The 228,773-nt window shown below is 31.0% G+C and overlaps 15 protein-coding genes and 1 pseudogene across 40 annotated transcripts; 5 read left to right on the top strand and 11 right to left on the bottom strand.

Annotated features, from left to right (window-relative positions):
- Positions 1-11,877: 11,877 nt before the first annotated feature.
- LOC145937413 (very long chain fatty acid elongase 7-like) lies at positions 11,878-13,906 on the bottom strand. Its single transcript, XM_083040431.1, has 4 exons — positions 13,861-13,906; positions 13,028-13,302; positions 12,320-12,622; positions 11,878-12,045 (listed from the first exon to the last, which is right to left on the bottom strand). The coding sequence occupies exons 1-4, from the start codon at positions 13,904-13,906 to the stop codon at positions 11,878-11,880; spliced, it is 792 nt and encodes a 263-aa protein (XP_082896557.1).
- Positions 13,907-16,503: 2,597 nt separating this feature from the next.
- Positions 16,504-18,992, bottom strand: LOC145937380 (very long chain fatty acid elongase 4-like). 2 transcript variants are annotated; one of them, XM_083040400.1, is made up of 4 exons: positions 18,766-18,992; positions 17,926-18,200; positions 17,225-17,527; positions 16,504-16,951 (listed from the first exon to the last, which is right to left on the bottom strand). In XM_083040400.1, the coding sequence occupies exons 1-4, from the start codon at positions 18,809-18,811 to the stop codon at positions 16,784-16,786; spliced, it is 792 nt and encodes a 263-aa protein (XP_082896526.1). In that variant the 5' UTR covers positions 18,812-18,992; the 3' UTR covers positions 16,504-16,783. The 2 variants fall into 2 exon arrangements, with proteins under 2 accessions (XP_082896526.1, XP_082896527.1); XM_083040401.1 differs by having other exon boundaries at positions 18,895-18,988.
- Positions 18,993-24,654: 5,662 nt separating this feature from the next.
- LOC145937146 (very long chain fatty acid elongase 4-like) lies at positions 24,655-27,213 on the bottom strand. 2 transcript variants are annotated; one of them, XM_083040027.1, is made up of 4 exons: positions 26,835-27,213; positions 25,998-26,272; positions 25,304-25,606; positions 24,655-24,948 (listed from the first exon to the last, which is right to left on the bottom strand). In XM_083040027.1, the coding sequence occupies exons 1-4, from the start codon at positions 26,878-26,880 to the stop codon at positions 24,916-24,918; spliced, it is 657 nt and encodes a 218-aa protein (XP_082896153.1). In that variant the 5' UTR covers positions 26,881-27,213; the 3' UTR covers positions 24,655-24,915. The 2 variants fall into 2 exon arrangements, with proteins under 2 accessions (XP_082896153.1, XP_082896152.1); XM_083040026.1 differs by having other exon boundaries at positions 24,658-24,997; positions 26,835-27,212.
- A 5,397-nt stretch (positions 27,214-32,610) lies between these two features.
- Positions 32,611-35,276, bottom strand: LOC145937777 (very long chain fatty acid elongase 1-like). Its single transcript, XM_083041152.1, has 4 exons — positions 34,872-35,276; positions 34,033-34,307; positions 33,332-33,634; positions 32,611-33,058 (listed from the first exon to the last, which is right to left on the bottom strand). Exons 1-4 carry the CDS (start codon positions 34,915-34,917, stop codon positions 32,891-32,893), a joined length of 792 nt encoding a protein of 263 aa, XP_082897278.1. The 5' UTR covers positions 34,918-35,276; the 3' UTR covers positions 32,611-32,890.
- Positions 35,277-36,591: 1,315 nt separating this feature from the next.
- Positions 36,592-57,989, bottom strand: LOC145937770 (monocarboxylate transporter 12). Of its 11 annotated transcripts, none has more exons than XM_083041133.1 (12): positions 57,592-57,989; positions 48,285-48,443; positions 45,396-45,616; positions 43,155-43,295; positions 42,572-42,760; positions 41,695-41,938; positions 41,400-41,598; positions 40,586-40,753; positions 40,106-40,328; positions 39,387-39,626; positions 39,101-39,226; positions 36,592-38,384 (listed from the first exon to the last, which is right to left on the bottom strand). In XM_083041133.1, exons 2-12 carry the CDS (start codon positions 48,350-48,352, stop codon positions 38,224-38,226), a joined length of 1,980 nt encoding a protein of 659 aa, XP_082897259.1. In that variant the 5' UTR covers positions 48,353-48,443; positions 57,592-57,989; the 3' UTR covers positions 36,592-38,223. The 11 variants fall into 11 exon arrangements, with proteins under 11 accessions (XP_082897259.1, XP_082897255.1, XP_082897257.1 ...); XM_083041129.1 differs by having other exon boundaries at positions 45,396-45,600; positions 57,592-57,988; XM_083041131.1 differs by lacking the exon at positions 57,592-57,989 and adding an exon at positions 54,453-54,763.
- On the top strand, positions 56,590-117,617 carry LOC145937771 (gamma-aminobutyric acid receptor subunit alpha-1). Of its 4 annotated transcripts, none has more exons than XM_083041138.1 (15): positions 56,590-56,837; positions 59,829-59,889; positions 60,720-61,028; positions 61,191-61,234; positions 98,061-98,147; positions 110,409-110,641; positions 111,599-111,666; positions 112,200-112,420; positions 112,883-112,965; positions 114,005-114,207; positions 114,343-114,430; positions 115,714-115,874; positions 116,085-116,264; positions 116,622-116,770; positions 117,002-117,617. In XM_083041138.1, exons 3-15 carry the CDS (start codon positions 60,846-60,848, stop codon positions 117,222-117,224), a joined length of 1,923 nt encoding a protein of 640 aa, XP_082897264.1. In that variant the 5' UTR covers positions 56,590-56,837; positions 59,829-59,889; positions 60,720-60,845; the 3' UTR covers positions 117,225-117,617. The 4 variants fall into 4 exon arrangements, with proteins under 4 accessions (XP_082897264.1, XP_082897263.1, XP_082897265.1 ...); XM_083041137.1 differs by lacking the exon at positions 56,590-56,837 and adding an exon at positions 59,468-59,536; XM_083041139.1 differs by lacking the exons at positions 56,590-56,837; positions 59,829-59,889; positions 60,720-61,028; positions 61,191-61,234 and having other exon boundaries at positions 98,127-98,147; positions 110,359-110,641.
- Positions 61,734-84,953, bottom strand: LOC145937768 (monocarboxylate transporter 14). 7 transcript variants are annotated; one of them, XM_083041120.1, is made up of 12 exons: positions 73,971-74,371; positions 72,895-73,521; positions 69,154-69,457; positions 68,681-68,824; positions 68,383-68,588; positions 68,019-68,247; positions 67,083-67,537; positions 66,703-66,931; positions 66,324-66,499; positions 66,012-66,234; positions 65,615-65,862; positions 61,734-65,395 (listed from the first exon to the last, which is right to left on the bottom strand). In XM_083041120.1, exons 2-12 carry the CDS (start codon positions 72,964-72,966, stop codon positions 65,246-65,248), a joined length of 2,436 nt encoding a protein of 811 aa, XP_082897246.1. In that variant the 5' UTR covers positions 72,967-73,521; positions 73,971-74,371; the 3' UTR covers positions 61,734-65,245. The 7 variants fall into 7 exon arrangements, with proteins under 7 accessions (XP_082897246.1, XP_082897244.1, XP_082897245.1 ...); XM_083041118.1 differs by lacking the exons at positions 72,895-73,521; positions 73,971-74,371 and adding an exon at positions 83,521-84,953; XM_083041119.1 differs by lacking the exons at positions 72,895-73,521; positions 73,971-74,371 and adding an exon at positions 83,521-84,953 and having other exon boundaries at positions 67,083-67,519.
- LOC145937258 (heat shock factor 2-binding protein) lies at positions 86,829-89,953 on the bottom strand. The gene is made up of 6 exons (XM_083040193.1): positions 89,894-89,953; positions 88,523-88,630; positions 88,231-88,349; positions 87,890-87,994; positions 87,412-87,677; positions 86,829-87,214 (listed from the first exon to the last, which is right to left on the bottom strand). The coding sequence occupies exons 1-6, from the start codon at positions 89,895-89,897 to the stop codon at positions 86,902-86,904; spliced, it is 915 nt and encodes a 304-aa protein (XP_082896319.1). The 5' UTR covers positions 89,898-89,953; the 3' UTR covers positions 86,829-86,901.
- On the top strand, positions 89,985-93,851 carry Lbr (lamin B receptor). The gene is made up of 9 exons (XM_083040192.1): positions 89,985-90,118; positions 90,621-90,778; positions 90,949-91,171; positions 91,248-91,486; positions 91,667-92,021; positions 92,123-92,421; positions 92,512-92,765; positions 92,843-92,967; positions 93,053-93,851. The coding sequence occupies exons 2-9, from the start codon at positions 90,629-90,631 to the stop codon at positions 93,334-93,336; spliced, it is 1,929 nt and encodes a 642-aa protein (XP_082896318.1). The 5' UTR covers positions 89,985-90,118; positions 90,621-90,628; the 3' UTR covers positions 93,337-93,851.
- Positions 94,455-103,918, bottom strand: Lcch3 (Ligand-gated chloride channel homolog 3). Of its 3 annotated transcripts, none has more exons than XM_083041143.1 (10): positions 103,159-103,918; positions 101,007-101,454; positions 99,285-99,391; positions 98,598-98,665; positions 97,761-97,906; positions 97,470-97,627; positions 96,812-97,096; positions 96,355-96,585; positions 96,025-96,281; positions 94,455-95,635 (listed from the first exon to the last, which is right to left on the bottom strand). In XM_083041143.1, the coding sequence occupies exons 2-10, from the start codon at positions 101,069-101,071 to the stop codon at positions 95,483-95,485; spliced, it is 1,470 nt and encodes a 489-aa protein (XP_082897269.1). In that variant the 5' UTR covers positions 101,072-101,454; positions 103,159-103,918; the 3' UTR covers positions 94,455-95,482. The 3 variants fall into 3 exon arrangements, with proteins under 3 accessions (XP_082897269.1, XP_082897268.1, XP_082897270.1); XM_083041142.1 differs by having other exon boundaries at positions 101,007-101,207; XM_083041144.1 differs by lacking the exon at positions 99,285-99,391 and having other exon boundaries at positions 94,456-95,635; positions 101,007-101,207; positions 103,159-103,917.
- A 420-nt stretch (positions 117,618-118,037) lies between the features above and the next one.
- On the top strand, positions 118,038-119,728 carry LOC145937778 (uncharacterized; annotated as a pseudogene).
- Positions 119,729-120,476: 748 nt separating this feature from the next.
- On the bottom strand, positions 120,477-125,046 carry Rep (Rab escort protein). Its single transcript, XM_083041141.1, has 11 exons — positions 124,725-125,046; positions 124,572-124,638; positions 123,942-124,133; positions 123,677-123,863; positions 123,351-123,588; positions 123,035-123,257; positions 122,747-122,953; positions 122,489-122,613; positions 122,246-122,406; positions 121,981-122,151; positions 120,477-121,682 (listed from the first exon to the last, which is right to left on the bottom strand). The coding sequence occupies exons 1-11, from the start codon at positions 124,771-124,773 to the stop codon at positions 121,509-121,511; spliced, it is 1,794 nt and encodes a 597-aa protein (XP_082897267.1). The 5' UTR covers positions 124,774-125,046; the 3' UTR covers positions 120,477-121,508.
- A 348-nt stretch (positions 125,047-125,394) lies between these two features.
- LOC145937776 (translation initiation factor eIF2 assembly protein) lies at positions 125,395-128,037 on the top strand. Its single transcript, XM_083041151.1, has 6 exons — positions 125,395-125,794; positions 125,893-125,997; positions 126,409-126,631; positions 126,756-126,878; positions 126,956-127,215; positions 127,327-128,037. Exons 1-6 carry the CDS (start codon positions 125,585-125,587, stop codon positions 127,381-127,383), a joined length of 978 nt encoding a protein of 325 aa, XP_082897277.1. The 5' UTR covers positions 125,395-125,584; the 3' UTR covers positions 127,384-128,037.
- A 7-nt stretch (positions 128,038-128,044) lies between these two features.
- Positions 128,045-194,922, bottom strand: LOC145937767 (uncharacterized). 2 transcript variants are annotated; one of them, XM_083041116.1, is made up of 9 exons: positions 193,492-194,922; positions 150,964-151,026; positions 147,234-147,376; positions 145,483-145,700; positions 144,183-144,409; positions 143,477-143,803; positions 137,132-143,147; positions 136,380-136,665; positions 128,045-135,893 (listed from the first exon to the last, which is right to left on the bottom strand). In XM_083041116.1, exons 1-9 carry the CDS (start codon positions 193,603-193,605, stop codon positions 134,306-134,308), a joined length of 8,982 nt encoding a protein of 2,993 aa, XP_082897242.1. In that variant the 5' UTR covers positions 193,606-194,922; the 3' UTR covers positions 128,045-134,305. The 2 variants fall into 2 exon arrangements, with proteins under 2 accessions (XP_082897242.1, XP_082897243.1); XM_083041117.1 differs by having other exon boundaries at positions 150,918-151,026; positions 193,492-193,509.
- LOC145937779 (uncharacterized) lies at positions 194,770-196,036 on the top strand. Its single transcript, XM_083041153.1, has 2 exons — positions 194,770-195,023; positions 195,410-196,036. Exons 1-2 carry the CDS (start codon positions 194,770-194,772, stop codon positions 195,531-195,533), a joined length of 378 nt encoding a protein of 125 aa, XP_082897279.1. The 3' UTR covers positions 195,534-196,036.
- A 643-nt stretch (positions 196,037-196,679) lies between these two features.
- On the bottom strand, positions 196,680-202,749 carry LOC145937148 (transketolase). Of its 2 annotated transcripts, none has more exons than XM_083040028.1 (8): positions 202,515-202,749; positions 199,629-199,774; positions 199,201-199,390; positions 198,755-198,989; positions 198,548-198,691; positions 198,277-198,450; positions 197,987-198,202; positions 196,680-197,903 (listed from the first exon to the last, which is right to left on the bottom strand). In XM_083040028.1, the coding sequence occupies exons 1-8, from the start codon at positions 202,619-202,621 to the stop codon at positions 197,232-197,234; spliced, it is 1,884 nt and encodes a 627-aa protein (XP_082896154.1). In that variant the 5' UTR covers positions 202,622-202,749; the 3' UTR covers positions 196,680-197,231. The 2 variants fall into 2 exon arrangements, with proteins under 2 accessions (XP_082896154.1, XP_082896155.1); XM_083040029.1 differs by lacking the exon at positions 202,515-202,749 and adding an exon at positions 200,650-200,819 and having other exon boundaries at positions 196,681-197,903.
- Positions 202,750-228,773: the final 26,024 nt, after the last annotated feature.

Genomic DNA, 228,773 nt, shown 5'->3' with positions numbered 1-228,773 from the left:
ATACATGAATATAAATTTTACGATCTACTAATACTTTTACGATCGGTCGCAAAAGGTCTATAAACCGGAAAGCAAATTCAAAAAACGATTGTGTGCATGCTCGTTTTTCAGATTATGACATACTCGGAATTACAAGTATAACATCGATTAAGTTGCAGCTTGCGTGCGTTCTGTAACCTTGAACAATTTATATTCTATTGTGATTTATATCTATATCTGTCGTGGTACTATATAGTGTAATCGCTTTTTTCAAGAATTTAATAGATATATTTTTTGAATAAAGTGTCCTGCTCTTTCGTATCGTTTTGTAATTAGTTTGATTAATGATTTCAAAAAGCAATAAAAAATCAAATGCATTATTTGATTGTTTTTTCTAGAAGAATAATGAGGATTGTCATTTGTACGATATATCAAATTATAACAAAATTTCGATAATTAGTATTTTCTTAACATTAAATTTAGAAGAGCAGAATAAGATATTGTTGTATATTTTTTCTCACATGTCATCCTAAAAATTAATTCGATAACAGTAACGAGATTCAAGTATCACTCTATTTATTATTTAATTCAATTAAATAGAATTAAATACTTTACTGTGCAATCCATTATATTTCTTATTCACATTTGTTCATTGTGCAACCATCTGTGACATGTTTGGCACTCTATCTAACTCATTTTAATGAGTATTTATTGGAGAAATGTAGAGCCATAAATAATTTCTGAATCAACTTAGCTTTTTTGTGAAAATTTAATTTTATTGAATTTCTCAGTATCACGAAAGGATATACTATATTTCATGTATACATAACACACAGCTATATTGCATATAATATCGATATATTTTTAATAAATATATATATACATATATATATATGTATATATATATATATATTAAATTTCAATATTATTTCACTCTGATTGATGTAAAGTAAAAATATTATGCTGAAAAATATCCCACTAATGTGAGATTTAAATTTTGTGTTGCGATCTTTGAACGAATCTACCGCGACTAATACGCAATAGCGCACTATAATTATATTATCCTATTTTTGTGGTATCTAGCTTATTCGTTTATTAAAACGTATCCAGTAAATCTTTTATTTCTGCAATCATTTAATTATTAAATTATTTTTTTATTTGAAAATTAGTTCCTATGTGATCAATTAAATGTAATAAAATTTATAGTATATATATATATTATAAATTATATTTTATCTTTATTAAAAAAATATATAAATTTTTAAATATCTATTAAAGAAACAAATAAATTACATAAAAATGAAGAAAATGTCAATATTATGCTATTATTATAAAACTCTTGATAAAACCAAAATAATGATTGAATGAAAAATAAACAAAATTTATATATTAAACACAAATTATAAAAAATTATTAAATGTTAACATTATGCCACATACATTTATAAACTAAATTTCAAATTCATAAGTTTAAGTCAAGTAGAATTTCAATTTGATAATTACATATGTAATTTATCAAATCTAATAGCAATAAAAAATGTTAAATGATAAATAGAATCAGCAATTGAAAATAAAGTAGTTCACAATATTCAATTATTTGGGGAGTAAAGTAAGCTCTAGAAATATAATTGTTAATAATCATTTTTTTGTCTTTTTTAAAATTACTATTTAACATTAAATAATGGATTTAAATTACAGTTAATTCAGAAGAAATTAAATTATATATATTTATTAAAAAATAAAATTTCAAATAAATTAATGTTTAATTTCAAAAAAGATCAAAGTTTGTAAATTATCTCTAGATTCTTTATGATCTTTTATTATTAATTAATTAATAATGATATAAATTTTTTCTCACTGGAAGAAATATATTCTGAAAATTATCTAAATATTTTTTTTTTTTTTTTTTAGTAATACACTGTACAGTTAAACCGAGTAAATCTAATATGCAGCGGATCAGGTAGCGATCGGATACGGCTACAACGATAACATGACATAAATACATATAAACGTCAGATCTTGGGAAATATATCGAAAATCCATGCTATCTATACTATATCGAGATAGTGTATTTCGATGAACCTTGTGAAGCTCATCTTTTTACTGCAGATCTCAAATCTTAAATTCATGAACTCGAAATTTGATTAATACATATATGTGTGTGTGAAGCTGGCATCTGATTTCGGAAACTCATAAATATTTATTTTCAATAGTTCTAGAGTTATTAATAGTTTAAACAAATAGTTCTGGTCATTAAAGCAACGAAAATGCTTTGGGACAAACTGACAATGAGATGCCAATTTCACGCAGCATCTCACTTTGTCCTACGGCATTTTCCTTATCAGTAATTATCAGGATTAAAAAATGTATAGTTCTACATGAGTTCTAAAAAGAATTCTGCTTTCTAAAAGCAAAAAATAAATTAATTAAGCTAATATAAATATATCTACAGATATTGAGGCCAGTCGATTTTCGAGAATTACGAGTAGACTTATTCTAAAGCTTATATCTTTTCGAACGAATCTCCTTCGAGTTTTAATTAGTTATCAATATTAAGTCATCTATAGTATCGCGCGCGCTATTAGAATGAAGGATATATCCATCTTTAATTTTAGTTTACATATATTTATATTATGTATGTTATAATGCGAAATAATAAGATTACTCTAATATATGTATGTATTTTATTTGTTACAGATATCATTGCTGATAAGCTGCGCGCGAGATTTTCGAGTGCCGAACGAACGTTGCTTATTCGTATGCGATTATAGTTTTCGCATCGTTTTTTTTCATTGCAAGTGCAATGCGCGAAATACGCGTGTGTCTCACGCGTCGCGTCGGGAGTGCCGTGTAAAGTATCGGGCGATCGTAATTCGTGCTTTCGCGAGTGTCGCGAGTGCTACAAAGGACCAAGAGAGGAGGAGGAGGCCCGGGGAGGCATCGGGCGACAACGGGGCAACTGTGAGGTATGTCAAAAACATTTTTTCCTAATCTTCATTATTTATGAGATATTTAACCAGTTTCCAGACTCTCAAAAAACACTTTATACACACACACACACACACACACAAACACGCACGCACGTGTACGTACGCACATGTGTATATACATAATTTGAATATTTTGTTTTCAGATCAATGTGCTGTGTACAACAACTCCGCTATTGCACGTATCGGTGAGTGAGAAATTGTTCATTTTTGTAACTTTTCTATAGCGGTTATGGGGGTGGCAAATATTAAAAAATGTTTTATTTGTATAACAGGAACACTATTAATTATCGTTTTTACAATTAATTATTTTGATTTTACAATCAAATATAAAATATATGATCTAGAAAGGAATATTTTTTTATAAATTCTCATAACAGAGAAGAATAGCATTTAATATAAGAGATATATGTATATAATACATCTTGATATATATTAATTGATAGATTAATGATTACTAAAAATGTAGCAGAATAGTATTAATGAATACATATGACTATAATAATAATCGCCATAATGTCGTTATTGTATCGCGAATGTGTTAATTAGATTTTATTTATTTTATCTGACCGAAATTTTTCATCCGCGGATCACATATGTCGACAAAACAAACTGAAGTCCACTTGCGAAATTCATGTGTATACGTGTTCAGAACAAACACATTGCACCTGACGAGATACGATAATTTATTCGCGCGCAAAAAGCTCTAGAGGATTATGGGACGTTATTTACTGAGAGAATTATGCCTGTCTCTCGAACTTTCATTTTGTGGCAGAGCATATTGTCGTTTCGAATTTTATGCCATTTACCACAGCATAATTTGCAAATAATGTACATTATTCTAGCATAAACAGTTCTGAGGTTTTTGAAGAAATTAAAACTTTAATATATAAGGGATGAAAAGATGACGTAAAGTAATACAACACTTTATTTCCAATTAATATTCTGTTACGTCAACAACAGATATAATTACTTATCTATTATTTTTCTCTAAATAAATTGTATATACAAAGCAGAAGATATTAATAATGTTATATTATATATTTATTTATATTATAATATTATATAATATAACAATTAAAATTATTGATATAATTATATTAATGGAGCTCTGATTTTAGATGTTTTAATATTATTATTTCTTCCTTGGTAATATATTAAATAAAATTGAGTATTTATTTTGAAAAAAACTTTATTTACGAATATATGTTAAAAACAAATTTTTTATCGCAAAAATAAATTATAATATTTATATATATGCAATTATTCCACGAAAATTAAATAAAATCTGTTTTGGCTTACTTTGGATTATCTAGATGGAGATTAAACTTCATTTCTTTAATCGTAGTAAAAGTAATGAGTAGATAATTACAGCAAAGATTAAGCTTATCGCCTGTTTCGTTGCAGTACGGTGCAGCAGACAGAAAGTACAATTAATCTAGAAGCACGTGAGACTCTGGTTAGCGCGTTATTCCGCAGTAAACTATAAATTTTATTGTGTGAGAAAAAATGTGCGAAATGCCAGAGTACGATTTTAGTTAAATTACAAGTACAATCACGTGAGGAAGAATTAAGAATATTAAATTTAGTCGATGTATCAGAGCATACATAGAATGTCCTAAAATTTTATCGAAATTTATAACGTCATTCTTCGTGAAATTTAAAGTCAAGTTTCTCTTAGTCAATTTTATATATGTTATGTGGTCGTATTAAAGATAGAATACGATAGAATAAATTTATATAATAATTACATAATAATTTTAAAAATAATTTTAAGAATAAATTTAATATAAAATATTATTTAAAAACTCTTAGTAATTATGTAATTTTGTCAAATATGCAAACAGAAATTATTATATAACATCGCTGTGTTCTAAAATTCATAATAATAGATAAAGCAATTAAGATTTCTCTTTTTGATATGGATTTATTAATGTTATTTATGTTTAACTCAAAATGAATTTTCCTGGAATATATAGAATTACGTTTTTGATGACAAATGATTGAAATGGAAACAGCATTTGTTATAGCCGATAAAACTCTTTCAATCGTTTGCGTACGAATAATTCACCCTTACATACTAGGTTATACATTTAACAATTTACGATTGTTTAATTTCTATTTCGCATAATCCTGTGCATTATATAAGACACATATAATACACAATCAAATCTATTTAATAATTTCATGTCCTACAATCTATATCGATAACATATACACGTCATATACGTGTGTATATGCAAAATTTATACTTTTTTTGTTTAAGATATTGATGCATTTTTGGGGGGAAATATTTTAATAAACTTACTTTTCTAACTTACTCTAAACTACATCGAGTTATGTATCTTGTATCGAGTCTTGCATAGGGCCTACATCATAGATCGATCACGAGCACCTGTCTTTAGGTTAATGCTAATCATTATTGATTACATTATGTAATTAAATAGATTATCGTAGTCACTTAATTGTAAAAAAAATCGATCATATAGCTCGAGATAGAAAGACAGAAAATATAATAAGCATAAAATATATAAAAATATATCTCACTAATAATCAAACGTGTTGTAAAATTATATGTATACGATGAAAATATCTCTATATAATTTCCGAAAAAAAAAAAACAACTTTTCTCTATATAAAGTTCTACATATTATAATTGTTCATAGAGTGCATCTAAAATTGAACATCTAATGATCATACCGAATTATGCAGAATACAAAGATTTTAACTCAAGGCGCATCAGAAAGTGAGAGAGAAAAAAAGATAGAAAGAGAAGTGAAAAGATCACAAAGACAAAAAGCGATATATCATATGGTACACTTACCGGTATCGTATAATGGGCAGGGCATATAGCTATATCGTTCTTCAGGATATACAACAGATTTATTTCTCTGTCCGCTGGTCATCGTGGCAAATTTGGTCACGTACTGTAGGAGCTTGTCATAGAATAGCAGGAAGGTCGTTCGGATTATCGTTAACGAAAATTGCGGACACACGGGCTTTTAAAGCCCACCTTAGGCGGGACTCCTTATCACCGGCGACAGATAGAAGGATGATTACCCCGAAGTGGTTACGTCTGATTGCATTTTGTGATAACTGTTCGCGGCGCGGTGCATCGGCCAATTGAGCCACACTAATGAATTAATCAATTAACACTAGGCACTGTTTCGGTGCCAATTAACTGCCGCTCTGTTTAAAACCAAGTGCGCACGTCGTAGCTTAATTAGCGCTAAAATAATTGGCTGACGTTGTTTATACGTATCTCTTTCTTTTTCGTCGCGTTCCACCGCTTTCCGTCTTTGCATAAACGGATGTCTGTTTGAGTGAGAAATGCACAAATATTAACTGCGTCTACAGGTTGAAAATAGATATTTGAATTAAAGTGTGAATTAAACTGCAATAACAATTAACCGATAAATTTGAATTTCTTTCAAGAACAAGGAACAAAACATGGAATAAAATTTTATGAATCCAAATTGGCAAAAGTAAGCTAGACGCGCTGGTAAAATTTAATTACAAGGTTTTGTAGTTTTCCTTAAAAAATTTAAATTATTTGTTCCGGTTACGGCTCACACTTAAATCAGAGAATTCAATGCAAACCTCGTCTTAGAACTCAAGAAATTTAATTGGAACTTAAGATTCATTTTCTCAAATTCTCAAAAAATAGATTATAGACTATTATTTTATTAAACTTGTAATTAAAAATTTATTTATCTCATAGTTTCTTTCTGGAAGTAATTAGATTTTCATATCGTATCTAGCGACATTATAAAAATTTATTTAATTCTTTGATTAAAGTACATAACGCACTATGTTTTCATAAACATTTGATGAATTACAATGCAATATCGTTTTGGATGAAACAAAATCGAAACTCAGAATAAAATAAAAATTGAATCTCTGCTATACAGCAGATGAGCTGATATTCGAAAGTTATAAAAACTGCTGCGTGAAAAATTGGTGATTTTTAGAAGTCAGTAATATACGAACAATACTCGATTTGGGTGGTTTTTTATATAGACATTCTCTTTAGTTGGTATGAAGGACTTATTTTGCCTGTAAGTTTTGCACAAAGTATACTTTATTATTTTATTATTTAAAAAATTGTTGATTTATGTGTATGTATATATACATATATGGTTACGCAAAAAATTAATAGATTCAACAGATGCAATTAATAAACGAAAATATGATTTTCTTTGCTATAATTAAGTATAAAAATTCTTCGATTTTAAAATTAAAGTTCTATTAATTTTTTTCATTTATAGATAAATGATATATATCATTGATATACATTAGAGTCATTTTCGCGAGCATGTTTGTTTTTGTAACACAGATTTTATATGAACTGTTATATTGCACATTTCACGCGCCTATACAGATTCTAACATTATAATTGATATTAATATATTCATCTATCTCAATTACTTGATTTTCCTGTCGGTAAGCCATTTAATCGTGATTTGCAGTATATTATTATAAATGTGATATTCACACATTTTTTTTTAAACACAAAAAGTCAAAACTTGAAATTAAACGTTACGAAAAAAATTCAAAATATAGATATTGTTATTGAACACGCAAAATTTTAGAAGAAATTGAATGTAGAAGATAATTTAATTTAATTTAAAAGAGGAAGAAAACTTTTTATTTGATGAATAAATATATTTCTTTTTATGTATGTATGTGCACACACACACACACACACACACACACACATATCCACATGTTATATATATTTTACGAATTTATATTATGAATGTATTTTAAATATCGCCCGATCTTTTTACAATTGCACACATTCAACGCGTCACTTATTTTAGAATCTTATTACTTGATATTATTATATTTCTCTTATACACATATTCTGGCCTTTTTGAATTTATATTCAGGAAATTCCTGCGTTGTTAAATCAGAGGAATTTTATTCCAAGGCAATCTCTACAATCTCACTTCTGTGTTTTATTTATCCAACTGAAGCAATCCGCGCATTCTTTTTCTGTCGTAATCCCGCTCATTATATAAATATCGTTATATAAATTCTTTAAAAAATGATTAACATTTTAAATAATAAAATTAATTTAGAGAAGTATTCACGTTTTGCAGAAGTTTTTCTGTCAGGTTCTTTTAATTATGTATATCCGCGAGAGTTCTTTAAAAAAACCCGACCGATATCTACAGAAAAAGAATTAATTCTAAACTGATTTCTGTATTCTAAATTGTATTCTAGAGAGAATTTTTTTTCTTGAAAGATCTTTAAAAAACTTATCGAAAAACAAGATTATAATTCCAGAGATTCTAGTCCTAGAACGGATAAGTTCGCGTGCCGCCGCGAGAGTACTCCTCTCTTGCTCTGGCATTTAATCTATAAGTGTACCACGTGGCTGTGATCGTTCGATTTCCTTTCAATCCGTCGCGGGCTTCTTCACTAGCGTAATGCAAAAACGTTCTTGCGCGGGTATTTTGTCAAGCGTGAATTGCGAACTGCACCGGTGCACGCGTGATCGACGTGCGTGTCCGTATGTGCAGCTAAACTCGCTGCGAACCGCTCTGTGCACACTCCAACGTTGTACTGGACCGAATAAGGTGAAATGGAGAAAGGGAGGTGTGATAAAGAAAGAGAGAGAGAGAGAGACAGGGAGAGGGAAAGAGAGAGAGAATGCGCGCGAGATGGAGAGAGGAAAGTGACGAAAACGAATGTAAAATGTGAAAAGGGACGAGAGACAAGCCGGAAGAGAAAGAAACGAAAGGAGACAATAGTTATCACGAGCGATCAGCGAAATCATGAGAGAGAAAGAGAGTGAGAGGGTAAAAGTAAACGGGGGATGCTGCGGTTGCGGGGCGGAAAATCGGTCTGTCTCGCTCTAACCCCTAAACCCGCAGCAGTGCGTCGCGTCGCGCATCACGTCTCCCTCTTTCTGAACCCCGAGCCCCAACTACCCCACTATCCCGCCGTGTGCCTAGTCCGCTGCCCTCTTCTCCGCAGCCGCAAGGGAGAGTTCCTACACCAACCACCCCCCTATTCTATGTCGCAATGTATCCGCAGTCGGAAGCAGAAAGCCCGATGGCTTCGGACCGGCACCAAACGATTCCGCATAATTTCATGACTTTCTTTCGTCACGATATCGTATTGTCATCGCCGATTAATTTCTCTTCTGAGATATTTTTTTTATCCTTAATAGAATAATTATTTGATAAAAACGATGGTTCAGTCTTGAATATAACTCGAATTATATTTAATTCAATATTAACGGTGCGCAAATTGTAAAGTAATATGGCACGAGACACTATTGTATCTCGACTTATCATTATTTTCAAAAATATAATATTGATAGCCTCGTAATAACTTTAAGCATTACTTTTGTGCTTTAAAATATAATTCAAGAAACACCTTTTCGTTTTACAGTTAGATATGGACAAAAGTTAATATTATAATTGTTATAATACTACAATAATAATTCTTATCGTATATTAGCTTATTTCGACAATGGCTATTTTGAAGTTTGAGTGTAAAAGTATTATCTGAGTAAGAAAAAATTATGGCCAAAAAATCTCACATGTTCTATGTATGTACATATATTCGATGTGTGCATTAAATATCAGAGAGAAATGCAATTGTGTCGTAAACACAATTTGATTTGAAGTGATGCCAAGTGTTTTTTAAAATATTTTGTAACTTGTTATTGTGCAGAATGCGAAGGGGGGCATATATAGGTAGACAATGGTGCAGACGATAAATTGAGAAATATACATAAATGGACAGAGCTTTGCCAACAATGTTATTACAATTTCTTGTTCGCGCAGGTCAAGAAAAACAATCATGGCATAGAAAGTTGTTGAATTTAAAGCCAATTTAGAACTGAAGGTAAAATAATTGATTATACGGAAATAACTTGAAGGCATTGCTTCTTGATGCTAAATCTCATCTTTCATTAACGTTTGCAATTAAGCATACATAATTTTGCTAACGTAATGTTTAATCACATAATTTATTTTTTTTATGTTTTTTTCACTCCATGTTTTATATATTTTGTTTGTATATGCTATTTTAATCAGTACAATTTTTTCAATTGATAATTCTATAAGAAGAAAAAAGAAAGAGTTAATATATTAATTTTAATAAATTTATATGTATATTAGTATAGATGTATATTATATGTATATATGTATATATATTTTATGATACATGTCAATTTTTTATTTTTTTAAGTATACATTTATAAAATACAAATATTATTTTGACTACATTGTCTAATAGGCTCTGGTTTTCTAATATAGTGTCCATTTTCTAATAATTTTATTAAAACATTTTTTTTAATAAAGAAAAAATACATTTTTCTAACAAAAATTATAGTAATTTCAAATACAAACTCTTCTTACATGCGATACTCATAGAAGACGCAGAACTTATATGAAACTCATTGTCAAAACTCGCCTTTCGAATTTTTCTCTCGTTTAGCGCAGTTTGTTTAAATTGAAAAGCAAGAGAGAACTCTTGCGTGTGAAATATTGCCGCAATTTCGCGGAAAGCGCGCGGTCGAAGGTGGCTTTAAGAATACGCACGAGATGGAAAGTGAGTCGCTTTTAATGAAAGAAATAATTTATGCCTTTACTTAGAACATTTTTTGCTTTCGGCATATGTATTTCTTATTGTTAGCTCATAAAATCTGTGCTTGAACTATTTTTTTTGCATATTTGACTCATAGAAAAATATTGCGCAATGATAATGATTGCACATAATAATGCTTGAAGTAATAATGCATTCTGTAGCATTTTTCGTAAAATTTTTGTGATTACAATTAAATAATATACGCATTAAATTTATATTGTTAAAAAATAAGATAGTCGAGTTTAAAATAAGAGGAAAATAAGAGATTGTTTGACTTTCATTGATCACATTTTTTATAATCTCCAGAAGTATAATAAAACTTATAAAAATTGCATATTTCTTAGGAAAGAGTGAACTTTTAGATTCTTTTATGAATGCGTGAATCTCTCGATTAATGTGGACCTTAGATCACGACATATACTTCAGTAATGTAATAATTTTAAGCACAGATTTGTGATATTTTTTCTTGTTAATTATACATATATTTTTGACTATACAATTACAATTTTGTCTCGTTCTTAATACAAATATTTTCGCGATCCGTAGACGATTAATTTGCGATTTTTATTTCGCGAATTAATCGTCTGAAATTCCCAGATTCGCATCGAAATAAATATAAAAATAAAAACTATCTATCTAACAATAAGCTTGACTTTTGGGGGGACCCGAATGATCCTTAGAAACCAATCACATATAAAATGTCCAAACTTCTCGAGTGATCGACACGAGAAATCTAGAACGATGATGCATGGCGAAACATCTTTGTTTATACATAAAAAACGTCTTAACATAATGCAGTTTTGCATGTATAAAATACCTATCAAGTATAAAAAACGTATAAAAATTTAAAAATTGATTGAACACTGTGCACGATTACAATTCACTGTAAGAAAAGAACAAGACTGGAAGAAAATAAAAACGGGAAAATCAGTAAAAGAAGAAAATCACCAGTTTAACGAACGACAATAATTTAAGAGGGTTTGCTGTGTTGATATAACTCTAAAACTGTCTAAATTTGCAGATGACTGATTGTGAACATATAATATCAGATAAAATAGATTCGTGACGTTAGCATTTATTAAACAAAACGATTTATTCAAATTATTTTTATATGTACAGTTATAGAGAAATAATTTTCTACACAGAAGATATCTACGTAGCATAAATAATTTAGAATTTGAATTATAATACAATATTTTTTGTTTTCGATAATAGAATATTTTTTTATTCCGTTTACAATACAAACATTTGACTATACAGAACCAACAAACGATGCTTGTCGATTTTGCATATTTCACAATCCACTAAACCTTTCTCTTAGGTTTGTTGTATGTATTTCGATAGAAATTATAAAACAGATAGAAATTCATCATTAAATTACCGATAAATATTATGATCTTCCAATGCGACTCGACTTTGCAACCTGGGAAAAAGTTTTGCGACATATATATTATCAATACAACGAATTGCACCTGTAATATAAAAGAAAACATTTCAAATATATCATTAACTTGGATTTTTGGTAAATAATAAGTTTTGAGGAATTTTTAAAAATCATAATATAAAATTGATATAAATATGTATATATATTAATACTATATTTATATATAATTGCAAATATGAAACAGTGTTGAGGTTTAAAGATAATATTAATTGAACATGAAACGTAAATAGGAGAGAATAATTTGGAAAGAAATGACAAACTATACTACGTAAAATATATGCAGAAAAATTGGGAGTATTTACCATTTGTGCTGTAGTTATCCATTCTTTCATAGGTGCTATAGCTTTTTGAACTTTCGGTCCCAACGTTGCTAGGAAGTAGTAGGTGTACATTATCACGTGTATGCAACTGTTAACGAAGCTGTTTAATATCAAGGGACCAACAGCAAAATATCTTATGCATATCCATACGAAAAGTAGGGTACTTATATGATGATATAAATGCAAACCAGATACTTGATTATTTTTTTTCCGTAATACGAATACGCCCGTTTCGACATAGTCCAAGATTTTTAACAGAACATAATACCATAAACACATAACTAACTGCAATATAACATTCATATACGTATTAATTAATTTGCATTTTTATATTATTTTACGAAACGAATATGTATGTATGCGTATAATAAACGATAAATAACGTAATCATGACATTACATATTCATTTGGTTATTAAAATAAGAATATGATATATGAAAGTGTATATCATTAACAAGAAATTGTTTCTTTTCTTATTTATATTTTTCGCACTATTGTCTTCCAAATGAAACTTCGTCAAAGATTTAATCACTAAGAGTTGTTGTTTCTTAATGAAAATTAACATAAAATCGCGTACTAGACTAGTAAAAAGAGATCACGCACTATGAGTTTCTTTCCGGATTAGACATTAGGCTTGAAATATACACTTGTCAATGACATACATCTCTTTCTTTATATGTAACTTATTACCCTCATTGGAGTATAATCGTACGAGTAATCAAGAGCGTCAGGACATATTAATTTTGTGTTTGAGAACAAACCGGCATCGATGTGATCATAAACCAACCAAGCGTTTGCCACAATTTGGATGATATTGTACCATTGTATAAACGTTTTTAGTGAATATGGCGGCCTGTTCTTCATAAATCGAGGCCCATAAATGAGCACGAAATAGAAATACGCGAATATTATAAGTGGTATTTGATAGGAAGACTTGACTAAAGGCAAATTGGCTACACGTGGATCTGAAAATAAAATAAATATGTTGAATTATGGAAAACAATCAGGTCATGAAGAAAGACTATGCAGTTTGATAAGCATTTAAATTCTACATACTTCAGCGTGTGTAGAACATAATTGACATATTACAATAATATATCCGGGCTTGTACGAGTAAACTTATATTTTCAAAATTGCGTATTAAATTAATATTTATATATTATTACAGATTATAACATTAATGTATTATGTATCTTTATGCTGAAGATGTCTATTTTGTCATTATCATATTATCATATTATTATCAATCATTTGCTTTGAAAATATTACAGAATTGAAGAATTAAATAATAAAATATAATTTATATTTTATTGTGTAAGAAAGTTATTTATTAAAGTTATTTTTTTTATGTTTAAAATTTTATATGGCAAAGTTTTTTTTACTAATTTTTTTGTGAATAATTTTTTTTCCCTCGAGATTTGAAAATATTTATTAATTTTATCATTAAATTTTAAAATTATAGTATAATAGCTTATTTACAAAAAGAGCTATTGCTGTTATTATAGTATAGATAATAATCTCACCAAGGTGGTTTGTCCAGACATATTGAACTTGTCGTAAATAATCCATGATAGATTGGCGATTTTGTCGAATTTTGCTTATAATAATTTTATTTATCTATTAGATTTTGTTTGATAACAAAATCTCACCGTTTGACTAATATCGTTTGTTAATTTATATCATAAAGTTACCGTATCCACTTAATAATATAACGATCAAAATAAGCGCTACCATTTACAATGCACAGTCTTTTTGTACTGATCGTATTTATCCTGTGTGCTGTCGTAGACTTTGCACCTGGTTTTTCATGCAAGAATAAAACTTTCCTAATATATGTGTGACTTCGTGACGTTGATCGTTGTTATTTTACAATGTTAAAATATAAATGTAACGTACGCAGTTAATTAAAATAGATCACAGCAAAGAATAATTAAATCTTAATTAATATAATTTAATAAATGCGATATTTTGTCGGATAATAATTAGAGAATTCGATGTTAACTGAACATAAGAAAATTCAAGATTACTTATATATTACGAATTTATTTTTACATATAATTATAAATATAATTGCACATACACATACACAATAATATTTCGCCATTTTTAGTAATATTTTCAAACTTGTGCAATGTGTGTGTATATATAATGCTCAATCTCTCATTTTAGATATTAGTTTATTGATTATTCTATATAAATATGAAACTTGTGATATATGTATATTTTATTTAAACGTTTTCAAGGTTTATTTTTTATTTATAGCAAGATGTGATTGTGTACGAGTTGTGTTGTGTACAAGTTTGCATCAAATTTACATTTGTATAACGTAGCATTTAAAAAAGCTTAAGAAATTGTATTAAAGTATAAAGAAATTGAAAGGAAAATGATTTGCGTAAAATTCCACGTTAAAATTCCAGTAATGCTTTAAGCGACGTTTAATAAAAAAGAGTTTGAAAATTGTTTACAATGGTATCAAATTATATAATGATTAATTTAATGAGAACTGACATCAATTAAATAAATTTGTTTCTCATATGAATTTAGAGTTTTCTTTAACATACTTTAATTTTTTAATTAATTGCACATGATATTTTGTCAATAACATTAGGTATTTCATCGGCATAAATTTTTTGAATTATGCATAATGCATTTTCAAAGATTTGCACACAAGATTTTATAAAAATAATATATAATAATATACGCACATTTATTATTTGAATTAATAATTAGGCACAATAGGAACGGATTTTATTTTCGATTAATTTCTTTATATATTTAATATATAAAATATCATAACTTTACTTGATCAATAGATATTCGAGTTGGCTAATTTTAAAATTAATTACGTGACTCTAATCTTGAGAATATAAAAATTTATGAAATTATTTAATAAAAAATTTAGTTATTTGAATGTAGTAATTTCCCCATATAAAAAAATTGAGACTTTTAAATTATGTCACTGCCAAATACGTTGTTGAGTTTTGCAGAAATAGTTCTTGATTAAGGCGCTGCTTAAATACAAATTTTACAACGAAAGGTTCAGCCAGTCGTAAAAGTAGATGGAATGACACTCTCTTTTTACATAATATTATATCGAAAAATACACGTTTTGTGAAAAAGAGATTACATTGAAAAGTACATGCAAATAATAATTGATACATACAGACATAATACATAATGTACATCATATGTATACCACGGTATATATACTGTGTTTTTCTTTCTCTTAACTTTACTCATGGAATATACACTGTGAAATTGGCACCTCACTTTTTAAAATCGGGAGTTTGTTAAAGAGTTTTATTTGTCCTAAATAGTTCTATAGTTCCTGGTAGGTATTTTAGAAATATAGTTCCGGTGAAATACATAAAAAGTTGCATCTTGAAAATATGAGGAGCCAACTTTCCATGGTACTACAACATGCGATAAATGCCATTTAAAACCATCGTATTTTATAGTTTTCGAAGAGTTCTACAGTTCCTGATGCATTATAACAATAGTCCGGTCGCCAAATATTTTAAAATTTTCAAACCTGGAAGCTGGCACCTCATCTTGAGCTAAAAGTGGCCAAAACATTTTAATTTTTTATTTTACAGCTTCGGGCTTTAATAGCTATCGAAAGAACTCGTCCGGGTGCAAACGGAACTCTAAACAGAATTGTGAAATTCCAAAAAAAAATTTCAATTTTTGCTCAGAATTTTTAAATCCTGAGTATAAGTCCTATTAGAAAGTTGTACAAATCTATGACTTTGCATGCCAGAACATTTTAAGTTAAACCAAATCGAAATTTTTTTAACTTGGAAATTATCAATATATATTATTAGTGAATTATACTGACGAATATTTTACTCATAAACCTATAAAATATCATTCTTCCAATTTACTAAGTTTGACATTAACTGTCAAGTATGTGCAACGTGATATATTTCACGTTTGCCGAAAGAGGGTTTGCTGTGTTGATATAACTCTAAGGCCTGTTTCTACCAACGTCGGTTAATTTTAACCTCCGGTTAAACTATATCTTTGTCTCTTTTTAAGAACACATCTGAAAAGAGACAAAGATGTGGTTTAACCGGAGGTTAAAGTTAATCGACGTTGGTGAAATTGGCTCTAAAACTGTCTAAATTTGCAGATTACTGATTGTGAACAGATAATATCAGATAAAATAGATTCGTGACGTTAGCATTTATTAAACAAAACAATTTATTCAAATTATTTTTATATGTACAGTTATAGAGAAATAATTTTCTACACAGAAGATATCTACGTAGCATAAATAATACATAGAAAATATCTACGTAGCATTAATAATTTAGAATTTGAATTATAATAGAATATTTTTTGATTTCGATAATAGAATATTTTTTGATTCCGTTTACAATACAAACATTCGACTATACAGAACCAACAAACAACGCTTGTCGATTTTGCATATTTCACAATCCACTAAACCTTTCTCTTAGGTTTGTTGTATGTATTTCGATAGAAATTATAAAACAGATAGAAATTCATCATTATATTACCGATAAATATTATAACCTTCCAATGCGACTCGACTTTGCAACTTGGGATAAAGTTTTGCGACATATGTATTATCAATACAACGAATTGCACCTGTAATATAAAAGAAAACATTTTAAATATATCACATTAACTTGGATTGTTGGTAAATAAGTTTTGAGGAATTTTTAAAAATTGTAATATAAAATTGATATAAATATATATATATATTAATACTATATTTATATATAATTGCAAATATGAAACAGTGTTGAGGTTTAAAGATAATATTAATTGAACATGAAACGTAAATAGGAGAGAATAATTTGGAAAGAAATGACAAACTATACTACGTAAAATATATGCAGAAAAATTGGGAGTATTTACCATTTGTGCTGTAGTTATCCATTTTTTCATAGGTGCTATAGCTTTTTGAACTTTCGGTCCCAACGTTGCTAGGAAGTAGTAGGTGTACATTACCACGTGTATGCAACTGTTAACGAAGCTGTTTAATATCAAGGGACCAACAGCAAAATATCTTAGACTTATCCATGCGATAAGCAGGGTACTTAGATGATGATATAAATGCAAACCAGACACTTGATTACTTTTTTTCCGCAATACGAATACGCCCGTTTCGACATAGTCCAATATTTTTAACAGAACATAATACCATAAACACATAACTAACTGCAATATAACATTCATATACGTATTAATTAATTTGCATTTTTATATTATTTTACGAAACGAATATGTATGCGTATAATAAATGATAAATAACGTAATCATGACATTACATATTCATTTGGTTATTAAAATAAGAATACTTTGAAATATGAAAGTGTATATCATTAACAAGGAATTGTTTTTTTTCTTACTTATATTTCTCGCACTATTGTTTTCCAAATAAAACTTCGTCAAAGATTTAATTACTAAAAGTTGTTGTTTCTTAATGAAAATTAATATAAAATTGTACTAGACTAGTAAAAAAAGGTCACGCACTATGAGTTTCTTTCCGGATTAGACTTGTAAATATACACTTATCAATGACATACACATTTCTTTCTTTATATGTAACTTATTACCCTCATTGGAGTATAATCGTACGAGTAATCAAGAGCGTCAGGACATATTAATTTTGTGTTTGAGAACAAACCGGCATCGATGTGATCATAAACCAACCAAGCGTTTGCCACAATTTGGATGATATTGTACCATTGTATAAACGTTTTTAGTGAATATGGCGGCCTGTTCTTCATAAATCGAGGCCCATAAATGAGCACGAAATAGAGATACGCGAATATTATAAGTGGTATTTGATAGGAAGACTTGACTAAAGGCAAATTGGCTACTCGTGGATCTGAAAATTAAATAAATATGTTGAATAATGGGAAACAATCAGGTCATGGAAAAAGACTATGCAGTTTGATCAGCATTTAAATTTTACATACTTCAACGTATGTAGAACATAATTGACATAATACTAAAATAATATCCCCGCTTGTACGAGTGAACTTATATTTCTAAAATTGTGTATTAAATTAATATTTATATATTATTATAGATTATAACATTAATGTATTATGTAGCTTTATGCTGAAGATGTCTATTTTGTTATTATCATATTATCATATCATTATCAATCATTTGCTTTGAAAATATTACAGAATTGAAGAATTAAATAATAAAATGTCATTTATATTTTCTTGTGTAAGAAAGTTATTTATTAAAGTTATTTCTTTCATGTTTAAAGTTTTTTATGGCAAAGTTTTTTTTACGAAATTTTTTGTGAATAAATTTTATTTCTTCGATATTTGAAAATATTTATTAATTTTATGATTAAATTTCAAAATTATACTACAATAGCTTATTTACAAAATGAGCTATTGCTGTTATTATATATATAGTATAAACAATAATTTCACCAAGGTGGTTTGTCCAGACATGTTGAACTTGTCGTAAATAATCCATGATAGGCGATGATTTGGCGATTTTGTCGAATTTTGGTTATAATAATGTTGTTTATTAAATTTTGTTTTATAACAAAATCTCACCGTTTGACTAGTATCGTTTTGTTAATTTATATCGTTACCGTATCCATTTAATAATATAACGATCAAAATAAGCGCTATCATTTACTGTGCACAGTCTTCTAACACTGGTTGTATTTATACCATGAGCTGTCGTAGACTTTGCACCTGGTTTTTCATGCAAGAATATAATTTTCGTATATGTATGACTTCATGACTTTGATGGCTGTTATGTTAGAACGCCGTAATGCTAGAATGTAAATATAACGTACGCAGTTAATTAAAATAGATCACAGCAAATATAATTTAATCTTAATTAATATAATTTAATATATACGATATTTTGTCAGATAATAATTAGAGAAACCTATGTTGACTGAACATAAGATAATTCAAGATTACTTATATATTACGAATTTATTTTTACATATAATTATAAATATAATTGCACACACACAATAAAATTTCTCTATTTTTAGTAATATTTTCAAACTTGTGCGCGCAATGTGTGTGTGTGTATATAATGCTCAATCTCTCATTTTAGACGTTAGTTTCTTGAATAATCTATATAAATATATAACTTGTATATAATAATAAATATACATGATATATGCATATTTTACTTAAACGTTTTCAAGGTTTATTTTTTAACGTATTTATAGTAAGATGTGGTTGGATAGGAGTTGTGTTGTGTACAAGTTTACATCAAATTTACATTTGTATAACGTAACATTTAAAAAGTATCAGAAATTGTATTAAAGTGAAATTAAAAGGAAAATGATTTGCGTAAAATTCCACGTAAAAATTGCAGTAATGCTTTAAGCGACGTTTAATAAAAAAGAGCTTGAAAATTGTATACAATGGTATCAAATTAAATAATGATTAATTTAATGGGAACGAACATTAATTAAATAAGTTTGTTTCATCATATGAATTTAGAGTTCTCTTAACATACTTTAATTTTTAAATTTATTGCACATGATATTTTGTCAATAACATTATTTCATCGGCATACATTTTTTGAATTCTGCATAATGCATTTTCAAAGATTTGCACACATGATTTTATAAAAATATAATATATAATATACGCACATTTTTATTATTTGAATTAATAATTAGACACACTAGGAACGGATTTTATTTTTGAGTAACTTTTTTATATATTTAATATATAAAATATCATAACTTTACTTGATCAATTAGATACTCGAGTCGACTAATTTTAAAATTAATTACGTGACAATAATCTTAAGAATATGTAAACGCGTTTATGAAATTATTTAATAAAAAAGTTTAGTTATTTGAATGTAGTAATTTCCCCGTATAAAAAAATGAGACTTTTAAATTATGTCACTGCGAAATACGTTGTTGAGTTTTGCAGAAATAGTTCTTGATTAAGGGGATGCTTAAATATGAATTTTACAACGAAGGATTCAGTCAGTCGTAAAAGTAGATGGAATGACACTCTCTTTTTACATAATATTATATCGAAAAATATGCGTTTTGTAAAAAAGAGATTACATTGAAAAGTACGTACAAATAATAATCGATATACATACTGACATAATGCATAATGTACATAATATGTATACCACGATATACATATTGTGTTTGTTTTTCTCTTAACTTTACTCATGGAATATGCACAAGTGAATGATGTAGATGTTTACACAAAATTTTATAAAAGGCTAATGCGGGGTCTACAGTAGAGTCGTAAAGTCGTAAGTCGTAAGAAATTGACCATTCACAGTTGAATGTGAGGAGAATAATCGACTGTGATTAATTTCTTACGACGTATGACTTTCCGACTTTATTGTAGATCTTGCATAAGAGTTATGTATGATGCATTACATGACAGTTTATAGTATTTTAGCATAATAAATTTTGTATCTAACTTTAACAATATGCGAAATAAAATGTGCAACTTTATTATAATTAAATTATCATATGATAATTAAAACATCAACATTATTTAACTTTGGTTTCTTTTGTAAGAAATTTTACTTCATAAAAATATCAACTATCATAACTGATTCGTAACGGATTCAGTTATTTACATTATCCTATTTCTTCGCAAAGTTTTTGTTGTCAAAGAATGTTTAATCAAAACGACACTTTTTTGTTATTTGTACATCGTTATATTTCATTTAAGCTAATCATGACATCACAACTTCTAACGATAGAATTAATAATCAATTTTTGACTGTCTTAATTAAATAAATTATTATCTTTAAATAATTTTTATTATATTATTTTACTTTATTCTTTTTATACCTTATTATTTTTAAATTGTATATAAACTCGGCCAAAAAAAGCGGTACACTTAAAAAGTAGTAAAAAATTGTGGAAGTTTAAGAATTTATAACTCAGCTAATAATTATGATATCGAGATGTTTAAAAAACAGAAATGCAGCTTGATGTCTGTAGTTTGAGAAAATTTTAGTGCCGATTACGTGAAATAATCAGTTTTGCAATGACAAATGATAGAGTGAAAACCTGCAAAACTGATAAATAGAAGGTTCACTTTCCTGAATTGCACAGCGTAAATCAGTTGACGTAGCTGTATGGGATAAAAAGCACGTAAAAATTCAAACTTTTCTCTTTAAAATGCGTTTTGGCGGAACTCGTTACGATAATTTTCCGTTGAGTTTGAAAAAAATTGGTTTTTTAATGAGAAATTATGATTTAAGATTTGTATCTGCTATCTTCATTAATTCGATTCATTGCAATTCTATTCAAGAATGTTGCATTGAATGCGATATGTTCGGAAGCGATGCAAATGGTGCCGGACATCTCGCGCAAACAAAGTTCGAATAGAAGAAAAAAAGACAATAAGACAAAGAGAAAAAAAAGAAATAAGAAGAGAACGAATAAAGTCGCATTGTTTAAAATTACATCTGTGTGTATTTTTTTTCTTTTTCTCTCTCTCTCTCTCTCTCTCTCTCTCTCTCTCTCTTTTACGCGAGGAAATCCTCATGGATGCCCTCCGATCTCCGAGGAAGTAGTGCCCAACTCGTATCGGCGAGAACGCCGCGAATATCCTATTCGGACTTTGTTTGCGCGAGATGCTCGGCACGATTTGCATCGCTTCCGAACATCCCGCATTCAATGCAACATTCTTGAATAGAATTGCAAAGGTTCGAATTGATAAAGGTAATAGATACACATTTTAAATCATAATTCGTCGTTCAAAAACCGATTTTTTTCAAATTGAGATAACTCCGCAAAAAATTATTATATCGAGTTCCGCCAAAGCGCATTTTAAAGAAAAAAGTTTGAATTTTCACGTGCTTTTTATCCCATTGAGCTACGTCGATTGATTTACGCTGTTTGTGCAATTCAGGAAAGTAGTGGATCTTTTATTTATTAGTTTTGCAGGTTCTCACTCTGTCATTTGTCATTGCAAAACTGATCATTCCACGTAATTGGCACTGAAATTTTCTCAAACTACAGACTTCAAGCTTTATTTTCGTTTTTTAAACACCTTGATATAATAATTATTAGCTGAGTATAAATTGTTAAACTTTCACAATTTTTTACTACTTTTGAAGTGTACCGCTTTTTTCTGGCCGAGTGTATTTTAAATAAAGATTAGTAAAAAAGATATTATGTATAATAAATTTTGTATAATAAATTACAAATTTAATTACAAATTCTAGAATTACAAATACTAATAAGTATTATTTCTATTTTTAAATTTAAATGATGATTATATTAATACTTTCCTATTAATTAGTAAATAGTGATATCACAATTACTTTGATAATTTTATATCGTTATGTGTGAATCATGCTTAATAATGAATTAGCAAACTAACAATTTAATTAAAGCTTTCCGAACATTTTATGCATAACACATTTAAAAAGTAAATTTATTTCAAAAATTTTTAATAATTTAATAATTTTTAATAATTTTGCACGAAATATGAGACATACATAAGTATCTTATGTCTTACACTTGCTGACATTAAACGAAGAAGTAAACGATAATGTAATGAAATTTAGATCCTATTTCACGAAATGACTTTCTCTCATATTTTTATGATTTATTTTTTGTTAGTAAATAGAATGCAATTATGCAGATCAATAAAGTGTGTGCGTGTGTAAAGTCATTTGATCTATTTTCATAAAAACATTTTATAATTCAACCTCAATTTTATAATATTCAACTTTGTAGTTATTTATAATTTAGGAGAAAAACTATATAATAATAGAAAATCACAGTTAATGGAAGGCATAGATCGCGCATTAGAAATTTACAATTGCGAGAAGATAAAATTATTAATATTGTTACATTGCTTTATGAAATACCGTTTTATTAAGAATGGAAATGATCGAAGCTTTTTTCGTGTGAATTACAAGTATGTTAAAGGCAATTTTCTTTCGCGTATTTACTTTTTATAAGATAAAAATATTTTCCACACACATGGTTGAATTCTGTTTCAAGAAGCGATAGGCAAACCAAATCAATCGCGCGTACGAGATCGATTATTTCTTATTTGACCCATTCGACGGCGTGAGCGCGTACGGTGTAATTACATTCTCAATTTGAATACGTGCTGAACTTGTGCAGAATTATTGGGAACTCTTCCCAAAAATGATATTTATGAACGCGTTTTAGTACTTTAGAGAAAAGGGTGTTGGGCTAGATTCGTGAAGTTAGCACATTTTATCAATTTCGATTTTTTAATATAAGGAATGCGGAACTCTTTTCAATTTTTATCAGGAACCGTAGAACTATGAAAAGTGCTATTAGAACTTTTATTATTTTTTTAAAATTCGTAAAATGTGCCAATTTCACAGACACCCTTAGCTCACGACACATACTTCAGTAATGTAATTCAAAGCACAGATTTGTGATATTATTTTCTTGCTAATTTTACATATATTTTTGACTATGCAATTATAAGTTTGTCTCATTCTTAATCGAAAAAATATTTTCGCTATCCGCAGACAATTAATTTGCAATTTTTACTTTGCGATAAAATTCCCAGATTCGCATCGAAATATATATAAAAATAAAAATTATCTATCTAACAATAAGCTTGACTTTTGGGGGGATTCGAATGATCCTTAGAAACCGATCACAAATAAATATCCAAACTTCGAGTGATCGACACGAGAAATCTAGAACGATGATGCTTGGCGAAACATATCTTTACTTATACATAAAAAACGTCTTAACATAATGCAGTTTTGCATGCCCTATCAAGTATAAAAAACGTATAAAATTTTTAAATTGCTTGAACATTGTGCACGATTACAATTCACTGTAAGAAAAGAACAAGATTGAAAGAAAATTAAAACGGGAAAATCAGTAAAAAGAAAAAACCACTAGCTTAACGAACAACAATAATTTATGCTTGAATATGGCTGCACAAAGAAAAAGAAAGAAAACACCCTATCAATACTAGAAGATGTTGAAATCAGCGACCTCATATAATACGAAGCAGATCATAGATAATGCGGATGACAATTCACTTTTATGGCTGTGCTCTGGTGGAGTTTACCTAAATTTCCGTTATTACTCACCATTGGAACTACGTGAAAAATTGTTGACGCAGATAATTGAAAAAAAAGAAAAAAATTTTAATTTCTTGTTTACTATGTTGGTATAACTCCTAAAACTGTCTAAATTTGCAGATTACTGATTGTGAACAAATAATATCCAGATAAAATAGATTCGTGACGTTAGCATTTATTAAACAAAACAATTTATTCAAATTATTTTTATATGTACAGTCATAGAGAAATAATTTTCTACACAGAAGATATCTACGTAGCATAAATAATACATAAAAAATATCTACGTAGCATAAATAATTTAGCATTTGAATTATAATAGAATATTTTTTGATTTCGATAATAGAATATTTTTTGATTCCGTTTACAATACAAACATTCGACTATACAGAACCAACAAACAACGCTTGTCGATTTTGCATATTTCACAATCCACTAAACCTTTCTCTTAGGTTTGTTGTATGTATTTCGATAGAAATTATAAAACAGATAGAAATTTATTATTAAATTACCGATAAATATTATGATCTTCCAATGCGACTCCATTTTGCAACCTGGGAAAAAGTTTTGCGACATATATATTATCAATACAACGAATTGCACCTGTAATATAAAAGAAAACATTTCAAATATATCATTAACTTGGATTTTTGGTAAATAATAAGTTTTGAGGAATTTTTAAAAATCGTAATATAAAATTGACATAAATATATATATATATATATATATATATATATATATATATATATATATTAATACTATATTTATATATAATTGCAAATATGAAAGTGTTGAGGTTTAAAGATAATATGATAATTGAACATGAAACGTAAATAGGAGAGAATAATTTGGAAAGAAATGACAAACTATACTACGTAAAATATATGCAGAAAAATTGGGAGTATTTACCATTTGTGCTGTAGTTATCCATTTTTTTGTAGGTGCTATAGCTTTTTGAACTTCCGGTCCCAACGCTGCTAGGAAGTAGTAGGTGTACATTATCACGTGTATGCAACTGTTAGCGAACATGTTTAATATCAAGGGACCAACAGCAAAATATCTTAGACTTATCCACGTGAGAAGCAGGGTACTTATATGATGATATAAATGCAAACCAGACACTTGATTATTTTTTTTCCGCAATACGAATACGCCCGTTTCGACATAGTCCAAGATTTTTAACAGAAAATAATACCATAAACACATAACTAACTGCAATATAACATACATATACGTATTAATTAATTTGCATTTTTATATTATTTTACGAAACGAGTGTGTATGCGTATAATAAACGATAAATAACGTAATCATGACATTACATATTCATTATTAAAATAAGAATACTTTGAAATATGAAAGTGTATATCATTAACAAGGAATTGTTTTTTTTCTTACTTATATTTCTCGCTATTGTTTTTCAAATAAAACTTCGTCAAAGATTTAATTACTAAAAGTTGTTGTTTCTTAATGAAAATTAATATAAAATTGTACTAGACTAGTAAAAAAAGGTCACGCACTATGAATTTCTTTCCGGATTAGACTTGTAAATATACACTTATCAATGACATACACATTTCTTTCTTTATATGTAACTTATTACCCTCATTGGAGTATAATCGTACGAGTAATCAAGAGCGTCAGGACATATTAATTTTGTGTTTGAGAACAAACCGGCATCGATGTGATCATAAACCAACCAAGCGTTTGCCACAATTTGGATGATATTATACCATTGTATAAACGTTTTTAGTGTATATGGCGGCCTGTTCTTCATAAATCGAGGCCCATAAATGAGCACGAAATAGAAATACGCGAATATTATAAGTGGTATTTGATAGGAAGACTTGACTAAAGGCAAATTGGCTACACGTGGATCTGAAAATAAAATAAATATGTTGAATTATGAGAAATCAGGTCATGGAAAAAGACTATGCAGTTTGATCAGCATTTAAATTTTGCATACTTCAGCGTATGTAGAACATAATTGACATAATACTACAATAATATCCCGGCTTGTACGAGTGAAATTATATTTCTAAAATTGTGTATTAAATTAATATTTATATATTATTATAGATTATAACATTAATGTATTAAGTAGCTTTATGCTGAAGATGTCTATTTTGTTATTATCATATTATCATATCATTATCAATCATTTGCTTAGAAAATATTACAGAATTGAAGAATTAAATAATAAAATGTCATTTATATTTTCTTGTGTAAGAAAGTTATTTATTAAAGTTATTTCTTTCATGTTTAAAGTTTTTTATGGCAAAGTTTTTTTTACGAAATTTTTTGTGAATAAATTTTATTTCTTCGATATTTGAAAATATTTATTAATTTTATGATTAAATTTCAAAATTATACTACAATAGCTTATTTACAAAATGAGCTATTGCTGTTATTATATATATAGTATAAACAATAATTTCACCAAGGTGGTTTGTCCAGACATGTTGAACTTGTCGTAAATAATCCATGATAGGCGATGATTTGGCGATTTTGTCGAATTTTGGTTATAATAATGTTGTTTATTAAATTTTGTTTTATAACAAAATCTCACCGTTTGACTAGTATCGTTTTGTTAATTTATATCGTTACCGTATCCATTTAATAATATAACGATCAAAATAAGCGCTACCATTTACTGTGCACAGTCTTCTAACACTGGTTGTATTTATGCCATGAGCTGTCGTAGACTTTGCACCTGGTTTTTCATGCAAGAATATAATTTTCGTATATGTATGACTTCATGACTTTGATGGCTGTTATGTTAGAACGCCGTAATGCTAGAATGTAAATATAACGTACGCAGTTAATTAAAATAGATCACAGCAAATATAATTTAATCTTAATTAATATAATTTAATATATACGATATTTTGTCAGATAATAATTAGAGAAACCTATGTTGACTGAACATAAGATAATTCAAGATTACTTATATATTACGAATTTATTTTTACATATAATTATAAATATAATTGCACACACACAATAAAATTTCTCTATTTTTAGTAATATTTTCAAACTTGTGCGCGCAATGTGTGTGTGTGTATATAATGCTCAATCTCTCATTTTAGACGTTAGTTTCTTGAATAATCTATATAAATATATAACTTGTATATAATAATAAATATACATGATATATGCATATTTTACTTAAACGTTTTCAAGGTTTATTTTTTAACGTATTTATAGTAAGATGTGGTTGGATAGGAGTTGTGTTGTGTACAAGTTTACATCAAATTTACATTTGTATAACGTAACATTTAAAAAGTATCAGAAATTGTATTAAAGTGAAATTAAAAGGAAAATGATTTGCGTAAAATTCCACGTAAAAATTGCAGTAATGCTTTAAGCGACGTTTAATAAAAAAGAGCTTGAAAATTGTATACAATGGTATCAAATTAAATAATGATTAATTTAATGGGAACGAACATTAATTAAATAAGTTTGTTTCATCATATGAATTTAGAGTTCTCTTAACATACTTTAATTTTTAAATTTATTGCACATGATATTTTGTCAATAACATTATTTCATCGGCATACATTTTTTGAATTCTGCATAATGCATTTTCAAAGATTTGCACACATGATTTTATAAAAATATAATATATAATATACGCACATTTTTATTATTTGAATTAATAATTAGACACACTAGGAACGGATTTTATTTTTGAGTAACTTTTTTATATATTTAATATATAAAATATCATAACTTTACTTGATCAATTAGATACTCGAGTCGACTAATTTTAAAATTAATTACGTGACAATAATCTTAAGAATATGTAAACGCGTTTATGAAATTATTTAATAAAAAAGTTTAGTTATTTGAATGTAGTAATTTCCCCGTATAAAAAAATGAGACTTTTAAATTATGTCACTGCGAAATACGTTGTTGAGTTTTGCAGAAATAGTTCTTGATTAAGGGGATGCTTAAATATGAATTTTACAACGAAGGATTCAGTCAGTCGTAAAAGTAGATGGAATGACACTCTCTTTTTACATAATATTATATCGAAAAATATGCGTTTTGTAAAAAAGAGATTACATTGAAAAGTACGTACAAATAATAATCGATATACATACTGACATAATGCATAATGTACATAATATGTATACCACGATATACATATTGTGTTTGTTTTTCTCTTAACTTTACTCATGGAATATGCACAAGTGAATGATGTAGATGTTTACACAAAATTTTATAAAAGGCTAATGCGGGGTCTACAGTAGAGTCGTAAAGTCGTAAGTCGTAAGAAATTGACCATTCACAGTTGAATGTGAGGAGAATAATCGACTGTGATTAATTTCTTACGACGTATGACTTTACGACTTTATTGTAGATCTTGCATAAGAGTTATGTATGATGCATTACATGACAGTTTATAGTATTTTAGCATAATAAATTTTGTATCTAACTTTAACAATATGCGAAATAAAATGTGCAACTTTATTATAATTAAATTATCATATGATAATTAAAACATCAACATTATTTAACTTTGGTTTCTTTTGTAAGAAATTTTACTTCATAAAAATATCAACTATCATAACTGATTCGTAACGGATTCAGTTATTTACATTATCCTATTTCTTCGCAAAGTTTTTGTTGTCAAAGAATGTTTAATCAAAACGACACTTTTTTGTTATTTGTACATCGTTATATTTCATTTAAGCTAATCATGACATCACAACTTCTAACGATAGAATTAATAATCAATTTTTGACTGTCTTAATTAAATAAATTATTATCTTTAAATAATTTTTATTATATTATTTTACTTTATTCTTTTTATACCTTATTATTTTTAAATTGTATATAAACTCGGCCAAAAAAAGCGGTACACTTAAAAAGTAGTAAAAAATTGTGGAAGTTTAAGAATTTATAACTCAGCTAATAATTATGATATCGAGATGTTTAAAAAACAGAAATGCAGCTTGATGTCTGTAGTTTGAGAAAATTTTAGTGCCGATTACGTGAAATAATCAGTTTTGCAATGACAAATGATAGAGTGAAAACCTGCAAAACTGATAAATAGAAGGTTCACTTTCCTGAATTGCACAGCGTAAATCAGTTGACGTAGCTGTATGGGATAAAAAGCACGTAAAAATTCAAACTTTTCTCTTTAAAATGCGTTTTGGCGGAACTCGTTACGATAATTTTCCGTTGAGTTTGAAAAAAATTGGTTTTTTAATGAGAAATTATGATTTAAGATTTGTATCTGCTATCTTCATTAATTCGATTCATTGCAATTCTATTCAAGAATGTTGCATTGAATGCGATATGTTCGGAAGCGATGCAAATGGTGCCGGACATCTCGCGCAAACAAAGTTCGAATAGAAGAAAAAAAGACAATAAGACAAAGAGAAAAAAAAGAAATAAGAAGAGAACGAATAAAGTCGCATTGTTTAAAATTACATCTGTGTGTATTTTTTTTCTTTTTCTCTCTCTCTCTCTCTCTCTCTCTCTCTCTCTCTTTTACGCGAGGAAATCCTCATGGATGCCCTCCGATCTCCGAGGAAGTAGTGCCCAACTCGTATCGGCGAGAACGCCGCGAATATCCTATTCGGACTTTGTTTGCGCGAGATGCTCGGCACGATTTGCATCGCTTCCGAACATCCCGCATTCAATGCAACATTCTTGAATAGAATTGCAAAGGTTCGAATTGATAAAGGTAGTAGATACACATTTTAAATCATAATTCGTCGTTCAAAAACCGATTTTTTTCAAATTGAGATAACTCCGCAAAAAATTATTATATCGAGTTCCGCCAAAGCGCATTTTAAAGAAAAAAGTTTGAATTTTCACGTGCTTTTTATCCCATTGAGCTACGTCGATTGATTTACGCTGTGCAATTCAGGAAAGTAGTGGATCTTCTATTTATTAGTTTTGCAGGTTAGGTTCTCACTCTGTCATTTGTCATTGCAAAACTGATCATTCCACGTAATTGGCACTGAAATTTTCTCAAACTACAGACTTCAAGCTTTATTTTCGTTTTTTAAACACCTTGATATAATAATTATTAGCTGAGTTTAAACTTTCACAATTTTTTACTACTTTTGAAGTATACCGCTTTTTTCTGGCCGAGTGTATTTTAAATAAAGATTAATAAAAAAGATATTATGTATAATAAATTTTGTATAATAAATTACAAATTTAATTACAAATTCTAGAATTACAAATACTAATAAGTATTATTTCTATTTTTAAATTTAAATGATGATTATATTAATACTTTCCTATTAATTAGTAAATAGTGATATCACAATTACTTTGATAATTTTATATCGTTATGTGTGAATCATGCTTAATAATGAATTAGCAAACTAACAATTTAATTAAAGCTTTCCGAACATTTTATGCATAACACATTTAAAATGTAAATTTATTTCAAAAATTTTTAATAATTTAATAATTTTTAATAATTTTGCACGAAATATGAGACATACATAAGTATCTTATGTCTTACACTTGCTGACATTAAACGAAGAAGTAAACGATAATGTAATCAAATTTAAATCCTATTTCACGAAATGACTTTCTATCATATTTTTATGATTTATTTTTTGTTAGTAAATAGAATGCAATTATGCAGATCAATAAAGTGTGTGCGTGTGTAAAGTCATTTGATCTATTTTCATAAAAACATTTTATAATTCAACCTCAATTTTATAATATTCAACTTTGTAGTTATTTATAATTTAGTAGAAAAACTATATAATAATAGAAAATCACAGTTAATGGAATGCATAGATCGCGCATTAGAAATTTACAATTGCGCGAGAAGATAAAATTATTAATATTGTTACATTGCTTTATGAAATACCGTTTTATTAAGAATGGAAATGATCGAAGCTTTTTTCGTGTGAATTACAAGTATGTTAAAGGCAATTTTCTTTCGCGTATTTACTTTTTATAAGATAAAAATATTTTCCACACACATGGTTGAATTCTGTTTCAAGAAGCGATAGGCAAACCAAATCAATCGCGCGTACGAGATCGATTATTTCTTATTTGACCCATTCGACGGCGTGAGCGCATACGGTGTAATTACATTTTCAATTTGAATACGTGCTGAACTTGTGCAGAATTATTAGGAACTCTTCCCAAAAATGATATTTATGAACGCGTTTTAGTACTTTAGAGAAAAGGGTGTTAGGCTAGATTCGTGAAGTTAGCACATTTTATCAATTTCGATTTTTTAATATAAGGAATGCGGAACTCTTTTCAATTTTTATCAGGAACCGTAGAACTATGAAAAGTGCTATTAGAACTTTTACTATTTTTTTAAAATTCGTAAAATGTGCCAATTTCACAGACACCCTTAGCTCACGACACATATTTCAGTAATGTAATTCAAAGCACAGATTTGTGATATTATTTTCTTGCTAATTTTACATATATTTTTGACTATACAATTATAAGTTTGTCTCATTCTTAATGCAAATATTTTCGCTATCCGCAGACAATTAATTTGCAATTTTTACTTTGCGATAAAATTCCCAGATTCGCATCGAAATAAATATAAAAATAAAAACTATCTATCTAACAATAAGCTTGACTTTTGGGGGGATTCGAATGATCCTTAGAAACCGATCACAAATAAATATCCAAACTTCGAATGATCGACACGAGAAATCTAGAACGATGATGCTTGGCGAAACATATCTTTACTTATACATAAAAAACATCTTAACATAATGCAGTTTTGCATGCCCTATCAAGTATAAAAAACGTATAAAAATTTAAAAATTGCTTGAACATTGTGCACGATTACAATTCACTGTAAGAAAAGAACAAGATTGGAAGAAAATTAAAACGGGAAAATCAGTAAAAAGAAAAAACCACCAGCTTAACGAACAACAATAATTTATGCTTGAATATGGCTGCACAAAGAAAAAGAAAGAAAACACCCTATCAATACTAGAAGATGTTGAAATCAGCGACCTCATATAATACGAAGCAGATCATAGATAATGCGGATGACAATTCACTTTTATGGCTGTACTCTGGTGGAGTTTACCTAAATTTCCGTTATTACTCACCATTGGAACTACGTGAAAAATTGTTGACGCAGATAATTGAAAAAAAAGAAAAAAAATTTTAATTTCTTGTTTACTATGTTGGTATAACTTTTAAAACTGTCTAAATTTGCAGATTACTGATTGTGAACAAATAATATCCAGATAAAATAGATTCGTGACGTTAGCATTTATTAAACAAAACAATTTATTCAAATTATTTTTATATGTACAGTTATAGAGAAATAATTTTCTACACAGAAGATATCTACGTAGCATAAATAATACATACAAAATATCTACGTAGCATAAATAATTTAGCATTTGAATTATAATAGAATATTTTTTGATTTCGATAATAGAATATTGTTTGATTCCGTTTACAATACAAACATTCGACTATACAGAACCAACAAACAACGCTTGTCGATTTTGCATATTTCACAATCCACTAAACCTTTCTCTTAGGTTTGTTGTATGTATTTCGATAGAAATTATAAAACAGATAGAAATTCATCATTATATTACCGATAAATATTATAACCTTCCAATGCGACTCGACTTTGCAACTTGGGATAAAGTTTTGCGACATATGTATTATCAATACAACGAATTGCACCTGTAATATAAAAGAAAACATTTTAAATATATCACATTAACTTGGATTGTTGGTAAATAAGTTTTGAGGAATTTTTAAAAATTGTAATATAAAATTGATATAAATATATATATATATTAATACTATATTTATGTATAATTGCAAATATGAAACAGTGTTGAGGTTTAAAGATAATATTAATTGAACATGAAACGTAAATAGGAGAGAATAATTTGGAAAGAAATGACAAACTATACTACGTAAAATATATGCAGAAAAATTGGGAGTATTTACCATTTGTGCTGTAGTTATCCATTTTTTCATAGGTGCTATAGCTTTTTGAACTTTCGGTCCCAACGTTGCTAGGAAGTAGTAGGTGTACATTACCACGTGTATGCAACTGTTAACGAAGCTGTTTAATATCAAGGGACCAACAGCAAAATATCTTATGCATATCCATGCGAAAAGCAGGGTACTTATATGATGATATAAATGCAAACCAGACACTTGATTATTTTTTTTCCGCAATACGAATACGCCCGTTTCGACATAGTCCAATATTTTTAGCAGAACATAATACCATAAACACATAACTAACTGCAATATAACATTCATATACGTATTAATTAATTTGCATTTTTATATTATTTTATGAAACGAATATGTATGCGTATAATAAACGATAAATAACGTAATCATGACATTACATATTCATTTGGTTATTAAAATAAGAATACTTTGAAATATGAAAGTGTATATCATTAACAAGGAATTGTTTTTTTTCTTACTTATATTTTTCGCACTATTGTTTTCCAAATAAAACTTCGTCAAAGATTTAATTACTAAAAGTTGTTGTTTCTTAATGAAAATTAATATAAAATTGTACTAGACTAGTAAAAAAAGGTCACGCACTATGAGTTTCTTTCCGGATTAGACTTGTAAATATACACTTATCAATGACATACACATTTCTTTCTTTATATGTAACTTATTACCCTCATTGGAGTATAATCGTACGAGTAATCAAGAGCGTCAGGACATATTAATTTTGTGTTTGAGAAAAAACCGGCATCGATGTGATCATAAACCAACCAAGCGTTTGCCACAATTTGGATGATATTGTACCATTGTATAAACGTTTTTAGTGAATATGGCGGCCTGTTCTTCATAAATCGAGGCCCATAAATGAGCACGAAATAGAGATACGCGAATATTATAAGTGGCACTTGATAGGAAGACTTGATTAAAGGCAAATTGGCTACTCGTGGATCTGAAAATTAAATAAATATGTTGAATTATGAGAAATCAGGTCATGGAAAAAGACTATGCAGTTTGATCAGCATTTAAATTTTACATACTTCAGCGTATGTAGAACATAATTGACATAATACTACAATAATATCCCGGCTTGTACGAGTGAAATTATATTTCTAAAATTGTGTATTAAATTAATATTTATATATTATTATAGATTATAACATTAATGTATTAAGTAGCTTTATGCTGAAGATGTCTATTTTGTTATTATCATATTATCATATCATTATCAATCATTTGCTTAGAAAATATTACAGAATTGAAGAATTAAATAATAAAATGTCATTTATATTTTATTGTGTAAGAAAGTTATTTATTAAAGTTATTTTTTTTATGTTTAAAGTTTTTTATGCCAAAGTTTTTTTTTTTGCGAAATTTTTTGTGAGTAAATTTTTTTTTCCTCGAGATTTGAAAATATTTATTAATTTTATCTTCAAATTTCAAAATTATACTATAATAGCTTATTTACAAAAAGAGTTATTGCTATTATTGTATATAGTATAAATAATAATCTCACCAAGGTGGTTTGTCCAGACATATTGAACTTGTCGTAAATAATTCATGATAGATTGGCGATTTTGTCGAATTTTGGTTATAATAATGTTGTTTATTAAATTTTGTTTTATAACAAAATCTCACCGTTTGACTAGTATCGTTTGTTAATTTATATCGTAAAGTTACCGTATCCACTTAATAACATAACGATCAAAGTAAGCGCTACCATTTACTCTGCACAGTCTTCTAACACTGATGGTATTTATACCGTGTGTTGTCGTAGACTTTGCATCTGGTTTTTTATGCAAGTATATAATTTTCCTATATGTTTAACTTAATGACTTTGACGGCTGTTATGTTAGAACGCTGTAATGCTAGAATGTAAATTTAACGTACGCATTTAATTAAAATAGATCGCAGCGAAGTATAATTTAATCTTAATTAATATAATTTAATATATACGATATTTTGTCAGATAATAATTAGAGAAACCTATGTTGACTGAACATAAGATAATTCAAGATTACTTATATATTACGAATTTATTTTTACATATAATTATAAATATAATTGCACACACACATACACACACAATAAAATTTCTCTATTTTTAGTAATATTTTCAAACTTGTGCGCGCAAGGTGTGTGTGTATATAATGCTCAATCTCTCATTTTAGATGTTAGTTTCTTGAATAGTCTATATAAATATATAACTTGTATATAATAATAAATATGCATGATATATGCATATTTTATTTAAACGTTTTCAAGGTTTATTTTTTAACGTATTTATAGTAAGATGTGGTTGGATAGGAGTTGTGTTGTGTACAAGTTTACATCAAATTTACATTTGTATAACGTAACATTTAAAAAGTATCAGAAATTGTATTAAAGTGAAATTAAAAGGAAAATGATTTGCGTAAAATTCCACGTAAAAATTGCAGTAATGCTTTAAGCGACGTTTAATAAAAAAGAGTTTGAAAATTGTATACAATGGTATCAAATTAAATAATGATTAATTTAATGGGAACTGACATCAATTAAATAAGTTTGTTTCTCATATGAATTTAAAGTTCTCTTAACATACTTTAATTTTTAAATTTATTGCACATGATATTTTGTCAATAACATTATTTCATCGGCATATATTCTTTGAATTCTGCATAATGCATTTTCAAAGATTTGCACACATGATTTTATAAAAATAATATATAATATACGCACATTTATTATTTGAATTAATAATTAGGCACAATAGGATTTTATTTTTGATTAATTTCTTTATATATTTAATATATAAAATATCATAACTTTTACTCAATAGATACTCGAGTTGGCTAATTTAAAAATTAATTACGTGACAATAATCTTAAGAATATGTAAATGCGTTTATGCAATTATTTAATAAAAAAATTTAGTTACTTGAATGTAGTAATTTCCCGGAAAAAAAATTGAGACTTTCAAATTATGTCACTGCGAAATACGTTGTTGAGTTTTGCAGAAATAGTTCTTGATTAAGGGGATGCTTAAGTACGAATTTTACAACGAAAGGTTCAACCAATCGTAAAAGTAGGTGGAATGACACTCTCTCTTTTTACATAATATTATATCGAAAAATACACGTTTCGTGAAGAAGAGATTACATTGAAAAGTATTATACATACAAATAATAATTGATACTTACAGACATAATGCATAATGTACAATGTACATCATATGTATACCACGATATACATACTGTGTTTTGCTTTCTCTTAATTTTTACTTTACTCATAGAATATACACAAGTGAATGATGCTCGATGTAGATGTTACACAAAATCTTATAAAAGCCTAAGAGTTATGTGATGCATTATGTGGCAGTTTATAGTATTTCAGCATAATAAATTTTGTATATAACGTCAACAATATGCGAAATAAAATGTGCAACTTTATTATAATTAAATTATGATAATTAAAACATCAACATTATTTAACTTTGGCTTCTTTTGTAAGAAACTTTACTTTATAAAAATACGAACTATATTATAACAGATTTGTAACGGATTCAGTTATTTACATTATCCTATTTCTTCGCAAAGTTTTTGTTGCCAAAAGAATGTTCAATCAAAACGACACTCTTTTGTTATTTGTACACCGTTGCATTTCATTTAAACTAATCATGACATCACAACTTCTAACGATAGAATTAATAATCAATTTCTAACCATCTTAATTAAATAAATTCTTATAATAATTTTATTATATTATTTGCAATACTTTATTCTTTTTATACCTTATTATTTTTAAATTGTATATATTTTAAAAAAGATTAGTAAAAAAGATATTATATGTAAATTTTGTATAATAAATTATAAATTTAATTACAAATACTAATAAGTATTATTTTTATTTTTACATTTAAATAATGATTATATTAATACTTTTTTATTAATTAGTAAACATTGTGATATCACAATTACTTTGATAATTTTATATCGTTATGTGTGAATCATCATGCTTAGTAATGAATTAGCAAACTAACCATTTAAATGACAGCTTTTTGATTATTTTATGCGACACGATTTAAAATGTAAATGTAAAATTTCAAAAATTTTTAATTATTTAATTTTGTACGAAATATGAGACGTAGGTATACATAAGTATCTTATGTCTTACACTTGCTGACATTAAACGAAGACGCAAACGATAATGTAATCAAATCTGATGGATCCTATTTCACCAAATGACTTTCTATCATATTTTCATGATTTATTTTTTGTTAATAAATAGAATGCAATTACGCAGATCAATAAAGTGTGTGCGTGTGTAAAGTCATTTGATCTATTATATTTTCATAAAAACATTTTATATAATTAATTCAACCTCAATTATATAATATTCAACTTTGTAGTTATTTATAATTTATGAAAAAAACTATAATAATATAGAAAATCACAGTTAATGGAATGCATAGATCGCTCATTAGAAATTTACAATTGCGAGAAGATAAAATTATTAATATTGTTACATTGCTTCATGAAATACCGTTCTATTAAGAATGGAAATGATGAATCTAAGCTTTTTTTCATGTGAATTACAAGTATGTTAAAGGCAATTTTCTTTCGCGTATTTACGCGTTATTTTATAAAATAAAAATATTTTCCACCAAACACATGATTGAATTCTGTTTCAAGAAGCGATTCTTAGGCATTCGCAATCAATTGCGCGTACGAGATCGATCATTTCTTATTCGATCAATTCGGAGGCGTGAGCGCGTACGGTGTAATTACATTCTCAATTTGAATACGTGCTATATATTATTATGCATCGATATGTGCAATGCATATAAGCACGTGCCTGGAGTATGAGTGTGGCATAGTTTTGCATCTTTAATCAAGACGCTGAAGGATCCGTCGCATGTGGATTCTTTTCGCCACGTCTTTCCCACGTGTTGATTCTTTTTAGCGGATAACAAATCACAGCTGATACGAGCATCAAGCTGCCTGAAAGGTAGAACGAAGCGTCGTAACTTCCGGTCGCATCCATGAACGCACCTGTTTACACATGTGTGAATATCATTTGGATTAATTAACGTCGAACTTTTGTGATTCATAAATCATTATTATAAGCGATTTATAAGATTGAAACATACCGAGTGTCCCATTTTAAAAAGGACCCACTCAAATATCTCAGAAACACTACGTTAAATCAAAAAATGTTTCCTACAAAAGTTGTAGGGTTTCGAGGGGGACATAACATAGTAATATTCATATGACCTTGGGCGGCGTCTCCAAGGTCAAGTGAAGGTGAGAATAAATTTTTTAAGTGGAAACCCATATTTTTTATTATAACATCTTTTTCTACTAATTAATTTGAACAACTTTTATCTGAAGCATTTTTTTATTTTCTTCAAAATTCATTCTCACCTTCACTTAATGTTAACCTTCACTAACCTTGGAGACGCCGCCCAAGGTCAAATGAATATTACTATGTTATGTCCCCCTCGAAACCCTACAACTTTTGTAGGAAACATTTTTCGATTTAACGCAGTGTTTCTGACAATAGATATTTGAGTGGGTCCTTTAAAATGGGACACCTGGTATAATAATGAATAATTTTAACGACGTAAATATTTCCTGAAATCACTCGATATCGCTGTCAGATAGAAATCGCGAAATGTAAATCAGTATTTTTCCACCAATTAAAATAAACTTTTTGCGGCGTTGTTTACGAATACTTCAAAGAATGTGGTTGGTATAATTCTAATCACCTGCGAGAGGTGCGCCTACAGTCGCTGCCACGCCTTGAAACAGAAGGAGAAGTCCAAAAGCGTTTGTCAGTTTCTCTAAACCGAGCAGATCCACAACGAGAATCGATCTCAGAGAAGCAAAGACAGCTGAAAAAGATATGTTTTTTGCAAACCTAATAAATATAAAATTACAGTTAAATTGATGTAAAAATTTAAAATCGAGACATTGTGAATCAGATAAGAATATAAAAGATGTATCTATAAGATTCATAGAGAAAATTAAAGAGAGTTCGCATATACTGCTTACATATACTGAGACCAAAGCTGGCTGCATAAAAGAACTGATATCCCTCCGTCAGAGAAATGCCGGAGAGTATTGTGACTAAACCGCCGACGCTGATAAACATATTATTCACGACCAGAGCATTAACTCCAGGCAAGCTGCTTGCTAAACCACAAACGATACGACCGATAGTATTACCGATACCAATCACCGAAACGAGGAACATTGCCTTAGAAGCATCGATGTTAGCTTTTATGGCTCGATCTGCAAGGACAAAAAAAAAAGATTTAACAGATAACAAAATATTTATTTATTTATTTAATAAAAGAAGTAACGCGGAAAAAAAAATAAATTATACAGAAATATTTTGGGGACAAATGATACTATATTCTTTTACACGTAAAAAAAGCTTTTTAAATATAAAAAAATATAATAAGTAACGTAAGATATAAAAATTTAATAATTAAAATTAAAACTCTTTATTTTTGTTTGGTTTGAAGTACGAATATTATTTACTTTTATTATTTTACTTTTATTTTTTATTTTTTGCAATTATTTTAATTGACTTATTTTATTATTCGAATCTTAATTATATTATGTCAAGTTAAATTATTGGAAAGAAAATTTTAGATGGTATATATTATCTTTAAAAGTTTCCTTGAAAAATTATATGTTTTTGAACGTTTTTAAATGCGATTAAAAAGCTACGGAAGAACAAATATTGATCATTTGATATATCGTACCTGGCACGTACATAAAAGGCGTATAAAAGCCCATCATGGTGAGGCCGCCAGAAATCGCTAGTATTAGAAAGGAAGGGCTTTTTAAAAGACTTAAATCGAGCATTGTGGTCAGAATTCGTCGCACACTTTCCGGACACAGGTAGCAATTTCCACTCTCCTCTTCCGCAACATCCGTCGCCGTCGGCAATCGCGTCACTGACATGTGATAACCGACCGATGATTGCTGCAAAATTTTAAGCTTTTTGATAAATAATTAAAATGTGTATCTATACGAGATTGCGGATTCATTGACGCCAATTTAATTTTAACCTAGTTTAACTTATTACTTTGTGTGTTTTTATATTTAGAATTAGGATAGAACGAAGTAAACTTTTGAAATAATTTTTTTAGATATAACTAATATACATAAAAATATTCTATATTATATATATTCGTCACATTATTTTATGAGGATAATTGAATAAATAAAACCTTTATTACCTGCGATCTGTAATGAGAAAGTCTATTCAAAGAGCCGCCATAAAAGATATCGTCTCTATAAAACGGTCTCTGTGGATCTTTTGGATTTCGTTTGCCCATTCTAAGAGATTTCTGACTGCATTCCGAATCCGTTCGAAGGCGTCTGACGCTAATCGAATGTCGACGAATCTAAAAAAAATAAAATAGAATATTTATTAGTTCCAAAATAATTTCAAAATAGGAAATTTACTCTTGTTGTCCGATTATAATATTTTATATATCAAAAATCTTTTCGTAAATTATATATAAAAATAGAGATGTTGGCAAAAATAAGTAATTCACGAGACGACTTGGAGGATTTTCTAGGTCATCGAATTCTTAAAACTTCAAAAATGCTACATTTTCGTTTCTTGGCATTTTCGTTTCTACGAAGTAAACATAATTACTTTTTCTTGTACGTCCATATATATTTTAGACATCCTTCACTTCGAAAACAACAAAAGAGACGAATAAAACTCTTGAGAATCTGAACCAGCGAGTTTGTCATTCGTCAAGCTCAATATAAAATTTAAAAATTTCGCATCTTTGATGTTTTAATCCGTCAGTTAGCATTGCTATCAGACAATTCTTAATTATTCTATCAGAATTAATCGCGATTGCATCTCAAACGAATTAGATAAACGATATATTTGTGTGTCATATATTTTATATATCTTTATCATTTATTTTGATACCTTTAGACAAATGTTCATTTCGGCTTACAGTTAATTGCGAATTTACAGCGCTTAAATTTTTCCTTAACATACGTACGTATATATGTATATATTGATCTTACCGTCGGTACTTTTCCGTTTAGTCGTTCCAAGTCGCCGCTGAGCAGATTGTTCTCTTCGGCTATCTTTTCTTCGTTATTTACAACGTCCAAGTCGGGATATATCGGTGCGGATAGCCGTTTCTCCGAACTGCTCACCTTCCTTTCTAAAGTCTGTGTCTCCACGTGCACCTTGTGTAGCGAGTGCAAGGACTTGGACGCGCTGAAACAGAAATCGATGAATCTCGTGACGGTGACGCGTTAAAAGAAACAATTGTCAGTATTGCCATATATAAGTGTGGAATCTTTTGTTTATTACTTTACTATATTAGGGTTACTTCCGAAAAGTTCCGCTGCCGTCGGATATTCCGTGTTATTATTCGTGCCGAAGAAACCGCTTCTATTCGGTTGCACACAGTGTAATGAGGTCGTCGACACACCCTTTTCCATCAACGTAGTTTTTACCTCGAGCGCGGCGTTTTCCGGAGTGTTCTTCACCTTAATCCTTGTTGGTTTCAAAGGACGGAACATTGCGCCGAATATGGCACAATTTAACAGCATGCCTATAAATATAAATCATTTCTTCTATTATCCATATATTTATACCAATTAATATTGATAGTAATGTTGATATATTTATTTATATTATATATAACTTTATTTAATATTTTATATTAATATTTTAATAAATATTAATATAAATTACAAGAAAACGAAAAGGATATATAAATACAAATTTAGGAAACGCGGGCTAATAAAAGCCAGTCTTATAGAAATTAGACGCCATAAACTTGTTTAAAAATTTTTCTCTATTTAATTTATTCATTTAATATATAAAGGTATGACGTTAGATTTTTTTACATATCTTCAAGATGCTCGATTTTTCAAAATGAAATGTATTTTATCAGAATTTTTTGATAGTTCAAACCATATTCTTTAATTTGTCAATGAATATAATATTTTATTATATGTATGTATATGTATATATATAAAATATTATATTTACCGACATAAACACATACTTATTTATTAATATATTTCTTTATCATATCATAATAGATTTTATATATAGAGAGAGATTGTTGTAATAAATAAAATTGTCTTTCTCTTCTCTTTCTTTTTTCTTTATATATATTATTATATTTAATGTATTATTCTTCTAGAAATTTTTTTTAAATACTATGTATAAAACTTACCTGCTTGAAATAGCAGAGCTCCCCTCCAACCAAAATTCTTTACGAGTATATCCGTGATTGGCGCAAGCAAAAATGCACCGATACCAGAACCACACACCGCGATACCCGTAGCTAAGGCTCGCCATCTTTCGAAATAAAATCCGGTGGTTATTACGGCTGGCACGTATATCAGTCCCGCACCGATACCACCTAAGGTTTTGGCAGAAAGTTTTGTTTTAAAAAATGTTAGAATGTCAACATATAAATCTCTAATATTTATGCTTTTGTCCTAAAATGTGATTTGAACGAGTCGATTTCTATGAGGAAATTAAGAATATAATATTATTTCTTTTTAATATAATGATGTAAAATATAAAATATAAAATTGTTAAATGTCGAAATACCAATATTTTTATCCTAATATCGACATTTAAATATTAACACATAAGATGTGATCTGAATTTCACAAAGATTGCGCAGATTGGGGAAAAAAAAAAAAAAAATTAGTGGAAAATATTGTGTAAGGAAACTCTGTAAAAAACTTGATGGAGATGCTATTAGGCAACAGCGGTAATAAGAAATATATGAGACGGAAAAAACTTACCGAGGGCACCATAAGAAATGTAGAGGAATTCGATAGATGTACTGAAGTATGAGAGAAGGAAAGCGATGCAGCTTATTATACTTCCTAATATCGTGACCAGCCTAAAGCCATATCGGTTCGCGAGGGCGGATACGAAAGGACCTGAAAAAGTGAATTTAATTTACGTCAATGGTTCACTTTGCTGATGATTATAGATCTTTAACCTTCAGGGGGGTATCCGGTCGAATAGAGACATGCAAATCACTTGTTACATTTTTATTATCGATCTGATTCTAATTGACTTTATTTAGGAATATCAATTTTTGTGTATACTGATTTTTTTTCTTTGACAATATTAAATGCAACTTACGATTAACATAAATCTTCGTTAATGTAATGCAGGGAATTTATAGAAATAACATATATATCATATACTTATAAGTCTATTAACTATTAATATATTGTTAATGTGATAATGATGTTATTAATATGAAATGACAACGTGTCATTTTTAAAGCTATTAAGAGAAAAATATCCATATATAATTAAAAATAAAAATATTTATTAAGTAAATAGAGAAATTTAAAATATCTCTAGGAATATAATTTAAACTATTTACATAAATTCAATATTCTTAAATAATAAATAATGTCTATAGTTATTTTCTACATTTCTCAAATAGAGCATTTTTACTAATATTGGTCTAGAGCTTACTTTTATATTATACGATAAATATTAACTAATTTGATGTAGTATATAGTGAAAAATTGTATTTATATAAAAAAGAAAATGTAAAATATCTATATACACTATATATAAATAATTCTTAATTTTTCTCGGGAATATGAGTATATTAAATTACAGAAAATAATTTCTTAAACATTACTCTTTATCATTACGGATAATTAGCTGTATTTTTACCGCGCGCTTATACAGTGTTGTTATGCTAATTACAAACATCCTGTAGATGAAAAGTTCGCGATGTTTTTCATAATGATGACTAGATCGTTATCTGTTTTTTTTCAAATCTAAAATTAGAGTCATTGGATATTACTCGTTAGAATATAATTAAATCTGTTTAATATTTATGTGAAATGTGATTATACTAATTATTGATATATCTTTCATCGTTAATCTAAAATTACGATAACTTAAACGCGTTAAACAATGTTAAAAGCATTCGTTACACGTTAAATTAAACGCTCAATGGAAAAGTTTCTGCATATTTATTTTCCTGGATTGCACTGCAAAAATCCTTGAGACTGATCATACAAACGGTTACTGCTTGCGATGCTAATTCTGACGCAAATACAAGTGTCATGTGCTATTTTATCGATCGATCCGATATGTATCAGGAAGATTTCAAAAGCGAGTTTATTATCGCTAATATTTTACAAACAAACTTATCAGTTGCGTACATTCGGCAGAAATACTGCTATACTTATTATCATGTATTTTCGGCGTTTTGTACAAAATAAATTGTATCAATATTGTGATTTGATCTCAAAGAAAGCATAAATTTTAGAATTCTATAAAAGATTGTAGTTTATCTAAAGTAAATCAATTAGATATCTAATCTATTGTGATTAAACCATATGACATATTTCTTGTATCTTGCGTTTCATTTATGTGTCTAATTTCAGTGTATATCTGATGAACTTGAATTAATCACTCAAGATATTTTTGCTTATTTGTTATAATATTATAGTTATATACACACACATACTCGTTATTATGCAGCACTGATATGGTATATCGTTATATAAATTTGATAGTCACTTAATCATTATTGTTAGAAAAGAAATACATCTGAAATCTCATATGTCGTTTAAACAAATTATATGTGTGTATTTTTTTATCCAGATTTTTTCTTTATTAAAATTTCTAATAGACAAAAAATTTTATTCAGATTTTTTTTATTAATATTATTGAATTTTAGGATTAATATTAAAATAAACATTATAGAACATTTTTATAAAATTATTACTTAAACTTTTATTTTGCTTAAAAAAAAAAAATGTTTGATAATTTTATATTTATTTGAAAGGTAGTTTTGTGTGAAGTCTTAACAAAACACAAAAACATGAAATTGAAACACCAGAGTGTTATTCGAAAAAGTATTATTTAAAATTTTTTAAAACATGAGTGCAAAAATGAAAATAATATTGCATGTTTTTATGATAAAATAAAATACTATCGGAATTCAGCATTTTAAGATTATCAGAACTTGTTTTTAAATGTTATATACATGTCGCTACTAACCAACCATGAGATAAAATCCAGTTTGTAATGAGCCGACGAGTGCGACTCTTGCTTTTGATACGGAAAATGCGTCCGCGATATCATTCAGGAATACGCCAAAGCTGAAGATAATACCGTCGACGAAAAAGTTGCACATGAAAGAGGCTGCGACAATCACCCAGCCCCATCCTCCGTCAGGTGGTACCACCATTTCCACTTCGATGGTCTGTTGACCCAAAAAACTTTTACAGTGATTTATAAGTATCTAGCAAAAATCTCATTAGATACGTATTTATCAAAATTATCATACATATTATATACAAAATAATCATTTTCATGTACAAACAAATTTTGCTGCAATTCTATTTTGTTTGAATTTTCAATCCAAATCAGTATAATACTATAGAGAGTTAGAGATTTTATATCGATAATAAGAATATCAGTAGGAAGATATGCATACACACATATACATAAGATGTCAAATTGAATGTTATATTAAATTAAGATATTACAAAAAATTTTATTAGAAATTATATTAGATTAGATTGAAAATAAATGCGGATATAACAATGCAAAAAAAATTTTTATTACAATATAAAAGAATAAGCAAACGTGAAAAATTAGCATTAATATATAAATATGATGTTGCATATGAGAAAATTGCAGATAATCTTATAATATTCTTATACGCGCATATGTATAGTGTGTAGGCAATCACTTGATAAACAAATTAGAATTTGCTGTGATCCGGTTTTTTGAGAAAAATATAGTTAATGAGAACTTGCTTCGGATTTATTCGGACGAACGTCCGATATAATAATGGAAATTGAAGACCTGTGACTTCTAATTAGTATGGAAATTTTTGCAGCTGATGTTTGCGTTTGAAAGAAAACAAGGGTTTGTTTAAATAGCTATTAGCCAGTATGCTTTTAGCTACGACACTAAAAACAACCAAATTGACGAGAATATTTTCGAATATAAATTAATTTGAATATAAATTTAAAAATAAGAAAAGACATTTAAAGATTATACATTATTGAAAAATTAGCTATTTTAATTTGAATAATTTAATTAATTCGATTTAATCTAAATTTAAAAAATGTGCATTTTGAAAAATAGAGTTTAAATATAATAATTACAATATCTTGCTTATTCAACAACCGATTTCTATTTTACATGCATTATAATTTCAAGAGCGCATTTTTTGCTGATTTAAATCTTATTAAAATATTTTGCGCGTATAAATATTGAAAATATATTTTATATATATTAACAAATCTTGAATAAGTTTTACTATCATTTAGTAGGTGTAATGATAAAAATTAGATATTTTACAAATTAAATATAAATGGAAATTTAATGAAAATTAATTTATATTTATTAACAATATTTATATTAATTTGTGTATAGATTTACAAAAAATTGCATTTGGAATATTTCAATACACTTGACTGTAACTTAATATTCAATATTAATATTCAATACAATTGATTATAATTTAATATTCAAAGAATTACGTGTAATTTTTTATTCAGATTTTTTCTTTATTAAAATTTCTAGTAGACAAAAAATTTTATTCCATATATAATTAATCGCGATTAATAATATTTTTATTAAAATTGAGCAAAATTTTTTATTAATAATTAGCTTTAAAAATAATTATATAATAATTATATTTTTGCGATTTGTGAAAGTTGCATTGTATTTATATTATCTGCAAAATGTACATAGTTATTTTGTACAAAGCAAACAACAAAGTTAGAACTTTCATACTTTAATTATCAATAAATTTTAAGGGTGATAATTATTGTATAAGAGAACTTGCTTTTTGCTTGTTAGAAAATACGATATGATATAATTTGTCAAGGCAAACTCGTTTAATTTGCGACTGTTTTTTGATATTTCAACATCAACGTTCGCTCGCTTGAAATTCACAAGGTGCTAAGGTCAAGGCCGCTCAGAAAGCCGCCAAAAGGTCAGCCTTTATAGTATTTCGGCCGTTTCGTGATCCAAAACTTCGAAAGTTATCAATTCGCCGCCAAGCCACGTATACGCTTAAGCTTAAAACATTAACTTAACCGTAGATAGTATGTTCGAACTTCGATAGCTTTAATATAAAATAACGTTTCATTTAGTGTAATCTAAAGAAAGATCAAATCGAATTTAATAATTATGAGATATCAATATTCTTTCTTCGTAAACAAAAATAAAACAACATAAAAAAATTATGCAATCGAGTTGCACTATGATTGCATTGTGATCGTAACTCATAAGAGAGGAAAAAAAAATAGAAAAAAAACTTGTGTCATAATGTTTAACGATCTAAATCGATTAAATACGAAAGTATAAAGAAAAGATAAAATAAATGTGACCAAAGAACGTGAAGCGTTTCAAAGCTTAGGAAATTGTCTTTTTTTTAATTTTTTTGAGGGTTCCATCGACAAGTATAAAAGTAATTTCTCACGGTCGAAAACACAGACGTGTAATCCATAGAGATTAGTTGTCCATTGTTCGCGTACAAAATGACATGTATCATCAGTCATTCGCGGCATAAAAATCAGAGCAGTTTTTTATCATCGCTCGCGATGAAATTAAGAGCGAACGGAGGCAGCAACGGTTCGCGTTAACTTTGAAGCGGATTGATAACGAAAAATTCAGCGGGGAATGCGTATCCGCCTCTGGATGACCCACAACGAGACAAGGACTATCCGATCCATTAGTATATGTCGCAAATACGACGATATCGCGCTTGCAATTTATAACATATGTATTATATGTACAACGATTCGCCCGTCACTTTCAACGCGAGTATACTGATCGGAGTTGCGGCGCGAGTAATCGCGCGATGCGTTTTTTTGCAGCTTTTGCATTTTGACGCACCTACGGTGCGCGCGTTTCGCGTCGGCTCACCTCATCATTGTTATTGTCGTTAATATCTTCGAGCTGCAGCTCCTCGCTCTTGTTGCAGGTGCGACCATTTTGCTTCGGTTTGCTCGCGTCAGAGACCTGCTCTTCCGTTTTGCTAGCTATCATCGTCGATATTATCGTGCCGATATTTCATTCAAATTTCTGAAACATATTCGCGTGCGAAACGTTGTTTAAAATTCATGTAACGAAGACAAATTTTATAAATGCAGTTTTGTATGACCTGAGAAGTCAGGTGCTACAAAAAGTTAAAAACTTACATATTTGTGAACATTGAAATTATATCAGAGATTGTCTTTCTCTTTCTGTCTGCGTCTCTTTCTCTCTCTCAAAAATGTGAAAAAGAAAAATTTTTACACCGAAGTATTTAAACGCTTCCGAATCAAATATTTTTTTAAATATTGATTTAGAAAAAAATAACTTTTAAAATAATTGTATATTAGTAACGCAAACATATATATTATGAATGTTAGGATTATATGTATATGATGAAAAGAATATTCAATATTATTTTATTAAATAATATTACAAAGCATTTTTTGCAAACATCTCGATTATATGAACATTACAAAAGTCTTTAAATTCATTTAATTTGATAAGCGAATGTTTATAGTTTTTATATTGTAGTATTAATTTTTATATGCGTAATTTTTATTTGCGTTGACATTCCACGATTTTATTAAGAAGGACTAAAAACCGAATGACAATGAAGTTTATGGTCGCCTAAAAGTATAGCGTATTAATATTCGAAGCATGTTTGATTATTTTTCATATCGTAATACAATTAAACTTGAATGATTCCTATATCAAATACATAAATGTCTAGTCCATTTAAGATTATTTTCTTTAGAAAGAATACAAATAATTTCGCGAAAAGAATATTATCATTATCATTAATATTAATAATATCATTAATATTAATATTAATAATATTATCGTAATATTTGAGCGTATAATTGTTTATAAAATATATAGACTTAATATCGAAAAATTAATAGCAAAAATTAATAAAATGTGAGAAATAAATAACATTTCCAATTGATTTGTTTTAAGAAAAAATCTTTTATCGGTGATATATCTTGTTATTAATTCCGAAAATTAATAAAAGTAGTCGATATGCTGACGTTGCAATAAGTTACCTTATCAGGAGAAAAGTGGATAACAGACAATTATAGGATTAGATGATTTTGCTATCGCAACCAGGCGTTTCGATATCAAGCAGAGCCAAACAGTCAACTTTCATCTAAAAATTCTTTGATCAATTTAGAATTTATTTTTTTTATGGAGAAAATCGAGGAAAATTATTATTTATTGCTATTAATTTTATTGATATTAATTATTGCTATTAATTTTAGATTTTAATTAAATTAAATAAATATAAAATATTTATTGATATTAATTATTGCTATTAATTTTAGATTTTAATTAAATTAAATAAATATAAAATATATTAAAATAAAATTTTTATTATCCGTTTATATTTCGCAGCACTTAGAAAAAGATTTTTAATATCTTAATCGCTTATAATTTATATAAATTATTGAGCTCACGATTAAAAAAATACGGATGCTAAATTGAAAAAGTTCAAAGAAAATTTCATAATTAGAACACGGTGAAATAAGTCTGAGATACGTGATTATACTTAAAAAAAAAAAATTAAAATAATCGCTCATTGAAATCTTACGTACTTATTTGCTGGTCAGATGAAAATTTAACAGAAGTAAGCATTATAATGATGATTAACATGTTTGAAGTATCGCCACGTCTTAAGTATTTTATATCTTATAAATCGATGATAAGATAAGCCCAAGAAAATAATTACTTCTGATACACAACACACAAATAACTTTTGTAATTCGAAGCATCTATCTTATATATTTGATACTAATTTAATGATGCTTCATATAACTTCCGATTGATATTAATATTGAACACATATGATCGATATGAAGATTTTGAAGAACTATTATTTAACACACGATGTAGAATTTAGATAACGCAAGAATAGTTATTCATGATATCCACGGTTGCAGATCTAATTAGTATTGGCAAAATGCTGATTTTTTATTTTTAGATAAGATACAGATCATTATCGTACTATTTACACATTACACTTATGTCTGATTGACATTGCACAGAAGACTAAGTTCTCTATCATGATTAAATTATACAATCGAAATCTACTTATCGCACATTTTATATTTACCTCACATTTTTTCTACTTTGTTTAACACAAGTTTGACTTGAAAAAATAAGATTGGTAAAACGAAGCATACATCATATGATACATATTTTGTGTAAGATATTTACATCATGCATGTGCAAGATATCCCACTATTATGACGTAAAGATTCACGTCAATGGTAATAAAGAAATTCGTAATGAAGACAGAAAAGAAAAATGTGATGAAACGAGACAGTCGCAGAGATAGCCATATAGTAATCACTGTTCTAGAAATGAGGATGAATTTTACAAGAACTTATTACTTCTTTAAACGTCGAGATAAATCATTATCGGTGGTGCAACTTACAATGCAATTCTGCTAACTCGATAAATTATGCTTAAGTATTTGTCGAGCAAACAGATAGCCTTTTATTTTTTACCAAAGATAAAACACTAACAAAACTCCATAGATTTATACAATATCATAAGCGCCACGTGCGCATTGCATTGATTATTGGCAATAAATTACTGCCACTTTAAAGGGAATTATCATTCGCGAGGGAATAATGAAGATCAAACACTCATATGATAATTGTGACCAAGCTTGTCTAAACGTCGAATAATGCATATGGTATATCTTCTTATAAGGAGAATAAAGAGAATGCTTACTCATACTTATTAATACATTTTTAACTTTCGACAAACGCGGTATTGTAAGCGATTGTTTATACAAAATATAAATAGCGTATTTTATGTATTATCGCGACTACAAAGTGAAGCGGTTGAAAGTCTTTAATGACAACTGAAGTAATTATCGCGGAAGTTGGCGCGCGTAAATTATGCTAAATTTTCAGTCAACTTATAATACAACAGTCAGCATATAATAATGTATATTATATAATTTTATATTAATTTTTTATTTTATATTTAATTTATATATATATAAATTAAATTTCAAGTGTGATACATTAAATGACGATATTCCTTGATATTCCTATAGATGTATGTAGGTATTTAAATGACTAATTAAGGAAGAGATAACAATTGTTACCTCTTAAAGCGCTGTAAGTGTTAAACGACATAGCAATATTTTTATTAGTATCTGAAATGCGTTTGTTTTCGCGTGTTTATTTTACGACTCTATAGGTTCTCGTAAATTACGCTCTCGTCGAAACGATTTATGGAATACAGAAACGTAGTAAATTGTTCCCTTGATCGCGATACGTTTAAATTATACTTGCGAGAATTCTCGTAAAATATGTTTTTAATATATATATATATATAGACTATATAAAATGTGCGCTGAGACCAGATCATTTTGCTAAGATATAATAAACGACATCACACTCAAATAAAAGGCGTTCACTCTGCTCTTTATGAGAAATCTAGCTTTTCCTGCGATATCTACTCAATATATCTTATATATACATATATTCTCCGTACCTTCACTCGCCAATTTTTCCGTGCGAACCGCCGACATGTTAAGACCCGATTTCCGTTCACTTAATCAGACTGTCGATAAATATTGATAAATATTGATATTTGCATGAACCGATTTACGCTATCACTGTCTATTTGCAATAACATAATTATCGCAAGAGTGGCGATCGTTCTTCAAAATTTCACAAATATTATTACAGTAAGCTGACCCCACTCGAGATTTTTTGCGAATAGCTGTTTAATTATTATTGTACAATATATCTCGATACTATTCAGAATCACAATTTATTATTAAAGTACGATATCTTATTCATAACTCTGAATTTATGGATCAATCCGATTTTCACGTTATAAATAAGATGCACCAAGAAGTGGTGCAGTAAAAATAAGAATGCAAAATGGAATGAAATATATAATTTCTATGTAATAGCATATCGCTATTTCTATTTGTTGTTTAGGTAAACGTATCAGCGTACAGAAAATTATTGAAAGTTGAAAACAAAACGTCACAATGTAATTTTTTTTTAAATGAGTCTGTAGAATTGATTTATTTGTCGCTAAACACATAGTTTGACAATATGTTTTTTGTATGATATCTATTTCATCATTAATAAAGGGGAGAGAGTTGTATCATCGGGGCAAAAGTTCGAGGAAACTTATCTGACGACTTCGCGTGCTCTGTATTTATTTACTAATAATACTTGCAATTGACGATAACAACATTGCATTGAAAATTTAAATAAAAGCGCTCCAAAAATAACCGCAGAAACAGGTTATTAAACCGTATTCCTCTCACGCTTTTGTCTTGTCCTTTTATTCTTTATTCTTTAGTTACGACGAGTCACCAAAAGTTTTTTAAAGACACAGATTAAACAGAAAGTCTGATATGCCATGTGTGATATGATTCATGTTTGCATGCTCTTCGTTAGCTGGAGAATTAAGATTTGATTAAAAAAAAGAGAAATTTATTAAATAATCTTTTTAATTAAATTTAATAATTGATATATATATATATATCAATTATTAAATTTAATTATTAAAAAGATTATTTAACAATTTTTCTCTTTTTTTAAAATCGAAAATCTCATTTATATATTATTTTATAAATTAATTTTAAAGTTATATTTCTAGCGCATTTGAATGCATCAAGTTTTGTTTCATGTTTGTTATACACATGAAATAATACAGTCTCTCTGGTGTGGCATATAATGCAGAATTATCAGGTGTGCGCGAAAGAAATATCATTTTAAATAAAGGACCTTCAAGTCGCACGACTTGCCAATTAATTTTTAAATGCCTCACGTAATGAAGTAAACGAATTCTATCATGCTTGATGATGTAAAAAGAAAGATACGTCGACGAGAAAGAATCAGATGATGGCCTTACTGCATTAAAAATGTCTGTAATTATCTTGATTCTCTGGAAGCAACTTTTACCTTGCGTTCTGACATTCCGATTGAACTTGGTAATTTTAAAGAAACATCTGTGCGCGAAAATATATTCCAAACTTATAAAACATGGAAAATTTGAGAATAATTTTTTTATGATCCGTTTATGCAATCGAGTAGTTTCGTATTGCAAGGTTTAATTAATAGCTGAAAATGGGTTCTTAACATAATAAGTGCATATAAAAGTCGCGCTCAATAAGATGCAATAAATAGAGATTGATATAAAGATGAATATATCTCTATTATATAAATTAAAAGCAATAATATAAAAAATTCTAAAAAGAGACTTTTGAGAATATAAATAAGAAAAATAGAAAAAAACATTGATTTATATTCGCTTCGAAATAAATTCTGCATCAGATTCATGAAATTCTAAAGTTGTATTGCCATGTGTGTCGGTATAAAAATACTCTGAATCTAAAAATAACTATAGAGAGCAAACGATCACGATTTCGCACAACAATGTAGAAAAGTCGCATGGATATATTATATATCCATTAACGTGTGACTGTATGAATAAATTCTAGCAGTTATATTACTTCTTTCACGATTCTTGACACGATAATTAATTATTCTTGACATATTTACGATTCTAATATTTCTTTAAAAACTTCCGATTTTTCTTAAGAGCTAAAGTGTGATTTTTTTAATACGAATATTTTCGATAACGATCGTCGTTTAATAAACTATTGATGAATATTAATGAAGGCCGTATCATAAGCAACTGCGCACAAACACTCGCGTTTATGCGATCTATTAATTGAATAGATCACATAAATAACGGCACTTTCATTGATTTTTTTTTTCGCGAACGTGATTCACCGCAGTTTATTTTTAGTTTCGCAGGAAGATACTCTCACGTGTAAAACGTGCGCCGCGTACGCATGCGTGGTTAAATCTGCGCGGGAAACACGCAGAAGAAATTCCGCATATGGCAACGTGACCACATGGGATCAGATCAGTCACGTTTTTTATACGCTTCCTCTCTCCATATTCGCACACACTTTCTATAGAATATTCCCAGCTGATTTCCATTGCTAATTGTCTCTTTTTCTAAACGATAAAATTAAACGCGATTGACGTAAAGACGGAAGCACGTTACCTATCTCTCTTTCCGAAATCACTGTCACCGACTGCCGTGAAGTCTCGATGTGCCGAAAGGAAAAAGAGAGCCGAAATGACGAGACGCACCACTCACTCGCGCGCGCGCGTGTACTAAAGTGTCGCACACTCCGGTTCGCGATTTTACGTCGGTCGATGATAACGACGGGATGTCAGATTGGCTTATTTCGGAGTGGAAGTGTCGCGATGATTCCATCGGTGCCCCCGGCAAGAGAGCTATTCATAAGATTTCTTCTTTTCCTCTTTCTCTTCTGTTTCCTCGTTTCGGCGATTCTTCGCGAAAACTGCTCTTGCCTGATAAGCGAAACTAATCAGAGATCACAAGATTACAATCTTTGAAGACATTTCTCGATTAATAATTGCTTCTCGATTATAGTCGATTTATAAAAAGTCAGTCAAGGCGCAAACGCGACAATGTAGGTCAAGCATGGTGATCTTTTTTTCACTTTTGATTATAATGAACTAGTTAATTGATTGATATGTAAACAGCGTGTGAATTAATTTGATAATATTAATAAAATATTAGATTAATTGTTAATAATATATTGTTTTTATTCACGAGCAAATGTTTATGTGTAGATAAGATAAACATGAACACGAAAACTTTACCATGATGCTTTATTTCAAAATTGTAGTGGTAATCCAACCTTTAACCCGATCGCACTATAATCTTTACAAGATAAGATAGTTTTTAAATACCTACTGGAACGAAGTTGAATACTTAATTCTCGTCGCGACGCGGTGTTTGGAATGACGCAATGATTGTAGAAAGTTTAAGTGTTAAAAATTCGGGGCCTCTTTTTTAAAGAAATCGTTATTTATATATTTATTAAATTTATCAACTATATATTATCTTAAATTTTTCAATCATTTTATACATTCTTGGGCTGAGAACGAAAATTAAATGATTGTTAGCAGAATTATGAGCATTTTACGAACAGATATAAAAATAAGATTGACGAAACACAAAGATGAATTCGATGCTGTAAGCGCACAATGTATTTTTTATTTTTTAAAAATATTGTACTTTAAAAATATCATAAGATTCTGCTATATTCATGTAATGTGAGTAAAGTAGACAACAATTTAAGTGACTGCATCTATTTATTACACGTATCACTGATATAATACATTATGCATTATGCGAATACATTATGTAAATTTTAATTAAATTCGATGGCGTTTATGTTTCACAACAATACTTGTGTGCTACTAAGTTTTTATTAAATAGAAAGAAAATATTATAACGCTTATTAGACACAAATTTTGATATTATAAAATAATATAAAAATTCAAACGCTATTCTAAAGTACTCGCTTATCACTTTTTTTTTCATTGTGCAGTTTTATTAGAAAGACCTATGTTTAGTTCGTAACTCCAATGTCAAGTTTCAAGTTTGCGCGTTTTACATTTCAAATTTATATTACGTGGTAACATGCACAAGTACATAGATATTTGTATGCATGCAAACTTATTATAGATTGCAAACATGCCCCTCGAATTCGATCAGATATGCACTATGCATAACTAAATAAAACTTAATGTACCGAGACAACCCAAGTAATATACATACATTATTATGTCCTTTCCGAATATGCAAAATTTAAATTTAACTGTGTGCCAAACACGAATCGAGTATGTATGCACTTTTAGAAATCGCATTGCGATCAAATTATCGTATCGCATGATTGAGTCGTTCATTCGTCACTATAGATAATATCTACACTGTTTCGAACAAACGCGACAAACATATGATTAATAGTTTCCGATCGTTCTTATCTCCTCGTAAGCTGCAAGAGACCGAACAATGTGTTGTGAGAGAAGTACATAAAATTAGTAATATTTAAAATGTAATATAAAATTTCCGAACATATGACATATTTTTAGATATATATATATATATCAACTTTAAGAAACTTATTTTGGCGTAAAAAATTGTTATAGAATAAAATGTCGAGAATAAAATTAAAATTATAGAGATAGTTAAAAATCGTATCGAGTAATGAAAGAGTCTGCAGACCGGATGCACAGCATCGCGTAGCAGGCGTCGAGACGTCGCGTACGTCAATTATACAACGGCGCAAGTGTCGTCGATCGACGATAAGGATTCCGCAGGCGACTGTCCGATAACCCGTTTCACAGAGCAGGAGATTGTATACGCCGCCGAACGCACAACTCGTTTTTGAAATTTCAAAGTGTGCTGGTAACAGCAGCGTGACATAACGACGCGATTACGGGACCTGAGAGAGAGCGACGACGGTGAAAAGTTTGCCGATAAATCCGATCCTCCATCTGGACACGATCGACACGTGATGATAGAGATCTATCTGTAGATCTACATCGTCGCTTCGCGTCACGATCATCGGTAAATAATTACTCAGTTGGAATCGCGAGGACGATCGGCGGACCATATGCGAGAAAGTTGTTGATACAGATCGAACGCACGTGTTGCACAAAATCGCACTATGCAAAAGTACGTACGGTGGCGCGGCATATGTGAATGTACCTTTCTATAATCATATTAATTAATCATGACTTTAATCGATGTCGGTGTCCACAAAATTGCTCATATTTCTTTTACTCTTTTGAAAAAATAAATTTTTTTACGATTTTGTACATTTTTTATGAAATTACGTAGAAGAAAAAAAAGCAAAAAAGATAAGAGTGTCTATTTTTTTAAATTAACAATAAATGACACTAGAAGTAGGTGTCGAAAAATTAGGATATAATTAAAATTAAATATATTATTTCAAATCAATTAAAAATAATATATATATACATATATAAACGAAACATCAAATAATCAAAAAATTTTTTTATATTTATAAAATTTAATTTATTAGTTTGTAAAGAATGATTCTTATACAGATTTCTTTTTGCTAGACAATTGAAATGTATATTATTTAAGGAACTAAATTATTGCATCCATTTTTTAAATTTCATCTATTTTTTTAATAAAAAATACATATAGTACATATATCTTTTTTCTGAAATTTCACGAAATATACCGTAGCAGTTTTTGGATTATTGGAGAATGCAAATGAGTTAATTGCACAACATGCGCGCTATACAGTATTTTATTGCGTTAATATATTTTATTGCAATCTATTCTCACTTACCGTTTCATTTTGTCAGACGATCACGAACTCGCGCGGCGTGTGACAATTTTCTCTCTACCACACAGGCAGACAAAATAAACGTTATGCTTCGCCGATTTTTCAATAAAAGGGTTTTGTTTGTCTTTCTCTTCGACAAATCTGCGGCACGCCATATGAAGCGCGAATGATTTAATATGCTCACAATCGCGTGTATTAAAACGAATCGACACGTGGATAAAATAAGCCTTATCGGTCTCCTTTATGCGATAAAAGATTTATACTCGTTGTTTTTTCGCTTTTTTTTTTTACTCAATACCGATCACCTTCGCGTACCTTTATCAACATACGCGTGTATAGTTTTCAAAATATATATGACGCGTGTTTGTCTATGTTCCGCGCGTTTTCTCTCGTACGCTGAAAGCCGACGATGAAGAAGACGGACTGATAGGTGAACAACTCGCGCGGTATAACTTGTAGTCGTTCAGAATTTTCCCTGGTTTGCTAGTCGACGATTTGCGTCTTGCCTGCGTTTTTCTACACCTCCCGCGCGCAATTTCTTCAGCAACGTCGAGCCCCCTCCTGCATTATCCGCTTGAACGAAAGTACAAATTTACTTACTCACGAGACTTGGTCGTATGCAATTCTTGGGCCCGCTCTTATTCCTCTCTTGAAAATGTAAAGCTAAACAAGAAAAGAAAAGAGTAAAAAAACGAGAGAATCAGCGAGATTCTCGGATTGCATCTCATTCCCGATCGAGCATATGTTTGTCGCATTAGTATATGTAATACGGCAGTACACTTCTTGATAATTAGCATTCTCGTTTGCGATTTCGTTAGCATAATAAATATTTCGTTCCTGGTTTTCACGAAATAGCTCGCGAGGCGGATTTAACTAATTTCGCGACTACACGGGATTCTATTTATGGACAAGTACAAATTAGAACTATTAATTGTAAGAACTAATTAGTGTATACGTAATCATGAATTTACAGCAAGGATTCACCTTCTCCAAACAGTTGAAAACAATTGAAAGCAAAGAATAAAATATACTATCACGTACTTTCTAATGTACTAGACTAGAACAACACAAGCGCGCGCTTACGCGCATGCCATTCTTCGATTTTATATTAAAACGAATGATATTTAAAAAAAAATAATATAAAGTTTGTTTAAACTTAATTAATATTTTTTCACAGAAATCAGCTGATTAAAGCGTTAATTTGCTAATTAAATTTTAAAATAATAATATGGTAAAAAGTTAAAATAGTTATATGTTGTAAATAATATGTTATAATACCTTATTCTCAATTAATATTTTTTGACAGAAATCAGCTGATAACTGTCAAAAATATTAATCGTGTTTAAAGTATTATAACATATTATTTAAAACATTATTTTAATTTTTATAACATATTATTATTTTAAAAATTAATTAGCAAATTAACGCTTTAATCAGCTGATTTTTATCAAAAAATATTAATAAAGCGAAAATTTTCTAATTAAATATTCTAGCTTATATATTTATATTTATATTGTGTATGTTATAATTTGCTAATTAAATTTTAAAATAATAATATGGTAAAAGTTATAAAATAGTAATATGTTGTAAATAATATGTTATAATACCTTATTTTCGATTAATATTTTTTCTTTCTATATCTTTTAAAGCTATATCTTTTCGAACGAATCTGCTTCGAGTTTTAATTAATTATTAATATTAAGTCATGTATACATAGGGTACGTTCCACAACACGTTCGCAACGCTCGCGGAATCATTTCATCCTTGTTGTTTGCCTGAAGTTAAAAAAAGACAGACAACGCTCGCGAGCGTTGCGGTCGTTAAGTGGAACGCAGCCATAATAGTATCGCGCGCGCTATTAGAATGAAGTTGCCGATGTTAGCTTCGGCCATTACCGAAACGCCGCGAGTATCAGGCAGTTGGAGCTGCGTCCCGTTGTGATTAATTAGTAAGCATAATCGTTAGAAACGATTTCTAACCTTTGTATTGTAATATTTATTATTCGCATATCATAATTTCAACGTTAATATGTAGTCGTAATTGTTCGAAACGCATATTTCGCGAAAAATTCGATGCAAAATTTCTTGCCAACATAACCCAACTTAAACTGTTTCGCGCGCGCGAATATGTTGCGATCCGTGGATATATCTATCGTTAATTCTAGCTTACATATTTATATTGTGTTATAATGCGAAATAATAAGATTATTCTAATATATGTATGTATTTTATTTGTTACAGGTAGCATTGCGCTACACAGTGCGATTCACGCGTCGTGTCGGGAGTGTCGTGTAAAGTATCGGTGAGTGAGAAATTGTTTATTTTATAACATTTCTATAGCGGTAATGGGGGTATATATAATATGTTGAAAATATTAAAATAGTAACATATGTTTTAAATAATATGTTATAATATCTTATCTGCGATTAATATTTTTTGACAAAAATCAGCTCTCTGATAATTGTCAAAAATATTAATCGAATTTAAAATATTATAACATCCCTTTCTAAAAAAGGCACGTTATAAGTCGATTCTTGCAAGTATTGGTGCATCTTTTCCGATGCTGATTAACTGTTTCGATTCGCGTTGTGCGTTATATTCGTAGCATCGAGAGGCTGTTATCGCGAGGGTTAGTAGTTTAACAGTTTGTTCAAAATAAAATAAAATAAAATAATATGTTTTAAATAATATGTTACAGTATACTTTAAACTCGATTAATATTTTTGATAGTTATCAGTTGATTTCTGTCAAAAAATATTAAAAGCGTTAATTTGCTAATTAAATTTTAAAATAATAATATGGTAAAACATTAAAATAGTAATATGTTGTAAATAATATGTTATAATGCTATATTCTTGATTAATATTTTTTGACAGAAATCAGCTAATAACTGTACAAAATATTATAACATATTATTATTTTAATTTTTATAACATATTATTTAAAAAATTAATTAGCAAATTAACGCTTTAATCAGCTAATTTCTGTCAAAAATATTAATAAAGCGAACATTTGCTAATTAAATTTAAAATAAGCTTTAAAATAATATGTTATAACAATTAAAATAGTAATATATTAATATTTTATTTTATTTTAATATAATAATATTTTATTTTATTTTATTTGTTATAGGTAGCATTGCTGATAAGCTGCGCGTGAGTTTGCGAGATTCTCGAGTACCGAACGGACGTTGCTTCGTGCGATTAAAGTTTTCGCATCGTTTTTTCTCATTGCAAGTGCAATGCGCGAAATACGCGTATGTCTTACGCGTCGCGTCGGGAGTGCCGTGTAAAATTTCGCGTGTCGGGAGTGCCGTGTAAAGTGTCGGGCAATCGTAATTATTCGTGTTTTCGCGAGTGTCGCGAGTGCTACCATCAACATGGACCAAGAGAGGAGGAGGAGGCCCAGGGAGGCATCGGGCAACAGCGGGACAACTCTGAGGTATGCAAAATATCAAACATTTTTTTACTGCATTGAGATATTCGACCGTTTCCAGACTTTCAAAATATTCTGTACACACATAACCCCCCCCCCCCCACATACATGTATATATATGTATATATATATATATATATATATATAATTTGAATATTTTGTTTTCAGATCAATGTATGCTGTGTACTACAACTCTGCTATTGCACCTATCGGTGAGTGAGAAATTGTTTATTTCGATCGAAAATATTATAACATCCCTTTTTAAAAATAACATGTTAAGTCCATTCTCAATTAGTGAATTTTATGATTGTCTGTTAAAATTCACGGACCAGAAATAATTCTCCGTGAACGTATGTTATTAAATATGAGTGTCTCGTAAAAAAATTAATTTACTTCAACGTATACAGCGAAAAAACATTTCCGCTTTTAACATCAATATTTCCAAAATAATTAGTGACAAGTCGAAAAGGCTTGTTCGATAATAATTTACCAGGAACGAAACTCGCAGCAATAAAACATAATATAAATTGATACAATAATTTATTGCTGATAATTTACTTTCGATCTGCGTTATTTACATGCAACGAAGTAATTTCGATATTTACATGATATATATGATATCATGATTCGAAAAAATCGATGTTTTTTAATTTTTTTCCCGGATAGTGCTGGATATGCGTGTGGGGTGTACATGCAAGAAATAAACGCAAGTTTTTCAATAATAAAAAGTCATAATTCCTCTTCTCAATTTTCGATAAACGTTATCTAATACATTTGTCCTTCTTTGTACCATATCATATGTTTAACATATACGCACGGAGTAGGGCGTACGCGTTCCTTTTTTTTTTTACGCTCGTACACGGAGAGAATAGTGTGGCAGTAAGCGGCAATCTATATAGTGGATTATGAGAGCGTGGACCGACGTGTTGTGAGCAGACGGATCTTCGACAAACAATTCGCTTGATTGCATATTAGCGAGTTTGTATACGCGCGTTAATACAATGTTCGTGTTATTATTTATACTATACTAACATATATTTAGTAGCCATTATACGGTATTATATTCGCGCTAAACGTTCTACCTACTGGCGATGCTACGCTCTCATCTGATTCTAAAACATCACACTAGGGTTTGATATATATTGTGGATCCCCCCATCTTTAGAAAATATATCCAAGAAAGCTTAATCCTGTGTAAAGAATACGTTGTAGCATCTCTTTCATAAAATTCATAAACACATTTATCGTATTTCTTGAATCGTAAAGTTTTCAAGATATTTGCCGAAAAAATATTTTGCTTACTGAAAAAATTTTCTCTCTCTTCTTTAGATATTATTTTTTTATACACATCCCTTAAAATCTAATCTTATTAGGTAAAAAAGAGAAAGATAGTAGGCGATTGAGCTTGCAGAATCTGCTGGAGATTTCAGTGTGATGTTCGAGGGTTGGCTTTTAAAGTATGGTGCTTGTTATTTAACGCAACTACAGTACACCTCAATCATAAACTCGCGCGTACTTATATACTTCGATTTCTTAACTGAGTCACGTGTAATTACAAAAAAATTTTATTCAAAAAATTTCTTTTTACCATATGTGGGCGCTTTGTATATGGATATACGTGCGTGTATAAAAAAGATGATTCAGCCATTGGCATAGCAATAATTAATATCTTTATACAGTTTTTTTAACGCTTTAGCCAATATTTATATCTTCAAAAATAAAAATTTTGGAGTAATATTTTTTTTTAAATGGATTCAATTTATATATATTCAATATTATATATATATGTATATAATATATATTATATATATATATGATATATATAATATATATATATATATATATATATATATAATATATGTAGGGGTGTGTGATTATTGATATTTAATATTATTACTCTTATAATAATATATAATAATAATAAATATAAATCTCGATATTTTTCTCTTTTCAAAATAATATATATTCTGCTCGTTGCGCGCGTCGCCACAATATCTCTCTGCGTGTGAGTGTGCACGCAAATTGCGCGCACATGACACGCATGCCACTGTACATCTAACGCACATAAGGTGTTTCGCCTTCTACGTCCCGCACGTACATACATACATTGAACATACGCGTGCGAAATGTCACGCGAACACGCGCGCATATACAATATGTGTATCGATACTATTTATATGTATATAATCTAATAATATAATGTAACTCCGCAGGCGATTTTCGTCGTGACGCGCGCGTGCACGCGTGCATACACGCATTTTGTTGTGGATGCACACCTGTAGTCTCGTTTGATTGTAACTACAAAACACAATTTCTCCTCCTCTTTCTTTTCTTCCCGCCCCGCACAAGACGATCGTGAAACGGGAACGTAACGTGCGTTTGCGTAATTGTACTACGGTAATATTTTAATCGTGTATGGTAAAAGTGTGACAGTAGCGATAGCAGCAGCGGTGGCGAATAGTGTAATAGCACTGTTGGTTCTCATTATTAGCAAAATTCTTCTTTTCTTTTTTCTTATTCTTTTTACCAGCAATCACGCGTGTAACTATAAACACAGTTAATCATTACGAAATCATATATATGTATATACATTTTGTGAATACATCGTGTAATGCGTATTTTTGCCATTCAACAAGGTTTACAACGAGTTTCTCAATCTATATATGTATGCATATAAAATCGCATACGTAATAATGTGTTACATATATACGCACATATATTGTATGTGTTTATTGTGTGTACATTTTGTAGGCGTATTTATACGCAAACTATATCGGTCCAATAATGATCTTTGCCGCTGTAAGAAAATTATAGTTATATATAATTTTCGCACAAGTAACGTTTACAATCGCTTAACATATCGCGTGGGACACGTCAGTTCGTTTTAGTTTTGTATTAATGTGCTTGGTAAGTGCTATATCTTATACGCCACGGTCAGTTCCATCCACTAAATTAAATTTATTTATAATACAAACTAACTGTAACAGGCGAGACGTATTTTTATACATTGATCAAATAAGAATTCTGTGTTTCGAATAATCAATATTGATTATTTAGTCTACCTAACAATGCATTAATTGTCCCTTAACGAATACATTAATAGCAAAGTCTCGCTGCGAGACCTCCCAGCGAGTGAAAAACTTATAACTTTACTTGACTTAATTCTAAAGTTCGTTATTATCAATATCATTTAATAATTCTCTATAAATTATTTACATATTTTATCCTGTGCAACACAGCGATATATTTGTTGCATGTGAATTAATAATTCACATTCTTTTTTATATGCATATATATATTGTATATTATATATGCATATGTACACACAACACCTACAAAACACACGCATACATGCACGTATGTACGTGCATACACACACGTATACATACATACATATATTTGTCGCAAGTATGCAAGAAAATATCTCTTTGAATTGTCAATAATTCAAGTTGCATCTTTGGATGTGGCCAAAAATAGATTTAACTAACACGATAAATCATAGGTGGGATCTTTCCAATAAAGGATGGTCAATTGTACATTGATTAGACTAAAATACGTCGTCGTTGTTTTATACAAGAGTTACTTTCATAAAATAAAAATATGTATGCTAAAATTAATAAAGTAGAATACATAGATTTTATTCATGTATACATCAAGCCTCATGATTAAAACGAGCGAGTCCAATCAGTGACGCGTTGACTGATCCTTTTGTATGTACAATTGTATTATATAATTTTCAAATTATTTAATATTATACTCCTATGATGCAGATTAATAATTTATTCAGGATTATTCGATATGCACAGTATAAGAGCATTTTTTTTAGTTTAATATTTTTTCCCCCCTCTCTCTCTCTCTCTCTCTCTCTCTCTTTCTATATATACATATATACTGCTTGATCGATACTGATTAGGTTGATAAAACGCTCTATCATTTTTTTCACTATTACATGTAGGCAACTAAGTATACCTGATGGGGTTTCATATATAATGTTTATCGGTTTTCAATAGAAAAACAAAGATAAAACAAGAAAACATATACAGTTATACAAATCTAAGTACGTAAGTAAGTATAAAAATTCCATCAGATATGCCACTAATTTGTGCTTTATCGATTAAGTGTGTAACAAAGAAGTACATTTTTGAGACTTTAAAGTAGCAGCCCTATCACAGTGTGGCTCGGAGTGAAGGCGGTTTTTATCCGTTTAAAAAAGATGAGAAATATTTATAAAACAGATTCTATTTGCTTGATTTCCTTCTCAGGGGGTTCTACGGGTGACGGCGCAGTTTCTATTATTTCCGGTAAATCCTCCTCGTTCTCTTCTTCGATATCTTCGTCGATTGGAGTCAATGTATCTAATATCACAGGTTGAGTCTGCAAAAAAAAAAAAAAAATAATTCGTTAATTATCGAGCGCAAAAATAAAAGATGCCATTAATTAAAAATTTCACGAAACACTTTAAATCGTATTATATTTAGAATTAAATCCTGTTAAATGCAAACATATGTTGAATGTCATATTATAATTAATTTACTTTTATGAAATATAATTCTAAATATATATTAAAAAGATTAATATAAATTGCGTTTTTACCTGCGGTGTAGTGCACCGTTTCATAGCAGGGGCCATGAAACTAGTAACAGTGCTTACAAGGAAGAAAAACCCTGCCATGAAAAACGGGATGCTATAGCTTTGCGTCGCGTCGTAAACAGCGCCCGCTAAGGGTGAGCCAACTATAGCGGCAGCCCCTCTGAATAGAATTAAAAGGCCGAAAGCGTTCGTTAATTTGTCTAATCCCAAAAGGTCCACCAAAATGATCGATGTTAATGAGATATATCCAGCTGAGAAATTACAAAATATATATGAGAAAAAAGGATAAAATATTAAATATATTCGAGATAAAATTCGCAACTATCACATTTCAAAATTTAAAATAATTTTCAGTCGAAAGATCATAGATATTAGATAATTATATAGTAGAAATACTTACATATTGCTATTCCGAAAAATATGCTCATGATAATATAAGCAGCGTAACTATGGCAAAATGGCGTTGCGGCTACTGCGAGTGTAGATATAATTAAGCAAATATTGTTTAACAATAAAGAATCGACTTGCGGAAAATCGGCGACATATCCACAAGCCACACGACCTATAGTGTTCGTTATTCCAATGATGGATAATAAGAATGATGCAGAATTGCTTTCAATTCCCTTAAAAAAAAAAGAACGACATAGTTGAACACATGATATTATGCAACGTGATATAATGATATAGTGAAAAAAATTAATAAATAACGTACATCTAAGACCGCAGCATCCACCAGATATACAAAAGGAACATACAGTCCAGCCATACCAAACACGTTGCTAATACCAATTAGAAGGAAAACAGGATCCTTTAATAAGGACATATCCATCATTGTCGCTAGAGCCTCCTTAAACGAGTCAGGTAGTACCAAGCAAGGACATAAAGGTTCTAAAAAATTAAAAATTAATTTAAAAGTTAATGGAAATTTTTTTTTTTTTTTAATTTTTAATAATATTTAATAAAATTATATATTTTATAAATAATATTTAATAATATTAAAAATAATACTTAATAAGATTGAATATATTTAATAATATTTTAATAATATTTAATAAGATTGAATTTTGATATCGGAAACAAAATATACATACGTTGTTGCCCTTTTTCAATGTCCATGTCCTTCATGTCACCACGTACAGATTTAGGAATAGATATAACACTCTGACGATAATTGGCGAGAGATTTCTGACTTTGGTATTCTGGTAAATTGACTACGCTACCACTGTAGAAAATATCCTTTCTCGATAAGGGACGGACCATCATTGGTTTTTCCTTTGGGATACTAGTTTTACTGGTAGTAAAAGTAATACTCTCACCATCCTAGTGCAAACAAATAATGCATATTATTTATTATTAGATTAACAAAGAAATATACGATTAATTTGTTTAGCAATATATGAACAGTATAAATCTAATCAACGTTTCTCTAATAAGATGAAACGTTTGAAAATCTGCAAGTGTATAAACTTACATCAACTTCAGCGTTATTATTTCGCGATCCCAGCATACTACTCGTGGAAAGTCTCAGGTGCAAGCTCTTTCTGATATCTCCATTAGAGTTAAGCATTGTCCTAGAGTTCTTTATTGCACTAAGGCTAGGCTTGTAGCGCTCACCGGTACTCGTTTTACGGATTCTATCGAAGAATGGCACAGAGCCGTTTTTAGGCAAACCTTGAACGTGTGTTGTGAAAGCCGGTTGCGACGCGTTTCTGGGGATTATCGTCTTATTAAATTCATTCTCGGGCTTCTCCGCGTCCTTGGTGTCTTTGGTTTCGTCGATATTCTTGCTTTTAGATTTATTCGAAATATTCTTTAAGTCCATGCTGCCGCTATCGCTAGTATGTCCACTGGAAGAGTGCTCTTGTACCTTCACTTCGGATATAGTCGGAAGGGTTGGCACCGTTGGAACTGGTGTTAAAGGAGTTCCTTTAATATTATGGGTATTCAATAAAATACTTTTTTATTATCTCCATTATTTAAAGAGTGTATACGCCCCTCATTACGAAAACGATGTAAGTCACATATTTTTATTTTGAGATAATTAGATTTTTTTATATTAAAAAAAATATTTTTTAATAATATAATATATTTAATAACTTAATAATATTTAATAAATATTTTTTAATAATAAAAAATTATATTAATTAAAATATTTGTCTACTTTTATATATCTTTAAGAATATATCTCTCTTGTATATCTCTATATATAACTATATATAAGAAGTATGAAAAAACATGATTAATTTAAAAATAAAAAATATACAGAAAGTAATTTTCGATTCTCAAAATAAATTATAATAAACAACGATTAACTTTATGTCTCTATATATTTTTATGACTTACGCCGTTTTCACAATCATAACGGGATATATACGAAAGGGAAACTGATCGCCAATGAGTTTCTCACCAGGCACTAATTGGTCTAAATTGAAGCTGGAATGAACACCAGGATCAATATTGATGGGCATTTTCATTCTCTTTTCCATAGATCCGTCCGGCAATTGTACCATAAAATAAGAACCGCCGATACTGCCACGTTCCATCTGAAATCTCTTTTCTTCGGCCATTCTTTGTAACAATGGTTTAACGGAAGAAGATTTCGGATATTCCAAAGGCCTCATCATGGCACCAAATACCTAAAAATCATCTGTTAGATTTATCAGATATACGAGACATACTATATATTTCGATTAATCTAATGCGCTGTGTTACTCTTGCACAAGCAAAGCAGCGAGGTGTAGCACGAGTGAGAGATTTCACTCTTTACTTACTGCGCAATTCAAGATGAGGCCAGCCAGGATTAGATTTGCTCCCTTCCAGCTGTACGTTTCCAGCAACATGGTCGCGAGAGGCGCGAACGCGAACGTGCCGAATCCCGATCCGCATACGGCGATACCCGTGGCTAAGGATCTCTTGGTTTCAAAATAATAGCCTACGCAAACTACTGCGGGTAGATATATCAAACCAAATCCAATTCCTAAAAAAGCAATGTAGATGTGAACTAGAAAGAAACTGGCGAGGCGTAACAATCGCGCGAATAATCGCGAAAAAATGTGCATTATTACGCACCTCCCATAATACCGTAAGTCATCATAAGCATATTTACACTGCTTGAAAATGTTGAAAGTACAAATGCGGCGGCGCCTAAGAAACTCCCTGCCATACATACTGCTCTACATCCATACTTATTCGTTAAAGCACTGACGACAGGACCTACGACAAAGAAAAATTAATATATATATATATTAATTTGATTTTTCATATGAATTTTATCAAAAGTTCCATTTATAATAAAATCTTAATTCAATCTTCTTTTACTGAGATAAAATCAATTGATTAAAAAATAAGTTTTTATTAGTCCTATATACTGATATTAAATATTTTTCAATAATTCTTCATTTATCTTTATAAAAACTTTTTTTGTTAAGAGAAAATTAATTTCTTATAGAAAATAATAAGTATTAAAATATTTTTTGATAGTGATTACATCCTACGTTTTAAAATTCAGTGCAAGATTTTGAGAACATTCATGCATATCTTACCAGCGCTAAGGTACATTCCAGACAGCAACGAACCGACCCAAGCGGTCTTGCCCTTTCCTTCCCCAAAATATTTAACAAACTCTCCTAGAAAGACGCCGAACGTGTAGGCGATACCGTCCACTATCATGTTACACATAAACGATGCAAATACCACCACCCAACCGTAGCCACCGTCAGGCGGGGGTGGTATATCGTGGTATTCGCAAAGCGAACCTCCCTCATCTTCCGGCGAAGCTTCATCGCCACCCGGTCCATCCGCTCCCGTTAATCTCGATTGTTCTTCTACAGAGTATTCGCTTTCCGTCTGAAAAAAAAAGTGTAACAATAATTTGCTATTTTTTTTTACAAATTTATATAAAAGAACATACTTTATGCATTTTGAAAACGTTACATTCTTCATAAAATTTTGTATAAGAGATGCCTTTTATTTATTAAAAAATAATTCTTATATTTCATAAACAACATTTAGAAAAAAAGAATAATTGATATTAATTTTTGCTATTTATCTATTTATTTATTTTGTATCACATATTCATAACTTCCATCTTACATTATAAAAATTGGACAGCAATTGATACAAATTACAACTCTTACGATATATCTCGCAACTCTAATTTTTTATGCTAATAATTTAATGCGAATAATTTTATGACACAACATACATATATTATACATATATCTGAACTGCAGATAATAATCTCGCAGAAAAACTGGAAAATGCATATAATTGAAGACTATCTTATACTTCGTAACACGAACGCGTTGCATTTGCCTTGAATGAGACTTGCAGTTCACCTTGAATGCTCTAACTAAGAAAAAGCCTCCTTTCGAAACGATGCACAAACAAGTATTTATTTCTAGTAATCACTGACTTACAAAATGTCGATTAGATTGTTTTATCACACTCAATAAAATGTGATAATTTTTCGATACATTAAAAAAATGTACATAAATAGGTAATTTAAAGTCAATAATATTTTGCACATAGGGAGAAAAAAATTCGAAAAATCGTACGTTGCAAAATTATATGCCACGACTCAATAATAACGATTTCGTTGATCATGGTTCTGAAATTAGCGCAGAGGGTAACACAAAAACAACGCTGTGTACTATGATGGTAGGATGATATCATAACGTAGAGTATAGATATTAAATAGCTATTGTGACTTAATCGGTCTCTAAGGCTACATCTAGCCAAGGTGATACGTAGAATGTATCGTTAGAATTAAATTGAAAAGAAAATGGTTGTTTTCGATTCAAACTGCGTTTCTTCTATAATATAATTATAGATTTATCGCTAAATTATTAGTGTTTTCATATGAAAAAATGATATTAAAATAAAAAAAAATAATTAAATTTTTTTTATTATACACACATGAAAAAAAGAAAGATTGATATAAATGTGTGTGTATTAAAACTAATGTTTATTGAGATAAAGAGTGATGATAAGTGATGATGAAGATAGGATATATCGCGATAGGATCGCTATCAGTGTGTTATATAAACACATCGTATTCTATTAAAGACGTGCTTTCTTGGATAAACGAATACTGTTGAGAACGTAGTAGAAAATCTAGCAGCATTATTGGCATTCCAAGCAATTAGAAATTACATAACTTACGAGATTTTACAACGACAAGTACACGATGTTTCAACAAGTAGTTTTAAAAATTGTTTTTTTTTATTAAGATTTTTTTGCTTATTTGTCAAAAGTATTATTATATCCTAAAACTTTGTGACTCTTTTTCTGAAGCATATTGTGTATGTTATTTTTAATTTATTATTAATTATATTTAATCATATCAAATTTATAGTATAATAAATAAAATAAAATTTATAGATATAATTTTTTGTATCTGAGATTGTATTTAATGAGTTTTTTATAAGCAGATAGCGCGCAGGATTTGCTATCGAAGCTGTATATTATTAAATATATTTATTTAGTGATTAAATATTATTTAATTTACATTTCAGCTTTTATATTGTTAGTTAACTACAATGTTCAATCAAATAATAATTGCATCATGTAATAAAAAACAACATCTTAATATGGAGATATTAATACTGTGATAATCGAGAAGGGGAAATATCGAACTGCGCCTACGCGCGGTACGATTAATCGACAACATTTTAACATTTATAGGTATTCTGCAATATAATTACATGAGATTATTGAATTATGAGAATTAATGAAAACACATAACATTCGAATATTATTAATTACTTCAGCAATCAGAAAAACTATGCGATTAGTATTTTATTAATGACATTAGCGCGAAATAATTCTTTTTTATAATGTTATTAGTTATTTTCATGACAAGACTATAGTAAAAATGATAACATATTATAAGACTGTACTTTTTCAATGATATCTACTCATCATTAGTAACTGTCGATTTATCTGATAGGAAAAATGAGCAAAAATTGTACGAAAGTAATTTTTTTTCTTTTTAAAACCATTTTTTATAAAAATAGATAAAGATGAATAATTGTTGCCCGCCTATTTTTATATATCCGTATATCTCACTACGTGACATATACACTGATGAGAGAATTTTCTCTTAAAATTTATCCTGAAAATTATGGTATAAAACATGTTTGATTAATTTTACTAAATTGCATAGTAAAATTAATCAAACATATTTTATATTTTATTATAATAGATATTATTATTTTTATTGTGATAAATATTAATGAGAGAAATTCTCATAAAATTCTTTCCTTATACCATATTGTCCCACGATTATCATAATTTTCAGGGTAAATTCCAAGAGAAAATTCTCTCTGTGTATAATTAATTGCAGTCCCCCATTATTAATTAGTTCCATTATGAATTTGGATCAACGACCTCGCATATCGCGGTCGCGAAGACGAATTTAAATGCAGCGCGTGTGCTCGCGTTCGCGTCCGCGCGGATGACTTGGCCGAACGGAAGGTCACAGCTGATCAGCTGATCGCACGCTGTCATTCCGATCGCGCCACCCGACGACGAGAGGCGCGAAGCTCACCGTGAGAATCGCTCACGCTCACATCTGACCTTGTTTTTTAGCACGATATTACTGTGTTACGTGCCATTGTAATGCGTACGCAAAGTGCGTTACGGATCGTGCGTACAAATGCAGCGGCGTATCCTCTCGTCACGGGCAGCCGACCGCCAAGAGAGACTGTCACATGTCACCTTCCTTCGTAAAGAACCACGCACTGTGCGACTGCGCCAGCGATGATAGACGATGCATAAAAAAAAAAAAAACTTATCATTCGTCCAAGAGGCTACATAAAAATGCACGCAAATTAAATGGCTTATTAGATTACGTAGAAATTGGTAACGAAAAAATAAGAAATGTAGGACATGCAGAAATGCATCGATTGTACCGCAGATTTTTTTTGCTCCAAGTTGAGTTTTACCATCAGGAATTTTTCCTTGTCCGCAACAAATGTGTCCCTAATGCTTATGTACAATAGAGCAATGTGAAAGGGATCACGAGACTATGCGTTTTCAAAGGACGTTCTAATTTTTGCATATGTTCTTCGGATCTTTTTTAAATCTTTGTCTTGTTCAGGTAGTCACTGCTTATAGTCGAATATCCGGCTATAAGCGAGTCACGAGTCGGGAAACGAGATCGTCGTGTTCCAGTAGTAGCAAGACGGAGAGTAGAAAGGAAGGAAGAAGGGTGGGACAGAGATTTTTGCATATAACCGACAGCACCAACACACAATCATATAGCCATATACAAACCGTACCGAGCTGATTTTGCGGGCGCGACGCGAGCCGTACTGGCTGTACTGCGACTTGTTGAGTGACACACGCGACATTCTACGAATCGCCTTAAACCGTCAATCACTCTTCTCTCTCTTTCGAGCACCCCTTTACTCTTCCTGTAGCCTCCTCCTCGCTTTTCGCTCAAAACAGCGTTCTATTTTCGAGCACGCTCGACGCGACGCGAGCGACTCGACGCCGCTCTCTTCGCTCGCGAGAGCGGCTTTATCTCCTCGGCAGATTTTCCGCTGCCTCTATCGTCTATGTTTCTTCCGCACTTTTTATCTCACTCTGTCACTACTCTCTCTCTCTCCTTCCGGCCCGCCAAACCACCCGTCGACAATCTCACTCGTCGTAATCCGCTGCCATGTCGACTATGACTGTACTACTGCTGGCGCGCTCACGTCGTCGTCGGCATTCGCTCGCTTAGCGCACTGGTATCGCGCACAGCGCACGCCGCGTCGGTATCCAATAACTTGGTCGAGGTGGAAATAATGGTGGGAGAGAGCGATCTCCCTCGGTCTCCTCTGCTCCAAGGAGAGCGCCCTGAGGACAAGATACGAGGATGTCCTCGATACGCCAATATAGATATAGGTTCCCTCGCGATGCAACTGTTGATTTTTTTATCTCTCTTTAGAAGATATTTAATATTTAATTTAATATCGTTCAATTTCGTGAAAAAAATTAAATAAGATTCTCCCAATTTTCATATATCAATCAATATATCAATTTTCTTAATGTGTTCCAATTTTTCTTGTGACTTTTTAATGCAAATTGTTCTTCGCAAAAATTAAGAGAGATTTTCCTTCGTGACTGCACAGCTAAATAAATGTTTCGTCGACAAGTACCTCAATATTTCGATATTACCAATTTTTTCGATATGTATCATGTTCTTCAATATTTTCTCTTCAAATATTATTTTTTACAAAATTAATTTTCTCTTTATAAAATTTGTAATTTTAATTTTTTCTCCTTAGAGATATTTCTTTCTCGCGGAACTTTTAATTTCCGTTGCACTTTAACGATAATTGGCTATAAAACTTTCACAAAATTTACTTACTTATTATTATCTTTCCTTATTGCCTTTCTTGAAGTTAAATGTTTAAAATGAAGTTAGTTTCTCTTAGCGAAAAGACGCCAAGCTGTATATCCGCGACGACTGCGCAATGATGTTTCTTCTCGAAGTGCGCACGTGCCAAGTGACTCACGTGTGCCGCGAATAAAAGGTGCATGTGCAATACAACGCACTCACGATAAGCGCTTTGTCTAGTGCCTCTTCTTTTGTATTGCGTTTTGTCACGTCGATATAATATACCATTTCTATTCGGATTCTTGAACTCCCGCCTGTCAGCGGAATCAATTAAGTCATTAAGTGATTGCAAGCACCACTCGTTTAGAAATGCAACGAGAATGTCCTACTGCATTTAATGTCTTCTCACACGCAATGCAATTATCATATATTCATCCGATATATGTATATATATACTAAGCCTCTGAAATTTAACAGATATTTAAAAAAAAGAAATTACTTAGAAGAAACTGAGATACCTTTTAAAAAACATAAAAGAAAAATACGAATAACTAACAAAATTAATTAAAAACAGTTTAACGCTTCTTTTTACATTCCTTTGAAATAAGCATTAATATAAGAAATATTACGACTCAGCGTGAAAAATTATACTCTCATCATTTTTCACGGGTGTCGTCTAAAAAAGAAAGTGGTTGGCAGCCACGTGTCTCATTAATGTTGAAAGAAAAAAAAAATACAATGCACTCGTGTACGATATATTATAAAATTATTAAAGTTAAATTATTTAGTTTTTCCGTACTCTCATGTTCCTCAGTCTTGTCTTCAAGATAGAATCGACACGTTTCCTATATTTTCTGATATATCTCCTTTAAGCTTTCTGTGCAAGACGGTCGAGAGCCCTTCACTGTGAAGCGCGTTTCGATACACTCACGTGCAACGATTGCGGATAATTCACTGTTTTTTCGAAGCTTGTCGGTCGAACTTTCTCGACAATTTGCGCATTGTCAAGAACGACGCGTTAATACACGTCCAGTGTAGCGCTATATCGAAAATATTCGCGACGCAGCACAGCAGATTCTATTTATATTCGGGAACGTGCGCGATTGTCGAACTTCCGCGAACAAAGCGCGGCTTGTCCTTCTTTCCGTTTCGTTTCTTAAATCGAGGTTGTGTCTTCCTGTCACGATGCGCCAAGAAGTGCAATCGATCATTCGTAGGTCATCTCGAGCACTACAATCGAAATCAGCATCTCGATTTCTCAGAGCAAGTCGAAGCGAACCTCAGCGATCAATGACCGATGTTACACATTTTGAAGCGTAATTTCTTGAGGAAAATTATATATTCAATGCTTTCGAAACGAGTCGGAGCGACGACGAACATTTCGCGACGTGATACCGATTTAAAATATCATTTTCGTCGCAAAGTGCAATTGTGTACATTCATGTTGTCGCGCTCAATTCTGCGCACGAGACGGAACGCATGGTCCAAGTCGGAGCAAAGCGCGGCACTGCGTGCGAAACTCATCTACAATCTACATGTCACCGACAGGCATATGTTGTACTCTTGCTTACGCGCGTGCGTTCCCCACTCGGGCTCGAAATGCGTGGCGCGTTATGGAGAAGCGTGCTCGCTCTATGGTGTCAAGGGACGCGCATTTTCCAGTGTGCGTCATCCGCTAATTTCTTAACAGGAGCGTTTTGCATTATTTTGAAACTCCAGTTTTCATACGCATACACATTTATTTTTTGAATTTCACTTTTACAATCTTAGATTGTGTTGTACACTGAGAGAATTTTCTCTTAGAATTTACCCTGAAAAATCATGGCAATCGTGGGACAATATGGAAAGAATTTTATGAGAATTTCTCTGATTAATATTTATCACAATAAAAATAATAATATCTATTACAATAAAATATAAAACATGTTCGATTAATTTTACTAAACTGCATAGTTTATTAATCAGAGAAAATTCTCATAAAATTCTTTCCATACCATAATGTCCCACGATTATTATGATTTTTAGGATAAATTCTAAGAGAAAATTCTCTCTGAGTACATACACACACACACACACATTGCTCTGAATAATAATCTTTTACTAAATATCGTTTACTTTTTTAGTATTGAATATTTTGTGTATTCGTATGCGTTCGAATATATAATCATTTAGACGGTATTTTATCATTGCATATCAGAATTCGGATGTTTAAAAAAAATAGATTTTAGATTCTCCTAGCATAGCATAGCTATAAAATAAAATTGTCATTTTATTCAGTAATAATCTCGGGAATAGTTTTGTTTGGGGCTGCAAAAATAAATGAGAAATAGCAGCGTGATCAAATGAATCATTTTATGGGCTTATCTTTGAAGGAACGAATATTTGATGCGCATCATTTTTCGCTTCAATTAATGGATGATTCATTATAATTCACTGTGGCATTGTCATATTCAATAACAAGGCATTAAATATTGAGACCTCTCAATTGAAAAGGGCTTCAGACCTATTTATCTAAATTTATAGATGAATAATTAAAATTTGATAGGGCCAAAAATTTATATTACGGAGTAATTTTATTTAAGCTTAAATCTTAAATTAATTTTATGTATCTTTTTATACACATATTGAATCTTTCATTAAGAATTTATTATATATATGAAATTCAGATATAACATTATTTTTGAACCAAGATTTTATATAATTCAAGAAATTGTGTCGTAAAAATACAAAGAATTCTGTAGAGACAGATAAAGATTCTCCTCTTCTCGAACAGAGAGAGAGTTGGAATAAAGTCTTAATTAAGGTCGTTTGTCTACTTGTGAGATCTTCAATCGAATCAAAGATGGAACTTACGATGAAATACTCCAGATGCTGATCCGCCGAATCGGCCATAGTCTCTGTATATCGCGTTACGATAAGCTCGTTTCCCTTGGACTATCAGCCGTGATGAAGATCACGGCTAGAGATCGTTCATTAACGAGGCCAGTTTTATCGACGAAATGCAAGATCTCGTTGTGTGAGCGGGACAATCGCGGAACACACACGATGCTCATAAAAGTTTGATCAAATGCGGCCGCGAGCTCCGATCACGCGAAACACTGTGCGGCAGCGCAGCGCGATGCTCATGCGGCTGATGACGCTTATGAATTAATTAGATAATAACCAGCGACAATTAGAGCCGAAGGCACCGACACATGAAAATACCATCTGCTTCTCATCTCTGCGGAACAGTTTCCTGGCAAACTCTCGCGGTAGCATGAACAAAGCGCACAAACAAACAGTAGATATATCCGTCAATCCGGTTATAGATTTTCATCTCAAAACATTTAATTGAAATTTTAAAGAAAAATTGCCAATATACCACATTGATTCATATTCATATATTATGAATTTGCAAATATAAATTATACCATGATCAAAGTTAGAAAGTTTTATTATATTTGAAATTTTAAGTTATAATGTAATTTAATATAAAATATCTCTAGTAAAACAACAGCTCAAATTTTTGTTTTTATAAATCTATAAGTTTACAAATTATTATATATTATGCTATTGAATTTTTAATCTTCTTTCCAATTCTTCAAACTTTACAGTTTTCTCTTGAAATTTTTTTTTATTATCAATAAAAAAGGATATTATAAAATAAAATTTTTTAATTTATAATTTGATTTTAATGTGTTTTTTTTTAGTAGGAAAATATTTTTCTAAAAGTGTGAACATTTTAATTAAAAAATTTTGATTATTCTCTTCGTTTAAAAAAAAAGACATTTAGAATAGATTGTGATAATCAATGACGTATGTCTTATAACAAAGTTAAAATATTTTACATCACAAAGAAGATTGACGATTTTAATAAAACTGTTTTGGAGTTACTCATTTACGCGGCGTTTATCGGTCTGGCAATTTATTCAGAAGGGTCGCAAAAGCTGATAAAAACTAAAGTGGTCATTCTAAACGATAAAGCAAGGATCGATCATTATTTATCGAGTATGAGATATCAACTATTCTTTCTCCAGCATAAAAGACCATTTAATCGCGAGCCTGTTATTACCATTTGCTTATGATTATGATATTTGGAATTGCGATAAAAAAATGCAGTCCGAAGGGAAGAGCAACGTTCTCTGATGCATCCGATGAGTCACATTAGTATTGTTTGTGCATGCGTTCTAATTACTGCAACCTTACTGGATTGTACTGCCTATTGATAACGAAGTCCGAGCGCTTCCGCACTGCATTCTCAGACAAATAATCGTTGATTACATTCAACATGGTTATCATGGATGTATGTCGCAGAAAAATTTATTTATCAGTATAAACGAAAGCTTTTACAATTAAAATTGAGATGTGAAAGAATTTCACTAACTTGAAATAATAAACGATGATACCAAAATTTTTTTTTTTTTATAGAATCTATAACTATACTTTTTTGTTATAACAATAATTATAAAATTTTTTTAATTTAGCTCGTGGAAATCTCTTTTATGTAATAAAAAAAAATCTATCACTTATTAAGAGTTATTGATGCGATGGAGAATTTAATCAACGAAAAATAATCTGAGACAAAAATCAATTTAATATTTGTCGATTGCACAGTCGTGAATCCGTAGCTTGTACGACATCGATAGAGAATGATAACAAGTTCAATAAACACTTAAAAGATAAGAGACTCACACACATAAAAAAGTAGATCTTGATCTCTGAGAATTTTACAAATGCGTTATAATCCATTGCATGAGACTTCGATAGAAGTCAGTCCTAGTTCGGCAAAGTTTCTTTTCGAATCACTCTACTGCGATTTCGGAATTAAAGGCTTTTACTATAGGATATTTTTAAACATATTTATTTAAAATGATATTCTTGGCAAACGCGACGAGACAGAGAAAGAGAAATAAAAGAGAAAAAGAAAAGAAAAGAGAGAGAGAAATTGTAAGCGTGGAAATGATGCAGTGTATTGTCCGGAACATAATATGTTTTGTCGATATTGCGGCGTTATATTATCAATTTCCTCGTTAACCAGCCTACAACTCACTTTCACTCGCACATTTTGCGATTATTTAATTATTATGCATATATTTTATCATTTATTATGCGAAAAAAAATCCATTCAGATATAATTGTCAAAAAGACAATTGTGCACAAAAATATACACAGTTTAAACAAATCATGTGTGCTCTGCTCTTTTTTATATTGCATTATTAAATTACACACATCATGTATTTTCTTTTCATGAGTTGCTTCACTTTAGATATAAAGATAAGATATAAAAAATGTCTCATATTTTCTACTCTTCAAATATTATTTATATCTATAATAAATAAGATTAAATCAAATCATGGACCACCAAATATTTAATATAATATATATATATTTTGTGTTTAATATTTCTTAAAACAAAAGCAGCAAATTTAATAACTGAAAATAGAAAATGTTATTTCTTCCACGATTCAGTTCGCAAGCATTAAATTTTCTACACGCAGTTGATTTTCTTCACCATTAAACACTACTTATTATACGCGTAATTTATCTTTCCTATATCCTTTAGCAGCAGAGTGCGTAAATTGTCTGGAAATGTATATCTGTTCAGCGAATATATATATATTAGCGACGAGTGAATCACAACGCGAAATGTCGAGTCGCCGTAAAATAATACGATTACAAATATAATATAAGCTAACACAGTCTCGAATTAACGATGAGGAAACTTTTAATTCCAAGTTTATTCATTTCATTTACTTCCTCGAATTAATGGCATAAATATTAGAAAATTGTAATGAACACACACGTGAATCTCTCTAAATTTTTCGATAATCTGATAGACTTTAGACGCATGAAAAATAAAATTTAGTGCATAATACAAAGTACAAAAACTATATTGGCGTCAACGAATATGGAATAATTATATGTCATTATGAATACGTTGTTGCGACGAAATTCCGTCGAAGAAAAAAAAAAAAAAATAAAATAAAATTAATTTACGCTCACAGAAATGATCATACGCCGTTGCTTCGCTATCGGTTCGATTCAAATTCCTGCTAACGCTGCGGAGACGTGAGATCGCTTGAGAACACGTCGACTATGTAGATATCGTTCTTTTTGTGAAATTCGGCGTATCCTTCGCGGAAGAAGAATGATACTGCGAAATGGAAGGCATTGCTTTCTATACAACGTTACAAATTTTATATAAATAGAAAATGCAGAGTTGCACATCGAATTATGATTTATCGTTACGAGCGATTTTGCTGAATAACCGTAATATTATATTAATATTAAAATATATAAATATTAATATTAAAATAGTTTAGAATAACGTTGTTGCTATAATTATTCCCTGTTATGTCAATAATAGGGAATATTAATTATCAAGCTTCGAAATTAATACAGTTTGGATAAGAGTTCAGATTTCGATGTTACCAATACATGAAAATAATCCCTTTTTATTCAAACATATGAGAGAAAAATGTGATAATTACCAATATTCTCTCTCCAATTCCTTTATGTTAAAAATAACACGATCGCGATTATCTAATAGTATTTTAAACGTGCCTGCGATTATGTCATAATATTAAAAAAAAAATGCTCTCAATTAATTCATATTAATTGTGGGCGTTATTAATATATGCGATTATATAATATTATATAACGACGCTTGCAATTACGTTTATGCAGTGTTAATATATCGTCCCGAGACTATTTTACAAGCGACCATTACAATTATTACCTTATTATTTCTGGGCGACATGATGGCGGGGGTGGCTCTCTGCTCTCTTATTCGGAGGCGAATGCACCCTCGTGCGCGGGCGAGGAGACGAGACGACGTGAACGGGCGACGATGCGAGACGTGCGTGAATGAGCACCTGACCGGCGCGATACACGCGGAAAGGAGGCGTCGTGTCGTGAGAGCCGAACTAGGCTAACTCTCGGCGCGAAACGCGAGTACGCGCTATACGCGCGACAAAATGTGCTCGTTCAATCACCGAGCAACTTTGTTAATCGCGCGCGGACACAGGACGCGTAGTCCAACCGGGATTCCCCACTCTGGGGAACGTCGCGCATCTTGCCGCGCTTATCCTCGGGCGTCATCATCATCGTCATCATTGTTGCCGTTTCACTCTTTGCCATTGTATACCCCGTTTTTCTCCTTCTTTCACTCTCCCATTATCGCGTCTCCCCGCGCTGCACCCATCAATCTTATAATCATCCGTCTTTCTCGCCCCCGCGCTTCTCTAAACACGCCCGATGACATATTACTCGCGGATATGCGTTCTTTGTATGAATAATATACGAATAAAATCGCTTGAACCACATCGGCGAAGAATACAAAGTTCTATAATTCTATATGTACATATGTAATGCGCGTGATATATATTTTTTTTAATACAGGAGCCCGCGCAACGTGTTTCTTAGATAATGTCTTTCTTTCACTCTCTCTCTCTCTCTCTCTCTCTTTCCCCCCCCGCGAGAAGTTACATTGCGAGATTATCTAATCGTCACGTGTGAACGATCGTGATAATCGAGTCGATGAAATATAGGAGCTCTATAGTATGGCTTCAATCATTAAATCATTAATCATTATGTATATATATGCAGTATAATACACATAGCAGGATGTTGAAAATTTCATCTATGAATCCTTTGATCCAAGTAAAATCGATATAGTATTTGAGTACGAAAATGTTTATTTCGTTGAAGAATAAGATTTTTAACAAAATGCTTCATATTTTCTTTAAGAAAAAATTAGTTGAAAATTGACTGCGAGTGAGAGATATCTCACATTAAAAAATAATGCACGATAGAAATACAGTATATCCTTTTATAGATTTGTCGCAATGCTGTCGAAACTTATGAAATTTCGAAGTAAATCAAGATTATGCGGGATTACGCTAAATTATAATAAGTAACAATTGTAACAACGTAATAATTGTGAGAGAATAAGTAGAAATTTTTTTTCTAATTTTTGTTTTAAAACCGAGAAAATAATCACAATGGTTTCTCATTATTATTCTTATCAACACGTGATTTAATCTATAAAATTATATTATTTTTATTATTGGATATTATGATGATAATATATATTCTTTTTCTAACATGATATGCACCGCATTAATTGCGATAACGTTATCTTAATGCCGTACGTTATTACCGCAGCTTCTCATGTTTGCAAGAATCAGATGATTTCACCATTGACGTTAACGAAGCTTTGCAAAAATGCAAATATTACTTATGTATAAGATATATATATTGTGTGTATCAGCACAATCATAATACAAGTGGAGAAAGATGATATATCGGGAAAAAATAAGTTGGAAATATAGAATAAATTTTTTTTTATAAGGCTTTGTATTCGAGAAAATTAACTTTGAGTAAATTAGAAAATTGACAACATTTTTTTAAGCCTAAATAAAAGTAAAATAAAATTTTATGTTATATTTTTAATTTATTTTTGTTCGATAAACCATATTTCTCAGTTGTATTATGATTTTGGATATAATATTTATATTCTGCATTTCTTTTTTTATTTCTCTTTAAATTCATATATTAATCATATAATCGAGGTATAATAATTCATTCAATTTTTAATAAATTACGATAAAATTAGAATGCTTACGTATTATTAAGAATATATTCGGACCAAAAGACCTTAAAGATTTAATTTTACATAAAACAAAATGACAAATTTTGTTTAGATATCTAAGTTTTTAATCTCCTGTAAATAAAATCAGGATTAATCTTTTAACTGAAAACATTATATACACAAGTTAAGACTACTATTTCATTTTTTAGTTATAAAAAAATGCCTTAGATAAATTGTTTTCAAAAGAGTTATGTTGTGATCATCAATCCGGTTTTGTTCGAACTGAAAATGCTTTCAAGATTTGAAGATCAAATAAGATACAAGGTCACTTTTTGGAAATATAATCATGTGCCTATTAGGATATCCTCGTTGAAAGCAAACAACTTTTATCTGAGAAGTATTTCTTACTCATCCTGCATATAGTAAGAATCGATATATATATAATACATATACATATATGCTTCCACTATTTATCTATCCAAAAAAAAATAAAAAATAAAGTAAAATTTTAAACAAATAACCAATTAAAACTTTCCGCTATGTTAATTTACCATAGCTATTTTATTAATATGAAAATAATTAAAAAAACATAATATATGCAACTGCAGTATATCTCTATTTGTTTTGGATAATTAAGCTTCTTTATCAAAAGCTTTTATTCTACACTAAATATAGAAAAAAATTCCGACGTGTCTTCCGGAAAATCAGAATGCTAGACGTTCGTTTTAAAACTAGAAGAGCATTATTGAGAAGACGAAGAACAATTCGTTATTATCGACGGGAGTTATCGTTAGTATCGATGTCTAATATTGTGTGTTAAACTGAATATAAATATATTTTTTATTTTCTTTTAATGTATAGTTTTAATTTATTTAAGAAATTAAAAAATTTATTTATATAAATTAATTTTAGCAGTGTCGCTCATCTCTCAATGAAAAATTACGTTAAATCAATTTTTGTCCAATTTTTAATATGAATAGCGAGGTGATAGGAAATAGAGACACTTACGATATTGTTCGCCACTATCATCGGCTTCGGGTGGATCTGCAGGCCACAGTCGTCGCCGATTTGCTCGCCAATCTGCTCGCGGCTGCTGGCGGGGCCCATTTCCGTGCCGCAGCACCGGCACCTCCCGAAAGACCAGGCCTGGTTTTTCCTTCGTCGAAATCGAGGCAACGCCTAACCGATCGACCGATTCCTCGGATGATCGACGCGATCAGCCCCAATAGTAGATTACGGTGCTTCCATCGAATTTCTGATGGAGATCCTATCAGCTTCCTCGGTCACGTCTATGTCCATTTGTCTCGCGAAAAGCGATCGAATTCCCGATCTTTATTCTTCACGTTCTTGTCTCTTACTTTTGTTTTTTTATTTGACGAACTTAGACCTCACCTTGCGTGATGAATATAATTTTCTCGGCACTCTTCTCTCGCAATCGTACTTTCAGTTCGATGATCAGAAGTGTGAAAATAATCGATCGTGCGGAATAAAATTCTTCTCTTTGTACTTTCTTTAAAAAATTACTTCCACGCAGATTATCGTCATCCACTGGCGAACTTTAGAGTTTAAATTTATCGTTAAAATTTAGCCGTAGCATTTTCAAAGTGATTCTCGTTTCTTTATTTTCTTGTTATCATCGCGAACATTCGGGATGCTTCCGAATGTCGATGATTTGTTTTCGTTATTTTTCACAACAGCGTCTGCAGGAGGTATCTAGGGCAACTTCGAGTTATTAATTCGATCTCGTCGATATCTTGGTAACTTGTCTGTGTTGACTTGGACGATAGTATAAAACATATGATCACCGATCGTTTTCCTTTCTCATTCCTTAATCTCTTCGCTTTCCTTCACGATTCTTCAGCAATGACGTGAATAATTTCTCAGTGTTATCACTTTATCCTCACTGTTTCTTTCATAAATATTTTGTAGATTCTTCGCGTATAAATAAATATTGTTGAAAGTTCCTGGTCACGTTGCGAAAACAACCGGCGCGAATATTCCACGAGAAACTTTCCCGGTAGTCTTCAGGTTATTGGTTCACCCTCTTCTTCACTTTCGCGGTTATCCCACGACCGATCGATCGTGCCCGTTTTCTGACCGCTACCAAGAAAGCGGTTGATACCGACGATTCCTCGACGACGGTGTCGTTGCACACACCCACCGGCCGGCTCTGACAATGAGTTAGTTGCACCGCGAAAAAAGGGGGAAGATATTCGAGAGGCGCGATCGCGTGGGGGAGGATGGAAAGAGAACGTCGGGGAAAATCGGCCCGCCGGTCTCGAAGGTACAAAAGGATGAAGAGACGATGGAGAAAATCGTCCTCTTCGGGGAGAAGAGTTTCCTCTCGCCAGCAGGCTCTACCCCGCCGCGGGTAGGTAGCGCCGCGGCGCCCCAGAATCAATAAAACGACCGCCCGGCCGTCGCCTGTCTTAGGTCCTTCCCGTCTGGCCTCTGCCTGCCGAGGTCTACCGTTTGCTCGCGCGACGCCGGACGTCCCGACGCGACGCGCGCCTGCTCGTCATCCCCGTCGCGATATCCGCACCCAATCCGCCAATCCCTGGACGCGATGTCGCGCCGCGCTCCGGCGCGATCTCGGTGATCCGCGCGCACGCTCGCTCGCGTGCGGCACTCGCGCCGCGGGTCGATATTCAACCCCGCGGTCAGGAGCGTCTGCGAGGGAAAATTTGCGGAAAGTGCGTTCGCAGAATTCGATGGCTTTACGAGGAAATTCAGGAATGGACATAGGGGATGCGTTAAAGTCTTTCTGTCGCTCTCTGATTTCCTTGGGGAAAAAAGAGATTTTTATTAAAATTTAATAAAGGAAGAAATATAGAAAAAGGAGAGAGAGAAAGGGAGAGGAATAATACTGAAAAAAAAAAAACTGGTAGTAAAAATATAGATACTGATAGAGCGAAAAAAAAGAGAATAAAAGGATATGTGCTTTATTGAGATATACTATTATATATTCAGTATTAGATGCTTTTATAATCGCACTCTCTTTGCGATTGAATATAATCTCCTTTCACTGAATACATCCCTGCATATACATTTTCCTGAAAAATATGATGCAATTGATTTGAGAAAAAAGATATTATTTTGAATTTATGCTTTTGTTAAATATACATACATATATATATTATGTGATATGAAAAAACATATTAAAAAATATATATATACATATACATAAAAACTATTATTTTACTGATGGGATTTTTAGGCTGTCCATTTTATTATTAATATTTTTTATTTTGTCATAGTTTATTTCAGAAAGGCAGAGAAATAATTTTGAAATTAATATTTTCTACTTTATATAAACAAAAAATGAAATATTTTGTGAAAATAATTCTGATTTCTCGTATAGCATATACGCATAAGATATTTAAATTAGGATAATTGTGAGCATTGTGTATTATTATTGAACGCAACTATAGAAGCGTATGTAGTTTTATTTGAAACGGTCGGTCATTACCTCGATATACCTGTTAGGTCAGTGCAATTGCTATGTCTCGCTTTTCTGAATAATTTACTATGAAAAACAAGCAAGAAGATTTTGAATGTATTAATAATCAAATTAATAAATTTGAATTAGAACGACATAATCGTAATTGTTAATCGTAGTTGATATGAAAAATGCACATTTTATATTAGAATTATAGTTAATTATTCAAGAAAATCTAATTTACACACTTTGTCCCATTATTATGTGTATAATTTTTATTTTTCATTATTATATAATTTATATTTATTTTAACATTGCTTTCCGTTATATAACTCGTATAATATCGACTTGCCGTTATAGTGCACTGCATCCTGCTGATCGCTTTCATTTTGTGCTCTTTGCAGATCGATATCGTTGACAACCCTCGTGGTAGTCACGAACATATGTTCCAAGGATAGTCTGTATATACATATATTCTGGCGATGGTCTATTATTAGCTAGGGTAGTGAAGAAAATGTGCCTAAAATTTTAGTGCAGGTGGCTATTAAATAGAGGTCTATTTAAATTTCATTAAATATGTAATATAAATTCTGGATTTTTTAAAGAACAAAAATTGAAATTATATATAAATAAAACTTAATAAATATAGCGAAATGCAATGAATACGTATATCGAAGACTATTAATATAAATAATATAATATAAATAATAAAAACATGTATACCATTTTTTAATTTCATAATTATGATACAGTACCAATACATTAAAAAAAAAAATACGCATAAAATATTTCACATAAAAATACGCAATAAAATATTTCATCAAACGCAACAAAAAATTGTTTTAAAGCATTTAATCGTTTACTTATTATACGCGTGATTACATATTTATTTTTGTTAACATAATGCATCTGTATAGAATGCATTAGTGTTATGCATTATAAGATATCATTTAATAACTTTTTTTAGTATCTTGTAAATGTTTTATAATTTGTTTTGCTGCGCCGCTTATATCGCTTCTTTTTGAGCACGCCATAGTTTCGATTCTTTCGATCGCAATTGTTGTGGTCAGAGCGTGAATGTATTTCGGTTCAGCGAGATCATAAGTGACGGATTGTAGAACGCGAAGACAGAGCAACTGTATCTCTTCCGAGGAAGATTCATCTTCCATACAGTGACTCAACATAGCTTCTAATTGGGACTCCAGCAGATATTGCAAGCCGGTTTTATTCATGCTCACGTTGTACAGAATCATTAATATTAATCTACAATTGCGCAACTGCACTTGAAATATTGTCAACATACATAAAAGCTTGTGTTTTATAAGAGGTTTCTCTTTCAACGAAATTATATTATTAAAATTAGAAAAAGATAAGATTTTTGAAATGTAAAAATGGAGATAAAAATATCATATCTATAGAAATATGACAGAGCAATTCTGTTTGTTAAAATATATTTATACCTTTTCAAAGATAACGATCCGGGAGCTGATGGCAATTCAGGCGTTAGTTTAATTATTTTTTGTACGAATTCTGTGCCATTGGAATTTGTAATTAAAAATTCGCGACCTTCTGGGCTTGCAGATATATTAGTAAGAATACCGAGAAGTCCTATTACGAATTGATATTCAATGTTACTCGTCGGAGGAAATACGTTTCTATAAGTATTAACAAACGCACCAAAAGTGCCGTTTACTATCGACAGGAATTCTCCTATTTTATTCTGAAACTAAAAATATTACATAATTAAATTCTTATATATATATATATATATATATATATATATATATATATTACACATTTTTTATATTACAACAAAATATATTTATATTGTCATGTAAAATAAATTTAAAAAATATATTTTTTTTATTTATTACATTTAATATAAAATATAGATAATATAAAAAACGTGTTTACTTAGTATTTTTAACGTATACTTACTGTAGTTAACCAAATATCGACTATTTGCGGAAATCTAGAAGCACGCCAAGTTAGGTTACTTAATACTGCACCTAGGCTTGTGCAATAGGTACTCTGGCTTATTATCTGCGCAAAAGTAAAGAGATATAAACAAATTAACGTAAAAATAATTGAGACCAAGATACTGCATTTATAAGTACTGTACTTATAACGTTTCAACATTTTCGAAATAATGGACAAATAAAATACATTAAAAACTCTTAATTTAAATAAAAGATACAGTATAAACACAGTATAAAAAATGATAAATAATAGTACAGTGATGCTATACTAATATTAATAATAAAGAAATAAAGTTTTACTTGATCTTTTAAACGTTCTATCTCCTCGAATGCAGTTTCTCTTTCTTTCATCAAACGATCAATTTGAGCACCCAGCTCTTCGCACTTTGATTCCAATGCTATCATTTTTTTTGCATTATCTATACATAAATTTAATGTTAAATTTCTTGCGTATACAAAATATATAACAATTTAATATAAATTAAATATAACATTTTAGTTGACTATCATTCTAATTAGAAATAAAAATTATATTTTATAGTCCGCGCGCAATAAAACAATAAACTGAAAAGTTTAGTATAAAAAGTATAACCTTTTGACGCATCGAAGTCATCAAAAAATGCTTGCGTTTTCTCTCCGTTCGTCTCCTCCCGAAATTCAGGTTTGAGATTGTTAATCGCAAATGTTTGTGAAATGTCATCTATGAATTCGTGAAAATTATGTTCACTGGAATTTATAATTTTCTCCAAAGAATTCTGAAAGTATTGCAACAAATCGGTCGTTATATAAAATAAAATTAAGCTTTATCATATTAAACACATACTAATTGTAAGAGTTCATGTTCATTCTTTAAATTGAATTCGTCCATGTGTGTTTTCGTTCTTGCGTTATCGGAAAAGAATGGCAATTTACTCGCAACTGTTATACACAAATGCTTTTCAGATTACTCGCTGCAATTCGACAAATGCGTAATGTCAAGATTTTAAATTGCTGTCTGTGTAACCTCTAATTAATTTCGCAATTAATAGGAATGAAAGCGATTTTATTTAATATTTCTCTATAATATATTGTAATAAAAAATTTTTAATGAGTAAGTTGAATTAAAAAATATATATAAATATTGGAGATTATAAAAATCGTATACATATAGATACATATGTATGATATTTTAAATTTGACATTTATAATTCTGTACTTTTTCGGAAACTTTCTTTTTGCGTAAGGAGATAAAATTTCTAAAAAATCACGTGCACATATATTGATTATAATATAATCAGAACAATTTGACTTTTACATTACTTTTAGTACAACTTCTGATTCCAATTTGCATTTAATAAATTTATTTGACGCAATCTATACAATATGAATGCATGTTCGAATTTCAAGACATATTCTAAAGATACATTTTTTAAAATTTATTATTTAATCGAAAAAAATTATTATATTGATCAATTTTTGTATTTCACATTATTATCTATTATTTAAAATATACACCTTTTAATAATAATTTTAATAACATATTAATTTATGCATTGCAGTGGTACTTATTTACTTATTCTTATTAATTATTTATTTATATAATACCCTGTTAATTCAACAGTTTTTTATTTGGAATATGTGTCAAAAAATCCATATTTAAATGCTATTACTATAAAAATAGAAAGTACAATTTTCTAAAATTAAATTTTTAAATTTATTTTAGAAAATAAATGCTGAATCTATAAACATTAATTTTAATAAATATTTTTTACGAGACTTTACTATGCAGTACATATATATATACAATTTAATATATAAGACTGCTAAATTACTGGTAAGATTTCTCCGCAGTGCAGTTTCCGTTCATCGCGATAAGATAAAATATATACATACCCGACTGGATATTCATTACGTTCGACTGGAATATCATCAACTCGAAAGGTCGAACCTGCGAAATGCAAAACGTCGCAAAATGTAAACTTACCCATCGACGTAACGGTAAGTTGCGTTCTCTCGCGTGGCCTACATCGGATGTATCTCGGAACGCGCGGCGTGTTGCGTGCTTTTACGCGTCCCTCCCGTGTATTATTATGATGCACCCGAGCGGTATCAGGCGTAACCTCGCGACTTGTGGAAGTTTTATTATTTTTTACGCATCGCGAATATCTGCAGAGTAGAGCTGACTGATCCGGATCGGCACGACACGACGGTAAGTCATACTATGAATTCTACTTCGATTTCAGATTCACTCGTGTTTAATATGCAAGCTTGAGATTACTCTGTAAAAGCGCGCGATGACGCTTTCCCGCTTTCGGAGTTCCGATAGTTTACATACCTTCCTTCAATGGGCAATTACAAAATTTTAGGCGACACCTGCATTTTTTGATCGCGAGACCTTCTGTGATTCTGTGTTGCATAATTATTCGCCAATGTGATCTTACGTATGTGTAAAGCAATAATCGATTCTTCTTTTTTTAACTACGGTTGTAATTTACGATTAAATCTGCATTATATATGTCTACTTGATCGAAGAATTTATTTGTTTTTTTTATATTTTTTTTATTGTTTTTATTGCATTAATTATTGCTTTATATCTAATGTATAATATTGGTGAGAAAATTTAATTATCGATTTAGCTAATGTGAATTAATATACACACAATTAACTTTTGATATTTTTTACTATAAATAATTTTTTAATATTTATGCTAGGTCTCACAATGAAATTTACCGAGGGTGAACAGGTTCTTGCCAAATATCCGAATTCTTCTGAATATTATAAAGGAAGGATTCTCAATGTTAGAGGTGATCGATACAAGATAAAATTTGAAACAGGCACTGAGCATATGGTTAAAGAAAATGATATAAAGGTAATAGCTAGAGGCCATCTGATAAAGAAATATTATCAAAAATTATATATCCTAGAAAGAATATAGAAATATATATATATATAAATTTAAGAAAAATTTTATTTCTGTTATTATACATTATATATAAGGACAGCGCATACATATTTACAATCCTCTTTATATTTTTTAAGTATGAGAGAGTAGGGAGAAGTGCAAGCAAAGGCAGGATAACAAAAAGCCCTTCAAGACATTCGCCTAGTAGAAAATCACCAAGTCGACGATCTCCAGGTAGACAATCAGGTAAATCGCCTGCAAGATCGCCTGCAAGATCGCCAACACTCACATCTAGGAAGTTGCCTATTCGTAGCACGCGTCTTGCTAAGATCTCTCTGTCGCGTATAGATGTCAAAAGTGGTAAGTATATGTTTGCTATATATGCTGTTTATATAGCACATATATTTTCATATGCAATATTTTCACTAATAAACAGATAAGGTAAGTAATCACAAAGAAGGAAGCAAAGCATTGCAAGAGAGCCCAACTGAATCAATACCTTTGCAACAACGATTGCAAATAACGCGTAGAACGACGCTTTTAAAAACTGAGCAGGAAAAGGCATCAATGAGAAATATTGATAGAGCTGTTTCACTACCGCTGGAGAGGAAAAGTTATATACATGATTATACATTGGGAGAAAAAGAAAGAGGATATTCGATGCAAAGAGATCAAGTAAACTTTAATAATATCTTGTTAATATTATTAATATTATAATGTTAATATTATAATATTATATCTTGTTAATATTATACTCTACTAATAATTCTGTTTTATTTTACTTATATACTTTGTGTCATATTATTTGCACTTTATAATATAACAGTTTACATAATGTATTAATAATTATCCTAGAATGTGAAATCTTTATTATCACAAGAGACTGAAAAGTGGGAAGAGACAGTGAAACGCGAGAAAGAGATTAATAGAGTTGATGAGCCACAAGAATGGGGTGGATGGATTGGGACATCTTTTCTTACATTTATTTTACCAATGTCTATAATCTTACCTCAACTCTTGTGCTCAAAAGGACAATGCAAATTTGCTCGTGTGAAACTTCCTGTAAACTTGGAATCTTACATAAATTTACACGGATTATTGTCTTATGTTGCATTCTTAATATTACTGGCGTGTATTTCAATTATACCGATTGGGAAAACTGTAGATGGACAGCAAAGTAAAATTGGGAGACTTCAATATCGCATAAATGGTACTTAATATATTGCGATTTTTATTTATATATATTTTTCTGTTCTTAGAAATATTTCTTGTGTTTAATAATATTTCTTATAATATTTTCTAATTTTTTAGGCTTTTTAGGCGCTATATTGGCAATAACGATATTCGGTTTATGCATATATAAAAATATTTTGATTAGCGATTTTATCTTGGATAATATCGTGCAGTTGTCAGTGAGTGGTTGGCTTGTGGGAACATTTTTAGCCCTGGGATTGTATATCAAAGCCGGAAAAGCTTCGGTAGCCAACCTAAATATATATGCATCAACTAAGAGCAGAATATATAATTTTTGGCAGGGTAGAGAGATTAATCCGCAAATTGGCGCTTTGGATATTAAACTTTTGTTAATACGAGCTTCTCTTATTGGGACGGTAATTATTTCTATTTTCGCAAAAGATGGGGATTTTGAGGATTTGACAGAGGAATGAAAGTCGAGTATGATTATTTTTTTTATTTTGCAGTTGATTGTGAACATGGCTGTCATAATTAAAGCTGTCGGCGATATAAAAAATCTAAATATTGAACAATTTAATATAGCTGCATTGTTGGTTGTCTTATTGCAGCAATTCTATATTGTAGATGGATTAATATTTGAATCTACTATCTTTACATCCTTTGCAATAATGTATGAAGGAACTGGATACATGACATGTGTCAGTCACTTGTTATATCCATTCTTGACAACTCTTACAACAAGATTTATATTATACCAAAAGTAAGCATAGAGATAAATTCATAAGTATTTAATCTAACAGAGTGCAATATCTTAATCTCTGTTTAACGCACTTTCAGGATAAAGTTTAACTATTTTGCCGGGATATTTATTTTAAGTTTTGTAATGGGATATGTCTTGTACAGAACTAGTAATTCGCGAAAAAATGAATTCAGAAAGAATCCCGTTTCGCCGACAGTACCTTGTAAGTGTAAGAACAAATAATTATTTCCTCTTCCTTTTTTTGGGGGGCCAAAATAAATCACAATATCTGTTTTTAAAATTTATAGATTTAGAGACCATCCCGACGTCGCGTGGAAAGAAGTTGATGTTGTCTGGTTTATGGGGTCATGTAAGGCATCCTAATTATTTGGGTGACATTATAATGCAATGGTCTATTGCAATTATTAGCTTAATGAGTGACATATTACCGTATTACGCGGCGATTTGCTGTACATTAACGCTAGCTTATAGAGCTGTAAGAGATAATAGACGTTGTCAGATGCGATACGGATATGCATGGGAGCAATATTGTTCTCGCGTGAAGTACATGATCATGAAACGTATATTTTAAGGCAATAGAGTATAAGTAGCAAAGTATTTTTTAAATACCACAAATTCTATATTACAGTTTTATTTTTAAAAAGATACGCTCCGAAGGGTACGCTCATTACACATTATAAAGATCTCTAAACGTGCATTTTTAAATATTTTTATGATACAGAGACAAGATACAGTGATATAGTAGTATTATAAAATACACAATTGTGTAGAATTGGATAAAAACCAAAAATATTTTGAGATTATTATGATATTGAGAGATTTTTCATATTAGAGATATTTAAGTTTATAAAATGATTCTCTATATATGTGATGACGATAGAAAAGCGCATAAAATGATGCTGCACGTTTTTTGCCGAAGGAAAAAAAAATTTATGTAATTGTATTTAAAAATAAGTATGTAAGGATATAAAATATTTTATATAAGAGACTGTGCCTGTAATGTCGAGCATTATAAATTGAAAATACAAATTAATTAAGAAGTTTTATACTTTTATACATATACTTAGATATAAATAAATGTATAATTTAATCATAACCTGATATTATGATAAGTAAGTTTATTAAAGACATCGTTTTTTAATAAAATATATATATATTATCATCTATATTTTCTTGTGTTTGTACTGTGTTCTAATGCAGTGAATTTCAACAAAGACATACTTATATTTTTAGATTATCTAACTAAGCCATATTTAATTTTTTAAGTATTTTAATCATTAACAATACTATTTTTCCATAATTTTATCATTAAAAATTTTATAATAAAAAAAGGAGTCATGTGTAAATGAAACACTAAATAAACAAAACATTATAAAATTATTAAATTTCTGAATAATCAAATTAATTGCCATGCATGATAGAAAGATTACAGAGCAGATATATAAAATTCGATAAAGGCTAATTATACAGGTGAAAAAAAGAATAAAACTATTGTTGCATTATAGATATTTAATTAAAGAATATTAAAGATATTAAGATTTATATATACATTATATGTATATGTAAACAGATTTAAAATTCTAAAAATTGATAATACTATATTTAAAAGTATGTATTATATATTTATATATACTTATTTTTTATTAAATTGCTCATATATTTACATATATATATATATCTAATTACTATAAAAACAATTCTTGTTGTGTAAAGTAAAATTTTAAAAAATATGTTCACACAAAATTTAATTTATTCGTCTGTGTGTAATATAATCAAACTAAAATTTGAGTATTCTTATACTGTAAATCATTATAAATCTCAACCAATCATTGATAAGATATTCTGTTTTTACATACATTTTTTCTATATAACAAATATTCTCTATCTTACTTCTAAAAATAAATAAGAGTTTCAAAATTATGTATGATTTTTGAAGTAATAGAAGCAAATTTCTGCTATACATTTGCATATACCTATCCACAGTAGACGCGCGATTAATCATCAGAATAATTATACATATATTTATTTGCTATTTTTTTGTATTCGATATTTATTTGTTAAAATTATGTTTAGAAATTGTCGCATTTTAAGAGCTATATATTTTTATGTGACATTCTTCAAATTATATATATTTCTTTTTGAGAAAAATATCTTTCAAATAATATTTTTCGCCATATAAAAAGAAATACATACATATATGTATAGACAGAAATAAAGCTTATATTTATCTTCAAAATAAAAAATATGGTGTAGATCACTTTTATCATCATGAACGCAAATATCTTATTCTAACGCAATTTATTTTTGGATCTCACTGCGACTTTTCTCGTTCATTATCAAATTATTATTCTTTGGCGTCTTTTTCATGTCGTGCACATGACATAACTCTCACGTACGCTTCATTAGGAACATATTGTCGCTCATTCGTCTCGCTATATTGTATGTTTTCTAATTAACGAAAATCTCTAAATGTTATTGACACACATGAGTCTCTCGCAAATATATTTTATTTCTATCGATAAGTGTGTTTCATGGGAGTACTTTCGATTCAGTACTTTCATCACCTGTTGTATATTCGGCGGATCTTTATTTTCGCGAAAAATATTACACATCGCTCGACGTTTGACGTGTTTGAAAACTTGAAAGGATCCTCCCGAATTGATTGGTCCTTTTTAAACGCAGACGTGGCCGAATTCGATTTAATATCCATTTGCCGCTCAAAAAAAATAGAAAATCCAATACACGGCATTGAACAACATAAAACTGACTGGGAAAATAATTCGCGAATACTTATCTATCACATTCACATCCTTGATTTTCGGCATCGACACTCGTAACACGGAAGCTCCTCTACGTAGAGCATGTAATACCTATAAAATTTTATTGTACAAAATATAGACATTATAAAATTTAAGCTATTACTCTCTATTTTAAGTAGAAACAACTCTTAAATCGAAATCATATACAATACATTTGCTTGGTCATTTTTTCTTCTTCAGTTTTCAGATAAATCAGCGATAGTTCGCGTTTGAATTGTTTCTATCATTTTATAATTATTATTCAGAGTCCTTTTTTCGTTTCTTCGTCTAGGATTTTCTTTTCATTTTTATGATTTGATAAAATATAAAGTAAATATCTTCTTTTTCACATGAAAATGTGAAACGCAAAGCTCTCATGTGGAAAGATTTCAGACTTTCTTTAGATATTTTCTATAATTACGTTATATGTTTAAGAATATCTGTAATATAATTAAGCATACCTTTGGTTTGTGCGGTCTTGGGCCTCTGTACCTGAGACCGCTATTTCGAGTGTGCGTGTTGTAAGCGGCGACCCTGGAAATACGAAAGCTCGGCGGAAACTTGGCCGGGTCGTGATCCCTTCCAGCTCCCGGCATCGATGAAGCGCTGACTAGGCCTGACCTATTTCTAATGCTCGGCAAAGGCGACATTCTGAGATCCTGAAGCTCTATGATATCGGCGTCCGTAGAATCAGGAAAGGGCGAACTGGCTTTGCTCCCTGAAGAAAAATCGAAAGCGAATTAATCGAGTGGAAAAATAATCTAAAAGATTCTTGATTAATATTCAGTTACCGATTTTAGAAGAGAGCACTTTCTTCTCGTCGGTCTCTTTCTTCTTGGTCTTCTTTTTTGCTCTGGCACCCCAATACGTATAATTGACCGCTGCGTATTCCAACAGAGCCGCAAATACAAAAACGAAGCACATCACCAAATAAATATCGATGGCTTTCACGTAACTAATCCGTGGCAGTGAGCTTCTAACACCCGTTGATATTGTTGTCATCGTTAACACGGTCGTAATACCTGAAAAAATAAGCTATAGATTTATCTGCATATATTTAATGAGAAGAATTCTCCTTAGACAATTTTGTAGAAGAAAGAAATTGAAGAGAGAATTATAAATTTCTAATTTATTAATTATAATATTAATTATAATTATAATATTAATTATAATTAATTAATTAAATAGTTATTAAATAAGACAATTATGTTAAATAATGTTTTAATAGAAATTTTATTCTAATTTTACCGAGAGCTACCCTTGCGCTGGTAGCTTCATGATTGATCCAGAAGCTAACCCAGCTAAGCATCACGATCAGTATACTCGGCAGGTATGTCTGAAAAACGAAATAACCGATGTTCCTTTGAAGTTTAAAACTCAGCGAGAGTCTTTGGTAGATGCCTGTTGCCAATTTCTCCTTTCGATCGTTGGTCTCGTAGCCGATTATCGTAAATTGTGGCAACTCCGCCTCCTCGACTCCGCGAACGGGAGTTTCTTTCCAGGACATTACTACGTCGAGAACTGTATATCCATCTGAATATTTAAAATAATATAATTTAGAAAAGAGACATAAATTATAATTTATTAAAATTCGATCTTGTGTTTTTCTCATTTATTGATTAATGTTTAACTAATTATTATAGACGTTTTGTTACATATATTCTAAGATTTTTATGTAACATTTTATCTTAAATTTAATAATTACAATTTTTATATAAATCTATAGAAGAATTTATAATTTGAACAAATATATGGAAGGATATGTGTGTCTATGCGCGTGTATATCTTTTTATATATAAAAAGCCGCTATTTAAGAATAATAAAGAAAGAATAATAAAGAAGAGAACTTGAATGGTTTTATTTGTTTCAATAATCGATTATATTAGATGCATATTTGAATACATACAGCTCTCGATTTCGACGGTGCAATTCTGTGAATCGAGAGGATAATAATGCAGATCCATCATGCAGGCTAGAGTTGTTGTGAATCTCATGCCATATGTGACCGAGCCGTCACCGGACAATCTGACAAGCTTGTTGCGCTCGGTGACATCATGCAGAAAGCTACAAATAGTTCAGTAAAACAGTATGTTAAAACAGAACTTACGAGACAAAAGAGAATAGAAATTTAAAATACGATAAAATGATTATGAATATTCAGCAAATTTTGGTAGCGTTATACTCATGAGTTATTAACCTGTTTTTATCGTTTGCGAAAAACGTATCCGGGACCCAAATCTTTTCTGCGAAATCACCGCTTAACGTCAAGACTTCGTCCTCATGCGAAAAAGCGAGCCTCTCGTCCTTCCAGTATTGATTTAAGTACATCGTTATCGTGTAATCCTAAGACGCAAATAATGACATTAATGTAATTTATTATTATTATTAATTATGAGAAAAAGATGTATCGATATATTTTATAATATATTTTATACATAATTATTAAATGTTTATATGCAACAATTATTCTCAATTATTCTTTTTTCTTATTTTACAGATATTTATCAACACTTTATAAGGAAAGCAGTTTTCAAGAGGCTAAAAGAAAGAAACTTTGTCGACAGTCTAAGGCAGAGACTTCAAGGTAAGAATCGATTTGAGAGAATGATAAAAATGTTATAAATATTAGGCTGTGAAATGCTTTTATATTATCAAAATTTATATATAATATTCTTGTCAGATATCTTGGTTTACAAGTGGTTGTACAAAATTATAATGCATGCATGATATAAATAAAAATAGATAAAGGAGATAATAAATTGAGAAATAAATTTACATATAAATTAGAGATTAATCTCTAACATCTTATAAAAAGATATGCTAGAGCCTCGTTATAATTTAATTTAATTCCTGCGTGTGATATAAATTGATAGTACAAAAATTAATTTTAAAATTGAAAAAAATAAATTAAATAATTAAATTTATATTAAACCTTCCTAAAAAAGGTAGATTATATAAAAATCTTGCACTAAAGAAGCAAAACTTATCTCTCTACTGTATGAATATATGTATATTTTTTGTTTTATTTTCTTACCATATTGACTTCTGAGATCGCGTCGAAACTTGCAATGGTGAGATCCATCCCAACTAATAATGGATCACCTTTAAATAATAATTTCTCATTAAAATTTGAAACATCTTCTGCAAAGAAGTGAGCATCCTAAATCCTCTATTTTTTAAACTATTTGTAATGAGAAGTCATTAAATGAATAAAGAAATAGATTAAAGCCTTTTTCTAATCCTGATGATAATATCGGCAAATTACTTCCCCTTGTTACACGTTCGATTAAAAGCGTTGATTGCGATCGTGCTTTGTTGAATGGCATGGAAAACTTCATTAAAAGCTTTTCTAGCGTTATATATCCCTCTCTACCTTCAGGCGACTCTATTCTAGAATTTAGTTCTGTCAAATATATATAGTTCGATATCTAAGTATAAATAGTTTTCCAAAGTCCATTTTAGGCGGTATAATTTTCTTCATGTTTATTTTCTAATTATATAGTTTATTTTATTAACTTCTTTGAATATATATATATATATATATATATATATATATATATATATAATATGAATATATATACATATAGATCTCGTCTGTTAAAGTTGAATAACACAAGTACATACATTGTTATGTATTTATATTATTGTGTAACAAACATATTTAATTTCAACTGGATAATTTTCAATAAAATGTTCAAAAATCTACAAAGTTAGAGCTCACCGCCAAAGTTCGGCCTTAATCGAATATCATAGCCGTCGAGTATCCTCGAAATCGTCTGTGTAACGTTCTCCAATCTATCGGACATCCCGATACTCTCTAGGGAAGCCCTATAAAGTGTGAAATTTCAAAATACAGAGAGTGGCTTTTGCTAAAATTTAGAATTAAAGTTAAAATATTGTATTTTGCTAAAGAATAAAATATATAAAGTTTCTAAAATAAATATTAAATAATAACAATATAAAAAATAAATTATATAGGGATAGTCTTTTTTTCATACACACAAATAAAATTAATATTGATACATTTTAATAGCAATCAAAATATATCATGAATTACATACTATATGTATTGTGATCATGTGATAAAATAAAACATTTGATCATTAGATAAATTTCGATTAGAAGTTTTACTTTTTGAAGTACGCATCGAAACATTTACATCTTTGACGTTCATTTTTATTAAATATGGCGAGAAACATCCAAATTATACATTTCTCCGTAATATGACACAAAAATGATTATTCACATTCAAGAAACCTTCGTTTCTTTTCCTAGTATTTTTATATATTGACAAATTATATTTTTATTTGAAACGCAAATAATATTATATACGTGAATTGTGACATATGTGATACGCAAGGATACTACGATATAACGGAAACGTATAACATCGAAGAATAAAACAATATAGAACAATATAGAAGTTAATAACATATAAACGAAGAATCATGGATTTAAAGAAAATAATATCATGCATTGTGAAATATCTTCCATTGACTAATTCAGGCACTGTCGACTTAGTCTGGTCCATAGCGATTATTTTACTCGTGATCGTAATATTTTTTATTATCATGAGTAAATAAAGAAAACATTTTTAAAATCGCGAGAAAATCATGAGATGGTTTCAAATCCAACGTTGTTTAGAGAGACTCATCAGATTCGTCTTTTGCCCGGGAAATGGAGCTTTGTTGTCCCTTCTTGTGTACAGCGGATTGATTGGAGCTCTAATTGCCCAAACAATTGTTCGTGTTACGCGCCTCGGGCTTAATTCAGGTATTGAATTACTTTCTTTTGTATATTATGCCATTTTATTTCTGTGTACATATATATTAGCTGTCTTTTTGTTGCATTAATATGTACCTTTAACTGAGTTATCTTCAGTTAGTTTGTGATATTATTATAAAGATATTAGTGCAAACTTTATTTTAATTTTTATGCTGTACATTATTATATTGGATGTTTGATTTGCTAGAGGGTACTTTAGAAACAGTTTTCTCGAATTTGGAGCTCGAACGAACAAGATTGAAAAATCAATTCTTTCATTGAAATTAGTAACAATGTATTGTTCTTTAAATTAAGAGATTGGCGATTTTATTTTTTAATAATATACATATATTTGTAGTCTCATATAATTATATTTCTTTATATTGATTTTATTATAATTTTTATATTCATATTAATAATATTTCTCTTCTTTTTACTTATTTTAATTGTTTTATTTGGAAATAATTTATACATTACATTTATAAAAGAGCTCTCTTTGTTTCGAGCTTGCTGTATCTGAATACATTTTCGGATAGGAAATTAAAATCGTCCTCCTTGCGCATTCGTGTCACGTGTACCTTAGAATAGGTAGGCAACGAAATAGGTAGGGACGAGCATCCGCGTCATTATCCGTCGCGATTTTTCATACTAGGGGAAAAATTCGAATGACAGTGCTCACCAGATGACACGGTGACGCAGCTGCACGAGGAGGAAGACGATCAAGGGCAGCCCGCGCAGCAGCATCCTGCCAATCGTCTTCGTTATTCGACCGAGATTACGTCAGTGAATGACGAGCGCGGTGGAGAGAACGTCGTCATCTCGCGGTATCCTCGCATCCCCTCGGCATCCCCGTAACCGGCTCGTCGCCGCCGCCGTCCTTCTAAAATCGCAGATAGAAGGGAAGACCCTGTACGACCTCTTTCCTCCGTCGTCCTTCACCCTTGTATGCCAGTTCCACACGCATATTCTACGCACCCTCGAATTATCCCGCACGCGGAACAAACACACAGAGACAACTCCCCGCATATATCCGCAATAAGTTCTACCCGGTTTAACTCTTGCGTATGAAACGACGTGTGGTAGATTTAACTTATCAGTATGCATGTATACGGATTTCTCGAAACTTACTAACAGGAAATAAGTACAAATTTAATTAAATTTTATGGCAAAAATATTTATTACTTAAACTTGGTTTCTCTCTCTTTTCTTATCAACGTGTGTGAAATAGAGTGAAAAATGATAAGAAGAATATAAAATAAAATACGAAAAGCGATAAAGATTGTAATACTTGACATTAATCAAAAAATGTGAAAAAGGAAAAATAAAAATGAGATATTTTTCTGATGTATTTGATATATATTTTCAATTATAAAGTAGTGTTTTTTATCTTTTTTTTTAATTTCCGAGTATGTAGAAAATCGATTGATTAAGAACTCCATATTATTCTAGTGATTGATCAGATCAAAGACTAAAACAACAAAATGTGCTGGCACGATAAAGCATTATAATGGCATACAATACATAGCGCGCGAAATAAAAATTTTATATAACACGCTCTACATATCGCCTGTGCTACAACACATTATTCACTTTCCATTCAAAGATCGCGCACGAACAGAGCCAATTTTCGCTTCCGTAAACTTGATGAATGCGTTAAACAATAATAAAAAAAAAAAAAAAAACTTGTAATATATTCTACGCAACATTGTATACTCTTGATACAATTATTCCTCAAAGGGTAATCAAGATGAAGAACATCTTGTTAGTTACCAGACACCATAAATAATGACGAGAGTATTTTTTTCCCTCTCTTTGGTTGGCTTTATTAATGTTTGCGTTTTATGTTGACGACAAGGAATAATTCATACACGTGATACCTTACATAATTATTGCTTTACCTAAGCGCAATGCGAAGTAGCTTCTTGTTCTCCAAAATAAAATAAAATAAAATAAAATTCTTTATTGTTTACTGCTCTCCAATATCATATCAAATATTAATCTTCTCACTAATATTTTATATTTAATGATTAATTCTTTGAATAATCATATCAAAATATACAATAAAAATTATATTTAATTGTACATCATACAATTAAATATCGATAAATATTTAATATTGTTTATACTACAAATAAAAATTAAAATGTAAATAGATAAAACAAAAATTATATAACATGCATGCTGCATTTAATGAATTAATTTTCTTTACTTATTATTTTATATTAACTTTATATAAATTATATAAATTTAAATTATATAAACTTTATATATAAATTATATTAACTATATTAATATGATTTTCGAATTTTTTAATTAAAAATTTTATGAGAAATTATTATTTATAAGTCTTTTCTAAGAAAAATAATAATTCACCACAATATATTTTCGGAAAATATAAATCATTTCTGTTGTTACAAATATAGACAATAATCTAGTAAGCAAAAAGATTATTAATACAATGTTATTGTATTTATATTCAGTAATGATATGACGCTTACACATGTGTAGTTCTTAATGTTATATACATCACATTTAAAAAAATATTAGAGCAGTATAAAGTATATAAACATATAGTTTATAAACATTTTTATATTCGGAAATAGGTATATATATAAAATCAGGTAACATTTTAAAAATATTTATGTAAATTATTTAAGATTAAAATTATATAAGAACAATATAATATTTCAACATTTTGATTTAATGTTATTGGCTTATTAAAAAGCCTAATCGATCCAAGTACAAAGATCTGTACAAGATTATTAATTCTTTACATTTTACTAATAAATTTATATTCACAATTTAGGTTTATATTACACATATACATTTACCTGATGCATTCGACGAAAATCACGATGCAGGTGACGATTTCATTGTCAATTTGATGGGAAAATCGGAATATTACTAATTATCATGTTAACGATTGGGCTTGCTAACGCGCACTTTGGTCCATCATCTTAAATCGAGATCGATCGCAGCGCGTGATCGCAATCTTTCGAATATCGGCTTGCCTTTATCAACGTTCACGGGGATCAATTGTTATCAACATTCACAGGACCGGCGTTATCACTTCTCGAGACGCGGTCGAATTCGCGGATCACTTAAACTCGCGCGACTCCGAACGCGTTGTTACGAGCATCGATCGTCGCTCAGCATCACTCCTCGTCCTCGTCCACGTTATCGTCGTCGTTGTCGACGTAGACGTCGTCAACGTCCTCTGGTAGATACGAAAGCGCGAAATATTCCCGTACACCACTAGCCTCGCGGAGATTGTTGCCTTTCATCCCTCGGTAGCTAACGCGGATCCACTGTCGATTTCTCTCTTCAGACCCTCTCTCTATCTCTCTCTTTCTCGCTCCCCTCTTTTACTCCCTCATCGTGTTCTTTCTCTTTCTCCCTCCCTGTCTTGTTCACTCCGGAAATCATCCTCTCGCTTCTGCCTGCCAACGTGCTGGTTACTATCTCTATCACTCCCACCCTCTTCTTTCTCCTGGTCCTCCCTCTCCCAACGCTCTCGTTTTCGCGGGTCCTCCATCCCTCTCGCTCGCATCTCCTTTTTCACGTGCAATCGCCCCGTTCCACCCTGAATGTTTCCTCTGCCCGTTTCCTCGCATCCGATCACCCTCTTTTCCCTCTCTTCCCGCGCCTGTTCCCTTGGATCGCCTTGATGCTTCTCTCTTTTGCTCCTCCGAGAATCCCTCTTCGTCTTTCGTCACCATCCCCCGGGCTTCCCCCGCGAATTGCGCGCATGCACGGTATACCTATCTCGCTATATACCCTCTATCTCGGTCGACCTAGTGACATACAGCCAGTGATCGGATTTTCTGAGCGAGCCGATCGAACACTACCGCCATCACTATTACTACTCATCTCCTCTACAACATCCTTAGAACGTGGCAGAAGGTGTCATTAACCTTCGAGAGTTATAATGCGGAAAAGAATCTCAGAAATAATCGATACTTATTCCGCGATGCGCGATAAAAACCAATCGCTGACACAACGAAGTTGCATAATGAGAAAAACTAACTCTTGGGGAAGAAAAAAGCGACAGAACTACTTCCTTGCAGTTGAAGTTACATATTTCCCAATCAAGTTATTTATTTTTATACATGCATTGTTATTATGAGATTAATAATAATCTAATATATAATGTAAAAATTCGCAAACAATCTCGAAAATGGAATTTTACGTCTTAATGAAAATACGTTTTTAAATGCTCTTTTAAAAATAAGAGTAAAATGTAGGCAGAGAGATAAGATCAAATTAATAGGCGCTCGACTAAGCATTAATGAAGATTCACTTCCGCATCATATCACACACATTACTACGACAAAGCTGTCCGATAAGTGAACTGTCGAGATTTGGGGCACTTTTCAAGAGTACAGGGTGATTTGCGTCTAACATTAAAAACAGATTCTTGATTAAAATCTCGAATGAAAATTCTTGTAATACAAGATAATAATTTATTACATTTTAATTTTCAGTTCTAATACACTAGTGAATAGTAACTAATTCGCCTGAAATTAAATAAGAAATGAGATTTTGTTGGCTCTGCTTGAATCTGTAAAATTAGTTAGAAATTATTAGTGCGAGTTTCTTAACTCTTTCTTATTCTCATCTCAAATTTAGGAAATTTAGAGGAATTTGCCTTTGATGTTTCATACGTAAGATATCTCATATGCAATATGGTACCTAGAGTAATAGCGGTTAGATGCATAATCGATAAGCAAAGAGGCTTCTATCCGGTACCGCCGGCGGGATAGGTTCACTTACCTTCGCGAGGAGCGATAAGAGTTTTCCTGTCGGCAACATCGATGCTGGTCGGAAATCATTTCACCCGGCGTCTTGGAAGATCAGTTTCGAAATGTCCGCGAGAAAACTCGAGTGAGAAATCACGACGTCATATCTTTGTAGCGACTATTTCCAAATCAAGGACAGCTTCAGTAAAAATTGAATTTTTAAAAAATGTAAAACTTTCAAAGAGAAGCACATATGCATTTAAATTATTATTTTAATAAATATATATATATGGTTAAGAAAAAAGAGAATTGTTTTTAAGAATATATTAAATTTTATTAATTTTTATCTATGTGATTTATATTACTATTATAGTTTTACATATAATATTATTATTATTTAACTATCATATAGTTTTAAACAAGAATTTTGAATGATATGCATGAATGCCATATTTCTATAATATGATATATAATCATTTATCTTAATTGCATATCTATAAGACTTGCAAATTTAGTGCAGTTTAACATGTTGCTCTATAGATTGTTCTCCATATAATTTCCGCACTTGAATGTAAATGAAAGCAATCCTTCTAAATAAAGTACAGCCTAGCTAAAACATGACACGATCAGAAACACGCCTGGAAACTTCCTAATTAACGTGTTTAAATTTGGTAACTACTGAAAGTTTAATGTGATTTGACGAGAGTAGTGACGCGTGAAATCTCGTTGATTGCAGGTGTAGTTTGGATCGTCTCAGAATCAGATATAATTAATTAGTTCCGATTAGTTAATTGGTTCTGATATATTATGATAATCAGCAATAATATGGTATACGTATTAAAATATAAAAAAAGATTTTTTGCTCTATTTTCCTGGCGAAGTAAGATCTTATCACAATTTTAATGTCCATTTTTTATATAAATTAAAAGAAAAGAAAAAGAAAGAGAGAGGAAGAACATTTTTGTTTAACTAAGATTTAATGTGCAAAAAATCCTTTCTCTTTCTACGTGTAACATAAAAATTTTCGTGGTTTTATTTTAAATATTAAAACCCACATTTTCACTTTTTTCAAAATTATTGTTAAATAAAAATGCAATAAAAGTACCTACACGATAATTGAGATAAACTTGCGTTTATTATCGCGTTTTGAAATTATATTATTTCCCTCAAGCGTACAAATTTATGATACGGGAAGAAGATTAAAGATTGATTAAACTGTCAATTATTCCAAATCACAAATTTATCGCGAGATCGTCGCGAACACGCATGGCATTAAAGGATTATTAAGCGCGAATATATACGATCGGTGTGATTTTGGGGCTTGCGCGTCGCGACTCCGCTTGTAACTCCGCGTCTTAGGGGGTTCGCGGCAGAAAGATCCACGCGGCCACCGCAATGGCCTGTAGTACCTCGTGACGAGTGTCAAACTCATCGGCATCATTGACGAGAACGAGCGTATCTTTGAAATTTCCAAGTAGAACGAAGGATCGTGATTCAATAACGAAGATGACACCAATGAAACTATCATTGTGAGTAAAACGTAATTGTTAACGAAAATCATCGCGCCTTGCAACACATTTGCAGAGGAGACACGCATTTCTCAACTGCATATATTTTTATTTTATATGTTTTTTATAAGAGACATATCATCGCATATTGTCACACAAAAAGTTTCGTTTTTGCACACGCACATATATGCATTTCTCCCTTTGCTTTTTATATGTTTAATATTATTGTAATATATATTTAAAGTAATTTCTCTTCTCTTTAAGATTAGATAAAATCATGAACATATATTTGCGTGCATAAAAATTAAAAATAATATTTATTAAGATTATTAATTATTAATTAGTAAAAATTATTTTTAATTACTTTATGATATATTTGAAATATATATAGAGCTATCAATAGTATAGAGCTCAATTATATATCATGAGCTAACAAATGTGTATACAGAGTTTAATAGTTATTTGATCTATTTTATTGCGTCTTTTTATAATAATCATTAATTTGCAATCATACGAAGAAATGTTAAATAATTAAAGTATGTTGATACATAAATCAAATTGTTAAAAAATATAATTATAATTATAAAAATATAATTATAATTGCATTATTATTAAATTATAATTATAATGCATTTTTCTATATCATTAAATTACGTATAATTGTTTTAAATTAATAAGATTATTTTAAGAATTCGGGTTATAAACGTATGAAGAAAAAATTACTCTCGAATAATGCTCTATCTTGTATGGAAAACTATAATATCACCAATTGTTATTCAGGTCGCTTTTAACTCATTTAATGTAATCATTGTTTTGTACTCTGTATTCATAAACGTTTTGCATCTTGAAATAATAAAAATCTCAATCACTGTATATCAAAGCCAGCGCGCTTCTGACGCATGAGACTCAAAGATGCATCTTAAGCAATTATAAACGTACGCGTAGATCACGAAACTTGTACAAGCCTCTGAATATTTCAAGAGCAGATTTCGAGGCAGCCATCATAGAAAACCTAATTACTCTTTGAATTTAATCGAGTATATTTAACAAAAGTTATTATTCATATGCATATAAACATCGAACACATCTATAAACACATCTTTTCATAAGTCATCCGGTTGTAATAAGTATTGTAAATTGCTTTTGCATATTTTAATCAAATAATAACAATATTGTAAGAATTTATGATATAATGATCTTAAAATAAATAATAAAAAGAATAAAATTGTGAAAATATTAAAGAACTATTGAAAACACAAAAATAATCAAATTATAGCTTAGGCTAGATAGATTTTGCAAAAATTTATATACTTGATTAATTATTTTACTTTATACTTGATTAATTATTTTATTTATAATTATTTTATATTGATGATTGATTTTGAGGCATTCTAACATTTTTTTCCCATGATGAGAACTGATTTTTCAAATTTTGCTGAACAAAATATAGCCTATATGTTATCACTCGAAATTTTATACGATTTAAAAGGTTCGAAAATCGGGAATAAAATGCACATACAATCAAGATTGTGATTTAATAGGGCGTAACGTTCTTTCGAAACAATGATACGAACCCTCGTGGATCGCGGACGGATACTGCTGAATCGGCGAATGACAAGAGGCACTTTTGTCCACTTTTCCTTTCCGCCGCGCCGCGATTCCAGCCTCGCTTTATACTTTAAACCAAATGATGCTCGTCGTTTATCCCTTTTGCGACTTTATTACGGTGTTTCGAATTCTCTATAGTGGAAATTAAAATTGATACGAAATGTCGAGTAATAATGTTGAATTTGATAAAATTATATTATATTTAAATCTTTCTACGAAGTTTGAAGCTATAGACTTACTCGAGTCCGTAATCTGCAAGATTCAGATAGAGTTTGATTTTAAAATTGATAATTAAAAATTTGATAAGATACTGTTCTCCTTCTATCTGTGTAAGATTTGTAAGTTACGTTTCTCACTTAAAAATTGTGTGTATATTGATATACTAAAAGTTTTTTTTTTTGCATATTGTTTTACAAAACACTTTGTAGAACTTCCGGAAGATTTCGGAAGATATCGCGCGCAATAAGATACCGCTACGCTTAAATTAGCGGACGAATATATGTGTTGCAAGCAATTTATCTGACTCTTGCACAGAGAGATATTCTGACCCCTGCATGAATAAAGTTCTGGAACGTGGACGATGCTATTTCGCTATGTCGAAAGGGTAACAGGGAATGTGGACACTAGAGATGAGGAAAAAAAAACACATAGCGTGCTCCGCATAACTTGTAATCTTTGTAACGTCAACGTCGTCATTATGTCATGTTATATTATTCGAGAAGCTTAGAATATTGTGCGAATATTATCTTTCAAGTCGATATCCACTCGACGAAAAACTCGGCGCACGATCTTTTTGAAAGTGATTAAAATAGATATATAGAATATATAAATGTTCTATAATATTTATATATGGGATGATTTGTGTTCGTGCATATAAAAAAACAGGAGTATAAATAAAAAGGATATTATAAATGAATGGGAATAAATATTTTAACTGCAAATAGTTTAACTGCAAATAATGTACGTTTGATTTATGTCATTAGATCGCATATAATTGAAAGTATTAAATAAAATTAAATTTTTTGTGAAATTTTATGCGAATAATTAAAAAAAATATTACACGCGGTATTAATTATGTAAAGGAATTGCTCTCGTTACAACGAAGGTATTATAAAAATTTGAAACTGAGGACGATATTAACGGGATTCTCTTTAGGATTAAAATACATGCGTAATCGATACGGCTTTAAATGAATTTCTCTCTATAGGACAGAATATCGACTTTAAAGACGAAACAAGTAGCTACGATGATCGATCTCATTCACACGATCATAAAAGTGCACTCATGTCCACTAAATACATAATGAATTTCAATTATCGACATTTAGGACTCATTTGTAATGCTGAATATAATTTGATATTATCAATGCCTACTAAAATATATATTATATTCTATTTACAATTTTTAAAATATTATCACTGTACGATATATTTTAACTTAAATTATTTTGTTTTAATTTGTTAATTTCAAATATTAAAAAAATTCTATTTTATTATTTATATTTCCTTATTATTATATTTATTTATAGAGATATCTTTTAATTCATTTCGACATAATTAACAATATTAAAAACTTGAATAAATAACAATGTATTTTATTGTACAACTAGCACAACAACACAAGCACGCGCCATTCCCCGATTTTATATAAAAAAGAATGATATTTTTATATAAAATTGGCTTAAACTTGATTAATATTTTTTGACAGAAATCAGCTGATTAAAGTATTAATTTGCTAATTGAATTTTAAAATAATAATATGTTATAAAATGTAAAATAGTAATATAATTGTAAATAATATATGTTATAATTCTTTAAATGATGCTTTAAATGACTTTTTTTACTTTAATAAATTACTTTAATAAATTTATAATTTGTATGACTTAATTATCAAAAGATATTATATATGAGTGTATGTATGTATATAGCTTTATTATCAATTAACAAGATATTTTCTCTTGAAAATGCATTCCCTTATAAGTAATTTTCCTTAAACCAAAATTAAATTAAATTTTCCTAACAAAATATGAATTCTAGATCTTACAAGAAACTCGGCAACTATTGTAGAAGAGAATGTAAGCGATTTCTGACATAATTCTGTGTATCTCTCCAACGCTCAAAAGCCTATTTAGTTTGCGCGCGATATCGCTTAATTCTGTATAAAAATAATATTACAGATCTCGTTACTGGTGAAGTAACGAATGTTACCTGTACATTATGTCCATAGCTTCGTTGTTCTCGTGTCGCTCATCGTGTGCAAATATCGTTATTATGCATTTGAAATCAAAGCAACATCGGGTTTTGCATCGTCATCATCCGGATCATTGGAATCGATGATGACGATCGGCAGCAGGATGCCCAGAGCCACCGTGAACGATATCGTTTCGAAGAATATCACTATGGTTCTCGAGAATCTGCTGATGAATTATGAAAATAGTCAACTGCCTACGCACGGTAAAGGTAAAAAAAGAGAGATGCAAAGTCCTTTCTATTATACAATTGCAATTTGATTAGTTTTCGGGAATCTCTCTCTTTCTCTTTCTCATCCGAAACTCATTAAAAATATTTCAGATAGATCAGTAATAGAATAGGAGTCAAGATCAATGTCATATTTTTTTTGGAGAAAAATATATAATTATTTTTAAAGTAATTATTTATAAAGTAAAAAAAAATTTTTCTGTAAATGCAAATTTATGCACACCTATATATTACATTTTGCTGTCTCTTTTGTTAATAGATGTACATTCGCGGAAATTTATTGCATATGTTGCATTTTCAGCATTGATTATAATAATATTACATAATAAATTTTATTCCTTGTTAATAATTAAATTAAAAAAATCTATTTTTTTCTATAAAAGATATTGGATTATTAAATCAAGTTTAAATACAATATATTTAATATTGATATTAATTTATGATTGTGACGAGCGATGTTGTGCTGCGGTCACTAGAACATTGAAACTGCATTTCATTATGCATTATATTCTACACTTTGTGCTAATCGCAACCACGTACAACGGAAAATAATATCGAAAGATAATTGCTGGTTTCCGAGAGAGAGAGAGAAGAATCCAGGAAAATAGTCTGACATGATCTAACTGCATTAATTATCGATCAATAACTAGTAGCCTATAGACTACAATGCTATAAATTAATGATAATTATCTGAATTGTAAATTAAAGCTATTTTTAATTTATTATATTATATATTTTAGTAGATTTTTCTCCTAGTTAATAATTTGATCGTCATCTACGTCTGATTATTGCAATTATTTCTTTTTTTTTAAAAGCTATATTCTATATATTCTAATAAATTTTCTTTAGAATGCTGACGTTGACATTTTATAAATTAATTTTATAAATTAAAATTGTCAAAGAGTTTCGTGATATTAGTCATATCACGTATTTTTTTAGGCATGCCCACAGTGGTGAAAACCAATATCCTAATTAGGAGTATGGGCCCAGTGTCCGAACTCGATATGGTGAGATTTGAAATTTTTCAGTAAGGAAGATATGGCAATAAAGTTGCTCTATCTTTTTTTACATATAAAGTAATATAAATATGTAGTGTCCTATAATATTTGTATAATTATTTTGTATTTATAAAATGAGAATCAATTATATATTGCAGCTAATGATTTCTAAATAATCTCATTATTTTCATATATATACATATATTAACATCCTTCATATATATATATATATATATATATATATATATATATATATATATATATTATTAATCTTAAATAGAACATTTTTAACGCAAAAAGATTAACAATATTCAATAAAAAAAACCCATGAGGGATACATACATATACATATCTGAGATACAAAATTATCTGAGATATAAATCTGAGATATAAAATTAAATTATGTAACAAATCTTTTTTAATCGGTTATTTATTGATGTATCTCATATATCCCATATATGTATCTTATATTTCCTAATAGACAAATTTAATAAGTTCTTATCCGATAGCGGATTTAATGTAGTTTGAAAATTGTTCGTCAGGATTATTCGATGGACTGCTACTTCCGACAATCATGGCGCGATTCGCGTTTGAGTTTCCTGGGCCCTATCAAGTCCCTTAGTCTTAGCATCAAAATGGTCGAGAGGATCTGGCGTCCTGATACTTACTTTTACAATGGCAAGCATAGTTATGTACATACGATCACCGTGCCGAACAAATTGTTAAGGATCTCCCAGGATGGCGATATACTCTACTCTATGAGGTTTGTTCGCGCGTGAATTTACGCATCAAATATCGCCAATTCTAGCTAGATATTCTCAAACTTTCCTTGCATCGTTGCATCCGTACGATCGACAGATAGAAAAATTTAATTATAAACTCGACAATATATATATTCAAATATATATATATTTCACGAAAAATATCGTAATTTTGTATTCTCAAAATAATTATAATAGATAAATTAAATTTTTGTAAGTTTTTGTTCTAAAAAAAGTACATCTATGCAGCACAACGAGAGGATAATAATATAAAATTGAATAATAAAAAAAAAGATGCAGAGATGCAAATTTCTAAATATTAATATCGATCAATTTTTTATATGATGAAAATATAATAATATATTGGGTATAAATTGTATCCAATACAATTACAAAATGCAATTACATCAATGACATTTTTAATCTAAAATTTTTTTTTAAATATTGTTTCTTAATATGTGCAGACTTACTATCAAAGCTAAATGTCCCATGGAGTTGAGGAACTTCCCTATGGATCGACAATCTTGCCCGTTAATAATGGGAAGCTGTATGTATATATATTAATCTTTCGAACAAAACAATTACATAATATACGTAGCAGCTTGGAAAGATAAATGTTACAATTAAAAAAAATTAATGCGTTCGAAAAATTGCATATAAAATTCTATACCTATATGGAAAGAAAAAATTATCAGTTAAGATTCTTCTAATTGACAATATCGCGCCTTTTTTCCTTTTAATTTTTAAGTTGCAATTTAGAGGTGATTGGGAAATACAAAATAATTTTTTTGTCACTAAATTGAATCTGAACTTAATGAAAAATGTAATAAAAGTGGGACGTATAACACTTCAATCGTATGCTGTCGCACGTCTTACGTTATGTTGCTTCTCATATGTTCATAACGATACTATCTACCGATATTATCCTTCGTCGAGCGTTCGAAATCATCCACGCCGAAGTTATACGATTGCAATAAATTCGATATTTCTTTACATTTCGGTTTTATGGTATCTCTGGTGGTCTACCTTCTGTCACAACAGCTGGCACAGAGACCCATCTCATACGATGTAATATCAGAATTTATTATCATAAGCGCGTCGAACTTTTTTCAAATCGAGACACGTGATTAAAATCAGATATTCGGATAGCGAAGACATTTCCATGTAATGCTATGTAAGATACATTCGAATATATCTTTTCGAATGTTCAAGATCGATATCCAAGGATAAATATAAAATGCTTGATATAATTATGATTAGATTGTTGTATTTATTAAATATTTAAAGAAATTTTAGTGGAACGTTTCTATATGTAATGATATCATTAAAATAGATACAGATATCTTTGATTTTTTAAATATGTTTTTATATACATATTTCATTGGAACAATTTTCTTTAGCTAGAGGAAGATTTGAATAAAGATCAAAATTAATCGCACTACTGAGATTAAATTTTAAAATTAATGTACTTCATCAAGTATTGTATCACACCAATGCTTGAAGGCTTATGTTTGGCTTCTCTGCATATATCACTCGTATATTCACTTAAATTTCTTTTATAATATTATTATACATCTATTTATTAGATGCGTACACATCGAGACAATTGGTTTACGAATGGCAGGAAGGTTCCCTTCCGGTGACCTTCATACCTGGAATGGCGCTTTCACAGTTCGATTTAATGGGTTCGCCATATAGAAATCTCACATATATTCGTCGCGAGGGCGAGTTTTCAGTATTGCAAGTATCTTTTAATTTGCAACGCCATACTGGATATTTTCTTATACAAGTAAGTACGCGATAATTGAAGCGGTTATTATTATAAATATTTAACTAAAACATAAGTAGGTAATTGTCTTTGTTTTACACGACGTAATAAAGTATATATATATAAACATAAAAAGATTTTATTGTATATTGACAGGTTTATGTACCATGTGTTTTGATAGTTGTATTGAGTTGGGTATCTTTTTGGATTCATCGTGAGGCAACAAGCGATCGAGTAGGTTTAGGTATGTTCTTTAAAAAAAAATCAATTTAAAAAATTTTTTTCTTTTTGATTTCAATCTAATCGTTTCAAGTTTATTCTTATATCGTCTAAAATATATAATATATAATATATTTCTATATGTAATATAAAATTTAAAATGTCAAAAGTTATATTAACTAATTAAAATATGGCCTACTCTTAACATTTCTTGAAATTTTTTAACTTTTAGTAAAGATATTCAAGGATTTATATATTTGATATAATTATTTTTTATTCATATATGAAGCTATTCAAAGAGTTTATTTGCTAATTAAATTTTCATATTAGTAATACGTGTTACAAAAATAAAAATAATGTTTTAAATAATATGTTATAATACTTTAAACTGGATTAATATTTTTGACAGTTATCAGCTGATTTCTGTCAAAGAATATTATTCACGGATCAAGGTATTATAACATATTATTTTACAACATACTATTACTATCTTAATATTTTTAATATATTATTATTTTAAAATTTAATTAGCAAATTGACGCTTTATTAATATTTCTTGACAGAAATCAGCTAGCGTTAATTTGCTAATTAAATTTTAAAATAATAATCTGTTTTAAATAATGTATTATAGTTATTTTAAATTCGATTAATATTTTTTGACATTTATCAGCTGATTTCTGTCACAAAATATTATTTGTCTTTAAATAACTATATAATATATTATTTAAAACATATTATTATTTTAATTTTTAAAACGCGTATTATTATTTAAAATTTTAATTTGCTAATTAACGATTTAATTAGCTGATTTCTGTCAAAAAAGATTAATGGAGTTTAAATAAACATTATATTAATTATTTTTTTTTAATATCAATCTTTTTAATATATATCGTTCTAATATAAATATATTAATAAATATATTTGTCATATATAAAGTCCTCGAATATCTTTACTGAAAGAGAGTTAAAAAATTTCAAAAACCATTAAGAGTAAGCCATATTTTAATTAATTAATATAACTTTTAACAATTTTAAATTTTATATTATTTTTTATATTATTAAATTTTATATTATTTTTATATTAAATATATTTGCATCATTTTTCAATCACACGTCACACATTCTTTTGCTTATTATAAAGGAAATTCTAGATTTGTTTTTTATTTTTATTATGTTTCTTCTTTCTCTTTCTGTTTTTTTCTTTCTTCCTTTCTTTAAAGATCTTGAAAATTTCATAGGCTTTAAGCACTATGACATCTAATGGAAAATTCTCTCGATCGTGGATAATATTGTATAATAAATTTTACAGGTATCACTACCGTTTTGACGCTATCAACGATAAGTCTCGATTCCAGAACGGATTTGCCGAAAGTTAGATATGCTACCGCTTTAGATTGGTTTCTCTTGATGAGTTTCGGTTACTGTATCGCTACCCTTTTAGAATTTGCTGGTGTTCATTACTTTACAAAGGTGATAATTTTATATAATTGCGATATTTCATTCATTATTTGAATACTTTTCTTATAGAGGAGAGAAGCGATATATATGCATACCGAATTTCCAGATGTTTATAAAATAGTAAAATCTTTTGCATATAAATTTACCTTATAAAAATATGTTGGTATATATAAAAAGATTAAAGTATATACATACTACTTTAATGTTGATTAATTTGTGCAGATTGGTAGCGGCGAGATTCCGTTGGATGATGAAGAATGGGAAGACTGGGAAGGTATCACGAGCGAAGAATTTGAAGATACATTTCACACGATGATTTCTTGCAGTCCTCAGACTGTTCATCCGGAAATCGTTGACACGAATACCAGAAGACGCGGATCCCTTATGTCTACACTGTACAGCGTAAGTTGAAATTAAATGGAAATGAAGTGTAAATGTCATCAAGGAAAACTTGCATTTTTGAAACAAAACATTCAAATATATAATATCAGATATTTTTTTCTTTAATAAAATATTTGTACACATTTAGAAAGTTTTCAAATATTTTTAGATGCATTTATACATTATTGTGTTTATACTTTAACTTTCTTATAAAAATATATAAATTATAATGTGTATATTATTAAAGTTCTTAATCTTCAAAATTATACTTTAATATATATTTTTTTTAGGCTTTTTTTAAATTGCTAATAGGATTTTTTTTAGAGTTATTTAATGAAATATCAATTACCATACATTTAAATTATATTCTTTTTGCAGGATGGGATCACATATGAAGATTCCTGTCGTTCCATAACAGTTGCCGTTTCTTCAAAGCCATCGACGATGGAAAGACAAACACAAACTGAGCTCATTTTACCATTATGGCGGCAGTTTCTCTATTGTTTAGCAGGAGATGATGCTTTCAGGTATCCATTATTAGTACCTGTGCAGAAAATAGTATATTTATGTTTTATAAAATAATAATATTTGTAATAATGCTTGCATGCAAGGGTAATTGCTTATTTGTGTATACATATTTTATTAATAATTAATATGTGTATTTGTTTTTATTATTTATTATTAATATATAATAATATTATATAAATCATAATAAACATAAAATATATGTTTTAATTAATTAATATTGAATATTACAGACGCCGTCGACAACGGGAAGTAGCTAGTAATTACCGGAAATGCGGTGATCGTATATCGAGACACATAAACAGCGTGTCTTACATCGACAGAGTGGCGCGAATAGTCTTTCCCGCGTCTTTTGGTCTACTTAACGTTTTCTATTGGCTAGTCTACGTTACCTATCAAGAGGAATTTAAATGGCAGGACCCACCGATCGGATCGATAACACCAATCTCCCATTAACGAAATCTGGACAAGTGACAATAACACATAAATGTAGTATAGTTTAAATTACGTATCGGAAAAATCAAAAACTCTACGCATATATCCAGTTCTTTTTCATAAATTTAAGTTTCTTAAATTGAGTTATATAAATAATTATATTATCATATTATATATATATACATACATGTATTTCTATAAAGTGCATCAATAATACACTTGTAAACTGTTAATGTAATACATTGATATTTGTCGGTTGTGTGTATTGATTGGTTGCTGTTGCAGAAAACTTTCTAGAAATATTGGAAATAATCCATCTCCGATAGCCAATCCGCATATCCGACAAATCTATTGTATAAATATAGTGTCAGCTTGTCAGCTTCTCTAGTTTCTCTCTATATATGCTATATCCTCTTTCAAGTTGGTAAGTCTGATTCCATAGCACCGTGTGAATAAATAATAAAGTTCTAAAAAAGTTACTCTTTTGAACAGTTGTGGAAAAGATAGAAATGAAAATTTTTTCTAAGTACGTTCTACATAAAAGAATTAAAGGCAGTTCTTTCTTATACTTGTGTAAAAATAAAATATAAAAATATTGTTTTTTATGTTAAAAAATAATTATTTGGAAAGATGGGTTTTAATTAATGATGACAAAAAGGTTTTAGAATTCTGTTATCACTAATTAAAATCCTAATGCACTACAAATTATGCAAAATATTTTATATGAATGTTTAAAAGCTAACGCATTTATGTAAGTTTTTTAAAAAAATAATATAGCTTATATATTGATTTAAAGTTTATATTTTTTAATATATTTTTTGTAGCATCAGAAATAGGAAGAAACCAGATCTTTTTAAGTTTAATGTGCAATAATCAAAAGAGGGATGGAGGACAATAGCAAAGAGATTTGCAATGAAGCATTGGAAGAAATTGATCAGAATATTGTCAAAGTCGAGTTGATGAAATGTGAAAATTTTGAAACTGAACCTCTAGCAGTTAATCTGATTCCTCCAACACAGGAATATAATACTACTGTTTTGCCGAAACGTAGAGGTAGACGCAGCAAGAAATCGTTAGAGTTCATCAAGTTGCAGTCTCCAACATCAAAACTAAGTTACTGCACGACAGACTTAAAATTAGGATTGTGGAAGGATCGCTTTCGCCCGATACGACCAAAACCTTTACCAACTGCTGCCTCACTATTAAGACATAAGTCATTTGGAATGTCACCTACATTGAACACGCCTACCTTAACACCAAATGCATCTGTGCCAAGTAAGGATAAAACTCGAAGTCTTACAACTTCGGATAGTTCGAGCAAAACAAATCATTGCATAGTCAATAGTAATACTGGAAATATTATACCAGCAACTAAGCAATGCAAAACTAACAAAAATATAAATATAAATACAAATTTGAACACTGTGACTAACAGTAAAAGTTTACGTAACACTATATCCAATAAGACTATATCTATATCCAATAAGACTACATCTATATCCCATAAAAGTAGTATCGAATTATTTTTTGCGAGTATGGCGCAGACTGTGTTGAATTTGCCTAGAGAAGTACAAGCAGACATTAAAATGCAGATCTGTAAGATTGTTACTATGGCAGAAGTAAAGTATTCTGGATTGCAGATCAAAGCTGAATAAATTTTGAAAGTTGACAATCTGTTGTTATTAATCTATCAAGTTATAACTTGTGGTTTTTTTTATTATATATGATCAGATTTTGTATAGAAAATAATTGAATATATAATTTAAAATTGATATGTATGAACAGAGTTTATATATAATCACATTTCCAGTATTTTCTTTAATGTGTGTATAACTCAAAAAATAAGGCTGGAAGAACATATGTTTTTATGACATTTTTTTTCTTGTTTTGAACTCTACAGTTCACTTCCTGAAATATTAACATATAATTAAAAATAACTCTTATATGCATATATATATGAAATTTGATGAATATATCTATCTATCCTAAGTCTCAAATCCTTTTTCTTTTTATATACCCTGTAAACATATATACTTATTTTTACTTATATATATATAACTATCCTTTATGTGTATGTGAATATATATACAATGCATAGTTATTAAATACAAACATTCTTTAAAATCGTAATGGTTTATTTTTGATAAAAAACAAAGAGAATATTCATGGATAAAGAAAGCACTCGTGCTAAATTAAATTAAATTTTACCTTTATATATGTATGATTCTGTATATGTACTCTTACATTTTTAGATCCTGATTGCAATTTGCATTATGTATTATAAATTGACATTAAAAATGTAGCAAGCAATCTATGTATCGACAAAAAAAGACAAAAAATAAGATTTATTACAATTGTATGTAGTCGACGATATATTCGGTCATACAATTTTCTATAATATATCAAGTTGTTGAATATATGATTAACTTGTAACAAAAAATATGTGCATAAATAAAAGTATCTATGTTTATAAAAGCAGTACATAATTTTGTAAAAAAATACTATAACATAATATGTGTAGTGTAACATTATAAACAAATTTGTATATTATAAGCTAGTATATTATAAGCAAAGAAATTAATTTGTTAAAAACTATTTGCATGTATAACACAAATATCACAATATCTTCGAAAACTTGTGTTTATATTTCATTAATCTTTACTACATTATTAAATAGTATAAAATGTTATACATATATAACATTAAACAGAATATATAATTCAGAATAATAATATAGAATAATAATAAATATATTTGTTAAGATTTTTAGTATAAATTAAATTTTTTGCAACCCTGTGAAAATATATGATAATACGAAGGAACTATATCTATAAAATAAAAAAAGAATTCAATGTACGAGTCTCTTAAAAGCCAAATTATTATTAATTCAGTTTTTGTAAATTTAATTTTAGTGCCAGGCCACGATTAATACTCTAATATTAAAATAAAATCTAGAATCGATCAGTTTAACTTTTAAGGCTCAAATGTTTCGAAAAAAATTGGATCTACACTTATGATTAAAATTTGTGATAAAATAGCAGTCTAAAAAAAAGCTATTTCTCACAGCCACGAATTTTTTTCATTTTTAATAAAGAAAAGAAATATGCTGCAACATATTAATATAGTTATACTAAATTTTACATTTTATATATATAGTTTGTTATACAGAAGAGTTAAATAAATAAACCATTAACTTCTTTATAAAATTAAATTATAGAATATATGAATAGTAGACTAAGATGATCGTCTGAAAATAAGTACTAAAAACCATTTTAAATTACATCTTATTTAAGTCACAAACACGTTGGATGAGTACAACCACGTTATAAACCAATATAAATTCGATAAAATAATTGATGCTTTTCTTTTTATTTCGTTTGTAAAATCATTGAAAAAATTATTTATTATAACATAATGCATTAAAAACAATTGTGCACTAAATTTAACAATTATTCATTTCAACCGAGTGTAGATTGCGCACTTTTTATTACAGATATATCAACAAATGACAAGTGCATTGAAGATAACATATCCATTTATGTATAATGCACATAATACAAACTATCAATCCCAATACATAATGACGATTATCTAAATGACTCGCGTGCACATACAATACATTATATATCAATTGCAGTGTACTATTAATATCTGTTGAAGTATAAAAGCGTGACGCCATATTTTTGTATTTTTATCATTTCAATATTGTTATATGAATATATCTATAGAGTATGTATATCTTGAATCTAATGATTACAAGCGCTATGCGTGTCTATTTGGAATGGATCTCAAAATGCATTTGAATTGTTTTTTACATAATGTTCAATTGTACAAAAAAGAATTATTAATATATATAAAATGAATAATTAAGATATTAAATGTTAAGATGTGAACCTAATATGATAAATTTATATTTATTTTGGTAAACGCATTTGTGCTCTCCTAACAAGTCTGTGTCCTTGCAAAAGCATAGTACTATCTGCTCATATTATTATTAAAATGTAAATTTGAAAATATCTATATTGGTGTGAGATAAATCGGAGACGTAATTTAACGATGAAAATATTTGGAATAGACGAAAAGTGACGTAACATGAATAACTCAAAACAAGATTGATATCGTGAAATTTCTCTTCGTTATTACTGTCTCACATAATATCTCGTGATTGTAATTTTCGTTTTTTTTTTATGTTTAATTTTATATTTTTATAAGGAAATGCAATAACGATAAAGGTAAAAGACACTAAAGGCGCAAAAGCCTTATCTTCTCTTCGATATTGGAGACGCAAAAGCATTGTATAATTATTCATTCTTCTTTTTCGGTTTTTTCAACGTCTTGCTTTTCTTCACCCTCTGCAGGCTCACCACCCTCGAATTTCGGACCTGGTGTTTCATCGCCTTCCAAAACGATTTCCTCTGGATCAGGTGCACGCGGTAAGAAATCTTCATCCGGGTACATAGATTCAAAAATACTCTTAGCCTGCAAGTAAAAAACAAATTAAAAAAAAATATTTAATACAATTTTAAATAATAAAAGTATATTATTATATACATTAATTAATATATATTTATTATATGCATTAATTATATACATCAATTAAAGAAACTACCTAAATTATATCATTTATATAGTATATGCTATAATTATGCATAGAAAGAAGAAAGCCTTTAAATAATTAGATGTATTTTCATATAAATAAAGCTATTTTATTATATTATATTACTATATATTAAGAGATTATTATACTATTGTATGAGATCTTATTATTAATATATACCTGATTTACAGCAAAATCGAAATCAAGTTCAAGATCCGGTCCAGAACATAAATGTATGTTACTCGGTGCAGAATCACTTAATTTAATATCGCTTGCAGGTAAATTTAGATACAAGGACCACAATATTTGAGGTAATGGATATTCACTTTCTTCCTTTTCTCGTCGATCAATCTAATATAATTAAAAAAAAAAAAACCGATTAAATATGGTATAGGCTAAATCTTTATACATATATTTTTTTAATTTTATTATTATCTTTTATTACCTGAAGATGTCGTTTATCAGGAGAGACCGTTTGGGTATGAGAATCAGAAAAATTACGTACAACATTAGAATCAAGTGGTTCAGCTCTCAGGAACTTATTCACGACATACGCCAGATCTTCCTTTGCATTCTTAGTACGTTTACATGTCATATGAACCATGACTAAAAAACAAGAAAGAAAAAGCACAATACAGACACAAATTCAAGTGATTCTGAAATAGATTCACATCAATTTTATACATACACAATCCTTGAGGACAAGCATTGGTGGATGGTCCCAATTCAATTAGAGTAACAGGTTCTTGTCCTTGTTCTTCTGGTGGATAGTACAAAAGAGTTAGACTTTCTTTTTCGCCTTGCATAATTGACCTGCAGAAATCAAGTAATGTTTAATAAAATATTGTGCGCATATATATATATATATATATATATATATATATATATATATATATAATATATAATTATCTTTTAAACTCCATAAAAAATCATGTGTAAGAAATACCTATCGGTAATAAAAATTCCACGTGAAATTTGATTTTCTCCCTCGGAGGCTACAATCTCCGGTGGCAAGTGTCCTTGCCCTACAACTAAATGCTCCAAAGCCAATCGCTGTTTCCCAGTAATAATAGCTTTGCATTTATCCTCATTAACTATCACGCCATCTAATTGTCTTTTTAAACAATAAACTCCGCCAAAGACTGCACACAGTCTGAAAAAAAGTGCAGAAAGAATTATTTTTGCGACACTATATTGTTTAAAAAAAGGTTTGACATATTCTTGCAAAATGTACCTGCAAAAGCATTGAGGCAGTTCCCCACTTCCGTACATAGGCCATAAGAAGGGTGTATTTCCATAACGTCCAAGACTGTTGAGAAAATGCTTTGTACGATTAACACCATCTCTACATGACGTTTTGTCTGTTGCCATTGCAATAGCTTGTACAACATAATGCTGTACTATAGGCGTAAGATTTTTCGTATTAAGATATTCTAAGAATGTTTTATCACGGAAACCTGAAAAAAGTAAATGAGATGGATTAGATTCAGACTAAACCAGAAATGAATTAATTAAGTTAAGAAGCTACTTAATATCTTTATGTTACATACCATCAAACTCTGGACTATCAGCACCTTGTTCCATGCAAGATGTCAGAAGTTGCATCAACATTCTCTTCTCAACCACGCTAACAGTTTTATTCGCAAATACATCAGCTCGAGAGCAGGGGACTTGCGTAAGTTTACCATCCATATAAGTGGCAACTCTAGAAACTGCACGAAATTCGGCGTAACGTGCAATGTTGCTAGAAATTAATAGTTCTACTAATTCGCCACGGGCGAATAATAGCTGTAATAAGAATTGTATATTATGAGTACTGAAAATTAATTTATACATGTGTGTATTTTCTTGTTACAGATATAATAAATAATTTTACTTTAGGTGCCAGATCAATATTAAATCTTCTATATTCTTTCTTTATACGGTCTATGCTCCATTGCTTCACATTTTCCTTCTTATCAGCCTTGTCCTGATCAGTCTTTTCTGCACTTTCGGCTGTGGCGCTATCTCCAGAACTCTCAGTTTGGGTAACTTTCGAGGAAACATCAGGTAAATCTGCATCACTATACAGAAATGAATAAAAGAATTAGTTAGAATATATAAAATATTTTAAACTTATTGAATATATGATGACTTCTTACTTGGAAATATACCACGTTTCTCCAATATTCTCAACCGTAGAATATTGATCACTAGCCTTTAAAAATTTTTCACCCTCTTGCAAATCAACATTTGTATTTCTAGTGTTATTCTTAGCTGTTTTTAAATCTTCTATCCATTTTTGTAAGCCGTCAAAATTAAATGTAGCCCAAAGACCTCCATAATATTCATTGCTAAATTAAAAAACAACACTTATTTAAAATATATGTTACATTTCATTGTTATCTTGGTTATAAATAAAGCTTATCATATTATCCAAGGAATGTGTGCACATCTCTTTATCTTGGACAACAAAATGATAAAAATTCAAGATTAAAGATAATGATTTTTTTCCTTTTTCTCAAATACGCATAAGCAAAATTATTTTATATAATGTTTTAATATATATATATATATATATATATTTTTGTATCAACTATAATTAATATGCAATTAGTGGTAAAATATCAATGTAGCACAATTTCATACAATTTTGACACTTCTCGATCTTTAATGAGACAATGAATACATCAATCGTCTTTATAATTACGTATAGGAAGTATACATGGGATTGACAGTAATTAACGATGCGGAAAAGGATAGAAAACAATAAATGCCGGCCGGACGAGTACCTGTCTAGGTGTAGAACCTTTTTGCCGATCCTGCTTGCCGCCGCGGCGACGATGGACTCGGTCATACCTGTCAAAAATCATGATAGCGAGAGTGATTATTGGCGATAAGAAAATTCGACTCTTTCCTTCTCTCGCATTGATAAAAATCAATACCTGTTCCTACGACGACCACGTCGTATTCGGTCGGCAAGTCGTCCTCCATGACTGTCTTTTCCCGCAGCTGTCCCGAAGCCGATCGAATTCACGGGCGATGAATCGTGTATACGAAGGGTATAACTCGACGATAATTACTACAGACGTGAAGTCGATCAATTCATCATCTTCGGCGATCGCCGATACCAACGAAATTCCCGCAAAAGGAGCCCCACCCTGCACGCAAACTTTCACTCGCTCGCAACTCACGGGCCTTTCACCCCTTTTTGTTCCAAGTTTGACAGAACGGTGCGATACGCCAGGCAATGACAGGAGAGAGGAAGGGGGAGGGGAGGAGAGAGAGAGAGAGAGAGAGAGAGAGAGAGAGAGAGAGAGAGAGAGAGAGAGAGAGAGAGAGAGAGAGAGAGAGAGAGAGAGATCGTTAGTTGGTCGTCTCCCTCGTGACAGCTGCTTTGACGTTAGATGCCCGTTTCCATCGACACGATTTATTCTCGTGACATAGATTCGCTACTTTCTCCATTTCATTTATCTCCTTTCCTAGTGACAAAAGTTTCGATTGGCCAATCGGAACGAAGGAATCTTCGCCTCTTTCGTTCCAATTGGTCGATTAAACGATTCTTGTCCATCTCATCTCTCGTCTAATACGGTTGTCCTTCTAGTTATTTTTTCGATTCATGGTTTGAATCGTGATAAATAACAACTTCATCCATTCACTCTCGTTTTTTGATTTTACTTTTCAGAATAAGCAAAAGTATATTTGTCATTTTACGAGAACTCTTTGTAAAACGTTCTAAATAAAGTAGGAGATTGAAGTATTTGTATATAAAGGTACAAGTGTATGTAAAAGCTTTCGAGGAAAGATGGTGAGTGATTTAAAACCGGAGTGCTCCTTTTCTTGCTGGTATCCAACATTCAAGAAAGATGCCTTGGAGGCTACGATTCTCGACATTCCTGACGATGTATTAAAATACTTGGAGCACGACGCGTTTGTGTTGCCTATCGAGGCGGTGAAATCGTTAGCAGAGAATTCCGAATGGACTGACGGTACACCGGTGACCGGTGAGGATGAGGTTCATTATCCTTTCTATATTGAAAAATTCATGCAATGAATTATAATTATAATTAGAGACAACTACCTAATTTATAAAAGTCTCTTTAATCATTACAGGAAACGGACTATCAACCAGCATTTCCTGAATTCAGTAAAAAAATACAAGATGTATTAGACGAATATGATGCAATATTCATCAAAACAAATTGGAGCTCACCTGTAGTAAGTTATCTTTCGCTGTATATTATTATCATCTTTTGTAATTGAATGACTTATTTTTGGAAAAATGTAAATTCTTTTTGAAATGTTTATTTTTATGAAAATATGAAAAACTTGTGTATTTATATATAAAAAGAGAGAGAGAGAGAGAGAGAGAGAGAGAGAGAGAGAGAGAGAGAGAGAGAGAGAGAGAGAGAGAGAGAGAGAGAGAGAGAGAGAAATGCTATATGTATAATAAAAATCAAACTTTTTCTGAAGTACTTGATTAAAATGGCACAAATAATGTATTTATAAATTTTCCATCATATATAATCCTTTTAATATATACTTTTGTAATAATAATTATTTTGATAATTGTATGAATATGATATGAATATAATTGCAGTTTTATAATTGTTTATAATTATCTTGTAGGATGCAACATGGGTTGCGCCAACGAAAACTCTCAAATGTAGGACCTTGGAGGAAGTCTATTTATTGTTGAAGAGTTCTGACAGAATTGCTAAAGACTTGAATACTGTAAAATCTTTAAGAGAATGCGAGAATCCTTTGTCATTCTGCTTAGTATTGAAGCAGTGGCGAGATATCAACCCTTGCACAGAATTCCGTTGCTTTGTCATGGACAATGAGCTCATTGGTAATTTATTGACTCAAATTTTATCTTCAACTATTAAATTTTATTCGGTATCAACTGCTTCTTCGCGTTTTGCCTGTTGTTACAAAGTCAACTGTTGTGATAACAAATTGCATTTTAATTACAGCTATAAGTCAGAGAGATATATCGCAATACCACAGTTCCAATGAGTCAGAAAAATATAATATACAGACAGACATCAAGAGCTACTTTTTAGAGCGCATCAAAGGCAGATTTCCATTGTACAATTGTAAGTAAACATTAAAATTCACATAACGAGATTCAAATACGTATAATCGTATCATTCCTAGAGTTTGTCTCTTATAGATTCTTTCGACGTTGTACGACGCAAAAAAGACAAAGTAAAAATAATAGATTTTGGTCCGATGGATGCATCGTCTACGAAAGGAACGCTCTTTACGTACGAGGAATTACAAAATCATATTAGTGACACACCAGAGTTTCGTTTTATCGGAGAGGATATAGGAATTCAACCAAAGCCTCCTACACACTTTTGCATTCCGCAAGAGATCAGCGAGTTTTTCCAATCGAGTGATAACGTCACGTTACTGGACATTATTCAAAGGGTATGTTTTTGCTGAAGAAATACACTTGCAAAATTTTGCAACTTTTACTATTATTAATTTTAGATTTGATATTCAATTATGACAATTCAGTATTTGGTTTTTTTTTATTAGGAGGTGGAAAATCAACGAAAAGAGCATGAAAATATTAACAGTTCAGAGAATACTTGATGTATATATAATAATAATAAATATTTTTCTTATATATATGAATATTAGCTGTAATTTTCTCGCAGCTGTAACTGGTTTATTCATATGTATATAAGAAATGCAAAATTTAAAAGAAATTTAAATATGTAAATGTGTTCTCGATATATTTTATCTTTTCTTCAAAAAATGAGAAGCTAGTATCTAATGTACAAGCTAATCAATATATAAACGATTATATATACACAATAAATAGAGATTCTATTCATTAATTTCAATATATTACAATTCTAGTCCGTTTAAGTCCTATGTTTTAAGATCATTCGATTAATTGGAATGCTAAAGAGGAATAATCGAACTTGTTCAAATTATTTCATTCTTGTCAAATTATTATCAAATCTTCAAATTATCTGTTGCACATTCTTTACTCTCCATTTCGCGATACGATATACAAAAAGAAATCTTGTTTCTAAATTATTTGTATGCAACACAGAAACGTAATTTATCAATTAACTTAAGACCGATAATTTTCGTAATGTAATTTTTGTGTATAACGATAAATTACGATCCGAAGCTTTTCCGAGAGTTATATAGTTACAATTAAATATACTCCTGATCAATGAACACGTGTGTATATGCGTGTGTGTATACCTGTATATGTGAATGAATATACACCGACAAGATATTTAAATACAGAACTTTCACTTTTATTCTGCCAGACCCTCTTTCTATCATTACATTACATAAAACGATTAAAGGCTATCCTACCGCTTGAAAGAATTATCATAATATTGCAGTATTTTTTCGAGCCATCGGCCTTTTTACCGAGCGACGTTCCTTATATAGAAAATATGTCTTGTTTATGTACAATATGCAATCCTTAATACTTCAGTTTTGAAAAAGGATCCTCGATATATGTATCTCCGGACAAGTTAATACGCTGTACAGTCATATCCACGGAGTATTTTCATCTCTCTCTCTCTTTCTTTCGTCCTTTACAAATCTCCACAGAAATAAAATCCATAGGATAGGGCGACTACTGTTGTGTGCGATTTTACAACTTCCATCAGTGGATCACGACACATTTCTAAAACCCGACTCTCTCATCGCAAAACGATTCTGCAGCTTTTCGCATCGCACTTTTGTCTGTACATTTCTGTAAAGTATTGAGGATAAAAAAAATGCATGAATGCTTAAATTCTAATTTTTCGTAACACAAATTTTGTAAACTTTTTATCGGTAGCAATAATGCAAAAACACATCTCTCTCAATATTATTACATAGGCATATGTAACTACTTAATATAATATACACAAAAGCAAAATATGTTATATATATTATATATAATTATTTTTTAATACATTTGTTTGTTAGGTTTTTAGAAAAAATTTCTAAACAAAATTCTACTCTGGTATAATACACATAAAAAATAATTAGAATTCTATTCTAAATTCTAGATGTTGCTTAAAATTGTTAATTTAGTTTGAGAGAGTTTGACAGAAAATAAATCATATTTTTATCGCGCATTTAGCGTCAAATCTGATCATGTAACTATGAATTTTATTTTTTTCCTTTATCATGTAAACACTATTTAATGTAAACATAAAGTTAGAAATAGGAGACTGCATTTAGTCATTAATTATAAAAAGAATTCATGAAAAAAATTAATACGATGAAAAAAGTTGCGAAGTCGCTTGGCGAAATAAAGCCCTATTTACAGAGTCCTCTTTTTTTTTAGCGAACAAAATACGGCAGACTGCTTCATCGCTACTTCATTACGGAAAACTTTTTCACGTCAGTCACAATTTGCAATTTGTGCATCGATTTCTTGCTTAATATACACGCAAATATCAGCCGAACGGATTTTATCTAAAAGGTATCAAATGCCAAACCTAAAAAAAAATTATATATATATAAAAGTAAAATTAAATTTTTTTTCCAAAGAAAAAGATACGTCGTATGATAAGAATAATTTGCAACACATATCGCTGTTTCTATAAATAACAACAAATAGTATGGACAACTTTGTGTATATGAGGACTCCCGAAAAGAAAAATATATCTTCAACGAAAAATAATTATTACATTATCAATTAATCAAAGAATGGGAAGCATGATTCCCTTTACATAAAAACCTTTCAATTTCGCAACTTAAAAAATTGAGAGAAAAGTCCCTTCTCGCGAAATATATCGTGAAGAGGCACCCTTTCGCAGCGTGTCGCTCTCGAGAGACACAATTGATACAATTTTTTTCTTACAGTGCATATGTATAGCGGTGGTGTACCGTATCTAGAAACTGTTCCCTTCTCGCGACATGTGTTTATATTCTCGTCTCTTCTATTATGTATGTACACAGGAGCGTTTCATCTTTTCGCGTCGTCTTCGGAGATGACTGTACCCGGATCTCCGTCCGTTCATCATTCATAATTAATTATTCATGTCACGTTTTTTTAATATATTTCTCTCGCGTACTCTCTTGGTTCTCTTTACTCTACTCCGATCGCTCAAATTGTTTCGACTGATTTGTGCTAAACGACATTACGTAGCTTAAATGAATGTACGTTTTGCAACGTATGGCCGTTCGCTTTTGTCTCTTCCGAGTCTCTCTCCTCCGTTTCGCATCTCTTCTTCTCCACCCTTTATTCGCTCGCATTAGTTATATTTATCTCCCTTTTTTTTATTATATACGTCGCTCGTTTTAATGATACTAAAGTGACGTATAACATTCGCACATTCTCTCCCTCTCTCTTGCTTTTCTTTTTCACTCTCTTTCACTCACTCGCTCTTTTTCTCTCGAATACTGGTAGGGTGTTGAGTGACAAAAAACAGTAGTCTTAATAAACATACGATACAAAAACTCTTAAGTTATCGCTTAACGGCCAGTGTAAAGCGGATTATTTATTTTATCAATTTTTTTTCTTCTCTCTCCCCTTTTCCTCCCTCTCTTTAAGTACCTGAAGAAGCTTAGCTTTGGAAAACCTTGCCTTAAACCCCAAATACAGGATCTGAAACGGTAAAATTTAGGTGAAGTGAAGATTTTTTACTGATGACAATCAAAAACTGAAGACAATTTGGCTTGTGTCTTTCTTCAGCGAGCATTGAAATCACCGAAATTGTACGGCTACGGATCCTGACTTCCTAAACGATTCTGGGTGTTCCTTCGTTCTCTTTCTCTCGCTTCCTTCTCGGATTTGCCTTAACAACGAAGACTACACATCCCTCTATGATAAATGCGATTGGTACGACTAAATTGGGTGGCGAAAGGCCAGATTATCACCGACGAATCGAGCGTACGCACACGCGAATCTGGCGCGCGCGAATTAGAAGCTATATCTCTCTTTTTGAGATAGTCTCATTCAAAAAATACGCATCTCTATTTGGTGTGAGACATTCGCTCGGAATTTTATACATGCGCGGAGACATGCCGCTCTGACATTTCTCTGTATTTTTCTCTCTCTTTCTCTTTTCTCTCCCTCCCTCTATCTCTCTAATATACAGGAAGATATAATTCGCCTCCTTATTTTTAGCGTGAGAATAGACTGAACTTTGTCTCGCTTTATACAAACGGCTTCGGTAGAAACACGATTTTCTCTCTTATTTTAGGATACGCTTTTCACGACCTAGCGGAGAAATATTAAGGAGGTCGTGGAAGAAAATGCCACATTAAAGTGAGATGCGAATGTAAATTGAGACGATCTATAGAAAAGAAAGAACGTCTTTTCTCTAGAGATCAATTTAATTCAAATAATGTTTGTAGATTTTTTCTTTTAATTAAAAATAAAATTGTTAATTATCAGACGCCTTTCTTATCTGTAGGCCAGCTCAATTACACAAGAGTTTAATTTCAGGTAGAAGTACATTATATGGTCGAGATCTGTCTCGCTTAACGCAAAATAAAAATGCTTTTCTTCATGTCGTGAGAAGTAAAAGATGAAAATTGAATGATATATTGATCTCTCACACAATATAAATGAATAAAAGTATAAATAAAATACTGGAAAATGATCTAGATTATATTACAATAAGATTGGATTAATGCAATAGAGTAGGTACTTCAACAAACTTGTACCTTTTAATTATTCTTGTTGCTAGTGTAGCAAATTAACATAAATATTACTCAACATATTTATTTACACGTATTTAATTACAGAGAATCCTTCTTTCCGAGGTCTACACTTTTAAACGCTTTGAATTGTATGTATGTAAAAGGTCTTGGTTTAAATAATTGCAGATATAAGAACAGAAAAAGCGCCCGATGTGTTTCTTTTCACGCAGTTCGCGTTTTTTTATGCCGCAAAATCAAATTCTGTCGGGCAAAAATCATAATGTTTCGAGCTATTTTGTTTTTACGTATAGACATTCAAACTTCAACGCTCTCACGAGAGATATTATAATCAAAATAAACTAAAAAGCGATTAAGTGCAGGAGGTAGATATCTTGCTCGTCGTTTAACTACTAACTGAACGAGGAAACGAAAGGAACGTGATCTGCGATAATCATATTCATATTTGTAGCGAAGCGATTATATTATATAATCACAGAAAAAAAAAATATTAGTTATTTTATCCGCAGTGTTAGCATACGTGTAGAATGTATAAATTAAGAAAAAAATCGGAATAATAAAAAATTATATCGATCACTATTCGATTATATATTATACAGAGTGTATACAAAATAATATAGTTACAATCAAATTAACAGAAAAGATTGTGATGTTCTTAATTTTGTATTATTTTACTAGAAAAAATACGACCACTAAAAATAATTATACAATTGTTCGATAAAATTAAAATCTTTCATAATCGCGTATAAAATATTACAAAAGAAAAATTAGAAAGCTTTTTTCCTCTTTTTTCGGTCTCTGTTTAGTGTTAAGTGATCGATTGTGTGTATTATATAATAGATATATAATAGTAATGAATAATTTTTGACCTCCCTATTTCTAAATAATATTTACAACTACTGAAAAAAATAAACAGTTAAATTATCATTCTACAAAAGAAACAAAAAAGCGAACACACACAGATTAGTTAATTACAATTTACATATTCTACACGTGTGCAATGCTGTTCATCTACCACATCGATTCATTATTCGCATTTCCCTCTCATTCCTTTCTCGACAGAGCCTCTACTTTGGTTCATATCACGTAATGAGACACTATTCGCAGGAACAGTTATACCTCGATTACTTGAAGCTACAATTTTTTTTCTTACAACATCGAAAGAGAACAGAAAAAGAGAGACAGAACAAATTGCGACGACTTTTCTCTATATATATACGTTTATATATATATTATATATAAAATATATATATGTAGCGCGTCGAATAAAAGTTTGGAATGGATATCAGCGCCCAATTGACGCTTATTAATTATTGTAATTATTACAACGAAACGTTGGATCAACTCATGTTCCCACGCAGCCTTTTTCACAAGCTTTTTATAAGTTATAAGTTTAGAGTAAGTCCATATAGCAAAATTTGCGGCCATTCACACGAGCAATCTCACGATATAGCGTACGATAATAATACGATATAAATCATCTTCATCCGAAACAAAGTGAAGCATTTTTGTACTAAAGTGCAGCGAAATATATGTATATATATGTATATATATGCATATACATATATATATGTATATATATATACACATATATATACATATATATATATATATAATATACCTTTTCAATGAATTATCTACGCAATGTTGTTGTTGTGTTGTGTACAATCGCTTGGATTTTTACATGTACCATGACAAGGTATGGTCGGGCCGTATAACAGATAGCTATTAGAATGATCCATAGAACGTGTTATTGCCACTCCATTTTTTTTTCTTTTTTACTTTTTTTCATATGCCTCATGTTGCACTTATAAATCATGGATATATATATATACATATGTATATATATATTTTTGTTTTTTTAATCATTTAAACAATCCCGTTTCTTTTTCAAGGATTGCTTTGCAAGAGCAGAGCGCCGAGAATTTACACAACGACAGTTTCATTTCTATATATAAAGTTAGAGTTATACAGATACAAGTAAGCATTACACGAAAGGCAAAGATGATGCATTCCAAAGGGAGACTGCAGACATCCTTGTTACTATGTCCTAATCTTTTTTTTTTCGGAAAGAGAACTTTATTATTATTTGTCTATTCAGTCTGACCACACCATGTTACAACGTGGAATAGAGCTTTGTCATTACAGACATACTGTAGAATTGAATTATATAAATTCAGGCTCTCTCTCTTTACTCTGCGAAGGATCTATTAACGATCGCGCATTACGGTATCTCTTATCTCGTTCATTATAATTTGTTTTACACCTCGTCGCCCACTCGTCCTCGTCATAAACTTGACTAGATTGCATCGCTAAACGACCTTAACGATTTAAAATCTAAGTCTGCCATACATAAATGATCTGTACCTTATAATCTAATATCGTTAACACCTAATGGTAGAAGGATCATCTACTGTTATATCGACGAGAACTCTAATTAATATAAATCATACGTTTATATTATATCCTCTCTCTCTCTCTTTCTCTTGCGTACATTCACACATATATTCATATATGCACATACACGCACGCAAGCACTCAACGTAAATTCATCATTAATTTAAACTCATGGAGAATATTTCTCTCGGCTAAACACCTGCAGGTAGCCGCCAAAGTTCCAAAATGTTGCAAATGTGGTAAATCACGGAATTTCGCGCATCTAAGCGCATCTCTAGTAATATTTACAATAACTTGCCCCATCATTCGATATCATTCGATTTTGCGAATTAAGATCATTTACTGTCCGAATTATGAAGAAGTACAACATCCCCGTCTCGGCACAATTTCGATCGTTTCAAAAAACCATCAATGACGACAATGATGATACATTATTAGTGATATAATAACACGTCGCGGTGCTCATACGAGCGTTCGATCGCTAGGACTACCTTCTCTTACCGGGCTGCTTCGACGACAAGCGTTTCTTCAACTTGTGGTCCGTCGACTTGACCGTCGTCGTCGTCGTCTTCTTCTTCGGCCGTTCCGGCGAACCGTTGCAACACGCGCAGCCCTTCTTCACGTGGCCGCGCAGACTGGATCTTCTGGCCCGGCAATCCGTGGGTTCCATCAGCACGATGTTACTGGCCTCGTCCTCGGACGCCTCCGACGCCTTGTCGCTCGACATCACCATCGATTCGGTCACCGCTATCGATTCCGTCTTGGGGATTCGCTTAGGAAGCGCCGCCATCGCCGTCGTCGTCGCTTTGTGATCGGTTCGACTCAAAACCACCCTCGCGTTCACTTGCAGCTTGTCCTTCTTCTTCACGTAGGTGCAATGACGATCGGACGACAAGGATTTTAATGTCTGTACACTGTCTTCCAAGCCATTGCTCAATGCGACGTTGTCCTCCGGCTGGCTGCTGATCGACTCGCTGATACTCGAGTCCTCGTCGTCGCTGCTCGACCTCGTGCGTTCGGACATTGGACTCTCCCACGCCATATAAGAGTCCATGCGCAACTTGGACGACGGCACGCGCTTCTTGTTGGTATAAGTGTACTTGTGTGTGGACAGCAACGGTCCGGCTGCAGCCAATGGTGATAATGGTGACGGTATAGTGTGGTGATCCGCGGTGTTCCCGCTAAGTAGAGTCAGACTCTCGTCACCTGAACTCGCCGCTGAAGTATTGTTGACGTTAATGCTGGGTGGCAGCGATTCCGAGTCCAAATCAATGTCCAATTTCATGTTAGATGGTATACTGGATACGCTGCTAGGCGTACCTTCCTTCGAACCGCTCCTCGAGATCAGCTTGACGCGATGATGACCGCTCATGTCTTTCGACGAGTCGTTCTCCAGCGAGCCGAGATTCGCCGGCGATAGCCTGGAGATGTCCGAATTGCTGTTCGACGCTTCATCCTGACTTAGATTATCCAGAGTTAGTCGCATATGTTTCACTGGAGTCTCCAATTGTAGATCCTCCTTTTCTCGTTTGCCCCTCTTCAACGAATCTTTCAGAGTTCTCGCGCGCTGACTCGTGCTCCTTTTACACTCGTTCGATTTGAAATCGCTGGTCGGACTAGCATCCCTGCTGCCGCTCGACGAGTCCAGCGATCGGAAGTACGAACTGTTGTATGGCTTCATGCCCAAGGACTGACTGCAGGATGCATCCTGCGAGGAATGATCGAACGACGGCGAGTGATTCGTATCGAATAGCAAATCCGCCTCGGGAAATAGATCGCTAGTGCTGGGTTCGTCGACTCCCAGATCCTCGCATTCTTCCGACAAGCTCTTCTGCAATTTAAGTTCGCGCTCGTACGCCGCGGCTTTTCTCTCTATCCTCTGCTGCATCAATTCGCGGTCCAATCTGGGAATCAGTTGCGATTTCATCAGGTTGCTCTTGTTGGAATACGGAGTATCTAGAGTGTGATTCATGAAGTACTTCTTCGTGTTCGATGGATAGATCTGCCCGCTCGCCATCTCGATGCCCTGGCCCTTGCTGATGATCTGCAGCACGCTCTCCGAGTTGTCGCTGTCCCTGGAATCGAACATTCGATTCTTTCTTTTTCCCTCACCAATCTCTCTTTCACACATTTTTAAGTAATCAATTCGTTGTAGAGTTTAAATCATTGAATATTGTTTTAAATTAGTCATAACGATAAATAAAGCAGATGTAAGATAGAGAAAAGAATATATCAATCGAGAGTTTCTTTCAAATTTTTCAAGATTTTAAAGAATTTTTAAAGTTCAACAGAGACAATAAAATTATACATAAAAATAATATATATTAAATTATAATGTATATTAATTAAATATATATTTAATATTATAATATATATAAATATACATAATATATATTAATATATATTAAATTCTATAATATAAAAATTAATTAAATGTTAAATTAAATTGTATAAAAATTATATAAAAATAATATATTCAAAATAAAATAAAAAATATTTTTATATAGAAATTAAATCAATTTTTTTTTGCGATACATGTTGAATATGATTAAAATTATTACCTAGAATACCCTTTCAAGGAATCACTGCTTAGTGTATTCATTGACGTAGGAACGTATCTCCATGGCGTGTCGGGTGAAATCTTTCCCTCCGATTCCCAGGCCTCCTGTAAACGTGCATTTTCGTACAGCAGTCCGTTCCCGACCTTGCAAGATCCGTCGATTGTTTCAGTGGACTGTTGCATAGACGACTCTTGACTGTCTGAACTGCTCGGTCCACCGGTCACCAAGAATTGCGTCGTGCTGTCGATGACGTTCGATTGCTTGTTCGTGGAAGTAATAGAAGACTCTATAACAAGAATAATTTATCAAAAAAATTAATGCATATATATACGCACACACAATGTTGTAATATAAGTATATAAAATATATATATAAAGTATATAGATAATCTCTACAATCTTAGAAACTTTTGAAAATAAAATTTTATTTTGAATTCCAATTTTTTTTTAGTTTGAGCACTAATAATTATACTTTAATAATAATATAATTAAGAATTTAATATATTATATAATTATATTAATATTATATAATTATATTAATATTATATAATTATATTAATATTATATTAATTTTATTAATATAATTATATAATTAGTAATAAAATTAATATAAATATATAATTATAATTAAAGAAATCACCTCTTAAAATATTTCTAACTACAACGAAATAATATGTAAATACAAAAATAAATAAATAAAACTATTTTCTTGCATAAGAAAAGTACAAGACAATATTGCGGGCGAATCCTTACCAATTTTCGTATTATTCTGTAATGACGTGGCAATGTTTGTAGAAAGCAAAGTTCTCGGCGATATGTTCTCATGTATGCCGATAACGTCGTTGAATTTTCTCTTCTTCGGAGAAATAATCTTGGTGCCGGATGTTGTTATCCCGGTGGACGTCTCCTTCGTGTCTTTCTGTTGATTAGTATCATTGAGTATGGCGTTTACGTCGGTCTGCGAGGTGAAGGTGAGCGCGATGGTGGCGCCTGTTTGTATAGACACCGGTTTCTCGGTACGAATTCCATCCCGGCCGTCCTGAGGCGATTTCTTGTCCGGTGGATGAGAGACAGCAGCAGCAGCCGCCGGCGCGATGCAGACCACATTATCCGCCTTCAAGGTCGCAGGCGTCGATAGTTTATGTATGCTCGAATTGAAGAGCCTCGTCGTGCTCTGCAGCATCGGGTTGCTGGTGATGACGCCGCATATCTGCTGACCGTCTGAGATTTCGTTGATGTTCCGGGTTCCAATCAGGCTGATAGTGGGATTATTGTTCTTGTTCACTACAATCGCGGCATTCGGCGCTGCTGATTCGACCGCGATCCCGCTGCCAACAGCTACGGCCGCTTCATTCTTCAAGGTCGTCAGGTCGCTGATCACGTTGGACTTCACATCCGGTGTCGTCACCGTCGCCATTTCTCCGGCGAATTGCGCGCTTCCGGTTTGAGGTATCACTACAGACGCGCTCTGAACGTTTTGCGCCCCAGTCAGCGTTTGATTGTTGTTCGAAAGGGTTTGCAAGGTGGGTTGCATCTTCATCTGCTTGACGTGCGGCGTGATCAGCTTGGTGGCACTCTGATTGAGGAACGATTGCAGCACCAGAGTGTTGGTATTGCCGCTCGCACGCATAGTTGTCGGCATCGTCGCGAGTAACTTGGATCCGGAACTTACTATGGTGAACTGTTGAGCGCCCTTGACCAACGGTAGCACGATACTAGTCGGCATCAGTACCGATGTACCGCCCATCTTGCCGGTAACCGATGCGAGTGCCTCGCTGACGCTCACCGAGCTCGATTGCAAAGCTTCCTGCACGATTACTGTGCGCGGTTGGCCCGAACCTGGCTCCGTGAAGATGAGATTACGCCGCTTCACGTTCAATTCGACGCCGTCGTTCGAATCGCTCGTCAAGCTGCGCACTTCTGCGCTCGCTTCCGCAACGACATGACTGTTGTTGACGCTCACTGACGGTTCTTCCGGCGCGGAAAATCCAGCCGGACTATCCTGCACGTGTACGATGCCGCTGGACGAATCCTCGCTGCCCATAGTCCTGCCGAGATCGTCCGTACTGGGGCTCAATTCGGAAGTTTGCTGTCCCACCGGTTTGCTCTTGCTCGAGCTCGACTTCTTTCTCTTGGATGATTGGCTTGGATTGGTCGGCGGATTGGATCTTCTTCGGGGCGCCGGTTTGTTGTTAAGATCCGGTGAATTTCTCAATTGCTCAGCGTATTCGTCCAGAATTGCGTAGATCCGCTGAGCGGTCTGCTCGTCCTCTTGCGGCTTCTGTTGCGGTTTCGGTATCGGCGACGCCTTGGACGTGTTAGTGGCGCTGGTCTTGACTGTCTTTGGCGTTGATTTTTTCACGCCGGTTTTGGCAGCGACGGTGGCTGCGGCAGATGGCGGCGTCGGTGGAGTTTTGCCAGCTGATGGTGCAGGAGCCGGTGTTACACATGGACTCGACGAGCTCTGCGACGTGACGCTCAAAGCTGGTGATGCTGCCGGTTGACAGTAACTGGTGACCACGACTACCGGGGTTGGTGTAGAGTTGGCCGCCACTTTAGCGGTGACAGTTTGGTTGCCGCTGCTTGGATTCACATAGGCCACAGAAACCTTCTGCGAAAATACGGAATCTTGCTGGAATGTCACGGTATTACCATTATTGCTGGCGAATGATTCGCTATTGGCGCTAGGTTGCGCAGGCATCATCAATTGCTGCGCCAGAGCGCTAACGGAGATCTGTTGTTGCTGCTGTTTGTTCCCCTGAGTCTGCTGCGTGGTGGTCTGTGTCTGTACGGTTGTCGTGGTCGCGCTGTTCGAATGGTGAGCCTGCGGCTGAATACTCCTCTCCTTTACCTGTTCCAGCACACTTTCGAACTCCCGTAGCTGTTCCAGAGTCGTCGAGCTCACCTGATTATCGATCGTAGAACCGATCAGACTATCCGTTCTCACGGCCTGTGGTTGTTGTTGTTGTTGTTGCTGCTGTTGTTGTTGTTGTTGCAGTCTCGGCGTCAAAACAGCCTGAATAGTCCCCGTCATTTGTTGTCTAATCGGGCGAATGATGTTAAGTTTAACCACTGGAGTTCTGGCACCCGGTACAGAGTTGGTGTGCGATATGGTCGGTATGATGTTGAGCTGATTCGGATTATTGCCGGTTATCACCTTGTGCGTGTATATGACACCAGTGCTAGGCGTGTTCGCATTCACGAGTTGCGTGAGTGTCTGGTTGGCGGCTTGGTTCGAGCCGATGGCGGTGTTTGCCGGGTTATTATTACCGGAGCTTGGCACAATACTGACTATCTGCCTGTTGGCTGGCAACTGTAGATTGGGAATGATCGATTGCACATTGATGTTGCCCGCGTTTGTCTGCTGCTGCTGTTGTTGATGCTGCGGTTGCTGCTGATTGTTCGGCACGGATGTTTGCACTGCCTTCGATAGATTCGTCGTCGTCTTTTGCGCAGACGCTGTTGCTGCTGCCGCTTGTTGAACATTACCCAGAGGTGTATCAGTTGCGGCGCCGGCGACGCCACTTGCAGGCGTATCCGTTGACAAGGTGTAGATAGTTTTGCGGAAGGCCTGATTGAACTTGGGCAGAACGGCATTCTGACCTGATTGCGATGTGCTCTTCACAGAGGAAGCGGTAAGTCGATCGTAGGCGTTTCTATTAGACGACACGCTACCTGTAGCATCCGTACCACGTTGTTGTTGCTGCTGCTGCGTTGTCTGTCGCGCGAAACCAATACCGTCGTCCAGATTCTGCAAGTTCAAAAGGTTCCTCTGATTAGGATTGATCGATGTAATATGGTAACTGCCGTCCGGCTTGTTTATGAGGACTGCCTTCAACGATTCGGATGTGATAGGTGTCGCGGTTAATCCTCCCGGAGACGTTGTCGTGGTCGTTGTCGTCATTGTTGTGGTGATGATCGCAATCGTCCCCGTGGAGCACGGAGAAGAGGGTGATTTTCTCGGCGACTGATTGTTGTGCTGATTGCTCGCGCGACGTATCTGCGCCATCGTTCGCACTGTACCTGTGGATGATTCGATAACGGCAGCAACGTCAAGCTGATGTATCGTCGAGGGATTGTTAGCGGTCATCGTCGTCGCCGGAATCGTCGGACTGATGGTCGTTGGTGACGCGGCATCCGGCAGCTGATTGGCCTCCTCGCCAACCGCGTCCGGTGGCGTTCCGAGGTTCGATGATCTCAGTGGTGGTGTCTGACCGGCTGGACTCATACCGACCCCACTATCGTGGCCGCCTGTCGAGGACGGCGTACCCGGTAACTGTATGCTATTGTTGCCACCGCTGCTACTCTGATTACTGGCCACGCTTGGGGTACGCGTGGGTCGTGGAGGCGTGTTGCCACTGACGTTAATAGTCGCCGCCGTCGCACCTGTGGAACTCGGGCTCTGCGGAATACCGCTCCTGGAAAGCTGCACCACGTTTACCGTGGAACGTTGTCGTGGTGGCACCATCATGTCCAGGGAATTCATACCCGGCACATTTTTAGCCAATATATCGGAATCCCTAACAGCTTTCGCGAGAATATCGTACTTCATCTTACTCAAGTTGGGCTTACCACCGAGACGGTGATGATCACGATGGCCGTCGACTACCACGGAACAGTCTAGGTCGGTTTTCTTAGTGGCGTTGTTCTTCTTGCCACTCGAGGCGTGTTCCTTTTGCTTCTTCTGATACGTCATTATGCTCTTGTTGTTCGGTGAAAATGGCATCGTCGTCTTTATATTGATCAGTTCGTTGGTAATGTCACCGCTGCTCAGCCGCTGTTGCTGCTTCTTGCGGTTCATAAGCTTGCGGTCGGCCTCATCCGCGCGGGTCAGCACAATCTTCGGATTCAGGTTCAGCGTGCTCAGCATCGGCGCGAATTTCACGATGTTGTTCGTTGCCTGTTGCTCGGTGCAATCCACCCGATTGCCGTTGTTGGTGTCCTTGTTCAGCAAGTTCTTCTGCAGGATCTGCGAAATCTTTTTCGGATTTTGCGGTCTATACATCCTGAGAGTTTTCAGCACCGCCGGATCGCTTCGCCTTTCTGTCGTAATAATCAACTGCGCCGCAGCGGTATACGCCGAGCCCTTGATCGTCTCTTTGTTTTCGTCCATATCTGCGGAGAAAAGAGTGATGATGTCGTTGCTGCTGACATCGGAGGAGCCGCTGGCGTCCTCGTGCGCGTTTGTGTGTTGTGTCTCTTCGTCCATTAACATGTAAGGACACGAGATGGAGTCGACGGTGAGCTTCGATGCCTTCGATCGTTTCTTGTTGGATTCCTTGCCGCTCGATTTGTTGGATTTTTTCTTAGTTTCTAGCCGGCAACCGTCGCTACCCAAGCTATCGGTCTGACTGTCTTGTGTATTGCTGTCACTATCATTCGATACCGAGCTAATCCTATCTCTAAAGCGCTTTGGTTTAGGCTCGCCGCTGTCGTAATCACTCTCAGACGATTCTAGGCGATGGATCTTGCGCGTTCGCGCGGTACGTCGTACGCGCAATACACTACCGCTGTCGGAGTCCGTCGTGGTGTCGTCTAAACTACGGCGCGTCGACGAGCGCTTGTAGCCGGCCGCCGGCTGAAAGCTGCCAAACTGTTCGGAACTGTCAGATGGCAGGTCGGCCCACTGCTCGTAGCCCTTCTCGATGCCAAAAAAGATGTCTTTGGTGTCGTCCTCCAATGGCCAATCCTTAAACTGCGAATAGTCGATATTTAAGAATTTGAGCTCCTTATTCGTATTGCGCATTTCCTCGGCGTTTTCCAGATACTGCTCGCACGAACTCTTCAACTCTTTCCAATCTAGCACCCAGCTGAGCAAGTTGAAACGCGGACTGTTCAGTACTACGGCCAGATCGTCGCATAGTTGCGGCGAAAGACCCAGTTTCTCGCCATCGAGAACTTGACTGGGCACAGATTTCTCGTCATAACTGGCTGTCACCGGCTCACTCTTAATCAGAAGCAGCGTATCTAATGTTCTCTCCACGCTGTTGTTGCTCGGCATTGTGCTCGTAGTTTCGTTCATTTGCGATTTGTTGTCGCTCATTTTGTCGCTCCCAGTAAATTCGCCACAATTGAAACAGAGTTCGCCGGCCAAAGGTTCGTGTTTTGGATGTAACGCACACTTGTCATTTGTCGGCGCCGGGGGTTTTGTCGTATCGGACGTCGTTTTGTCGGGCTTCTTCGCTGTTAGCAGACTTTTCAATAACTGATCGGTCTGTTCGAATGTCTTTGTCACCTGTTCATTCTGAAAGTCTATGCTCTTTGTGATGGTCGAATTTTGATACTGCGGCGGCTGCGTTTCCGAAACTATCGAACTTGACGACTGTGCCGAGAATGTTTCCGTGACGCTGTTATTCTCCGTTAGCTCAGATTTGATCTCAGATTTGATCTTAAGAGTCGATATAGGGAGATCATTCTCTCTGGGATCCTTTTCTTGGATTTCGTTAGGGTCCTCTCTCTTAGGGGTCTCCCCCTCTTGCGAAACACTATCCTCTTTGGCCTTTCCACACGCCACTGCCAATTCCTTTATTCTGTCGTAGCAAGCTCTGGTAGGATGTAAGGAGAATGCCGTCAAGACACATTCCTTTGCAATGCCAATATTACTATCTACTACGTCCGCCAATTTAAGGAATTGTGTACTAAGACGCTTGGCGGTCTCGCGCTCCTTATCCTTGTCTGACTTTGCCTTCTGACTCTCGAGCTCGTTCATGTCCGTTGTCAGCGCTCTAATATACAATTCGATCACCAAAGGTTTTATACTCTCGCCAAACTGCAATTAAAAGAAGATTATTTCCTCCAGATTTAATTTCTCCATACATATATTAAAAGAAAATTCAATTTCTATTTTATTAATTTTTAACTTTGTTTAACTTATATATATTAATTAAAGTATTGAAAGTATTACATATTAATTACTATATACATATTAATTACTTATTGAGAGAATAAAATTATATATATATATATAATTAACTATTATATATATATAATTTTATTCTCTCAGTAAGTAATTAATACCTCTAGTAAAATAAAAGATATTTAAATTTCTCAAATATTTTTTTTTGAAATGTCAAATTTTTAAATTAAATGTTTACTTACATGTTTTGCAAGTACTGCACAGAAGATATAAATATGTTGAGCACTTTCCGCGGGTTCAATTAATTTTCTAATCATGCCGAACAGAGTCGGTGCGACGTCTTTCAATTTTGCGTGCAGTAGCGCCCAAGAGTTTAAGATCTGCTCTAAAATATTTGCACCGGTTTCTGATATTGGTCGAACCATCCCGGCAGTAACAAGATACTGCGCGACCAATTCCGCGGTCTTTATCGAATTTCTCCAAACACGCGCTGTTCCATACTTGGCTGGCTTCTCGCCGCTAAGCCTCTGGACCAATTCAAGCCCGTCGTTGAGGTCCATTAATTTTAACTGTAACAAAGCGCACAGTTATAAATTCTAGGACGGCAGAATTCATACAAGACAACCAAGACATTCGTTTCTTCGGTTGTAAAGAAACGTATCAATCTTCCGAATACACTGTCATAATTCTAACAAACTCAAATTGATCTAAGAAAATGTTTTTGAAAGTTCTGATGTATTTATAGCTTAGTTTGATATAGCTTTGTATTTTAATAACTTTTAGCAAATTAAGCAAATAAATTCTTTAAATGATCAAATTGGTTTGAGAAGATTTGAAATTCGGGAATCTTTATACATATAGGGAGATTCCCGAAGATTTGCATTTTAAGGGAACGATTGAACGCGGCTTGTAGCAAAATATACTCGGATATCTTCCATCGATACTTACTTGAGCGAAAATATCTTGCGTGCGTTTCAATTTGTACAAGAGGACAATGTACACGTCGATCATGTAGTGGACGTGATGAGACTCCGAGAGCGAGCGTAGTCGATCGCTTCGTCTGAGGGAGCGTACGCACGCAGCGGCGAGGTTCACCGCTATGTCCTCGCAGCGGTCCTCGCAGAGTATTTTCAGTCTCATCGTCAGCAGCTCGCCTTTTTCCGAACAACAGAATTCTAAAACCACAGCACACATGTCACTCCGACAGATCCGATGATGTATTAATTTTTCACAAAAAAAAAAAAAAAAACTAGAGATTGCCAAATCTGTCTTGATTTATTAAACTCAATTTAAATGCCGCGAGAAATTCTGAAGTGAATGAAAATAAAAATCATGAAAAAAATTTCTTGATAATATTACATCAATAGTATAAATCTTTATTAATTTTCTCACTGAATTCGTAACATATGTTCGTCGAGGATTTAAAGATAATTTATAGAAGCATGTTGAACAAATAAAATAATTTTTTACTGATCACAAGAACAATTAGAGATCTAATGTATTAAAGGCAAGCAATTGTTATTATGTAACTGCTGTAATATATGTATCATGCCATATATGTATCATCCTATGACTCATCTCTTACTCAACATGAATATACATACATACACACAACCCATAGATAATAAAAATTTATCAGTTGCAATTATATTAAGTACATTTGATAATATCTTCAAATATCAGATATTTAAATGCGATAAAATATAAATAAAAAAATTCTTTTTTATTATATAATTAAAGGAACACACAAATGAGAACATAAATAAGATTATATTGCATCAAAATATAGAGTTGGCCACAAAATTTTCTCGTTTCATCTTTTTAAGAAAATTCAATGAACAAGTGTTTATGTGTAAAATTAAAACTTTACTAAATTATAATTTCTAAAAAGTAAATATATATAACTAGAAAAATAGAACTTCTATTTTTCTCAGCAAAAAAGTCCAACTAAATTTTATAGCTCTCCAAATTTTCCAATTTCTTCCCAAGGGAAGCCTGCAAGGAAGCTAATGGTATCTATTTTTGGCTTGTATACTTTTAATAATAAAGCATAATGTGACTAATATTACACAACTAATCTTATATTTTTTTAAATAACTTAAAATGTCAATTTTCAAATTACATAATGTGTGTGTGAAACTGAAGCTGAATGCACTCATATAATGCAGTCATTTTAGAGTCATCCATTGCAAAAAAAAAAAGTTGGCTAACTTTCACAATAGTACTAATAGACTTTGTCTTTTCTTACCCTCTTCATCTTCGGAATTCGGTTGGCCGTTAAGTATGCTGTCGAGGCTGGAATGCGACCATGGATTGTTCACCAGAGTCAGCAGAGCGGTACACCTGGGCGCAGCGGGGTGTTGCACCAGCTGAGTTGCACACCTCTGCAGCGTTACGCAGAGGTGCGTTTTGGCGACGGGTGCTAACTTGGGCCACTCCCCGCGCAATACCAGTGTCAACGTATGTCTGCACAACGGAGAGCAACAACGTGAGTGAGCCGCAACGCGTAAAAGAACGCCGACAAAACGTGTTTGCGCGCACTTGTTTTTGTTTGCCTCTATATTTGTGACACTCGCGCCTGAACGAGAATATTTAAGTAAAAGGCAACAAAAGGAATTTATATACTCTCAAAAATTGAATAAAATCAGACCATTAATACATTCAGAGTATCTTAATTTTAAACAAACATTTTTTTAATTTGTCATCTTTAGTTTATCACTAATAATCTATTATGTGGCTAGATTTATACGAGCATTAACAAGAAATAGAAGAGAAAATAATAAAACTTCTTATATCTAAATTAAATTTTCATTCTTTTTTAAATTTAGATATTATATTTTAGAAATGACGATCTCTTTATAATCTCATATAATTATATCTTTGTATTAACAATGATGAAGTCATAAACGAAAAGCTCGTCAGAATAGAACATCCATTAGACTAATCAGGAAACAATGTTTCGTTATTTATTCACGTCTATATAGGATTTAACTCATCCGCTAAAAACAATATCGAATAGCTAATTGCTAATTAATTAGAAGCTCGTTAAGAAGCAACCGAAAATTTCACGAAGAAGATTATTTTCGTACATCCTTTTCGGACCACCCTGTATCTGTAAGGTCTCTCGGTTGTATACCTGTCACGTTAACGTGAATTTGCGTCGCATTGCTATTCAAAATTCCGGGATCGTTTGTATGACGACTACATACGTGCAGATTCATTACTCTCAGTGCAGTCGGTCTCTCTCTTTCATTCTACCACCCCCCCTTTTCACGCTTTTCACGCTCTCGTCACGTTCATCTGCCATAGAATGACGCTGTTACATCGAAACTCGTTTCGTGCTACCTTGTGTTGAAAAAAGCTCCGACCAGTAGTAACGAAAAAGTCGAGTATACAATGGGTCATAAGCATATGCGAATATTTTATAATATTGAAATAATTTGTAATAATGAAAATAATTAAGTGACAAATAAATAAAATTCAGCAATCTTGAAAAATGTTAAAGTTAAATAATAATATGAACAACCAAAACAATGTTATAAAAGCTAAAAGAATTCTCCTTCCATACATTCAGAATATTTATTCAATATAATTCTTAAAAAAAAACAAAAAAAGAAACTATTTAAAATAGAAATGATAAATTATTGGCGTTTATTAAATAAGTTTAATTTATCATACTTTTCTTAATTAAAATATATAGAAATCTTACATAAAATAGCTCTTTAAAATAATTTATCGTGATAGCTCTTTTCAATGATATCAAACGACTGTACCTCGATAAGGATTCTGATATATTATATATAGAATATATATAATATATATTTAGAATATTATATATAGAATATATATAATATATATTTTCTGAATATTCTGAAAATTAATCCCAAGTGTCATTTTGAAATCCCCTCCCCCGGAAGTCTTGGCGAAGCGAGTTTGCCATTAATTAAGTCGACTGCATAATCGCGGATATGCAACAATCGATGAATGACTTGTACTCACCTGTGAGCCCATTCTATGACTGACTGGATGGCCTCGGGCGGTGCCGCAGGAATATAATTGGTGACATACTCCCAGGCTGCCAGAAGTGCACTCACCTTGTCACTGTACTTCTTCTTGCTGTCACTCAGTGTCGCCTCGAGACCCTGAGCAGAGAAGAAAATCGCTCGATTAAAAGGAATTGGAAAATCATCGGAAAATGAAGATGAGAAAATGAATGATGATCGTTGTACGAAGGCGCGAGATGCATTATGAGATATCTAAAGAGTGACACTACGTTTTCCGTATTTACATTACACTGAATCCTTCAATATTATATTAATTATACGGATTACTTTTTCTGGTTGAAAACGCGTATTTCCTCATCCATCTAATTAAACTATATTTGCGTACAGATATTTCCTATTTGTAGACGGTAAATAATCAATATTTGTGCCTTGAGTAATTAATTAACCAAATGTTTATCTAAATGTCTCTACTATATATATCTTCTAGCTTTCCATCCCCACACATACGTACACATCTTCTATTCTATCTCCTTTGCATTCCTTTCTCCCATTTGATAAATTGAATTTATAAAATCGGAATATGAAATTTTGACTTTGTAAAGATGTTATCTATATATAGTCTTTTTCATTACATCAAGATACATTAATTATCATTAACTTGAGATTGAAGAGAATATTACGATCAATATTCCGATCTAATAAAATAAAGAAACGGTCAAACTGAGCTATAGTTCATCAATATTAATAAATGAACTTATCGATCATATATTAAATTATGACTGAAAAAATAGAGGGAAGATTAAGAGATATAAATAGGGTATATTATAGAGATAGTCATGTCAAACAATTATCAATGAAGAAGAAAGCACAAAACTTTCATTAACAAGAAAAAAAAAAAAAAAAAAAAAAAACGAAATATTAAAATAAGCCATAATAACCTCGTTAGATTCGCGTTTCTTGAAAAACGATATCTTAATATCGATCGATACATCAACAATCCGATAATTTTAGCTCAGCGATAAGACGTGTGTTAAATAAAAAAAATAATATTATCGTGTGTGATGAAAAAATATTTCTGAAATTTCGTAATTTCTTCGAATATACATTTTACGAGAATATTTTTCAAGACCTTTAACAAGAAGACGTATATGAAAGTGTCTCTCTACGATTCTAATGGGCTTTGAATATGTTATGAGGTAACTCAAAATGAAACATATTTTTTTATAAGTACTTTCTCGTATGCTAGGGGTTGAAATAAGCTGTCGAAGATAACTTGGTATACTTCTTTTCCAGTGAATATCGTTGAAACCGTAAGATATATGAGAAAGCGATTCAGATAAAAGTTTTATGGCTTTTTAATGGCCTTTTATAACTACACATTTACATTTTTTAAAAATGTATTTTTTTTTAAATATTATTTTGCAACACACATTTCCAAAGTCTGTAAATATCGGAGAGGGACATTCATATATTTCTTTGTAAGATGCAACATAAGCTTTAATTTATTATAGATATGTACAGCTTCGCGATAAATATTTATATGAATATTTACAAAAAAAATTTTTAACAAAAAAATTTCTAAAACTTTAAACGCTGTCAATAAGTTACATTAAAAATTATCTAAAAGAAAAAACAAAGAAAATTAAAAGAGATTTGATACAAAAGTAATTATCCGGATTTTAAGATAGATAAATCCGGATTTTTCCTAAGAGAAAAAGGAATATCCTACAAAAGTTTTAAAAAAAAATCTTGTGCATTCTTAATATATATAGAAATCGATCACATCGGTGTTTAAAAATTGAAAAATTTTTATAGATTAAAAAGAAATCCTACTGCATCTGTGCACTTGTTTCTTTCGTAAAAAGCGCGGCATGTAACAAGCGTAATGATATTTATCTAGGAAAGTTTGAAATAACGCTTCCTCGACAAAGAATGTTTATCAAAAGCCATGTAGTTTTGCGAAGCATTGTTAACGCGGTTAAACGAAGTTATTCGGGAATCGCATTCTTCAAAGCAATTGTGCGCAAAATTGCATGGGAAAAAAAAATTGAATTGCAAAAGAACATTCATCTCATTTATCAGAGATTTGACATGAAACTAATTTGCATACAATTTCGTAGATCTCCTGACTGGTTTAAAGTTTCGGAAGAAAAAAATAATTTCTTCATTGTGGTTAAAGTTAATTATTACATATTATATTATAAGAAGAGTAATTTATCATAATTATTTATAATATTTATAATATTTCAATCATAATTATTTATAATAATAATATTCGATCTGCGTATTAAATTCAATATGTTATACCTGTATTTTTAAATAAAAACAATATCGTTTTAAATTAATGTTTCGGTTATTTATTATTAAATAATTTTTTAGAAAAATGTATACGTATTAAAGTTAAAAAAATAATATATACCTAAGGCTTAATGCATCGAGATATTTTCTTTTATTTTACACATTTCGAAACCACAATATTTGATTTGCAGGATAAAAGTTTGTCGTTTGCTATATAACCGCGTGTGAAACACGTCAGCAAAGAGGTGGAAATCCAATGTACTATCGTAAATATATTAGACAAGACGAGATTTTGCAATAAATCGCAAATATCCGACAATCAAAATGAATTTGACATAGGGCTGGCAAATTAGTCGAATAAATATCAGTCTTGAGTTTCATCAATGTTTTTTGTTAATCACAATTCAATGCATCTTACTCGGCTAATGTCATGTTCATAATATATGCAAAAAAACGTGGTCAAATTATGTATTATGTGTAAGAATTTTGTTTATTTTAAAAATAAAACAATGTTACGAAAATTCTTGAAAATATTTTCAAAAAAAGTGGAAATTGCACGATTCACATTGTTTTTGACACATTAATATAAAGATTAATAAAAGTAATAATCAATACAAATAAATATTGACTGTAGCAATCTTAAATAATAAATAATATAAAAGATAATGTATTAGCAAGATTCTCTTACACTATTAATTATTAACTAGAGTTATAAAGCATTCTATTAGATTTGGCTCATAACGTTATCAAGTATGGTAAAGCTTTTTCCTTTATTCACAAACATTCCTTTTCATATTTGAAAGAAGTATTTTCTCCGTGAAGAGACAGAGAAAATATGGAAGTTCTTATCTATCTCGACAAAATCTTTATATCACATAATATTATTCTGTTTCCTCTCTTCTGGCATATTTCATGATGTATACATCTATCACGTTAAAGATTGCCAGAAGAGTTAATAATAATAATAATGAAAACAAGAATTGAAGGATTCATGTAATTGGTACACAGAGAGAATTTTCTCTTACAATTTACCCTGAAAATCATGGTAATCGTGGGACAATATGGTATGAAAAGAATTTTATGAGAATTTCTCTGATTAATATTTATCACAATAAAAATAATATCTATCACAATAAAATATAAAATATGTTTGATTAATTTTACTAAACTGCATGGTAAAATTTCTCAAACATGTTTTATATTTTAACGTGTAGATATTAGTGTGTTTATTGTGATAAATATTAATCAAAGAAATTCTCATAAAATTCTTTCCATACCATATTGTCCCACGATTACCATGAATTTCAGGGTAAATTCTAAGAGAAAATTCTCTCTGTGTAATATAATTGTCAAATAAAAATTAATCTAAATTTTATTTTACCTTACTTAGAAAAGTCATCTATTCTTCAATTTTGTTCTATTGTTACCTTTAAAAGATATTCTTGTCCTTTGGAGTTCACGAATGGGCCACTGTGCGTCGTTGATTGAAGCTGCAAATAAACAATTTAATAATTAATTATCGCGTATTATTATTATAAAATAGATATAGAAATTTAATTTTCAAGAAAAAAATTATTTTTCAATAAAAACTAAAGAGTGATGTGTATTTTAGAATCAGTCTGCTATATTATAATCTAATCAAGATCATTCATGTATTTTATTATTACACAAATAAGATTGAGAACCAATCGTATTTAATATTGGAGATGCGCTGCGGATATATTACGAAGTCGTTGTAAAATCGGGGTAACAACGAGTTAAAAGAAAGGGAGAAATGTCATCCTTGTTGAGAGACGTCGCGACGGTTCGCAGGAATACCGCCGACGGTATTCCTAGCAACGTATATATTCAGGAACGTACTCGACACGTCGCCCACAAATTCCCCGCGAATGTGCCTGATGTATCGTGTATCCGGAATACCGAGCAGTATATAGCGCGCGCAAAATTCTCCGATAATTCTATGTGTGCATATGTGCGTGTGTGAGAGAGAGAGAAGAGAGCGAGAGAGAGAAAATATATTTGCGCGATCAGCGAAAAATCTCGACATAAAGGTAAACACAACGCGAGACACGATGACGCTGCTTTAACCAACCAAATTTTCGTAAAATGAAAAATTCGAAGAGTTTTATCATGAGATGAATGAAATAAATATATAAACATATGTATAGAAAAAAAGTTCTTTCGTTCCAATCTTTAAAAAGAAATATAAATAAAAATTTTACAATATTAAATTACAAATTAAATTTAGAATATTAGAAAATTATATTATTTAATTATTACATGTTATAAAATAATACAAATGCACCGATAGTTAGATATATCTTCATGTACAATGAATTTTCATGTTCCAAATGTTTCATAAAAGTTTGTAGGAAAAGTTGGAGGATTGCAGCTTTCATATTTTTAGATAGAATATTTTTTAAATTATTATATCTATTGTCTTTTACAAAAATAGCTATGTCCATTCAATATTCTCAATGTATAACACAAGTTACTTGTAAAAAAATTCAATTTTTATACGTCATTTCATTGCACATTGTTTGCACGTTTGCACACATTAAAAAAATTTAAGAGAAATTAACTAGGAGAACTAAGAACTATAACTTTACATTAGTCCCTCAAATTTTTAAAACTTAATTTTTAATTAACTTCGATAGAGATTTTCATTTGCACATTAAAGTCCAAGTTGAATTTTCACTTGCATATACCTTTAATAATAAAGTTATTAACAAAAAACTTGGGAAGGGAGGGATAACTACATACGGGTCAACAAGTTTTTATAAATCTTTCAAAGGCTGCAAGCATGCAAGATTATTACGGTGAACGCTGCAGTATAGCCTATCACAAATCAATTGTAACGTTGGCTTTTATTATGAAATACAAGTCTATAAGTTCTCCCAAATCAATTTACTATGCTCATGTGTGTGCCAAATACATGACTACAATGGTTACCGCATGCAAATCAATGTAAATCACAGTCACAATTTCGGCGCTTATGACTAAGAATACTTTTTATATTTGAAACTTTAAAATTTAAATAAAAAAAAAAAAAAAAAAGTATAACAATAGACAGTCGTCGTTATATTCGAATTAGTTAGCCTCTCAGTATAAAAATGTATTTTTAAATATGTATAATTATAGTTTAATTTAAGTAAATATTCTGTGTTCTTTTTTAGTTTAAAACATTTGTGTTATTTATGAAATATTAATCTACCGGCCTATCTGTTATTTTTTTCGCTGTTAGCTTTCGTTTCACAGTTTTTCTCGTTGAATATAATTTCTCTCTATTGCAACTTTTTTTTTTTTTTTTTTAGATATTGCGAGACATTTTTATATGTATAGCTCCAATTTCTCAGTCTAGTTTATTCAATTTTTACCAACTTTTTGTTGGCAATCATATTAGTTTTAATCCGATATGCGTTTTCGCGATACGTAAGTTTTGCTCGTAATCCGCTTAGCGTTATCATGTGGCAAAAGCGCTGGAAATATCGAGCGCAGACCAGACTTAATTTCGCAGCATTTATCAGAATCGAAATTTATCGATTTATCCATCGGGCGATCTCGTTCGCGAATCTATGGATTGGTCTTTGATGGTACGACTAACTTTCCGGAGATTTACGAATCTAGGTCAAATGGATCCACCGCGTAATAACTTTTGAGGTTGACATTGAGGTAGCACGAAATTCCTCGAGGGCTTCATCCGCTTGAACGATATTATGACAAAAAGAATTGCTCTCTCTCTCTCGCCCCTGCCATATAAAAGATTTTCGTGGTATATTACTATCGTATTATTATTATTATCAAGCTAATTTGAGTTTTCCTTATTAAATTGTTTAATGTTGAAAAGCTGTAACTTTCCAAAATTAATAAAAATTTCCCAAGTTAAAATATAAAAATAAAATAAAGAAAACTTATAACCACATCACAATTTCTTAAAATTTTATATTAAAAAGGAGACTGGTTTTTTAACATCTCTCTCTTGTATATCTTTGCGCACACGAGCTATCTTAATTGAATATATTTTTATATAAAACGTTAACTGCAAGGCGCAGAAAAACTTATAACGAGTCAATCAAACGTAATCCGAATAGCTATAAAAATTTCCAGGAGCAGGTGCAAAACTTACAATTTCTTTTCCAAGCACGCACGCTGTCCGATCGTTAGACTGGAGCTTTATTCCAAAGCACAACTTGCAAGCTCGATTACTTACACGGAAAGACCTCCGATTCTGCGCCCCGCGTAACTTTGACCATTTGCAACTTTCGTGTTGCGTTTCCGGCGAAGCTCTCGTTCCTACCTTCTCTGGAAAACGGAGCTCGTTTCCCTCGATTTCGTTTTCTTTCCGATGAAAATAGTTTTATATTCTCACGTAACAAACGGACGTAACTATGGACGGCGCGGAAGAGAGAGAGAGAGAGAGAGAGAGAGAGAGAGAGAGAGAGAGAGAGAGAGAGAGAGAGAGAGAGAAACTCCTTTAATATTCCTTTTCTTTCCTTTTCATAATATCCTTTTCAAGCTTTCGAGATAAATAGACATTAGAATAACAATTCCGCTATTCTTCAAAATGCAATTGTATACAAGATGTAAAAAAATAAGTGTACACGTACGATATAAAACAAGATATTCTTTTCAAAAATGATTTGAAGTTGAATTTATCCGAGATTTATCTTATTGTTAGACAAATAGTGGATATAGACTCAATTTCGATATTGAAATAAATCTCTGATATTGATAAAGCTATGCTAATGGTTGTGTAAACTCGATTATAAATACTAAAATAAACAAGTGCTTAAAAATACATTGTATTATAAATTTATAATATTATATGTATTTTTTGTAATAATTATTATAATTTATTTCTACTCTATAATTTTATTTTTCAATGTTAATTAATTAATCTTAAAATTAGATTATTAAAAAAATTAATTAATTATAAACTAATTTAAACTAAAATTAAAATCAAATTAAATCAAAATTATTTATTTTGATAAATTTTAATCGGGACAAAACTCATTGAAAATTAAAAAATCGTTAATTGGAAGTGTTTGCTATGTATTAACATTTTTAACCTTTAACCTATAACGGCGTCTTTTTACTGTATAAATTTGTTCCACATATCGTGAGATTTTATTAAATCTTTTTGTGGAAACATATATTTTCTTTTGACAAGTGGAAAATTAATTTATTTTGAATAATAAATTCAATGCGCTTCCAATCATTTAAAATTGAATTAACGATGGAAACAATTCTCTCTGCAATGTACTATTATTTTTCAGTCAATTCTGAATTAAATAAGCATTATTGTTTATCAAAGTATCATAAATGGTCACATATGTGGCAGACAAATATTTAAATAAAAATTAGCTGTAATATCAAGTTTTAACAAAATAAATATGCTATATGAGAGCTGTTCGTAAAATTCATCAACGCTAATGGAATATTGTTTCCTATAATGTGGTTATTAATTGGCTATGTATTCAATGTATATTATTCAATATGCAATGAATACGTGAATATCGTTCAATAGGAAATAGCAAAGAGAATCGTATCAGAATCCAATTATATACTTTCTATCTTTTTTTTTAACAATTACTCTTTTTTTCTTTTTATATTAGAATATTATATACACATATTATTTTAAAATATAATAATCGAACACAATTATATACCAATCAGTTATATAAATCTGCATAAAAAATATTGAACTTATATTTTTTACGTTGTCATAGAACTGTTATTGTAAACTCTTTTTAAAAAAATTGTAAATTCTTTTAAAAAGAAATAATTTAATTGTTTGAGATGTATTTTTAAATATTCACATGCATATTAGTTTGTTTTTATATCAGTCAACAATTTTCTGCAAATTTTCTGCAAATTATTTATTCAATGTACATCATATCAAAAAGTGTTCTCATATAGAAAATCTAATATAAATAGATTGCATAAATTTATTTGTTATAAATATTTCATTCTCAAGCGTTTGCTAATATTTAAAAAATATTAGAAAGATGAATAAAGAGAGAAGAAAACATTTTATCTTATCATCTCTTATCTGTATATACTTTTAGTTCTTTCTAAAACTATTTCTCTAGACTACTTCATTTCAAATAAATGGATTAATGTAAACCTAATTTTAATTTGTATATTTGTATTAATCTTAAATAATAAAACAATATAAAATAATAAAAAGATGGTTACACAGAGTCCAATCTTAAAATATTTTAATTTTATATATAAATATAGACAGAGTCGAACGCGAATGTTGGTGCGTCGGTTATAACAAAAATTAATTTTTACATTTTAATATTAATAATATAATTCAATAGAAAATTATTTATAGTATCCGTATTTCTCTTTTCATTTTAATCATTTAAATATTTTTCAAACCTCGTTGGCCGTTTATATTTATATTACAAAATAGTCGATTTGAAAGAAATTTATAAAATCAATTATCAAAAATTAAAAAACTCAGTAATTCTGAATCCTTTGATATAGAAACGAAATAAAGAGTGGTACGAATAGATACAAATAAACTACATTATTAATTTTAGTTTGTTATAAAGTTATTAACTTTTCACATTGTTAAAGACTTAAAAGGAAAAAAGAGAAAAGAAAAAATTTTCTTTTTATTAAAAATAAATCGTGCAGCAACATCAAATGCAGGTCGTATCGGTTTTCTAATTTAGAACAGCATCCAGCTCCACACGGAGCCGACAATCGATAAGTTCAATTATTAATAAGAAATTACTATTTTGAGATCCAGTTAATTATATTTGGAGAAATAATGTCTATCGTTGTAAAGAAATGGCGCGTGTCATCAACACGTTTTACAATCTCATTCTTGATTGGCAGCCGATACGTCATCGTCGAAGAATTTTCAATATCAACGATATCTCGCAAGGAAATAATAAATGAGATATACAAAACGATAGACTGGACATTGCCATAAACGCATTTATATTAAAAATACTGTCAATTCATTCGTGAATACTGCATTAAACTCTATGCAACATGTAATATGACCATATTATGAAACACAACAATAATTCGACGAGATATTTTGTGAAATTTAAATTATAATTTAATTTAATTTAATTTAGGAGTTAATGAGCTTTCTAATTTTCTCTCGGTATATGTCGAAAACAATTATTATTTATTCGAATAGTTAAATCTCGTAAAACTGATTTGATTTCAAGCATAAAAACTGGTAAACTAACGCTGAAATTGATGCGCGTAAATAATTAACTTTATGATGTAATGCTTCCAGCACTTATCTAAAATTACTTTGCATAAAAAATTCAAAATAATATTCAAATTTATATCCATCGATTGCGTAAGATAGTTTAACAAAGTAATTGCAATAAGAATAATACTTTTCATAAAAAATATTTTTCAATATAATAATCTTCATGATATTCATAATTAATAGATATTATAATAGAAAATAATTATTGTGTTATATGTATTAATAATCAAAATATTTTGATTGGTAAATCTTTTTTTTTAAAGAAGATGGGAAATATAATATATTATATACCTTTGTAATTTTCATGTATCCACAAAAAATAAATTGTTGCTAAGTGAGAGTTACTATTCGCATAAATGATATTCCATTCTTATCATATCGTACTCATCTCTTTCTAAGAATCTGAGACGTTACGTTTTACCTATTCGTGGATTTGGAAAATATAGAACAATGGAGAAAATAATGCTGAAATATCAAAGGGAATTTTTCCGTGTCATGTACAAAACAATCGCACAAGGAGAAATGGTATGAAAGCAATGCACCAGCCACGCAACTCTTTGGGAAACTGCCAAGTCAAGTATAATGCTCAGCAGTAAAAGTCGATTCATCGGATCGGTGAAGTCGGTATGCGCGGCACTTATTCGAAGAATTCATTCGAAATATTCATTGATTACACTTTTTTCTCAGTATATCCTCCCACTTTGTTATTTTTTAATATATGATAGTTCACAATTTTTTGATAAAATAATAAATATACGCTAATACGAGAAAAAGGTATTATGAATTTTAATTTATATTCTCGTTACGTTATCGATCATTTTGTAATCTTTCTTTTATTAGATTCGCAAGTAGAATCTAGTGGGTGTGTGAAGTTGGCACCCCTAATTTTTGAAACTGATTTTCGTTATCGTAATGACCGGAACTATTTCTAAAAATTATCAACAACTCTTCCTATGGTTCTAAATAACTCAGAACTCTTAACAGAACTATGATAACATAACATAGGGGTGCCAACTTCACACACCCGAATCTAGTGGTAATAGACATTAATGAATCTTTATTTCCAGTTTTTCACTTTTTGTCATCAATAATACTGATGATTCAATAAACGGAATGTTTTCAATTTTTTCTTCAGTGACAATAAAATTTAAAAAACTGTAATCAAAGCGTGTGTGTGCGTGTGTGTGTGTGTGTGTGTGATTAATAATAATAATAATAATGCAACATTAAATAATTATTTAGATTTATCTTGCCGTTCGTAATATGTAAAATAATTGTTTTAAAAAATATTGAAAAAGAAATAACATTTTCAATATTAAAAAAAAAAGAAAAAATACAACTGATAAATATTTTTTATAAAATAAATTACAAATTTTTCATCAAGACTGTATTGCCATTTGTTCAGCTAGATAAATGTTTAATACTATCGCAATAACGCTTCTCGCGTCGAATGAAGACAAAAAGATCGAACTACCATCGAGTTACACAAACAGATAAATCTTAATTCTGGAAAAATAGAACGGTAAAATACCATGTCGTTTTTCCGCGATCCCCTTGATCGCCATTTTTTCAAATCGACGAAATAAAATACGCGGTAACGTAAACCCCACGGCGCTTATTGCGCAAGAGTTTATTCAGTTCCCTCCTCTCTCTCGCTCTTTCTTTCTCTCTCACGAATGTATAAAAATGGACCAGCCAACCGGGCGGTGGTGGATTATTCGCGTGGAATTCCGCGGTTGTATACGTCCAAAGCTTTGAGCTTTGAAATTCCTTTCTGGCGATACTGACAGCCAATTAGCGCGATGACGCCCGCACGCGCGAGTTCGCTCTCTTTCTCTCTCTCTCTCGTGTCTATAACATCGTGAAATCGGAAGCAAAGAGGATTAAGCTTGCCACGCGCTCTCCTTTCCTTCCTGATTGCTGGATTCAAAGTTCGTGATCCTGCGTCAATACGAGCACCATAAAATGAGGTTGAATTACAATATGATAAAATCAATAGCAAAAGACAACGCATTTAATCAATTCTCGCCAATTTTTTTTATACTTGTTTATAATTAAGAAAAACAATATTGTTGTTAACTTTAATCAATCCTTCTTGACATTATATTTCTTCGAACTTTGAATTAATAATTAATAAACGAGAACTCTGTTACAATTTCGAAGTACAGCGGTGTAATTAAAGAAAAGAAAAAAAAATGGAGTTCCTTAATCTACATCTATTTAAGTTACAGTTAAGGCACACAGAGAGAGCATTTAAAGATAGAGATTTACTATTTTACGATAGAGCATGAAAAGTTGTTTTATACGATTTGTTTTATAATTGTTTCAATAAGAAAAATTTTAAGAATGTATACACACACTTTATCTAGTGCACACACGGATTTACGTTTAGTCGATGCCGATGCCAAATATCGGCTGGGACGAGAATAGCAATAGTACTAAGGTGGACGATACTTTATTTTCAGAATAGGAATGGTCCACGCGTTTCCGCTCAACTCGAATTTCGATAGCATATCGCGCTTGCCAGATCGATTCTTTCGCCTGGAAAGTTAGTCTTTTATTCTGAAAGAATAACAGCGGTTTCTCGGTCCGTTTTTCCCCGCTGAACGAGGCTGTATTGGATCTGCGTCTTACAAAGAGAGAAAACGTACTTGATTCATCCAAGAAAAGAAAAATATTTTCCGCCACATACACAGCTAACATAATCCCACATCGAAGAAATATCAAAAAAACGTATTCATTTTTATATATTTTTCTTTGTTTTAGTTTGTTATTATTTCAATCGCAATATATATAATTTTTCATCTTCTTTTGTGCAATACTTTTGAATATTAAACGAGTTTTCCAGATTTAATATACAAATAGAAATAAAAATGTTAAAATATTAAAAATCGTTAAGTGGATATTTTAAATTTTAATATAATTAATATTTTAAATTTATATATAATTAATTAATATTAATAGGAATAAATAAATTAGAGGAATAAGCTGGGACTAAATTTAAATTCACAGGTAAAATTGATATTAATTTATATATCATCGATAATTTATAATATCTTGTTTACCTCTCTGGACGAATTATTTCCATTTATATTTACAGATAATAAAAGTTAAATATACATCGTATAAGATTCTAAAATAAAAAATTCTAAAATTGCGGATTGTTATCTTTAAATAATTTTCGCGATTTGGAAATAATTCAGCAATCGAAAGAAAAATTTCAACCACCATTGAGATAAGATACAAATATTTCTGTACTTGTATCATATTTGAAATTTGAATGACATCATATTAGGAACATCTCGGAATATAATTTCTCTTCTCTCCGATGAAAACAAAAGCTCTCTCAAAATGAAGCACACAAATTCTTATCTGTTAACTTCTACCAATTTCAATTAATCTCGAGCCGGTCCTAATTATTGATAAATAAAATAACGAAAAGATGAAGCTTTTCGCTATATCATTTTAGCTATGTCAAATATCTACTGCTAATCCTCTCTGTTCCCTCCTCTCATCATTTCTCTCCCCGTCTAAGGTGCTTCGCATAAGATTAATCGGTGCTGTTTCTTATTGGTAGCTTCTGTTTATTCGTGACGAGCAGCAATTACTCTCCCTTCAACGTCTCACGACGAAGCTAGACCCGAACTCACACATACTTATCTATCGATTACTCGAATTCGAATACACTTTACGCGTGGAATTTTGCTTTGAGATAGATGTTTAGTGTAAAATCAATGTTTCTTACTACTACATGTTAATCAAAATAATATCTTATAATAATATCTGCGTAATTAAAAATAAGATTAATCATACGAAAGTTGAAATATTTACATTCATAAATAGGATCGTTAACACGTAAAGCTTGTAAACCAATGTTACAACACTTCTTTTTTTCATTTTAATATTCATAAAAATTACATTCAAGTTCTTCATCAAAAACAGTTGAGTAGTTGAAGATGATTACATAAACTTTGTGGAAAAAGAATTGTGGATTTTACCATATGGTTTTTAAATAAAAGCCATGAAAATAGTGCAATTTTTAATTAGCTTTTGACTTGCAAGATTAAAGATATCAATATTAAACAAGAGCACGACAAGATGCGATCGTTCAATACGGCAGAAAGCAAGGGAAGTTTATCTTCGTTCCCGACTTGAAAGCGAATGTCGGCAACGAGTAACTAGATCCGCTGGCGCGACGTGTTATCACTTCGCACTTTAATTCGCTATCGCACTAATTTGCACGTGAATACTTTCTCGTTATATAATCTCGCGATTTATTCTGCTGAAATTCCTTGAAACTCGTTTCTCGGATTTTCGCGGTTCCACATACTAACCAATGTTAAGATACCAGCGTTGAAACGGAATATAAAAAGTTCGAACAAAAGTTAATTGAAAAAAATTGTTACTTAAAAATATATATATTAATTTTTTCTTACACTTTTTCCTTATATTTCTTTTTGTTATTATGTCGGTTCATATAGTAGAGTATTAAAAGTTGCAATCTTAATTTTGGCAACAAACTCTTTATCTCATTTTAGAATATTCTTTTGTGATTTGATTACAAAAATACACATCGGAAATTGAAAAGTATGAATTATTTCGTCAAGGAAAAATCGACATTTATTCCAAAAAATCTATCATTAAAATACGTATATGTATATACGTACCATAACAAAAATATACATCAAAGTTTCGTCGCTCTAAATAATTGCGCCAGTTCTATACATAGTGGTTTAGAATAAAAAAATTTTAATGATAGATTTTTTGGGACAAATATCGATTTTTCCTTCAACAGTATGAAATAATTCATATACTTTTCATCAATGTTTCAATTTCCGACGTGTATCTTTGTAGTCAAATTACAAAAGAATATTCTAAAATGGGATAAAGAGTTTGTTGCCAAAATTAAGATCGCAATTTATAATACTCTATTATATAAACCGACATAATAATAAAAAGAAATATGAGGAATAATTGTAAGAAATTATTAAATTTTTTATTCTTTGTATTAAAATTAATATAATTTATATATTTTTAAATAACAATTTTATGTTCATTTTACAACAGAATTTTGCATTTTATGTATGTTCGTTTTACAACAGAATTTTGCATCCTAAGAACGGACAGATCTCTACATAGGAAGAAAAAGCATTCTACAAGTCTGACTCTCCGAAATTTTCACACATGTGTATGTATGCGTGTGCGCAGTTTAAAGCACCATTCCGTCGATACTTCATCGACAAAAATTGTTCTGACCGTATTCGCGTAGAGAGTCGTGATACTTTGCACGTGCATCGCACAATGCGCTCTCCGTATTATGCGTAAATTTTCACGTGATCGCGCACACGAATGGCTGCATCATTCACGACGACTTGCCGAATGGCCGGCGTGTTATTCCAGGGCGAAAGCAAATACGTTTGCGGGCGCAAGGGTGGATAGACTCTGGGTAAAAAGGCACGTGTCGCTTATTTAGCTCACGCCACGTCCGCCCAGTGTTTCTAACCCCGTTATTTCCCCCGTTTTATAATCTTGTAACATCGAAAACGTACTGGAACGCGCGATGCGTCGAAAACCTTCATATGTTTCGTGCGCGCAAAAATGTTTAATGGCTTTTTGCTTTGTAGAATAAAAATGACCCAAGTTGTTTGTTTTTCACGGATCCGATATCGGTAATTCAGTTCGGTTTTAATATCTGCAATACTGGTGTCGGGTTTTTCGAAAATATTTTATTTATCTGTAATAAATGTAATTGATAAAATTATACGTCGATAAATTTACGCATGCGCTATAGGAGAAATGAATTAAAAAGAGAGAAAAGTTGATATTTTTACAAACTTGAAGAGAAAAATAAATGCCTTAAAAAATTCATTTTTTTTAATTTATAAATTCCCTGTTTTTTTTTTCAGATATACGAATTGTTTACTTTTAATTAAAATTGGAGGTAATTGCGCTTCGCGCTGTACCACTCTTTTCAAATGATATAGGGCAGCTAAATATAATCGACATATTATATGAAGAGAAAAGAGAAATCACCTGTACGTGTTAAAAGATTTTATTTTTTCTCTTCTCTTTTTTTTTTTGCTTCTTTTAACTTTCGACCTTTTAGCAACGCCATTAACCCATCTTTTTGGGGGAAGCGAAAGTCGGAGAGTCGGTGATACGGTTCGTCTATTTTCAAGAGAATAAGGCCCTGCGCACAATAGAAAAAAATTTAGGAATATAGGAATAAATATTAAGCATTAGGCCTACTGCACAATACAAAAGTATAGACAATAAGAACAGAGAATAAATATATCCATGCATCAATAGAAGCAGGTAGATATTAGGAGATAACAATAAATATTATTTGTTTCTATTAATAAATACTTTCTATTTTCTGTTCCTATTGCTTGTACTTTTATATTGTGCAGGAAGGTTAATGCTTAATATTTATACCTATTCCTAATATTTTTTCTATTGTGCGCAGGGCCTAAGGATAGGGTTCTTAATCCTATAATATATGCGCCGTGTGGACGTCAAAAACAAAGGTAGTGTGCGAAAAATAACGGATTCGAAACGCTTCATGTATTCTTTGTCGCGTGAAACTGTGTGTAAGTCGCGTGCATATGTGTGCAGGTCAAGTACATGTGTATGAGATATTCTCCAAAAACAGATGTGTGCTAACAAAGCCACATTTTTGCTGTGTAATAAAATACTTCCATTTGTTTGACGGTTTAATTTTCTCAAATTTCTAATTTACTAAATGTAAACTTTTAGAATAAATATTAAATTTTTAAAATAGTTATAACACAATCACTCAGTGTATTCATTTTTAACTTTATTATTAAAGATGTGCAAACGAAAATTTATCGAATAAATTTAAAAATTAAATTTTAGAGTTGGGAGCTAGTGTAAAGTTAGCTCCTTCAAATTTTTTTTGAATCACTTTTTTTTTAGAGGTGTACAAATAAAAATTCAAAAACTTTAAATGACATATAATAAAGAAAATTTATTCGAAGGGAGCTAACTTTATATAGATTCTTTTTTTGAATTTTTTTTAGAATACGATTCTCTTTCGAGACTATAAGGATCAACGCTCAAGTTGCTGAATAATGCGTTTAGTCTCGAAAAAGTTCATTATTGAACGCGATTGTCTAATCACGCGAAAAAAAGCGAACAGGTACCTAAGGGTTTTACAGGTACTTCATGGTTAAACGTGAATCGTTTCAGAACCATCCGAAGGGAAACTTCAATCTCGGTATCAACCTCGTCTTTCTTTATCAAGTGAAAGGGAAAAAAATTGGCAAACGTAACGCTCGCGAAATGCTTTACCGAGTAATCCGTGTTTTACCTCTCTTCAAAATTTATTTATAAAAATGCAATTATCAGATCCAGTAGAATGCCATTACGAATATTATTGCGATTATGTTGTATTTTAATTTTTTTCAATAAAATAAAAATAATATTAGAAATAAAATAAATATCTAAAATTTGGAAATAAATATCAGAATAAATATTTTTAAAAAATTTCTTTCTCCTACAGATCCTACACAATTTTTATTAAAATTGCATAAAAATAAATATGGCAGAGTTATTGTCATAGAAAACATAAATAAACTATCAGTTTTTTTGTCTTTTTTTCTTTTCTTTCTGCCGCATTAATTTAGTCTGTCAAGGCGATGTATCGTATGTATCGTAACATTTGCGTGTTGCACGCGAAAGGTCGCGAGCTTTAATTGTGCTTTGAAGCTTTAAGAACTACGATTCACCGATCTACACAATCTCCAGATTTATTGTTTCAGATGTTTAACCGATGGGTTAGATAAACTGAAAAACTAATATTTAAAAATTTACATTTTAATTTTTTTATCAATTAATAGTAGAAAAAGATGTATACAAATTTTTTTTTAGTTCTTCTACTAGTAGATATGATTATGCAGGCCATGAATATGAAATATATGTGAAAGCATAACGTAAAAAGAGCTCGGGTTGCCATTCGAATAATTACAAAAAATAATTTGCAAAAGCTGGAGAAAAGTTAAAATAACTATGAAATTAATCTCTGCGACACATTAACTGTTGCGTGGCAACAGGTGGCACTTCGCATAAATAAATTAAGGAAAAAATTTAATCAGTTGCGCATACATCTACAAATAATCTCTCGCATTTGATAATTTAAAGTATAAAATTTTAAATGTGTAAATTATAAAAAAGATTTTATTACAAAAAAAATACATGAGATAAATTATGTATATATCCAATAACATTTACTTGCTTTATAAAATTAAAAATTTTCAGCAAAAATATAAATATTTTTCAACCTCTCTAATTTTTATTATATCAGCACAAATATGATTTTTTTATTGCAATGCAATTTTTTAAGCCAATGAAAGAATAATGTTTTATTTATAAAAAAATGTATAACTAACAATAAGTTTTTACCGACAACTCTTTTTGCTTTGAGATTATTTCAGATTTATATTTTTGAGGCTTTTTATCGCTTGTTAAGATATTATATGTATATACAGCAATCGTCAATTTTTTTGTCAGTAAGTCATCGTTTTATTCATCAATATATAAAGAAGGAAAAACTTAATTTTTTTTCTTTCTTTTTCTTTTTTTTTGTATGCTTTTTGCTTTTGCTAGCCTAAATAAATGTGATTGCACTCTTGTTATATTCCACTTTGCTAGATTCTAAAATATCGATTTATGAGTTGATAAAATAATATTCATGTATGTGTATGTGTGTACGTTATAATGACAATAATGATGCAAATAAAAAATTCAAATACTACAGATATGATAAAATGCACATTAAATTTTATCAATATTTCCAAATTTTTACAAAATACAATAAACATGTTTTTGCGTAACTGTAGCATTGGAATTGGGCACTGAATATTGACTTCGTTCTATATTATTTAATGACGCGCGCGCGAACATCAAAGGGTTTCTCGCTCTTCTTATGTACATCCCCTTTAAAAGGTACCCTAGAGCGAGGCGGATGAGCTGAAAGAAAAGCGATAGCGGTAAGCAGGGGAGAGAGACCTACCCTCTCCGAATGTAGGAAGGGCAAAGAGAGAGACACTCTTTCTCTCTCGTTAAATATCACACCGAAGAACCTTTCCATCAGGGACTTTCGAGGACAAGACGGAACGTCGACCGCTCGTGCGATAGATATTGCGAGTCAGTCGGTTGCGGCTTACGGCATAGGGAACGCCATTGTTTTCTCTCAAGAGAGAAAACGAAGGCAGGAGATAGATAGAGGAGAAGGTATATAAGAAATTATTATTAAATTTTCGACCACTTGCAAATATTATCCGAGAATCGAGATAAGGCGTTATCTTTATAATTAAGCTAAATATGACAGACGATAAGATATTCCTAGTATATATATTTAGTATTAAATATGACGATATTGCATGATTACTGATCTTCATATCACATCATTAAAATAAAAGTCATTCAATTAGCGTTAACTGTACAAACTGTTGAAAAAAAACTCTGATAGTTCCTCTAATTCTTAATCAGATAAGTCGAATCAGATAACTTCCGAGTATAAAGTGATAAAGTAAGCTGCAGTCCATAGTATAAATCTATTATTGCATAATTTATTACCTGAATATAAATGGAGATTATTAATCAATATAAAAAGCAGACAAAAATTTAATATAGCTTTATATACATAGTTATGTCGCTTTAATATATCCTTTTTTACAATGTAGATGTTGAATACGGAATGGAGGAAGAACGAATTTTAAAAAGCTCACGTTATCAGGTTAAGTCCATAAAATCCGTTTAAATCAGACAAGTTTATAAAAAGTATAATTAAAAAGAACATTATTAAAATATCTTATTTTTGTGCACACTTGATGTTATTATCATTTTACTCGAATATTACGAAACAAGGGCGACATTACAGCAGAAAACATACCTTTTTCACAAACAGACAAATAGTGCAAAATAATTCATTAAAAGAATATTTATCTTTTTTGTATCCTTCTTGCACTATTGCATAATCTATATATATCTCGTTGCAGGGGTTTAATTAAATCACATAACGGCGATTGTAACACGACAAAATAAAATTTCATTTCCAACATGGATTTTTCGCAAGAACATTGCCGGTAAAAATCCTTAGTTGGATATTTGAATTGCGACTGGTGTAATAACAACTGCGCCTCACGATCCAATTAATTTCGCTACTTTTCAACAGAAAGAACTAGGTATATAACGTAAAGCACGATAACGATGATTAGATGTGCCGCGAATGGGCAGTTGCAACACAACAAACTTCAAAAAGTTGCTTCGCGGTTGAAAAGTTATACGAATGCAAGTTGGCGAATATTTCGTTGTCAGAAAGCGCGCAACGAAACTGTTTTTTCTCTCTCTTCCTCTCTCTGTCTCTTCTATCTATTCTTATATATATGAATTTTTATCTCATTTTGTCTCTTAATGTATAATTATATATCTATCATTCTGGCGGAATTTTGTCTAATATAAAAAACTCATACTTTTTGCAAATATTATTATTTTTATTTTAATATTTCCAAGAGATGTGGTATATTAACGCGCAAAGTATATAAAGAAAGAGTTATCTTTTTGACATATCACGTTTTTTAAAGTCAGATAAACGTTTAAACCTTGACACAAATTCGTATATATTCTGAAAATGCTTTTATTCCGCAGGCAAAATAAAAGTCACAGCGTGAAACTTCCTCGTCATGATTTTATTGCGAGATAATAACTTATGCAAGTTGCATTAAGATATACTCGACTTTACCAAAATATAATATTCCTGTTTAATTTCGAGCAGTATAGTATTTTTATATGTATAACATTCGCAGATTTTACCTCCGGGAAAAGATATAAGTTTTTGAATTCTTCTGGGTCTCGGCTATACCATAAATGATAACGCCATTAAGCCGCTATCATTATACGGAGTCGGGGAGGAAATGGGAATAATTAAAAGCTCGTGCGCATTTCGCACGGTGGAAAATTTGTTTCGTCGGGCCAGCATGCTCAATCGGGGATACAAGTTTTCAAGAACAATTCACCGAGAGAGAGAGAGAAGTGCGCGTACGTTTCAGTCCGAAACAGACGCGTGTTGCACGCGCGCACATGCAAATTTGTACGCGAGAGCAATGGAAAGCGGGGGCGAGGGGAGGATGGGGAAGAGATGTAAAAGCGCCGTAACAATTATCGGGAAGCATCGCGCGCGCGTACTTCGGGTTTGCACTCAGACGTAAAAGCTTACAATGCCATGTTACAGCGGCGTCAGGCCGCTTTATCATGTAAATGAAACGTCAACCATGAAGAATGACGATAAATCCCATAAAGACGAGTGACATGGGAGCGTTATATAAATGCACGAGCGTCACGTATATTGCAACGGCGCGATTAATAAATAATGTGTAATTTGCAATTTTCGTCGTATATGCTACGTATACGCGCATTTACGCAAGATATTGATATTTCGAAATTGTAACAAACGGTATCGTTCTGCGTATTTCGTATCTCGTATAGCTCGATTTCGTAAGCAAACAAATTTTACATATAAACATTTACGTTCCTTTTGACTTCAAGCAAAATGATATTAATTATGTTTATTGCTTTTAAAACGATGATGTAAAAAAAAATAATGTTGGGTATTCTAAAGAAAACATAAAAAAAAAATAATGTAACCATACAAAGTATTTCACAAGTCGGATGTAAAATATTTTATATATATTGTTATACCACAGTACTAGAAAATTTTTATTCTAATTATACTTTATAGTAAAATTTTTAAATAAAAACTAAAAATCAAAATTAAATTTTGTATAGTTATTGAATTAAATTAATTATATAAAGGAATGCCGACTATATTAAATATTTTAATTACAAGAGATTAAAGTTAAAGATTTTTTCGTAAAATTATGATTTAAGGATGTAGAGAGAGCTAAGAAAACTTTATTATTCATTTAATTTCAAGCGCACTTTAACGGAGTTTTAATTCCACATTTACTCTTATACCAAGGAATTTAATATCATAAATTACGAAGTCGCAATAAATAATGATGTCCTTCGATAAGTATTTTCATCTTTTTAGATTTAAATAACAAAACTAATGTGTGTTCCCCCCTTAATATTTTATAGCGCGAGTATCCCTTAATGTTTTATATTAAAATGTTTTATAATAAATTTCCCCGTATAAAAAGGCAAAGTATCAATATCCGCGAGTTGGAAACGCAGTTGATAACCAGTTTATCGTTGTGTTGATCGTTCTATACACTATTTCTTCGCGTTCAAAGCCAGAATTGCAGAGTATCACGCAGTATCGTGTGTAATAATTAATAGCGTCTCATTATCGATTTTTCCGAGAAGATGATTACTTACCGGTGAGTCGATATACATATACACGAACGAATAATATAATTACTCACGCGATATCTTATCACTTCAATTGGAATATATTTTTTAACGCGATGCAGCAATGTTATTTTTCAGCGGGAGAGAAAGAAGGAGTTTTCCTAAGAGCACGTCGATCGAACTCACCTACCGACGTGTTTCCGGTCGGTGGGGTAAAGGAAGGGAGAGAAAAGAGGACGAGGGTGAAAGCCAACGGCAAAAAGGTCGACCATCAAAAGCCACAGTGTATCCCCTTTAAGCCTGTAGAAAAACTAGTACGTGCGTATATATGTATTTTGTATGCAAGTGCATGTATACGTATACGTGTTCTCATGTGCGTGGAACTTGTAGCAAGAAGGCGAACGACGGAATTATACTTCGAAACGATCTGCGCACTTTACCGGTGCGACGCCGCCTGATTAGATAGCGCGGATAATTGTAGCAACACGGTAAAACCTCGTGGACTTTAACGCCGAATTAACTCGATACAACTCGTTGCATAGCATGCTGCCTCTTGCGAGGACTAATGCGCGACGGTCATCTTGAAGTGAAACTTTACGCGAGTTTTGCAGATGAAAAAAAAAACTTTTTATTTTCAAGTTTGTAAAGTATTAACAATTTCTATCGTTAATATAACTTTATATGAGCCTCTGAGCAACTAAACTGATGTCAATTTTATTTTTTATAAATTTTTTAATTTTAATCGCAGAATATACGATTAGTGGTACTATTATAATATTAAGAAATTTATAAAAAATTAAGTTAATCAGTTTAGTTTTATGTTATTTCTCTTAAATTCGATATAAACATGTTTAGAAATAATTTAATAAGAAACATATATAACAATGTGTGTGAAAAAAGATATCTGTGGATATTCATTCTATTTTTAGACCACATTATTTTATTGTAAATCACTCGTATCTTTCTGCAATTTTTATAACCGTAGTGACAAATCTGATAATGATATACACATGAATTTTGATAATAATACAAAATAATCATCTATATAGAGATAAAGTTATAAATAGATTAGTCAGACTTGACTTATAAAAGATGTTAATTGTGCTGTAAATATTAACAAGCGTAACTAATTGCAACATTGTTTTTTGACACACAGATTGATTGTAGGCGTCTGCAGTTTCATATGCAATCTCAGCTTTGCTGATTGCCCTTTCTAACGTAACGGTAACGAGGCGTAATGTAACGCACGAAAACGTAATCAACGCACGACAAACATCGTAATGTTGCTCATGTAATTCTGACGTATAATTTAAATCAACATGGCACAATGCCAGGGAAAAGCGGCATTTACTTGCTTGATAATGAACTAAATGGCGTCCGTGCTCTATACCGGATTAGTTATTATCAATATGTAATGGTTATAGTACATGATATTGCAACGTGTATTTCGTACCAACGGGGTACCTCGACGTTGTAATCATGCTTGTTGAAAATAATTATTCAATACGATTAGGTTTGACTAATTATTTGAGCTGTAATAATCCAGCGTTGGCTATTAGAGAATTATGTCAACTGCTACGTTAGCAATTCGCATAATGAATTATTTATTATTTGTATCGAGATGGTAATATATGAAAGTGTATTAAACTCTATTTTATTAAAACCCATATATAATATTTATTTTTTATCATAATATGTATAAATGTAATTTTTAATTAACATTAATACTGAATCTCTTTGATTCAAGTATATAAAAAATGTTGCACATTATTACTTTTAGTTAGAATCTTATTTTATATGCGTAGCAAAATTGTAGAGTAAGCTAATCGTGATATCGATTTTAGATTTAGTATAAAGATTATTTAATTTATTTTTTAATACATTACATGTATTGAAAAACTGTATGTAACATAATATAATAAAAAATGTAATATTATCGTATTAATGTATAAATATAATTATATGATAAAACAATTTAATATATTGTGTCATTAATGGAAAAAAAAACTTATAAAATATTTTTTTCGATCGAGAGAAATTTTTTAATCTTAATTTATCAGAATTTACTTAGCTTCTTTTTTTGCCTCTATCATTTTTAAAAATAGCATTAAAATGCATTGAGAATTATTACATGCTTATTGTCGCTCAATTTCTAGCGTAGATTACATGGGCCAGTTATAACCGCAATATTATCGATGCAACATCGATGCGATAGCTATAATTAATTACTCTTGTGGTTCACCAAGGCTTGGTTCGCGTGTTAAATAATCTAAATATTACAGTGCTTTATACAATGGACGTGCTGTTTAGCCTATTCGACCAACCATATACGTTTTACATCACGTCTGCCACTCACACTTCATATTTCATATACTTGTTTCATGCAATGCTTTTTCTCGATGCAATCCTATATGTATCGGCCTCGAATCTCTAACAAAAAATTTTGAAAATATAAATCGCGCATGTAAATATAACTGTCAAACTACGAAATGAATTATTACTTTCTTTGCTGTAAAATATGTATCACAGTCTAGCAATAATTATGTCAATTTATATGAACTCAAAATTAATGAACTTTTTCAGGACATAAAATTTAAAAATTTTAAATCTTTTCTATATTTTATTCTCATTAGAGTTTAAACGTTTTTTCTATTTTTAATTCATAAAAAATTATTTTATGTCTTGTATTTATATATTATATAATATATTAGAAGTTATTTACTATATAGATATAAATTTCATATTAAAAAAAAGTTTAAAATTTTACACGTAAGTTAAAACTGGCACTTTTCCAAACTATAAATAAAAAACATTTATGAGCGTAAAAATTCAAAACTGATTTTTTATTTCAGCTGTGACAATCTTTTTCCGAGTGCAATTTATATGCGTGAGCCGTAAATGATATTTATTTTCGATGGTAAATTACGATAAGTGGCACTTGAGTCACGATAAGCTTTTCATCATCGAGAATATTGATTGACATCGATGTGAGTTTGTAATAAATAAATCGCATCAGAGAAATGATTTATAGCCATGCGTTCGGAAAGTCGATGTATGTGTTGTGTGTTTGTGTATTAGCCATTAGAAATTATAAACAACAATGACAGACAATAAATTCGCAGTGAATTGGTATCATTATCGAAAAAGAGAGAGATAAAAAAGGAAGATATTCGTTCCCAATATAAATATAATTTAAGTTTTTTAAGGTACAAATTTAAAAAAATATTTAGTGAAAAACATAAGAAAAAATAATAATTAAGTCCTATTTAAACTGAAATATAACACCATCCATCTCGCGTTTGTTTCATATATTTTCTCATAATTGAAATCTATCTTATGCCGAACGCAGGAAGCATTAACTATGGTTATTCCTGACAGTGGCGTTTCACCCTCCGAAAATGTCCGTAGCAATTGTTCGGCGTCGTGTTTGCCTCTGCATTCGTCGTCCCGTCACGAAAGCCCAGAAACCCAGAACATTTCGTGCACCCTATATAACTACCCTCTACTGCGAATCACCGCCCCGGTCCATCCCCTCGATAATCCAACTAGAAACACATGGCGTCATCGCATTCGGCCGCCTGGCATATGCAGCGAGATGCTTTGCGTTTGAATTAATAGTAAAAATCATCAAACCGATCTCACAAGTTCAGAGTACGTACATATATATGTACATGTAAAAGGAATAATATTCAAACAATCAATTATTTAATAACGCGTAATCGAATTTTTATTAATTTTTTAAATACTTAATAAGATAAATTGCATAATTAGCAAAAGTCTTTTTTAGATATAAACATTTAACAAATGTGACAAATAAAAAAAATTATTTTTATATAAAAAGTAATCTAAATAATTAAAGATCCCAAACATAATATATTAATAAATATCTTTATATAGACATATATAAAATAATTACAATATAAATATTTTATTATAAATATTTTAAGTATTTCAAAATAAAATCTGAAATATTTTATGCTATATGTATATGCACGGTAATTTACAAATATATGATTATTACGAAAATAAACGAGAAATTAATTTGACTATAATATAACAAAACTAATACAAATTTATAAAATATTTATCACTTACAGCTGCTTCGCTGTCACCTGATGCTTTCACGGACTCCTTTTTTGTTCCTTTATGTCAGTCATACGACTTGCGAGAAACCGATTAATTACGATCAACAAATTATGATAATCATGCGACATTTTATACATTTTCGATATTAATCACACGTGAACGCGAGTTTTATTATATTGCAATGAGAAAACAGTTTGCCGACTGTTCATACGACAAATTTTGATCGAATGCAATTTCTCGCGAAATATGAGTTTTAATAAATTACAATAAAAATATACAGGGTGTCCGGTAATAGTCGCATCAACCGTCGTGTGCAGGTAGAGCTAGTTAAACCGAGTAGAAAAGTCCTCTACCATTTTGCGATATTCTCAATAATAAGAGAGATATTAATTAATAAAGATCGGCCAATTCGCGTGACGACGGCGAGAAAAGACAGCCCAGTTTTATGTCGTTACTAAGCATGCGGCGAAAAGAAACAGTATAATGTTACACGGTTGCTAAGCGCGCGATGAAGCGGGGAGGAGCGCTTTACAAAAGACAGTAACTCCATACGAGTAGCGCTAACTCTGGACCCCCGAGTGGGCTGTCTCTTCTCGCCGCACGCTTATCATCGCGCGAATTGGCTGATTTTCTTTAATTTATTTCTCATTAATTATTGAGAAAATCGCAAAATGGTAGAGGACTTTTTTACTCGGTTTAACTAGCTCTACCTGCACACGACGGTTGATGCGACTATTACCGGACACCCTGTATACATATATGCAAACACCGAACTTTTTAAACGTAATTGATAAATATTAAAACACACAATTGATATAGTATTTATTCATTAAACACGTAATTAACGCCACATTAACTACGACTGTCACTTAATCACACGGATTGATAATCGCTGATTGTAATAATCATGATCGTATTTCGAAGACAAATCGAGATTCAATAAACTGTGACATAATTAATTATTTATTAATAGCTAATTTGAAATCCTAACATAAAACATAAAATTGCGCACTGACATATTTGATAACGTGTTTGATATTTCACATGACGGTAAAGGACTGACGACTGATTTTCACGTTGCACGGTATTCGACACTTGTTTCTTACGCGCTTTGTTGACCCGCGGCGGCCTTGTTATCATTCACGCCTCGAAGTGGGGAGAGGAGAACGCGATATGAGACTGATGCTAGATTCGAACGTGCACATACCAAGTGGCGTATAATGAGAGAGGATACAAACACAATCTCAAATCTGGCATCAATGGGTATACGCATTTCGTGCAACTATATATCGTTGCGCTATTCTTAAAATCGCGATCGTTCCGTATAATACAATTAGCGATTATCAATCTATGCAGTTAATTTCCATAGTAAATAATATGTAAAAAATATTGTGATTATGCGGTCATATTTGACTGAAGTAATAAAAAAGTATGATATATATCGACTTTATTAATAGTACATATATTTCAAAATTACATTGAAAATGTACTATGTTTGTAAAAATATTAATATTTTTTTATTGTGTGTGTATTTTATCGTATCTTAATTAATCATTAATTCGATTTGTATAGTATTGTATAATATTTGTGCAGTATCAGGTTAAAAGATGTTGAAGTAATTTTCGTATTTTTCAGTCATTAACAGAACGTTAGAGGTATTGGTTATTGGGTATATAATATATTCGTTATTATTCCCGTAATTTGTGTAAATTGATCAATCATATCATAAACGTGACGTTTATATATTGTTGTAATTTGTTAAAGGCATATTTCGTGAGGTTTATTCGATCGAGGTCTGTCGTGTGAAGTCGATAAATCTAGCTATATTCTCGAATATTGCACAGTTCGCAGATATATTTTTCTTTAATTTTAACTTATAATAAAATAAAAAAATTGTCCCGAAATAAATGAATGAATATATAACTATACATATATGTCAGCAAGAGAGAGAGTGTATAAATCTCGGTGGATGATTCTCTAAATCAAATTTTAATTTTCACATTATTTCCAATATAAAAAAGTGCGTATTGTGTGCAATTAACATCGGGAATGTTACGCGATATCGTATTATGCTAATAGTAATTAATAATTTTTTTGAGAGTGAGTGTCGTAAAGAACAAATAAAAAAATAGAGAGAAGAAGGCCTGAAGAGGCAAATGACAGCGAAGCAAGTAAGTAATTTAGAAATTATTTATTATTTATTACTTTTGAAATTGCTCGTTTATCTCCACGTAATAGTTTCAATTATAATTTATTTTAAATTATTATTTTAAGTTTATTATTTTAATTTATAATGTAATGCATATATAAAATGCTCTATACATATTTTATTTGGAAATATATAGCATTTATAAAATATTTATAAGTAAATGTACACAGCATCGCAAATTATTCTCACATACAAGATGAAATTAGTTATTTGATATGCAGTCACGATCATGACTGATATTCAATATCGTTTAATTATTTTATACACAAAATTAAAAGACAAGAGATCCTTAAAATTAAGGTCGAATTGAGAAAGCCTATTCGCGCGAGTTTTTAATCTTGTTGTTTCGACCAACGCCAGCTTTTCCGTTGAGCTCATTAAGTGCCCTGACCCTTCACGCTCGTAGATTAGATGGCCATCGTGATTAGAAACTCCCTTTACAGTTCCCTTCTGCGGGTCGCTGCATTTTGTGAGCTGTGCCCTATAACGCTTCGTCAGCATTGTAGACATAGGAGTTTCTCTTTTTTATCGTATGTACTTTCGTGATGACTTTCGATCTCACAATTCACTATTTAACATTTATTATTGCGCATAGTCAAAAATCTTTTAGACAAATTACAGACGTTATTATTTTCACGAGTTGTAACTATGTGGAACATAAACTGATCTTTCCTAAAATTGAGCTGTCCTAAATTCCTAAATTATACGCTATTTCGATTTATAAGAATTTCACTTGAAAACATCGACTTTGCTCTTATTTATTCCTTTATTTAACTGTGTGACCTTTTTATGCTTATAAAACGTTTTAATAATAAATAAATTATGAAACTTATTAATAATAGAATAAAAAAAATCAGAATATTTAATTATTAATTGCTTTTATGTCATGAGATAAAGAGTATGAATATTCTTGATTCAAATAATATTTGAAAAATGTCAAGCGTAGATATTTTTATATCACGCTTTATTTTGGTCACGGTAATTCCACCTTTTATTCTTGATTATTAATAGTTATCTCGTAATCTTGTCAGTTCTGTATTTTTACAGAGGCACATAGCGAACTATATATGTTATGTAACTCGATATAATAGCGAAAAATATCAAGCCTACCATTTTTCACTCTTTCTCTCCCGCATTTTCGATCGCAATCATACGGAGAGTAAAAGTAATGAAATTTTTCGAAGTTTTCTTCGATTTATCCCTCTACCGACATGAGTTTTAACGGATGCGAAAATGAGATCTTCGTCTTTGAACTCTTTGCTAGGAAGCTCCGGGAGAGGTGCTCTCACGCGTATTATCCACCCACACTCAATTCCCTTTCGTCCCCCATTGCCGTTTTACCCCTTTCCCTCCTGCCCACGCGCCTTCACCTCTCAATTTAATCGAAGAGAAGTGAAGAGATGTCCCAAAGACGGCGTATCGACAAATCCTTCTTTGGATGTTTTCAAATATCTTCTTAAAGCAATCGTCCACGAAATTGAATCTGCAGGCTAATGTAAGAGCCGCGGAATCAATATTATCGCTCGATAATAATACTTTTCTTTCAGTCATTTGATGTTTTTGTCATTCGTTTGTTATTTCGCTTTTTTGTTTTATCAGCCATACGTTTAATACATTGTTAAATAATCGAGAAGTTTTATTTAATTTGCAGAATAATAAATGAAATATATGTCGCGCGATATTAATTTTAAAATATATCTTAATAATATATGAAAGGAATTGTGAAATAATAAAGAAGTGTCTATATTTTTCGAAATTAAATATTGGTTAGATAATCCTCAAAATAATTGGAAAATTTAAATGATAGCCTAAAATGCGCTTTAACTTCATATATTAACTAGCAGCTGCATAATCAGTTTTATAAAACCAAATTATTATTTGTTAAAGTAATAATAAAATTATCGGTTAAATGTGATTTTATATTATTCATTTTATATTAATTCATTATTTGTTTGTTATTTTATTCATTTCAGTTTATCGGTGTTATTCTATAAGATTATAAGATTTACTGTAAAATAATCAAGTAGATTTCATGTTCTCGGAGAAAAAAAAATAATTAAAACATGTTTTTAAAGTGGTCAGAACTCTTTAGAAAATGCATGAATATACTTAGAATTATAGAACTATTTTAAAATAAATAGAACTCTCGAAAATCGACCAACATCACCTGGATACTTGTACATATGCGCGTTTGCTCGTGAATATTTTATTTTAATCAAGTTTTTTGCTTTTTAAAGATAGAATTCACATCAAACTATAAATTTTTGAAAGTCGACGAGAATTGACAAGAAAAACCTCGCAGGACAAAATGAGACGGTGTGTGAATTTGACGTTTTCTTAGTGTAACGGTCATAAATATTTGTTTCAACTATCTAGTTCTTGATAGTTTATTAAAAGAGAATTATTAAAAATAAAGCTAGAGAAAAAACTCATATGTATATTATCATATATATTCTTATTAATTATTTACGAGTTTCAACAAAATAATATGTCAGCTTTACATATGCATGTATCAAATATGTGGAATACACATTGTGCACGTTAAAGTTAAAAATAAAAATTGATAAAGACAAAACTAATAAAAACTAATAAAAAAATAACAATTGCAAATTGTATCTGTATATTAAACCCGATCGTTCGGTGAAAACAGTCGTGCATCTGTTTACTTCAAAACTTTTGTATTGACCAAACAAGACCGGTATCGGTTGAGGCGCGGTTGCAAAGAGAAAAATTACTCGTTTTTAAAGAATTAGAAACGTTACGTAATGTGCGAGAAACATGAATGTGTGTGAAATTCTTTTTGAATATTTATAATGTCGAGTTCGAGGTTGTTACAATGGCGGTCTCGGATGTTCGCGGAATCTGAAACGAAGGGGCAGAATATCGAAAAAGTGCGCGTATTTGTTTATCATTCGTAATTAAAACGACCCTAAATAAAATCCATTCGCAAAACAAGTAAGAATATGATTTAATTTCTTCGTCTTCACATCGATATACAGTATATTAGTGTTGTACGTACTTCCATTAAGACAGAATTAAACATTTTTTTCAAGAAAATAAAATAATCACGTAAATAGTTCTTATAAAAGATAAGATTCCAATATGAGATCATTGCTATTAAAAAATCTCGAGGGGAATTTATAGTTTTTCATATTTGTCAACTGTCGCGTAAACTATAATTATATGAAAAAGCAAAAATATAGAAACGTTTAATAAAACATATAAAAAAATAAAAATAGAGATATTATAAAATACATGTAAGGAAATATATGTATAAGTATATATATTTAAAATTTTTAAATTCCATTTTTCAAAAGACAATTAATATCAAGAGATATATAAAAATAATATGCATTATATTTTTTTCTTGATATGTTTTTCTATTGATAATAAAAACAAATTTATATGTTTTATTAAATTTGTGATGAAGTTGATGATAATAGTGGAAAACCATAACAGTATATGTATTGCAAAACTTTAATAAAACACGTTTTTAAAATTTATTTTTTTTAACTTTTACTCACGCAAAAATTGTGCATGAATAATAGACAAACTGCATTTTTTATTTAAATAAAAACAACATTAATGCTGTAAATTTAACGAGAAATGTAAAAATCATTCAGAATTAATATATGAAAAAAAATTGCAGTCCTGTGAGACATTCGAAAAATTGAAAATTTATACAATGATACGCGTATTCATGGATAACCCATCTTGACCTCGATATAACAAGTATTTCGAATTGTTTTTAGTCTCCTATCTGAATATCCAATCGTTCAGAATTCGTTGCTGTCTTATATATAGATAGATATCGACTATCGATATTCAATATCTTAAGAACGATCCGCCAAAAAGGGAAGTAGTTTGAATATCGGATATTTTCTAACATGTTTCGACTTCCTCTTTCTCTGTACTTTTTATCTCTTTTGAAAAGTTTTTAAAAAAATTTCTCGATATTACAAATGATGATTCTTTTTATCATGTAAAAGTACTAAGATAAAATCCAAAATCAATTTTATGAGTTTACGAGATATTTCATAATTTATTTTGATATATATCGTGACATAAAATATGAAATAAAGTATTTATTCTTTTATTAAAACGTTCGTTAAATTTTTAACGGAATAATGAGTAAAATCAATTAACGGTATTATCTTTATATACAAGTGCAACATTGCACCTGTAATGTGCAATTGCATATCCCTTTAAATGCAATTATGCAGAGATATTTCATTATTCTCTTGCACGCCTCATAAGCTTTAATTAAAAATGCAGTTATCTCGTAGTTTGATGGATGCGATGAGATTTTTGGATTTCCTTATTAGAATGTGATCGATAACGACTAATTAATTTATCAACGTTGATAGCGCGGCATTCGCTTTAATTAACTTGGGTTATCATGGAACATGCACTCTCAGTATCGGTAAAAATAAATTTAATCAAATATTTTATTTTAATATACATATATTATAACTTACAACATGTCTTTCCATGAATTGATACAGCTATCCGAATAGAATAATTTTTCCAATTCTTCTATTATATGTATATAAAAGAGATTCGTGTGAACCTTTTTAAACTGATCAAAAATAATCCGATCTTTTTGTTTTAAAAAAACTTATTTCAAATATTGAGCTTTTATTTTTATATAGTTATAAGTATCTTGTCAATTTAACTAAAATTTAGGAGTCATTTCTCTTGCTCCGTATTACTTCTGAAAGGCAAATTAATTAATATCCTCAACTTGCGGGTAATATTATCGTAGAAGCATTTGAAATGCTCAAATAAGTCGGTTGCATGAACGAACGCTAAGAGAGTCTGAAAAGCAAACATTTTCAGGATCTGCTGCCAGAGAGATGTATATGTGAATACACATTACATCCTTCACGTTGAATCTACTATCCGTGCGGACTGCTGTCCCCATTAATATTTGTACTTTCATATTTCATTCAGCAAGATCTAAACCAACCAAATTTTATCCGATGCGAAAACCTTTGGAGTACACGAAAAATCTTTAGTATTTACGTATCTTTTAACAATCACTGACTATAACAGATATTTCTTTCTCATACTCATAATTTTACATGACAACAACAGCAGTATACAAGGATCATACAATTTTACGAAAACAGTATGATTTATAACTTTCGAACATTTCTCAAAGCATTCATTCACTTTATTTCTCATTGCCTTGTCATCAGCTCAAATTACAATTAAATTAAATTAAATTATTAAATTACATTACATTTAATTAAATGTAATATTATTTTATTTATATTTAAATAAGAAAAATTATGATTTAAGAAGTATACAATACATAAATAATAGGAAGTGTTTAGATTATAGTTATATAAGAAATACTTGAAATAAATAAAAAAAAAAAAATATATTGTATATATACACTCACAAGTTTCAGCCTATCTTCTCACAAAACATTTCATGTTTTTCTTTCCAATAAAAATAGTAGTTTGAGCTTGGGACAAGAACGACTGAAAAAACTACGAGAACATGTCCCATTTTCTCCGACAAGCACGAAGAAAGGACACAGAAAGAAAACCAATCACCAGTTTGTTATATAGGGCTGTTCAAACATCTTTTCCATTGGAAAAGATTGTTCTTGAGACGCAGATTGTTTTCATTAGATAGTTTAGAATTTTTCGTGTTATACATGCATTGTAATTACTTACACTTTGTTCAGCTATCTTTATATTGTCCATTAGTATGAATTTTTTTAAGTATTTGACTTTGATTTTAATTAAATTCCAAGTCTCTATATATATTTTCATATAAAATATAAAATAGAAAATATTCACTTTTTAATAATTTTATCTTAATACTTTTACATATGCAAAATGGCAAATAAATTGACTTACGTAAGAAAAAACATATCAAAAGCAATGAGTTATTTCAGATTATTTATTTCAAATTATATGATTCTTGTACACATGCAGAAATTGCATTATCGAAATTCGATAAATAGCGACAGTTGAAAATTTCTACGTGTGTGTGTGTATTAAAAAATTCGAGAGATACGCGTATGATCAAAAGAAACAGAAGCAGAAAAAGGAACGAGAGAGAAGGAGGGAGAGAGAGAGAAAAAGGAAAAGGGGGAGGAGAGGAAGGAATAGAGAAAGAGAAATACGCTTTTAGATTTTTTAATTCCAAAAGTGAGCCGCCACCAAGCCGCCGGGACAGGCGGCGGAAAGTTAAATCGCGGTAACTTTTTAATTGAAATCGAAAAAGTTTGAACTGAACTGAAAGGCGCCAAGCGAAGAAATGAATGTCCCTTTGCGTCGCGTCGACCTGTTCAACTTCTGCCATCTTTCTTGTTAAACCTTATAAAGACTGATCGGGAGTTATTCGAATGATAATACATAATACGACCAAATTTTAGTATACAACCTTGTTCATCTTTTTGTGTTTAAATAAGCTTTACAACTTTCTACTCTCATTTTGTTAGTCCCCTGATCAATACTAAATTATTTCTAACTTATCTTAAAATTAAGTGCTAATTCGGTATTAATTAGCATAATTTTAAGATAAGTTAGAATTAATTTATCACTGGAAGGAAAGGGAAGGGGATAATTTAATAGGGATCAATTTTCTGTTCCTGTCTTTTTAACGTTATTTACTAGGGATTTGATCAATTTTGATCGATATCCTTAGGTTTCTTTCAAAATTCTTTCAAGATTCTTTTTTATATGATTATAGAAACAAAATTCCGGCTCTCTACTTTCTAAGAAAGATTTGCTTAATGGGAAAATTTTTTATCTTAAAGTATAAGGCCCTGCGCACAATAGAAAAAAATATTAAGAATAGGAATAAATATTAAGCATTAGGCCTACTGCACAATACAAAAGTATTAGACAATAAGAACAGAGAACAAAAATATCCATGCAGCAACAGAAGCAGATATATATTATTAGGGAATAACAATAGATATTCTTTGCTTCTCTATTGATGAATATTTTCTATATTCTGTTCCTATTGTTTGTACTTTTGTATTGTGCAATTCCTAATATTTTTTCTATTGTGCTCAGGGCCTAAGAGTATTAGATGTTTCTTTAGCATCGCACATTGTCGATCCTAAGCGAAAGCGGAAAATATTAAGAATAAAAGAAGATGAAAAAAGATGGAATCGTCGACGGAGCGAAAAGAAAAATACGTTAAAAAAATTCATGTGAAAACTAGAAGATATTAGCGAAGAAGTCGCGAGAGAAAATGAAATGGAAGAGATAAAGCTAACGAAACAAAACGACTCGATCAGCGTCCCTAATTGTATGATTTCTCAAAAGAGAAAAGAAAGAAATATTATAGTGTGATGTGAGAGTTATTTAATTTATATCTTGAACACTCGAAATTTATTGAACTGAACAATTTTCAAGAAATAATTTTAATCGGCGTTATTTTAACATATTCAATTTTCAAACAAACAAAAGAATGTAAAAAATACAAAAAATAAACTTTTAATATAATTTATTTCCTGATTACATTTGTGAAATTACCTACATAGTTCTACTTATATTTTCCTGAAAAATATATGACATTTTAATTTAATTAAACTATGTTAATAATTGTTATTTTAAATATTTAAATGGCAAAATATTCAAAAACATTCGAAAACAATTTACACTGCAAACGATATTTTAAAAAAGAGTTTTCGTGTTTCTTCGTAACGAAAAATTAATTAATAAAATAATACATTGCAATGATATTTTTAGAATAGAATTTCTCTTAAATTAATGAATGCAATTAGATAAATTGATAGTGGTTTATATCAAAATAAACGCAAATTAAAGTAAAGCAAAGAATAATGAATGTGCATCGGCAGATTTAATAAAATAAAAATAATGCTTTTATATAACACAAGCATTCTTTAATTATTATTCTCTTTACTGTAAAGTATTATTCTGCAAAAATATCTATAAAAATATAAATATATTAATATAATATTCTATAATATTCTTTAACAAATAGCGAATGTCGTATCTCATTATTTTTTCATAGTATATCTTTTGTTAAAGTAATAAGAAGAATGATAAATTTGGCGTATTGAAATATATGAATATGTAAAAAAAATCTATATGTAGTGTACGAGTGTAAAATATAAGGACAAAGATTCTTACAGACGAGAAAAAAAGCACAATTATCAGTTCCAGATTATGCTGTCGATTGAGTATATTTGTGAGAATTTATGATTTCAAAAAGTTCCTCGAAAAATTTTATTTAGAAGAAATATTTTGTTTATCCGGATATATTCGCTGGCATAAAAATTTCTGTCCAATTTTTGCAGTATTTTTGTAGCTATTGATTTTATTGAAAATCTCTCACGCAAATTTAATAACGCGAAACATTTTCGAAATGCATAATTGTTTGCATCAATTGGATGTGTATTTGTGCGTACAATGTTCGTTCCGACTTTGCACAAATGTGCAAATTATGCAAAGCATCAAAACGATTACTGGCAGCGCGCGTTAATTACAATAAAAAATTAAACATTAGCCACAGCATTAAATCTTCATGATTTAGATAGCTTCAAAAGTACAATATTGTCATTAAATAATTAAAACAATATCAACTAAAATTGTATCGTTGAAAATAAGGCAGAATTATACTAACTAAGAAAAAATTGTTCGAGTAAAAAAACAGATTAAATAAAATCTTATTTAAATTCTCTTTTTATTAGCGGCGGAAAATATACTTTTAACTAAATAGTAATTCAGGCTTGAATCAGCACTCGATTTCAATTTTGTTCAAAATTGTATTTATATACAGTTACGTAAATAATTTAATGAAGAGAAGCATATCTGTATAAAAATAAAATTACATTTCCGTCAAGAAGCCGCGTTCGGAGAGAAGAGTCGCTGTAAAGCACTGTAAAACGAGCGCGTCGACGAAACAAGATTGAAAAATAAATGAAATTGGCAGTCGATGAAAAATCACGAAAGTAAAAATGCGTGAGAAGCAGTTCTGTCGGAAGTAATCAGACTGAGAAGTATCTGCGATTTTGCGCGTCGGCAAAAACTATGCGTTCGCAAGTCAATTTATCGAGAGTATGTTTTACGGAAATTTTATTTCCCCTCACGCTTCTCCTCCTCTCCCTCCTCACTGTATAATTTTGAAAATTTTCATGAGCATCGTTGGAAATTAGTCACGACATAATTCTGTATTTATTGAAATGAAAATCTTAATGAAATAGTGTTAAACGATTAGTAAACGTAGTTTCTATAAGAATCGATATGTACAATCTTGTACATTGTAAACTTGCAATCTTTTATTTTTATTTCTTATTTTAATTTATTTTCATTGCTTTATATAATAATAGATTGTAATAGCTATATTTAGTAGAAATATTTAACATTTTATGAGCTTTCGCTGCTGACTAGAAATTTGATTCGTGAGTAAATAAAATAGTTATTTCTTTTTGCTATATAGTATAAATGTAAAATATTTATATAAACCACTTGTATAGAATGTTACAATCATTCTTGGAGTGCAAATGCATTTTATTCAATTGTAAATAAATATAATTTTTAACTTTCAAATTCTTTTCAATAACAAATGTAATTTTTAACTTTCAAATTCTCTTTGATAAGAATTTTTTAAATTCCATACTACAGCTTGCCTTCAAATAACGAACCAAATAAATATAATAATAAATCATAGTTTTTAAATAAAATTCGATATTTCAGAAATACTGTATATCACGTACATATCTTGTGAACATGTTAAAACAATCTTTGGCGAGAACACATAAACGAGCGTGAATGTCAATGTCAGGCATTTAACATGTTTCGCATATTGTGGTTTGATCGTGTCCAAGACACACATGACATTTTACTAATTGCATTGCATCGACGATCTCTATTCTATGACAGTAGAGAGATTAACGATATTATATCTGACTAAATTTACGGAAAATGGATCTTGTTTTCTCCAGAAACTCGGAAATTTAGAAACTTCCGAAGTACACGAGTTGGAATCCTGATTAATCCTTTCATTCTGCGTTGATAATTTTGAAGCTTATCCAAAACTTCTTCAGAGTTATAATATTTGATAGCTTGCTAATTAGATTCGATTTCATTTACCAATGCCTAAAAGTTTTCTTAATTTACAATAGACTATCGGATAAAATATTATTCATGTAATAACTTTATACTTCTCTTTTTCTAAATCGCGTAAATTTTTGTGTGTGCAATAATTTACAGATATATTATAAATATATTAAAATAGTATTGTTTATGTAATGATAAAATATTGAGTGAATAGAAGTAAACAATTTTGAAGAAACTAAAACTATGAAAAAGAAAAAAAAATCGATTTCGAGCTGTATAAGAAATCAAATATATACTTTTTAGATCTCAGCGAAATATCTCGCGTCTGATATTTCCGAGCTCGAAAAGTCTGTTACTTATGTGCGCAGAAACTTCTGGTGGATGAATCTTCCGTGGAATTGCATACTTGGGAGGTACATCAACGGTTGTCGAACATTTTCGAGAAACTCGAGATCGAAGATTGATCGAGTAAAAACTCTTTTATTATACTGACGTTTTCCTGGCCACAAGAAGAAAGTCTCAATGGCAAGCATGTTTTCTTAAAAGTAATATTATTATCCTTCTTTATATACTTATACTTGTGACACAGTAATTTAAAAACTAGTTTTTGTAATTCTCTTGTTTGGACGTCCGCGAATTTTTACTTCATTAAATTTGTCTTAAAATTTATGCTCGCGTACGGTTTAGCATTAAACAGAATTTTTATATTTTATTTGTTTATATTATTATAAGAGATATTTGTGCTCCATCATATTGTAACCATACATTTTTCTCTACAAGCTTTTTAAGAAAATATATTTGAAAAATTTCATAAGAGAAAATGTTGCACGTTGAAAAAATAACAAATTTCGACTTGTATTAAATGCAAATTATCAGACTATATTGTTAAAATACCAAGAAGAGTAAAAGAGACATGAGAATATCTAGCGAGATTACAGTTCGGACAAACTTCTCCGAATGACGACGCGATTCTACTTTCTTATTAATAACACGTAGACATTTCCGTGTCTCGAGGTACGAAAATTCATCTCGTACTTACAATTAGATAAGAGAATTTGTGCGGTTCAAGAGTCGGATGTCATTCGCTGAGATGAGATAGCAGCGATCTGCGAGAGCAGAGAGAGAGAGAGAGAGAGAGAGAGATCTCTGTCTATCTTTCTCTCTCTCATTTCAACACATTGTCTCACCGATTACGTGTACACATACAATACCACGTGTATCGTGATACACATACGACTATATTCCGGCAAGAGCCGTATTTACGAAGCTAGGCGTGCGAGAGCCTCTCGTGTAACTAATCGCGTATCTCGCACTATTGATTGCTAAGAAACGTGCCCGAGAAATCTCTCTAAAAACAGTTCACAATCCTTAGCGCGGATGTTACGTATTCTTTTATACACGTCATATATATATTTTCATTCTATTACAGCATATATAATTTATTATCACGTTATTTTTATCTTATACTTTTATAAAATGTGAATAATTCTCGCAAAGATTGCGAAAAAGGGAGGGGAATGATCAACACAATCTAACTTTCCTAAAATTAAGTCAATTTTTTGTTAGCAGAAATATTGAGCCACTAATATAGCTTTATCAAGATATAAACTCATTGAAAATTAAGAATTTCTTTCATAAGAATTCAGGATAAATAATTAAATAATGAAACATTTATCGAAGCGTTCATGCTTCTACGGAATAACATATGCAAATAATATAATAAATAAAAATGGTCTGTCTTTTATCATTATACTCATTTAAAATAAGCCAGCTATACTATGAATAATTAAACTGTAGTAGTAGTATGCGTATTCACGATGCGTCTCGGATGCACTTTACGCGGGTGCAGTCCAGTGACATAGATGGAATCATGCGCTACATTGCGTTACTAAGCAACAAGAAACAACTTCTCTTGAAGATTCTCGAGTTACGCGAGCGAAGAAGCGTCAAGTACGTAAACCATATAAGGAGCCAGTATGCGACGAAACTGAGAAAAGTAAACAGTGCGCCGAGCACGCAGGTGTGTTTAACTGTTAAATACGTATAATTTAACTTTTCGCGAAAAACATTTTATCATAAATACGCATTACCTCATCCTTTTGATACCAAGATTACACGTGCTTTAAGAAATGGTCGGAAAATTCTATCAAAATTTAAATTTGTATTGGGAATAAAAGGGAAATAAAAAAGAGAATAATTTTTAACATAAATTAAGACATACAATGAAAATTTAGAGAAAGTAAAGTACTACATGTTTATTTTTTTAAAAATAAATTTCTGAAAAGAAGAATAGTATATTGTTTCTTCATTAACAAAAAGTCAAAGTTTAATATATATATATATGTATATTTTTTTTCTTAAATATAATACGCGTTAATTAAAAGAAAACACGATGTTCTGAGCTGCGTCATTTTTAAAGAGAAGATGCGAAACGAATTTAAATCTCGGGGTGATCGATTACACCGCCCATATTCACGTCGTGAAAAATTGCGCCGCTATTCCCGGGTGTTAATAACTTTTCTAATGGAAAGTGATAAAGTACTATTTTAACATGTTACGTGCATTCGACGGAGACCGAGTATAGGAAAGCTCATTAACGATTTTTGTAAACCTATGACTAACACGATGAGCCAGCAAGATGTGTTACATAATCATTCAACCATTCATGTTACACGTACGTGCTCGTCGACTAATAAACAAGCAATTAAATTTTCCATTAACGATGCAAAACATCAGCTGGAAATTAACTTGTATTGTTTTTTATAGTAAAAATATTATCATCTCTAATTATATCGGCAATTTCGAACAAGAAAATTCAATACTCGAATTTTGCTTTATTTATGTTCGACTTAACAAAACAGAGACCGCAAGAAATGACTTTTCCTGCTCCGCGATGAATAATAAAATTCCTTTCGTCGTGAATCATATACGATATAACTGCAGTTTTAATTACCAGTTTTAATATATTCTTTCCAGAATTATTTCGTGAAACACTTCTCTCGCGGACTATGTTGGATATCCAATGTGTTATGCAACGTAACGTTGCAAAATTATTGCATTATACATTGTGCATGCAGTATATAGTTTGTCACTGTGAATATATCGACTCTCTCTTACAGGCTGTGGAAATCCACGTTAGAATGTTATGGAAATATATCGTATGGGAATATTATGTTCACTCGCTACTGTGTGTTGTTGCTGCATAATGTACGATTATTATTTGACAGATGTTAAAATTAACTCGCATTGGGTACCGTAAATATTTATCGGATGCAAACGGATATATTATATTAAATGTTATGAGTTAATGAGTTATATCATATCATGAATACACACACGCACATACGCATACAAATTTCGCTGTTTTTATCTGAAATCACAAATTAAATACCTTCTTTATCTTCCATTTTTATTTTCTATATCCTCACATTTTAGAGACAACATCAAAGAGGGAGAATTAATTACACTCCTAGTTAACTACTTAATGTAGTTAAACTCTTTAATTGTAAAGCACATTAATGAATATATGGTGATGTTGCGTGTATGTACAATATTGCTCATGTAGATTCTAATTTCGTAGGAAAGTTCACAAGTTATTGTTGCAATTGCATATCATTGTGGCGTAATGCTATTATCATACGGCGAGATTAAAGCATTATGATAAAGCAAAACGTGGCCGAGTTTACACACTGAATTAATCCATCAATTTTCTTTGATTATCAGTTAGTAATGCGGCCTATAAATGTGAGATCACGCGTTCCCGTATAAAAACAACCAGCGTCGTAATAAAATATCAATATATATATATTTATAGTCTTCGTACAGTTTCCAATAAATTCAAGCAATAATCCTCAACAATCTGCATAATCCTCAATGTTATTTTCGCTCAATTACATAAGCTACTTTAACTGTAGAATTTTTTCCGAGTATATGAATATATGATACAAAATATCGTATAATCTACATAAATTTAATTGTATATTCTTAATACAATTATTATTCTGAAGATGATTGACATTTTTTTTCTATCAAAAATCTAGTTTAAATTTCACAACTGTTAAAGATGATGTGTTCATTTCTCATCGATTAGATATCCTGTAGAATTTATTTTATTTCTTTCTTTATACAAAATCCCGTAAATAAGTAATTTATAACTACTGAATAAACTCGAGAAATTAAACCTGTTTAATTGTTATAACTGCATTTTATTGCGCTTTTTGTATTAAAGCATATTTTCAAAGTTATTCGGAGAGAGAAAGAGAGGAGCAATGTGTGTGGAAAATGTGCAATCGAGCAGACTTATTGTTAGTAATATAATTTTAATGTATTGTTCACAGAGAGAATTTTCTCTTAGAATTTATCCTGAAAATCATGGTAATCGTGGGACAATATGGTATGGAAAGAATTTTAAAAATATGTTTGATTAATTTTACCTTACTTTTAGTACTTTTATATTTTGTGATAAATATTTTTTATTGTGATAAATATTAATCAGAGAAATTCTCCTAAAATTCTTTCCATACCATATCGTCCCACAATTACCATGATTTTCAGGGTAAATTCTAAGAGAAAATTCTCTGTGTATCATCGTGTATCGGATGCAAGAAGCTCTCAGAATGGAGGCATTCCTAAATTTCGAAAAACGTCTCCGACCGCGGGTACATGACCCCGATGGGTCATATGACGTAATTAGGGATACAGAAACAATACACGCCTTTGCTACCGCCGCACGTTCTCTATTAATGCCGTTTAATCTACGATCCCAATAATTGCTCTCGGAGCGAATATTATATTGCCTTATAAACGTCGCTATCCAACATCCAACCGACATGAATTCAACCGGCCGCACAATTTCATTTTAATATATCCTCATGTTTTAGTCATAAATATTACTGCTGTATGATTAATTTATCAGTTCATTTCAATTGATAGCGTAATAATGCCTCAATGGCGAATCTTTCAAATTTCGATAGTGTTTAATTGAATTGCTGATTTGAAAGAAAAGCAGTTTGCTATTAAAAATTCCCGAAGGAAGAAAGCATCCTTTGTTTCGTAGTGCTTTTTACATTCATATAGGAAATTCAGTTTGTATGTTTTCTTTTATTCTATTGTATTTAAAATGTTTATATTTTATTTCATATTTTTTCAACATATTAATGTTAATTTATATTTACTTATATCGAAAAATAGAGAATTATTCTCTTTTACGAATTTGTAAAAATCATATTTTTATCATGTTTATTCGAAGAATGCATGAGATTTAAAAATACGCGAAACGAGCCATTTATTTTGCTTACGTTTTCCCAGGCAGAGAAAACATAATTGCTCGTCTATACGTGAACAATCGTACATCGCGCGCAATGACTGGCGACAATAACAGAATCAATAGCAAACATCGCGTTTCAATAAATTAATGCCAAGCGTTTTATTTCCGCCACTCTCCGCGCGCTGTATGTACGTTCACGCTATATTAAAACAACGCACTGTTGCAGGTATTTACAGCGAAACGCCAGTTTCCGAGTAATTCTTCCTAATTGCCAGAGCGGCGCAGCCGTGGGATTAAAATGCACGGTGCGTGGCGGGATAGTTAATGCCGCACAAACGAAATAAAAGTTTTCTTTGTTCTCTTAGATTTATCGTTTTGATAGAGTAATAATGTAAAACCATCATAATGTATTCCCCAAAGCCCTAAATAATGAAATTGTGTATCGCAATAAAAAAATAGCTTGATAAAGAAGAGATCTGTATTTACGAAAAAAAATGAATAAAAAATAAAAAAAAAAACTTTTAACTTTGATGAGTTCTGAAAAAATTAATATTTATATTGGTTTTATTTGTTATTTTGTTATAATGATGTATTTAGCTATTTTTATTTGTATTAGTACAATTATATATTTAACTATAAAGTTTATACCGTGACACAAAATTATGCGAAGTCAAAAACAATGACCTAAGAGGGAACGTACCCTCGGCATTGTGAATTAAAGTAAAAGGGCAAATGGTGCAGTGGGACGCGCGGTATTAAAGAGGTCCAGAGTGTCGGAAAGGGGAATGATTAATCGTCGAGCAATCTCTCCTACGCGTTCAGGAAAAAAAAAAAGAAAAAGAAAAAAAAATTGCGTAGGCGTACAACTGATGATGTGACATGTTTATGAAATATATCACACAATCTTGATCTACGGCGCTTATTTCTTGACTAATATGACACTTATTATGTATACGGCATAAATTCATATATGGGATGTCCAAAGAAAAATGTAATATTTTGTTTATGAAGGAGATAGTTTCGTGTAATTTATTTGACATTTCAATTATATTTATAAAAATAAGAATGTATTTTATAAATATGTAAATAATAGAAAATTTTGTCTTTTATATATATTAATTTAAAGTAAAATTTTATTTCAACATTATTATAACTAAATAAAATAGACAAAAATTATGGATTTATAAATATTGATTCATATAATTGTATATGTGAATTAGAAAATACTTGGATTTTTTTTCTGACATAAATTGTTGGCTCTCTTGTGAAATTTAAAGATCTTGATAGCTGGAATTTTTTACTTATATATTTTAAATAATTTGAATGAAAAACTAAAGCAATTTACGAAATACTTTTTTGGAACAAAATCTTTTTTCAAACATCCCATATACTGAAAGGTGAATTCAATGTATTCATTGTCAGTGTGTTCAATGTGTTAAAAAATAGTTTGTTCAATTTGTCTAATAAATAGTTCACACATAATAATATCATTATATATTTGTGCAAAAATAATGCACTTTCTTAAGATAAAACACATAGCAAAGCATGAAAAAAATATCTATTGCATTTACATGCAATAGTTTCTCTTTATAATAGCAATAAATGCAATGTCACATAAAAAAATTATTTTCTTGTTCATTCCAAATCTAATTACTGATTTAAATGTCTTATATATAAATAAGAAGGTATAAAAAGATAAGAAAATATAAAAATTGTAAGAGTCATTACAAGCACAGTAAATATTAATAGTTTCTTTTATATATGACTTTCAATAAATTCTGGTAATAATTTAAATTTAAAAAAAAAAGCGAAAAAGATTTATAAATATCGTAATTTTAAATAAAGAAAACTCTTGAATTTGAAAGAAAAAATTATACGTCAACTGAATTTTCAATGTACATTTCATGTAAATTAACAAGTGTATTTTAATTGCCATTCTATCTCATGAAAGCGTAAGAAATTGAAACATCTTTGAAAAAACTTAATTATATCCAAGTGTAAAAAAAAATTAAAATACTATTTTAACACGAATCTCATTCTGTATTACCATAAACATGTCAACGAAGAGATTACATGCCCCGACATCTCGATATGTCTAATCAACATTGACAAACATGAAAGCTCTGTGTGTCCAAGGCACAGAGAGAGAAGAGATTACATTGCAAGCATCTCAATGTGCATGATCAACATGAACGAGCGCGAAATGCTGCTCTATCTATCCATAGACATATGTAAGGAGGGAATTAACATTAATGGAAATATCGTTTGATCGCGTAACATTATTCAAATATGTTGAATATTATATGTATAGCTTAAATACACAAGAGATATTATATTTCTAAAATTTTTCAATATACCTAATTATAACACTAATAAATATAAACGTTTCCAAAGGTGAGAAAAAATGATTTCATTGCACGTGAACGTGCCAATCAACATCAGTGTGAGAAAAAAAAGGTTATGTCACATCTCAATATGCTCGATGCTATTTTCTTATAGAAAATAAACGTAAGTTGCGTGTGTTTTCACATAATACGATATATAATGAATCTTGAAAGATGAATTACATCGCGCGTCACTGTAATGATTCGTTCATCGGAGCCCGGTGCTCCGGAGTAGGCGATACCAGATACATAAAGGCGGAAAGAGAGGTTACATCGAAGCGGGCCACTCGTGCTGCCCGGGTCAGGAGAAGCGGCGCGGCGCAGCGAGCGAACGAGCATCGGAAAATACGAGATACAATGTATATACGTGTGTACTCACCGTGTGGCTACCATAGGGCCTAGGAAGGGTAATATTGCTGCCGGAGGTAGGGGTAGACACGGTGGTGGCGAGCCGCTGTGCTGTGTCCGCGCGACGAAGACGATGCGTAGACATGAGGCGGCACGGGCAGCACCTCGTAGACTATGTCGCTCGTCGTACACACAGGTACCGCGCCGCACGCACTACGTACACGCGCCGTCATCCGGCGATGCTGGATTTCGAGCGGAGACGCGAGGAAGGTAGCACGGAGGCGAGAAGGAAAACAAACTCGCGGCGACCTCGAGAGAGAGGATGCACAGACACACAGACACTGGTCGTCGAATATTCGTCACGAAACTCCGTATGAGGAAGGATATTCCGAGTAGCAGAGGCGGTGCTGGAGGCGACGGCGACGACGACGACGACGATGATGATGACAGCAACGATGACGACGACGATGACGGCAGCGGCGGATTAATATGGCCGTCCCTCGGTTGACACGGAGGCTCGGGTAAAAGCGCGTAAAAGCGAGCGGTGACGACGATTGCTCGTTGCTGCTAGCGCAACGCTAAGATGGCACGACGACGCGACGGCGACGCACAGCGCTGGCGGTCTCGTCGTGGCACGCGCACGCATTTGTTTCACTCGCGAGGAAGTCACGCACCACCCGCGATCACCGATCACTCGGCTCGGCTCGGCGCGACGCGAGACACTCGACGTATCGCTCTCTCTCTTTCTCTATCTCTCGTTCGTTCTCGCGCTCTCCTATCTCTTCCGCTCTCTCTCTCTCTCTCTCTGTCTCTCTTTCGCCGGATTTTTTTCCACGCGCGACTCGACGATGCCTTCCGCTTATTTCCGCACTTGGTTCCTCCTCGTCGGCAAAGTGCGCGATCTTTTGTTTTCCTAACGTAAACGTGTACCCGACTGTGTTCTTCGCAGCTCACTTCACGATGGACACGTTCGAGTTTTCGTAACACTCGTTTCGTTACCTCCCCCCCACTCTCTCTCTCTCCCGCTCTATCTCTCTCTCTCTCTCTCTTTCACTATCTATCTCTCTCTCTCTCTCTTTCTCACACTCGCACTTTTTAGCTGGCTTGTCCGTTTCCGTTTCTTTCGTCCCTTCACTCTCGTATTCCCTTCGGCTCGCCCTGTCGTCGGCCGCTATTCGGGCGTACCGACGAAGAAGAGATCCGTGCACGAGTCGCAGGAATCCTACGGCACACTCGACGGATTGGAACAGGCACCACCTTCACACTCGCGTTATCGCACTTCTCGTCGATCTGTTCGTCGCCCGCGACGATGCACGATGCACGACGACACGGTCCACACGGCGCACGAGGACCCACGCACGCACGCACGTTTTATCTTTACGCTGCGCGAGGACGTGACGCGACCTCGGTGCGAACGACAACGTCAACATCACCACCGTACGCTTTCGTGGCGGCCATCTTTTTCGGAGATACGACGGCGAAACGCGGAACGAGGCACGCATGCGCGTACATGGGTGTATGTGCGCAAGGGCGCTGCGCGCGAGCGAACCTGACTGACGTTGTGTGCGTATGCGCGAGAATGAAAGAGCGAAAGGCAAGGATGTGTCGAGCGCGGGGAGACGCGGGCGCGATTATATAAAACATACATGAGAGTGACAAACTTGTTAATCATATTGTTCATTTTGGAATTTATCTTGTAAATTTTTTAGCGAAGAATATATATCTTTTTAATAAAATTAGAATTAGAATTCGAGTGTCAAACTTACTATTTCATCTATATTTCTCTTAAAACACTTGGCAAAATTTTATATCATTTCATATAAATATGTAAATTAATATATAAATTAATATATAAATTGGTATAAATCAAATGATATAAATGAATTGATATAAATAAATTGAGATTTATAAATAAATTAATTGATGTAAATTAACCTGGTAAATTGCAGAAAATCTGGTATAGAGGTTACTCTTGATGCATCCCTGAAGATACGGTACACACGCGCGTGTCACGTACGCGATTGTCGTGTAAGCATGCGATGCCGGCTAGGATTCACAAAGAAGGGACGATAATATAATAATATGCGTGTACGCACAAGTGCAAACGCACACACGTTACTGTCAGCGGCCGTGCTAGGGATGCCGAGTCCGGTTGACCGAGCAGTCTTGACGAAGAGGACGTGGAACGTGGAACAGAACGTCGTTCCGCATGTTTAACGGGGAATTCTGGCGCTGCGCTTGTCTGTCTCGTGACCAATCGTTTTGGTAATGAAGAGTTTACACGATGAAACATATATACTTATTAATAAAAATTCTTAACTATGTGTGTTATGTACAATTGAATTATTATTCGTAAAAATTAGTCAATCTAAAATTAAAAATATTTTTGTAAGCTAATTAGTAAAAAGATTAAACAGATGTATTCATAATTGAGTTGATATAATGTAACAAAATTTAAGCTTTCAACTTTATTTATTTAAAATTGTTACTCGATGAAGTTGTTTTCGATACTCTGAGAGATTAATAAAATTATCACCTTTTTGGTAAAAATATTTTTCTCTCGAACGAAACATGATATTTATATGTATAAAAAATTGAAAAGATAATGAAGATTGATGATATTTTTATTTGTTGTCAGTGATCGGTTGACATGGACGATAAACGCAGATTTCTGGAAATATTTATCCATTATTTATCTTCCTCTTTAAAAAATTATCTGAAAAATTATGCTTTTTAGTTTTTAAAATTTATATATTTAAATCTTTTACTACGATAGATGACAATATTGAATTTATTAATATATTCTATCATCTTTTGTTATTTCTTATTTGTTATTTTATTTTTTAGTGCATCTTGACTTTTTCTAGAGAGTTTAAATCTTTTAAATTTCAGAACATAATTAATTCTTTATATGGAATTAAAACTTCTACTGCACAAAAATAAGGAATTATCCGATATCGTAATCATATTAATATAACTTATGTATATTATTTAATTTGATAATATAAATATGTGATAATAATACATTTTTTAATTTTTTAATAAGTTAAATATCTATTTTTTTCTTCTTTTTCTCTGCAAGAATTGAACGGAAATGTACAGTAAAAATAGAAAAAATAGAATTATCTTCGAAGATACATTTTATTTCCATTTGATGCTGTATAAGAATAGTTTCAAAAAAAACATTTTAATATTTCACTGTTGTGTCTTGCAACAAATGTAAACGCGTCTTTAATATATATGAAACATTATATATATGTCGAATACAAAATTTTTTTAAGAAATAAACTTTCTTATGTTATACAAAAATATTGTATAAATCTGCTTACAAAATATTCATTTTTCCTCATATATAAATTTTAAATATACTTTTATATATCTGCTTACAAAATATTCATTGTTTTTCTCATATATAAATCTAAAATTTACTTTTTTTCCTTCAATAGAATGTGCTTATTTGTTTGTTAGAAATAAATGCTTTTGCTGATAATATATATTTAACTTTACCTTTTAGAGCAGGACTTTGAATCTACTTAATTTTACTTTAGATTAGATTTCAATATTGTAGATTCTTATTTCACTAGTATCGAAAAAAATTGAGCTTTATTAAAATTATATCAGTTTTAACTATTGCTTTATATTTTATAGACATCTTAAAGAAGATGGAATGTTTCATCACATTACTTCATCGATGAGATTTGTGCTTTCAAAAAATAGAATATTATTTGTACATGTGCAATTCTTCGTCGATCTAGCCAGCGATCTCTAGAGCTAATATTTCAAGATTTCCTGCACCACTGCGACAATATTACGAGCACTAATGCCATAATTTTCAAGCAACACTGTTGGCGGACCAGAACGCGGTACTTTCGGCACAGCCAGCTTTTTCACTATTATATTTCTCTCCAAAGCAACAGCGGATTGGACCGCCTCTCCTAAACCTCCCTGAGAATAATGATCCTCGACGGTGACAATTCTGCCACCAATCTCCTTTGCATTTTTTATAATCGTTTGCGCATCGATAGGTTTAATCGTAAATGGATCGATCACGCGAATATTGATTCCGACTTTGGCCAATTCATCAGCAGCTTGGATCGCCTCGTGCAAAGTCACACCGGCGCCGATCACGAGAGCTTGATCATTCGCGGAAGACTTGATTACTTTAGCTTTACCGATGCTCAACGGTTCGTCATTCTTGTATAAAGTGGCCGTAGCTGGACGAGAAGTGCGAATGAAACAGATACCCTTGGTGTTGGCTGCCAGTTCCACGGCACGTTCCGTCGACACGGCGTCGCTCGGATAAAAAATAGTTGAATTCGGAATCGCGCGGAACATTGCGATATCCTCCAAGCCCATCTGCGAAGGTCCATCCTCGCCGATAGATACGCCACAATGCGAACCGACGAAGTTCACGTTCGTCTGAGATATAGCACCCATACGGATCTGAAATGTAAATTAAAATTTATAATATTTGTCTATATTTTTATACATGTTACTTTTTATATATGAGATGGTTTGTGCTTTACCTGATCGAAGGCACGTGTAAAGAATGTTGCAAAAGCGGACACGAACGCGACGGCACGATCTCTGCAAGCGGCACCAATCGCAACTCCTACGACATTCTGTTCGGCAATGAAACCCTCGATAAATCTAGCTGGATCAACCGCCTTTATTTTGTCGGCATAAGTAGAGTTCTTTGTATCACCATCCAGAGCTATAACACGAGGATTACTCTTCGCCAACTGGAATAAAACGATTAGCAGATACATCTTGAGCATATATTTCGTTGATAAATATTGATCAAAGACCTACGAACCTTCGCAAGAGCAGTGCCATAAGCCAATCTAGTAGCTACTTGTTCACCTATTTTGTAATTTGGAGGTGAAGCTAATGTAATGTTGTTGATATCCACAAGAGGAGCATCATCTACAAGCGGTTTTTGTGGATGCAGTCCAAGGGGACCAGGATTTTTCAAAAGTCCAGTCAGGTGCTGTATAATTATAAATCACAAAATGATCTATTAAAATCTAAAAAAAATTGTCGTAGTAAATTTTTATGATAATTAACATGTTAAAATCAGTATATACCTGAATAATTTCATTCGCTTTATTACCGAGAGGTTTGCCATGCCAGTTTTCTAAATCTTCGATTTCAGGGAAGTTTTTGCCCTTAAATGTCTTAGCTAAGATGGCAGTGGGACGTCCTTTTGTATTTTGTGCTTCATGGAAGGCCTAGAAATATATTTCATTTTTTAGCAACTATTTTAGTTTACTTCGTATAACTGTCAAATCTACCTTAGCCAATTCTTCCACATCGTGGCCATCCACTACTAAAGCATTGAAACCAAAGGCCTCTAATCTTTTGCGGTAAATTTCCATATTATGCTGCAACGAAGTCGGTTCGCTCTGTCCAAGACGGTTGATGTCGAAAATGGCACAAAGATTGTCTAATTTATAATAGGACGAAAAATGGAGGGCTTCCCAGATCGAACCTTCTGCCGCTTCTCCGTCGCCAATCAAACAATATACACTGAAAAATAAGTAATATATATTATGTAGTAAATAAGTTATATCGCAATAATTAAAATGTGCGATATTTAAGATGTTTAAATCTTCAGTCTTTAAAAAATTTCATTTCCTTCTCTCTCATTGTATAAATATTATACATTGTATAAATATCATACAATATAACTTATTTATGGATAAAAATGATAAATTATTGGATATTTTTATAACTATACCGGTAACTGGCTTTATCATAATTCTTCCCGACGTAGGCCATGCCAGCAGCAACGGAGAGACCTTGTCCTAGTGAACCGGTTCCTACATCTACAAAATTAAGCCTCGGGGTAGGATGCCCTTCTAAATCGCTATCAAATTTTCTCAAATTCAATAATTCGCTGGATGGGAACAAGCCTGCTTCTGCCCATGCTACAATAAAACATAGACATATATAATTATATTATTATTATAATATTATAAAACATTTTATTATTCAAAGATATCAATATAAGTATTTAATAAGACACATAATAATATAATGAATTACAATAACACTAATACTATTGTATTAAAAAATTATTATTGATTTATTATTGATTTTAAAATTTATATTTAATTCGATTAAATTAATATTAAAATATTTAATTAATAATTAAGTATACCAAACCTGCATAAAGTATTGGAGCTGCATGGCCTTTACTGAGGACAAATCTATCACTGCACGGATCGCGTGGTGCCGATACTTTATAGCGCATTGTATGGAAGAAGAGAACAGACATAATTTCCGCCATTGACGAACATGATGTCGGATGCCTGAAATAAAACATATATAATAGAAATAAATTATAAATATATATATTATACTTGCAAAATTAAATAAACACATAATGAATGCTTTAACTCAATTAATATTTTAATTAATATTTATATAACTTTATTATTTCATTTAATAATTAATAATATTTTAAATAAGATATCTTTATTTTTAGAAAAGTATTTCTCGTGCGCGCATATTGACGATAATTCTGTTCATGTGATCGAATGATACTTGTTTTTTTGAAACTTTTTGCTATCGTGGTAAGGTCAAAATGTCAAAGAGCATCGTCAAAATATCATATCTTTGACTCTTAGTGGAAGTCAAAGAGACATTATGATATCCAAATAATGATAAACTTCTTCTTACATATGCATTACAAAATTTATTTTTTATCCTTATCTGTTAATTCTGAAATTTTCTGTAATATCTGTAATTTTGTTTAAACGTGATTAACAATGCCTAATCAATATTTTTTAATTTATTTTTTTAATTTCTCCTGGAGAAATTATAATAACAATTTATTACAAATCAAATAGAGAGTTTGATAACAATTTATTACACATATAGCAATGAAATAGAGTGTTTCATAAAGTATATATTGTTCCATTGAATTCTACACGCAATTTGTCACGTTGCATAAAAATCGACAATAGATTGATTACAGAACGTATTTTTAAACACTGATAATGATATTACATAGTAATGTTACATCTCGTATGGTTTGTTTAATATGGCTTAATAATTTAATATTATGTTATGTTATGAATATTGAAGATAATAACATTTTTGGCGCAAAGAAGAAGGGAAAGATTTGATATTTAAAGAAATAATGTGCTTTGTTTAATTATTATAACGATAATTATAGGCGTACCCGCTCTTTGACGCTTCTGTTGCTCGCACACAATCAATACGTAGAGTATTAGCGAGATCTTGGAGTTTTTCCATGTTTGTGTTTCGCACCATCGTGAATTAAATTAATATCCAGGTCTTGAAAGTCCGTCGACAATGAACGTTCGATCGCAACTGCCACCGAGAAGAGTTTCGGCAAACGAATCGACTGTGCGAATATCTCATCCCTACCTCTTCGACGCAATGACGATGCGTATATAAAGGGTGTCCCGAAATTTAACGTACAAACACGAAGACTGAATGTTCTTGTACATATTTTTAATATTTTTCGATTAAAGTAGATATTTCCATTGTGATAATCAATTTTTATTTCACATTTTAATAATACAATTAATTATATTTGTATTTATGTTCTTTTATTCATCTTTTTCAATTACTTTGATTAAAAATTGCTAATTAATAACGTGCAAAGATTTTTTTTTTAACTAATCGCATTTTGGATATTCATTCAGCGAGGTATATAAATACATTTATGTCATGATAAAATATGCTCTTTGCCATAGCGCTTCTGATTTGCAATTCAGATGTGTTTAATATTTTATAGTGTGTATCTTATGTAAGCGCATCTTTTTTATTATTTGCTTTTTTAAAGAACAAATAAATTAAATAATTTTGTGAATTTTTTAATAAGTTTGAAACTTTTTTTTACTTCTTTATAATCTATTTATAGAAATATAATTATCTATTTCTTGCACATTTCTCTCTCTCTCTCTCTTGAGTATAATTATAGTATCCTATTGTACATAATTTTTTATTTTTTTTTTAATTTTGAAATAATTGTCCCTTATAATTTATATATAAATATACATAAAGTATATAAATTGCTATTATAAGCTAAATAATATGTAATATTAAAAAAAGATAATAATATGCTTTTTTATTTTCTATTCTTTTCTATTTTTAATTACAAAGTAGAAATTTCCAGCATTTCTCTTCATTATGAATAAATATAGAGATTATTTATCTGATAAGAAAATAGACATCTAAGTTAAATAAATCGAAATTTTTTTTACTACAAATATTTGTTTCAAAATTATTTTCTCAAAAATGTATTAATTTAATTTGCATTTATATTTGAAAAAAATTATGTGTGTTTAAACTATTTACCTATTTTTATATTATATATATATATATATATATATATATATATATATATATAGAGAGAGAGAGAGAGAGAGAGAGAGAGAGATTAATTTTTAATACAAGTAGAATAATACAGAAAATAGAGTTAAATATAGAGCCAATGATATCAGAAATGATCGAGTTGAATGCTGAATTGGCGTTTTACACAGTGTCTGTGTTTGCAGTTTGCACTATGTGTGTTTGCAGTTTGCACAGTATCATTTGATTTTGATCCATACTAATTATGAATAACTAATATGTTATACATACTCGCGTGATATTCTTATCAAGATAAATGTGTTTTCTCTAAGGCACGACTACTCTCTAATTCTCTATTAAGTGCATAATCGTAACATGCTTTTTTTTTTTCAACTCTTTTATATAGCTGCTTTTTTCTCTTAAAATTTTTCTCATTTCTCTGTCCTTTTTAAAAACCTGAGAGATGGTTATTTCTTTCTAAATACAAAAAATTATATAGTGCCGATAAAAGCAACAGATATAATATTTCGATGAAACGCTATACGGTTGCCTTGATAATATCCAGTTCACGTGCGAATTTCCGTTCTTGGAATTACGTCATTAACGCATAATACGATACGTTCTTGCTTATCATCGTTCGACCGACAACAATATTGCTGCTTAACGAGTTGTTAAGCAAACGCATTTCTTATTCTCGCCGATTATAACAGTCGAAAGAAAGCTTACCCGGATTTACTGGCTTGCGTTGCCTCGATCGAATGAATTCTCAATTTGTTCGCGATGTCCCTCAACTCTTGGATAGTCTTCAATTCCGGCTTATGATAGTTCGCCATTTTTATCCGTATACATGCACTCTAATGACAAGATCTTGTGATTTTTTCGACGACCTCTGCAAAAATGTGGAGCGACCACGTGAACGTGCAACAAGTACGAGCTAAGCGCGACCGAACGCGGCTGATTGCAGTCGCGATGATCATAGAACAATAATTAATAGATATGCAACAATGATTTCACAGTAGATGCTAACTAAAGGCTGTTGTACATGAAATATCCATACGCAAAAAATAATAAAAACACGATAAAAAATAATATATATTCTACTAAATAACGTGTATAATAAATTATTATTAGCTCTTTAAATTAATTTAAGATGTTTATATTATACTTTTATATTAAAATTACTTCATGTATAACGCCTTTTAATGTGATCAGTACAATCTTACAATCTTCCATGTAGAGAGCGGAGTGTTCCTCCATGTTTTTCGACTAAGGTTTAGAGAGTACTGGCATCTACATTCATTTCAAAGGCTATGAAGTAGAAGTTCATAGCCAAATATACTTTTTATACTAGCGACAAAATCATGTATTTTATTTATAAATTGTGAATTAAAATATCTAAAATATTGTAATAATGTTTATTCCTGTTAAATTTTTATTAAATAAATTGATTAATATGTATAGATAATTAATATTTAATGTTAATAATAATAATAATAAATAAACTAGATTATTTTTATACCAAACAATGCTCTTCCATAAAGTTTATGTGATAAAAATAAATAGAAAATTTTTTTAACAATTGTTCTTTACGAAAAACTCGTATTGTCGGATAAACAGATGAGCTGCGGGCTGAATTTCAAAGGTTCTGCTATTTTTAAAACAGTTCTCGTACAGTTGCACACATGTACAATGCCCTTCCATAAAGTTTATTTGATAAAAATAAATAGAAAATTATTTTAACAATTATTCTTTACAAAAAACTCGTATTTTCGAATAAAAAGATGAGATCAGGCTAAATTTCAAGAGTTCTGCCTTTTTAAAAACAGTTCTCGTACAGTTGCACACATGTACAATGCCGTTCCATAAAGTTTGTGATAAAAATAAATAAAAAATTATTTTAACAATTATTCCTTACGAAAAAATCATTTTTTCGAATAAAATGATGAGATCAAGCTAAATTTCAAGAGTTCTGTTACATATCTCTAAAACAGTTCTCGTACAGTGGCAATTATGTACAATGCTCTTCCATAAAGTTTATGTGATAAAAATATATAGAAAATTTTTTTACAATTATTTTCTCACTCACCGATACGTGCAATAGCAGAGTTGTAGTATACAACATACACATTGATCTGAAAACAAAATATTCAAATTATGTATATACATGTGTGTGTGTGGGAGGGGGGGGGGTGTGTATGTGTGTGTACAGGTGTTTTCGAAAGTCTGAAACGGTCGAATATCTCAATACAGTTTAGAAAAAAATATTTTTAGATATTTTGCATACCTCATAGTTGCCCCGCTGTCGCCCGATGCCACCACGGGCCTCCTCCTCCTCTCTTGGTCCATGGCAGCACTCACGACACTCGCGAAAACACGAATAATTACAATCGCCCGACACTTTTCACGGCACTTCCGACACGCGAAACTTTACACGGCACTCCCGACGCGACGCGTGAATTACACGCGTATTTCGCGTACATTGCACAATAAGAAGAAACGATTCGAAAGCTATAATCGCACGAATCAACGTCCATTCGATTCTCAAGAATCTCGCAGTCAAGCGCGCAGCTTATCAGCAATGCTCCCTGTAACAAATAAAATACATATATAGAAAGATACTTAAACAAATATAACAAAAATTATGTGTTTCCTAAAAGAAATGTTATTATATATTTATTTTGCATACCTCACAGTTGCCCCGCTGTCGCCCGGATACCTCCTAGGGCCTCCTCCTCCTCTTTTGGTCGACCGTCATTAAAACATGTTATTTTATTTTATTTAATTTTGAACAAATTGTCAAACTACTAACCCTCGCGATGGTAGCATGGCATATTATAAAATGAAATATATCGAAAACGGTGCAATTTCCAGAAATTTGGGTACTTGGCTTCTCATTCAGAATAATCCTTTAAGATAAATCATAAAAAATATCATAAAAGATTACCCATCCAGATACAAGAACCCTCCCACCACGTCAAGGTGTACCCATTGGGAGGGGGATATTATTGACGATAATCCCCTCGACAAGTGAGAATAACATACGTTACATTCATGTGAACGTATGTCTCTGTCAAATCGTGAATAAGAGTCGAAACTTAAAATCACGAGACTCGAGGACGTTTGATCATATAAATAATTCGCCCCAGTGCTACTGCTGGGATAAATATAGTTACTGATACAGTAAAACTATGTCTATATAAAAATTTTTCTATTCATTTTTAATTTTTAATTTTATTAATTCTACTAATTAAAAATATAATTTTAATATAATTCTTTGTTTTTTTTCTTTTCTTATTGATTAAATGATTGCGCGACGAAAAAGCTAAACGTAGTGATACATTGTTGACTCGTACTACTTAATCTATCTATATTCTTACTTTGCGCATAATAAAAATATGATCTATAATGTGCGAGTTATTTTTTATTGTCTTTAACTCGCATTTATGATTTTATGTTAATGATTAAATAATTGCGCGACGAAAAGGCTAAACGTAGTGCTACATTGATGACTCGTACTACTTAATCTATCTATATTCTTATTTTATGAATAATAAAATTATGATATATAAATTGCGTGTTATTTATTATTGCTTTATTATTGCTTTATTATTGCTTTTGAATCGCATTTATGATTTTATGTTAATGATGATATGATTGCATGACGAAAGAGCTAAACGTAGTGCGATATTGTTGACTCGTACTACTGCATCTATCTATATGTTTACGAAAAACTGGTATTTTCGTAAAATATATAAACGATTAATTTTTGGCACGTTTTAATATATTAAAAATTAAAATTTTTTAATCGCGGACTCCATACGGCGCACAATTATATTACGTATATTATACCAAAAAGTTTGTAGGCTAGCATGCTGATAATACCATTATAATGTGCATATAATGTACTGTTAAAATATATAAAAGATTAATTTTTGGCTCGTTTTAAATATTGAAAATTAAAATGTTTAAACCGCGGAACCCATACGGAGCGGATTCATTTTACGTATAATATATCAAAAAGTTTGTACGCTGGTATGCTGATGGTACCATCATAATGTGCAGGCAATGTACTGTTAAAATATATGAAAAATTAATTTTTGGCTCGTTTTAAAATATTGAAAATTAAATTTTTTAACCGCGGACACCATACGGCGCACAATTATATTACGTGTATTATACCAAAAAGTTTGTAAGCTGGTATGCTGATGGTACCATCATAATGTGCATATAATGTACTGTTGAAATATATAAAAAATTAATTTTTAGCGTGTTTTAAACTATTAAAAATTTAAATTTTTAAACCACGGATCCTATACGGCGCACAATTACATTACATATATTATATCAAAAAGTTTGTAGGCTGGTATGCTGATACTATCATCATAATGTGCTGCTGAAATATATAAAAGATTAATTTTTGGATCGTTTTAAAATATTGAAAATTAAGATTTTTAAACCGCGGACCCCATACGGCGCGGATTTATTTTATGTATATTAGATCAAAAAGTTTGTATGTTGGCATGCTGATGGTACCATCATAACGTGCATATAATGTACTGTTGAAATATATAAAAGATTAATTTTTGGCTCGTTTTAAAATATTGAAAATTAAGATATTTATACCGCGGATCCCATACGGCGCGTATTCATTTTACGTATATTAGATCCAAAAGTGTGTACGCTCGTATGCTGATGGTACCATCATAATGTGCATATAATGTACTGTTAAAATATATGAAAGAATAATTTTTGGCGCGTTTTAAAATATTGAAAATTGAAACTTTTAAGAAGCGAAACCCAGACGACGCACAATTATATTACGTATATTATATCAAAAAGTTTGTAGGCTGGTATTCTGATGGTACCATCATATTGTGCAGATAATGTACTGTTGAAATATATAAAAGAATAATTTTTGGCTCGTTTTAAAATATTGAAATCTGAAATTTTAAACCGCGGACCCCATACGACGCGGATTTATTTTATGTATATTAGATCAAAAAGTTTGTAGGCTGGTATGCTGATGGTACCATCATATTGTGCAGATAATGTACTGTTGAAATATATAAAAGAATAATTTTTGGCTCGTTTTAAAATATTGAAATCTGAAATTTTTAAACCGCGGACACCATACGGCGCGGATTTATTTTATGTATATTAGATCAAAAAGTTTGTAGGCTGGTATGCTGATGGTACCATCATATTGTGCAGATAATGTACTGTTGAAATATATAAAAGAATAATTTTTGGTTCGTTTTAAAATATTGAAATCTGAAATTTTTAAACCGCGGACCCCATACGGCGCGAAATCATTTTATGTATATTAGATCAAAAAGTTTGTCAGCTAGTATGCTGATGGTACCATCATATTGTGCAGATAATGTACTGTTGAAATATATAAAAGAATAATTTTTGAATCGTTTTAAAATATTAAAATCTGAAATTTTTAAACCGCGGACCCCATACGGCGCGAATTCATTTTATGTATATTAGACCAAAAAGTTTGTAGGCTGGTATGCTGATGGTACCATCATATTGTGCAGATAATGTACTGTTGAAATATATAAAAGAATAATTTATGGCTCGTTATAAAATATAGAAAATTAAAATTTATATACCGCGGACCCCAAACGATGCGGATTCATTTTACGTATATTAGAACAAAAAGTTTGTACGCTGGTATGCTGATGGTACCATCATATTGTGCAGATAATGTATTGTTGAAATATATATACGATGAATTTTTGGCACGTTTTAAAATATTAGAAATTGATACTTTTTTGCCGCTAACCCTATGCGACGCATTTTTATTTTATGTATAAAATATTAAAAAATTTGTACGCTGGTGTCTGCGTGGTACCAAAAGATTCTGTAATCAATGTACTATTAAAATGTATAATCGATGCATTATTGGCTCGTCTTAAAATATTAGAAATCGATACTTTTTTGACGCTGACCCTATGCGACGCATCCTTATTTTATGTATATCAAATGAAAAAGTTTGTACGCTGGTGTCTGCTTTGTACCAAAAGATTCTGTAACCAATGTACTATTAAAATGTATAATCGATGAATTTTTGGCTCGTCTTTAAATATTAGAAATCATTACTTTTTGCCGCTGACCCTATGCAACGCATCCTTATTTTATGAATATCATATTAAAAAATTTGTACGCTGGTGTCTGCTTGGTACCAAAAGATTCTGTAATCAATGTACTATTAAAATGTATAATCGATGCATTTTTGGCTCGTCTTAAAATATTAGAAATCGATACTTTTTTGACGCTGACCCTATGCGACGCATTTTTATTTTATGTACATCATATTAAAAAATTTGTACGCTGGTGTCTACGTGGTACCAAAAGATTCAGTAATGAATATACTATTAAAATGTATAATCGATGAATTTTTGGCTCGTCTTAAAATATTAGAAATTCATACTTTATTGCCGCTGATCCTATGCGACGCATTCTTATTTAATGAATATCATATTAAAAAATTTGTACGCTGGTGTCTGCTTGGTACCAAAAGATTTTGTAAACAATGTACTATTAAAATGTATAATCGATGAATTTTTGGCTCGTCTTTAAACATAAGAAATCGTTACTTTTTGCCGCTGACCCTATGCAACGCATCCTTATTTTATGAATATCAAATTAAAAAATTTGTACGCTGGTGTCTGATTGGTACCAAAAGATTCTGTAATGAATATACTATTAAAATGTATAATCGATGAATTTTTGGCTCGTCTTTAAATATTAGAAATCATTACTTTTTGCCGCTGACCCTATGCAACGCATCCTTATTTAATGAATATCATATTAAAAAATTTGTACGCTGGTGTCTGATTGGTACCAAAAGATTCTGTAATCAATGTACTATTAAAATGTATAATCGATGAATTTTTGACTCGTCTTTAAATATAAGAAATCATTACTTTTTGTCGCTGACCCTATGCAACGCATCCTTATTTTATGAATATCAAATTAAAAAATTTGTACGCTGGTGTCTGCTTGGTACCAAAAGATTTTGTAATGAATATACTATTAAAATGTATAATCGATGAATTTTTGGCTCGTCTTTAAATATTAGAAATCATTACTTTTTGCCGCTGACCCTATGCAACGCATCCTTATTTTATGAATATCAAATTAAAAAATTTGTACGCTGGTGTCTGATTGGTACCAAAAAATTCTGTAATGAATATACTATTAAAATGTATAATCGATGAATTTTTGGCTCGTCTTTAAATATTAGAAATCATTACTTTTTGCCGCTGATCCTATGCGACGCATCCTTATTTTATGTATATCATATTAAAAAATTTGTACGCTGGTGTCTGCGTGGTACCAAAAAATTCTGTAATCAATGTACTATTAAAATGTATAATCGATGAATTTTTGGCTCGTCTTAAAATATTAGAAATTCATACTTTATTGCCGCTAACCCTATGCAACGCATCCTTATTTTATGAATAACAAATTAAAAAAATTGTACGCTGGTGTCTGCTTGGTACCAAAAGAGTCTGTAATCAATGTACTATTAAAATGTATAATCGTTGAATTTTTGGCTCGTCTTTAAATATTAGAAATCATTACTTTTTTCCGCTGACCCTATGCAACGCATCCTTATTTCATGAATATCATATTAAAAAATTTGTACGCTGGTGTCTGCTTGGTACCAAAAGATTCTGTAATGAATATACTATTAAAATGTATAATCGATGAATTTTTGGCTCGTCTTAAAATATTTGAAATTCATACTTTATTGCCGCTGATCCTATGCGACGCATCCTTATTTTATGTATATCATATTAAGAAATTTGTACGCTGGTGTCTGCATGGTACCAAAAGATTCTGTAATGAATATACTATTAAAATGTATAATCGATGAATTTTTGGCTCGTCTCAAAATATTAGAAATTCATACTTTATTGCCGCTAACCCTATGCAACGCATCCTTATTTCATGAATATCAAATTAAAAAATTTGTACGCTGGTGTCTGCTTGGTACCAAAAGATTCTGTAATGAATATACTATTAAAATGTATAATCGATGAATTTTTGGCTCGTCTTAAAATATTTGAAATTCATACCTTATTGCCGCTGATCCTATGCGACGCATCCTTATTTTTTGTATATCTTATTAAGAAATTTGTACGCTGGTGTCTGCATGGTACCAAAAGATTCTGTAATGAATATACTATTAAAATGTATAATCGATGAATTTTTGGCTCGTCTTTAAATATAAGAAATCATTACTTTTTGCCGCTGACCCTATGCAACGCATCCTTATTTTATGAATATCAAATTAAAAAATTTGTACGCTGGTGTCTGCTTGGTACCAAAAGATTCTGTAATGAATATACTATTAAAATGTATAATCGATGAATTTTTGGCTCGTCTTTAAATATTAGAAATCATTACTTTTTGCCGCTGACCCTATGCAACGCATCCTTATTTTATGAATATCAAGTTAAAAAATTTGTACGCTGGTGTCTGATTGGTACCAAAAGATTCTGTAATGAATATACTATTAAAATGTATAATCGATGAATTTTTGGCTCGTCTTTAAATATAAGAAATCATTGTTTTTTGCCACTGACTCTATGCAACGCATCCTTATTTTATGAATATCAAATTAAAAAATTTGTACGCTGGTGTCTGCTAGGTACCAAAAGATTCTGTAATGAATATACTATTAAAATGTATAATCGATGAATTTTTGGCTCGTCTTTAAATATTAGAAATCATTACTTTTTGCCGCTGACCCTATGCAACGCATCCTTATTTTATGAATATCATATTAAAAAATTTGTACGCTGGTGTCTGCATGGTACCAAAAGATTCTGTAATCAATGTACCATTAAAATGTATAATCGATGAATTTTTGGCTCGTCTTAAAATATTTGAAATTCATACCTTATTGCCACTGATCCTATGCGACGCATCCTTATTTTATGTATATCATATTAAGAAATTTGTACGCTGGTTTCTGCATGGTACCAAAAGATTCTGTAATGAATATACTATTAAAATGTATAATCGATGAATTTTTGGCTCGTCTTTAAATATAAGAAATCATTACTTTTTGCTGCTGACCATATGCGACGCATCCTTATTTTATGAATATCAAATTAAAAAATTTGTACGCTGGTGTCTGCTTGGTACCAAAAGATTCTGTAGTGAATATACTATTAAAATGTATAATCGATGAATTTTTGGCTCGTCTTAAAATATTTGAAATTCATACTTTATTGCCGCTGATCCTATGCGACGCATCCTTATTTTATGTATATCATATTAAGAAATTTGTACGCTGGTGTCTGCATGGTACCAAAAGATTCTGTAATGAATATACTATTAAAATGTATAATCGATGAATTTTTGGCTCGTCTTTAAATATAAGAAATCATTACTTTTTGCCGCTGACCCTATGCAACGCATCCTTATTTTATGAATATCAAATTAAAAAATTTGTACGCTGGTGTCTGCGTGGTACCAAAAGATTCTGTAATCAATGTACCATTAAAATGTATAATCGATGAATTTTTTGCTCGTCTTAAAATATTAGAAATTCATACTTTATTGCCGCTAACCCTATGCAACGCATCCTTATTTCATGAATATCTAATTAAAAAATTTGTACGCTGGTGTCTGCTTGGTACCAAAAGATTCTGTAATGAATATACTATTAAAATGTATAATCGATGAATTTTTGGCTCGTCTTAAAATATTTGAAATTCATACCTTATTGCCGCTGATCCTATGCGACGCATCCTTATTTTATGTATATCATATTAAGAAATTTGTACGCTGGTGTCTGCATGGTACCAAAAGATTCTGTAATGAATATACTATTAAAATGTATAATCGATGAATTTTTGGCTCGTCTTTAAATATAAGAAATCATTACTTTTTGCCGCTGACCCTATGCAACGCATCCTTATTTTATGAATATCAAATTAAAAAATTTGTACGCTGGTGTCTGCTTGGTACCAAAAGATTCTGTAATGAATATACTATTAAAATGTATAATCGATGAATTTTTGGCTCGTCTTTAAATATTAGAAATCATTACTTTTTGCCGCTGACCCTATGCAACGCATCCTTATTTAATGAATATCATATTAAAAAATTTGTACGCTGGTGTCTGATTGGTACCAAAAGATTCTGTAATCAATGTACTATTAAAATGTATAATCGATGAATTTTTGACTCGTCTTTAAATATAAGAAATCATTACTTTTTGTCGCTGACCCTATGCAACGCATCCTTATTTTATGAATATCAAATTAAAAAATTTGTACGCTGGTGTCTGCTTGGTACCAAAAGATTTTGTAATGAATATACTATTAAAATGTATAATCGATGAATTTTTGGCTCGTCTTTAAATATTAGAAATCATTACTTTTTGCCGCTGACCCTATGCAACGCATCCTTATTTTATGAATATCAAATTAAAAAATTTGTACGCTGGTGTCTGATTGGTACCAAAAAATTCTGTAATGAATATACTATTAAAATGTATAATCGATGAATTTTTGGCTCGTCTTTAAATATTAGAAATCATTACTTTTTGCCGCTGATCCTATGCGACGCATCCTTATTTTATGTATATCATATTAAAAAATTTGTACGCTGGTGTCTGCGTGGTACCAAAAAATTCTGTAATCAATGTACTATTAAAATGTATAATCGATGAATTTTTGGCTCGTCTTAAAATATTAGAAATTCATACTTTATTGCCGCTAACCCTATGCAACGCATCCTTATTTTATGAATAACAAATTAAAAAATTTGTACGCTGGTGTCTGCTTGGTACCAAAAGAGTCTGTAATCAATGTACTATTAAAATGTATAATCGTTGAATTTTTGGCTCGTCTTTAAATATTAGAAATCATTACTTTTTTCCGCTGACCCTATGCAACGCATCCTTATTTCATGAATATCATATTAAAAAATTTGTACGCTGGTGTCTGCTTGGTACCAAAAGATTCTGTAATGAATATACTATTAAAATGTATAATCGATGAATTTTTGGCTCGTCTTAAAATATTTGAAATTCATACTTTATTGCCGCTGATCCTATGCGACGCATCCTTATTTTATGTATATCATATTAAGAAATTTGTACGCTGGTGTCTGCATGGTACCAAAAGATTCTGTAATGAATATACTATTAAAATGTATAATCGATGAATTTTTGGCTCGTCTCAAAATATTAGAAATTCATACTTTATTGCCGCTAACCCTATGCAACGCATCCTTATTTCATGAATATCAAATTAAAAAATTTGTACGCTGGTGTCTGCTTGGTACCAAAAGATTCTGTAATGAATATACTATTAAAATGTATAATCGATGAATTTTTGGCTCGTCTTAAAATATTTGAAATTCATACCTTATTGCCGCTGATCCTATGCGACGCATCCTTATTTTTTGTATATCTTATTAAGAAATTTGTACGCTGGTGTCTGCATGGTACCAAAAGATTCTGTAATGAATATACTATTAAAATGTATAATCGATGAATTTTTGGCTCGTCTTTAAATATAAGAAATCATTACTTTTTGCCGCTGACCCTATGCAACGCATCCTTATTTTATGAATATCAAATTAAAAAATTTGTACGCTGGTGTCTGCTTGGTACCAAAAGATTCTGTAATGAATATACTATTAAAATGTATAATCGATGAATTTTTGGCTCGTCTTTAAATATTAGAAATCATTACTTTTTGCCGCTGACCCTATGCAACGCATCCTTATTTTATGAATATCAAGTTAAAAAATTTGTACGCTGGTGTCTGATTGGTACCAAAAGATTCTGTAATGAATATACTATTAAAATGTATAATCGATGAATTTTTGGCTCGTCTTTAAATATAAGAAATCATTGTTTTTTGCCGCTGACCCTATGCAACGCATCCTTATTTTATGAATATCAAATTAAAAAATTTGTACGCTGGTGTCTGCTAGGTACCAAAAGATTCTGTAATGAATATACTATTAAAATGTATAATCGATGAATTTTTGGCTCGTCTTTAAATATAAGAAATCATTACTATTTGCCGCTGACCCTATGCAACGCATCCTTATTTTATGAATATCAAATTAAAAAATTTTTACGCTGGTGTCTGCTTGGTACCAAAAGATTCTGTAATGAATATACTATTAAAATGTATAATCGATGAATTTTTGGCTCGTCTTTAAATATAAGAAATCATTACTTTTTGCCGCTGACCCTATGCAACGCATCCTTATTTTATGAATATCAAATTAAAAAATTTGTACGCTGGTGTCTGCTTGGTACCAAAAGATTCTGTAATGAATATACTATTAAAATGTATAATCGATGAATTTTTGGCTCGTCTTTAAATATTAGAAATCATTACTTTTTGCCGCTGACCCTATGCAACGCATCCTTATTTTATGAATATCAAATTAAAAAATTTGTACGCTGGTGTCTGATTGGTACCAAAAGATTCTGTAATGAATATACTATTAAAATGTATAATCGATGAATTTTTGGCTCGTCTTTAAATATAAGAAATCATTGTTTTTTGCCGCTGACTCTATGCAACGCATCCTTATTTTATGAATATCAAATTAAAAAATTTGTACGCTGGTGTCTGCTAGGTACCAAAAGATTCTGTAATGAATATACTATTAAAATGTATAATCGATGAATTTTTGGCTCGTCTTTAAATATTAGAAATCATTACTTTTTGCCGCTGACCCTATGCAACGCATCCTTATTTTATGAATATCATATTAAAAAATTTGTACGCTGGTGTCTGCATGGTACCAAAAGATTCTGTAATCAATGTACCATTAAAATGTATAATCGATGAATTTTTGGCTCGTCTTAAAATATTTGAAATTCATACCTTATTGCCACTGATCCTATGCGACGCATCCTTATTTTATGTATATCATATTAAGAAATTTGTACGCTGGTGTCTGCATGGTACCAAAAGATTCTGTAATGAATATACTATTAAAATGTATAATCGATGAATTTTTGGCTCGTCTTTAAATATAAGAAATCATTACTTTTTGCTGCTGACCATATGCGACGCATCCTTATTTTATGAATATCAAATTAAAAAATTTGTACGCTGGTGTCTGCATGGTACCAAAAGATTCTGTAGTGAATATACTATTAAAATGTATAATCGATGAATTTTTGGCTCGTCTTAAAATATAAGAAATCATTACTTTTTGCCGCTGACCCTATGCAACGCATCCTTATTTTATGAATATCAAATTAAAAAATTTGTACGCTGGTGTCTGCTTGGTACCAAAAGATTCTGTAATGAATATACTATTAAAATGTATAATCGATGAATTTTTGGCTCGTATTTAAATATTAGAAATCATTACTTTTTGCCGCTGACCCTATGCAACGCATCCTTATTTTATGAATATCAAATTAAAAAATTTGTACGCTGGTGTCTGATTGGTACCAAAAGATTCTGTAATGAATATACTATTAATATGTATAATCGATGAATTTTTGGCTCGTCTTTAAATATTAGAAATCATTACTTTTTGCCGCTGATCCTATGCGACGCATCCTTATTTTATGTATATCAAATTAAAAAATTTGTACGCTGGTGTCTGCGTGGTACCAAAAGATTCTGTAATCAATGTACCATTAAAATGTATAATCGATGAATTTTTTGCTCGTCTTAAAATATTAGAAATTCATACTTTATTGCCGCTAACCCTATGCAACGCATCCTTATTTCATGAATATCTAATTAAAAAATTTGTACGCTGGTGTCTGCTTGGTACCAAAAGATTCTGTAATGAATATACTATTAAAATGTATAATCGATGAATTTTTGGCTCGTCTTAAAATATTTGAAATTCATACCTTATTGCCGCTGATCCTATGCGACGCATCCTTATTTTATGTATATCATATTAAGAAATTTGTACGCTGGTGTCTGCATGGTACCAAAAGATTCTGTAATGAATATACTATTAAAATGTATAATCGATGAATTTTTGGCTCGTCTTTAAATATAAGAAATCATTACTTTTTGCCGCTGACCCTATGCAACGCATCCTTATTTTATGAATATCAAATTAAAAAATTTGTACGCTGGTGTCTGCTTGGTACCAAAAGATTCTGTAATGAATATACTATTAAAATGTATAATCGATGAATTTTTGGCTCGTCTTTAAATATTAGAAATCATTACTTTTTGCCGCTGACCCTATGCAACGCATCCTTATTTTATGAATATCAAATTAAAAAATTTGTACGCTGGTGTCTTCTTGGTACCAAAAGATTCTGTAATGAATATACTATTAAAATGTATAATCGATGAATTTTTGGCTCGTCTTTAAATATTAGAAATCATTACTTTTTACCGCTGACCCTATGCAACGCATCCTTATTTTATGAATATCAAATTAAAAAATTTGTACGCTGGTGTCTGATTGGTACCAAAAGATTCTGTAATGAATATACTATTAATATGTATAATCGATGAATTTTTGGCTCGTCTTTAAATATTAGAAATCATTACTTTTTGCCGCTGATCCTATGCGACGCATCCTTATTTTATGTATATCAAATTAAAAAATTTGTACGCTGGTGTCTGCGTGGTACCAAAAGATTCTGTAATCAATGTACCATTAAAATGTATAATCGATGAATTTTTTGCTCGTCTTAAAATATTAGAAATTCATACTTTATTGCCGCTAACCCTATGCAACGCATCCTTATTTCATGAATATCAAATTAAAAAATTTGTACGCTGGTGTCTGCTTGGTACCAAAAGATTCTGTAATGAATATACTATTAAAATGTATAATCGATGAATTTTTGGCTCGTCTTAAAATATTTGAAATTCATACCTTATTGCCGCTGATCCTATGCGACGCATCCTTATTTTATGTATATCATATTAAGAAATTTGTACGCTGGTGTCTGCATGGTACCAAAAGATTCTGTAATGAATATACTATTAAAATGTATAATCGATGAATTTTTGGCTCGTCTTTAAATATAAGAAATCATTACTTTTTGCCGCTGACCCTATGCAACGCATCCTTATTTAATGAATATCAAATTTAAAAATTTGTACGCTGGTGTCTGCTTGGTACCAAAAGATTCTGTAATGAATATACTATTAAAATGTATAATCGATGAATTTTTGGCTCGTCTTTAAATATTAGAAATCATTACTTTTTGCCGCTGACCCTATGCAACGCATCCTTATTTTATGAATATCAAATTAAAAAATTTGTACGCTGGTGTCTGATTGGTACCAAAAGATTCTGTAATGAATATACTATTAAAATGTATAATCGATGAATTTTTGGCTCGTCTTTAAATATTAGAAATCATTACTTTTTGCCGCTGATCCTATGCGACGCATCCTTATTTTATGTATATCATATTAAAAAATTTGTACGCTGGTGTCTGCGTGGTACCAAAAGATTCTGTAATCAATGTACCATTAAAATGTATAATCGATGAATTTTTTGCTCGTCTTAAAATATTAGAAATTCATACTTTATTGCCGCTAACCCTATGCAACGCATCCTTATTTCATGAATATCAAATTAAAAAATTTGTACGCTGGTGTCTGCTTGGTACCAAAAGATTCTGTAATGAATATACTATTAAAATGTATAATCGATGAATTTTTGGCTCGTCTTAAAATATTTGAAATTCATACCTTATTGCCGCTGATCCTATGCGACGCATCCTTATTTTATGTATATCATATTAAGAAATTTGTACGCTGGTGTCTGCATGGTACCAAAAGATTCTGTAATGAATATACTATTAAAATGTATAATCGATGAATTTTTGGCTCGTCTTTAAATATAAGAAATCATTACTTTTTGCCGCTGACCCTATGCAACGCATCCTTATTTAATGAATATCAAATTTAAAAATTTGTACGCTGGTGTCTGCTTGGTACCAAAAGATTCTGTAATGAATATACTATTAAAATGTATAATCGATGAATTTTTGGCTCGTCTTTAAATATTGGAAATCATTACTTTTTGCCGCTGATCCTATGCGACGCATCCTTATTTTATGTATATCATATTAAAAAATTTGTACGCTGGTGTCTGCGTGGTACCAAAAGATTCTGTAATCAATGTACCATTAAAATGTATAATCGATGAATTTTTGGCTCGTCTTAAAATATTAGAAATTCATACTTTATTGCCGCTGATCCTATGCGACGAATCTTTATTTTATGTATATCATATTAAAAAATTTGTACGCTGGTGTCTGCTTGGTACCAAAAGATTCTGTAATGAATAAACTATTAAAATGTATAATCGACGAATTTTTGGCTCGTCTTAAAATATTAGAAATTCATACTTTATTGCCGCTGATCCTATGCGACGAATCTTTATTTTATGTATATCATATTAAAAAATTTGTACGCTGGTGTCTGCTTGGTACCAAAAGATTCTGTAATGAATAAACTATTAAAATATATAATCGACGAATTTTTGGCTCGTCTTAAAATATTAGAAATTCATACTTTATTGCCGCTGATCCGATGCGACGCATCCTTATTTTATGTATATCATATTAAGAAATTTGTACGCTGGTGTCTGCATGGTACCAAAAGATTCTGTAATGAATATACTATTAAAATGTATAATCGATGAATTTTTGGCTCGTTTTTAAATATTAGAAATCATTACTTTTTGCCGCTGATCCTATGCGACGCATCCTTATTCTATGTATATCTTATTAAGAAATTTATACGCTGGTGTCTACGTGGTACCAAAAGATTCTGTAATGAATATACTATTAAAATGTATAATCGATGAATTTTTGGCTCGTCTTTAAATATTAGAAATCATTACTTTTTGCCGCTGATCCTATGCGACGCATCCTTATTCTATGTATATCTTATTAAGAAATTTGTACGCTGGTGTCTGCATGGTACCAAAAGATTCTGTAATGAATATACTATTAAAATGTATAATCGATGAATTTTTGGCTCGTCTTTAAATATAAGAAATCATTACTTTTTGCCGCTGACCCTATGCAACGCATCCTTATTTTATGAATATCAAATTAAAAAATTTGTACGCTGGTGTCTGCTTGGTACCAAAAGATTCTGTAATGAATATACTATTAAAATGTATAATCGATGAATTTTTGGCTCGTCTTTAAATATTAGAAATCATTACTTTTTGCCGCTGACCCTATGCAACGCATCCTTATTTTATGAATATCAAATTAAAAAATTTGTACGCTGGTGTCTGATTGGTACCAAAAGATTCTGTAATGAATATACTATTAAAATGTATAATCGATGAATTTTTGGCTCGTCTTTAAATATTAGAAATCATTACTTTTTGCCGCTGACCCTATGCAACGCATCCTTATTTTATGAATATCAAATTAAAAAATTTGTACGCTGGTGTCTGCTAGGTACCAAAAGATTCTGTAATGAATATACTATTAAAATGTATAATCGATGAATTTTTGGCTCGTCTTTAAATATTAGAAATCATTACTTTTTGCCGCTGACCCTATGCAACGCATCCTTATTTTATGAATATCATATTAAAAAATTTGTACGCTGGTGTCTGCATGGTACCAAAAGATTCTGTAATCAATGTACCATTAAAATTTATAATCGATGAATTTTTGGCTCGTCTTAAAATATTTGAAATTCATACCTTATTGCCACTGATCCTATGCGACGCATCCTTATTTTATGTATATCATATTAAGAAATTTGTACGCTGGTGTCTGCATGGTACCAAAAGATTCTGTAATGAATATACTATTAAAATGTATAATCGATGAATTTTTGGCTCGTCTTTAAATATAAGAAATCATTACTTTTTGCTGCTGACCATATGCGACGCATCCTTATTTTATGAATATCAAATTAAAAAATTTGTACGCTGGTGTCTGCTTGGTACCAAAAGATTCTGTAGTGAATATACTATTAAAATGTATAATCGATGAATTTTTGGCTCGTCTTAAAATATTTGAAATTCATACTTTATTGCCGCTGATCCTATGCGACGCATCCTTATTTTATGTATATCATATTAAGAAATTTGTACGCTGGTGTCTGCATGGTACCAAAAGATTCTGTAATGAATATACTATTAAAATGTATAATCGATGAATTTTTGGCTCGTCTTTAAATATAAGAAATCATTACTTTTTGCCGCTGACCCTATGCGACGCATCCTTATTTTATGTATATCATATTAAGAAATTTGTACGCTGGTGTCTGCATGGTACCAAAAGATTCTGTAATGAATATACTATTAAAATGTATAATCGATGAATTTTTGGCTCGTCTTTAAATATTAGAAATCATTACTTTTTGCCGCTGATCCTATGCGACGCATCCTTATTTTATGTATATCATATTAAAAAATTTGTACGCTGGTGTCTGCGTGGTACCAAAAGATTCTGTAATCAATGTACCATTAAAATGTATATTCGATGAATTTTTTGCTCGTCTTAAAATATTAGAAATTCATACTTTATTGCCGCTAACCCTATGCAACGCATCCTTATTTCATGAATATCAAATTAAAAAATTTGTACGCTGGTGTCTGCTTGGTACCAAAAGATTCTGTAATGAATATACTATTAAAATGTATAATCGATGAATTTTTGGCTCGTCTTAAAATATTTGAAATTCATACCTTATTGCCGCTGATCCTATGCGACGCATCCTTATTTTATGTATATCATATTAAGAAATTTGTACGCTGGTGTCTGCATGGTACCAAAAGATTCTGTAATGAATATACTATTAAAATGTATAATCGATGAATTTTTGGCTCGTCTTTAAATATAAGAAATCATTACTTTTTGCCGCTGACCCTATTCAACGCATCCTTATTTAATGAATATCAAATTTAAAAATTTGTACGCTGGTGTCTGCTTGGTACCAAAAGATTCTGTAATGAATATACTATTAAAATGTATAATCGATGAATTTTTGGCTCGTCTTTAAATATTGGAAATCATTACTTTTTGCCGCTGATCCTATGCGACGCATCCTTATTTTATGTATATCATATTAAAAAATTTGTACGCTGGTGTCTGCGTGGTACCAAAAGATTCTGTAATCAATGTACCATTAAAATGTATAATCGATGAATTTTTGGCTCGTCTTAAAATATTAGAAATTCATACTTTATTGCCGCTGATCCTATGCGACGAATCTTTATTTTATGTATATCATATTAAAAAATTTGTACGCTGGTGTCTGCTTGGTACCAAAAGATTCTGTAATGAATAAACTATTAAAATGTATAATCGACGAATTTTTGGCTCGTCTTAAAATATTAGAAATTCATACTTTATTGCCGCTGATCCTATGCGACGAATCTTTATTTTATGTATATCATATTAAAAAATTTGTACGCTGGTGTCTGCTTGGTACCAAAAGATTCTGTAATGAATAAACTATTAAAATATATAATCGACGAATTTTTGGCTCGTCTTAAAATATTAGAAATTCATACTTTATTGCCGCTGATCCGATGCGACGCATCCTTATTTTATGTATATCATATTAAGAAATTTGTACGCTGGTGTCTGCATGGTACCAAAAGATTCTGTAATGAATATACTATTAAAATGTATAATCGATGAATTTTTGGCTCGTTTTTAAATATTAGAAATCATTACTTTTTGCCGCTGATCCTATGCGACGCATCCTTATTCTATGTATATCTTATTAAGAAATTTATACGCTGGTGTCTACGTGGTACCAAAAGATTCTGTAATGAATATACTATTAAAATGTATAATCGATGAATTTTTGGCTCGTCTTTAAATATTAGAAATCATTACTTTTTGCCGCTGATCCTATGCGACGCATCCTTATTCTATGTATATCTTATTAAGAAATTTGTACGCTGGTGTCTGCATGGTACCAAAAGATTCTGTAATGAATATACTATTAAAATGTATAATCGATGAATTTTTGGCTCGTCTTTAAATATAAGAAATCATTACTTTTTGCCGCTGACCCTATGCAACGCATCCTTATTTTATGAATATCAAATTAAAAAATTTGTACGCTGGTGTCTGCTTGGTACCAAAAGATTCTGTAATGAATATACTATTAAAATGTATAATCGATGAATTTTTGGCTCGTCTTTAAATATTAGAAATCATTACTTTTTGCCGCTGACCCTATGCAACGCATCCTTATTTTATGAATATCAAATTAAAAAATTTGTACGCTGGTGTCTGATTGGTACCAAAAGATTCTGTAATGAATATACTATTAAAATGTATAATCGATGAATTTTTGGCTCGTCTTTAAATATTAGAAATCATTACTTTTTGCCGCTGACCCTATGCAACGCATCCTTATTTTATGAATATCAAATTAAAAAATTTGTACGCTGGTGTCTGCTAGGTACCAAAAGATTCTGTAATGAATATACTATTAAAATGTATAATCGATGAATTTTTGGCTCGTCTTTAAATATTAGAAATCATTACTTTTTGCCGCTGACCCTATGCAACGCATCCTTATTTTATGAATATCATATTAAAAAATTTGTACGCTGGTGTCTGCATGGTACCAAAAGATTCTGTAATCAATGTACCATTAAAATTTATAATCGATGAATTTTTGGCTCGTCTTAAAATATTTGAAATTCATACCTTATTGCCACTGATCCTATGCGACGCATCCTTATTTTATGTATATCATATTAAGAAATTTGTACGCTGGTGTCTGCATGGTACCAAAAGATTCTGTAATGAATATACTATTAAAATGTATAATCGATGAATTTTTGGCTCGTCTTTAAATATAAGAAATCATTACTTTTTGCTGCTGACCATATGCGACGCATCCTTATTTTATGAATATCAAATTAAAAAATTTGTACGCTGGTGTCTGCTTGGTACCAAAAGATTCTGTAGTGAATATACTATTAAAATGTATAATCGATGAATTTTTGGCTCGTCTTAAAATATTTGAAATTCATACTTTATTGCCGCTGATCCTATGCGACGCATCCTTATTTTATGTATATCATATTAAGAAATTTGTACGCTGGTGTCTGCATGGTACCAAAAGATTCTGTAATGAATATACTATTAAAATGTATAATCGATGAATTTTTGGCTCGTCTTTAAATATAAGAAATCATTACTTTTTGCCGCTGACCCTATGCAACGCATCCTTATTTTATGAATATCAAATTAAAAAATTTGTACGCTGGTGTCTGCTTGGTACCAAAAGATTCTGTAATGAATATACTATTAAAATGTATAATCGATGAATTTTTGGCTCGTCTTAAAATATTAGAAATTCATACTTTATTGCCGCTAACCCTATGCAACGCATCCTTATTTCATGAATATCAAATTAAAAAATTTGTACGCTGGTGTCTGCTTGGTACCAAAAGAGTCTGTAATCAATGTACTATTAAAATGTATAATCGTTGAATTTTTGGCTCGTCTTTAAATATTAGAAATCATTACTTTTTTCCGCTGACCCTATGCAACGCATCCTTATTTCATGAATATCATATTAAAAAATTTGTACGCTGGTGTCTGCTTGGTACCAAAAGATTCTGTAATGAATATACTATTAAAATGTATAATCGATGAATTTTTGGCTCGTCTTAAAATATTTGAAATTCATACTTTATTGCCGCTGATCCTATGCGACGCATCCTTATTTTATGTATATCATATTAAGAAATTTGTACGCTGGTGTCTGCATGGTACCAAAAGATTCTGTAATGAATATACTATTAAAATGTATAATCGATGAATTTTTGGCTCGTCTCAAAATATTAGAAATTCATACTTTATTGCCGCTAACCCTATGCAACGCATCCTTATTTCATGAATATCAAATTAAAAAATTTGTACGCTGGTGTCTGCTTGGTACCAAAAGATTCTGTAATGAATATACTATTAAAATGTATAATCGATGAATTTTTGGCTCGTCTTAAAATATTTGAAATTCATACCTTATTGCCGCTGATCCTATGCGACGCATCCTTATTTTTTGTATATCTTATTAAGAAATTTGTACGCTGGTGTCTGCATGGTACCAAAAGATTCTGTAATGAATATACTATTAAAATGTATAATCGATGAATTTTTGGCTCGTCTTTAAATATAAGAAATCATTACTTTTTGCCGCTGACCCTATGCAACGCATCCTTATTTTATGAATATCAAATTAAAAAATTTGTACGCTGGTGTCTGCTTGGTACCAAAAGATTCTGTAATGAATATACTATTAAAATGTATAATCGATGAATTTTTGGCTCGTCTTTAAATATTAGAAATCATTACTTTTTGCCGCTGACCCTATGCAACGCATCCTTATTTTATGAATATCAAGTTAAAAAATTTGTACGCTGGTGTCTGATTGGTACCAAAAGATTCTGTAATGAATATACTATTAAAATGTATAATCGATGAATTTTTGGCTCGTCTTTAAATATAAGAAATCATTGTTTTTTGCCGCTGACCCTATGCAACGCATCCTTATTTTATGAATATCAAATTAAAAAATTTGTACGCTGGTGTCTGCTAGGTACCAAAAGATTCTGTAATGAATATACTATTAAAATGTATAATCGATGAATTTTTGGCTCGTCTTTAAATATAAGAAATCATTACTATTTGCCGCTGACCCTATGCAACGCATCCTTATTTTATGAATATCAAATTAAAAAATTTTTACGCTGGTGTCTGCTTGGTACCAAAAGATTCTGTAATGAATATACTATTAAAATGTATAATCGATGAATTTTTGGCTCGTCTTTAAATATAAGAAATCATTACTTTTTGCCGCTGACCCTATGCAACGCATCCTTATTTTATGAATATCAAATTAAAAAATTTGTACGCTGGTGTCTGCTTGGTACCAAAAGATTCTGTAATGAATATACTATTAAAATGTATAATCGATGAATTTTTGGCTCGTCTTTAAATATTAGAAATCATTACTTTTTGCCGCTGACCCTATGCAACGCATCCTTATTTTATGAATATCAAATTAAAAAATTTGTACGCTGGTGTCTGATTGGTACCAAAAGATTCTGTAATGAATATACTATTAAAATGTATAATCGATGAATTTTTGGCTCGTCTTTAAATATAAGAAATCATTGTTTTTTGCCGCTGACTCTATGCAACGCATCCTTATTTTATGAATATCAAATTAAAAAATTTGTACGCTGGTGTCTGCTAGGTACCAAAAGATTCTGTAATGAATATACTATTAAAATGTATAATCGATGAATTTTTGGCTCGTCTTTAAATATTAGAAATCATTACTTTTTGCCGCTGACCCTATGCAACGCATCCTTATTTTATGAATATCATATTAAAAAATTTGTACGCTGGTGTCTGCATGGTACCAAAAGATTCTGTAATCAATGTACCATTAAAATGTATAATCGATGAATTTTTGGCTCGTCTTAAAATATTTGAAATTCATACCTTATTGCCACTGATCCTATGCGACGCATCCTTATTTTATGTATATCATATTAAGAAATTTGTACGCTGGTGTCTGCATGGTACCAAAAGATTCTGTAATGAATATACTATTAAAATGTATAATCGATGAATTTTTGGCTCGTCTTTAAATATAAGAAATCATTACTTTTTGCTGCTGACCATATGCGACGCATCCTTATTTTATGAATATCAAATTAAAAAATTTGTACGCTGGTGTCTGCATGGTACCAAAAGATTCTGTAGTGAATATACTATTAAAATGTATAATCGATGAATTTTTGGCTCGTCTTAAAATATAAGAAATCATTACTTTTTGCCGCTGACCCTATGCAACGCATCCTTATTTTATGAATATCAAATTAAAAAATTTGTACGCTGGTGTCTGCTTGGTACCAAAAGATTCTGTAATGAATATACTATTAAAATGTATAATCGATGAATTTTTGGCTCGTATTTAAATATTAGAAATCATTACTTTTTGCCGCTGACCCTATGCAACGCATCCTTATTTTATGAATATCAAATTAAAAAATTTGTACGCTGGTGTCTGATTGGTACCAAAAGATTCTGTAATGAATATACTATTAATATGTATAATCGATGAATTTTTGGCTCGTCTTTAAATATTAGAAATCATTACTTTTTGCCGCTGATCCTATGCGACGCATCCTTATTTTATGTATATCAAATTAAAAAATTTGTACGCTGGTGTCTGCGTGGTACCAAAAGATTCTGTAATCAATGTACCATTAAAATGTATAATCGATGAATTTTTTGCTCGTCTTAAAATATTAGAAATTCATACTTTATTGCCGCTAACCCTATGCAACGCATCCTTATTTCATGAATATCTAATTAAAAAATTTGTACGCTGGTGTCTGCTTGGTACCAAAAGATTCTGTAATGAATATACTATTAAAATGTATAATCGATGAATTTTTGGCTCGTCTTAAAATATTTGAAATTCATACCTTATTGCCGCTGATCCTATGCGACGCATCCTTATTTTATGTATATCATATTAAGAAATTTGTACGCTGGTGTCTGCATGGTACCAAAAGATTCTGTAATGAATATACTATTAAAATGTATAATCGATGAATTTTTGGCTCGTCTTTAAATATAAGAAATCATTACTTTTTGCCGCTGACCCTATGCAACGCATCCTTATTTTATGAATATCAAATTAAAAAATTTGTACGCTGGTGTCTGCTTGGTACCAAAAGATTCTGTAATGAATATACTATTAAAATGTATAATCGATGAATTTTTGGCTCGTCTTTAAATATTAGAAATCATTACTTTTTGCCGCTGACCCTATGCAACGCATCCTTATTTTATGAATATCAAATTAAAAAATTTGTACGCTGGTGTCTTCTTGGTACCAAAAGATTCTGTAATGAATATACTATTAAAATGTATAATCGATGAATTTTTGGCTCGTCTTTAAATATTAGAAATCATTACTTTTTACCGCTGACCCTATGCAACGCATCCTTATTTTATGAATATCAAATTAAAAAATTTGTACGCTGGTGTCTGATTGGTACCAAAAGATTCTGTAATGAATATACTATTAATATGTATAATCGATGAATTTTTGGCTCGTCTTTAAATATTAGAAATCATTACTTTTTGCCGCTGATCCTATGCGACGCATCCTTATTTTATGTATATCAAATTAAAAAATTTGTACGCTGGTGTCTGCGTGGTACCAAAAGATTCTGTAATCAATGTACCATTAAAATGTATAATCGATGAATTTTTTGCTCGTCTTAAAATATTAGAAATTCATACTTTATTGCCGCTAACCCTATGCAACGCATCCTTATTTCATGAATATCAAATTAAAAAATTTGTACGCTGGTGTCTGCTTGGTACCAAAAGATTCTGTAATGAATATACTATTAAAATGTATAATCGATGAATTTTTGGCTCGTCTTTAAATATTAGAAATCATTACTTTTTGCCGCTGACCCTATGCAACGCATCCTTATTTTATGAATATCAAATTAAAAAATTTGTACGCTGGTGTCTGATTGGTACCAAAAGATTCTGTAATGAATATACTATTAAAATGTATAATCGATGAATTTTTGGCTCGTCTTTAAATATTAGAAATCATTACTTTTTGCCGCTGATCCTATGCGACGCATCCTTATTTTATGTATATCATATTAAAAAATTTGTACGCTGGTGTCTGCGTGGTACCAAAAGATTCTGTAATCAATGTACCATTAAAATGTATAATCGATGAATTTTTTGCTCGTCTTAAAATATTAGAAATTCATACTTTATTGCCGCTAACCCTATGCAACGCATCCTTATTTCATGAATATCAAATTAAAAAATTTGTACGCTGGTGTCTGCTTGGTACCAAAAGATTCTGTAATGAATATACTATTAAAATGTATAATCGATGAATTTTTGGCTCGTCTTAAAATATTTGAAATTCATACCTTATTGCCGCTGATCCTATGCGACGCATCCTTATTTTATGTATATCATAATAAGAAATTTGTACGCTGGTGTCTGCATGGTACCAAAAGATTCTGTAATGAATATACTATTAAAATGTATAATCGATGAATTTTTGGCTCGTCTTTAAATATAAGAAATCATTACTTTTTGCCGCTGACCCTATGCAACGCATCCTTATTTAATGAATATCAAATTTAAAAATTTGTACGCTGGTGTCTGCTTGGTACCAAAAGATTCTGTAATGAATATACTATTAAAATGTATAATCGATGAATTTTTGGCTCGTCTTTAAATATTGGAAATCATTACTTTTTGCCGCTGATCCTATGCGACGCATCCTTATTTTATGTATATCATATTAAAAAATTTGTACGCTGGTGTCTGCGTGGTACCAAAAGATTCTGTAATCAATGTACCATTAAAATGTATAATCGATGAATTTTTGGCTCGTCTTAAAATATTAGAAATTCATACTTTATTGCCGCTGATCCTATGCGACGAATCTTTATTTTATGTATATCATATTAAAAAATTTGTACGCTGGTGTCTGCTTGGTACCAAAAGATTCTGTAATGAATAAACTATTAAAATGTATAATCGACGAATTTTTGGCTCGTCTTAAAATATTAGAAATTCATACTTTATTGCCGCTGATCCTATGCGACGAATCTTTATTTTATGTATATCATATTAAAAAATTTGTACGCTGGTGTCTGCTTGGTACCAAAAGATTCTGTAATGAATAAACTATTAAAATATATAATCGACGAATTTTTGGCTCGTCTTAAAATATTAGAAATTCATACTTTATTGCCGCTGATCCGATGCGACGCATCCTTATTTTATGTATATCATATTAAGAAATTTGTACGCTGGTGTCTGCATGGTACCAAAAGATTCTGTAATGAATATACTATTAAAATGTATAATCGATGAATTTTTGGCTCGTTTTTAAATATTAGAAATCATTACTTTTTGCCGCTGATCCTATGCGACGCATCCTTATTCTATGT

The sequence above is a fragment of the Prenolepis imparis genome, unplaced genomic scaffold (genome assembly GCF_030444845.1).
Source record: "Prenolepis imparis isolate NDT839.2.m4 unplaced genomic scaffold, iyPreImpa1.0 SCAF_6, whole genome shotgun sequence".
Taxonomy (NCBI): domain Eukaryota; kingdom Metazoa; phylum Arthropoda; class Insecta; order Hymenoptera; family Formicidae; genus Prenolepis; species Prenolepis imparis.
Note: the sequence above shows the minus strand (reverse complement) of the source record. Positions and strands in the feature narration are given on the sequence as shown.

Bases quoted from the DNA above. Each gene is read 5' to 3' on its own strand.
- LOC145937413 (XM_083040431.1), bottom strand. From the start codon at position 13,906: ATGGATTATTTACGACAAGTTCAATATGTCTGGACAAACCACCTTG. The intron at 13,303-13,860 runs GTGAGATTATTA...TTTTATTTTCAG, and splicing joins TGTCTGGACAAACCACCTTG to ATCCACGTGTAGCCAATTTG. The intron at 12,046-12,319 runs GTAAATACTCCC...TTTATATTACAG, and splicing joins GGATAACTACAGCACAAATG to GTGCAATTCGTTGTATTGAT.
- LOC145937380 (XM_083040400.1), bottom strand. From the start codon at position 18,811: ATGGATTATTTACGACAAGTTCAACATGTCTGGACAAACCACCTTG. The intron at 18,201-18,765 runs GTGAAATTATTG...TTTAATTTTCAG, and splicing joins TGTCTGGACAAACCACCTTG to ATCCACGAGTAGCCAATTTG. The intron at 17,528-17,925 runs GTAATAAGTTAC...GTTATATTGCAG, and splicing joins ACGATTATACTCCAATGAGG to TTAGTTATGTGTTTATGGTA.
- LOC145937146 (XM_083040026.1), bottom strand. From the start codon at position 26,880: ATGGATTATTTACGACAAGTTCAACATGTCTGGACAAACCACCTTG. The intron at 26,273-26,834 runs GTGAAATTATTG...TTTTATTTTCAG, and splicing joins TGTCTGGACAAACCACCTTG to ATCCACGTGTAGCCAATTTG. The intron at 25,607-25,997 runs GTAATAAGTTAC...GTTATATTGCAG, and splicing joins ACGATTATACTCCAATGAGG to TTAGTTATGTGTTTATGGTA.
- LOC145937777 (XM_083041152.1), bottom strand. From the start codon at position 34,917: ATGAATTATTTACGACAAGTTCAATATGTCTGGACAAACCACCTTG. The intron at 33,635-34,032 runs GTAATAAGTTAC...GTTATATTGCAG, and splicing joins ACGATTATACTCCAATGAGG to TTAGTTATGTGTTTATGGTA. The intron at 33,059-33,331 runs GTAAATACTCCC...TTTATATTACAG, and splicing joins GGATAACTACAGCACAAATG to GTGCAATTCGTTGTATTGAT.
- LOC145937770 (XM_083041126.1), bottom strand. From the start codon at position 47,926: ATGCCGCGAATGACTGATGATACATGTCATTTTGTACGCGAACAATGG. The intron at 46,243-47,838 runs GTGAGAAATTAC...CGCAAACATCAG, and splicing joins ACACGTCTGTGTTTTCGACC to CTGCAAAAATTTCCATACTA. The intron at 41,599-41,694 runs GTAATAAACAAA...TTTCTGTTTCAG, and splicing joins AGTAACCCTAATATAGTAAA to CGCGTCCAAGTCCTTGCACT.
- LOC145937771 (XM_083041138.1), top strand. From the start codon at position 60,846: ATGTCTTACGCGTCGCGTCGGGAGTGCCGTGTAAAATTTCGCGTGTCG. The intron at 110,642-111,598 runs GTAAAAAAAGAG...GTATTTTTTTAG, and splicing joins ACTGCCTACGCACGGTAAAG to GCATGCCCACAGTGGTGAAA. The intron at 112,421-112,882 runs GTTTGTTCGCGC...TAATATGTGCAG, and splicing joins GATATACTCTACTCTATGAG to ACTTACTATCAAAGCTAAAT.
- LOC145937768 (XM_083041118.1), bottom strand. From the start codon at position 83,619: ATGGGCCCCGCCAGCAGCCGCGAGCAGATTGGCGAGCAAATCGGCGAC. The intron at 66,932-67,082 runs GTAAGTTTATAC...TGTTTGCACTAG, and splicing joins ATAATAACGCTGAAGTTGAT to GATGGTGAGAGTATTACTTT. The intron at 65,863-66,011 runs GTAAGTATTTCT...GTAATTTCTCAG, and splicing joins ATTTTTCGGAATAGCAATAT to CTGGATATATCTCATTAACA.
- LOC145937258 (XM_083040193.1), bottom strand. The intron at 87,678-87,889 runs GTAAGTATACGT...TAATATTTTTAG, and splicing joins TCGATATTTGGTTAACTACA to TTTCAGAATAAAATAGGAGA. The intron at 87,215-87,411 runs GTATAAATATAT...GCGCAATTGTAG, and splicing joins GGATCGTTATCTTTGAAAAG to ATTAATATTAATGATTCTGT.
- Lbr (XM_083040192.1), top strand. From the start codon at position 90,629: ATGAAATTTACCGAGGGTGAACAGGTTCTTGCCAAATATCCGAATTCT. The intron at 90,779-90,948 runs GTAATAGCTAGA...ATATTTTTTAAG, and splicing joins TTAAAGAAAATGATATAAAG to TATGAGAGAGTAGGGAGAAG. The intron at 91,487-91,666 runs GTAAACTTTAAT...TAATTATCCTAG, and splicing joins ATTCGATGCAAAGAGATCAA to AATGTGAAATCTTTATTATC.
- Lcch3 (XM_083041143.1), bottom strand. From the start codon at position 101,071: ATGCTGCTGCGCGGGCTGCCCTTGATCGTCTTCCTCCTCGTGCAGCTG. The intron at 97,628-97,760 runs GTTAATAACTCA...AACTATTTGTAG, and splicing joins TTCGCAAACGATAAAAACAG to CTTTCTGCATGATGTCACCG. The intron at 96,586-96,811 runs GTAAAATTAGAA...TTATTTTTTCAG, and splicing joins CAGCGCAAGGGTAGCTCTCG to GTATTACGACCGTGTTAACG.
- Rep (XM_083041141.1), bottom strand. From the start codon at position 124,773: ATGGAGGACGACTTGCCGACCGAATACGACGTGGTCGTCGTAGGAACA. The intron at 122,954-123,034 runs GTACATTTTGCA...ACTTTTTTTCAG, and splicing joins CTGCCTCAATGCTTTTGCAG to ACTGTGTGCAGTCTTTGGCG. The intron at 122,152-122,245 runs GTAATAAAAGAT...TAATTATATTAG, and splicing joins CTGATAAACGACATCTTCAG to ATTGATCGACGAGAAAAGGA.
- LOC145937776 (XM_083041151.1), top strand. From the start codon at position 125,585: ATGGTGAGTGATTTAAAACCGGAGTGCTCCTTTTCTTGCTGGTATCCA. The intron at 125,795-125,892 runs GTTCATTATCCT...TAATCATTACAG, and splicing joins CGGTGACCGGTGAGGATGAG to GAAACGGACTATCAACCAGC. The intron at 126,879-126,955 runs GTAAGTAAACAT...TGTCTCTTATAG, and splicing joins CAGATTTCCATTGTACAATT to ATTCTTTCGACGTTGTACGA.
- LOC145937767 (XM_083041116.1), bottom strand. From the start codon at position 193,605: ATGTCTACGCATCGTCTTCGTCGCGCGGACACAGCACAGCGGCTCGCC. The intron at 147,377-150,963 runs GTAACAATAGAA...TTCTCTGCTCAG, and splicing joins GACAAGAATATCTTTTAAAG to GGTCTCGAGGCGACACTGAG. The intron at 135,894-136,379 runs GTAATAATTTTA...GTTCGATTCCAG, and splicing joins TCCTTGAAAGGGTATTCTAG to GGACAGCGACAACTCGGAGA.
- LOC145937779 (XM_083041153.1), top strand. From the start codon at position 194,770: ATGCACGATGCACGACGACACGGTCCACACGGCGCACGAGGACCCACG. The intron at 195,024-195,409 runs GTGCGTATGCGC...GGTAAATTGCAG, and splicing joins GCGAACCTGACTGACGTTGT to AAAATCTGGTATAGAGGTTA.
- LOC145937148 (XM_083040028.1), bottom strand. From the start codon at position 202,621: ATGGCGAACTATCATAAGCCGGAATTGAAGACTATCCAAGAGTTGAGG. The intron at 199,775-202,514 runs GTAAGCTTTCTT...GTTTTATTTCAG, and splicing joins ACGCAAGCCAGTAAATCCGG to GCATCCGACATCATGTTCGT. The intron at 198,990-199,200 runs GTATAGTTATAA...CTTATTTTTCAG, and splicing joins TATGATAAAGCCAGTTACCG to TGTATATTGTTTGATTGGCG.